The 276114-nt window shown below is 46.4% G+C and overlaps 9 protein-coding genes and 2 long non-coding RNA genes across 40 annotated transcripts in view; 4 read left to right on the forward strand and 7 right to left on the reverse strand.

Annotated features, from left to right (window-relative positions):
• Positions 1–8194: 8194 nt before the first annotated feature.
• LOC142879389 (uncharacterized) lies at positions 8195–11257 on the reverse strand. The gene is made up of 2 exons (XR_012925296.1): positions 10982–11257; positions 8195–10245 (listed from the first exon to the last, which is right to left on the reverse strand). It is a non-coding gene; the product is annotated as an uncharacterized LOC142879389 (long non-coding RNA).
• Positions 11258–12034: 777 nt separating this feature from the next.
• dpys (dihydropyrimidinase) lies at positions 12035–21490 on the forward strand. Its single transcript, XM_076012638.1, has 9 exons — positions 12035–12403; positions 13055–13213; positions 13391–13570; positions 14752–14941; positions 15325–15481; positions 16051–16192; positions 17830–17972; positions 20196–20403; positions 21052–21490. The coding sequence occupies exons 1-9, from the start codon at positions 12152–12154 to the stop codon at positions 21109–21111; spliced, it is 1491 nt and encodes a 496-aa protein (XP_075868753.1). The 5' UTR covers positions 12035–12151; the 3' UTR covers positions 21112–21490.
• Positions 21491–25613: 4123 nt separating this feature from the next.
• On the reverse strand, positions 25614–28318 carry dcstamp (dendrocyte expressed seven transmembrane protein). Its single transcript, XM_076012659.1, has 3 exons — positions 27087–28318; positions 26281–26598; positions 25614–26208 (listed from the first exon to the last, which is right to left on the reverse strand). The coding sequence occupies exons 1-3, from the start codon at positions 28140–28142 to the stop codon at positions 26149–26151; spliced, it is 1434 nt and encodes a 477-aa protein (XP_075868774.1). The 5' UTR covers positions 28143–28318; the 3' UTR covers positions 25614–26148.
• Positions 28319–29065: 747 nt separating this feature from the next.
• rims2a (regulating synaptic membrane exocytosis 2a) lies at positions 29066–154246 on the reverse strand. 20 transcript variants are annotated; one of them, XM_076012640.1, is made up of 27 exons: positions 153922–154246; positions 127383–127593; positions 117517–117809; positions 93106–94034; positions 85525–85736; positions 83888–84007; positions 82196–82295; positions 81941–82064; positions 81090–81136; positions 80781–80893; positions 79615–79662; positions 77468–77598; positions 76983–77154; positions 76739–76892; positions 74437–74505; positions 71831–71969; positions 69068–69184; positions 65782–65967; positions 64254–64360; positions 56723–56823; positions 53594–53760; positions 45958–46202; positions 32750–32888; positions 32526–32638; positions 32072–32173; positions 31841–31980; positions 29066–31754 (listed from the first exon to the last, which is right to left on the reverse strand). In XM_076012640.1, exons 1-27 carry the CDS (start codon positions 154113–154115, stop codon positions 31551–31553), a joined length of 4677 nt encoding a protein of 1558 aa, XP_075868755.1. In that variant the 5' UTR covers positions 154116–154246; the 3' UTR covers positions 29066–31550. The 20 variants fall into 20 exon arrangements, with proteins under 20 accessions (XP_075868755.1, XP_075868754.1, XP_075868756.1 ...); XM_076012639.1 differs by having other exon boundaries at positions 32750–32891; positions 153922–154238; XM_076012641.1 differs by having other exon boundaries at positions 32750–32891; positions 45958–46175; positions 153922–154237.
• A 1868-nt stretch (positions 154247–156114) lies between these two features.
• On the reverse strand, positions 156115–163512 carry dcaf13 (ddb1 and cul4 associated factor 13). Its single transcript, XM_076012690.1, has 11 exons — positions 163323–163512; positions 162707–162906; positions 162506–162613; positions 162291–162380; positions 161768–161923; positions 161614–161691; positions 161443–161525; positions 161195–161359; positions 160345–160480; positions 157364–157527; positions 156115–156845 (listed from the first exon to the last, which is right to left on the reverse strand). The coding sequence occupies exons 1-11, from the start codon at positions 163390–163392 to the stop codon at positions 156758–156760; spliced, it is 1338 nt and encodes a 445-aa protein (XP_075868805.1). The 5' UTR covers positions 163393–163512; the 3' UTR covers positions 156115–156757.
• A 598-nt stretch (positions 163513–164110) lies between these two features.
• On the forward strand, positions 164111–168744 carry LOC142879416 (solute carrier family 25 member 32-like). Its single transcript, XM_076012723.1, has 7 exons — positions 164111–164600; positions 164794–164944; positions 165524–165609; positions 166150–166304; positions 167153–167266; positions 167408–167553; positions 168564–168744. The coding sequence occupies exons 1-7, from the start codon at positions 164396–164398 to the stop codon at positions 168688–168690; spliced, it is 984 nt and encodes a 327-aa protein (XP_075868838.1). The 5' UTR covers positions 164111–164395; the 3' UTR covers positions 168691–168744.
• A 500-nt stretch (positions 168745–169244) lies between these two features.
• LOC142879417 (collagen triple helix repeat-containing protein 1-like) lies at positions 169245–174403 on the reverse strand. 3 transcript variants are annotated; one of them, XM_076012725.1, is made up of 5 exons: positions 174216–174403; positions 172817–172894; positions 171266–171484; positions 170958–171174; positions 169245–169842 (listed from the first exon to the last, which is right to left on the reverse strand). In XM_076012725.1, exons 1-5 carry the CDS (start codon positions 174324–174326, stop codon positions 169700–169702), a joined length of 768 nt encoding a protein of 255 aa, XP_075868840.1. In that variant the 5' UTR covers positions 174327–174403; the 3' UTR covers positions 169245–169699. The 3 variants fall into 3 exon arrangements, with proteins under 3 accessions (XP_075868840.1, XP_075868842.1, XP_075868841.1); XM_076012727.1 differs by lacking the exon at positions 172817–172894 and having other exon boundaries at positions 174258–174389; XM_076012726.1 differs by lacking the exon at positions 172817–172894 and having other exon boundaries at positions 169286–169842.
• A 537-nt stretch (positions 174404–174940) lies between these two features.
• On the reverse strand, positions 174941–188332 carry fzd6 (frizzled class receptor 6). 3 transcript variants are annotated; one of them, XM_076012622.1, is made up of 9 exons: positions 187835–188332; positions 186195–186289; positions 185908–186118; positions 182470–182666; positions 181233–181815; positions 179621–180040; positions 178008–178156; positions 176982–177386; positions 174941–176455 (listed from the first exon to the last, which is right to left on the reverse strand). In XM_076012622.1, exons 2-9 carry the CDS (start codon positions 186200–186202, stop codon positions 176209–176211), a joined length of 2220 nt encoding a protein of 739 aa, XP_075868737.1. In that variant the 5' UTR covers positions 186203–186289; positions 187835–188332; the 3' UTR covers positions 174941–176208. The 3 variants fall into 3 exon arrangements, with proteins under 3 accessions (XP_075868737.1, XP_075868736.1, XP_075868738.1); XM_076012621.1 differs by having other exon boundaries at positions 185908–186127; positions 187835–188331; XM_076012623.1 differs by having other exon boundaries at positions 185908–186289; positions 187835–188331.
• Positions 188333–188447: 115 nt separating this feature from the next.
• On the forward strand, positions 188448–221049 carry klhl32 (kelch-like family member 32). Of its 7 annotated transcripts, none has more exons than XM_076012784.1 (11): positions 188448–189114; positions 190648–190760; positions 193908–194088; positions 200701–200808; positions 206504–206602; positions 208985–209200; positions 212229–212955; positions 213512–213570; positions 216583–216775; positions 218756–218850; positions 220088–221049. In XM_076012784.1, exons 2-11 carry the CDS (start codon positions 190738–190740, stop codon positions 220247–220249), a joined length of 1863 nt encoding a protein of 620 aa, XP_075868899.1. In that variant the 5' UTR covers positions 188448–189114; positions 190648–190737; the 3' UTR covers positions 220250–221049. The 7 variants fall into 7 exon arrangements, with proteins under 7 accessions (XP_075868899.1, XP_075868901.1, XP_075868902.1 ...); XM_076012786.1 differs by having other exon boundaries at positions 193911–194088; XM_076012785.1 differs by lacking the exon at positions 188448–189114 and adding an exon at positions 189200–189509.
• Positions 221050–222336: 1287 nt separating this feature from the next.
• Positions 222337–242647, reverse strand: mms22l (MMS22-like, DNA repair protein). Its single transcript, XM_076012792.1, has 26 exons — positions 242514–242647; positions 241892–242083; positions 241570–241695; positions 241429–241481; positions 240914–241001; positions 240630–240807; positions 240396–240489; positions 239877–240007; positions 239406–239519; positions 239150–239326; positions 238801–238863; positions 238492–238611; positions 237781–238016; positions 235072–235288; positions 233882–234171; positions 229109–229293; positions 228761–228911; positions 228042–228178; positions 227158–227303; positions 226406–226562; positions 225640–225788; positions 225344–225555; positions 224481–224647; positions 223306–223402; positions 222941–223108; positions 222337–222784 (listed from the first exon to the last, which is right to left on the reverse strand). The coding sequence occupies exons 2-26, from the start codon at positions 242062–242064 to the stop codon at positions 222709–222711; spliced, it is 3705 nt and encodes a 1234-aa protein (XP_075868907.1). The 5' UTR covers positions 242065–242083; positions 242514–242647; the 3' UTR covers positions 222337–222708.
• A 22341-nt stretch (positions 242648–264988) lies between these two features.
• LOC142879532 (uncharacterized) overlaps positions 264989–276114 on the forward strand; it is a 100832-nt gene continuing 89706 nt past the window's right edge. Inside the window, exon 1 of the long non-coding RNA XR_012925319.1 lies at positions 264989–265095. This is a non-coding gene — a long non-coding RNA (uncharacterized LOC142879532). The remainder of the gene's footprint in view (positions 265096–276114) is intronic.

Here is a 276114-nt window from a genome sequence, read left to right on the forward strand (position 1 = left end):
TTGAGCCTTTTAACACGGAATCCTACTATCACACAGCAAAAAAGTGACAATTTTCTATTTATGATCAAGTCGATTTGATCGTTTTGACACTGTGTAAAATGGCACCAGGTGTTGCTGTATCCAACGTGCCTGCTTTAGCATCGCACAACTGTGGTTACCTGTGGCATTTCTTTTATTAGATATGCTTATTGTTTCCATGCATGTTTTTAATCTCCATAAATGTGTGTGCTGCAGTCCAAGTCGACCTTCAAGGGACAGTCTTTAAAGTGAAGTTGTTGTTTTGACAGATGAAATGTAAACTGTAAGAGCATCTAACTAAACACAACAACATATGGAATAGTAATGCTGCCCGGCTGGGCGAGTGAGGTGGTTGGATTTTGACTGTTAATTTCTCCCTCCGAATGGGTAAAAATAGTTCTGGAAGAGTTCAAACTCAGGAGGTAAAAGTCCTTCATCCTTTCTCTACCAGTTTTATCTCACTTGTTGTGGAGGCAAACTCAAAACCTTCAGTGTGTCCTGTCAGAGGTGTTGCAGAAATGATTTTTCCTCCCCATGACGAGATTTGTGTCACAGCCGGTTTGTGGAGTTTTGTCCACAACATTTCTTTTCTGAACGTTTGGCCTTCTTGTGTTGTCAATTCATTACACAGCCAGAGCAGAAAAGCCTTTTCTTTTTCGCTTGTTCAATAGAAGCAGCATCAACATGACGGTATTTTTCAATTGCAATTCTGCCCGGTTTTCACGTCGAGGCTTCGGCCTCTGACAACATCAAGTATTACAAACTAATGCTGATCCATACAAACAATTTACAAAGTATTTGAACCGTACGAACATGGATACCGAATAACATGAAAGATTGTGGTACAACGTACAACAAGTACACGTACAAAATTAAAGTAAAAAAAATAACATTATCCACATCGAGCACACAGTAGAGTTGCTCTGGTAATGAAAATTTAATTTGCTTGCTGACAAAAGTATCATCTATCAGGTGGTGGTAATATTCAATTCTCAACTTATGTTTACAGCTAATCTGAGTAAAGTGTCTCTAACCTGTTAATTGAGTGTACAAGTCACAAATGAAGTGTCTCTTTTGTCCTCGCCGGTGCAGGTAAACAAAGCAACATTTTGTTTCCCTGCGATTTCATGTCATAAAAACGCCATTTTAATCCTGGCGACATAAAAAAAAAATGTCTCATTAGCGTGAATGTTTTTCCAGTGCTGACCAGCGAGGGGACTCAGCATCCCCTTCTCTTCGCCTGTCATCGTCCCCGCAGACAAAATAAAGCCCGCAGTGGATACAGGGGGGCTGAGGGAGGTGGCGCGCATGAATGTCAGGATTTCTTCTGAGGCTCCCAACTGAAGCCGAGGTATGCTCAGCATGTGATGTGAAATCTGTGCAGTTTTTTTTTCTTTTTCTTTTTTTTTTTTTGAAAGACATCGCATAATCAGAAGGAGTCAAAAGCTTTCTGGCAGTAATTGCCTTTTGGCCACAGACAGAATGTACAACATTTTGCAATCTCTCCCTGCAGAGATTTCTGACAAATAAAACCCAAGAATGAACTCTGTTTTTTTGTTTTTTTTCTGCCGCTGCTGGAATTTGCATTTGTCACTCCATATTTACATATTAACAGAGCCGCTGTGTTGGGGATTTGAAATCACAATTTAGCTAATGGAGCACTATCTCCCATGCATCATCGTTCTGCCTTGTTTTCAAGTCCAGAATCATTTTTTTAATAAGTTCTTACAGACAAGGTCCTGGGGGATTTGATTGGCTCAATAACATTTTTTTGTCTTATATATATATATATACATATATATATATATATATATATATATATATATATACATATATATATACATATATATATATATATATATATATATATATATATATATATATATATATATATAATATATATGTATACACACTTTTCTTTTTTTAGATTTTATGATCTAAGCAGCGATTGCAAATTGAATTTTTATGTACTGTACTTCTGTCTGCTTCAAGTGGAGCCAGCTGCCACGTTGCACTTGGGAAAACAAGCAATATACTGTCAAAAGATCTGAACCGAGATATAAAAGAGGCATTGTGATTTATAGTCTGATCAGCTCTCTTCTGTGTGCGCTGCACTGCACACTCTGGAGCGCTCTCCTTTAATTATCCCATCCTTTCACTCTCCCCGGAGCCCGTTTCATTTTCTAAATTTCTCTTTTCTCTCCCCCCTCTCCCTCTCTTTAACTTTTTTTACCCACCCCCCACCTGCGCCACGCCCCGGCCCCTGTAGTCCTGCGGACGCTCCCATCAGGGGTTTGGCTTGGACGCCGTCATCATCCAACAGTTGGGAGGAGCCAAAGGAAATGAGAGGCGGCATCAACTAAGTTATCAAAAGCGAGCAGCACAGCATCGAGTCACGCTTGCCCCCCCCCTCCAATCTCCTAGTTTCTCACCCACTCCCCCTCCCCCTGCCTCATTTGTGAAGGTGGGGAGGGGAGGGGAGCGAGGGGCGGGGTGTAAAATGTGCATCAGGCGGGCGGGACGCGGCGCGTTGTTGCCCATTTTCCACAGCTTCTCTTAACACACTCCTGCTGAGTTAATAATTCTGACCCCTGCTTAATTAAAATAACAGTCCGTCCTCCAGTGAGGCAAAAAAAAAAGAAGCAGTTTGAGAATTATTCCAACTAATCGCTAATTAAGATTTAGGAAAAGGGGGGAAAAAAAACAACAAGAAACCAACCTGTCAAGGAAAGATGGATCTATTTTTAGCTTTTAGTCCGAGTGAGGAGCAGCAAGATGCAGAGTCTTATGACCGCTGTGGAGTTATACTTCCAATATTGTGACTGCTGTTCTGTACAATACAGGCGTATAGAGGCGAAAAGCAATTCAAGAAAACCGCTAATAACCCAGCAGAAGAGCAGAAGGAGAGGAAGCGCATTTACAAATGGGTTTTTTTGGATGGGGGGGTGGGATCTGAGGGTAATGCAGTCTTTTTTTGAGTAAGCAGTCACCGCATGGCTTCATTAATTGCTCATTTTATAGTGTTGCACTTTTGACCGGCTAAGGTGAACGGGGCCAGAAACACAGTCACAACAAGATGATTGCGCTGTAATAACTGCGTCTTCTCTCTAGTCTTGAATCTTGGCCCCTGCCGCCGTGAGGGCTGTAATTCTGCGGCAAGGAGCGTTAAGAGGATATCATTATCATGTGTTTTCCGGAGTAAGCCGCAGATTTGGTTAAATATAGTAGCTCTCCTTTTTTTGTGTTTGTTTCCTCTCCTTTTCAGTTTTGCATTAAAGCTGGGTCAAGCCGACCCCTCCCATGGCAATTCTTTTCAAACGGAGCTGCCAGAGCGCCTCCTCTGCCACGAACGGAGCCAATATCGATGCCATGCTAAAAAAAAAAAAAAAAAAAAAAAAAAAACTGATTGAAAAGAGACTTACATGTTTCAAAGCACGCTGGGAGCTGGGGGCCAGGCGAAAGCCCAAAGTATTAGAGCTGAGATAGTACCCGTTTGCTATAAAAAGGCAACACACATGCCCACATGCCCAACCAACCGGCACATGTTGTGATTCGGAAGATTTCTCTCTTTCTTCCCTGTTGCGCCTTTATTTTACAAACAAATTAGGAATTGGAGTTATAGACTAGACTAGACTCCACTGAGAACGGTCCTCCCCGTCAGCCCCTTATGTACCTAATTAGGTCACAGCGCACAGAAACATTTGCATTGAGATCCCTCCATATCTAAATACAACGGGTTAATTCTGTTGAGCGGCTGCCGAGCTGCTAGCAGGCTGAAGACATCCGGCGGAGTTCATTATGAAAATAAATGACTTTGTGAATCAAATTTTACACTCCAACATTCAAGGATTCTCGCCGTTCAAAAGTATCAGCGCATTTGCGAGAAGAGATTTTTAATTAGCGAATTAGTGAAACGAATGAGCGCGAAGTGTCTTGATTCCCCCCAGCTGATAGTTTATCAGAGGACGATAAAGAAGACCCCCTGCTCATCTAAATCCCCGCAGAGTGCCATTGTTATCTCCGTATACGGTTCGCCTCGAAATCGGAGCGCATAATAGAAACAGTGTGGCGAGGGGTGAGCCGCGCGCCACGTTTGCATATTTATTCAGCTGTCATATCTATCTGAGCAGATCATCACAGGAGATAAACTAAAGAGATGAGGGAATAATGGCTCACTGAGACGGAGAGGGAGGCTGCAGCGTGATGCGAGCGCACCCCCTTGAAAGACACTGGAAAGCGGGTAAACAGGGAAGAAGAAGAAGAAGAAGAAAAAGCAATCTAAGCCTCAAAAGCTGCGCGACTCAGAATGAGCCGTGGTTAATGGTGGCGATGATGGCCACGCTAATGATGATGAAGATGCGTTGAACAAAATCTGAATGACTGAGAGTTGGGGTTGTTTTGTTTTTTTCACTCGGCGTAACGACGCAAGCATCACAAACTTTCCCTGCCGAGTGCGTCGGGGGGGGGGGGAGGAAAACCCCTGGAACAGGTTCCCGGGGTCAGATTCTTGAAACGTGACAATAAGAGATTGTTTACCCAATTAGGGGCACGCCTGCGCAGGAGTGACACCAGCTCCTGTGAGGCTTGGGCGCAGCAAGAAGGAGGAGGAGGAGTAGGAGGAGGACCACGTGGCGGAGAGATGATGCTTTTGAAGGTGGGCAACCTTTTGTGGGAAATGTTCCTGAGCTGAACAGAGCCCCTGACATTTAGTGAAAGAAGCCTCTAAGGTCAGCCTGTTGACGCCTCTTGTGAGAAACCAAACTAAACATTATCAGGAGCAGGGAGGAGAGCCTCGCGTGGGAAATACCACCCCCGCTTCTTACCGTTCGCGCCCGCAAAGATGCAAATTTCACTTTTTCAGCCGGGGTCTGCGCTAGCGCTTGTCGGCGACGGTGACCTTTTATTTCACCGCCGCGACACTTAAACGGGGCGTTGGTCCGCTAGCGAGGCCGTCACGGAGACACTCATCTATCCATCAGCGCACATGTACAGCCAGGCCCGTGAGAATGGCGCGGGACAGTTAATTGAACAATATCCAGGAAGTGACAAGAGGACAGCGGAAGGGGAAGGGAAACTCTGCTCAATGTTGCCATCTAGTGGCCGCTGCCGTGGAGCCCGGGACGAGATGAACGCAACAGTGAGGAGCTCTGTCTCCCCTGCTGCTGATGCTGATGCTTGCTGCTGCTGAGGAAGTTTGGATAACAATTATCTGTTGTATTTGCATTAATGTGATTGCTTTGTCTGCAGACTCATCTGACTGCAATTATAAAGAGTAGCATTAAAACACTAATTAATTAACTCAATTGTAGGCAGATTGATTAATTCTAAACAAACACGAGATCGCAGCAAGTAAATGAGCTCTGGAGTGTCGGTGCATCTGGGAGTGCTGCTGCAGAAGACATTTTGATTATCTGCAGACACATGTAGTAGCAAATCTTTTAATTAACACGAATAGATAGTGTGGGGGGGGGGGGGCGCAGCGAGTCGGTCGCGCAACTATCCTGCTTGTTACTTGTAATCATAATTTGGTCAGTTTTTAAAAAGGGACGAGGGGCGCGAGCGCGGACTCCCGGCGTTCGGAGGCGCGGCTCAATTATGGGCGAAAGTTGTGCCGTTGTGCGCATGTGCGGCCTGTGTGTGCGCGCGCGCCCGCGTGTGTGTGTGTGTGTGTGTGTGTATGTGTGTGTGTGTGTGTGTGTGTGTGTGTGTGTGTGTGTGTGTGTGTGTGTGTGTGTGACGAAATGGATCCTGACATGGAAAGTCATCACACAAAAAGAGATAATCAAATTATGATCAAAACAAAACAGATGGCCACATAAATCATCCATTCACATGTTGGACTGGTGCCTCTGTTGCAGAACAATGAATCACCCGCCTATCAATGCGAGCATCAAAACATAAGGGCTGTTAGGAACACAGAAAGCTCCCCTTGTTATTATTAAATCCATGTGGACGTACGTCAGATGTTTTGTCTAACTATTTTTTTTTTTTTTTTTTTTTTTTTTTTTTTTTTAGAAAGATTCTCGTGAAAAGCTAAAATTGGACCAGTGAGGGGGGAAAAAACAAAATGGTTAAAACATTTGAATCCCTGTTAGCTGTCAGACGGAATAATAATAAAATAGGTTTCCAGGTTTTAAACTATTTCCTACAATCAGATTTCACTGGGGCTCATAATTTTGATTAAAAAAGACGCCACATTGTTTAAATGCAAATGCATGCATGCACCTTCCGTATCCATAAAAAAAAAAAACTCCACCTGAAGCAGATTTAAAAGGGAGCAGTCAGTCAAGGCAGCCTTTCTCAGTGTGCTGTCAGCATCTGCACATGGAGAAAAGCCTAATCAGAGAGATACCACTAAAGTGTATGTAATACTTTAGAGATTTAATGCAGTTTTTAATTGGATAGAGGCCCATTATTTTTCAATACAGAAGGGGCACTGAGGCACATAAAGCTCTTGAATATTTTTGCAAATCATGTTCAACAGCATAATGATTAACCATGGCACTAAATTTGCCTCACAAAATGAAAAGCAAACTTCATGCAAGGCGTAATTTAATTGTTTCCCTTCACATTTTCTGCCCCCCATTGTTGGAAGCTTAGAGTCTGCTTAACAGCTGCCTTGTGATGCTTGAGCTGCAACAATGTGACTGACAAATGTTTTCAAGTGCCGCCCGACTTTCAGTGTCTTCCGAGTCAGGGGAACATCACGTCACGCTGTCACATTTTGCAACCCACAAAAAAGGATATACTCGAAAATGCTGTATTTACAGGAGAATAATATTAGCCTGTTGCCTTCAGGTAATTTTGACTGTCAAATGATGGGGGCATATAATGAACATCTTAATTATGGCAAGCATAACTTATTTACTTTAAGAAAAAACAATGTGTGACAGAAATATATTTGATTTGTTCGATATAACGTGCAAAAATATTTCCAATTGTGTGTAATCGTTTTATTCTTTTACAAATATTGATAATTGTATTTTTATTTGACAACCCTGCTCAAAAAAGTATTTTTTTTTCTCCCAATAAAAACCCTAGAACACAACTGTTATTGTGATCTTTTCAGTGCAATAAAATATTTGAGTCAGAACTGTGTCACGTTGCAGTTTCAACCTGAGGAGAACACTGCCATCTGGGCTAAAACCAGTGGTAATGCAGTTCTGAACCATCTCTGTGTTTGTGCAGATTGAGCCGGAAATGGCAGCATGCTTGGTGTCTCACATATTTACTAATGGCAGGGAAACGTGAAGAATTTTTGCAATAATAATTATTATCATTGCTATCATCCTCATTTAAAGGCAAAGTGGTTGACAAAGTAATTATTAGATGGCGAGAAAGTCGAAAAAGACACAAAGAATGCAGCGGATACACAAGTCATTTAAAAAAGAATAACATGAATGGCTTGATGGCAGTTATACTGTCTGAAGCACTACACATTCCAGCCTAAAGAAACATAGAGCATCAATGGGACTGAAATTCGCTGAAATTTCAAAAAGGACACAGAACAGAATAGCAGAACAGTCAATGGCACATGGAGTAAAACAATGAAATTAATAGTATTTAAAATACAAGTGTATTCTAATGGCACGCCAACCTCCTACTAGTGGGTCCTCCAATACTACCAGCCATGCCAAATGTCTCAAAGATGAGTGAACTGCTTAACGTCTTGCACCTTTTGTCTGTCTGTCTGTCTGGCGGCGTCGTTCCCCCGTGGTGCCTGCGTGGAGGCTGAGAAGACGTAGCGGGCCGTGAGTCAAGTGGGAGGGATTTGTGCAGAATTTTCCCCCTGGCTGTTTCCTGGTTGGGCAGATGTTCCGAGTCCAGGGAGGTGGGGAGAAATTAAGGGACGATCAAACGATCAAAGCAATCCGACCGTCCGTTCTGGCGGAACCGGAAGAGGCGCCTGTGATTGATGATGTGCGGCAGACAGGTCTCCTCAGCACATACTTTGATATCCTTGGAGATAATGTAAACAAAGGCTCACAGCTCGGCCCTGCATTTGAGCAAAATACAGAACGACGTGTGCATCCTGCCACCTGCTAGTCGTCACTGAAGTATCTTTGAATTATACAAGCATCAACGTCCTGAAGCGGAGGACCTTTGACACTGGAACAGTCCTCGTCGTGTGGAGTCCCTCAAATTCAGCACTTTTTTTTTTTTTTTTTTTTAACGATCCTTTGATGAATGCGGGAGAGCGCGAAGGGACTGGTTCAAACAGCTCCCGTGGCACTTCCTTCGCTGGCACAGGACGCACATCTTCCACTCTGCTTTTTGACTTCAAATGCTGAAATTGTTCCCAGAAACCGAGAGGCCTCCTTCCAAAGTAACCTCATTACAGACTGGTCCTGGGAGGTGTGTACAAGAATGCGGACTGCGTAAGCAATTAGAGAGCTCCGGCCTGGAAAAGCTATTAAATAAAGGACCTGGATGCCCACAAATGAATCGGATGTGCCGTAATGTTGGCATCGTTATTTAAGAAGCTCCACTTTCCTAGTTTGGTGTCTTTGCTCCTGCGTTTCTTTCAAGTACAGTACAACTGCAGGTTTTTTTTTTCCCCGTAATCCACTTGGATGAAATTTGAATTCATTTGAATTATTCAAGCCGAAATAAAACAATTAGACAAGAGTAGACAGGAATCGCGAGTGAATTAACTCGCGATTGACCCATATTCAAAGAGTTGCAGAAATCGCAAAGTGAGGGCACGACAATCCTGCCCCTGTTTTTCCATTTCCAGATCTCCAACGTGCGGCGTCACTGCCGGCTTGCAGTCAGGTTGGGCACAGACGCGCCGCGGTAAACAAGCCTCTTTTCCTCCTGAGCCCGGAGCGCTGATAATCTGCATTACCTTATATCACTTCTCGCGCACGCCGTGCCCTTCTAATGCCAGAGTTTTACCACGTCAAGCGCTCAAAGCCCTTGCTCTCTGAAATTTGAAAAGGAACTGACATCTGTGTTGCCGCGTGGCACCGGCGGAGGTAATGAAATGATAACAACGGCAGCCTCCCTCCTAAATCAAGCGGAATGGCAACTTTCCTCATTCAGCAGCCGCCGAGACTTTTGAGGAGATGCCATTGCTGCCTCATTGCTTTTTTCGCTCCCTCTGATTACTCCTCTCATCTTATGTAAATCCTCTTAAGTCACATGTTATTGTTTATTGCAACTGTGAAGGTTAGGTGTTCCTAAGCCCTGCGCGTGCGCTTATCTCGCCAGCGCATGCATCTTTGTCTCTCCAATGTGTCTTGTTTTCGTAATGCACTAATGGATGAGAAAAGTTGTCTGGACTTGATGCGGCGCAGACAACCAATCCACTGCGGTAAAATGCTAATCTCTCCCAGTGGCTAACAACTCCTCATGAAAGGGGAGGCGGTTGCATGCTCCGGGGATATCACAGCATTATCAGAAGCCTGCTGTATTTAGCCATTTTTTTCCCCTTCCCTTTTCTTTTCAAAGGGTGAATATAATCGATTCCTTAACACCTTCACTTTTTTTTGGAGAAGTCAGCTGCACTGCGTAATGTGCCCGCGATTGTAATTTGGGATGGTACTTCTGGTCGTAGTCTTCCAGAATGGGAACTTTCCAAGGACGTGCAATGTATGATAGCTGTAGGTTTTCATTGTTTTGTTGTTATTTGTTTATTTTTTTTCTTAATTCTTTACCATAATATTGCATGGTTTACCTTAAGCGGATAATAAAGGCTTCAACTTACTTTTGTGTGCATTGAATTTTCACAAGGTGTTTTGGAGCGCAGCGTATAGATGAAGGTTTAAAAGGTTAGCATGTTCACGTGCAAACAATGCAAGGGCTAAATCTTCCGTTCCCTCTCTACATCTTAACTAATAATCCCCTGTGCAGCAGAAATGCTGTGGTTCACAATAACGTCAAAACACATTGAAGCTAATGCTTTGAAGGATATTAATCAAGTGCAGTATTACAGCATGTTTGAAATGATGCACGTTTATTTACACTCAGGTACCTGCTTATTTCTGAACTGCCAGGGTTAAACTCACGTTTGCTAAATCAGTGTAAGTGTCTACATCAGAAGCTGTGCAAAGCTTTATTGAGATTGCTGCATTTTTTGTTTATCACAGACACGCGTAATGAGTGGATGTTATTTTGCATACCTTAACATCGCTACGACATGATGAACCTTGCAGATCCATCTTGAAAGCCTCCAATGTCAATCGTGTTCACCCCATTTCGAACATAAATGGAGCAGTCGGCCTCCTGGGAAAAGACGGGAAGCTGTGAGCAGGGGTTCTTTGACAACAGGAGACACAACTCGAAGCTTGTAAACAATGCCAGACACAGGGGAGTTTTCCCTCGAACAAGAGTTCAGTCATTCAGCCCAGCGCAGGGCAGTGAAACATGTCATTAGCTTCAGCTATTCAGGCAATAGGAAACACCGGATGTACTTTGTGTTTGTCTTGTTTTTAAATGATTGCATTTGTGGGTTGTTGTTTTTAAAAAAAATAATAATAATAATAAAAACATTGATTAACCAGATTAAATCTAAATATTAAAAAATAACAGTGAACCATTTAAAAACTATACTAATGTGTGTGGTTTATTTATTTATAGTTTTTTGTTTGTTTGTTTGTTTGTTTGTTTTGTTTTTTCTGAGACTGCCACGTATACAATTTAAGGGCCAATCAAGGTTCATGGATGTGTTGCTCCCTCTGGCGGCGGAGCCAGAAACAAAATCCTAAACTCATGCGCAACGAGTCAAACAGGGATGTGCCTTTAATGTGAACAAAGTCACACAGGTTCGAGTGGGCAGATTCATTCAGAACCGGAGTTTACTTGTTGTTGTAAAAGATTAACAACAGTGAACACTGGGGACTTCTGGGCGGTGTCGAACACGCTGCTGTCGAAGTCACAATCAATGCAGCTGATCTCCAAACCACACAAAACCACACACAACTTCGTGGACTTCAACCACAACTCACGCAGAGTCACTGACCTCCGGTCAGGGGCGGCCGAGCGAGCCGCAGTTAGAGAAGTCGTAGTCATGCCAGCCGCCGATTACATTTAGTTGCGCATCTCTTTCTGCCTTGACGGTACGGAGACTGGAGATGGCCAAAATTGTCTTGGGTGTCGTACACCCTCAACCCTAAAGAGGTTATATAGTTTACTACCAATGTCATTGCCTACTTGTATTCACCGTCGCTATAAGACATCTAAAGCAACTTTACGATTGTATTTTTTTTAATCCTACAATTGTGACTTGCTTTTAATTTTCATAATTAATGTAGACTTTTCTTTAAGGTTAGCGAAAATCAATCAATCAATTTGTTTAATGCATTATTATTCACATTTGTCTGTCACCATGTCATATTTCATTGCACTTTACTGTACAGTTTTTCAATAAAGTTAGGGTAGAGTCACGAGTTGCATCCTGCACGTTTCATTTGTTTACTGTTTGGAATGGCCTTCACTCTCACAAGGTCCAATTTCGTGCCATTTCTCCGTACCGTTTTGGAATAAATTAAAGACCCCTTTAAGCATTTTTGAAAAGTGCAAGAAACACAACTTTTCCATTATTTTCTCCTGTGCTCACTCCTGCAATTTTACGTTTTTAAAGTTTTTAAGTCTACCTTGACAGTTTCGGAGGGTTCCATCCGTTTTCCTCCATTAGCGTCTTCCGGAAGTCGGGATGACGTCTCTTATCAGCTGATATTAGGGAGGTGTGGTCGAACCATCAAGTTTGACACGTCGACCACGAAGGAATCCGTCGAAACTAACAATGTATTTAAAAACTTTTGAAAACTTGTATTTGCCTGGCATAGATGAATGGAAAATGCTAATACCTTGAACCATCTACAACTACGTGTTTTTCAAATGAAAGAGTGTATTTTATTTTACTTTTTACGTATTTAAGCAAACGTAAAATTACATGAAATGTATCATGTCGATGGTCAGTTAGTAAACCAACATGTTTTGGGAAATGGGCGGTGGTTGGTGTCAAATTCGACCGCCTCCAGACTGTGTACCGTAAGGACAGTAAGAGATCCGCAAGATGATTTAATGGGCCGCTGGCTTGACTGCAGCTTCTCAAACGGCGCCTCACTTGACCGCAGCCTGTAGTCAAGTTTCCAGTCTCCTCAGGCCTCCAGTACAGAAGTCGTCAGGAATGGCAGAGCCCATCGGGATCCTGATCAGGGGAGGCAGGGTAGTCAACGAGGAGTGCTCCGTGATCAGCGACGTCTACATCGAGAACGGGAAAATTGTCGATGTCGGACCGAACCTGCCGGTCCCGCCGCGGGTCCGAGTGATCGACGCAACTGACAAGCTGGTCATCCCTGGCGGCATAGACACGCACACGCACATGGAATTGGCGTTCATGGGAACCAAGGCCGTGGATGATTTCCATTTGGGCACCAAGGTGAGGGGGATTTAGAAGTAAGGAAGCGGAAATGGAGCGAAGTCACCTCAAAGTGTGTCTTCTGTTTTTGTTTTTCTTCGTGTTGCATCAAATCATCTTGGAGGCTGTTGTAGTCCTCCCAAATATTTCACTTTCGTTATCACACCATTCGTTCATATCTCCTCCATCTGTTTCCACGTAATGATGCAACTGGTAACCAGACCTGGGCTGAGATACACATGTTTTTCCAGCTCTCTCACTGACCAACAAAAAAACTAATTGGAATAAAGAAACGAAAAAGCAATGAGCAAATTAAAACTCAGATAGAGTACTTGATCACAAGAAAGTCTTCCATAATGTCCACTGATTTGCACTCACTAACTTTGCAACGCCTCGGACACTCTCTCTGTGGACCTGGTATTGATTAACTGCCATTGACTAATGAGTCTCCTGCATGCTGAACAAGGGGTCACAGCGGGGTGAGAAATGTGAACAGTCTGGTTCAATGTGTGTTTCCAGCTGAGCCAAGGCAGGGTAGAATAATATATGATCTAAACATGTTATTTTTGACTTCTGTTGTATTAATAGTTGGTACCTAAAATGCATCTGCAACATGTCTCAATTAATGTTTAACTCACATTTGTGTGGCAACATTTGTCTCTTCTCCGTAAGGCCGCTCTTGCAGGAGGCACCACCATGATCATGGACTTTGTCATCCCCCAAAAGGGGAAATCTCTACTGGAGGCTTACGACCAGTGGCGCAACACGGCTGACCCGAAAGTTTGCTGCGACTACTCGCTGCACGTTGCCGTCACGTGGTGGGGCGACAAGGTGAAAAAGCATTACAGCGGTGCATCCAGTAAAATCGAAAACAGCTGTGTTGCTGTCAATATTTAAAATAATATTTAGTGATGATGACGATGATGATGATGATGATGATGATGATAATAAGGAGAAGCATTTGGATGTAATGTGTAAATGTGTTTCCAAAACCTGCTCATTCTTCAGGTCAAAGAGGAGATGCAGACGCTGACCCGCGAGAAGGGAGTCAACTCCTTCAAGATGTTCATGGCCTATAAAGATTTGTTCATGCTGCAGGACTCTGAGCTGTATTCTGCATTCTCTCGGTGCAAGGAGGTGGGAGCCATCGCTCAAGTGCACGCTGAGAACGGTGACCTGATTGCAGAGGTTGGTAGGAGAAAACAGAGCTGCAGTATCTAAAGAAAATCCATGGCAACCGGGGGGATAAAATAGAAATGTAGTCGCCTGTTTTTGTTTGTTTTTTTTTAGATCACAGTTAGACAAACGGTGAAAATATCACGTAGCACATCATCACAATGTCAGCAAGCAAGCAAAGCAAAAGCAGTTGCTGACTGAATTTAAACTCCACAGATTACGACGACGACGACCACCACCACCACCACAGACAACAACGACAGTGACAAGAACAATTAAAAAAAAAAAGAAAAGAATTTTGGTCAATGTCATTATGACATGGTCCTCGCTGTCATCCACACAGGCCATCAGTTCTTTTTCTGGTCTCTGTTCAGCTCAAAGGCTGATAAAGTTTCATCAGAAACCCTCTTCTCTACTTCACTGGTTTTACCTAATACTACAAATGGTTCCAGGCATATTTGAATGTGTAAATAGATAAAATTCAGTTTTTGACACTAAAAGAAAATGCTTCAGGGACACGTTGGGGTTGTTTTTAAGTGTCATTACATACACCCACCACTAGGCGGTAGCAAATACCCAAAAAGTTACGTGTGTATCGAGTCCCCTCACGGATAATGAACGTTCGATCAGAGTGAGAAATTCCCATGGCGCTTCGACACTTTAATGTTAATACATAAATTATAAATAAAGGGGTTTTTATGTATTGGCCATATGTGATGGTTAAAAACCTGAGCTGCAATTATGTATTTATTAGTTTAATGTCAAGCAGAACAAACTTTTGTGATTTACACACAGAAAGAAAAATAGAAATATACATGCAAGTTTTTTTTTTGTTTATAGAAATATAGCACACATAAATTCATAAAAAATAAGAGATTGAATACAAAAACCAATTTCAGCTGATATATGCTTCAGTGACATTGCTGTCATACTTGGGTTTATATACACACACATTTTTTTTTATAATTACATACATTCAAAAAATGTTTGATACAAACACACACATATACATACTGTACATACATACAGACATAAATGTTTTTTCTTCCCTTTATTTTTCACTTTATAACTTCATTCACATCATTCTGCCACTGTGTTGTTCTGCTCAAACAGATTCTAATGTGGTCCTTCCTGTTGCTTTTAACCTTTGTGCTGCTCTGTGGGGCCTCTACGTACCTGCTGGGACCTGACAGGGGGCCAAGAAGATGCTGTCCCTGGGCATCACGGGGCCCGAGGGCCACGAGATGTGTCGGCCAGAGGAGGTGGAGGCTGAGGCCACGCAGCGGGCCATCACCATCGCCCACGCCGTCAACTGCCCGCTCTATGTTGTCCACGTCATGAGCAAGTCTGCCGCCAAGGTGGTGGCGAGTGCACGCAGGGATGGTGAGTGGGACTCTGCTGCCACCTGCTGTTCCAGTAGATCACTGTTGCCTCAAGTTTGGGATTTTGTCTGTTCTTTTCCATGACGTTCTTCTTAATTCGGTCTCAAGGCCGTTTGTCACGGATCAAAACGCCTTAAACTTTTTTCTCACTATTTCTGAAGGGTAATTTTAGTGCAGTTTAGCTGAGCAGCTGCATTAGAGAGTTGAAATGCGGGATTGGATTTGGTTGTCGGGTTCTCTGGTTGATTCGCCTCTCTAAGACTATGAGACCTTGACAACTGAGAATCTCCACAGATGAGCAGCAGTTTCAACCTTATTGAAAGTCACCAGAGATGTTGGAAAAGTGTCATTCCGCTCAGCCGTTGTTCCGTTGCCTTTCTTCAGGTCGTGTCGTGTTTGGAGAGCCCATTGCGGCTGGACTCGGTACAGACGGCACTCACTATTGGAACAAGGAGTGGAGCCACGCCGCTGCCTTCGTAATGGGACCCCCACTCAGACCAGACCCCTCGACCCCGGGGTACCTCATGGATCTACTGGCCAAGTAAGTGGAACCATAAGACTGATTTAAATACTGTTAAACACTTACATATGACTGTATCTAGAGTTGTTTGTCATCATACATGCATCATGTTTGCTCATAATAAAGTAGTGTAACAAACTGTTAAGGAGGATTTATGTTTCCTACATCCTGGCAAATGCAAAAAAGGCATTAGTTGTAAATGATCCATAAACTTGAGCTGTAAAGCCTTAACATTTCCTATACATACCATCTGTTTTTGAGGTTTTTGTTTAGTTTGGATGATAAATTGTGATGACCATTGAAACTAAAACTGTTCAAGGTTCTTCCTCGTTCAGGCTTGAATTTTTATTTTTCTGCGTAGTTTATTCTGGCATCAACACTGAGCTTCCTGGTCAGAGTAATTTTAAGTCATCTGCAGGTTGTCCTCTGTGTTTTGATTGGGTCACCATCACAAACAACCAGTTACAGTCACCAAAAGCGTGGTATCCGATATCACCAGGAGATGACTGAATGGTTTAAAGATTCTCAGATTTCGTATTTTCATCGCCAGCCCCGTCATTTACACATATTTATCAATTCGATTGTGGCAGCGATGATCTCAGCGTGACTGGGACGGACAACTGCACCTTCTCCGTGTGCCAGAAGGCCCTCGGCAAAGACGACTTCACCAAGATCCCCAACGGCGTGAACGGGGTGGAGGACAGGATGTCCGTCATCTGGGAGAAAGGAGTGGTACGAGTCTACTTTCGCCGAGAATCCGGCATGTGATCTGCCAGCACCAGCTGTTCAGTGGCCTCCTGTCCTTGTTTTTCTGTGCCATTCCAGTTTGCAAGGACGGGGCAGCGCGTTGAATAAAATTATGCAGAAAGTGGGTCCAGGAAAAACAACATAGCCTCAAATTCAACTGTTTTGTTTTTTTTTGTTTTTGTTTTTTTTAAAATTGAGTGTCATTATCAGAGCGGACCTCACGCCAGCCACACACATCTTGTTGTGATGCACAGTCAGCTCTGACTCATCGCCTCTGGAGGATAAATTATTGCCGGAATATGCATAATTCAGACGCAGCAGCGTATAAAACTACAAGGCTTCTTTGTGGGAGTGTTCCAGCTGGTTTAAAATCACAAAGATTTTTACACGAAAAGCACCTCAATGAGAAATGGCCCTTAGACATTTTTTTGAAAGCTAGTGGGCCAAGTGCAAAGACAGGCACTTTTTTTAAAGGTCCCATATTATGCAAACGTCAACTAACAGGAATACCAGTATGTGTCCTTATCTTAGATATGAGGAAAGCCAATCATTTATTTCCTTTGCAAGTTTCGCTTTTTAGGAAATGCATGTTAAAACGTGCAGATCTGCAAAAGCAACCCATTGTGACATCACAAAGGGCACTGCAAGCACATTGACAGCTCTCCCAGGTGAGCGACAGCACCCCCCCCCCAGCCACGTGTGTCTTCTTCCCTCCCGATGCCACTTTGTTTTTGTCTCTTTCCAAACAACTCGACCGGATTCATGAACTGAGTAATTGGATAAAACCCAATGGTGCTTAATCAGCACAATAGAGGAAAAACGAGACGCGCCACTCAATGACGTGCAGCTCATCATGTTTGCTTCTTTCTCTCTTGACCTTATTCGGCCTGTTCCCTCAAAACAAACTCATCCGCTTCCTCTTTCTCCCACTGCATGGCTGACGTAAGCGCGTTTGTGTCACACACAAAACTAATCCAGGCAGAAGACAGTAACGTGACCTCGAAATGGAATAAATGAGTAATCGAGGCAGAAAATTTGCCTTGAGGAATTTTATTAATCGAGTTACCCAAGACATTGTTCCAGCCCTACGAAGCATCCGTTGCAACAGGAAGCGGAGAAAACGACTTCTGCTAAGCGTGCTGCTTTTAGTTTTCGTACAACAAAATCATGCAAAATTGGAGTCAGTGCAGACGGAGATCTGAAAAATTGCTCAAATATTGGACCTTTAACCGTCATTACTTGAATAGACGTGACTTATTCACTTTTTCGCAACACTAAGAGGAAAAGCACCCAAGATGTTTTGCCGCAGACAGCAGACGCTGCTTTTTTTTTTTTTTTTCAGCCTTTTTGTCAAACAGACTCTCAGCCCGACTGGCCCGAGGCCACGGGGAAGATTTACATCTTGCTACAGTGCTGCAACATCACACGTCAGGAGATGTATTCTAGTGGAAATGCCTTTCCCGCTGCACAGTCCAACGCTGACCTTTGCTCTGCTAATGCTTTATTTTGTCGTCGACTGCTTGCGGGCCCCTTTCAGCTCAAAGCTGCTGCTCTGTTTGCCCCCCCCCTTCCCCCCGCCCCCTCCACTCCTCCCCGCTCCCCAACACCCCAACCCCCTCCAGCACAGCGGCAAAATGGACGAGAATCGATTCGTGGCCGTCACCAGCAGCAACGCGGCGAAAATCTTCAACTTCTACCCGCAGAAAGGCCGCATCGCCAAGAACTCGGACGCTGACGTGGTGGTGTGGGACCCCAAGATGACAAGGTGAGCCCGGCACCCCCCCCACATCCAGTCAGCAGAAAGGAAGAGGTGGGATGGGTGGGGGCAAACTCACTCTGCGGCTCCCGGCGTGCACGACTCAATGAGCGCTCTCATCCGTCAGCCTGGAGTTAATCTCCCTCCAGAAGGAGTTTATCAGCCGCCTCGGCTGCTAAAACACTGGGGCACCTCGGCTGGCGGTCTGGCTACGATAAGGTCGCTCAAGTTTTAAGCGAGCGGAGCCGCCAACTGCGCGGCAACGCGGGCGACCGAAGAAGAAAAAAAAAAAAAAAAAAAAAAAACGACAAGTGACGCATCTTTCATCTCTCGCCACCTCAGAGAGACGCGCCAGCCAGCCCACCGACATAAGCCGATTATGTTGGCGCGCGGCATCCGGAGTCACTATGTCATCACTTATCTGCTGCCGCAAATTAAAGCCCAATTTGCATATGAATCACAATCAGGAGTCGCGTTGAGAGAAAGAAAAAAAAAAAAAAGACGATCGGTGTGTTGCTGTTCTTTTTTTTTTTTTAGGAGAGCTTTATGCACGGTTACGTAAGGTGGACGCACGCAGCACCTTGTGTGACGATTCTGCGGATCTTGAAGATGACAAATGTTGCATGTGGGTGGTGAACCTGTTTTTAGACGCTGAAACATTATTAAAGCTGTTTTTCGGGAACTGGCTCAGAATATCATAGGGTTTTTTTTTTTTATTTCTGTTTTTCTTGAAAACCTGTTTTGATTTATTTTGAATTTGTGTGTCGGTGTCAGCACAATGGGGCAAGGTGACGCGCGACGTGTGGGTGCACAGACGGACGACAGGACGGATGCGGAAGCGTTGAGGACAGTTTGCATCCCTGCCGCTCGCACACTGGGGGGCTTACGTAACCTCCGAGTGGCTCCGTTCGCCGTGGAAATCTGGGCTGAGCCCCTCGGGGACGTCGCAAAGCACCAATGTGAATTGTCACCCCTGTGTAATTTCCTGTAAAATGAATTCCCTCGTTCGCAGAGGACAAAAGCTTGTGTGGGACACCTCTTCATCTTCGTCTTGGTCTTGGTCTTGGTCTCGGTTCCCTCCATGCAGAGGCGCTGCTGCGGCCCGCCCTCCCCTGTTCTGCGCATGCCGCCCGCTGATGTCACGAGGGCTTTGGAGCGCGAGGGCCGCCTCGTGTTTCGATGCATGAATTCATCTGTGAAACTGCAATTAATTGCCCTCAGCCCAAGCGTTCGCTTCACAACATCCGGCACCGGGGGCCGCGAAACGGTTGCGTAACCGCAAATGCCTCGGAAGCTCAGTCGGTTGCCTTGCGTCTCATAATTAGGCTTGTTGAATAATGAGGATACGTCCTGTTTGTGTTGACGCTCGCTGGGAACAGCGTCTGGCTCTGCAGATCAACAGGAAACAGGGACTGCATGGCCGGAGCAATTCACATTTCAATGTTTTGGTTTGGTTTTGGTTTTTTGCTTTTCGTGGATCCGGCTGAGTCGGTTGTTTCGCTGTTCCCTGCTGACTTTGTGTCTTCGCTAAATATGATTTATTCATTAGGCATCATCAGTGTGTCCTGTGCACGGAACAGTAATTGGCTTTCTCGCTGTGACATCTCCCAGAGAGCCCCTAAACCACCTTGATGAGATTGCATGAAGTTACTACTGCAGCTATTAGTAACTGGGGCAATGCGATAACGGCTGAAACTGCAGATTCTACTCAAATAAACTGAATATATATTTTATTATTGTTTTAACGGTGGATCACCTGATACTGCAGCTTAATAGTGTTTTTTTATGTTTGCTACTTTCTAAATTGTAAATACATACTAAAGACAACCAATACATGAGCAGGATATATGGAATTATTATAATGAATAATGTTTATATGAAGGTTGGCTATTTTGAGGTCGTTGTTATTACACATTTATTACATAATTTTTGTTAACTACATAATGCCATATGTGTTTGCTGATAGTTTTGATGCCCTCAGTGAGAATCGACAATGTAAATAGTCATTGAAATAAATAGAAAACCCTTGAATGAGAAGGTGCGTCCAAGCACTAAGGCTAATGATGTTCATTTTGTCTAGAACTGGTTCTGTTACAACCAGTTATATTTCACAAGCTTTGCTGTCCGGCCTGTGGTCCAGAAACCACGCGGGCATGTCGTCGCTCCTCGCGTGATGTTTCAGAATGAGCTGACCGGCAACTCTTGTACCTGTCACATTTGTCTCGTCAATAGAAAAATCTCAGCCAAGACCCACCACCAGGCGCTGGACTACAACATCTTCGAGGGCATGGAGTGCCACGGTGTGCCTGTCGTTACCATCTCCAGGGGCAAGGTGGTCTACGAGGAGGGGCAGCTGAAGGTGTCGCAAGGACACGGCAGATTCATCCACAGAAAACCCTTCTCCGAGTTCGTATACAAGAGGATTCAGCAGAGGGAGGAGGTCAGTCCAGACGTCCAGACGATCCATTCATCTACAAGGGGGAGAAAAAATATATATCATAAGCAGTGACATAAAAGTAAAAGAACAAAGTAGTCTCAGAGTTTATTAAAGCAGATTAAACCAATTAAAACAAATTTCGCGCCGCAGTGATTCAATAAGTGTTTAGTATTCAGTGGCGCTTCTCATGCACTTTAATTCTAAGAAAACAAATGACAAAGTGTAATGTAATATTCGTCATTAAGCTCTTGTTAGATGGTAACTGAGGCTGTTGGAGCGGTTGCCTTCATTTAAGAGCGACAAAAACAACAATACAAATATTTCGTAAAAATATTCCCAGCCAGGCTAACAGGCAGGGTGGGCAGTGGTCATAGAAATATAGAGTTACTTTTTGCAATTTAACTTAAAAGTCAGTTACACCACAGGAACACCAATTAAACACATTTCCTACTAGATATCTCAATTACCTGTAAATCATTATAATTAATTTAAAGAAAAAATACACATCAGCAAAGCTTTCATTAGGAATCCGTCATTTAAGAACTATATGCACTGTGGCTGTTTTTGACAGCTGTCAGACAGAGCAGCTAATTATCTACTGTCCTATTATCTGCTTAACAGTCCTCCCATGCTTTTGTATTTGGCCTGCAGGTGTGGAAACCGACAGCCGTGGTCAGGCAGCCTTATGAAGGAGAAGTCATCTCTCTCTAAACGGAGGCACCAACATATCTCTAGAAACCAAGCATACGTCAACGGGTCATCACACTCGGAACTGGACGCTCAAAACACGTTGCTTCTGGATGTCAAGACGGGTCACGGCGATGGTGGAGATGTTGGTCTGTACGTCAACTCTGGCAACCACTCAGCTCAATGCTCTGCTGGCAGACGCGCCTATCTGCTGTTTGCTCAACAGTGTCGTTCGTACGCAATCGGCTAATTCTCTGCATGACGAGAAAATAAGGCTGCGCAGGGATGCATGACTGCACGCTTAAAAACATTGTGTAATAAAACATTACTATTACATCACATCTGTGTGTTTTTGTCGCTGTGGCACTGTAAGATGACTTTCGAAATACAGGCCTCAGCTTTAGTTGGTCTGATTCTTGTCTGATGGTGTGTTTTTCATCACTTTCAACATCTTTTGGTCCTGAATTAGGGATGTTAACAATTAATTGATTATTGATTAATTGTCAATTAAGAATTTAATCGATTAAATTAAATTAGTCGCAATTGATTGAACATTTTTTACACTTGGCTTTTGTTGTTAAATGGTGTGGTGCATACACAGAACAAGAAAAAGTTGAAATGTGACCCATTAGAAGTCAACTTAAAGTCAGAGGATAAATGTTTAGGGTGTTTTTACTGTTCTCTAGTGTAAAAATGGCTCACATTGGACCCTCAACATTATTTAAGGGTTAAATAACGTGTTCCTTACACATTTTTCGTTGTGAAATTTAGGTTCGCAGGAGAAATCGCCGCTTAACAATTAATCGTTAATCGATCGATAAGGTCAATCGACTTATTAATGGATAATTTGCATCCCTATCCTGAATGTTTGTTGACATTGGCAGGAGTGGCGATGACCACTGAACGCACTGACCAGCGAAAGCACTGAGATCAACTCGGCTGACCTACATCGGTGGCGCATTTGCATATTCAGCGGGATTGCGCGTTCATCATGATCATAATGCGCAGCATACACGCCCATGTATGGCCTTTCATCTTTTTTTTCCTCATGAAAAAAAAACAAAAAGGGAAAAGAGAATCTGTGGCTGTCACTGGGCGTCATGCGGCCGCTTCCCATTGGGCTGGCACGCTGCCGTGGTGTTCTGCCACAGGGCCAGCGGAGACATAATGTGAGCTTATCAGGTTGCCGCACGGGTCAGCGGCGGCATGTGAGTCATACAGTGCCTAGTCAGCTCTGAGCCGCAGCGCTTCCTCTTCCTTCCCTCTGTCCGCTGTCAGCGGGAGGAACGGCCGGGGTGCGTCCACGACGAGAGCAAAGTTTACAGACGCTGAAAAAAAAAAGAAAGAAAAAAAACGTTCTCATGTCCATTAAATTTTCAAGACGACTTTTGAAAATTGAGGCAGTCGCTTGCATTAAATATTGACTCGGCACTTCAATCTTTTATGCGTGGATGAATTTTAATGTCCCGTTTTATGCTTTTTGCAACAGCACGACGCACGTTCAGTGCAGTCCAAGTCTATGATTGGTTCGTGCTGATATTTCTCTGTCTAAGACTTTATTGATCAAAAGCGCATTTAAACCTGGCTCATATGCGTCAGAGTGCTGCCAAAATGACTGGGGTACTTAAAATGATGGTGATAATGAGTAAATACAAAGAAGAGGCGCAGCTGGGAAAACAGGTGTGCATTCGAAAACACATCACGCCGGCAAACACGGATCTGTCTAAGGCGGGCGGGTGGACTCGAGCGCGAGAGCTTAAGCGTGTGTTGTAAGGCTGGATTTAAAGGGATCAACAGAAAGGGCAGATCTTATTGTAAAGACTGCTGCTCCATCGTAGAAGTGGAGCGTGTAAAGTAAGGTGCAATCTTAAGTTTTGATCACTGATCAAATCAGCCGATAAGATGAACTTGGAACCTGGAAGAAGTGGGATTAATGCCTGGAAAAGAGCCAGACTATTTAGAGATACATGGATAGAAAATAAACAATCACTCATGACCACCAGGTGCAGAGATAAAGAACTGACAGAAGTGTTGAAGGAGTTCCTGAAATGGCAGTGAGGACATCTACCGGAAGGTCTTTGGCAGAGACAACTAATTCTGAACTATTGAGTGCTGAGTAGCAAAAACACTGTATTTCCCTGCTGTGTTCAATGGACTGGCAAACATCAAGGCACAGTCAAATATTCCATCAAGGTTTTCTAACACAGCTGAAGACATAACCAAAACCTCCTCCTGGAAGCAGAGGTCAAATGGATGAGTCATGGTTGATCTTCATATAGATGGAGGAAGCTGCAGGTCACGATGGGACGAGCGAGTTCTGACTCGTCTCTGTGGTCTGTGGGGAGATGAAGCAAGTGTGTCATCAGCATATCAGAAGGGAGATAGTTCCCTTTTTTACAAGGCTGACCGCTTGCTCATTTAAGGAATCTGCATTCCACCTTGCAATGCTGAGCCATTGACGTACAATAAAAGGACATAAATAGGCCATAAATAGAACACAAATACACAGAACCTACACTGTTGATGCATGTTAAATGGACTCCTTACGTGGCTGCAAAATTGTATAATTCAATTTAATAATTAAAAAAAAAAAAAGAACTCTATGTCTTTGTCTTCGATTATCCACATAAGAAAAATTGTGATATCAGACCATCAGCAACTTGATGTTCTGTGGGATGAATGACAGTGTAATGTGGATACTAGCTTTAGCTGTCAGTAGTCATTCCAGAAGAGGAAGAAGGAAAACAACACAGCCCACACTGTGCTGTCATGTTGTAAAACACGCCGTAGAAAACAGTGGGGCTTGTGGATTAAATACGCTCACTTGCGGCAGCTGATTGTGTAACACCAGTGGACCTGGGAACAGTGACGAAATGATGTCAAACGCAGGACAAGAGGGCGCACAGTTTCATCCATGATTCTGTTATCTGGATTTCAGTGACTTTGAACCTGAAATTGTTATTAGTGTCAGACCGGCTGCAGGTCTGACTATTACTATCACAAGCCACTGATTCTCAAGATCATATGGGATCATATGATCATATGATGGTCATGTGGGATGTTCATATTCGATAACCACCTCTCGGGTTTACAGAAAAAAGAGAAAATATTCAGAGAGCAGCAACTGTGTACCACAGTACTTAATCTCACAGTCAATAATTAAATTGAGATAACGTTTGTTTTAGCTCCTCCGTTTACGAAAATATTTTGGGGCCGCCGTGTAAGAAATGTGGGCATTTTCAAAATGTTTGGGGGCTATAGGAAAATAATTTGTAGTTAAACTTTGGTTACTTTTATAGATTAAAATGCACAGTCATCAACTCCATGGCTTAAGCCAATGGAAATCAACGAAAAGCATACCATCTATTTGCCTGGGAGAAGTGTGCAAGAAGTAACTGTGAGAGAGAGCAGAAGACAGCTGGAGGCAAACTATCCAGGCGCTATTTATCTCCTAACAGCTGATAACATTACACGCACAACAAAACCTTGAAAACAGTGCAGTGCAAATTGATTGCGCTTCATCAAAAATAACCGGTACCTTGAAACAGCTGCAGTAATAACTCTTCAAATGAAAATGCAAATAAGTTACTGGAAAAGCCTAACCACATGCTACTTGTGACAAAACAACACACTTCCTCGTCTGTGTTCGCGTGAGTGAAGCGTTACTTCTATGTATTGCCTTTGGCAGGTTGGGACCATGCTATATAATTATAACTTCAAATGAAGCGGCGTGAAAATTTCCAAACCCCCCACAAAAAAACTGAACAATGGTTACATTTACAATTGACATTACGACAGTATGGGAAGCTTATGAGAGGGGTTATAGAATAAACGTGCATAGGAATACCAATACAGTGACAATGAATAATAATGTGTGTAATAATGTAATCATAAGGAGAACAGTTCACTGCACACTCGGGGACATCTGTCTTGGATTACATAAGCCAATACACCACTGTTCTCTCGTCTACCGGGGAGCAGCGCACAAGGAGGTAGAACGCTGCCTTCACTTAGAACAAGCTGTTTGGGTTCCGTTGTCAAAGACAAATGCAAAAAGGAGATTAGGGATACTAGGACGCACAGCCACGGCCAGCGGTTCAGTTGTAGTTTAAAATAACAGCTTAATCTTTCAGAGTTAAATATAGTGGGTTGGGTATTCATCTTACATAAAGGCAACATCCAGCTGCCTTATTGATCATGCTCACAGTTTAGCCTAGCATGATCACTGAGCACGTTCATCCTTATACAATGAACATGATGTCATGCAGTATTTATGTAACATCACTGACAAGGGGGCTGCTGCTGGGCACTCTTGGGACCCAGAATACATCAGAATCATTAACTCTTGCTTTGTAACTGACAGGTACTAATGATCACTCATGGGCTATTTGATTTATTATTGATTCTCCACAGTCAGGAGGCACCTTGATCCCCCCCCCTCCCTGCACTGTGTTGCCAGGATACAAACGTGGAGGTTCAAGAAATTGGTCGGGCAAATGTTTGTCGTATTTAATATAGTTTATTGGTATTTTATGTGAAAAAACAACGCAATTGTGAAGTGGACATAAAAGAGAGAAGTGAGATTTTCTTCTTCAATTACACATTTTACATTTTACAAATAAAAAAAAAAAATACTAAGAAAGTGCAGTGTGCAAAAGGATTTTGCCCCCTTTTCTTTGCATGGAGCAATTAGCAGCATTAACAAGACTTTCAGACACAAAATCAACACAAAGGTGCACAATACAGAAAAAGAATCTGAATGAGAATCAATATGACTTCACCAAACGATTTCTGAGCATGTCACAACCGCTGCTCTTTAGGATTTTTTTTATTTTTTTTTTTATTTCAACATTGCTCCATGACAGCAGTGCATTGCAGAAGCCGCAGAGTTTCTAAATGACGAGTGAATCTGAGACTGAAAGACAGCCAAGAGACGTCACAATGAGCTTTAAAATATGTGTCTCTCTGTTTTTTGTAACAATAACAATAACACTGCACTGTATGCAGAGACATACAGTAACTCAGTTTTCGCTATCCATTACATGAGACAACTATTCTTCTTCAGACAGCGCTTGTTGGATCCTCTTTGGGTCTGAAAAGCAGGGGGAACCAGAAATGTGGCTGGAAAAGGAAAACCCAAAAAATAAACAAACAATCTGTCATATAGAAATTTACAAATGTATTAATGCATACCTTAAAACCGAGTGATGTGAGGCCACACATTCCTTTTCGGGATCTCTTCCTCAGGATTTTGGCATGCAGGTATTCCACCCTGGCCTCAGTCACAGTGGAAAAGAATTGCTCACAGACCAGCAGTCTGATCTGAGCCACTTTGGACGCCATCAGAGCCATAACAAACAGGGTTAGCAGGATGGCAGCCAGAGGAATAATAGAGTTATAGAGCAGCAGCTTGGGTTTGGGGAGACACTTCTTTTCAAACAGGGTCACGGAGTAGGAGAAGTCATTCTGGCTTTTTTCAGTCACAAATGGTATTCCAAGATTTGTTATTACCTGAAAGGACGGAAAAGTAAACAATGAAATGACACGAAATGAAATCACTCTTTTACCTGCATACTCAATCTGGCAAGCCAGATGGAACATTTCCTAAATTCTTTGGATTTATGATACATATCCATCTGTTCAATTCGTGAGAGTAGGGACATTGGCTGCATGTGATCACCCTGTGGCTAACCGTAATGTGTTTATTACGCTCCACAGTGTTTAACTAAACTCAAAATCAGCATTAAAAAAAATATAGAGAAAAGTTCATTATTACTGTTTTTGATTTTTACATGTAAAAGAGCCCGTCTCTCAAATGCTTCCTTGATTATTGCTTTACCATTTTAAGGGAAGGGAAGGGAAGCTAGATGCATCCAATGTACTGCTAAAACCAAAAATGCTTTCTACAGGAGTTTGGCAAGATGGACGGCTGGCAATCCAGGATTTAACAAAAAAAAAAAAGCTGTTCCAGCTGCTACGCAAGGTTATAACAAACTTACTTTCATGTTCATCAGCAGCGGGACGTGAAGGGGTTCCAATTCTGAGAACTTTGTTGTGACAACAGCAACAAAGCAGTACAACAAGGCATCCACAGTGATAATAATGGACCAGGCTACAAAATGGGTGGCAACTGGGATGCCAAACTTGAGCATGGCCCGGCCCTCCTGGCTGGTGGGGCGGACGGAGGGGAGAACCGTGTACGCCTCCTCTTCTTTGGGCGTGAGGGGGAGAACGTGGGGCTTCCCTTCAGCCTTCTGCTTCTCATCAAACTCCACAAACTTCCTGCTGATGAACCTGTTTTTGTATTTCAGGTCCTTGTGGAATCGTTTGATGTGCAACATGATCAACGTGGCAAGCACAACGAGGCTGATCGCAGGAAACAGCTTCTCTGTCACCGAGGAAATTGTGCTCACGATGGTCAGGGCGTACTTCACCGTTCCATTCAGAGTCTGCTTTGCCTCAGTCAGCACCTCTTCCAGAGGCCCCGATTCCAACCTGGGCGTGACCGTGAGCTGGGTGTCCATCTTCCAGACCTTTATGTCTGTAAGCTGTGTGAAGCCTTTAAGGGCGTCTCCGATCCACTTCAATATCTCCACGTACTTTTTGAATGGATCGATGAGGGCTTCTTTCTTGGCGCGAACATTGCAAATCATGCTCTCAAGCAGACCTTTGAGATTCTCCAAGGTATTCTGGATATTCCTGAGTGCCACCAAACTGGTCCCGGCTGTTAGGAGCAAGGTCCGACTCTTTTTCATGAAAACGGAGATCAGAAATAGGGTCCCGAGGCACCTCATCCGCTTTGAAAAGTAGAAGGCGGTCGTCATGAGGGTCCCGATGCCAGCAGCAATCCCACCGGCCATGGCCAGGTTGTATCGCAGGACAAAATGGAGGTAGAGGAGGAACGCTGAGCTGATCAAGAGGCTGGAGAAAGTGCAGGTGAAGAGCAGGATGAGTGATCTTTGGAGGCCATTTCTTTGTCCGCCAAAGAAAACATCCACAGACAGACAACCAATACTCCAAAGGCTCTGGCGCACTGCTGTAAAGGAGAAAAACATTCTCCGCTCAAGATGGACTGAGGCCTGGAACTGAAATCCACAACCAAAAAAACAATAAGGCTAAGCATTAATATGGCAAAATCAATAAATAACAAATCACTGAGTTTCTGTAAAAGATAAATCTGAGTGCAAAAGAAACTAAACACTATTTCAGTCACAAGATTTTAACAGGTTGCACAGTGTCGCTGTTCTTATGACTGTGGTTGGTAGCCTCCTTATATGTGCCCAAAACAGGAAGTCATCTGTTCCCTCACACCTCAGTCATTCGTCATGTCACAGTCATTCCTTCTTTTTTTTTTTTTTTTTTTAAACAAAAGTAGAACAACGCAGATGAAATGACACTTAGAGTGTAGGCCTGAGAATTGCTTTGGCAATTTTTGATGCCAACACAAGAAAATGACATGGGAAACATGCACGTTGTGGAGAAGTGAATGAGGATTTTGATGACTGATAAACCTGATAAGATCTTAAACAGGTCAAGGAGATTTTTGACGGCAGGAAGTGCTGTCCTGACCTGGAAAGACTAAAATCTCAATCAACACAAGCACTGTGGCTGATTCAGCCAGGCCACAGAGTCAAGCCAGCTGTCGTGCTGCCTGCTTTGGCTGTCAGACTCAGCCTAGATCAGCTGACACTCAGCTGATTTCCTCCTCAGCTTAACCAGGACAACTTAATTTTTAACAGCCTTTGCTGGTTCGTCAGCGCTGCTTCCTCTGCTTGCTGCTGTGCAAACCCTACTGCGTAACCTCTTGCTGCTACTGTTCCCGTTACATTTCTGATTGTATTTAGTGGGACCATGCATGATGCCCATACAAAAAATGTTTGTTTTCTTCGGCAAAGTGGTCCTGCTTGGAATCATTATTCACCGAGGATGCATCGTGGATGTGCATTGATTTGAACGTCATCACCACCCAACACTTGGCATCAGTGTATTATCAATTTTTTATTTTTAATTTGAAAAATAACTTACATAAATCTCTGTACTCAACCATACTTAACCAAGACATAGCCTTGGCATTAACACATTGCACCAAAAAGAGAAAATGAAAAGGCATTCAAAAGGATAAATAACATATGTCTTTGTCATCGTGTGAGGCATTTTTCCCCTTCCAGTCTATCAATCTATTCATGGTAGCTTCTTTTTTTAAAATTTTAATTCTGACATCTTAAGGTATGTACAATGAAAATGAAAATGTATACTGTAACTACGTACAGATTTTCTTGGACATTAAAACATATTTTTTTTGTCAAATGGAAAAGGAACAATGCCTCATTTTAATTTCATTCAGACATACTGCAACTCTAAGCTTCATATACCTCCCGGACAAGAGAAGTATTTATAATTACTAAAAATAGAAAATAAAAAATAAACTGGTCTTGGCTTTTAAATAAAATTAACAAAAATATAGTAAATTAATTTCATTTCATTAAAACAAGAAAAAAAAAACATTTGTGGCAATATCCCTTGATATTTCAACTCGTGATTAGCTCATCTTCATAAACAGTGCCTGTAAGATTTAACCACAGCAACATACATCTCTGGCATGTTTGCTGCCACTTGGTTAGGCATAGACCTCTTGCAGTACCAATACAGATTATTTTTGCATGTTTGTCAACAATACTGAAATGAAATACACTTGCAATCACAACTGTTTCATCAACCTCCTTTAAATATAAAATATTTTCCTTGTCATTTTTTTTTCTCTTGAAAACCTGAAAGTAATTATGACACTGGGGGTGGAATGTTTTTTTGTTTTTGTTTTTGTTTTTTCTTTTCAAACTTCAATAAATGGTCTCGAAAGACCAAGAACTAATTTGTTTTGCTGTCGAGTTCAATTTAAGGTGAGGGGGGAAACTTAATGAAGCTGACATGCACTGTACAAGAAACTGCAAAAATTCCAAATATCATCTTTATCAAAACATGCTGAGTTACTGTAAGGTGTGCCCAAGCCATGTTGCAGAAAATCCTTTTCAACATGCTTGTTAAAGAAATCAAACTTAACATAAATTACATACTGAAACAATACAGAACTGTAAAATAACCAACAGTCCTAAAATCTGGACAATATCAGGGGACTGGACAGTGAGAACAATGAGAAGTACCCTGGGACAAGGAAGAAAAAGAGAAACATGTACAATTTGCACATAATGTTTATCTTGATAAGGCAGGAGCCTTGTACAATGAAATAAATAATTTTTTACATTTATTTTCATTATCACTTTTTGTCACATAAACATTTTCTATTAAATAACTCCAAACGTTTCCTTTAAGTTTCCCTTATCTGCACGTCTGCGCAATACAGACTCATGAATGGTCTAAACAATGAGAACAATGTCTTTTTTTGTCGAGATGTTGCATTCACTCCCCTTGAAAACCATGCACTAGTGAAATTTATCTTTAAAAATAATATAAATTGTTGAAAATGGCTGATCTGTTTTATTTTTCTTCATCTTTTTTGCAAGTTGCAGCCTCAAGAAAATAATTTTCTTTTTCCTTTTTTTTAAATTCAGCTAAATTTGTGTCCATGCAAATTAACTAAAAACTGAAAAAAAAACTGAAAAAAAAAAAAATCTCTTAATTTTCATACAAGATATCAACAGAGAAAAAAAAAAACCGATGGTAGATTGTACATCTTTCCGCAGGGTTTTGGGTCATTACTGTTTATTCTGCAGTGTTGGTGGTAGCTTTTTCAGTATTGCCTCTTTTTTTTTTTTTTTTAACATTGACGTCTAACTGGGAGATTCTCCTCTGACGGTTTGACCGACTCCACAAACCCAGAGGATGCAGGGGGATTTGTTAGGGGCGGTTCTCTGGAAGTGACGGCCTCAGAACCTCCACCGACACGGGGCGCGAGTGTCGACGCGGCGTGACCAAGCGTCTGGCTATAAAACACCGTCAACCCTCTTCAGATACGAGTACACCGACAAAGAGAAACAAAAAGAAAGGAAATGGAAACGGAAAAAAAAAAAGAACCCAAAAACAAAAGTCAAAGCAGAAACATTTACTCTTCATTCGAAAAAAAGGGCTTCTGTAGAACGTGTTAAGCGGTTCCCAGCGCTGACCCCAATGGCTTCGAATTGGATGAAAACCTGGAACTGATGGATTCCTCGTGCTAAGGAGTTCACTCAGGCTTCCTCCAAACAATAACGACGGCCGGCCGTTCCCGGCTCCGCTCAGGTGCTTGCAACGCGCTTTTTTGCCGCGTGCACCAAATGCACGGTGTTTTTGCTTAAAACGACAGGATCACGTTGTTTGTTTTGTTTGTTTGCTTTCTTCTTTTTTTTTTCGCACCCCTAGAAACAGGCTCAGAAGACACAACATCAAGCATGCATTGTAACCGGGGTGGCGTGACCTGTAATCCGCGACACTGGCTGCTACAACAACGCTAATCAGTCCGCAACACGCTGCTATGATCGAGAGAAACTGTCCAGTGAGGATTGGGAAGCTCTTCTTGTCAGTGGGGCCAGAGTTGGGTCCACCAGCGAGGAAGGAGGGAAGAGCTTGTACCAGCCAATCACCATGTTGGACAGGTCCAGCTCGTCTAACAGTATCTGAACTGCTCCCATGAAGGATTTGTGGTCCATGCGTCCGTAGTCGCCCCAAACAATGACCTGCAGGGAGGAGGAGCACGGAGAGGAACAGTGAGACAATAAGACGCTTCAGGTCGGACCAAACAAAGGAGCCCCACCAGTCGTACCTGTAAAACCTTCCCTGCTGGATTCTCTTCAAACGGCAGTTGCTGCTGGTAAAGAGGATCCAAGGTTTTTCTTGCTACTTTTGTTTTCTTTTTGGCTATGCAGGCTCCATTTTCCAGAAGGTAGACCTTGACGTAGGGTGCTGAGGGGAGGCCGGAAAATGTTAGCGCTCCGTCATCGCCACGTTTGAACATTTTCTCTGAATTCCAGACGTCTGGAAGAGACCATCTCACCTGGCAGTGCCTTAGAACCTGGTTTCCCCACAAGGCCACGGGCTCGGATGACCTCCACCTCCAGCGCGCCTTTCTTCTCCACCATCCCAATCTGGATATCACCTGAAGTGCAGCAAACACAATTTAGCGTTTCTCACAAAGTTATAGTTGCGTTTCCATTACAGTTTTTCGCAAGATAAAAGCGATATTTCTAGAATTCGACAAAGTACAATTGCGATTTGCATTGCACTGCGTTTCCATTGAATGGTGTGAAGCGCAGAAGCGCAAAAAACATTTAGCAATATTTGAGAGGTTTTTCCAAGGTTAGGTGTTTCCATGACCAGCTTTTATTGCGATATTTAGGTTTTGCGCAATTCTAGGGGTAATGGAAACACAGCTAATTTAACAATACTGAAAAGCACAGTGGATTGGGGTCGGGTAGGATCAGGTGCAGCGGCGGACGGTGGATCCTCACCCATCGGCGGAGTGGCCAGCGTCTGTCGTCCCACCAGCTGGGCGGGGCCGAGACCATCCAGGAAGTCACTGAACTGGGCGTCCGAGGAGAGCCGCACACCAGGGAAGATGAGACTAAAGGGAGGAGGAGAAGGTCACAAGTGTTTATCAGAGAGTGACGACCAGTGCAGCTTCTCTGGTAGGCAACAAACATCGAGAACGACGGAGCCGATCGATGGTCCTTACTTTCCCTCGGAGCTGTAGCTGTTCATGCTGCCGTCGGTGGACTCCCTGCTGGCCTGCCGAGTCATCCTGCTCCTCATCTCCACCGCCAGGCCCGTCTCTGTGCTCCTCTGGATGGTGCTGCGCAGCTTCTTGCCTCCTGCTTCTGTGCGCAAAGACACACGGGAAAAGGGGAGAAGAGGGAGGAGAGGGGGAGGAGAAAGGGCGAATCAATCACTGCAAGTGGATCTTTTTTTTTTTTTTTTTTGCTCCAGCTTAGAAAAATCATTGCAGAAAAGGGGGAAAAAAACAAAACAACACACAACAAAATGTCTTTGTGAATGAAACTGTTTTCCGCCCACGGAGGAGTGGTGGTCAAAAGCCGCCGTGAGAGTGTGACTCTCAGGAGCGGAGCACCGCCGCGGTCCGCCCGCGGCAACACCGCGGTGAGTCGGCGCTCCACCTACAAACACCCGGCGTCTGCCCGGCCCGTCGCTGCTGATCCGAGGTGACAGCTGACTCCCCCCATTAGCCGCGGCCGCTGCTCATCTCCGCCCCAGCCTCCCCAACAGCCTGCGTGCAGGGCCACGTGGCTGCCACCGGGGGGACATGGGCACTCGTAGCTACCGTGTGAAAAAACCTGTGCATAGTGTCGGCGATCGTGCTTTCTAATTTTTTTATTTGGCAACCTTGTGTGCTCGTTTGAATGCACATCTTTCCGTTTTTGCTTGTGACGTATTAAACCCAAAATGAGTTGAAGATTTTTTTTTCCCCAGAGGGCAGCAGCAGACAACGGCATGAAAGTGAAAATACTGAGCCTGTTGTTTCAACGCTCTGAGAGACAAACTGTTCGTGATCCGCAGACCTTCTGTTGTTTTCCCTCAAAGCAATCCCAGTATTTAACCACAATCCTGAACGGAGGCCTTTCAGGCGGGCCTGCTGTCGTCGACGGCCCTCTCCAGCCTCGCCTCCCAGTCTCGCCTCCCAGTCTCAGGCTGAGGCGAGGAGATACGGCCCCTGCGTTCTATCTGGCGCTCGCATAAACGGTGGCGAAGGCCATTCATTCTTGAAATCTCAGCCGTTCGGCCGCCTTCCGCCTCCTCTTTCCGGCTCTTGACACGTAACAATGGGAGGCAGAGCGGCAAGCCTCTCGGGCTGACGTCCGCACGCCTGCGGCCCGCCAGCTCAAGGACCATCTCGGCGAGACTTTATCAATCAACGTTAAATACACAGCGCCCGGAAGGGAGCGGGAGGCGAAACTGTGAAAGAATAGCGCGGGTTCGCCAGGGTCGGTGTAAGCAAACTGCCAGAGATGATGGAGGTCCGGGGGCCAGAACACGTCCAATTCCTGTTTCTCAATGTTGTCAAAGAGGGGAGTTTTATTGCCGTTTGCTTCAAAATCTTGGCAGCGGGAGACATTTCTTAAGTATCTGACAAGAAAATTTAGCAGTTTCCGTTCGGTTCATAACACCGGCTCATCACTGGGTCACTGCACTCTACACCCTCAGCCGTGACGCCTCCTCGCTAAGTGAAACTTCCTCAGAGAAACACTCGCCATGCACAAAACACAGTTTTCAAAACTGTACTCTGCAGCAAATACAAAAATCGACGACACCAATTTCTTCTCTCCCCACCTTGGCCTCCCAAATGGGAAGCGACGGCAGCCTGTGGAGGAGCGCGAGTGTAAGAGACACACAAGTCACCGGCGCTGTTTAGGGTCCCAGAAATAATGTTGTAATCCCAGAATAAATAAACGCCGGCACCCACACACACACACACACACACACACACGTTCCGCAGCCCTGAATCACCCCGCAGTGCTGAGTCCTTTTGTTGTCATTGGCAGAGCCAGAGTTCAAACCGGCCGAGGGGGGGGAGGGTGGGTGGGACGCCGCGTGAGAGGGACGTATTAGTAAACAACACTCGCTCCTCCGTTTGTGCGGAGCAACGCCAGGCCAGCGCGGAACAGACGGCACCAGAGCAGCGTCGCCGTCCCCTGAGCAGCAGATTCCTCGCAGGACCTCGGCCATCCCGGCACGCCGCCATTCCCCACTCAGACTAATTGAATCCCTCCGCGTACCTTCCTCCTCGTCTTCCTCGCTATCATACGCAGCCCTGCGCCTCCCCGCAACCCCCCACTAATCCTGCAGCTATTCAGCAGCAGCAGCAGCAGCAGCAGCAGCATCGTCTTACCTTCGTCCTCCTCGTCGAAGGAGTTCATGCAGGGGAAATAGATGGCCAGCGCTTCGAATGAGGCCGACAGGCTCATCTTGCTCTGGGAGCGCTGGATGCGCATCCCGGGAGCGGATGTGGCGGAGGTGTCGTGCCCCTGCCTGCCCATGGCGACCGCAGGGCCGTCTCCTCAACGCGTTGGTTTTCTCCGATTCCGTTTGCAAAGAATAATTAACGCTACCCCTCCCGAGCCGGAAGATGCAGTGGTCGGTCTGTCGGTGGGTCGGTGGGTCAGTCGGTGTGTCCAGGATGCGCAGCGGATCGCGTCGCACGCAGGAGCGTCAGCAGAGCGATGCTACAGCAGCCGCGGTCTTGTTGCCGTCTGGCTCTGACGTCCCCGCTGCGCCTCTTTCTTCAGAGGGGAGGAGGGGGAGCGAGGAGGGAGGAGGGGAGAGGAGGGAGGGGGAGCGAGCTGCACCGCGGCTCGGCCAATCAGGGAGCCCGATGAGACGCTCGAGCGCACCTCGGCTGCCGCTTGCTGCTGCTGCTGCTGCCTCTGTGGCTGAACGAGCTCTACCCAGAGACATTGAGCCCAGCCTCCCTCCCTCCTCCTCTTCCTCCTCCCCCTCCTTGTCCTCCACCTCCTCCTCTGTTCCTAACCAATTTCTCAAAACTCATTTTTCATCCCCCCCACCCGTTTTCACCACCCGCGTGCCAATTTGTTCCCTTTCTTCTATTCATCACTGTCTTCTTTCTCTTCCCCCATGACTCCCCCTCTCCACCTCCCTCCCCCCCCTTGCCCTCCCAGCTTCACCCACGGAGGCCAGCAAAAACAAGCTGTCATTATGTCTGCCAACAGCTCTGCTACTCTGCAAGACAGCCGAAGCCACATGGCGATCGCTAAAAGTTCACGTGCCAGGGTCTGCTACTGGCGCCGCAGCTGTGCTGAGCTGCGCCGCGCTGGCAGGGAGGCCCCTCTCCGGCTTTTCCTCACTTTTCACGGGGGCCAAGCAAAGAATAAGAGGTCATTCATCATATTCAAATGCGAAAAAAAAAAAAAAAAACAACAACCCCAAAAAGCAACCTAACACCCAGCCAAGGTCTTTCTCACAGCCGCAGCTCTCTCGCAGCTATGCTGCATTACGGGAAATCCTCCATCAATAAGGTTAAAAACCCAGAGCTGTCAAACTCTCAGAGGGGCTCTTTGTTTAGACAAGGGTCAGACTTTGTCTAACGCCGACATTTTTTCCAATGCATTTCCCACACCTCTGCGTTAGTAACGAGGTCAGGTGGAACATTTGAAAGTGGAGCGACAGCCGCGAGTAGCAACAAAAGAGGCGATTGTTTTCTCGCAGGCAGCCTTTAGAAATGCGTGAGCGGCATGATAAGTGAGAGCTACCGCAGAAAATTTCAGGCTCGGCTCTCTGGCGATACGAGTTGAAATCGGGTCGCATTGGCAACCCAGATGAACCGACTGCCGGGTTATCGTTCTGAAAATGCAGAACTGGCAGAAATAAACGCGATGTGATAAAATAAACCTAAACCTCCAGTCCATCTATACAGCGGGCTAAATATAGCGGCCCGTCTGTGGAAAAGTTTTGCTCTGAGAGACGCTGCAACCTACTTCCACCAAGGAGCCACTTAATACATGACATCCATTTTGTTGGTTTCATCTGGGTCAGCTCGGCGAGCCAGGCTTCAAATCCTCTGCTATGGGGGGGGGGAACTCAAGATGTTTTTTCCATTGGGATCCCATTGGGATGACTATTTTTTCACTTTATATATCCTTACATATCAATAAAGACATAAATATCTTAAGTATTTACATTTTTCTGTGTTTTTAAACATGGCCACTTAGTAAGATAATTTTAGTCTCTTATATTTACTTAAAGGGATAGTTCAACATTTCAGCAAATTGGCCTCTTGCCATAATCTTTATAGTCTGCTGAGTAGGAGTAGTAGTAGTAGTACATCCAATCGGTGCCAGTTGTTCTCCCTCCCTCAAAGCTCATCAAATGCACAAGCCAAAAACTCCAAAACGCCCTTGCAGACCTGCACATTCACCACTACCTGAGATGATAATGCAACAATACAAGACACAGTTGTCGCCAAGAGAAATGTGGAACCAGACACATGTGTTGGGCGGAGTGACATTGAAAGTGCAAGTTTTAGTGCAGCTACTCGCGTGATCAAAACAATATGACTGTTGAGAAGGTGCCAACATCTGATCATATCGGACTTGGATGGTTGTGTTGATGATGTCAACAAGAGTGTTTTGGAGTTGTTGGATTGTGTATTTGATGAGTTTTGAGTGAGGGATACCTGTACCATTCGCCTCCTATTGTCCACTGAGAAGCTCTCAAAAGAACAAGATTTAAATCAAACTAATCATTTTTGAAAAAGTCCCACATGGACCAAATAAGTCAAACACTCTAGGTGTCCACATATGTATTTGGAGTTTACTTTAATACACAATGTAAAATCTTGGAGAAAAACTCTTTTGCCAAGACACTAGCTGATGACAGTGATCAGCTCAAAACCGTGGTCAAACCGAAAGAAATAATGACACGGCGCAAGCCACAAAAAGGACCAGACATCTGTCCAGTGAAGTGCTTCAAGGCGCACGTGGCAATCGCACATTTGCCGCGTGCTGTTGCTCGCTGCCAACTTTTGGACCTTTGGAGTTTATTCTTACACATCCACCCACAGCGAATCGACACAAGAGACGTCAACGCCGTCACACAGCCACTGTACACGGCAAACTGAACCTTAAGGAGGCAGAAAAAAAAGGCTAATTAAAGCAGCACAGATTTGCTCACGGCAGCACGTACGCATCTGTCTAGAGGCTGTGCACTTCACGTGACAAGACGAGAAAACTTTTATTTGCCGAGCGCTACTCAATACTGAAATCAACCCCGAAGACTTTGAGGGGTTGCGGTTCAAGATGCGTGTGGGGAGAAGAATCCCACGGGACTGTGAGGTGCCAAACAGTGACTGAATGAAAGATGTTTGGAGGAAAAGTTTAGGGATGAACTTTTTTCTATTTCTATCTCTCTCTTTCTCTCTCTACTGGGCTTCCAGATGAAATTTTGGAACGCTACTAAAACGCAACATAATCTTTACAGGCGAAACTTTGACCTGCTTGAAACTTTTAAACACGTCCACCCGTTCAGTGTTTCAGTGGCAGTTGAAAAATATCACAAAATCATGTGTTTGATCCATTCACGATAACCTCTAAATGTTCTGGCTCAGTGACAGTTTGTATGTAAACTGTCCTCTTTGCTGTTCTTTGACATCATTTTGACATCCAGAGACCAGCTCCATTTCAAAGTTCCATTGGGTCATATTTGGCCTGACTTACGATTTTTATATTGGTAAAAGCTTAATATACTGCCCAAAAACACATTAATAAAAGTGTATACCGGCAGTACATTAAAAGTAATTGGGCTTTCCTACCTGTAGAACGGTTCTTATCTATAAATAAGAATATACAGAACAAACTTGTTCCCAGTTAGTTGCCATCTTGCATCACTATATCTCTATTGAAGCAGGTGTGGATAATCCATCTTGTAGTTCGCTGGCAAGCTCAGGAGAGGGCGTGCGACTGCTGCAATCTAAAATCTGTCATCGCTGTTTCTTCTCAAAATCTCAAATTTTTACACACTTGCCCTTTAAGGGGAAACCCATCAACTGGTCGGCACATCACACATCGGCATTTCAACAAACTCTTCAACATCCCCGCACCAAGCTACGAGAAACCTGCACACGATGGGCTGCGACGACGGGAACGTGGAGGCGCCTCAGGGGTCAGGAATGTGTGGAATCCAGCCACTTCTACAACAACACGGCGTTAGATCCGAGAAGTCGAGTCTGAGGTTGGCCTGGCCGTTGTCGGGGATCACAAGCTCTTCGGAAGTCTTGATTAACGAGGCCGAGCGCTAGCACGCGTCAGAGAGCGTTTCTGGCTGCGCGCACTGTAAACACGGCCTAATGGAGGCCTACGACCCCGGCAGTCACATGAATGAGCCAAGGCAAACACGCAGAAATGAGCGATTAAACATGCACACAACGCACACACTCAGAGCGGTAGAGACTCAAAGGTGTAGAAGCACACACTGTCTCCTCTGTTTACATTCCCTGCTGCTCTGCTGTCTGGAAGTGACATTTCCCCTTCCACGCGCGGCTCACAGTTCAAAACAGTCCGTCGGGCAAACGGCCTCAGGTGCAAATTAAGCAATGATATCATATCACTTCCTTGCGCAATGATTTTGCAGAATGGTGGCACAGAGTGCCTGTTGTCACACGCCTGCAATAGGGCACTTGTTTGGAGACAACATTGTGTTCATTTATGGAAATGCAGGGGAGGATTTTCTATTATGCGTTTGTCCTTATAGCTCGATGAGCCACATCTAAGTGACTGGTTAATCATTTGTGTGTACAGTTCTGCCTGTTATATTGTTGCCCAGTTTTCTGGGATACCTTATGGAAACTGATTTAAACCGTTTTTAAGAGTCACACGACTCCTTAAAGCTCTTCTTACATCTTAAGGTGAAGCTGAAATTGTGCGACCGAGTCAGACGTACAAGCAACTGCATCTGAGACCGATCCACCCAACCGATCTAAGAGTTGTTTTGAATACAGCAAGAGATTGTTTGTTGGCCAAGGAGTCCTGCAATCCTGTTTCCACACTTGTGAAAAGGTTTGCACCTCCACTGGAGGTGTGAGGTGAGTAGGGCCGCATAAATTGCAACAGAGGGGAATGCCTACAGCTGCTTCCCTTCCTCACCCACGGTTGCAAACACCGACCATGTGACTAATTGAGCGAACCAAAGCAGCAACCTGGATAAGGCCAAGCTTTGTGTGCATGTATAAAAGGAAACTGGTGGCGATTTCAGTCCAAACCAAAAAGGTGCGAAGCAAAAAAGCAAACAAACAAAAAATTGGCCTGTGAGTGTGTCACATGCATCAACAACATGCCATCATAAAGTGAGTAATCCAGATTGCTAAAAGAAGAATCTAGTGCAGCCTTAATCCTGTAAACAAAGGGCAGGAACATCGTGCTCAGCGTTCATGTACGTTTCACACGGTTTCCTCTTTCAGCCGACAGCCCCACAAAACTTCTGCAATCATTTCAAGTTTAGAACATAAATAAACAGTCGAAAGATGAAGTTACGTTTTTAACAAAACCAACGACCACAACTGCACAGGGGAAGTTGAGTTGCTTCAGTTCTCGTCATGTTTAGATGCATAAACGAGCCTCGCAGCAACATGAGAGATGCCACATTGTGAATGAGTTCTGGCATCACGCACGCGACTGTGAAGTACGAGCCACACTGCAGCAAGCAGGAGCAGCTGGTGGGCGAACAGCAGCGTTTATGAGACAGCTTTTCAGCCCAGCTCACGGAAATGGATACAAATTGGTCTGAACCACGTTGGAAGTGGAATGACGATGTCCATGTTTCCCCTTCTTGGGTAAAACATCAGCGGTTCTTCCACGGCGCCATCTTTTCTTTTATTTCTGTACTGCAGATTGTCCTGCCTTTGTCCAGGGATGATGATGATCCCTACATAATCTCTGCAGAGAAAAATGTCCTGGCTAATGCACGTCATGTGAGGAACCCTTTCTGCTAGGAGAAACACCGTGTCCTGCGTCATGAAGGTGAAACATTCCTTGGTCTAACGTTTCTAATGTTTCACATTTTCACAGTGCCACACTGCAAAGGCTGGGCAGGATTCTTCGAAAAGACTGCAGTGTGACGTCAGGAAAAAGGCCAAAGTGAAGTCAGTTCAAAAGGCAGTGCTGAAATTACTGTGTCATAAGAACTGCACTGCTTCAATTTACAATCTTACATACATGCAGTATATGTGGTGGGGGGGGGGGAAAGCGTTTTTGGATAACTCATGCATTTAAACATTTAAAAGTTGCACGAGAAGCTATAGACACCATAGTCACTTCCAACTTACCAATGTATCATGTGTATGCAGCATAACAAAACGTCATCAAGCAAGCTGAGAAAATACTACCTGGCGAAAAGACCAGGAAATTTTCATCTTCACGTGATGGGGAAATTTCAAACGCTTGTAAGTTACCTACTTTTATAGCGAAAATCAGGTTTGAATTTCCTTATATTTTACAGGTCATATTTAGTTATTAATGACAGCTCATTTTAGGCACGCTTCAGTAGATCTATTAATGGCGCCCGATATAATTAGGTCAGCGAGTTGGAAGCTCATACGGGCGCACTGAATGATCAGCGTCAGGCGCCATCACACGAGCTCAGTCCTCTGGAGACATGTTGAAACTCAGCTCGCGCTTCAGTCCGCGTAGAACTGGTTTGAGTGACAAAGATTAGAAAAGTTGACGTTGAAAAAGCGAGGCACAAGACAATGGAGGACTCTTGATGAAGTCCAGTAGGTGGAAATTGCGCAGGTAAAAGAGCGGCTGGGGGAGAAAAGCAGCAGTTCAGCTGTGACCTCTCCCAGGCTCGACTCTACCTGCTTCATGCATCATCCCGAGTACAGCCCGTCTGGCCCGGGCCCCCGAGGAGATTCATTAGCACCCGCGGGTTGTGGAGAAGCTGCTGAGATGCGCACCCAGCCTGACTCGGAAGATAAATCACCCGAGCTGAAAGGTTAAAGTTCAGCTATTTTACCGCATGCATTCCGCTTTGTCTGACGTCAAAAGACTACAGCGGAGAGAGAGGTGCAAGAGATGCCTGCGTCCCTGTAATGTACACATTTGGCTATTTTTGGGGACTGTAAGGTAGGTAGCATATATATAGCACTGAACACAGAGCCGGCGTTCTGAATGAAACAAAGGCAACAGTGAAACTAGGACTTCATGGCCTACAGAAGTGTGATGCCACGACTTTAGAGGTGGAAAGGGGCACAAGATTCACTATGTATGTGTGTATGGATGCATCCAACACAAACAGCTGCCCTGAAGCCATTAATAAGGTAATCCGCGACATTGCAGGAAAAAAAGAAAGAGGCAACGACAGGAAATTAGATGAAATTTAAAAGTCAATTAAATGATCACATGAGAGGTTTTGTGCCAGTTCACTTCATCAACTCATAATGCCTATTCATTCTTCACTGAAGAAAAGTGAGACATACAGGATGGACTACACAAAGACACTCACGGGTGCACCCTTGATAAGAGGAAAATAGATGAGAGTGTGTAATACACAGCGACAGACCTCCCCACTGATTCCATCTCTTTCTTATTTGTTTATCACAGCTGGCAGCCTCACTCCATTATTCCCATCGCAGCCCAATTTCCTCTATTTCCTGCTCTGGTCACCCCATCTGACTAACACTGATACTGCTGTTGAACGTGCTGCTGACTGCGTTAGCAATTAGAAATCCGAAGCAGGGGACATTATGGGACAAAGTGATTAAAGTGGGGTTATCATTTAAAATGCTGCCATGTAAATCTGTTTATTAATTTGAGAGACACGATGCGTTACACATTTTTGTTCAACTTTTTTTTTGCGTTGATTATGTACTGGTTTTTAGTATAGTGCGGAGTGCCTAGCATAGCATAACAGTAGCCGAGCATAGCATAATATATCAGGCCACTCAATTCAATACCACAGCCCCGCATACAATGTCATTGCATAAGAAAACGTATACTGTAATTGCATATCTTACACCGTACTTCAGAGCTTTACTAACATAACTAAGTAACATTGGTTAAATGTATGTTTTATTCATGATGTAAAGTGAAAACGATTGATGTACAAAGAAACGATTAGCTGTACAAACAGAGTCAAGCACCAAATAATGCGGTGCCTGAGAAGGTTGCTGTGCTGACATAAAGCTGCGAGACGATGTTGAGGAAGCGCTTTGTCCTGAGTTAAAGACATCATGTCAGCAAAACAATACAAACAAAACTGAAATAGTGTAACCAATAGGCTTAAAAGCAAGCCAGAAATGAGTCATAGCAGCAGAGGACCACAGACGCGACCAGCAGAATTATATGAATACATTTTGATATGATTAAGGGTCCTGCCATAAATATCAAACGCACTTAATTGTACTGTATGATGGGAGTAATGGGGCCTTTTTTTCCGGACGTCAATCCGAAGAGAATATTGAAATGCATGCATGAAAGAGCTAAGACATGCTCTTCAAAAGCCTTCAGTGTCCGGGTGTTACTGAGCGCTTTCAGCTGAGTCAGGCTGTGAGGCGGCACAGTGGCAGCTGGGAAAAGGAATAGAGGCCCAGTGCATGGAGCATAATACAGAATGTGCCAGGGACAACAGGACTGCTGACTCTAAGGCAAACAATTCAGCATAGCTTTACTTGTTTCTGCTCGCTCACAAGCACCCATAAACAGTGTTTTTCTTGTTTTGTTTTTCACTTAAATGGCCACATTCTCACATCTCACGATTTATCATCTCACAATTTAAAAAACAAATTAAAATCCAATTTTCAAGAACACGCGTTTGCTTTGACAGGTCACAGAGTTTGCCTCGTGCTTAAATACCTCATTAAAGTTTTTAATTATTTTTTTTTTATTGTTGTTTAACCTGAATGCCCCAGTATGATATCATGACATACTTGTACTTTTTATACTGTATATCCGTTTAATACACATTTAGCCTGTTAGTCTTTGCAATCAGGTTACCTACATCCATCATGAATCAGGCACATAATGCGAAACAATTAGATATTTTAAAACTAGACCTCTACAGTATCAACGAGGGATATAATAAGTTTATTTTTTTTGCATTAGTGACTTTTAAAATAATTATATTACTGTGTGTAATACTATGGCAATGGAAACAACCAGATACCAGATATGTTCCTCGTGTCACACTGGGTTCATGTCAAAGTGAAATAACAGTAAGGACATGAAAAACAAAGTGGACACCAACACGTCCACCGTGGAGGTAATTGGATTTTGATGTTTGCTTAAAAATGAAGGAAGCTTTTTCCCTGCGAGGACAAAAAACATGCAGTCTGCTCACACAAATTGGAAGCACATCCGTTCCATCTGACTGACCCGTGTTTGTGCTCTTTCGCCACCGGAGCCCCTCCTCCCGGCCTCTTAAGAATTGACCTCCCTTTGAACACGCGCGCCTTCCAATCACGTCCCAAGCCTCTTGGGATTGGGGGGGTGAGAGGGATGGGGGGGCAGCGAAGTAGGGCAAAAGGCAGCGTTTGTGCTCGTGCGACACACCAAACAAGGATCTCAAATATTGAAAGATGCGCTCACGCGCTAGCAAACTCCATCTAATGCACTTGGAAGCACAGAGTGAAATATTAATAGAGCTGGGAGATTCGGGCTGCGCGGAGGCTGTTTGTGAGGAAAAGGTGCTTGTCAGTGTGTCTAAGTCGCCCCTGTCACACGTTAAACAGTGCATTCATTAATTGAGAGGATAAAAATGTTGTTATTAAGATGCGCGATTGTTTTTATGATTTTCTTTAAAGGTCATCTGCTGAACAGAGGAGAAAAACTACGCAGGACTTTGCAAAGCGGCTTTGCTTTGCTCACATGCAAGAAATGAACACTTATGCCAGGGGAAATGATCTAATCTGCATCGATTGGACGGCGCGTTATCAGAAGGGCAGCATCAGCGCAGGGAGATGGCGGAGCGGCGCCATGTGCCAGTCAAATCACGAGCCGGGGGGCGTTGGAGCGCCACGTGAGCGCCCGCCGCCGCCTCGCCTCCTTCCACCTCACCATACATCCACTTCCACATCCATCTCCTTGCCCTCTGCCTCCCTGCCACCCAATCCAGACACATCTGCTCAGGGAGCGCCGATAGTGATTCCTCACAGGGCTCTCACAGTGGCAGCGACAATTGGCACATGGGGAAAAAAACAACACAGAATTGAAACCGGCATGTTAGACTGACACGAAAAGAAAACAGGTGGAGAAAAAAAAAAATATATATACATACATATATGTGTATATATGTACTATATATGTGCATATAAAAACATATACACACATTTATAGGTATATATACGAGTAAATGTGTGTATATGGGTATACACACATATATATATATATATATATGTACACATACATATATTTATATGTGTGTGTGTGTGTGTGCGTGTATACATACATATATACACATGTATACACACACATATATATATATATATATATGCATATGTATTGGGTTTGAGTTTTTTTGTATTTGGACGTTATCTTATTTTCTTCAGGATCAGTCTTCAAGTTGTGCTATACTGTTATGCATCTCCTCTCCTCTCCTCACATCTTATCTCGTCTCAGCCTTGATGCCATTACAAGGAAACTCATTTATCTTTTCCGACCTTGTAATTAGTGATGACATGAATGGGTCTAATGCGGACCGAGATGTGCCAGACGGACACATCTGCCGAGGGAAAATAAATCAATTGGCCTTCGCATTAGTGAGACCAGGCCTCCGCAGGTCAGACGCCCACACACGCTGCATGTTTTTTTTTTTTTTCAAAAAGAGCCGCTGAACTGTCGATACCTCCGACTCCCCGTCGTACACTTCACACACAGAGCTCCAAAGAGCAAACATCACAGATGCACTCGCATGCGCTCTCAGACAGACCGGGCAGAAACGAGCGGAGGCCACCGGCAGACTGTGGCGGCGAGAAATCACACCGCAGCGGCAGGTCGTGAAAATGGTGACAAAACGTGACCTGCCACAGGCTGAGGTAGCGACTAGCGCAGCTGCTGCGCTAACACGTTCCCCCCCGCCCCCCCAAACGAAATCACGAATCCCAACCAAAGCGCCACGACTCCTTGCCAGTGCTTGTAAAGAAAAAAAAACAAAAAAAACAGCAGTGCAACAATAACAACAAAAACAGACTGAAAAATGAGGAAGAGAGCTTTAGGGAATTTCCAGGAGAAGCTGTTTCCTAAAGGATAGAGGAAAATATCACGTTAGGAGGAAGTGGATCCGTCTAGAGGGCGGGAGTGGAGGGCAAAGGAGCAGCAGGGTTAGAACGTGAGGCATTAAGACAAGAAAAGAACAGAGAGACACACAAACGCACACAGGACACGCAAAAGGACGCACATGGAACAGCGCTGGGGTTTCTCAGCCTACCTGTCTGGCTGAGCTGCGAGGTGCTCCGGCTCTTGCGCGAGATGCCCACCATGGCCTGCATTTTGGCACCGATGCTGGAGCGCCGCTTCTTGTCGTCGGTGCCTACCGTGCCCACCGCCGTGTCCGACTGGCTGCCGTCTGTCTTCTCCAGGTTGCACATGTCGCCGCTGACACTCGTGCTCTTGGTCATGTTGACGCCACCCGACGAGCCCATCTGCCTGTTTTTCATTTTGGATGCAAAGTCACTGGTCAGCCGGCGCCATCGAGAGTCGCAGGGAGAGGAGGGGAGTGGTGGCGGTGGTGGTGGTGGTGGGAGAGGTGGTGGGGGGGTAGAGGGTAGGGCATGCGAGGACAGCGGAGAGAGGTGAAGGGTCAGAGATAGCGAGAGAGAGAGAGAGAGAGAGAGAGAGAGAGAGAGTCGCAGGGAGGGGAGGTGAAGACAGAGTGAGAGGACAGAGGAGATGTGGAGAAGACACAAGGACAGAGTTCAGCTCCAGGACTTCATGACTTACAGTATAGCTGAGGTCAAGGATTCATAGTTAATGCACTGCATATGTTGCAATAAACAGTTTTTTTTTTTGTATTTAAATGCAATTACATGTTTAAGTTTTCCATTACCAAAATACTTTTTTTTTTCCTGCTTTGAGCACCTAAAGTTTTATTTTTTTTGGAGAGTTGTTCTTTTTCTCTCTCCAACTTTTGTTTTTGGGCAAACTCTTTGACTTGTGGGGCCACAATGGGTTGTAAAATTTGACAGAGGGGCCGGAGCAGGAGCAGATGGACGGAGTGTTTAGGTGACACACCTCATAGGAAAAACAAATATATCATGGGACATGTAGAAAACATGTGCTTTATTGTTTATTGGAAATGCATTTAGCTCTTTATTGAAATGACTCTTAAAACACTGAAAAAAGATGAAATAGAGCTATTTTATGACTTACTTACTGTTAACATAATTCCTTCAAGTTCGGCGGGCCGCATTAAAAAGCTTAACGGGCCACATATGGCCCCCGGGCCGCAGTTTGCCCAAGCCTGTTCTAAACGAACATGTTTACGTTCTGAATTCGCTTTTGACGAGCGGTGGGGAAAACACGACCGGCTTCCGAGCGAAGAAAAAAAAAAAGAAAACATTTTCCAGCCTGACTTTATTTAAAGTTTAAAACCCACATCGCTCGCATGCGTGTTTACGAGTAATCAGCCTGTCCCGCTTGGCCTTCGCCAGCCTCTCCGCCGCAGTCACTGACTGACACGCTAACGACCGAATGTAGTTCAGCGGGATGGGAGGGGCGAGGACGCTGAAAAGGCTCCAGCCGGATGCTTGAATTTGGGCCCTGAGCTCTGAGCCGCGGCGCGAGTGAGAGTTGGAGGACCGTCGGCCCGCTGGTGGACGGCCAGTTAGAAAGCAGACTGAAATTCAGCAACATGTCCGAGCAGAGAGCCAGACACTTTCAAAGTCCCTGTGGAAAGTTGGCGCTCGCTCCGCTCCCAGTGTTTGTGCAGCCATTGTAGCTCGTCTATGACTGTGGCTCCCGCGCCAGCGTTTTCAAGTCGCTGCCAAAACAAAAGCAGATCGTGTGACCGGCGGGACACTCGACGCTGCCAAGACACGGCAAAAAAAGGATGTGGCTAAATGTGGCTAAATAATCTCAAGTTAAATGGAGGCATGATCGCTCTTTATATTATTATTATTATTATTATTATTATTATTATTATTATTATTATTATTATTATAATAATAATAATAATAATAATAATAATAATAATAATAATAATAAAATTATTATTATTATTACTGTTTGTTTGTTTATTTAAAAGCCATCAGGTAAAACAACAGCAGCTTTTCCCTCCTGAATGTGCAGCAGTGTGGCTACAATTCGATCTTATAATCAGTCTGACAATTTACTTGCTTGCTTTTTTCCCCCATACGCCCTTTTAGTTTAGTTTTTTTTTTTGTAGAACAGTTCAGCAAAAATAATTTTTTCACAGTAAACATAATTCTAAAAGCTTTGGCCAAGTATATCTCAAAGTGCCTTTGTGGATTTCTTGGACACTCACAATTTTTTTTTTTTTTTGCATGAAAGGCACACAAACACAAAGACATGATGTGTTTATAGAAAAAATAAGAAAACTTGCACTCTCAGGGACGTCATCTTGCTGAAACATCCAGTTCTGAGCTGGACAGAGCAGCGCACGTGCAGCACGTGGAAACGTGATGGCGACTGCGCTAAAATAAACTGCACTGGGAGACTTACGACTGATTCTTCGCCCAATACAATACATCACAAAATGCACGAGGTGTCCAAAACCCTTTTTTTTTTTTTTCTCCACCATAGCGTAACGATGACGGAGACGACTTCATGGGAAATTTCTCTGCGTCTTTGCAAGTTAGTCGGCCTCTCATCGGCTTTGTTCTCCTGCTTCTCGAGAAAAGAGGCCATTTTTAATGGAGCTCTTATTTTAGCTCTTCGGGGAGATTAAGAAAAAAATAAAAAAACCTGTCTCTGAGAGAACGATTACAGTCTGCATCGCAGGCTTGTACGGCTAACGGGCTAAGTTACGAGCGCTGCCCTCGGGCTGCTACTCATTAGTCAGAGCTACTGACCCTTTACTACGTATACCGCAGCGTAAAGACAACCTATGGATCGGCCGGCTGAGTAAAATGGGAGAGAATCAATGCAATTTGACAACAGACTCAATCGATTATTTCAACGAGGCTTCATCAGAGTCTGGCCCTGGACACGCTGGACCCTGGCAATCAGCCAATGAGGCGACAGGATAAGTGAAAATGACTGTATGGCCAATAATGCCTGATTATACGGAGCTCAGATGACCGGGGCACTCGTGTGAAGTAAACGCGTGCGGAGAATAAAGACTGTATGATGAGCCCCTTTGTTTATGCTGGTGGCTGGTGCAACCTGTGCTCAACCGAATTACTGAATGCTTATTGGAGGTCTGGTGCTTTTGATTGGTTTGAAGCCTGAATGCCACCCGTCCGCGTGGCAGAGGTGACATTCTGAAACGCGCCCTTTCGCTATCATCACAGCACGGCGTGGTCCAGCAATGGCCGGCGCCGCCGCGCTAAGGTCGGGAAGATAGGGGGCGCTGCTGCCTCCTGGGAACTGATGCAAACAAAGAGATTATAGTTGAATGTTTTAGTGAGGACAGATTAGAAAAAGAGTCACAAGTGTGACGGTTATTCCGTGAATCACAGTCTGGTGGAAGAAATGATCTAGTTCGACAGACACACTGTGCCAACAGTTGAACATTGACTGAAGAACACTAGAATGTGGGTCAAGGAAGGAGGCCAAATGGGTGTCGAGCAGGATACTTCCTGGCCCGACGGGATGAACTGCTCTCACCAGACTGACTGGAAAAAAAAAAAAACGGTACACTCTCTCACCCACCCACTGTCTCAAAAAAATAAAAAAACAAAAGAGAAAAATGGGAATGTTTACCCTCCACCGTCAGCTCACAGTCTCCTCCACCACCGGCCGTCATTACTGTACTGCGAACAGGTCTTGGCTCTCGCTGCGTTAATGTGCCTGCTCGGAAATCTGGGACTCTGGGGATCTCTCTGGTTTTCAACCTCAGCCCAAAGAACACAATGTACCTCATCATGCAGATTGCTCACCGGGCATTTTCATCTAGGCCAAGATGTTCCCCAGGCAAAAACAGAACCTGGATTCCCCCCCCCCCCCCACCTAAACCCCCCATCTATCCTATTTGTCGCCCCAAAGTGCTGACGCCGTCCACTCGTCACACCGGATAATCAAAATACTGTAAAGAAACAATCTAGTAAATCCACAGAGTGACCTTGAGTCATCAGTGTGGAGACATACAACATTTTTTTTTTTACAAAATCCTTATAATAATATTTGTCCAGAAATGTTGCATTTGAACAAATGAATGAACAAAACATTGTTCTCTATTAAACTTTGCCAAAGAACAATGTCACATAGCAAATAAACACTCATTTGATCGTACAGCAGCTCTTCCTTTCTCGTCTCCTCTGTGCACGTGCGTGTGTTTAACGTGCACGCCGCGCTCCTCTATAGATCCCTTTCATCGCGCTGCCCTTTCACACACGCTGCTTCTTTAACATGTGGTGCAGAAGCAAATGTTTCCATGGCAACGGTGGCCGTGGCTCACGGCATTAGTATCTGTACGCGCCTGCCAACATGTCTCCAAGTTTTTTCAATTAAGGCTGAAGTTAATAAAGGCTGCGGCTGGCGCTGAAATGTTCGGATTATCTGCAGAAGTGGCAGGCTGTTGAAGCGGTCACGGCACGGAGGGCGAAAAGAAAGAAAAAACACACGCTGATGGAAATCTTCCTCGCAAACACCCTGAATGCGGCATCGGCTTGAAGACACGTGCGTGCGTGTGCATGTGTGTGTGTGTGTGTGTGTGTGTGTGTGTGTGTGTGCTCCTGGTCTGTGGCTACCGTGGTGTTCGCGTGGCCAGCCAATGCCGAAAGGGGCTTTTTGAATGTGCAGCAGATGCATATTTACACTGTGACCTCAATACATAGAAGATGAGTCACAAGTAAACGCAGCTCGGAGGCCTTTCGTACGCACATTAGCGGAGGAGTGAAAGGCCCTCGTATCACCCCGAGGTGAGTCGCACTCTCGGCCCGGCCCCAGGGCTCCCCCAGTGGATGAGTTGGAATTTTATTCACTAGATTAGACGTAAATGCCACCTCGTGATTTATCGTCAGTGTGCCGTTCAAAGAGCGAACTAACCGTACGATGGAGAGCAAAAGAATCATTTGAACCATTGCCTTGATTAAGTTTTTATCCTTTCTGACACTATCAATATTTTTATTTTATTATTTCTTTCTTATTTTACTAATACAATTTTCCTTCTTTTGCAATGTATTGTTGCTGTAATTATTTACCCAATTTGAGATTAATAAAGGCTTCTTCTTCTTCCTCTTTAATTTTTGAAATAAGAGAAAGGCATTGGAAAGTCCCAGTCTGGATTGTGAAACTTCATAAGAACCCAACTAACCAAACATATTAAATGTAAATAATCTAAATAGCTAAATCTATTTTAGCGATTAGCAGGGGTTTTCCTTATATTATTTTCAGAAAATAATATAAGTATATTCAAATATCCAATATATTTTCAGATAAGCTAAATTAAACTATTTTTCAACTATTAAGATCGAGTAGAACTTTGAGAACTGAGTTTCATCTTTAAGAAAAAAGGATTAAAACTGTAAATTAAATATCTTTTATAAATATATTATATTCTGGGAAAATATGATTTGGAGCTTTTTTAAACTGCTAGAGGCTGACTGTGAGACACACAATTATTTAAAAAAAAAAAGGCTAATTGCATGGCTACATAATTTGCGAAATTTGCACAAATGCAGTGCTCACATTAGCATTAAAAGACAAAAGAAAAGAAAGGAATCCATCATTAAATTGTCCAAGGCGGAGGGCAGACGCAGTGTAAAAACATATACTGTTGCTGTCATGAAGGAAAACAGGGTTTGATCACACAAATAGCAGCAGGACAGATCCAGTTCACCTTCAGTCAGTCAGGAAGACATGAACTTAAATTCATGTTGGTCAACTTACAGCGTGGTCAAAATATTTTCAACAAGATCATCGCAGAGATTCTGAATGGAATTCTTTTTATCGCCCTGACTGAAAGTGAACTGTTCATCGGGTGGCAGGCTGAGGGCTGTGCTGTGACTCAGACAGAAACTGGACGACCGGCCGGAGGTAACATGAAAAGATTGCATGACGACGGTAACGAGGAACAGAGTGACTGAGGGGCCGAGGACGGCACGAGGAAGCACAGAGACGACAACAACAATGCAACAGCCAGTAAAGCAACAGAAGCTGCAGAGGACACAGACAACGTTCATCTTCCCTGTGAACTTGCTCACATTTCTGAGCTCCCCCATCCCACTCCTCATCCCCCACCCCCTCGCACATGCACTGACCGGGGTCTTCCTTAATCGCCCCCGACGCGAGAGCCTATTGCTTTTATCTAAACGTGCACTCGCTCGAATCCTGCTGTGAATGTGATTAGATGGAGAAGACATCTTATTAGGAGGCCGAGCTCAGCGTTTCTTCAGCAAGTCGTGGGATTTGAAATCAATTGTCTCTTGTGTTTTGCTCGACACAGTTTCTACACTCGCGAGCTGTGCGCTCTGGGAAAGGAAACGGCACTCTCCTGCGGCCTTGCTAAAATCATGTTGATTTAAAACATAGATTTCAAACTGGATAGAAAATTTCCCTCTGATGCTGACGTTTTAACGCTGAACGTTGAGCTAAACTCTTTCCTGTTACTCCCAATTCCCTGCCTGCCATCTGTTTTAAATTTTTAGGTCCAGGTCTGAGCTTGAAAAGTTCAAGTTTTTCCAATGCAGTTAAACTAGATGTGTTTTGCCAATAGCAGCTATTTATGATTTAAAAAAAAAAAAAAAAAAGATCTTTAGCACTGGGAGAGACGTTTTAAATCGTTACCTTCAACTAGTTCACAGTAAAAAAAAAAATATACTGAGTATATTTCTCTGATATAAAAACAACTTTCTCCGAAAAGCTTTCTTTCACTAATGTACCTTATCAAGTGCACAACATTAGTGCTGTGCACAGGCTGTACTTGAGTCTCTGAAAGGTAACAAGGGTCAGAGTTTATGGAGAAGAAAGGGGTGGAGGATACACAACACACTTTGCTTTGCACATCACGATTAGAAACGTGCAGAAGTCAGTGGTGACGGTGGGGGGAGGGGCCCATGTTGTTGTTAGTAGGAGTCTGGAGCCGCCACATGGGGGTTACCTGAGGTCGGTCTCTGAGATACTCCTCTGGTGCAAGTCGTCTTCTCCCTCCAACAACTCCTCCCGCCGCTCCTTGTCTGCGTCTAGCCTCCCCGCCGTGCCCTCCCCGCCTCCCTGCGACTTCTCCTCCCTATTGGCCCTTTTCCCCGCCGCCCCTCCCCGCCCCGCCCCCACCTCCTCCTCCTCCGCCACCTCCCCTAGCTGCTCGTCCCCTTCCCGAGACTGGCTCCGTGACCGCAACGGCCTGAGGTCGGAGACGGAAGCGAGAGAGCGGCACATGCAAAGCAGAAAGAAACAAAACCAAAGAAGAACAAAAAAAAAAAAAGCAAAGAGTGAATATTGTCAACAAGCAGAGAGAGAAGACAAACATAGAGGCAGCAGCAGACTGAATCAACACAACAGAAGACAGGAGCAGATGTTGCCAGAAGTGAATCATGCAAATTCATTTTGCTTTTCTTTGCTCTGATATGAGACAACAGTCAAAGAAAATGCAATGCTGTGTGTGTTTGTGTGTTTCCAGGCATGGACAGGCACCCCTCTGGCTTCATCTGGCATCTGGAGTTCAACATTTTGATGCTAATTTTTTTTTTTTTTTTTTTTTAAATGGAGCCAAACATGAACTCACAGCCACAGTGAGATTTTAAAAAAATCAGCCAAGTGCAAACAATTTCTAATTAGAAAATGTTAGGACGCGGCAACATCTCTGTGTGTGACAAGGTCACGGCTCACAGGGGTCACCTGTCCATGCGCTGGTCACTGGTCACAGGTCACAGCAGCCCAGCAGCAAGTGAGAAGTCCTCTGTCCCCCTTGTTTTGTATTGTTTTTTTTGCGACCGACGGCTTACCGGATCTTTCGGTTCCCTTGCGGCCGTTCTGACTGGACAGACATGTAGCTCGTGCTGCTGAACCGAGAGGCACTACTGGTTCTCGACACAGCGGACCCTTCGCTGGCATCGCTGTCCGACGACTTGGCCGACAGGTTGTCCGAGCCACGCGGATCTCTGCCCGAACGCTGTGGAAAGAGTTAAAACAAAAACACATGCTGAAGGTTTTTTTTTTTTTTTTTTTTCAAAATGCTTTTCTTAATACGCTCAGTTTCAAAAAAATGTCTTTGTAAACGGGGCCATAAAAATTGCTAAAATGTATTTCCATGTTATTAGGTTGTTGTTGTTGTTTTCAACGCTAAAGGGAGCCACTGCAGAGGCGCAGAAGAGGCACATGCGGCTCCAGAGCCACGGGTTGCCGAACCCTGCTGCCATATAGCAAACATTTTGCAGGGTTTTTTAATAATACAGGAAGAACAACACACGCACATTCATCTTAAAAGAAATGGGTGGTATGAACTCGTATGATATGAAGTCCCAGAAGTGATGAAAGACGAGGCGATCGCCTTTGGCTTTTTAAGGTAAACCAGCCTGGCTGGAGATAAGAACTGAGGCAAGAATGCCCTTGATGTTGACTCATTATTTAGTCTCACAAGGAGGAGAAGAGGAGAAGGAGCGCGATGACAAAGTTACATAACACGGAACGGATGCATCGTTTGAAAGGTCAAAAAGCAATTGTGAAAGAATTTAGCGGGGACAATGCTCAACAGCAGAAATAGGTGCTTGGTGATGTGGTGACATACAGAGTGAGACGCAGTGTGTGTGTGTGGGAGTCTTTTAAAGACATCATCAGTTTGATCAGCATGTACATGACATGTCACTTTTTAGAGTATTCGCAATATACTGATGAACGGTTTCTGTGAGTAGTTTCTCGGCCTAGTTAGCACCTAGCACTGTAGTTACAACTTGATTACCATGTTAAACAACCATATTTTCAATGGTGACCTGGTCCTCACCTGAAACACTTGGTCACTGTCTGTTTGAGGCCATAGCGGAAATTTTGTGGGCCACTACTTTTGTAAATGCTGCTCACTGGATATTCTATATCTATTCTATATTTTTGGGACCATTCTCTGTAAACCCCAGAGATGGTTGTGCTGGTGTGAAAGTTCCAGTAGATCAGCAGGTAGCAATACTCAGACTTGCCCGTCTGGCACCAACAACCAAGCCATGCTTGAAGTCGCTGAAATCATCTTTCCGACTCATTCTGATGAGCACTTTTATCTTCACCAACTTGTCTTCGTAACGTTCTGATGCATTGAGTTGCTGCCATGGGATTGGCTGAGTACCTGTCTCTGTTGGCAAGATTTTGTGTTGGAAGATTTTAGCAATGTGAACTTAAACAAAACAAAACTGCAGTGATAGACTCATTTTCCCCACTGACCGTATACAAAGACGGAAGGAGCTTCCAGGTTCCAAAACGAGGCCGTGGAACACTTGCATTCTAGTGATGGCCAGAAAGAACCGCCAAAGACGGTTGCAAAAAAGGCCGAAAACGAGTGACTGTCAATAGGGAAAGTAACACTAAAGTCACACTTTCACGAACTGGATGCATTTTGTTGGGGTTAATTAGCTCGTATAAAAATTTGCCAGATAGGCTCTAAGCTTCATTTAGTCCGATTTGGTGTCATTTTCACTAAAAATGTCCACAAAGTTGTGGGCAGTTGCGCGCCACTCAAGCTCCAATAATTGCTCACATCTGATACCATGATATCAACCACACGTCCAAATATGGACTCACAAACACATCCAAATGACGGTGAAATCCACCTCTAGGCTTCAAAACAGGCTTTAGCAAGCCAGTGATTGACGTCACGACGACTCCAAACATCTTGATTGAACAGTCAGTGATTTTCTCTGTCTTGACTCCTAATCGCTGGACCTTTGCACTGTTGAAAAAGAAACCCTCCTAAACATAAAAAGTCAAGAGGTTCCTGCACGCGAGTCTTCTTCCCTCTATTTATGATTATGAGCTGTTGCTTTTGTGGTGTGTTTACTGCACGGGAGGATAAACGTGTGAGCGCTAGTCACTGAGTTGTATTACAGCGGTGTTTGGTCGTAAATGTTCCGAAGTAGCAGTAAGTATTGTATTATCAGTCCCACTCTAAAAGCTCCGCTGTCCAACAAAACGACTCGCTGTTTATTTTTTCTTGCGGCAAACACGCCGGCGGCCGCCGCTGCAGCTGGAGCAGTTTTCATACCACTGACTTAAAAGGAAAGAGAGCTCCAGTCATGTGTTTAGGGCCCGGGTGCAGCGTGACACCAGACTTGGGCCGCGCTCTCTAAACAAGTGCAGGACCTCTCGAGGACAAAGTAGTAAACACTTGACTCTGCACACAATCAATGTCACATTCCTCAAACTTACAACGGGGGGGGGGCCAAAAAGGTTCAGTTCACTCAAAATGAAAAAGGGAAAAGTCACTCCCTCCCTGCCGGGGTCGTCAGATAACGCTGGTTTACGGGGCAAGATGAAGGGCTTCTCTTTTGTTTATGCGAGTCACTGAAGCGCGACCTAAAAAAAAAAAAAAAAACAGCACGGCGGCTCCGTGCCTTTTGACGAACGCTGATTGATCGCAGCGAGTAAAAATAATACACCGACTATTCGGTGATGAACTGGTGAAAGATGTTTCCCACCAAAGGGTGGTGACGGTTGCGTCTGGGAATCATCCAAGGCGCTTATACATTGTTTCTGGGAACTCGCGCCGCCACTGCCTCGTACTTCATCGGCCGAGCGACAGAGCAGAGCAATGTGTGTGTGTGACCGCGCCGCGCTGAAAGAATGTGCGCGGCTATGTTTAGCGCTCACCTTCAGCGACTTTACAATAACAACCCGAATCGCGCCGCACGCCTTCCGACCTTTGATCGCCGACGAGCCTGTTTTCGCAAGCGTCCGGGCTCCCGCTGTGTACACTGCGCACACGTCAGCGCACACGCTGTCGATATGTGCATGCGTGCACGCTTCGCTGGCTGGAGAGCCGGCGCCATATGGCATGCCGGCGGTTTACTGTAAGCGCACATTTACCAGGCACGGAAGCATGCGAAGCGCATGTCACTGGATGATTCCTTCCCCCACCCCCACCCCCTCCTTACCTTGTGGTAGTCCTGCTCCAGCCTGGAGTCCGAACCTGCGCCCTGCTTGTACTTGTTCATCTTGAGTTTCATCTGCCGGGTCCTCTCCTCCATGTCCAGACCTGAGCACAGAGACAAGGAGGCTGTAAAAATGGGGTCGGACGGAGGAGGCATGATGTTGCAGTGAGTGTCTGCTGAGCTATGAGCCATGAAAAAAAAAATAAAAAAAAATAGGGACAGGTCTAATGAGGACAAGCTGAATGGTTGGCTGTTAAGAGATAGAACAAAAACGGAATGGAATGACCGCGAGAAACACGTTCGACCCACAAGGCCCTGAGCTCCACACTGGTCCTGGAGACCTGCATCCAGCTGCTCGTTTTAACTGGCTGCAGATCATCCGAAGGGGTCAAATGAGCTACTCGCCCGACACGCAATGTAGAGTACGGAGGAACCAAACGCACAACGTTAGGGAGCAATGACACAATTGTCCATGGTCTGGTTGCAGTGGGATCTCACAATGGCTGAGACTGACTGGCCAACCGCTGTTTTAGTCGCTATTTCAGGGTTTGGTTTTGTCCTCCTGCCTCCTCAGTCGCCCCCTAAATTCCCTTCATGCAGGCGCTTTGTCGCACTGTTGCATTGTACACGATACAAACGTCACACCGCCAATAATCACACTTTGCCCCTGTGTGACCCAGTGGTGATGATGATGATGTCACTGTACAATGTGTCAAGTTGTTTGTACCTCAAAAGTAAAATAAAACCCTTTTTTTGAAGAAGAAGATCTGATAGCCGATGCACTCGTCATATTCTGACAAAAAAAATAAAAAAATAAAACATGACTTCGTCTTTGTGCCCGTGATCCTGAATGCTTAATACGGTCTCTCCTTATGTGTCATATGATGATGATGAGCCATGAAAAAGCCACGGTGAACACATGCGACACACTACTTGTGCAGACGAGCAGTCGGAGCTGAGAGCAAGAGAATCGTCCGTCTCTGCGGAGAGGACCGGCGACGGTGATTTTCTTTATTTCTTCTCTTTAGAGTAAAGTTTATTTTCAGCATTCCAGACTAATTGTTTACCAGCTGCTTGTTTACAAGCCTCGCGGTTGACACACCCGCAGCATCTCCACCTCGACATAATCAGAGCCTCGTCGAAGAGCGTTTAGAGAGATAATGTCAACCTACATCGGCTGCTATTTCCAACATGGATCATCAAGGGACTCACTGCCGCTACTGCAACACTGACTTGTATTTTTTTTTTCATGTGGTTTAAAGTCCTCTTTTAATTGATTGAGAGAATGAACAACGACAAACTTTTATAGGGAAATAAAGTAAAATGTCCTCAGGAAGAGAGTCTGTTTGAGGCTGTGACCAAAGGTGGGTTTACTCATGAACAAATGATATCACTTTTTTAAAAAAAGATCTCAGACTTTCTGAAGTCAATGCTTGTGATGAACCTAATCAATCAGCATTTACAGTATAAATCTGAGGCCATGTTGTGACAAATACAAGCCTTTAACACTCAACACTCGCTTTTATTCCACTAATTCTTGGAAAACAACCGAGGGAGGGGCGTGATTTTTGCTGTGTTATTGTGGTGAAGTCTTTTTGTTGGCAGAAGCAACCGGAATGAAGCCTGATGAAGCGGCCATGCTTAAATGAATTGCAAGCATTCACATAATCTACACAGAGAAATTAAAATGGCATAACGGCAACAAAAAAATGTGTATACACCAAGCTCGAGAGGGATAGCAAGAGAGCTGCAGCACGGCGACATAGAGAAGACAAGGCGAGCGGGATGGCGGGAGAAGAGGCGGAAGTCAAGCTAGTTCCATGTAAGAGAATGAATGAAAGAAGAAGAGGAGAAGGAGGAAGAGGAGGAGGCCCGGTCAGGGAAAGGAAGAATGTGAAGAAGAAGAAGGGACAGACCTGAGTTCGTCCAACTTGGTGAGTCCGTGTCTTCTGGGATCACATCACAAAATGGACAGACACAGACAGAGGACAGGGAGATGGATGTGAGAGGATGCACAAAGGGTAGAGGTGGGTCGATGGTGAAGAAGAAGAAAAAGAAGAAGAAGAAGAAGAAGAATACGAAGATAGAAGGAAGGACAGGAGGCAAGGCCGTCGCCGTGAACATCGAGAATGGCAGGTTTAGGGCGGAGTGAGGAGGAGGAGGAGGAGGAGGAGGACACAACACAACAACAACAATACAACACGAAAAATGACAAAAAAACAAAACAAGACAAGCACTGAAACAAACGACACACAAACAAACAAAATCATAAAGAAACACCAACAGCACAACAAGTTTCACCACGGGCACAGTGAGAAGTCATAACAGGGCCGGGGGGTGGGGGGGGAGGGGAGGAGGCTGAGGTAGAGGCCAACTGCTATTGGAAGCAAGTGTGGGGCGGCTGAGGAGGAGAGACTCTGTGCTTTAGAGGGAGAAGGAGCTGAAACAGCAAAGAGGTGTTAATGTCCCAAACCGAGAGAGAGAGAGAGAGAGAGAGAGAGAGAGAGAGAGAGAGAGAGAGAGAGAGAGGAGGGAGGGAGAGAGAGAGAGAGAGAGGGAGGAAGAGATGCCCTCTGAGGAGAGGTGGGCAGAGACGGAGGACGAGAGGATGTCACTTTGAGTCGGCATGGGGGCAACTGTAGGGAAACAGGCTGGAGAAATAACAGCGGAAAACAAAAGGAAAACAAAAAGGAAAAAAAACCCAACAACAACACAACCGCACAAGCTGGAAGCACGGAGCAGCGAGTGCACAACGAGAGAGGGAGAGAAAGAGAGAGAGAGAGAGAGAGAGAGAGAGAGAGAGAGAGCCTACCACCTCACGCTGGTGGGACAATTAGTAAAAGAAAAAGCCAGTTTAGAGTCTTCAGCCAAACACACACACACAAACACACACACACACACACACACACACACACACACACACACACACACACAGCGAACATCATTCTATAGTTTTTGTGAGGGGGAAAAAGGTGATTACGCAACTAAGCAAAGCCGACTTGCTTTCAGGCATCTCGGTTGCGTCCGATTACATACGTCCCCTCCTCACGTGATGCACGCTTTTTTGCAACAAGCCTGCAGACTTCCACAGCACCTCCATCCCTACCTCCCTCCCTCCCTCCCTCCGTCCTCGCTCTATGACAAAACCTGCGCTCTCGTCTCTCGAGGTTCAGTCAAAACACTGCGGCGCGATTTCATTTCCGACTAATCACAACGTCAAATTGTCCACCGCCACCGCCGCCGAGTCCTCCGGCCCAATCTGAGGAGTCCTGACGGAAGCAGCCGTGGCGGCTGGGAGGGCAAAACAACTCTGCTTAGCATCACCATTCATTTCCGCCTCCCCCTGTCCCCTCCCCCGTCAAAATTTGCATTTAGCTCAATTAGTGACCCATTAGGGTGAATAATGAAGTGTCACATGAATAAAAGACAGGGTGAGACATCTGCCTCACCAGCTTTCATCTCTTTGTGGCGCAGAGCATCATCTCATTAGGGAGTCAAATCACAGTGAAGAGCTCGCTTTGCTTTGCTTTGCTTTTTTCTTTTTTGCCTTTTTCGCTCCTACCAACCGGAGCCGCACCATGTAGGTCACCGTGAGACGACGCTGATGTGTTAAGACAGACATTGGAGGGGGTAAAATTTAAAAAAATAAACAGTCAGAGAGGATAAGACACCTGCGAGTCCGTGGATTATGAGTCGATGGCATTAGAACGTTTAATTCTTCCGAAAACACGTTTGAACGCTGATTGAAGACTTTATGTTGCTGACGCCAAAGCTCGTGGCGAGAAGTCACAACAACACCAGGAAGCAAACAGGAGTTTATAAAACACAAGGTTTGTCTCTTATGGTCCCGACGTTTCTATAAGTATACATCAAAAAAACCCGTAGCTCCACTAAATACTGGCAGATATGAAGAACAACGATTTTCAAAAACACAGATTATGTTTTAATGCTTCATGACTTTCATTATTCAAATTCAAACATGGACACGACGTTGTTAGTTTGAAAAGTTTGAAAGTTTTTGGCAAACATCAAGACAACCACACCTCGAGACACTCAGGACGGGCAGAAATAAATGCCCTGCTGTGTGAATGTATGCAGTACTAGAAGTAAGTACCCCACTCAGTACACAGCAAACATACATCCATGAGGATTTAAACACCAGCTGTGCGCTGCACTGCAAAACGACATGAAGCAGAAATAGAGGACAGGGAGGAGCCACCTGCAGCCTGACCTGGAAACAGTCCTTCTCTCCTTGAACTGAATCTCAAAGTGTCTTTATTTGCTGTAGAGTTTCCAGGTCTGACTTTGGTGAGACTGCAGCCTAACAAATAGGAAATCTAGAAAACTGAGCGATAAGAAACAGACCACTCTGGAAACTGTTGAATAGAATAGTAGCCACATAGAACGTGTAGCAAAGCCCATGACTGAGAAACAACCAACCGACGGGCCCAATTTCACTTAGAAGATGATTTTCAGTCAGGAGGTCCACACACGCCAATCCAACCAACCTGTGAGGGAGGGGTGTGGCTGCGGCCCCCCGTCAGACAGAGAGCCGTTGAGCCGCCGCCGCTGGTCCTCCCATGTCACCTCTACAGCCGCGTTCCAGCACACACAAACACAGTCAGGCCGGTGCGCACAACACGGCGGTGATATCCGAGGTGAATCTGGCATCTCAGGACTAAACATGCACTTTGACAACAATGACTGTTCATTTTTACTTTAAACATCTCAAACCATTGCATCTTTAGCACGCCGTCAGTGCAGAGAGCAGTGGGCAGCTTAGGGAGAGGGACGAGGTTCACTGTGGCGCTTCAGCACTAAACTCGTGGACAGCGCTTCTTCAAAGACAATGAGCTTTGCGCCATCTGCTGGCCAACAAAGGTAACAGCCACTAAAATTATATAAATGGAGAGGGGAGGAGGGTGGAATATTCTGCAGTACGGAAAATGAAAACGCACAAAATCAAAAGACACGTTTACCAAGAATATCTTGAGGAATGTGAAATTCAATAATCTATGATTCCTGGGTGTCTTTGTAGGTTTTAGCTGAGCAGGATGAGGACAGATCAGGACTTTTCTGGCATGAAAGGACAGTTGTCACTATCACAGCACTCTGTACATATTCATAGCTGCTTCGGCCACATGACACTGACTAATATCATCACTCAATATCCACTCAATAGGATTTATCCACACTTAACTCCCGGCTGAAAAATCCCTAAAATGATGTCATTACACTTGCAAAAAGAACCTTGTGTCTTCAGAAGCAGTAATAAACTTTGATCAGTTTACGCTTAGATTAGAGAGAAGCAGACGGGGATTTATGGGCGCCGGTAAAGGTCACATGAGAAGGGAGAGCCCCATGCTGACTGAGAGAGCTCACAGAACAAAGTCACAGCATCACACCGCTCAGAGGACTTGCCTTTCCTCCCGTTAAGCGGCGGGCCGTGGGGCTTGTCCTCGCTGTCTGCTGCTAGGGGAGAGACGGCGAGACACAGATGGGAACTTTGAAACCTTACAACGGAGGTCCTTTGAGTCACACTGGCACGACAAGACGTCCTGTACGTGCTCGGACGGGAAAAAAAAAAGAAAAAAAAAACAAAAAACAGGCAGGCGAGATGCTGACAGAAACACCGCCCTCTAGAGACACCACACGACACGAGCGACATGGTTCTCGCCGCGCGTCAGACGCTGCTTTTCTTCCAGCAGCAGGAGACCTTTTCAAATTAGGGTCTGTTTTTTTTTTCCCCCTTCCTTAGAAAACTAAAGCGGTGTATTAAATCGGCGCCGCTTGCCGCGCAGCGCCGAGTATTGGCATCCCACCGTCAGAGGACAGAACGGAGCCACACAGACAGATGGGGAAGTAGGAAGTGGGAACGGCGGGGAGCTGCAGCTCCTGCCAAACAGTCTGGCAATTCATTCAAGTCTGTGGATGAATGCGCCGCACAGCCACTCGCAGAGCAACACAATATGCGGTTAGCCTTCATTATGAATGCGAGCAAAACTATTTGCGCGCTTCTTTGAGAAAAGCAGAGAGAGAGAAAAAAGGCAGAGGACGTAAAAAAAACCTTTTGACTGACTTATTAACACACCTGGAGGGCCGTTGATGGATTCAGACGTCCCCAGTTCCTCCCCTGTTCCGTCTGAAGAAAGGCCACATGATAGTACATATATACAAGTGTATGTTTTTCTGGATACCATATTTCATACATCTATACAACAACTACGAACGACAGCACAGACACAGACGGTTCGTCAACCTTTCCAGCTCCTCCCCGCAATCACCGCATAAGCCGAGCGCCATATGGCTCGGTGGGGGAGACCCAGCGCGAGGCCAGATCAATACGCCCTCCGCCCAACTGCCCACAACTCCGAGTTGTTACAACAGAGCGAGGGAGGGAGGGAGCGGCGAGATGAAAGTGGGAAAGGGCAGACGGGCGAGGGAAGCAGGTAAAAGGAGAGAGACCGAGGCGGGGAAGTTGGAGAGGAAAGGTCTCGGCAGAGATCAGAGGTCCAGTAATCAGCGCTCCGGGGCGAAGCGCCAAAGATGAAACTCGAGCAAAAACAGCGAGTGTGCGAGTCGGGGACAGAGGAGTGTGTAAAGAGAGAGAGGAGAGAGGAGAGAGGGCTGCAGGGCAGCACGGAAGAAAGGCGAAGCCGTGATGAAAGAGTTTTGCAAATGCTTTTACAGGTTCTGTGAGAGAGAGAGAGAAAAAAAAAACACTGCTGGAGCTCTTTGCCCTCTCTCTGTCTCCGACCTCTTCCCCCCGTCCCCTCCCCCCCGACACAAAAGCCACTGCATTTATCATCTTTTCTTCTGCATTTCTTCACAGCTAACCGCACGTCTCGTAGTGAAAACCGAATGAATGAAAAATGTTGCGAGACGGTTACGCGGCCGTGAATTTTCCACCCCCTCCGAGGTTAGCAGACGTCACTTTGCCCGAGTGTCTCGGTGGTACAATAACAATGGCACACAGCACTGCAACAGTGAGGCGGAGCTACAGGTGTGAACACGAGGGCGCGGGACAGGAGAGCAGCTGCAGCAGTGGGGGGGGGCAGGAGCTCGGCCGGTGGCCGGCGGGCCCGCCCACTATTGCAGACAGGGTTCGAGTCCTTTCAGAGCGGAGTGAGCATCGACTGCCACCCTCCCCCCCGGCTCTGAGAGGCTGAAACCCAGACACCCGGGTACAGACCTTCACAAGGCTCTGTTCCTTCGTCTTCGTCTCCTGAGAAAGAAACGGACCCGGGAGCAGCAGAGGAGCAGAGAGCAAAGAGTGAACACCGGCGTGATCGAGTTGGTCAAAGGCGACCAAAAACAAATAAAAATCCTTGCACGTTTGACAATCTGTAGAATACAGAGGGGTTCCCCTCGGGAAAGAGCGGCCACTTCCTTCTGCTCCAATCAAAGTGTGGAGTTTCAAAGTAAAAGCAAGGAGCTTTATTTTAAGACGCAACCTTCAAACTCCTCAGAAATGTTTGGATATGCCTAAACATTATGAACACTCTCAACGCAAAGAGGGCAAAATGAGACTTACTTCTGTCTTTTCCCATGGGGGGCAGCTGCGGGAGTTGCCGTCCTCTTCTGCCGGACATGGGGGTACTGGTGGGGCTGGTCTGCACGGAGCCGCTGCGAGGATGCGCCCTACATGACAAACAGTGGCGGACAGACGGGTGAGACGCTGGTGAGGGGGAGACGGCTGGGAGTGGATGCAGGGCCTGGCCATGTCACACCCACATCTACAAGAGGCTCACATGTGCTTCCCTACCAATAAGGACGAACAGGAGCTAGCTGGAATATGGGCGGTTTATTTTCATCTACTTACTGTGGAAATTTTGGCACGTCTAGAAGAAAGTTAGAGTGAAAATTTGATTTGGATTGAATCCGAGTTACTTTCAATCTCAACTGCTATGATTTGACCTGTAAGACCAACTGATTCCTTGACACTGTTTTACAAAATTTGAATTTTCGAATTCTTTAGGCACAAGGGCGCAGCGGGCGGTGGCGGTGGGGGGTCTCGTGCACTTTAACTGTATAGTTATATGAGCTGTAATAAGAGATGCCAGGTGTGAATCGCATGTGCAGTCGCCTCATGAAGCTGCAAGGAGAAAAGAGTTCAATGCAGGACCAGCAGACCTGTGCAACCATGCGTTCAGACTGTCCCCAAAAGGCTGAAACTCAAAAGAAAGGAAAAACAAAGGAAAAACAAACAAACAAACAAAAACAGAATGCCATCACAGGAGAAACAAATATCAGTTGATGTTAGTAATGAAAATAAAGTAAAAAAAAAATTATGTTGGCCCATCACTGCTATACTCACAGGCGTATCAGCAGTGTGTGCCGAATGAGAACGAGTTAGAGCGCTACCTACGGTGTCAGGGCGGTCGTGCCTGGGGAATCATGGAAAGAAAACACAGCACCGAGCTTTTGGGGACCAAACAGAAAGTGGCTTGGGGGGGTGGCGGGGTAACCGTGAGGGTGAGGTGGGTGAGGTGGGCTCGGGCGGGTGAGGTAAGGCGAGGCGGGGAAGCAGGGTACTGGCGGGGCAGGAGGTAGGTGGTGGTGGTGGTGGTGGTGGTGGTGGTGGTGGAGGTGGAGGTGGTGATGTGCGTTTTGTTAATCTTTTTTTGAAAAAACTGTTGAGATTGTTAGTCAGGCTTCTGGTGGGTGGGGTCTCATGGGTCGGGGTCTAAACTGGTTTACTTCTGGTTTTGGAGACATTTCTCAGAGGTAAAACTGCTCTTACTGTTTGACTAAACAATAAAGTTAGCAAACGCAATAAGTAGGTCAGTCAGGTGATTTCACTACGTTAGATTCCCAATTGGTGGCATAACCTCTATGAACCCTGTGATGTTTTAATAGGACTATTGTAAAAACGACTTTTAGCGTCATAAACCCTGCCCTGTTTCAAACCGAGGCCCAACCTGCAGCCTCGAGTTGAAACATCTCGTCTAATCTGTCCACCAAGCGCCTCGTCTCATTCTTCGGAGAAGCTACGCCTCAGGGAAATGCGTGTGCTGCCTCGGTGCTCGGCTGGTTAAGCGTCTTCCGGTCTGGGGTCACACCTCGTCAAGGCAGGTGAGGGGGGGGCCGACCTCCCAGACGGCAGAGACGGCATGGACCTCATGAGCGAAGAGTCGTGGGGGCGTTCAGTGGAGCGCGAGCGGCATGTGGGGCGCTCTATAGTGGGCCGCTGGTCTGCAGAGCGGGACCTGCTGTGATACTCATGTCTATCCATGGCTCCGTGGTTCCTACAGAGGTCATTGAGAGATAGGCAGGCACTCAGTGGGGCGGGGCCCCGGCATGGCAGGGACATGGCGGAGGGCAAAGACGTCAGCACTCCGCCCAAGAAGCACGTCAGTTGCATGCAACTTTCCTGCTTGACATACCTGTAATTTTAGCATGTTTCAACTTGGAACGGCAACAGTTAGTGGTGTGGATGCCGTCGCTAGACACCGTTTTTGGTTAAATAGTTTAGAAAAGGCAAAAATCTTCATCAGAGGGGGACAATTCAGTCCAAATGACAAATTTCAGAATGTATTGCAACATTTCAGTACTAGACCTTTTCCAAGCAAATGTTTGTGCCAACACAGGAAGCCACCTTTAATAAGAGTGACTGTGTGACACCAAACAAAAATCTTCCATTTTCTTATTTCCCTATATTTTGTCAAGCACTGCATCTGTCGTATTCAGTTTTTTCTGACTGTGATCATACATTATCTTCTATCAGGACCTAATGTATCCAGTCACAACAGATTAGTATTTATTATATGTATTCATTGCACTTTATATCACGTATGTGTATATTGATGCTGTTTACACCGATTGTGTTTTGTTATTGTTGATATTTAATATTTAAGTTCTCTATACACAGACGTCCAGACAGCCAAGGCAACTGATGGACGTCTTCCATGATCAACTCTATACTCAGATGTGTGTGAAAGTGATTGGGTGGTGTCACACAGCCACTCCTATTTAAGATGGCTTCCTGTGTTGGCGCAGATATTTGCTTGAAAAAGGTCTAGTAGTGCCGAAACGTCGCAATAAGTTCTGCAAGTTGGGAACTCTTTTTTTTGACTAAACAGTTTAGAAAGGAAAATCCGTACGGTTGAAATTCTAAAATTCTCTCATTTAATGTGAGGTAGATGTGTATCAGCGAACAGGAGATGCAAACTTTCTTGCTTTCAGTATTTAAATACGCGTACAAAATGTATAGCTACGTAGAAGGAGACATTTTAAAAGCATATAGTATCCAGATGACAATATGAGCTTCTCTACGTCGTGTTCGTGAAAGTACAGTTGATTGTATGTGTGGTTGCGTTAAAGTGACCCAAACAAGTAAAAATACAGGCGTGATCCTTTCAAAGTGACCCCGATTTGTGTGGCGTTGCAAAAGGACGTGTGGTGTCTTTGTAGATGTGCCGGGTCTGTTTGAGGTAGAGTGAGATGTGAGGGGTAAGTGAAGTGAGTCTTAAGCGTCACATCTCAATCATAATATTGGCACAGTGAGGAGGACAAAAGTACGTCTTGTCGAGCTGGAGAGCTGCAGAGGGAAAAAAGCAGGTCAAGTTTTTGTTTGTCACATTGACAGAAAAATAAAATAAATCTTTTTTTTTTGACATAGGAATTAATTTAGAAAACAACAACAACAACAACAACAACATTCAAGTCAAGTCTGGACAGAAGTGCTTTACAAGAAGAAAAACACAGTGACAGTGAACCTCCCTACTTGTACTGCAGCTGTAGGAACTTGTTTCCGTTTCTCGAGTCTATACTCAATATCTCAACAACAACAAAAAAAGTTTGACTAAAAGGCACACAAAGGCGAGTTGGCATATTAAGAGGAAAAGGTGGGAGCGACTTGGTGAAAAGGGCAGCAGGCACCCAACGACGGCTTTCGGCGACAAACAATCTCTGGCATCACGATTTGGGGAAAAATGAAAATATTGCAGTTCTTCACTTTTATGATTAACGCAGCCAATCCTGTCACAGTCTTGTGGAGCCTGCAGCTGTTGCTTAGAGTATGAACATTGTCCAGCAAGAGGAGATTATCCTGTCGTCCTGAATCCCATCTAAAGGTTTGTCTTCGCTGACGCTGTTTACCTGCTTTACTCACGGTGACGGTCGACAAGATGGATTAATTGATAGATAGATTTAATGATGAAGGTGAAGGTAAATCACACAGCAGACACATTCTGGGACTGAACCCAGAGCAGCTACACTAGTTTGGACCAAACCAAAAAGTAAAAAGATAAAAGATTATTCTGAGGAAGTCTTTAATGATTTGTCTGTTGAGTTTCTTAAGACTCAACAACATTAGGACTCAGCAGAAATGATCGTGGAATAGATTTCACATGAGGTGAACGTCTGCCTGTGCGTTCCGCTGTTCAAAACAGGGATCATCCCCCCCCACCCCCTGTTTTCTTTAATCCTCTCCTCATTAACTTTTCATATCTCATCGCACCTTTTGATGTGCTTGTTTGCAGGCAGGTGCCCTGTACATTTGTTAGGTAGCAACATTCAGCCAAGAAAAGCTTGACAGCGATCCAGGCTGAGGGCTGAGCCTGCAGTGGAGACAAGGCGGGCCTCAGGGAAACCCCGCTGACACTTTAATAAAGTCAGTCGGCCTCTCAGGCTGCATTTAAAGGACTCATTTCTTTCTTTCTTTCTTTCTTTCTTTTTTTATATAAGAAACGGCACAAACATCAGGCAATTCTTGACTGAAAACCAGATGCAAGCAGGCTGAAGACTGAAGAGCAGGAATCATTTACAGCATCTCTCCAGAGGAGGGGGCCGTGTTCTCTCCTTTTATTAGTTCACTCAGAGTCTGGTGGCTCCAGAGGGTGGATGGATATTAACAGGTCTTTTTTTTTTTCCCCACCTTCAAAAACTCCACACACTGATTGTTACAAAAGGTACCGTGACGTCCAGAGCAACACATCAGATCAGGCTTTGTGCAGATGAGCAGCTGTGGACAACAAGTCAAACTGAGGACAACACTAATAACCAAACACACAACAGCAGCGCTCAACACACCACCGTGGCTTCAATGCACATGGGTGGGTAATATAAACAAGGACACCGATGAAGAAGAAAGAAACACAGGAGGGTGCTGGCCGCCAGCGACACACACAGCTCTGAGCCCCGACACGCCGAGGCGGTTGTGTCGCGCGGCTTCGCGCCAACAACTTCAGAGCAGTGATGACTCTGACAAGGGCCGATATCGGACAGGATATCATTGTCGGTCATCACACGGACGACCACGGATAAAATCAAAGACGCACAGGGGACAACTTGAGGAGGACCACAGGATGGCGGATGCACGAGTGCAGCAGCAGCGCATGTCAATACCTCTCGTAGTCAAAGCTGGAGGAGTAGGCGCCCTCAGAATGGGCGCGGGCCATTCTAGTGGAACGCAGTAACCTGACTGCTTCCTCTCGGCAGATCGGGTATACCCGATGGTTGCGGCTGGCAAGAAAATATCACAGCTCGTCAGCATTTTTCTGCACCCCGCCTCCCCCCCCCCCCCCAACACCCAAGCACACAGAGAGCTGCTGTACACAACCTGCAAAGGAAGACAAGTGGCACTACAGCCCTTTTAGGTTCTCGCTGCAAACTCAGTTCCTGCGCCTAAGAGACTCACTTTCCTGTCAAACGGATCATCCGTGGTGATAATTTGAGCAAAGCTGGAATATACATTTGATATGGTCGCATTTTCTATGGAGAAACCACCTCCCCTGGACAAGACTTCACAAACACAGATCACTCATCCAATTTTCAAGATCGCTGTCGTCACGTTTTGCAACATTTTCTGTGAAGGGCTGTTGCACAGCGCACGGTGAGCAAATTCGCCAAGTATTATGATGTGTTCATTGTACTTTGTAAAAAAATGTTTATAAATGTCTATGTTAACATCAGACAACTTACTGTACAACAAGGTTCACTTGCAGGATATGACGTGTCACAGGCGTTATGCCTCCATGGCAGAAAGCTATTATCATTCTATTACAGAATTTTTGCATTCACGTGATTCATATTATGTTAATTTATACATGGCGCACAACTCAAGACTCCACCACCTTATAGCCACCACTTATCCCCTTTCATCAAACTTGTTTTGGGGCATTTGCAGTTAGTCGTCATGATGTTATCATTGCCATCTATAACGTGCTTCTTGAAGAAATATAGTAAAACCTCAGGAATGTGCTCATGATTGACTACAGACCTTCAGAGAAAATGTTAGCCACCCTTCAAAAGGATGAGATGAAAACAGACACGATGCCTCATCTAGGCATCCTTAGCAAATGTTTCAAAGGGAAGAAGGGACAAGCAAATAAGCAGTGCTGATACGTGATGGATGAAGTGTCATTAGCTCTCTTGAAGTCAAAGTGAAACTGTGTATATATTTCATCTTTAGCTGAAAAAATATGTTCTCAAGCACAACAGAACAAACAATGGCACTGGCGTTAGCAAGCTAACAGGAAGTAGCGTCTTTCATTTCCTGAGAAGGACTTGCTGTGATTCCACACTAAGTCCAGTGCCACGTGCCCGACACACAGGTGAAAGATTTGTCCGAGGGGCTGAAGTGATGGTGAGCGTGAGGTGGGGAGATGTCGGGGTCGACAAAGAGAATGTGCATGGGCGGGGCTTCATGCGTGCTCAGGTAAAAAAAAAAGTCTACCTGGGGTCCGTTTGAGGATCATCGACAGGCGGAAAATGTCTGGTTCGAGGTAGGGTGAGAAAATGGCTGCAAACACATGAAGGGCAGGAGGAGAGAAGACAGAGATGGAACTGAGATGGCGCTGAGGAGGAGAGACGGCGGGAGAGAGGAAAGGGGCGCAGCAGACAGTGAAGAGAGGAGGAGGAGGAGGAGGAGAGGAAGAGTTAGGCAGAGAGGGAACACGGATGGAGCAGCGAGGAAGGAAGCCGAGGGAGAGACTTCTCAAAGAAGCGGAACGTAAAGAGCCTGAAACAGCTTGTAGGAGAGGAGGAGGAGGAGGAGGAGGAGGCGGAGGTGGAGGAGGAGGTAGAGGAGGATGCGACGGTTTGAGGGGGGAAAATCAGGTGAGGCAGATAAGACAGGCGAGGAAGCTGGATGGTGAAGAGATGTCTTCCTCAGCTTTGCACACACACATACGCTCGAACAAGGTGAAGCCTACAACACACCAGCAATATGCACGAGGAACGGAGAGGTGCAAAAACAAAAAAAAAAAACTAAACCTGCCATCACTTCTGGACGATAATGAGCGGCACACCGCTAAAACGTTCCTTCTTTTACGGAAACCGGATGAGATAACGAAGCACAGATTAAACTGTCGCTGAATTTCATGATGACGGTGAGAAGAGTCATCCTAGCGGCGAGACGTCCCACAGTCATTCTAAGCATTCCTGGGACGGCTCCAGACTCTCCTCCCTGCCCTTTACTTCCTGTTACACTCAACTGTTTTCAATATATAACCCGACGCCTTTCATTAAAAGCATGGGAAATACTCTCAAGTAAGCACTGTCCCGGACAATTTAGATAAGTGCTCCCCCCCCCTCCCCCCCCTCCTTTTTTTTTTCTTCGTTGCCTGACGCTGATTTAGGGCAAGCTTCAGAAATATCAAATAAAGTTAATTGCGGAGCGGAAAGTAGCTGCAGCCTGGCAGTGCCAAGGCTTTGATTGGACTCTTGGAGCAACATTTTCCAACCCTCACAGAATATAAGTGCTGATGGAGGACAACTAACTGCTTCCCCCTGACCACCTTTTCAATAACGAGTGTGAGATTTATGCAAATGACGCATCTCTCCCGCTGCAATGCGTGTGCAGCACTTTTTGCAAATAAGAAAAAAATTGACAACTAACTGATGATTATTGAAAATCTGTTTAGAACCAGTGAGGATGTTTAATGTGAAGCCCATCATCATATGAAGAACCTGTATACTTTCAAGGAAAGATCCAAAAGTTCAAAGGTTTCACAGACATCCTGTGCCTGTATTGGGGTCCTGGTAATAGTAGCAGAAGAAGGACCCAGTATATATACAGTATAAACTCAAGCTTGTCTTAGTAAAAAGAAGTAGAGTAGATAAAACAAGACCCAAAGGACAAACGGAGGTACGACACTCGATAGTTACCTGGAAGGTGGAGGGACACTGGGCGAGCGCGAGCGCGCCCTGTTGATGTCCGCTGACCGGGAGCAGTGGTTTGATGACATCACCTGTTCAGGTACAGATAACGTGGAGCTCTGGAAGTCTCTGCCGTTTGGCCGGTAGTCTGCGGAGAAAAGGTTTCAAGAAAAAGGGCGGAAAGGGAAGCGGAAGGAGATCAAACTTACAAAAGCTGGGCACCAAGAAGCCGAGACACAAAAAATAATGACTGATTCAGCTCAAGCAAACAGCATTTTAATAATGCTGCGTTTCAATAAAGCTCCACAGCCTTTGCGTTAACATTGTGCACGAAACATGAAAACAGCCCTTTGAGAAAAAAAAATGTCAGAAATATTATAATTAATTTTTCTCTTGAAATCCATTCAGCTTGAAAGAATTCATTAGCCTATAATCAGGAGTGGCTCCGATCCGTGATTAAGGTCAGTGCTCAGCTCTGGTTAACCAGATTGATATTCAGTGGGCCGTGCAGCGCGTTAGAATGAGTTTAGGAAAGCCTAAATCAAAAGCTGGAAAAAAGACGGAGGGGTAATTAATATCGGAGATCCTGACACGTCGAGGTTTCCTCGAGAGACTTTGACACGCTAACGTGAGAGCAATACGGTGATTTGAGTCAAATGTGTGCTCCAGTGTGGTGCACTGATCGCAAAGGACCACACGAACAGCGGTGACAGCCGAATGAGCAGTTTGTCGGTGTGCACGTCTGTTGTCCAACCGTCACTTCAGGCATTTGCGTCATACATTTACTTCATCTGTCATCCATGGTTGGTGCGTGTGACTCCTCTCAATCAAGATTGATGACGTGTGCTGCACTACCACCGTTGTTTTATAAAATTGCTAAACCCTGAACTGAAAAAAAAAAAAAAAAAAATCAAATAAACATCGCTTTGCCTTAATTTTGTGTATCGGATTCATGGGGAGAAACATCGTAGATTTTCAACGGCGCAGCTTGGACGCAGAGCCTCCCGCAGCCGAGCAATCAACCCCCATGTGGAAGTTGTGTCTGACTGGCTTCATCACACATTAGTACTTAAAGAGAACAACCTTGACTGACACTTCCTCAGATGTGATAAGGGAAGCAATTAGCATTTGCCAATGATGGAATAAAGATAAGAAAATATTCATAAGATTTGTATTATTTTACAGCTCCTAAAAGCAAAAAGGCATTCTAACATAAGAAGAACAAGAGCAGCACTTCCTAGTTTCCCTCGGTTTTATTTTCTTATTTAGTCCCTAACTGTTAATTGTGCATTAGCGGTGCAATGACGACCACACAATGGGAAACCTTGCTGTTGGGCCGCCGTTATATAAACTGCACGGGAAATGCCTTTTTCCTTTTTCTCCTTCTTGCTCTGTGGAAGTAATAGTGTTGGCAGTTTGCTGCATAGATTAAAGGATAAGCCAGGACATGGAGGAGCAAAGGGGAGGTTGTGAAGAAAGCTGAGCGAAGGGGTATTCCCTCCACTGAATAAAGCCGGGGAGACCGGTATGGCGAGGCGGCTGATGAGAATGTTAAAGAGGCTGGAGGAGGATTTCCCCCAGCTACAGTGTCATCAGCGCGTTCAGGACGACGCCCCCCCCCTCACCCAGCGAGCTCGTCTGTGCGTCCGCATCACGCCTGCCACAAAATGCAACTGCCGCCTTCCAATCGGGGAGCAGCTGACTGCCTCCGTCAGCCAACCTTTCTTTTTCCCCCCGCCGAACCTTTCCGAACACTGTCTGCCTCAAGGCCGATGTTTCCCCGTGTGAGAATCCCAGGCTCTGTTCGGATCTTTATCCTTTTTCCTCTCCGACTGTGGTTTCAGTTTTGCTTGTGTGCGGCGTGGGTGAGCCGCTGAAGCGTTGACAGCACAGCACAGCAGAGCAGCGAACTGGCTGGCAGATTTGACACAGAGTCCTGCTGTTCTCATCGTTCTGATCACGCCACGTGCGCGTGAGGTAGTGTTGTAGTCAAGACCGCACCAACCGAGGCCAAGACATTATCAAGACTAGGGAGTATCGAGATTGAGACTAAGACCGAGACTTAATATATCAAAGAAAAATGACAAAAACTGAAAAAAATAACCGGTACCTATTTGGAAATTCAAGTTTGCTTCTGAATCAAACAGAATCATCTCTTTTCAGCACTCTTTTAATAATTTTCTTTAACATTTAGCTGCTTTGCCAACTATTTTGAACCATTTTCAAAAAAATAACTTCATAGAAATAAAAAAATAATAAATTAACTAGGAGTAAGGGGGTGTGTCACTCTGGGTGTCACAAAATTACACATAAAATGGCAGGCAGCTGGATTATTTTCCGTTATTACCGTGTTATTACAGTGTTGGCTGAGTCTTGACTGGTCCTGATCAAAAATCCCGAGTTGGCCCAGTCCGAGGCTGAGACAAGACCGAGTCAAAAATGCCTCCGAGTTCGAGACGAGGCCCTTAAAAAGTATTCCCGAGACCAAGACCAACGTGGAGTACTACTACACTAGTACGAGAAAAGTTGAAACGTTCCTTCAGCTAGGAATGGTGTAGCCTGCCGGCAGACGCTTCTTCTTGAACTAGCGCCTTGCATGTCACTGCAGTCTTTACCTGTTATTACTCCGACGCCATCCTCACAATCGTAGTCTGAGATCTCGCTGTCGCTGATCCTCTGGGATCCTTCGGGGGGTGAGGCAACGAAGGCAGGAGGAAGAGAAAGAGGGAGACGCAGGGTTACACGAGGACAGAAGAGAAGAAAAAAAGACAAGGACGGCAGAGTGCTGGAGGGAGGTGAGTTTCATTGCTTTGTTCCGTTGTCCCTAAAATGTCGTGCCTGGCTGGTTTAAGTGCCGCACTCTCACTTACTTTTCTTTATATCTTTCGGCACTTCGGCAGGAAGGCTTCTGGTTTTATCGACAGGCAAAACTTAGGCACCCGTCGCAAAACATGGCCGCCTGATCAAGCCAACGCAGCCTGTGACTGAGCTGCTTTTCCTCATAAATGTCACATTCAGTCATTTAAAGGTTGGAATGAGGAGGAGCCAAGTCAATCTACAGCTCCTCCTCCACACGGCCCCCTCGCTTTGAGAAGTAGTACGACTCTCCTCATCCTCATGAGAGCACCACCCCGACTCCACCCCCGCCCCCGCCCCGTAACGCCACAGTTCGGTCTACTTAAATCAGTCCGACGTGTGTATTTTATCAGAAATGACAAGTGCTGCGCTCTGGCTGGACTGCTCCCAACCTCTCGTCTCAAGTGGCCGGAGACTTTTACAGCTGTCAGCTCTTTCGCCTTACACTAACACAAACGTCAAGAAAATCACCCCCGGGGGCGGGAGGGAGGGGGGGAGAGAGCGAGGAGTCATCGGCGGCGGCGGCTGCTTGACCTAGTACACTTCCATGTTTCCCGACCGGGATAATGTGCGGCTAGCTCCAAACTTTTGACCCCCCGGATGTGAACGTAAAGAGGGAAACGCAGTGAGACAGTGTGTATGAGTGTTCTATGCGTGGCTCCTTTTTTTTTTTTTTTAAATGGAGACAAATGCAACCGCTGATTCAAAATAACGGAGAGAGTCGACCAATGAATGATGTCGTGTGGTGATACGATTTTAAAAACACAGTCACATTCAACACAGACAAATGTTGAAACAGTGGGGCGGAAGAGGTTAAAAGGTACTTGAGAGGTAAAGCAAGGTTATGAACACAATAACCAACAATCTACACATCATGTCAGAGGAAAAGTGACATTCTAAATATATATGTGTGTATATATACACACATATATACAGTATATACATACATTACCAGTCAAAGGTTTGGACACACCCTATGAATTTAATGTCTTTTCTTTCATTCTCATGACTTTTGACAATGCAGTTTCTCACTGAAGGCATCAAATATTTGAACACATGGAATTAAGTAGGAAACAATAAAAGTTTAAAATAACTCAAACACATTTTATATGTAAATTCTTCAAAATAGCCTAAATAGTCATTAAACGTGTTTTTCTTTGCTGCATAATTACATGTATCTTGCTCATATATTTGATGTCTTCAGTATCTATCCGCAGTTAAGAAAGTTGTAAAGATATGAAAAAAATAAAAAATTGCATGAGAAGGTGTGTCCAATATATGTATGTACACACACACTGGGGTCGGGATGGAGGGCAGTGTTTCTAGGAGCCGTTTTCATGGTCTGCGGGTTTCAGGAAAAGATTCTGACAGTTCACACGTAAACTACACAGGAAGGAAGACGACGCCGTGTCCGTGAATCTCCGGCCCCGCCCGTGCGTGTGTCTGATGCCCCGAGTGGATCGAAGGCGAGCGGCGAGCGGGCGCAGTGTTTACACGCTGCGTCCGCTCGCCGCCACATTCACGTCCATGTAAGGCAGCAGAGACGTGGACCCTCCGCGGAGGGAGGGGAGGGGAGAATCAGGACACGAGGATGCGCCTTCGGAGAGGGAGGGAGAACACCCAGGGTTCCTCGGTGAAAGGAGCCTTTTTTTTTTTTTTTTTTTTTACCTGAGTTGTGCGAGTGCGAGCCTTTGCCTGCAAAAGCAGAGGCAGCGCGGTTGATGCGACATGAACATAAGAGACAAAGGAGATGCACTGACAATCTGTTTCTCCAGTTTTTTATAAAAGAGAAAATATAGGAAACAGCAGCATCTGCTCGTACACGACAAAGGTTGTAAAGGAGAACTTCACACAGTGTTTTGTAGTCTTGAGAAAATTATTAAAATTCACCCTGTCTGGCTTTATTCCCTTGACTGATATTCCAATCAGTTGATGCATACAGATATAAATTTGAATGGAGATGGAGTTTGATTGCTTTCCCATCAGCTACATGCAGGCTGTCCCTTAATATCTGGGGCTTTGTGAGACAAGCGTCAGTGAAATAAGAAAAAAAAGCCGTACTCTGCAGTCGCCGTGTCGGACTCTCTCCGTGGAACTGCCGACGTTGAGTGTTCGGGGAGGCACGTGGAAGTGGGATGGAGGACACATCGTGGGTTTGTAGCTTGTACCAGTGCGGCTCGTCGTCCAGGAGGGCCGTCTCCAGCTCGATAAGGATCTGGAAGAGAGCGCGGGACGCACGCACGTCAGAGCAAAGATCTTCCCGCGGAAAAAAACGAAATCAATTTGCAGAAGGATGTTTGCTCACCTCTCCCAGGAATTCGCTCTCCTCCTCCCTCACCCTGGCCTGGTCCCACAGCGTGATTTCCAGCATGCGCTCCCGGAACTCCCGCCGGTGCACGGGCGAATACATGAAGGTCTGGTTCCATTTTGGCTCTAAGGATTTCTTTACAGTTTTTGTTCTCCTCTTGCTTTTGTCACTGGAGGAACAATAATTCAGACTGTTTTTATTTACAACCAGATTTAGGGAAGAGCCACGGACACAGCACAGCACAGCACAGCACAGGGCGACGGGACAACACCACGGCATGCCACTGAATGAGGAGGAGTTCCACATCCCGCAACCTTTGTCGGTGCGAGAGACGGAACTCTGGGACAAAATGAGGCCGAACCGAGTTGCACAAAAACCGCCCAAACGCATAATATTAGCAAATAAATGCTTGTAAAACATGTAAAGTGTGAATTCATGTCTTCAATAAAGTTTGGAATAACGGTTACTGCTCCTGGACTTACCTTCTGTCCGGGAGGAAGTAGATTTTAACATACGGGTTCCTGGGCCGGCCGTCTTCCCTGGGCGTCAGGTCTTTGGCGCCCAGGATGGTGACGATCAGCTGATGACCGACTTTGTCATACCAGAGTTTGACCTGCGGGGGCAGAGTAGAGCGCGTTCTGAGACACCGGTCCAGGTCTGGCAAGGCAAAGCAGCCGATTGAGGAAGTGTAGCAGGGAATGATGATTAAAAACATAACATAAAAAAAATAAATAAATAAAAAAAAAGCTGTATGTGCCTCAAACCTACGTCTCGTTTCGCTGAGACTGAGCGCTGCAGCTCTGGCAGAGTTTGGTCTTACCCTGAATTTAGCCTAGTAGAAAAAGCAGAGCAATATCTACCCTCTCTACAGACATTCAGGGCTGATCATAACTTCAGTGCAAGCATGGAATTACTGTGTCAGTGTTCAATCTCTATGATAGTGTTTTAAAAAAGCCTGGCAATGCAATATTATAAGAGTAGCCTGGTGGCACTCAAATGGAAAAGTCTTATGAGAACTTTGTTGTCGTCGTCGTTTACGGAACAAACTTTTGTTGTTTTTAATTTGTCTTCTGTATTTCAATTGGAGCTGAACAGAATAGCCTGGACTGTTATTCTGGCTGAGGTGAACTGAGGTGCAACACTAAGGGCGACATGCCTGTAAACTGACAGTGTGCTTTGTTAACACGATATACCGCCTCCAATGTCCACTCAGATATTCAAGGGGCACTAACATGAAAATCAATCATGCTGTTGCAAAGAAGGACTGCAGACAGTTCACACTGGATGGGAAGTATGGACACATGGAAAAGGCACTTAGAAGAAGGAAAAGCTCCGACGGAAGCCAAAAGGAAAAGTGCGTAAAATGAAAAGTTCGGCTTCTAAGCTTTTGTCCATACTTCATCGGAAATATGTGATCATGGAAAGGGTCTGCATCAGTTAGAATTACCAGGTAATAGACATGCAGCAGCGCAGGAAAGGGCATTCAAGACAAGTCAGTCAATTCAGAGAGGCAGAAACAAAAAGAAGCAGAGGGCTAATGGGGAAACAAATTGTACCAGAATCCTCTAAACCTGAAGCCCATCGACATACTAACGATTAACGAATGAATAAACTATCGTATCTATAGAAGACTAGCATAAAAAAACAATGAAATTAATCTTGGAAGTGAAATAGCTTAATAGACTTCAGCAACGTTAAAATACCCAGTTACACAAAAGAAAAATGTCACGATAACTGATTCATTAATCAATTAATCAAGAAAACATGCATAATTTTTCTTGACGAACTACTAATAGACACCCCTCTTGATAATATATCTGCTTATGTTTCTAGCACGGGGACAACAGTCCACAGAGCTTGATGAAGATAGCCAAAAATCTTACAATCCACAATGCAATGATGTCAAAAAGTATGAAAAGTATCATTGCTCTGCATAATAACACAAAACCCATAGCAAAACAAAAGTAAACAGAAATTTAAGTTGATGTTCAGAGAAAAGGTGATTTTTTTTTTCTGAAGAGGTTTTTTTGGGGGAGGGGTACAATTTGCTTAAAGTTAACTCATAACTGGAAGGGGGAAATGTGATTTTAAAACAATGCGATGACTTGGTATCTCTTCACTGCAACATGAACCTGCAGACCCGTCGACTAGTGGTGTGTGAGGGTTCGCAGGGCCTGGGTTTAGGTCGCACTGAGACAGAAGTGAAGCCAAGTCCTTGGTCTAAAAAAGCCCAGAGAAACACCCTCCTGCATTGCCAGCAGTGCCAAATGCAACACACGAGGTGGGGGTGTGGGGGGGTCGAATGCTGTGCCGCAACGGGCAACGGAAGAGTGTCTCTGGTCATGTGTTCAGATTAGTTGGGCATGCACTTCCTGGGAAAACGATGATATTAATGGGTTAAAAAAAAAAATGCGTCGTAAGAAATCGTCATCATAACAGTAATACCATGAAACTGAAACTGAGGAAAAATAATGACACAATGCACTGCACTGAGGGGGGAAACTTGAAGCTGCCATTTTCCCCCCGAGAATGCATTTCAAAGTATGGGAACAGAAAAAAAAGAAGGCCAGTCAACAGTCAAAGAGCAAAGACCAGAGAGACATTGTGCCCTTCAGACAGGGCCCATTACCTGGACCCTAGGGGCAAAAGGCGTTGTTCTTCTACTAAGGCTTTGGCTCTGCACAAGCACAATTAAACAATAAAAAATAAGAAATGAAACAGGACCAAAAAGGATCCCACAGACCAACAACAAAAAAAATCACAATACACTCTGGAGACAACACAAGTATCGTAACGCAGTAGTTGAAACGAGGGGTCCGGGCCAGTTGGCCTCATTCATATTTTACTCGCTAACCTTTACTTGCATCTCTGCCTGCCTGCCTGCCATGCCTGCCTGCATCTGATCTCCTCTGCTGTGTACTGGCTGGAGCGCATCTCTCTCCTCTCTCTCTCTCTCTCTCTCTCTCTCTCTCTCTCTCTCTCTCCGTCTCCCTCTCTTTCTCTCATCCGCTTCCAACAGTGCATCAATAGTGACGTCAAACAAACATACAGACTGCACCAAAAATATCACACTGGCACGTCATTTCGGTGCAGAGTTACTGTTTTAGACACAGCGAACTGAGTCTGCTTCAGTCATCACTTGTTAATAAAAAAAAAAAAAAAGAAAGATCCAAAGAGAGGCTGAGGACAACTGAGAACATCAGGCTGGGATTTGCGGTAATCAGCGTCGGCTTTTCATTGGACGGCATTACACTGGCGTTGGATGACATGAGTGAAATCGCTTTACGCCGCCGCAGCAGTTTTGGGCCAAATCACATCAGTATAGGGCAGTAATGCTTCCGAGTGGTCAAAGCTTGAAGATCCTGAAGATCGGTTGCGCCTCCAAAGCTAATGCAAGGCAAATCCAATTAGTTCCCATTAGGATCAATGCGAGAGAAGAAAAAAAATAACGATTCGAAAGAAGTTAACCAGATGTTTCCTTTTCGGAAGGCTGAAATTTAAATTTGATTTGTCTTAAGGTTTGTTTAGCTTTGATACTGTGCTCCTCCCTGACACACCCCAAGAGGGTTATTATGCTACACAATGGGCAACACGGACAGTAACCTGATCTACAGTCCTGCGCCAACTTGGTAGAAGGCCAGCTGAGCGAAAGAACCTGGAAAATCCCCCCCCACTGCCCTCCAATGAGTTGCTCCATTCTAGGCTTTCGAGGACGAACCAGAGCAGTCTAACAATGCACTCGGAAAAAAAATGTCCACATGTTGTGTGCACGTGTTTGCGGCTGAGGGCACTCACTGAGAGTTGTCCTGACAGGTACTGGGGGGCGTCCCTCAGCATGCTGGGACTCATGGGCGACGTGACAGAGATGGATGGGCGGTCCATCTTCTGAGACTCAAAAGAACTTGAACCTGACAGAGTCCAGACAAAACATATATATACACACACACACACACACACATATAAACTATTTAGTGGTTACGTTCGCTTTTGTCAGAAGGAGAGATCAAATGAGAGAGTCGAGGTTGTAAAGAGGGGAAACAAAGAGACGCAAGTCATTTCCAGACATTCTGACTCTGCTCGGTGAAGGATTCCGACGAGGCTTACTTGATTCCAGTTGTGCATGTGTGCTGTCTGGTATCCTTGGAATATCCCTGGAATGAAGGAAAAAGGGCCGTGAGTGCACGAGACAAAGGGAGGTGGAAGAGGAGGAGGAGTGGGGGAGGAGGAGGGGGGAGAGGAGGGATCAATTTGTCCTGATGCTGACTGCACAGTGCTTTAATGACCCTAAACACTGCATTAGTCTTCATGCAGTCAGCAGCTCCCTCAGTGCCACAAAGCAGGTCAGATATAGGAATTGACAAAAGCAAATGTGGCCCTGGTTGTAACTGCGGTTTAGCCTTTTTTTTTTTCTTTCTTTTTTTTTTTTTGGGGGGGGGTGCTGGTGAGATGGCGTGCTTGAGTTCTGCATTCCTTAATCAAGATCAGGCAATCAGAGGCCGAGGGTGTCGAGGTTAACGTATGGTTCATTAAACTGGTGGGCACTGCTTGTTAACATTTCCCGATGATTCAGTTTTTCAATAGACTAGCGGGAGACTGAGTTTGAGTGATGTCGCAGTAATGTGACGCCAATGACAGATTTGACATTTTGCTCCATGAAAACCTTTGACTTAAGGTAAGAATGACATGCTAGCGCTGTGTGGCTAAATCGTACCCAAACTGTGTGTCACAGGTGTTGAAAGTGACAAACCTTTTCCTATTTAAACCAGCGTCCCAGACATGCAACTCAAGCTAGGTGTCTGGTCCACTGGCAGGAACATTTCTACACTCTCCGTGCTTCGCAGATGCAGTTTAAGCACCCTTCGCTTTTTGGATTCCTTACATTGAATTGCCTCAAACCATTGCTAGATGTCGTGAAGACGTGGCGACAAGGAGGAGAGTGACTTGTGAGCTCTCACCCTATAGGCCTGGAGACCACCAGTTCCACCTGGGGCTCAGGCTTAGAATCTAGAATGATATTGTAAACTTCTTTGAATGTGGCTCCTTGTAAAAGCTTCCCATTCCACTCCAGCACCTGGTCACCTGTGGAAGCAAAGACATCAGAAATATTTATTTTCTTTCTCAGTGCTGTCTGCAGTGAATCTTTTTATGTATACATACATTCATACACAAAGATATGCAGGTGAGAGTCAGTGAGTTTGTGTTCTCCATACCTGGCCTGAGGTGTCCCACAGTGTCTGCTAGACTTCCTTTCCTTACTTTAGTAATGAAAGCACAAAGTCTACCAGATTCTGTCATCTTGCCTCCCACCACCTGGGGAAGCAGAGAGCGCAAGTCGGCGTTATGAACTGCCAGCGTGGCCGTGGCTGCAATTCTCTCCAGGTGCAAAGCACAGAAGTGACCACGTGCATCTTTCAAAGAACGTCCGACCTGTTTGTTGTAGCTTTAGCGTTTGCCTGCGAGGGGCCTAATCCTCAGTAAAAGCATATAAGAGAGAGAGAGGGGGGTGTCTTTGGTAAAGCAGCATCTCATTATTTTTTTTTTAAGTCCCTGGCTGTGCCTTCTTCCCTTGAGACACATTCCGGCGCAGCTCTGTGGTTCTGCGGCGCTGCGAGCCCGCGGGCCAGAGCCGTACTGTACGGTCCTGAGCTGCTGTACTCCACTCCGCTCAGCTTACACGGGCATCATACAAACAAAAATCCCTCTTAATGGCAGCTGAATGCCAACATACAAAGGAGCTTAGAGAAGTCTGCTAAATGAAATGGCTTTATGTAACAGGCAGGAGCCAGCGGAGGCGGAGAAGGAGGGGGGCGAGGTAGGGGAGAGGGGCGGGGGGGGGGCGGGCGGCGAGGGCGAGGCTGGCAGCCTGACTGATGGACTGACTGGCCGGATTGTCGACTTGGCTGGCTGCTGCTGAGCGGACAGAAAATGCACAGGAGCACTGAGCAGACACAAACATGCCATTTCAGGAGGCTCATTCAATCAGTAATGATTTTTCCCCATCTTGCTCGCTCTCTGTTCTCTCTCTCTCTCTCTCTCTCTCTCTCTCTCTCTCGCTCTCTCTCTTCAGGGCCCACCATGCTCCTCTGCACTTTGGCTGCTCAGCTTTTTTTTTTTTTCCTCTTTTTTTTCCCCAGCAGTGTGCACCACCTACAGATTTATGCACCGCTGAAAAGGAAAGGGCAAGAAAGAAAGAAAAACGCTCGAGACGGCGAAAAAAAAAAAAAAAATCTAAATATCTTACGCCGTGAAGTTAATGCATTGCAATTTTAAAAGGATTTAAAGAAGGTGCAGTGGGCAGATGGCTAATAAAATTGGGGGGGGGGCTGGGGCGGGGAGGGTCGCGCTGTTTGTTTGTTAATGAGCCGCGTCACGTTCGGCTGCACCACAGACGTGCAGCCAGATTTTCACCGAAAGAAAACGTGCCGTATATGCCTCCCTGTACGAATATTCATACGAAACCTTAGCTTGCCTGGAGAGCCGAGCCGAGCGCGAGCGCAACGCAAACACCTGCACGCAGAGTGCGACTGTTTTCCTCCGACACAGTTCATTATCGCGCTTCGGCGCCGGCGAGTTCGGAAAATTACGCAACTCGACATCAAACGCCGCTAATTAATATTCATCAGGAGCGTAATCAAGTCTTTAATGAATATTAACACCGAGCGGAGCTGTGATGTAATTGATAACCGGAGTGCAGAGCGACTGGGGAGTGGCACGCAGAGGAGGTGGTGAAACTGGACCAAGCTGCGGTGTTAAAAATGTTACACCTTCTGTAAATCTGTTGTCATTGAATCGCATGTGTGTGTGTGTGTGTGTGTGTGTGTGTTGGGGAGGGGGAGAGGCGGTGATGCGGCGCGCCGTGTTGATGTGGTGCAGTGGCCGTGCGCGACACACGGCAGTCTCACCTTCAGACCAAGCAGAGCTCCTGAGTCTCGAGGCACACTTCCATCTTTCATGCGCTTATTGAGCAAAATGCGCCCTATTAGGCGATCCCCATCTTTGGACGTCTGCCACGTCACTGGGTGCTAAAAGGTCAGAGCAACAACACACCTTCTGTTTAACAACTCATCCCACTGTATTTGATTAAAGCCGACAAGTGTTCATAGCAAACAAAAAAAAGGGGGGGGGGGGGTTGGGGAAAGGGGGGGTTACGGGGGATTTTTTTTTTTTTTTTTTCTGAGGCAAAAATGTTCACACAAACTAATACCAGTCTGGGTATTTTTTAAAGATATGTTTAAAAAAAAAAGCAGAAGAAGAAGAAGACTGTCTTTTCTAAGACTGTCGTTTGAAAACTCTTAACCAAAAATCTCAAGCCGATCATGGATAAAAACTGATTGACGGAAAATATCACCCAACGCGGCGAAGGCGATATTTTCGGAGCTTGTGTGAACCTGCCAGTGTGAGTGCGGCGTGAGCTTCATGCAGCAATCCCATGCAGAGAAAAGCAAGCAGCCCAACACTCAAACCGGCTCCTCAGAGCGCAGCAGGAAGAACCAGGGTGGAGGAGGGAGGGAGGGGCGGGTGGGGAGTTTGCACAGACAACCACCATCCAGTGGGGTAGCAAGGGGAGAGCAGACAGCAAGAGAAGTGTGTGTGTGTGTGTGTGTGTGTGCGTGTGTGTGTGTGTGTGTGTGTGTGTGTGTGTGTGTGTGTGTGGGTGGGTGTGGGTGTGTGTGGGTGTGTGTGTGTGCGCGCGCGCGAGGGAGGTAGGGAGGGAGGGAGGGACTGGTGAGGATCGAGATACACCAACGGAAAAACCAGTGGACAAATGAGTTGCCAGTTCAGTGTTGAGGAGGATGGAGGATGGACAGCACAAAATAAAGCCTTGACAGAGACAGAGTGAGATCGCAGACGCGCAGTGGAAGGGAAAAAAGAAAAACAACTCCTTCAGTGCAAAAAAACACGTCTAGTCTTCCCTGTTTTGAGTGTACAATCATTGAGGTTTGGCTAGAGATGTGAGTTGAGAGTTGGGCGGGGGAGGGAGCGGGGCGGAGGGGGGAGGAAGTGGGGGGTCTTTCTGGGCTGAGGTGCTGTGGGGGGAGGTGGGAGGGGGGCGGTGTTCTGACTGCAGAAGGTGGGGTAGAACTGCGCTAAACAGGACTGCTGCAGAGCAAGAAACACAACATACGGAGAAGGACGAGCATGCGACTAGGAGAGACCCACATTCCTGTGTGCCATGACAAACAGAGGTTTGTGTCAATGCTCTTGTTTTTTTGTTTTTTTTAAACTACTGTAAAAATGTGTAGCTTCTGATTGGAGGGGGAGCAAAAACAGCAAAATACAAGTAGCAAGCAAAGAGGGTGAACCCCGAAAGACTGCTTCAGCAAGGTGGAGCCAAATGTAATCGGGGGGGGGAGTTGGGGGGAGGGGGAGGGGCAAAAAAAACGCAGGAGAAATCAATGTGTACAAAAAAAAGAAAACAAAACTGAAAAAGAAAACAAAACATCTCACCTATTTACACGTATTAACAGAGAGCAAACAAAGACTGGATGGGTAGGTTCATAAATAACAGCAAAATGCAGAGGCTAGATTGTCTCAGTACCTTCTCACTATGGCTATGCTCCTCGTTTAGGGTTGTGCTACTGCACGTATCAACTCCCGAGTCTTTAACCTGCGGTTCACACCAAGCCAAGTCCTCTTCAAATGAGTGTCCCCCAAAGCGCACCATTTTCTTTTGCCTCTCAGATAAGGTGTGTGTCGGCTCGGACATAAATGTCTGCTCAATAGTTTTTCTTTTTCCCCTTTGACTGTCCCCTACAGGTGTGGGATAAAAAACAGAAAGGAAAAAAAAACAGAAAAACAACATGCAGAGGTGTAAATAAAGCGAAGGAAACATGAAATGACAAGAGACTCCGGGAGAAGGGCGGGTGGGGAGGGAGGAGAGAGAGAGAGAGAGAGACAGAGAAAGGGGAGGGGCCCGGAGGAGGGGGGAGGGGTCGGAGGAGGAGGGGAGGCGGGACTCCACATGTCTCACCAAAGACATTGGGGAGGCCTCGCTGCTATGCCAGGACGTGTGGTCCCACCAATGGCCATCCAAATCTCCTGCAAGGTGGGGGCGGGGGGTTAAAGGGCGTACGCACACAAAGAGAGGGCAGCGATAGGGGCCGGTGAGGACAACACAACAACAAAACAACATCAAGGTTTCGACAGAGAGCACGACACAAGACGACCACACATTCGCCCAGTCACACCTAACAATCGATTTGCTGGCAAGGAGGCGGGAAAGAAGAGAAAAAGAAAACAGGCTGTAGACTCTTAAGAGGACTTCAGGAGTCAAACTTACCAGTGTAGTCCAAAAAAAAAAAAAATCAATGAAAGTATAAAATTCAGCTTCAACTTTTTGCAGAATTTCTTGACTCAGCTTACTAATTGCCTCAGTGCTGGATTTTATGAATTTATTCCCAGAGAAGCCTGACACATGGTCTGGCTCCAGATGGGCAAACGAGTGTGCTACTATTCTGCTATCTGGGATATGGAAAGAATGGATACGTAAAAACGAGTGCACAGTCTAAACTTTCACTGCCAAGAGCTCCAAAAAACTATCAAACGTATATACAATCTAAATATGTATACAATGTATATAAAAAATATCGCCTGAAAGTGACAATGCTGTAAAACATGCAGGAAGTGTCACTTTCATGAACAAACACCGAGCAGCCAATGAGCTGATAGGCCACAGTGAACAACACTGAGTCTTTTATAAACCCAATAGAACATCACGCCCTCTGTGCATATAAGAAGAAAAATCAAATTATACACTGGTCATCATTCTACACAAAGTGGGTCAGCAGAAGCGGACTAGATTAGACACCTTAGCAAATGTAACATAAGGAGAAAAAAAAAAAGTCTTGGCTTCATATGAAATGACTTAAAAAGTCAAAGGATCGTTTAGTTGTTTTCACCGTTGGGCAGCTGCCAAACTGACACAACAAGTTATATTTAATTCAAAGTCAACGCCAGACTTCTACTGTAGGGAGGGAACGGGCCACATGACGAATGTCTTTAACAGGGCCTTATTATCCCCCTGTCACCTGACCTTTAATCTAAACGCCATTCGGCCAACTTTCAAAGGTAATTACAGGGTTGTTGTTTTTTTCAAACTGACAAACAGCCTACTGGAATAGAAGCTGGGTAACTGTTGGAGAGCTGTGTATGGACAAAAACAAAGAAACGCCTCCTCCATGACCACGTATTGCACAGGATGCACCACATTCTCCATTCTGAATAAACCTCGGAAAAACCCTCAAACATCGCTAAAATGGCGCGTTACCTTTCAACGGAGGAGGAGAGAGAATATTTGAAGTGGACAGGACGAGATTTTACGAGAATTACGGCCAATGCGCTTCACACCATTCAATTCAACATCTGCAAACCACAATTGCACTTTGTCAAAATTTAAGAAATATCGTTTCTACTAAAACTGAAGGCGATGCCGCGACATATATATATATATATATATATATATATATATATATATATACATATATATATATATATATATATATATACATACATATATATATATATATATATATATATATATATATATATATATATATATATATATATATATATATATATATGTATATATATATATATATATATATATATATATATATATATATATGTATAATATACTACTTGCAAGCATATTCCCAAATCAGCAATTATGTGAAATCAGAGAAGGCTCCGTTGCAATTAAGCCGCGCAACCACAGGATTCCTGTTTGGAAGACTGGAGTCTCGGCCTCTTCCGCTTGCACATATGCCTCTGTTGATATACTTGTGCGAATGTATGTAGCTGCGGCGAAACACAAGGCCGGAGGCGCGGCGAAGGTCATCTGAAAACACTGCGCTTGTACAACCCGCGGGCCACATACATCACATTTCCCACACTTCACTTCCCCTGCAAAGAGCAGTGGAATCTTAATGGATCCATACAGAGCAGCGCTCCTGCAGGCAGTATCTGGCTGAGGACTCAATCCCGGGGGAAAATCAGGGAATTCTGACGGAAAGACATAAAAATAGACCGCATATGCTTCTCGATGTGGGGAGGGAATGGACGTGGGGGGCCGGATTGTACCAGGGTACGGATGAACTGTTTGTGTTTTTTTTACAGTGCAAAGTCGGGAAGATGTTAGCTAAGCTATCTTTTGACAGAACGGCTTTTAACAAAATCTATCTCCTGACAGCAGAGACCTCGGTTAAAAGCGCTCGTTTTCGTTCTGACCCTAATTTCTTTTGCGCGCTCTACTGTTGCTCGACAAACGCGACGCATTAGACACGGCTGGGTAGAAGGAGCAGGCGGTCAAACAGCCAGGGTTGCTGGTGCGACCGCAGCTTCACCCCGTCAGCTACAAGGGTCATCAGGCGTTACCTTTCGCCCCCCGTGTCTTACAAACGTTGAAATACAAAGACGTCAAAATCTTTAAAAAAACACGTCAAAACAAAATCAATTGATAAATTCTCCGAACTAGGGTGTCACTACCGTGACGTGTTTTTCCGTGACACTTTTGCGATTATACCTCTATATCGACACGTCTGAAAAAAACACCTCATGAGAGCGTCAAAAGCTTTTAGCGATATCTCAGAGTTTTTTTTTCGAAGTTTAGATTCCATTATCAGTTTTTTTATTGCGATGTTTTGGTTTTGCGCAATTCTGGGGGTAATGGAAACACGGCTAATGATATAAAACGACTTCCTGGGTGCATCCTCTCCCTTTTTCACTGGGCTCGCAACACAAGTGATGCCAGTAGTTCCCTACAACCTACTGTCCCTTCCCTCTAGCGACGGGCAGTCTGGTGGGGAAGCAGCAACTGTACACAGTCGTGCCCTAAGATAAAATGTTGTGGATGCCCCCAGACAGGCTTTGCCCTCTGCGGCCCTCTAACCAACAACCATCAGCAGTGATTAGCCTCTTTGCCTTCCAGCTGCTGTACTGTCAGCAGCGTAAACTCCAGAGCCCATCGCGCCAGGGCCGAGCCTCCCTCTGACCAGAGCTACGTTCACACTGCAGGCACGAGTGGCTCGAGACTGACTTTTCATCCATAGATGACACATGTCTGGGTCTAATCAGAGCGAATCTGACATTTTCCAGTCACAACCTGACCACTTTCATATATGTGGTCCCATTTCTGATAAATAACGGATGTTTTGCAGTGACTTCAGTCAGAATGACTAATAATTTTGATAACAAGACAAAAAACGAATTGAACATGTCAGGGTTGCAGTTGTTATACTCTTGTTGCCTTTCTATAGAAACTATTGCTGTGATTATCAAATACACGCCTAAGAAACACCTTTTGGTCTAGTCAGCTGAACAGTCACGTTTTGTACCGACTTATGAACCGCCAACACATATGTACCGACAAATGAATCTGATTGTCGTGAACAACAACGCATAAAAACAGGATTTCAGGCAAAATAAATTAAATTAAATTAAAAAAATCATACACATTTATAATTGAGCGTTAATGCCTGCAGTGTGTATGCAGCACACTTGACTAATGTAGCCGTGATAGTCCAACAGTGTGAGAGGCGCCTGTATTTTTGGGCAGAAAAAGAGGAAAGAGACCTTTTGTGTTGCCGAGAAAAGTCGGGAGGACCTTTTGTTTGCTAAATGTGGAGGCTATCTCAAGTCCTTTTCAAGTTTATATAAGACATAGATTTAGCTCCACCTCCGTCTGTTCCCGCTTGCAGCACGATCCTGCGGCCCTGCGCGCCAAACGCACCTTCGCTCTGTCAGAAGGAATCCGAGCGGCTCCCACATTGTGGTATGAAGCCGTTCACTTTCCTGCCCCCGAGCTTTATTACCGGTGGCGGGCCTGGGCTGGGCACTGATCTGCCAGCGAGGCTGCTCTGTGTGTGTGTGTGTGTGTGTGTGTGTGCGTGTGTTTTTCTCTCAGCGAGCAGGAAACTCATCACAGCCATAAATTGTGAGCATCAGCAGTCTGCGAAACCCGGCCCTGCCGTTTTCGCCCCGACTCTGAAGCTCCGCAAAAAAGTGCTGATTCAGGGGCGAGCCGGGGAGAGGCGGGCGGCGGCGGAGCTCGGGCCGCCGAGCGGGGGCTCTCCATCACTTTGACAGCCCAATAAAAAGCAGTGTAAACTATTAATTGGATCATTAATTATTGACGCCGTTTTCACAACAATTTGAGGATGAAAAGAGAAAAAAGGGGAGTGCGAAACAATGCTTGGTGTCAGCGGCGCTGAAGGCGGTCGGGGATCCGGAGAAACACAAAAAAATGGACTTGCGCAGAATCAAAACGTTTTGGGTTTTTCTGGAGGGAGGGGGGGGGGCTTTAAAAGAACCGAACTGAAGGCAAATGCAGATCACGTACGCGGTGGAAGAGGCCGTCACGACGCAGTGTCCGCCTCTCCGCTGCGTTCAGCCGACGGGGCCTCCTTTTATTTCTGTCCGCCGGCCTCTATTACGGGGCTGCGTGTCGGGGAAGTCAATACGCAGGGAGGCGCTCGGCTAGAACGGCGGCGGTAAATCAGCATCCGGAGGTCACAGGCACCGACCGCAGCGAGCCATCCTCAGCTGGCACTCGTCCTCTTCCTCAACCACCCCCCCACCCCCACCGCGACGCTTCACCGTCTCCCTCGCCTTCCTCCCCCTGAGCAACGCGGCAGCCTCGTGCCGCAGTCGGGCTCACAGTCGCGCAAACCTCCACATAAGGCCACAGACGGCGTGCGTCTTCGCAGCACTGGCTCTGGACTCTCGGCTCCGGCTTCTACCCGCCTGTTTTTCTCAGCCCCAGTGGCGGAGGGACGCGTTCGACAGACTCCGACCAAAGTCTGAGCGGTTTGCACGTATTATGGCCGATGCAGGATACTGTCACACATATAAGGGTCCAGAGTGTATAAAAAAAATAAGGAAACCGGACCTGGCGACAGAACCTGGACCTCTCTCCCGACCCACCTTCAGATCCCATCTCAAAACCCGCCTTTCCCGAACTGCTTTTAACATCTGATTAACTGACTGTGTTGCTTGTCCTGTTATGTCATGAACTTCACCGTCTTCAATGTCTTTAAAAATTTGTTTGATTTCTTGTAATTTCACGTACAGTACCTCTACATTTTGATTTATTTGTAGTAATAATTGTATGTACTGATCTTATTCGTTTAGTCAGGTTAGATTTGTCCGTTTTCGAGACTCCACGAGCGGCACCAAACCCTGATATCCGTCTGGCCGGCGCGTTCATGGGCAGAGCGTCATTAATTACGTCGGACGTCGACGCAGCTGCCAATTATAGTTTGAATAAAGAGGACCGGTAGCTCTTTGCCACGGGCTCCGTCAGCGCAGTCTGGAGATAATGCGGAAGACGGGGGTTTAACGGGGCAGCGGTTCATCCGTGTTCCGTCCGCGTCCTTTGTTTTTCCCCTCCCTCCCACGCGGGGCCGACCTGTGGAGGAGGCAGACGAGCGGCGCAGACTCTGACTGGAAACGACAAACTGCATTTTCTCCGCTCTTCCGCCGTGGCTACTGAGAAAGCTGGAAACTCCCACATCAATAATGCAGCTCGGGTGCCGGGCCGCTTCCTTCGGCGGGGGGGGGGGAGGGGGGGCAGTTACATAAAGGAGCGGACTGAGCGACGCGACCCCCCCGCCGCCCTCCACCTCCTCTGTTTTCATTTCCAGCTTGTCCCAGACACTTTGGTCTGGTGCTGCTAAAAACAAACAAACAAACAAACAAAAACTGGCTACAGCACTTTTCCCTCTCTTGGCCGTTTCATTCCTCCATCTTTCAAACCGCACTTCAGTTGTTCATTGCGTTTAGCATTTCTCGACGCGAGGTGAAGGCCTCAATAATTGCGCGTCTGACAACAAAATCAATTTGCAATCACAACAACCGGTCGGCTCGGTGCAACGGTCAGAGAGCCCACGAGCCCACACGGGCTTTGCCTTTCATGTTGATCCGGTGCAACGTGACATTTAATTCAGTGGCTCGGACCGCTCGCTCGCCAGCGCACGTTTTACAGGCCCCGGACAAATGAGTTTGTGTCTCCGAGCAGGTTGAAAGTTGGCCACGAGCACTCTGACGTCCGATTCCATTTCCTGTTGGGGTCGAGCGGCAGGACGGGACAGACGGAGCCAATATCTGCCAATGGCGTTTGAATTAGGCCCATTGTGCTGGATCCTCTGGGTTAGGACACAATTTACATCATCAAGATTTAGCAAGCAACAAATAAATGTAAACTGATGTTAAAAAAATATATGTATATTTTCACACTAAGCATGGTTTTGCTGATACTTGATAGTCCTTTGGTGGAATTATTGTGATACAAGACTTAACTGAACATCTACTGGTCATAACATGCTGCCATCCTACGACACTGCTCGCTCCTCCCTACTCCTTCTGTCAGCAACATAATGACAGGCTTGAAAAGGACCGGATGAGAGAAACATCAAGCGTAAAGCTCCGTAGAAGGAGGGCGACGGCAGAAATCCTCGGCCGCATGCTATTACCACTCATTCAGTCACAGTCACATACACAAAACACACATATCCACAGAGACAAACATGTGACAGTGCACAAGCCTCATCTGCAAATGAACTGGAGCGGTTAGAAGAGATGCATCAATAACAAGGGAAACGCTGCGATAATGGTAAGCACACACACTCACACACACACACACACACACACACACAGAGAAAAGCCTTATTTTTGTTTTTAAATCAATCAGGAATTCAATCAAAGTAGAATCATTAAAACGAATCGTCGTCACTAAAAACAATATCGTTTTCATCAAACTACCTTCAGTGCCACGTGGAAACACTGACAGATGGCTGATAAAAAAAATATGTATTTTCTCTAAATGATCAGCATTTGTGACAATTACGACAGCAGCGTTCGATTTATACGACATTTTTGAAGCCTTGTGGAATTCATTACAGCAACAAAGACACAAGTTCAGAGCTGCATCAATCAATACCTGCAGCGGACCAGCAACAGATTAAGAATCCAGTCCTACAGGAAACAACTTTAAGACAGTACAATGCTGAGGGAAACCATCAGAGAATTTCAGGAACTTTGCATAGCCGACTACAGAAGTGTCAAAAGTTGCGGCTGTTGGGAGCGCACGCACAGAGACGGGAGCGGAGGCAGAGGCAGTTCTTACCTTTCTCACTGACTGACTCGCTCTCGATCTCCACGTCCTCACAGCTGGTGTACTCCGGCGTGGTGGCCAGCTCCTCCTCGGAGCTGCTGAGCGACACCTGCCGCATCTTCCCTCCCTTTTTGGTTTTGTGAGGCTTGGGGGGCGGCGGGCGCACCGACTCGGACTGGTCCGAGCTGAGCGAGTCGTTCCGCAACATGCTCTCCATCTTTTCCCTTTTGGTCTTGCGCACGGCCGAGCTGGGGTCCAGGTGGTGCTGCTGCTGCTGCTGCCTCCTCATGGGGTCTCGCAGGTCTCCGGACCGGTCGCCCAGCACGGGGCTGCGGTGCGGCGTCGGGGGGCTGTGATTTGAGGTTCTGTGGCCCCCGAGGCCGGGCCCCATGGGCCCCGGGGAGGAGCGGTCGACGGAGTACGAGCGCTGTCCCACCATGGGCGGCCGGCGCTCGGTGAGATGCTGACGGGACAGGCGGATGGGGGCCGGCTCGTCCTGCTCGGTGTAGGCCAGCGAGACGTCGCTGTGGCGCCGCTCGTGCCGCAGGCGCCCCACCTCGGCGTGCATGCGCATCTGCTCCTCGTAGGGCTGCGGCTTGACGGGGTAGCGCGCCAGGTTGGGGTCACTGCGGTAGCGCGCCTGGAACTCCTCCTGCCGCTGCCGCTGGATGTCGTACTCGCTGGGCGGCCCGTCTAGCTCCTGGTCCAGCGGGTACTCCTGGGAGTGCCAGCGGCCCGGGCCCTGCCTGCTGCGGTAGCCCGTCCGCGCCATGTCTGGGTACATGTGTGGGCCCCGCGGAGCCCGCCGAGGGTCCCCATCCCCGTAGTCAGACGGTGATCTGGGCATGTTGCCGTCTGTCGGGGCATACTGTGAGTGGTCGCCCCCCTCCCTTTGGTCGTATTTTTGGTTTGGATCCCTGGATGCTGATGGGCTACGTTTCCTGGAGATGCGAGGAAAAATAAATAACAGGGCAGGGTTATTATTACCTGGATGGTGAGGTGCAATATGCAAGACAAACAGACTATATATTATGCGCTGTATAGCAGAGGTGGCAAGAGTGTTCACAATCTGTACTTGAGAAAAAGCACAGATACGTGTGTAAAAAAAAATACTCTGGTAAAAATAAAAATACTGATTCAATTCCTTTACTCAAGTAAAAGTAAGAAAGTACAGGTTCTGAAATGTATTTAAGTAAAAAGTAAATCAGTATCAAGAGCTTTGCTACTCTTGATACTATAGTTTTCTTTTTATCTCTTTCAACTGCAGCACAACCAAAATGTAAACAGTAATAGTTATGACTATTGCAACCAATGTTATTTTCTACATATTGATTTTCCTTTGGACTGAAAACATACTGAATATCATCCGGTTTCAAATTTAACTCCACAACAGCGTAATAGCTCCACTTTAGGTAACAACAACGACAATGAGGGAATCGCCTGAAACAGAATTCTTATCTTTTAAACACAAAAATAACAAGCATGTGTTTCCAATGTAACAAGTAGAAAGTACACATATTTGTATACAAATGTAGAGAGTAAAAGTGAAAAGAAAGGAATACCAAAGTAAAAAAAAAACTCTACTTGAGTATAGTAACAAAGTATTTGTACTTCATTGTTTACCACCAGATAGATAGATAGATAGATAGATGGATAGATGGATAGATGATAGCTGGATAGATGATAGCTAGATAGATAATAACTAGATATATGATAGCTAGATAGATGATGGCTGGATAGATAATAACTAGATAGATGATAGCTAGATAGATGATAGCTGGATAGCTAGAGAGACAGATGTGTGTGTTTGTACGTGGAAATCTGCGGCATCAGTGAGCCTCACAGGGCAACATCAAGCATCTCTGCCAGGACTAAAGCCTTCATCCCGAAGAGTCTATAGTCTCACTTCACTTTTGGCCCCGCACCGCGTAGGCTTCAGACCCTGTCAAGAGCTGACGAGAGCCTTCTCCGTCTTTGTCACGCGCACGCAAACACAGGCAGGGGGGGGGAGGGAGAAATGAGAGGAAGCAGCGGGGTGCAGCACCGCCGCTCCCACGCTTTGCTGAAAAGTATTCCTCTGACGCAGGAGAGTGTCTTTGTAGCTTTGCATTTTCAACACTTTCTGGCATGTTCACCTGGCTCTCTGAGGTGACACGCAGGCGGGAAAAGAACTTGAGAAACTTCTCAAGGTCGATCAGGACAAATAACAGCCGGTGTGCAAATCAGAGTGTGATTTATGATTCTGATGCTAAAAAGCTAAAAATGTACGACATCATTACCATTGGTTGAAATACTGCTTTCGATTTTTTTATTTTACTAAATGACTGTTGGGATATTTATATATTTTAGACATGGAGAAACTGTATAGATCAACCACATAGACTATGACATATGTGTCCCTGAACAAGTTTTGGTAGATGTAAATGTCTGAAAAATGGAGAAAGACTTAATCATAGTTAATTTACTCACCACCGCTTCTACAAAATGAACCAGGTGTGGACATTCAACCACACAATTTGTTGGGGGTGATGACACAGTCTTAATCAAACAGAATTATGATCTTGGTTTCAGGACTAGGAAGAATCCCAAAAACAGGTGCAGTTATGCTGGGCATTAAGTAGAAATAAATGGCAAAGATCAATACTTTTAAAAAATGGATTCTGTCAGTGAACCCATATTTCTAAAATGAGCAATCTATCATTTTACCATTGTCCGACTGTCAGAGAGGAAACCGACCAGGAAGCGGACCAAAGGCCTGAAGGAGGCTAACTGTGCATTAATGCGTTTATTCCTTTGTTGAAAATCAATTATTCATAAGCCACTTTTCTCCTACATTTCTCCCACTTTTCTTCTAAAATCACAATGACATCTGGGCAGGGAGAAAGGCTTTATGAACCGTCCCTTTAAATTCGTACGTGACCATTTTTCAAGATATACTTTTCAAAAGGGCTCCATAAATCAATGCCGCCGGGGCCGGCCTTGCTCACTGGCCAAAGGAAGGACTTCTCACGTGTGACAAGGTGAGTCACTCATCCACCGAGAGGTTTGATCCCTGCCATCTGGATCACAGCCCATTGGTTTGTTAGTCTGATTAAAACGAATGCGCATTACGGAAAATATCAGCGCAGTGGTCAGGCACATGTAGAAAAACTCTTTCTGGCCTTTCTAATTTTCTGTTTGATTTTATCCAACGTGCTGTCTGTTAGAAGTGCCTCTCTTCAAGCAGGGCAGACGTATAAGCGATGCTAACAGCTCACAAACTCCAGAGCAGTTAATACATGGGATGTAAAGTGGGGCGGGACTTGTGAAACAAAGCAAAAGAACAACATGTGGCTGCTTACTTATTGCAGAGAGGCACGTCAATACATACGTAATGAAGAGAACCATCAGCGAGAAAAGTAAACGCTGGGTCGAGATTGATAACTTGACCAATCATGGTGAAGCTCAAAGCTCCACAATGAGATATTTTAAAATGTGTGAGTAAAACCATTGAAATTCTTCTTATTTTTTTGCCAACAAAAAAAAAAAAAACTGGTATGTCAGGCTGTAATAATAAAACACATAAAAAATAAGGTGGCAACGCCCACACTGTACCTTAATAAGCACATCTTATCTACTGCAGGGACAAAGAGGAAGTCCTTGTCGAGCAGCGACTCACACACGTGACCTCTCCACTCCGACTCGCACCAAACAAATCTGATCCAATCACCTCAGCAGCCCAAACAGACGCTCGCGAGTGACTCACATGTGGCCGGAGAAGCAAAGGAGTGTTGCTGCATTATTCATGATCCGCTCCTGGAGACCAGCGGAGCAGCAATTCATTCACAAATCCCAAAGTGAAACTGCGCCAGAGATAATAGCTGACGCTTGGACTGAGGGAATTAAAAAGGAGAAGATGCTTGATGAGCAGGGGGAAGCAGGTCTTTAGAGGAGCTCCACGACGATGTAAGGTGGTGGTGTATCTATATTAACTAGTGCAGTGCCGTAGTAAGCATATCTTTTGGTTGGGAGGCATCAGTTGAAAGACATAACATAAGCCTGTGATTAATACGAAATACAGTCTGAGATGTTTTATCTGTTCTAGCTTATCTTGTGTTTGAGAAACTACTTTGTCACCTTTAAATATTTGCTAACATTTGTAGCCGAAGCTATTTTCTCACAGGCGACATAGCAGAGCAGTGGTCAGAGCTACCCTAGAGTTGTGCAGTTTGCATCTTCTCCCTGCACCTGCGTGGGTTCTCTCCAGATACTCTGGCTTTCTCCCACAGTCCAAAAACATACATGTCAGGCAAATTGGAAACTCTAAGTTCTCTGCAGGTGTGCGTGAGTGTGAATGGCCGTGTGTTTGTCTTTCTACGTGGCGCTGCAATGAACTGGCGGCTTGTCCTTCGCCCCATGACAGCTGGGATATGCTCCAGGAAGCTGGTATAGGAGATGACTAACTGACTGACTGCGGTCTCATCCCATTGAGGTGGTGTTAGTTGGGGACGGGTGCAATGAAGAAAACACACTAAATACACAACCACCACAAAGGTTATCCAAAACACAACTGCGCTATAAAGGTAGATGCTCATTTCAATGACGCTATATAGTGGAGAAAATCAAAACATGGACGGAGCTATCGAATGACACGCTACAGTCGTGATGGTGATGCACAATTTGGGCTACTTCAGGCACGTTTGGCTTTGGAAGCTGACTTTTGACAGGGAGGCGGAAGTTGTCACAGGAGCAAACACACAAAGATGCTCCACACAGAGAAAACTGCATTGGTATTATTGTGTTAGCTTGTTCATGACTCCATATTGGTAACTGAGTGCGTACTGTCTGCCTCGGACATGCCCCGTTTCCTTAGTGCTCAGGTGTTCATGCTTGAAATGTGTCCTTTTCCTGCATCTGCACCTCGACGGGAACGCCGTCCCGCCCTGAAACGGCAACAGACGGAGCGACGGTGCGGCGCTGCATTCCCCACTATACATTACACACCCACCGCCCCCGGCTGCCAGCGCCGTTATAGCATCTCTGCGGATACCTCTGAGCTGCTCCGCTGCTCGGCCATGACACACGCTGCTGAGCCCAGACTCAAAATTCTTCCCTCAGCGACGCAGACGGAGATCGGAGATGAGAGAGACACAATGCGGAGAGAAGGGAGGAGGAGGAGGAGGAGGAGGAGGAGAAGGCAGGGAGACGCGTGAGAGTGCGTGTGTTTGAATGTGACCACGCGTGAAAAAGTAACAGGAGCGGGATGCTGGGTTTTTTTTTTTTTTTGCCGTTGTCCCGTCACCAGACACGCAAAAAAAAATAATAATGTTGCAGCTGGTGCGCATGGTGCGACCAGCCACGCGTGTGAGACGGGACCGTCCAGGGAGTCTTCAGAACGACGAGCTATAAGCTCGAAGTCACGTACTCCAGTCGTCGCATGTCCTTATACAGCAAGACGACTGGAGGATGGGAGGTAAGGGAAGGGGGTGGGGGGTTGATGTCATCACGGACGTGGCACCGAGCCATGGCGCAGGTGGCGCTGTGCGCTTCGGACGGGGCAGTGAATCATCTCGGCAAGCACCGAGCGCAGAGGAGTTCGACCTCTTTTTTTCTTCTCGACACGTTTTATGTAGGAAGAGATTCAGAGATGGAGATGTTTATTTCGTATAGACTGGTTTTGACTTTGGAATGTATCTTGGATTTGTTGTTTTAAGCTGCTGCGAGATCCTATTTTCACTTACATATAGGGGAAACCCTGTAGCAAGGGCCTGCATTGGGAGAGTCGAGCAGAGACAATGTCCTTCATGTGGGATTTTCTAAGTGGCGACATCTGTTCTGATAGGTACAGCGTTCTTGGAATGGATCAGTTCCTCCTCATTTCCCTGTATTCTAGTATCAGAAAGGTTACTTATTATTCTTGCAAGCTTCCAGCAAAGCGAAGAAAAAGAAAAAAAAACGCTCTTTGATTACATTCGTATTGACACGAGCAGCGTCATCTTCTGCCGCCCCCCCCCCTTCATTTTTTCTTTGCCCAACTTCGCCGAGTGACAAACAGGCACATTTGCTTTGCCGCAGAATGCTAGCGCTCAAGTGTGTAATTGAAGGGCCATGACTGTCATATATTTCACCTCTAATGCCGCCGCCCTGTTCTGAACTATCCTCTGCCACGGCAGAGTGCGAAGCACAAGGCCTCATATAGTTGTTTCTCAAGGACGCAGATGTCACGATATGGAAATTTGGTTTTGTCATTTCCTATAAGTTCTCCTGCCTTTCAGAGTCTTTGTCTTTTTCCATCCATCCTGCTTCTCCCTGGGTTCTATTAGTTGATTACCCCTCCTTTTTTTGGCTTGTCAGTCCGTTTGGTTTCTCAGTGGCTCATTTCTGGGGACTTTTTGACTTTGTGAAGTTTTTTCAACTATGATAAAGCCCACTTATTTCTTTTTTTTTTTTAACTGTAAATTTGGGTTGTCTCCATGCTAAACACGGGGGCCACATTATATTTATTTGAGGAAGGAACAGAACTCGATGCCGCCACGGCAGTGAAAGCATTCATTTGAAGGCAATGGAGGAAATTCCTCGTCGGAAAAGCCAACAGAGGACACGGGAGCAGGTGGCAAGTAGAAATACGCTCCCTGTTTTTGTTGATTTGTACCAGTGTGGTTGTTTTTTTGCTGGGTTTTTTTTTTAGGTACACTTTCCTTTTCCTGAGCAAAATAACGGACCAAATCCAAAACTCACAACAACAAAAAAATTGCAGGATTAAATGGTGGTCCTGAAAGATTAAATACTGTGACCCCATCAGGATTAGCGAGCCGACATGCTCGCCATCACAAAACCTGTCTGTGCCGTTGTTTCTTGCAACATGTCCTCAACAAAAAAAAAACAATTGCTTAAACTTGTGTGTATGTATTGATGTGACCTTATTCTACATACCTTAGTTGAAATCTGTGCTTATTGGAGTTACTGATGCCTTCCCGTGGTCTCCACCGACCAGTCTGCACATTCTCCTCTGACCCCTGACATCAACAAGGCATTGTCCGCCACAACTGCCAGACTGCTCACTGGGTATCTCTGTAAACCCTAGAAATGACTCTTCCAGTGTGACAAACCCAGTGGGTCAGCAGTGCCATGCTTCAAAGTCACGTCAATCCCCTTTCTTCCTCATTCTGACTCACTTCGAACTTCAGCGAGTCGCCTTCAACACGTCTACATGCCTAAATGCTCTGAGTCGGCGCCTTGCCACTGGCTGATCCCACACTTGTGTTTACCTGCAGCGTACCACGTATAGTGACTAATTACTTTGTGCAAAAAGCATAGTTGGCTGATGAGCTGTTTGTGCTAACAACACCCTAATGTGGTGTGAAAAACACACATTCTCAGGCAAAAACAGAGCAAGACAACCTTCTTTTCACCACAGGGTCGGGTTCTTTTCACAAACCCGACCCTTTTCCCAGCATTTCAAAACATATAAGTTCCAGCCACTGCCAACACAGATTGGATTTCAGGAATATAATCACCAAACAGACCATATAAACAGGTTGCATTAACTCCGAGCTGTTATCAGCCGTAGCCACAGTCGTCTCAACTGAGAAATTTAACCAGCTTTACTCACAGAGTAGAGCGTTAGATCCTCCGTCCAAATCTGCTTAGCCCTCTGTCTCCAGACATTTCGCCAAAGCAGCTGCTACGACCAGGTCCTTTCGTGTTTTATGTCTCCCTCCGCTTCGCACAAAGACCGTCCTTATTTTATTTCTAGAAGCCGGCGGATGATCCGCACCCAGCAGGGCATGCAATCTCGCTGCAGCGTGCGCGCGCGCGCGCAGTCGACTCACACCCCGCGAATGCTTTCACCGTCGCCGAAGAAACACGTTAAATAAAGAGAGCCGGAAGCAATCAAGGTGAAAATGCAGCGCTGGCCTCGCGGGGGTTGTGCCACCTCCACTTTTGCGGATAATGGAGAAAGTCAAATGAGAACAAATGAGTGGCACTATGTTGCGGATCTCGCCGCATGGAGGGAATCTGTCCCGCTAATGGCAACAATAAATCCAGGAGTGGTCTCCATTGGAATAGGATAACCAGGAAGAACGCAAGAGCAGGACAAAAAACGGGCTGAACATGGACATCTGGGCCAAGAGCAACCTGAGGAAAACGCTTCACATGGACAGTTTTACAGATGCAAAAATCACTGGCCTTGAAAAGACTCACTCAGTCAGCTGCTGTGTAAGTGAGACACTCCCGCGGAGCAAATCGAAGGTAAAGCTTTCCGATTGTGCGGTTTTTCCACGTAGAGTCCAAACTGGCCAGGCTGAAATCCGCACCAAAAGATTTTATGGCAGGGGAAAAGTCTGTTTAGCCCCCGTTTGGCCTGCTGCTGCGGCCACCCCACTGCTGGGTTTGTGGAGGGATGGCACACTTTATGACTGCCACAAAAGCTGCTGTGGACCTGAAAGCAATTTGACTTTTTGGGTTTAGCCCAGCGGTCATGTGATCGCCGCAGACAGGCGGGCGGCCGGCTGGCTGGCTGCTGGTTGAGCAGCAAGCCTCCCCCCTAACATTCCCTTTTTGACAAATGTCTGCCGTCAATCAACAATCACCATCGGGGCAGCTCTCGCTTCTTCTCCTTCACAATTGATTTTCAAAAGCGGAACAAGTAAAAAAAGTGGAATTTTAAGCATAATTTTTTTCTGCTTTCACCACTGCCACACATGAAAACCCATGACCTTGATAAAGGGTTGTTATTATTAAATAATAACTCTTTTGTGATGTCACAAAAGGCACAGTTAAACTATGCTCACATATCATCAAACAAGATAACAGTAATGCACGTGTGAATGAATAATCGTTCAAAAAATGTACAAGAAATGTTTGCTTCCCATTCCATTATTCAAAAAAAAAAAAAAGTTAAAGATGATGCAGCCGTTTCCTCAATTCTGGATGACAAAAAAAAAAAAAAAAAAAAAAAAAAACTTGAGTGAGGCGAGCAGGCCCTACATTTTGCAGCTGGAATCTACTGGTTGCGCTAACGTATGCAGGTCTGTGAGACTGTTCACTAATTGGCTCCAAGAAGCCAGACTCTGAGGGGGCACACCAGCCGGTCCTTCTGTGTCCATGTTTATACTGTGTCCGGCTAATATATCTTCTGCACTGCGCTGTGTGATAGGTCTCCTTTTTAAGAAAAGGCACTGCTAGCACTCTATGTAGGCCAAGCCCCAACAGAATATGCCATTAAGATTAGCCAGCCTACGAGTCAGGACTGTTACGCCACCGCTTCCTATTCTCTCCCCTGCAGAGGAAAAAAATTAGAGGAGCGGAACATGCGAACATTTTGTTACCATACTGTTAAGAACTCAAAGGGAACAGTGAGAGAGAGAGAGAGCGAGAGAAAGAGAGAGAGAGAGAGAGAGAGAGAGAGAGACAGAGAGAGAGAGAGAGAACGAACATCTCTGTGGGGCAGACAAGCAGTCAGACGGTTTTACCCCATAATTATGTTTATGGACTTCGGCTGGAGTTAACCGGAGCTTCTGTACACCCAGACTACCACACGGTGGGTTTCTCTGAAGGGGCCTGCGAGTGATCATTGCAACACTAGCTGGTGGGTCATTAACATTTTTACTCAGTGTCTGAGCTTATTTAGAAAATACACATAATTGGTGCCCAACCGTGGCCACAACTTAGTGCGACATCGCCGCAATGAGGATGTTGTAAAGAAACCACACCCTGTGAGCAACATGTGGGAAACAGGAACTGGGTTTGAGCTTTCTATAAGGCACAGGGCATATTATAAAACACACCTCTAATAGGTCGGCTGGCCATTTGCAATGCTGCTGTATAGCGCATAGACTCACCCTGTAGTAGCACAACGTTACATCACAAGGAGTAGTAATAATTTCAAAGGGATGCGGCTTCATTTGAAGGTTGTGTTAAAAACAAAAAATAGATGGATAGAACTTCGGTATTCAAGAAGGAGGCCAACTTACAAGTACCGAAAAACCTGCATTCTACATGTATGGTTTAGCCAGCAGGAACCACCAAATTCGGTTGCAAAAAGACTTTAAAAAATAATAAATAAAAAGCTGGGTGCCATTATGGAAAGGAGCCCTAAAGTCATACCATTTCAAACTGGTTAAAACATTTTTGTTGGTCTAAATTGCTGGTAAAAAAATAAATAAAAAAAAATAGGCAAATTGCTCCAATCATTGCTCACCTCCGGTACCACCCACACATCCAAATATGGAATCCTCCAGTTTCAAAATGAAATGGAAACTCAAGATGGCACTCAACCACGAAACCAATCTTTTGGTTTTCCAACTGATAGTCACAATGAGTGAATACGCCGGCCATCTTATATACAGTAAATGGTTAAAAAACAAGGATATGGCAAGATAATTAAAAAAAAAAAAAGGCTACCGTGCACATCAACCATTCAACCTTTACACCACCACCTTCGATACAACCCCAACACAAATCCTCGCCAGTCACCACCTGAAGGTGTGTTACCTCCATTTCTTCTTGCTTCTCTGCAGCAGCTCTCAGGCTCGGTGCCTATCAGCCGCTGTTCACCTTCACAATGAGCTGCGTGTAGAAAACATATTGAGGTCTGCTGAGCTATTCATAACTTGGCAAATTCTGTTGTTACAACACACTGAGGAGGAGAAATACCATAAAGGAGGGAGCCTCGCCATCTCCTTCTCTCTCTATCTGACATATACAAGCAATAGAAAGAGACCCTCTTTCTCTGTCTCAGACATGCATGATTTTTTTCCCCCTTGGTTCTGCTAACTGTGCGTTTTTCAATTCAGCGAGCAAGCTGCATTTGTAATCAAAGGCAGTGACGCTGCACGGCTGTGGGCTCTTTCTCTGTGTTTAGTAGGGATCAACGCCTCCAATAACGCACTTATTTTTTCGATACGGCCTCACGTAGGAGTCTGTCTTCTGAAATCCATGTCATTTTACTATTAAAGAAAACTTTGTCTCCACTCTCACGACAGCATCTTTTGACCTGCTTTCATTCAAAAGTGGAAGGACCTCTATCCTTCCATCAGATACACAGATGCTGATTTAAAAACAACACTTCTGGCCACATTTGATATTCGGAGATGGTTAAAGTTGATCCAGGGACCAGAACCATAATTCTACACAAAAGTGTAACTTCATGTAGAAAACGTGCAACTATATCACAATCAATAACCACATGGCAAGAGGAAAGGAAAAAGTATTGTGATAACGCATAGGGGAGAGCACACAAGATTGTGAGCCCACCTGACAGCAGCACTGCTGTTTAAATGTGCCTGTTCTTCCACAGCACTTAACTCTGTAAATCGCCTGTGGAAATCCAGCACAATTCACCAAAACCACCACTTTGCTAATAGAACATCGTCTATAAATAGCAGTGAGGAGATGTTAAGGAAAGAGAACAATGTCTGGATCAAAAGAAGATTAATACACTTGTTATTGAGTGGTTGGGTACTGAATTCTAACTCTAGCTACTTTGTTTTCGTTAGCACAGCAAATCCAACCTTGAAGCAAATGGGCTACAGCAGCAAAAGGCCACGCTAGGAGCCGGTCCCATGCGCTAGTGACAGAAAACTGAGGTGAGTTTAACTGAGGTGAACTGAGTTTGCACATGCTCACCAAAATTGGACAACAGAAGTTCAGAAAAATATTTTAAAGGTTCGAGACTTCTGGCGCCACAGTTCAAGTTCAGGCAAATTGAAACACTTTGCACAAAGTACTAAAATATCCGCCACACGACTTGTTGAGACAATTAAGGTTATAGAAAGTGCAGAAAAGCCAACATAAATGAGGGGTGGGACAGATGCTGGGCTTTTCCTCTCAGACAAATACGTTTTCTGTCAGGGACTTTCTTAAAATGCACATTGTGTTTTTTTGAAATCAAAAGTGAAGCTGTTTTGCTCATCTTCTCCATGCCGGTTCCACCGCCTCTCTTAAGTTGAATTCAAACGGATCAGCTGCTGGAGGGCTTGCCCGCGGGCAGATGGGAAGTTGAGCGTGACGGGGAGACTTTGCCTCCCAGGCTGTTTCTCAAACTCTTCACTAGTCTCAGATGCCACAGTACACACAGAGAGACTGCATCAGACACAGACAAACACAATTGGCAAAACGCAAAGGCAGTGTGACTCCAATTACTTCATTCAAGTTTCAGCACCAACTTTCTGCTCCCTCTGTTACAGTGACGCTGTGGCTTTACCACAAAATTGAGAGGGAAATCCCAATCCATAAAACATGTCCACATTCATAATTCATCCGTGTACATGCAGGGGTGTCATGGTAAAATGCCTGTAACAAAAGAAACAACTACAAAAAAAAACCCCACAGCATTTGAAATAATCCAGAGCTAGAAATTGTTTTTTATTGACTCAATGTTTTTTTTTTTCCTGCAGTGATTGGTTTTTACACACACTGCTATGCTCGCAACCTTATTAGTACATAACGTTCTAACATAGCAATTACAGGAGTTATTGCTCATGTTTCAGCAACATGCGTCATGGAAAAACGAATCGTCGGAGGCTTCCCAGTGTTCTCACTGTAAAGACTGCATGTCAATCCAGTTTGACTGCAACGTTTACTGTTAAAATTGTGCGAATGTGTATGGGGGAAAAAAAAACAGCGGCTCTGTGAGTTTGCCCTTTTGCTCCTCATCTGATGAAAAAGCCCCTCACTGTGTCCCTGTGCGCTCAGCAGAAAGACCTTTTCTGCTGCGCTCAATGGCAGTGACAAGCCAACGTCTCAATCGATGAACCCCACGGTCAGACCTTTACAGACTGAGGCCCAGACCAAAGGGCTGTGTGGGTTAATTGTAATTGCTCAGGACAACCGTCTGCGCCGCGCACTCCGAGTCGGGGAGCCGAACCGGATGGAGGCACCTCGGACTGAGCGGCAGTTAACTCTGCAACACGTGGACGACGGTTGAGCCTCGTTTCCGTTGGCTCATTAAGCTGGCCAGACTTTTCTTGTCACGAGAGCGCACAGTTTATTTGCTGCACGCAAGCCACTTCAAATGTGACGGTGCCTCTTCGGCCTCCAAAAGGAGGGGTTTTTTTTTGTCACCATACAGGAATTCATTAACTGTGAAATGAGGTGAAATAATACCACTTCAGTTGCTTAGGGAACATTTTCACAAGCTTTTTACTAAATAATTGATTCTTCAATATAATAATTACAACATGAATAGATTCTTATCACAAATGTGTTAAATGTCTTTTTTTTTTATATATATATATAATTATTCTGAAGTCATGTTTATACTGGGATATGACATTACCTCTGCAATTAATTCCAATAAATTCTATTGGATTCACATAATTTCCAATAGGAAGTTTCCAATTTGGAAAATTTGGAAAATTTGCAAGCTAAACTTCCCATGAAGAAAAACATTTTCTGAAAATTTACTTGAAAATCTTCAACCCTATTAAAACACAAATCTGTTACGCCACCTGATCTGTGGTTTATATCTTTAGGTTCAGCTGTATCAACACACAGCTTTCAATTAGAAGTTCTAGTTGAACAAATGAGAGCTGTGAGCAGCCGTGAATGGACTTTTTTTTACCAGGCCAAGAGGAGCAAACACATCGTGAAGGAAGAGAAAAAAAACAGATCTTCAAAGTCAGCGTCTATGCGCTTCCTTCCCACCCCTGGAGATCAGATCAACTGCTATCCTAAAACCTAATGAACAAGTAAACAGTGGAAATTAAATGAATATTACATGGGGTTTCATTATTGCCAGCCATCAGTCTCCCAAAAAAAAATAATGAAGGCAAAGAGCAAAGGGGTGGGAGGAGCCGCTGGAGCTTCTCCTCTGCTAACTCAGCATCTGCCTGCCAGAGATGAAGGTTTTTTGATCGCTCCTCTGCTGCGGCCAGGTTCTCCTCTCCTCTCACCTCCTCTCCTCCTCTCCTCCTCTCCTCTCTTCCGTGGCAGCAGAAGCCCGGGGAGGCCGCCGAGCGCCGCCAAAGTCGCTTCATTTGCAACACAAATGAACCAAGCTAATTGTACACGTGTGGGGAGAAAAGGGGGGGGGGGGGGCTCGCCCGCTCGCACACACACACACACACACACACACACACACACACACACACACACACAAACACGCACGCACGCACACTGTGCAATGTTTGCAAAATATGGAAATAATTAATCTCATTGAGCGGGTGGAATACCATCAGCGTTGCAAAAGAGATTGTGAGCGCAGGGCGAGGGAGAGACAAATATAACTGCGGCGACAGACCCCGTAGACGCACATGTTTAGATTATCACACCCCACTCCTCAGGTTTATTTTGGATCGTTAAATATATATTGAAGCTTGAACTAGATTTGGATTTGGGGCACAGCAACAGGATTATTCATGAAGCAGTTACTAAACCAGTCAATAGAAAAGGAACGGAAAACAGAAGAATTACTATAAATAACCAAGTGCATAAGACAGCTAAATATGCCTCGGCGAGAATACCCAACAGCAGGATGAGTGCTCACTGATGACTGACTCTGAAACGGTGCTATTAGCGGTGTTTGTGCAGCCGAGGTGACTTCACCTCAACGGGGACTTAAGCTAAGAAAGTTCACCTCTTGGCCTTCCGAAGGTCTGACCTTATAAGCCAGCCTGAATCAATAAATCAGATGTAAAACAAGAATGATGATGCTCTAAAGCACCGCTGGGAGGAGGGAGCCTTAGCTTTCAATTAGCAACTCCACTGACCATCAAGGCCAGCGGAGGAAGCGAAGAATAATGAATGTCCGCGCGCCGCCGCCGCCGCCGCCGCTAAGGTCCCCGCGCTGACGGCAAGCCGACGGAGTTCCGAAGCCAGCCAACATCTGAATGATCGGCGACGCTGACAAACAGTGCAACACGTGAGGGGGCAAAGTTGTGGGCCAATATTGATATTTATTGAAAAAAAAATCTTTGCCTCGCGGACCAAATATATTTACACTGCGGGCCACAGTTTGACACCTATGCGTTAGGGGCAGGTTGTGGAAAAGCTAAGCGTGGACCGTGCCGTGAACCCAGCTTCCATCCTCTCTTGAGGCTTTTCTGAGAGCAGGTGGCACATCGGACATCTGGCGGCGGCAGAGCAGTAGAAAAGGGGCTTTGTGGGACGTTACAAAAAAAAAAAAAAGGATTTCCTCAGGACTGGGCCCAAGTGCCGCTTATGTGCAGTCTCACGCACACATGCGCGGGAGCCAATCAGCTGCCTCCTTTTCACTTTTCTCCGGCGACCGTCAAGAAGAGGAGGAGGAAGGAGGAGGAGGAAGTTCAGGTCCCCCGGGGGGGGCCAAGTTGGAAGTGGCCTGTAACGCCGATCTGCACTGAGCCTCCTCCTTTGACGCGGCCATTACGACGCGTTGGGGTTAAAGGCCGCGTACGAGGAAAGAAACAACAAGCAACCGCACGCGGGCAACTATTCGCCGTCTTTTGAGGGAATCAGTCTGGCTCCGTGAGCACGAAGAGAAGCCAGATGTCGACTGGAGAAGCGTTTCATCTTTGCTCCGTGGCTCCTGGGCCGGGAGTCCATCCTGGGTTGCGGAGGCCATCTGGACCCACCGCTGTACGCAAGTCCAGCCGGGTAGCATCACGTGACCGTCGGCAGCAGCAGCAGCAGGAGGCCACATTAGCCTAATGTTTATCTGCCTGTCCAAGCTCGCAGCCAGCTCCCCCCCCCCGCCCAAGATGCGACTTGGTGAGAGGTAGCGCATCGATTCAGCCTGTGCCGCCCATCCATCCCCCTCTTCTTCCTCTCCACCATCATCCCAACTCTCCCTCTCTCTCTCTCTCTCTCTCTATCTATCTGCTGCCCTCTCCACCCACACCCCTCACCCCCCCCTGCTCCCGCTCCCTCCAGTGTGCAATCATAATAACGCCTCTCTTAGACACCCAGGCAATAAAAACCAGGGCCTCCCTCCTTTTTTTTCCATCCCTGCGCACGTCTCCCTCGGCGAGGACAAAACCAATAAAGGGGCCGGCCTTAATTACAGCTTCTGCATGCCGCCGACACCCGGGTGCAACTCCGTGGGGCCGAGGGCGGGCAGGCGGGCGGGCGAATGGGCGAGCGTGGGCGAGGTGTGGCGGGAGGGGGGAGAGGTGGGTTTGAGGGGGGGGAATGGATGCATTTCCCAGTCTGACTCCCACATCGAAACCCTCAAGACACTACTTTATAGTACTCACAGAGATGAAAAAAAAGAGAAGATGGCAGCTCAGGGGCAGGCTGGGAAAATGTGGGTAGCATGAAAACTCCCGGCCGCTCCGGCAGGAAAGCGCTCAGTCAGCGAGATTTTTGCATCTGCGGGGCGTCAACGTGGAACTGGGCGTCGCTGGGCACTGCTTGAAAAACCAAACACAGACTAAAACCTGAAGGCCACTTTACTGTGAACACAGAGGAGAGGGAGGGAGGGAGGGGGTTGATGTCCCGCACACGACAAAGTAGCCCAAAGGCAAGTCAAGGTGGACACGCCCCCCCAAGAGCAAAAGTCCAAGAAGATTTCACGGCAGGCGCACTGGGGATGCACGTCCTTGTCGCTTGTTGTTTCAAGGTCTGCGGTCTGTTCACTCCACCCCACCACCCCCATCCCCACCTCCACCACAGCCACCCCAACCCCCCCAGGCTCGCCGCGTATTCCCCACACTGTCCTCCACTCGCCTCCCCAATTCTGTCACGTTAGTGAATCCAGGGCTCCTGGGGTTCACACTCTCACCAGCTGCTCTCTAATATGTTCTAATATGTTCTACAGCTGTCAGCAGGGAGACTGACGCCCGGGCGACCCCCGCAGCAGCTCCACTGCAGCGTCTGTCTTCCATTCTGTTTGCTTACTTCATCATTCATTTGCTCTATCAGCCACATAAAGGTTCATCAACTTACAATGAAATATATGGTCATCTTGTGAAGTTACCTGATGATCGCATCAGGGTACTCAATCATCTGCCATGATTCTCAAACATATGCAAAATGCAAATATAAGCCCAAGACACATCAAGTATGGAGTTTGGAGCAATAGGGGCAAAATCAGCCTCTCTGAGAGTTTCCATACAAATGTTGAGTGAACTCAAACAAAATGCTGGAAAAAGGCTGAAACAATCAAAGTGCGAGTGCCCTTTATGGTTTTCTTTATGTGAAGGCGACATAAGGCCTCGTCACGTCATTGGAGAGTGGTATGTACCAGCAGGAAGCAGATGTAAATATTGGCTGGGAGAGAATTTCGAGAAAATACTGTCAAGAACGGCTGTTAGAATGGCCGGAGAACATTACGGTCTTCTCATCTACCTGGACGGCTCTATTACTGCCAATGACAGTCTCCTCAGTCTCTACTTTACTCATTATGAAAGCATCACAAACAGCCCGCGTCATGCGAGCGGAATGAAACCTGTTTTTCCATAATTAACATTGGCCCTGATTTAAAGCAGACTAAAACCACCTCAAGCGAGTGTACATTCCAAACGCTCAAAAAGTTGCGTTGCTCTTTTGTTACAAGTCAAAATGAAGGGGTGCCAATGAAAATAAAATTGCAACACACAAGTTTGACTTTTGTTTGAGACGTTGCGAAAGTTTCACCACAGTCAGTTTCACAAAACCAGTAAAAAAAAAAAACACAATGACCCAAGTCTCAAAATACATTTAGTCCTTCTCAGCCATTGTCAATGGTAAGATAGGACACGCAGTGATTGCTTTTGTGCACATAATACCAAAATGTAAAATAATGAATGTATACAAAGGAATTTTTTCCATGACTATGACTCCAGTCAGATCAAGAACAAATCTTAAACACCTTTATATCTAGTTACAGTCTAGTGTTTGACTGTTTTTGACCCAAAGCCATCTTTCTTCCACATCTCCATCTTTTCCTGCCATTTGATTAACAGACAGAGATTACTAATAGGTATCTGCATTAATTATCTCCACTCTACCCCCGTGGTATTGCCTTAGCTGGAGGGGACATTTGATGATGTGATTTTGATTCTGCGACGGGGACAGACGTCCCGGCAGGAGGGGCAGAGGTGGGAGCAAGTCGGCTTTTCTTTTTGCGCCTGCAACCCTTCAGGCTTGCGCCGCTGCAGATGTGCTGCAACTGCAGGAGGACAATATACGAGACGGCGGGATGAGGTAAACAGCTGGGAGTTCGCAGATGACTCACTGAAATCACGCCCGTGAGTGTGCGGCCAGTTTAGAGTCATTAAGCGGCAGAGTAACTGGAAACACAGAGATCGGAACTCGTGCCTGGCGGAACTTTGCATGTGCGTTTGTACGTGTGTGTGTGTGTGTGTGTGTGTGTGTGTGTGTGTGTGTGTGTGTGTGTGTGTGTGCGCGCGCCTGTGTTTGCATGTGTGTACTGGAGGAGGGAGGGAGAGAGCCAAAGTATGGCTGCAGCGTAAATGCAGTGAGTGACCACTCAATTCGAAACCATTCAGGCCTTCTAAGAACAGATCCCCACACCCCATTAGGACCTCTGCTGACGCACACATGCATAATACATAGAGCCTGAATCTAAAAGCATACAGCCCATTAGAAGGCTTGGCCTGGGCAACAAGGGACACACACACACACACACACACACACACACACACACACACACACACACACACACACACACAAAGAAAGGCTCGTATACAAACATTCCTCGCAGAAATGGCCGGACGCACAAAGCTGCCGTGCAGTTGTGGTGTTTCGCGTAACAGTGAGCCATCTCTGAAATCTGAGAACGATCAGCCGGCGCAGCTTCCCAACTGCTGTCAAACGCGAAGACGCTCGTTCCTCCTTTTCGCCTGACACATTGGCCAACAGTACAGTAGCAAACAGGCCCGGTCCTGTTTTAACAGAGAGGTCGATGAAAGAGTTCACCAAGAGGAAAATCATGATGGAGGGGGGGAAAAAATCAACCGTGATGATCGTTGGATGACTGTTTTTTCAGGCATAAAGTCGGCCCCTTGTTCAGACCTTCCGCTGGCTGACTGTTCCGGCCATGTAATGTGAGGTGGCAGAGAGCCCGGCAATGCTGTAAATTATTTCTGACGGTAGGGTGGGGGGACAGAAGTAAACGCCTCGCGCTCCCCGGAGACAGACGCCACACGATGCAGAGACTCACTGGCTTTTTCTGCGCCTATGGCTGAAATAAATAAATAAATAAACAAATAAGTAAAATAAAATAAAAAAAAAGGAGGCCCTCATGTTTTTTTGTTTTTTTGTTTTTTACTGGCCTGCAGCTTCAGGGACGTGAGTGTGTTTGCAAGTTTGAAGCCCTTATGCATTCTGCATAATGTGTCTAACAGCCAAATGAGCAGGGCCTCTCCGCGGGGGAGCACAGCATTTAGCAGACTAATCATAATACGCTCCGATGCATCGAAGTGAAAAGCAACTTTGCTCGGCGGTGGAGGCATCCCGCCTCACAGGCTCCGCTCTTTCCGGTGAATTTTTTTTTTCCTTTCTTTTTTGTGGAAAAGGAGAAATAATGCTGCGCGTGTACGTAAAAATTGTGCTGCCGCGTCTGTTTTCAAGTAATGTCTTTAGGTGTGAATGCACAATGTTGGTCAGGTTCTGTTCTTAGGGTGTGTGTGTGCGTGTGTGTGTGTGTGTGTGAGAGAGAGAGAGAGAGAGAGAGAGAGAGAGAGAGAGAGAGAGAGAGAGAGAGAGAGATATTACATTATTTTCAGCTGTGGACTCTTTCAACATGCACATTAACCCCCCCAGAATCCCTCCGCCTCCACAGTGTTCGAGGCACATAACAGCACGAGCACACACGCTGCAGCAGCAGCAGTGCACGGGGGCAAAGGCGCGCTCGCACGCGTGCGTACGCACGGCGACGCGCGCACGGCAAACCGCGGCAGTGCAATGCATGCAGGCAAGGAAGGCAGGCAGGCGGGAGGAGCGCCGCCGCTGATCAGCCCCATCATCATCCGGCGCAGGAAACAGCCCATCTGCCGCAGCCACAGCACTGACTGTACCGTAGCTTATTACGCAGGCCAGTGGCCGATCGATAAACGCAACAACCCCCCCCCCACTCCCTCCCTCATCCCCCCTCCCCACCCACACCCCACCCAACGCAGCGATGGGGAAGCCCCTCCTCATAAATCAGCACCCACCACCACCACCACCACCACCCTCCCCTTTTTACAAAGCAGGAATCACTCACCCGATGTTGCCCAGCGCCTGCTCCAACAGCTCCGTCTGCAGGATGTTCTGAGGCGCCGCGAAAGCCCCGTTGAAATGTGACAGAACCGAGCTACAGAACTGACGCAACGTCTCAAACTGCATTTTCCCCCCCTTTCTCCACGTTCCGCTTCCCCTCTTATATATCCTCGGCGAGCGGCGACTCCTCGCCAGCCAACCCTCTCACTGGTAACACATCCCTCCGAAGCCTCCGGACGCCTCCTTCCTCCCTTCCCTCCTTCCTTCCTTCCCTCCTTGCTTGCCTCCTTCAGCGCAACGTAGCCTACACCACCCCGGTCGGTATTGTGTTGTTTATGGTTATTATTCTGCTCTCCGGGGGCGCGTTAAACGTGGGGCGGAAGCCGATCAAGTTCCATGTTTCTCCCGCCGCAATCCGGGCGGATTCCTGCGGTCATAATGCTCCCGAGCCGCCGAGGCGAGGTGGAGGTGCCGATGCCGGTGACGATTCGCTGCTGCTGCTGCTGCTGCTGCTGCTCCTGCTGTTGGTGGTGGTGGTGCTGCTGCTGCTGCTGCTCGCTGTGGCGGAAGCTTCTTCTCGGCGAGGAGGCGATAGAGCGCCCGGCGGAGAGACGACGCGGAGCGGCGGTGGCGGCATAGTCCACGGCGGCGGCCGGCAGCGGAGGCAGGCGGGCGGGAAGGCGGGCAGCAGCCTCACCGGCGCATCAGCTGCTGCCTCGCAGTCAACTCACATTTCCCGTCGTCCGTGTGTGCTTGTACCACACACGCGCACACAAGCAGACGCGCGCGCACACGCAGGCCCCGCCGGCCGCAGGAGTGATATGCGCACTCTTTTGATACACCGTTTCGGACCACGCAGCTGAACCGAGCGAGAGGTAACTGCTGCTGCTGCTGCCGCTTTCTTTTCTCTCTCTCTCTTTCTCTTTCTCTCCACCCTCTCTCTCTCTCTCTCTCTCTTCGTGTCGTTCCATACGTGACTCTCCGATGCATCAGCTGCAAGTCAGATGACGAGCACCTCCACGGAGGGGAGGACAGGAACCGCCGTTTCTCGTTTTGTTCGCTTCGGCGTCGGCGCACGTAGCTGTACCATGAGGCTATAATTAGCCGGCGATGGTTAATATTTTATCGGTGTTAAGGGACAATAAGAACGGGGCCAACGACGCCACCTTGAATGGAGCGAATTTAAGACCACTGCATTACTAAGTGTACTGATGATGGTACTGGGAGGCCACAAGAACCCATTTTTCTGTGAGAATGCTACGGTATACATATTTTTATTTTTCATTAATGCAATGTAGGGTCCTCTGTAGATCACTCTGACAACAAGACACATGTTTTCACTGTTGGAGCTTTAATTTCAGATTCTATTGTGAGCAAAAATCTTTCTGTTTGGCTAAAGTAACAGACTCAGTGAGAGTATTTGAAATGCGTGATGCCCTTTTTGTACAAGGTTAGATAAGATATTAAGGGGCCAGTGTGGTCTAAGCCCCGGTTTCTAATGTATGTGTTATGAGAATTCACACGTCTTTATGTGGTCATAATCGGGCAGTGTATTCCCTGTGAGCAAGAATATCCATCAATTTTTTTTCATCATTAAACCCCACTTAGAATCATGGAGGTGTTGGAAGCTGTCTTAGAGTGAATGTGGTGTACAGCCTGGTCAACACAGAGATAAACAACCGATGGACAATAGCATTGTCAGTTAGGGCATGTTTCCACGGGGGTGCCTCGCCTTGACTCAGCTCAGGCGTTTCCAGTGACACCAACACGGTTCCAACTATTAGCATTTTGGTCCCTGCTTCCTTGCGAGTTCCAAGGGGGCAGAGCGGGGACCAAAGTGATGACGTGGCAACGAGCAGGGCACTGATTGGGTAAGACTTTTGACGAAGGACGAGAGCGAGTCCTTCAGGAAAACTATTTTTTGCTTTGTATGGACTGTTGTGCGGATATTCTTGTCTAAGGTGAGGCTAAGGCAGTGTTTTGATACAAGTCAACAGTATTGGACAAAATAATTCCAAGCCTTACCAAAATGTCAAAAACAAAAAACCCTTAGCTTACTGCTCAGGTCTCTGGACTGTGGAGGAAACCAGAGTACCTGAGGAAAACACAGGAACAGGTGGAAAACTACACTCAGGAATGGCCAGGCTGGAATGGAACCTGCAACCTTCTTACTTTGAGGCGACAAATGACGCCACGCCGACAAAGTGCAAGTATATTTCCCCACAAATGATTTGCCAAATACATATTACAAGGAAGGACATTGTGACACCCAGGAACGGAGCCCACAGGTGGATGGAGGCCAGGCGGTGGGATTGCATAACTTCATAAGGCAGCAGCCAGCGACAGCAGCACAGCGGGCAGTGGCAGCAGGAGACAACGCAGTAGAGCAGCAAGAATGCGGAGCAAGGAATGATCACGTAAGCAGAGAGTTTACGTAGCCCACCCCAGTGGGACGGAGAGTGCGTGTGAGAGTCTGCTTGGCCTTGCTCTGTCCTAACTAACTCTGCAGGCTTTGCATCATTCTCAAAGTTTCCTCCCTTAAAAACAGACGCCATGCAAAGATTCAGGAGAGCAGAAACAAAGTTTATGTAAACTGTCTTTAAGATAAATGAAAGGGATGTTTGGAGCCGATGTATAGGGGGGCGGGTCTATTTATAGACTCTGCTATTTATGTTAAGCATCATACTCTGAAATCTTAGGCTTCCTGTTTGACAGTGATTCGAAGCAGTGCTGCAGGGAAGAGGCAGATGGAGAACTGCACTAACAAGAGGTGTTTCTAAACACGTCGCGAGTGAAGATGTGTGTGAATGCCTGCTGGCAAATCAAAAATGACAAGTATTAAGGTTAAAAAAATAGATTTGTTAGTCTTACAGTTCAGTTTTAGTGTCCTGTCCATTAACGTCTTCCAATGTATAATGAGCACACATAGTACATGGCCCACCTGTTCCCATGCCGGCATTTGAACTCCGCTGAATGACAAAACAGAATACTGTTTTGTTTTTGTTTTTTTCAATCAAATTGTTTGGAGGACTGTGTTTCCAACAGAAGAGGACCAACGCTGGCAAAACACAAAGTACACTACTGGGTCTGCATGATGTAGGGTATTTAGTGAAAAACCCAACAGCACAGGCTCACTGTAATACAAATGGGGGTTTGACTGCTGCCAGTTTAGTGACTTGTTACGTAACCGATTTGCCATCCTCACATAGAGATGTTGGAGCAAAGCCACATATCACACCATACCATACCACATACTGTAGTATAGTTTACCGTCCTTGTGGTTGCACTAAAACTCACCTATATTCCACACCTACATTCTTACATCTAGATATACAAACAATCCAATAAAATAAAATTAGCCATTTACACAAAATCACTGGATTACTTAAAAACCTCAGGTTACAATGAGTCTAAAGAGGTCAAACTATCTGCAACATTGAAGCAAAACTACCACCAATGGCAAAGAGTCGCACAACCTTCTGTGAACTGCCAGACGTGTTTTCAATGCACAACATTTTGCCCTGAAGATAAATGAAATCAAAATACAACTTCACAATCACTCTCAACAGAGCTCAGTGTTGCAATCTTGGTCTGCATTGATTAGCACACAAACATCAACGATAACGGAAACCATTCAAGATAAAACCGCATCCGTTTCCTCCTAAGTTTAAAAAAAAGCCCAATAAATAGATGCAAACAGCCTTTAGCACACAATTTTCACTGGCATGGATAGGTGCAGATTCTCAGGTACAGTTAGGTGTTGACTGTTAGTGTTAGGTTGTTAGGCTTCGTGAGTGTGTGTGTGAGGAGAGAGAAAGAAAGTGTGGGCGGATGACTGCGGTGGTAGAAGTGCTGAGTTAGTACCATAATACAGTACTGAGGTCTCTGTCTCCTACATTGGCCTCACAGCTTCATGTACCAGCCGTTAAACCTTGACTGGCTTGCAAGTCAAGTACTCATCCTGTGCCAGTTGAGCAACAACACTACACAGCATCGCGCTAGAGCCAAAGATCCTCTTGGTCATCAGTTGGTGATGACAAAGTGCCACTGTTCGTCATAACCCAAAGTAAAAGTTGTACTCCACTTTGGTTGATCTTACCCCATCCACCTCAAAGTCCAAACCCAAAACCTGAGTGCCAAGCAGGGAGGCAATGGGTACCATGCTAAGTCCTTGGTATGATTTGGTTGGGGATCAAACCAACAACCTCCCAATCTCAGGGCGGACACTCTTCCATAAGACTACTGAGCAAAGGTATGCGAGCACTACGGAACAATCCGACATCAAACAATGTGAAACGGAGCAGCCGTGGAACTCACCTGTCTATGGGTGTGTCGCCGGGCCCCGAGTACCTCAGCCCCGAACCGTTGTCAAGGGACGCCTGTCTGGGCAGGAGGCCACCGTGAGGTCTGCTTCTGTCTGACGCTGGTGTCAAGTCCCCTGAGGTTCCCTGGTAGGGGTACAGGGATGGGTCCTGCAGTTTGGCCTTCTTCCCCTGCGGCCCGCCCTCAAAAACACCCCGCACCTGACCGGGCCCCGAGCCGTAGAACCACGCTCCAGATTTGGTGAGGATTTCTTGTTGTTTTCGGCACAAGTTGCATACCCACATCACCTGCAGGAGAGAAGAAAGCGGATGTAAGTACTTCTGGAGCGGCGGCGGACTGGTTTTTCTCTTATGTCACTTATGATGGGCTGTAATGAAATGACTTGGTTGTGTGTGTGCGGTAAAGCTGAAGGATTGCTGTGAGGTGAAAGTCTTTGCACGGGCAAATGTGAACTTTAAAAGAACACACAAATCAAATTTGCGTTCTGAAGGGTTTTTTTCACCCCGCGGGGACGACTCAGAAAACCGTGTCAACGGTTTCTGATGGTGAGTGAATGATGAAATTTTGTACACATGCAGCAGCCCTTGATATATAATTCAGAGAAATGTTACAAAGGTTTAGTTTCAAGGAAAGACTTTAGGTCTGTGAGTTGTGAGGTGTTTTTTTTTTTGTTTTTTTCAATCGCTTATGCATATATTTCATGACATTATATTTTGACTTTTCTTACTGGTTGGACGGCTGCAAGAATGCAGAGGCCGCATGACAAAAGACTGCAGAAATGACTCATATCCTTATGGACGTACAGTAAGTTACTCACTCACTTTTGTGTGATAAACGGGGAAGGATCGCAACATTTTCCTTTCTATTATGCTTCTGTTGCGAACTGAAGAGTGCAGGTTTTTTACTGCTGTGTTATTTTCTGCCTTTATCTGCTCAATACTGCAGCCCAGCAGCCAGCTCACCACATTAGCCTCATAAATCCATGAGCAGGCAGGAGCTGTGATCACCACTCTTTCCCTCTCTCTCTTTTCCCTCTCATTCTCTCTCTCTCTCTCTCCCTCACACACACACACACACAATGCACTCTACATGGTAAAGCTGAGCCTTCTGTACCACGGTTTCATTTGCAAAATGTACATCTGTCACAGCGAGGCGTGAGTCCGAGGCGTGCTCCACGCGACCCCATCCCGCATTAAAGCCGACCAATTAAAAGTGACATCAAAGTGGGCCTGACAAGATGAGGAGATTGCCAAATGATTGACGGGCCAGACGGCCGGTAGGGCGGCCGAGGGCGAGCGCACCCCCCCACCACCACCACCAACCCCCACCACCAAACTCCACACTTTTTGAGTCCCGCTGCTGAGTCAGTTCATTACCGATATGAATGTGAGCGGCATCGGAATGCTGCATCGGAATTAAAATAAGCAATAATAATAAAACGGTACGTTAATAGTGTTTCAATTCTACAAGTCCACAGTAGGCCTTAGTGTGGCCGACAGAGTCATTCCACAGCGTCGGAGATTATGTCCTTGTCATGGAAAAACTTAGCTGGGAACAGGAGCGCATATGTATAAACACTGGGAGGGATGTCATGAACTCATATGCCATTAAATCCACAAGCCTGCATCTTCCTCGAAGAAGTAGCTGGAGATTCTAGCAGTCAAGTAGCCATGTTATTTTAGGACAGAATGCCACAACAACGACTGTTCTGTATTTTGAAATAAATTGCAAAGGTCAAATCCTAATTTTCCATAAACCGTATTTTTAAACTGTCATAAACCAAAATAAGAATTTATCTATTTTAGATGTCTAGTTGACATTTATGGCTTCCATTTAAACATGTCTCTTTTGTTTTGAAACTCTTGCAGTGGCATGTAAGATTGTCTTATTATTTTACATTTGACTGTGTTCATATTTGCACTTGCCATTTGATTTTAGGTCAGTTTCTATTAAATACAAAAAACCTAGCGCAAGGATATCAGGTCAAAATTAAAAATGTTCAATAAATACTTGATTACTTTCAACGATGGTATGGTAGGCACACTTCACTGACATTAGTGGGGGGGAAAATGCAATGGCGATGCCTCACATTGACACATTGGATGGGCGTCATCTCCAAGGCCCCTTAAATAGCAGCCATAAATCTCTTTACTTTCACTTGTAATGTTATGCATACAAGACACACTATTGCCACATGTACATGCCTTCCTGACACATGAGGCATTCGTGTCCAGACACCAACATTACAGATGGCCTGTAATTTTGCTGACACAATGGAGGCGGAGCGGCTACAAATTGTGCATTATGTGTCCCGAGGGGGAGGAGCCGGCGAGGCGGTGGCGGGCCTCTTTATCTGGGGTCACACTGGGAGCTCTGCAGTGAACCATGAGTCATCCGCCACAGCTCAGGAGGTCACCGTGGCAGGTTCTCCTGCTCATCAACCGCGAGACGCACCTGCCACACCTGGGAGTCACGCAAACGTGCGCAGTGGCAGCCTGCTTGAGCGTGAGCATGAGCATGAGCGTGCACGTTTGAGCTCGCACCTTAAATGATAAAGAGGCGACGCCATTGAGTGAATACAGCCGTGCATGTATTCATTCCAGTTTGCTACAAAGGTTCAGGGTGAGGTTTAGCGCTTTCAGTGGGAACAATGTGTAAAGCTGAGACTATTGAAAGAGACACGCTAACATTCATTTAAATGCCTCCGACTATTTAAAGTGTTGTTTGGCTATTTTTTGGATTTTTGTGCTTGTTCCGTATTCAAAGGGATTTTCGCCATTTGAGCACCAAGCATCAGCTCATTAGCTTGTGCCTATTGTTCTCTACATTCTAAAGGTGCTCCAAGTGGGAATGATTTTTAAAACAGAGCCTGCCACCACGTGTAAATCTGTCTTTGTGCACATCATCATTATTAGAATTATTCAATTGAATCACCAGGTTATGTGACCAAACAACCAATAAAAGTAATCTTGAGCTTGAATTCGTGTCACATAATGGAACAGATTAGATTCTACTTGGTGTCAGCATCAGGAAGCTGTTCTCCTCTTGCATTGATGCAGTTCTTTCACAGAAAATTATTCCTCCAGCCTGAAATCAGCGCTGTGCCTCTCTGCACCTCACTGGTCTGCCAATAATGATTAACTGTGTTCTCGGCAAGCAGACGACGCAGGTGAAGCTTTGTCTTTTTTTTCTCTCCTTAAATCTGGCCAGTGCCTCGTAGCATGCATGTATTTTAAAAGAGGCCGACCAAAAAGCATGAATGGATCCAGTAAATGTTGAGTACGCCGAGTCTCAAACATCAATACATGGTTTTGATTTGCGCTTTGGAACAGAGTCAGGATGGAAATGGATGTGTGTACAGTCCATTAGGCAAAAGGACAGCAAAACGAAGAGAAAATGTCACGCTGCTCTGTCAAATTGCCACCTATGACATACACTGCATAAAAAGAAGCCCTGTTTTTGAGCTAGATTGTTGAATACATTTGGTAATTCTCCAATGGGACATTTAAAAGGGTAGAAGAGTCCTTGAGGGACAAACAACAACAAAACAACCACAACAAAAAAATCAACCTTCAACTAACTGGAACTGTTTTTCCATGACTAGCAGAACGAGCGGGGGAAAAAGTCCCACCAGACGATAGAAACAAAATATCTATTATTATTATTATTATTATTATTACTATTATTATTATTAACAACAATAAAAACACCCACTACAGGACTGAGGATGCAGCATTGCTTGCATGGCTTTCCTCCTTCATCACAATGGAATATCAAGAAGTCCCAATCTGTACGTGATCATGTACCACATATGGAGAGCAACACACTGGTCAAGCAGCTCTAGTGGTACGAGGGATTCACTGTCACGTCAACCATTCTGCCCAGCACCTTGAGAGACACACACTCAGGCACGCGGCCTCCCCCCCTTTTGCTTAACTCTTCACGGCTGAGCGCAGGCAGGGGGGTTGGGAGGTTGCAGTCCTCAGGCAGGGCCATTTCTCCTTGTGTTTGCACATTTCATAGTCATTGAACCTGCAGCTAAATATAGAGGGCTAAAAAGCTAAGCTCACACTACAAACACCGGCAAGACACATATTCTATTAAATGTGCTACAGGCCATTTACTGATGAGCCCAAATAGGGGAAACAAACACTGGGGATCAATAAATAATTTCCTTTGCTAATAATTCCTCTTCATACCAAAAGGTCTTTCCAGAGACATCAGCAAAACATAAAAATAGTCTGAAAAATCTCTTTATGCCTTAAGAATGAAGAGGAATCAAACATACACATCAAAGGAAGTCATCGAAGGACTGATGAATTTGACAGAGGAAAAAAATATGTTTCTCACATACCCACAAACACAGAAAATATTATTACATTTCTTAATGAACTTGACACATCAGCTTGTCCCATGCAGAATTTTTCCACTGGAGGAATTCACACTGGCAAACGGTGCATCAAAAGTGCAATAGGAGAGCGCACTGAGCTCTCTCTTGTGGCCATTAAACAGCACTGCAACGTTACTTAACCGAGACTCCAGAGTGAATCAGCACTATCCTCCCAGGCATATCACAGTGTCCTTAAAGTAGAAGTCAGCTCCATGTTTACAAGTTTTCATTCATTTCAAATTCACTCATTCATGACATTGTATGACGCAAAATAGATAAAACCAGCCTTCCAGCACAACATAAATCTCTTTCCATGAGGCCCAATTATACTTTCAGAATTTTGTTTAAAATGTTTGGGTTTTATTATTATTATTATTATTATTATTATTATTATTATTATTATTATTATTATTATTATTATTAGTCATTTATTTATTTTATTTTTTTTTGGGGGGGGGGGTTAGGAAACCCCATGTCATGTTTTGTTTTTTTTGTCAAAAAGTTCAAAATTTACAGAATTGTCTGATTAGCACTTAAAACAAATTTCAGTCTAGATAGGGCAAACCTTGCTAACTGTTGTGTAAAGTAATATAGAATATTGCCGTCGCCTTACCCTCCTTGAGCTGAACTGGAGCAAAGTAAACTACTCATGGATGACTCGTAACACGAGCGGATCGTTTCTCTGAACACAACGAATGTGGAGTGAGTGCAGTTTATGCTCAAGCTCTCCACAGTCATGCCGTAAGTGGCATTATAACAAATACGCTTATCCACTAATGCTATATTACAGACGGATAAAAGGAGAGTGCATTCTATCATACTCCATTAGAAATTAAGGCGCATGCTTCAATATTGTTCAATATTTTTTTCGATATTTTTTAATTGGAAAATATTTTACTAACAATGTGGGCCATTACAAAATTCTGTCCAACCAACAAGGCCAACGAGAGACGTGGAGATCTGCGGCGATTGAGACTGAAAACGGAGAGAACCATACATGCACATGCCCCAACACTGGCTGCACGTGGTGAATTACATTTTAATGAGCTTCTAATTTTAGTGTGTTGCGCCTGTAATAATAACAGGCTTGATGAATATTTATGTCCCTTGTTTGAAGTTCAGAGACGTGAGGAAGAGCAGGAGGAGGAGGAGGAGAGGAATGCTGTAGAGATCCTATAAATGTGCCTTCACATAGCTAACGTGTGTCAGACCCACAACACCTTCTGCCTCTCCCAGACCAACACGACGGCTCAGAATGTGAACAGATGCGCAGTATTGGCACATCTGGTAGTATGCAAATTTTTTTTGGAAGCAAAAATCAAAAGCAAAAAAAATAATAATAATAACAAAATGGACATCGGAAATGCTCTTTTTTTTTTTACTAATCCTGCGATGTACCAACAGTGAAAATATCAACAACAACGATAATCAGAGAACAGCCTCCTGTCTGTTGGCTCACCCATGGCTCCGCTGAGAGGAGGAAAAATGAATAAGCCTGTGTGCCTGAAAGGATGTTCCTGTGTTTAGGTCCTGTTAGGTCCGCAGCTTCCGCTCCTCGACGCGAAGAAAGTGCCGACCTTCAGCACCGCGGACAGCTCCGCCGCCGACCAGACGACACCGACGGCTGACGGCACCGTGAAGGTTACACTGGAGACTCCACTCCCCACATCCGGTCCGACACGAGCATCGCAGAGCCCCCGCTCTCCGTCTGCCCCTTATATCAACAAAGCCTCGACCGAAGACGGGAAGGAGGCGGAGGGGGAGAGGAAGAAAAAAAAAAAAAAATACAAGAACGCCGCTTTTTCCGGTGTCGAATCGCGGTGCCGGCTCCGTCCAAAACCGCGGACTTCGACGTCAGCGGCTCGGCTGAGGCGGGGAGAGAAGGTTCGAACCGAGCGATAACGCGTCGAATCACGGTGTGTCTCCCCCCCCCCACACACCACCACCGTCACAGCTGTTTTCAGTCCGTCTGTAGCAGAGAGTCGGAGCTCTGCCAGAGTTGATGGGAGCCAATTACATATGCGGCGCGACCCAGCTCGCAGTCCAATAGACAGACAGAGGATCGCGTCACTGCAGTTTCCAGGGTTTGGCGCTCGCTTAGCGCGCTTTGTCACATCCGTCTCGTTGTGAGCTGTGCGGCTGTTTGTTTGGCACGAAAAAAAAAAATGAAATAATAAAAAAAATAAATAAAAAACGGAAGAAATCGTCATGCACATGCATGCGAACCATGACGTGTCTGTGCCGGGGTTTCACTTTTGTGAGAATATATCCGCCCTGTAAACGTGCATTCAAAAATGGGTCACACGCTGAAATTTTAAATGCTGAATTTCCAATGGGAGGATTTTTTTTTTTTTTTTGGGGGGGGGGGATTTCGCAACCCATATTTTGATGTACAATGTATAATGCATTGGGTTCATCTGAAGAAAAACTGTTTTTTTTTTTATTTCATATAAAAATGCCCGACTGAGAAAAATCCTCTTAAATGAAAAGCAATTATTTTCACCAGCAGAAGAGAGAAAATACGAATTATTCAATCATATGACCATCATGAAAGAATGACACTATAACACTATATCAACCACCTCACAATCACAACGATGGCCATTCTTGTTTCGAGGCTCACAACTGTCACCCTCTGCTTTCCATTCACTGAAATGCTGCATGAAAGTGAGACAGATTCCAGTAAATTAGTGTCACACCTCACCTTCATTTTAATCTGAGATTTGCTCGGGGGTGGGGGGGGGGGGGCAAAGAGGCAGATTTAAGGGGAGTTGCTTTAATAACAAGAGACTTCCTCCTCTGAGACTAGCACTTCCTGGGGCCCTTTTGAAGCCACATCAGAGGAAATGGTGGGGAGCTGCACGGCTACAAGCGGGCATTCTCAAGACTTCATAACACTGACACACAATTTATCTATATCAAAGGGATTACATGCTCTTTTTAGCCCCAAAATGACACTGCACTTTGTTCTCCGAGTCTCTGCTGTGGAGCCAAAGCTACCTGGCACCAACAGCAGAGATTCCTATCTGCGCCACTGTTTTATCTGGCTCCTTGGATCTATTATTCAGCTTGTTGTGATAAGACATAGCAACTTATTGGGTCTATATTATATCAAGGAGATACTGCAATACAGCTCAGCGTGACTACAAATCAGTGTCATATTCTGGTCCCTCTTCACAGGATCTTTATTGCCACTGCAGCGACTTTCTGTGAGAGAGAAAAATAACAGGTAGACAATTGGGGAGGGGGGGAGGGGATCACTTTTCACCACTCACCCCTTTTACAACAAGTGTAAAGAGTGCATTTCTGGGCTTTAAATACTTAAATAATGCAATTGCATGCTCTTAAAAAAAATGCTACTCTGTCATCACTTCCTGTTACATCCTGTGGTCCAAAGCAACATGTAAGAGACGTGCAAACATAAGCAGGTCTGGTGGGTCACTTATGACATATATGGCACATTTCATTTTCTGGTCAGGGATCACATTTGCATATAATAAAATGCTAATACGGATATTACTGAAATGACTGAATGCTGTTAAAATAATTTGATCAATGATACATAAATATCAACACAGTCCATTAAAAAAAAACACTCTCCCAGCAGGGCACTACCAGGTCAACAAGGGGCAATACCTCAGTAGCATCATCATGGGTTTCTCTGCCCAAACTCAGGCTGCACACCGTCAGCCTGCTGCCACTCTCATTACTCAACACCATCTGCACAAAAAGGTAACTGATCTCTCAGCTATTATCTCCCAGCGAACAATGCCATACAACTGGGTGCTGGCAACAGAGGCGGCGGGGCAGAAGTCCCCTAATGGCTCTGATGCTGAGCTTAAACTTGGTAGCTTTTCCAGTGGCGCTTCCACGCTGTTGCGCCGATAAACTGTTAGTGGGACAGTCAACAGTTATATACAAGCTGCTTACAGATAGCTCAAGGGGAGATGCAGAAAAAAAAAACACTATGCACAGGGAAAATGAAATCAGCAGTGAGAAACAGATAATCCTCAAAGGTAGCCAATACCGCAGTAAATTATTCTAGCTTTGTCTTGTTCCACATAGGGAGCACATACTTATATTGAGTTGGGATTCAATATGAGATTTCATACTGACCAAAATATACTGTCGCCATAATCTGGATGGAAAAGCTAAATCCCTTTGAGCTACGAACCCCCAACCCCCCACCCTCGACCACATCCCGTCAGGACTCCATCCAGCAGTTGCGATATTCCTTTGCCACTAGATGTCGCAGTTTTTCACCACAAGAAACCGGTGAGCTGCGCATCCTCAGTGGCCTAAAACAGCACCGAACCTCCGCAATATACCACGAAACCGATGAACAAATGACAAGCAACGACGGGGTGGACATCCTTCTCAAAATTTCTTCTGTATGGCTTCTTTTCTTGTAAATCAAATTTCAGGCTACCATTTCAGCTGGGTGTGTGGTCACTAGCATCAAGGAGGAGTTGTCTGTTGACTGTAGGGGGAGAGGGTAACCGATTCCAAAACTCAGGGTACTCACATACATTGACATTGTTTGGTTGGCTCAGCAATAAACAAAAACGCACACACAGGGACTGGTGTCACTGGTTCTTTACGTATGAATTCTGCATATAGCTCCTTTAGGTTTTATTCAACTTAAAAAAAAAAAAAAAAAGAATATAGGACTCTGTTTAAGTGATTTTTGTGTTATTTAATGCACAGTATCAAAGTCTAGTGATCCTTTGTTGTTTTCTATTCAGTTTATTTCAGCACAGAAATGTAGACTCACAGACAGAATTTGTTTTTCAGATATTTTGTTGGAAATGTTGGCTGCTGTATGTGCATGTTTATGCACGTTACACCATTTCATGAAGAATGTTTGTGTCCGGAGACAGCTTGAAAAGGAAACAAAATGCAGAAAAGGATTTGCTAACCACTTTGTCCTCCTGTTGCAATTCCATGAGAGCAGGAATGCAGCAGAAAGAGAGAGAAGGGGGGAATAAAGGGTCAAGAGAGCAGGAGAGATAGAGATAGAGAAACAGTGAGTGGCATTAGTAGGTCCTGGTGGGGCTGTCACACATTCCAGCAGCACAGGATTGGATGGCATTGCATAAAAACACTCAGCAACAGCTCATGATTCAAATTTAAGCAGTCTAATACTAAAAGCTTTGGCTTACAGCGTGTGCAGGATTTTACCGAGGTTAGTTAGACACTGGAGTGCCACGCAACCAAAGCAGCAGTAAGGAAAGAAAGTGAGAAATAGTTCCCCCCAGTGGTAAGAATGAACACCAGCTACTGTACACGGCAACTCCAGCTATGGAGAGCTTGAGACTTTCAAGGCAGGGATGTACAGACTTTCTAATAGACAATGTAGACTCTAGTCCAGTTAACCTTCTTATTAGATTACGACAGAGTAGCAAGGATCTCTTTTTGACAGCATGCGTGTAAATCAATGTAAATGAGTGAACAGGCTGCTCGCCGTTACCTTATTTGACCGCAGAGACACTCGTCCTCCGCACCGCGCACAGAATTTCGTTTGGCAATAAGAACAGAGGTGGCCACAGCCATCGGCAAACTTGGTTTTGTGGCATATCCCGCAGGTGGGAGCTTCACTCTTCTGGTCCTGAACCGGCTTCTTCTCCTCCCCCATCATCTTGACTTGGTCCTTGTAAGACTCAAACTGCTGGTGCAATTTCCTGCAGGCAAACGGAAGGTCAGAGAGTCAGGGATTTGGTTTGGTATAGCCGGGCCAAAAAGCGTTTTGGTATGCTAGAGCGTTACTTATGAATATTTATTTAAAGACACTGCAGTACCAATAGAGAAGTAACCCAGTTTTCACCCTCAAATAGTGCGCGGAAGTCTTAATGAAGTTATTACACACAGTCACTTAGGTTTTGTTTGTTTTATTCTATTGTTTTAGAAGTATTTTCCCACAAGCTACAAAATTTTGACAATTCAAAAAGTTTCTTATGGCTCTCATTCAGATAAACAAGGTGTCCCAAACATTTGGGAGTGAAGTTTCTATACATTCTGTGAAAATGTGAGGTTATTTCAACAAGAATTACCCAAATGAATGGCCTGTAAAATGATTTTAAAATTTTTTTGGGACACCCTGTATGTTTTACACCTGATGTACAAAGATCACTCGTGCACATTGTGCTCCTTCTGACTCGCTGAGACAGCCTCAGCTCGGGCAGTTTGAGATCGTCTGAAAGGAAAAGCAGACACCATGACCTCAAGAGCTGGGGAGGCAGCTCCTCCTTCAGTGACACACCTGCGAATTCGGCCGCGGGTGTCAAATTCGCCTGGCAAGTTTGAGAACATCATTTAATTCCACTTTCTCAGGTTGCCCCGTGTTTAATGAATCATTTGCACCTGTGTTTCTATATCAGGAAAGCTGGAAGGTGACACCTCAAAGCCATAAAGTTAGATAGTGTTACAGGCAATGTAACATGCTGATCATCACCCAGTGCATTACTGCGGTCGACCGTTTTCAAAAACTGCCGTTGCAGGCGCTGGCGTTACCCAGTCTGTCCTACAGATGGCATTAGACCTTACAAGTGCACCCTTGGCAGCTAACAGGCCCTGAGAGGCCACTAAAAAAACTGCATGGACTCTTCACATGCATTTTGTATGACACATGTCAATTGAGCGTCTCCTTGGAAACTAAACACTGGGCTGACTTCATAACATGGCAATTAGAATTGGTTTCGCCCCACATATCCCCTGCAACATTCATTAGCGCTTGTGAATAATTCAGCAGCGCTATCCTTTTACCACGTACAGCTCTGCGTTTGAGATAATCGTGCTTCCTGTACCCACAAACAGACCTTTGGAGCCCAAATCTAATGGCCGCGCACAACCTGAAGCAAGTGTGTGTGTGTCTGTGTCTGCGCGTGAGCATGTGTGATTCTGTGAGCAAATCTCCATGCCGTCTAAACATGAGACGCAGCGCTATGGGCGTGCCCCACTATTGGGCCCACCGAGGGATTAAAGGGCTAATTGTGTCACAGCCTTTGTGTGTTTCGCAGCAGAGATTAGTACGTCGCCTTGTTTTACAGATTCCATCAAATCTCATTTACTGACAGGAGAGCCTGATAACAGATTGACAAGGGGCGACGCAAGAGGCAAAGCCACTGTCGCCGACGATGTTGGGGAATGAGAGAACTAGCAAAAAAAAAACAAAAAAAACAACAGCATTTGTCCCAAGCGTGTCTCACAACGTTTTGAAGGTTGGAGGGATGCACTTGATCATGATGAGCACCTGCAAAATGTGTGTGCTGGAACTATACGTTGTTTTATTTTGTCTAATCTAATTCTATTCCATTTTTAGCACTCCATTTAACATTCCGTTTTAGTTGTGACAGACTGTAGATTGTGTGTGCAGTTCAGCATGATGTTAATGGCAATATTTTGAGACTATATGTCTGTGAGTAGATACTGACACGCTTATTGGTTGTCTAACGATTGTTGGGATGATGACAGAGACAGAGTGCATATTTTCATGTTAGGTAAAGTTTTGATTTCTTTTACAGAATAGCTAATTATAGTTTGCAAAGTAGCTAGCTTGCTAATTGCCATGTGGAGTTGTGCAATTTTGTACAATAGTTAGCCAACTACAGAGATGTGCTTTTAGTTGAAATGATATAGCCTAGCCGTGTTTTTGAGTGTTTTACTACAGTTTTACAAAAGTTGGGAGTGGATTCAACCACACTGTTCAAGATGGAAATGCAAGGAAATCAGTAAAAAAAAAAAAAAACTTTAAACTTCCAAGCTTCGTTGGATTGTCTCACATGTTAACTATCTGTCTAGTTTGACATCAACTCAAGCGAGGAGCAGAATAATCTGTAAATACAGGCCTAATTATCGTTCAGTGCATTAGCTGAGGGTAGTCTGTTAATAGTTCTTAGTTTTCCCTTGTATGACATGTGAGTGGAACTTGTTGAATGTGTTGGCGTAAAGAGTCTCCACTGGAAAAGATAGAAGCGAGGAATATGAACATGGTAGTTGTAGCAGGCAGCTTCCCCTATCAGTTGGGCATGGTCAAATGTATGGGTGACACTGATGGGGTTTAATCATGCACCGCTCATTATCGCTTGTTAGCGTATCGGAGTTCTCTAATGACCTGCAGGCCGCAGCAGCTACGTACCATCAATAACCTGAGCCTCTCTGGGAACATATGGCAGAGCCGACAGCGAGGTTCAAGTTGGAGCCAAAACACTGTGTTTGAACTCCGATGTCATTTTAAAGCAGAATGTTAGGGAGCCGTGTTGTCTGAGCTTGCACGGCATCAGTGACATGTTCCAAGCAAGTTTGAAACAGCAGAAATGAGGTTGAGTTTCTATTTTGTGCAGGCAAATTATGCATAGAAAATACATCCAAGCTCTTGACCCTAGGCTATACGATGAAACCTTATTCATTAAACAGTGTTTTTAGCCAGGTTTTCAGTTGACCTGCATTCGTGATCTTTATTTCATACATTCAATAAATAAAAAATAAATTGAGCTGAACAGAAAGGATAAATGAGTAATATGTCTCATCATGATTACACATCTTGAGACCAATGCATTGTAACCAGATCTATAATCAATAAATAGATGTCAAATACAGGAAATATCATCTACTATATTGGTCACCTGAGTTGTCACTTGGGTGACTTATGGACTGGACAGTTCAACACCCTCGGCAGAATCTACCATGCTGAGTAGCACCATTAGCATCAACATAGTACCCTATTGTGTTGGTATGTTATGTAGTTTACATGATAGGCGACTATTAAATCCCATTTCACAATGAGGTCATAAGCAAAGCCACCTTGTTTTAATGTAACGCTAACAGATTCTCACCCACAGTGTAATTTTTATGCCACCTGGTCAGTCACTTAGGAAACCAATTTTCAATCGGCTTTGTGATATGGCTAATATTAAAGTCACTTTGTTTGAAGCTCATTTTATTTTACTGACAACAAATTGAGTTAGAACAAGGACAAATTCTCAATGTTGTTGCTCAGTGTGGCTGATCTTAAGGCTTGAGCTAAGCTTCTCACATTACTCATCGCTGCCATGTCAAAATATTAGTTTGCTTCTATATTACACTTAGTGCTCTCATGTGCCGACATCCAAACTTTCATAGTGCCACTGTAATCCTTGACTTGTGACATCTGCATTCTTGATATCAAGCTCCCTGTTACCACCAGCAGGTGAGACTGGCTCAAGCTCCCTGGCACAGGTGTAACCAATAACACTAACGAGGGCTCTCCCCACCGAACAACCACACTATAACAGGGCCCTGATCTCAGCAAAACAATGGGATGCACACGTTCCACATTTTTACCAGAACACTCATTTAATCCTTTGTATAATAAAGGTTTTGGGGTAAGAAAGGGTGACATTGTTAAATGGCAACAACATTAGAAGTTGAAGGTTCAGGTTCAGGTTCAGGTCCAAGGATTGAATTCCATGACACAGGCAGTGAAATGTACTTTCATGTTGTTTTGCTATCCACATGATCATCATCATGTTACGCATCCATGACAGTGATTCATGGGACAATCACACATTTTTGTTTGTTTTTTAGGGACGTCAACCATCTACTTGTATCTACTGTCATTTCTCCATGTAAGAAATTAATAATTTAGTGCACAGATCACAAAAAAGTGAGAACATCATCCCTGATTTTAATCTATTCTGGGAAACATGCAGGCAAGAAAAATTAGAATTACATTTATTTGAAATTAGTATCCCACATCTGTTATATTATTTTTCCATTGTTCTAGTCCACATTTGTTTCCAAACTTCATTTTTAAAAATGTATTTCTTACCAATGTCTGAATCTGAAATGAAGGCAGTTTATGTCCAAAAGGTCTCAGTGAAGTTAATAACAGTTTTTAATGCATCAATACAATGATGAACTAACCCTAACCCTAACCCTGACAAATATGTCAGACACTTTAACACCAAGATTGTTTAAAATAGATATTGATTGCATCAACATACATGAGTCTGGACACAAAAATATGAATTTGCAACGTATGAGAACATGTATGAATCCACAACATTCCTGCCTTCAAATCATAAAACTCATGCTGCAACAGACAATAAGAAAGCAGGTAGCGTCATATTGCAGATACTTGTACAGTCCCTGCAGCTGCTTTGGGGGTCACTTCAGTGTGCTGGGGATGAAGTGGGCTTCTTCGCTATTACTCACGTGTCTGGCTCTGGCTCCTTTTCATTTTGGGACTTTAGCTGCGGCTGAAGGACGTTATTTACCAGCTCAGTGATCCCACTAAACCACCTGTTCAAATAAGTGAAATCATAATAAAAAATAAAAAAAAGTGACTTAAACTTTGCACTGATGAGTCACCAGGGGGAGAATTAATCCTATCTACAAAGCAGGTCAGACCCAGAAAGGTGAACCTCATCAAGGGGCATTCACAGTAAATGCAGAGCAGAGAGTCAGAGAGAGAGAGAGGTAGGAAAACTGGAGGGGCACGGTCAGAGCAGCCATCGGCGGAACATCAAAAAAACCAGAGGAAGCGTCAGGGTATACAGACAGACAGACAGAGAGAGAGAGAGAGAGAGATGGAGGAGGACAGAGGACTGCTAGGGACAGCCGAGGAGAGGAGTCAAGAAGCGGGTAAGCTCTACGGCTAAATGGAAATGAGAGCTGCATCAGATGCTGCGCTGAGGGGGGTTCCAGCCTGGCAAGTGCAGAGGGGTCGGCTTTTTACAGGCTGGTTGTAGGCCTACAGGTGGATTTTGACGAAATGCAGCGCAGCTAAAAGCAGAGGCTGGTGGCTTCCGGTCCACGCTTGTCACTAGAGTGGAAGGCCGCACAAAGCCAAACAAAAGTGCCGATCACAAAGTGGGAGCGGATAAAGGGCAGCCAGGCCAGCAACAAGGAACAAGGGCTGGGAGGACCTGGCCAGTGGAGAGAAACAAAAGCTGCTTGAGAGGAAAAGCTGCTGTCACTGATGTCATGATAGACGAGATGAATGAGGACGGCATGAATTTGAGCAGTCTGAGTGATAAAAGGCCATCACAGCTTTGGTTGCAGCCATCCATGACATAAGTGACTTTTTTTTATTTATTTTTTTTCATTTGATTTTACTCCCGGAAAAAAAGAGGAGAAAGCCACATGAAGCACACAGCACCAGATGACAGGAAGAAGTGTCAAAGCCTAGAGCACTCTGGGTAATGCAGTTTACTTACTGTGCCGGCTGAGGCTTTGGTTCTTCTTTGATCCTAAAACATAAAAAAAATAAATAAATAAAAAGGTGCGCACAGCTGAGTGCATGTGGAACGCAAAGGGATGAGTAAAACAATCCAGCCGACACAAAATTCAGACGCAACTGATGCCAGTGAGGATGAGCGTGGCCTAAATGATAGACAATGCCAAGGTCGTGAACATGACAGTAGTTTTTCAAAGGGAAACAAAACAATAATAGTAATCATAACATCCACAGTGACTTTAATGACATGACACAGTGGTGTGTGAACCACATGAAGTAATCGCTTCATGTGGGTAACACCCCCTCTCAGATTAGGATGAACATGAAACTGGAGCCAAAGCTTTTAAAAAGCTCCGTTCCCACGTCTGCTGTGTGAACATGCCGATGCTCAGAGCTGCGCATGGTTAGCGTTGCGTTCAAACGCACCCCCGGGCTCGCCGCACCCGGTGATGGGATGGACGCCGTGGGTCATTCAAGGTGCTGCTCACCTCAGCCGGGTGGCAAATGCTGGATTACAGTTAGTTTAGATTGATGGCGATTACGTCCGCAATCAGTTGATGAAAAAAACAAAAAAACAAAAAGGAAGAGTGTGGAAGGAAGAGTGTGTACTTGAACTATAGCTGTTGCTAAAGCTGTTTCAATATTAATCATGACAACAATATTTTAAAACTAACCTTTCCTTTATGGCCAGGTAACCAATGCAACAAAGCTAACACAACCACCACTCGCTGCCTCCTATCCTAACAGTAGGCCACCGTCAACTCTGTCTGCAGGCCAGCCTGCCGCTCTCTCTGCAGCCTTACAGAGGCCACTGTGAGTGCAGAGCGGAGGAGACCAGTGGAATGGCTCGCGAGGACTTCACGCACCTCATCATCACTTATCGGCAGCACATTATCAGCTTCATGTGTCCGTGTGAAACGGGGAACGCGTTAATTGGATTTTGTCTGCCTGCGATCGGGACACGCTGGTATTTATTAATTTCATTTCCTGGTTTTGCATTTTCCCCAGTTCGCGCATAACAGCAGCACTGGAGTTTTCCGTCCAGGATCAATCTGACTGCATAGTTTCACTGTTAAAACAGCTTCACCCCTCTACGTTTTCAGCCGTTAATCGAAGTTGCACTGCTAAAGAGCAAACCAAAACTTGGATATGAATGAAAAATTTGATTTAACGATGATACAAAAAGGGGAACCTTCCACCAGCCAGATTATAAACAGCAGATGCATCTTTATAATTTGGGGGGAAAGCCTTGAAACAGACCATTTCGTTCTGACATTCTCAGACTGCTACTTGGACCCAAAGAACACGAAAAACTAGTCATCAGATTATAAAAAGAGAGAAAAAGAGAGAAACAAAATGCAGAATTTCTCATCTCTCAATAATCCCACCGAGTTCTGACTAACTGGTTGCCGTTCACCACCCAGGAGCAAGCAGCGACGCTCACGAGGATCCTGTCTGATCTGTGTCTGACGAGGGGAAGAGAAACACGCAAGAGAGAGACAGAGAGAAGATACAGTCTTGTGTACCCGTCAGTCTCGCTGCTGTGTTTTCCAATGAGCCAGTCCATATTTATCCCCTCGCAGCGCTCTGCCGATGACCCGTGGCCCTCGTCTTTATTGATCCCATCAGCCTCGTCTCTGTGGTCGCAACACAAGCATCATATTTATCTGATGGAGCCTGCTGCCTGCCTGCCTGCCTGCCTGCCTGCCTGCCTGTCTGCCGAACAGTGTATGTATGTGTGTGTGTGTGTGTGTGTGTGTGTGTGTGTGTGTGTGTGTGAGTGCGACTGTATTATTTGACACGGGGCAGTAAAATGAGTGAGTGTAAAATGTCACAGGTGACGTATTCAGTGTCCCGGCCGCTGAGAGGAGCAAACCAGTCGGCCAGACTCGCTACTGCTCTCAGTCCACCAGCCTTCTTCCTCCTCCTCCTCCTCCTCCCCCTCCTCCTCCTCCCCGTCCTTCTACCGTCTTCACACCCACCGCCTCTTTGACCTGTTGCCCTCTGGCAGGCGCTACAGGTCACTCCGCTCAAGGACAAACAGACTCAGAGACAGCTTCTACCCAAGAGCTGTCGAAGCGCTGAACTCACACTGACAACACATTCACTCAGCACGTCACACCACTGATCACCCCTTACCCATGCAATAACACACATCTACCTCTTTTAATTTTTCTTAAATCCTGTACGTACTTGTACATACTTGTACATACTTGTACTGTATTGTCTGGACAACACCAACTAGAGTCTTGTTTTTGTTTTGTTTTTTATTATTTATCTTCGTTCTTCTATTTCATATTGTTTGCACAAGGGAGTTTCATTGTATCTTTCTGCTACAGTGACAATAAAGGCTATTCTATTCTATTCTATTCTATTTTGCCGTGTCGTTCTTAAACCTTCTAAGTCTCACAGGCGCACCGCTGTTATTTTTAGTCCCCGTTGTTACTTTGTTCCGTGTTTTGGGTTTCAAGGCCTCTCTGCTTCGCCGCCTCTGCATGGAGAAGCAGCCGCGGCTGCTGGCTGGCAGTGGCTTGTGCCACACTGCCCTCTAGTGGACACAGGGGGCAGCGCGAATATTCCAAAAATCGACTGCTCCCTCTCTCTCTTTCTCTCTCCCTCTCTCTCTCTCTCTCTCTCTCCCCCCTGAGGGTTTACGCATGCGCCGAGAGAATTTTAAGCCGGCTGGGAAGTCACAGCCTCGCCCGGAATGCCTAGTTTACCCACAGCGGTAGATGGCAACGGGCAGAGGAAAGGGGATTTGGTGAAAGTGAAGAAATGGGTGTGTGTAGTGAACGAACGATTACGTCGTGAAAGCACAGGTATGGCTGTCAGAAATCTGTCAACACCGTTTTAGTCAGAAATCTGTCAACAATTTGGAAGTTGACCAGAGGTTTTATCTGCAGCTACTTGCGATTGACTGGCAGATGACAAATATTATGAAGCAAACTTGGAGAAATTTTGTATAAGTTTGCTTATCTACAAAACTAAGAGCATCTATCAATCTTGAATTGAACAGGCGGAACTTATTAAGCACAGGGTAATTCTTACATGTTATATCAAATTAGGCAAGGCAAGCCGTCCAGCCTGAACATGCGGCAGGGCAATTGGACAGCATTTTGTCACTGGGAAATACATTTCCATTTTTTAAAGAGGGTTTTCTAAAGTATTTAACACTTTTTCATGTCAGACAAGCCAGCTGCAGTGATGGTTAAGAGAGAGCAACATCTTAACTCGGGCCGTTGTCGGATCGTCACGCTCACTATTTTGGTTGCGGGTTATAAACGTACGTAAGGTTGCCCCACCACCCCCAAGCCCCATTATTTTTTGAGTTTAATGGTAAGCAGTGACTTGGTACTTGCGAGCTGTGTGGCCAGACTTTGCTTTGCTGATGTATTCGCAATGCAAACTTACTTACTAGTGTGTCTTACTAATGTACTCTCACTGGTTAGCACACAAGAATCAGAAATGAAGCAGCACGGATAGAAGACAGAAACTAATACGCTAACATGACAAGAGAATCTTATAAAAGGAAGTGACTGAATATTTTTATGAGTCTCGAGTGGACAAAATCAGAATGAAAATATTACACAAGGTCACCTTCTCACTCCATCTCCCACACCCTTTAAATCTACCGTGAGGATCAAAAAGAAAGGAATGTCCATCCAAATGAAACAAAATCTGAAGATAAAAGTTCATTGTGAAAATTAAAAATATGTTTGTGCCATGCTCACTGGCCCTCATCATGGCAAACAGCTACACAATGTAGAGGTGGCATAAACTTTACTACCACACTGGCTGGCCACAGGGTGGCATCACTCCACACACCCATAGGAAATGTGAAGTTGTAGCTAGTTTGCTTCAACAGACCCGAAGAAATCTGTTCTTCCAGTGACCTTTCAACTTTCACCATTGATTCCTACATACTTTTTGATTGTGGATACATAAAATAATTCAGATTGTAAAAAAAAAAAAAAAGTCACACAATGTACCTCTATCTCTACTATTAATACTGTGCATTGTTTTGCAAGTGTACATTCTCACATCCAATAACAATGAGTTCAGCTGATATTAAGAGTTTTGCTATGGTAAATGCACCTCAGAGGAACATCTACACGAGACACGGCGGCCCTGCTGACCTTCCAACTCCACTGTACTGACCGAGTGATAATTGGATCATAACAGGGTGGTCTGGCTCAGTGGGAAAAAAGGCAACAACGTACATTATTAACACCATCCCATTCAATCAGTACTGCAAGAAGGTAAAATTCATGTCTGTCCAAACTCAATCAACAAAGAGTGACCAACACTTTTTTTTTTGGTCACTTTGGGACAATCCAATTTTTGTATTGTCCCTTATATTTTTTTAGGGACTATCCAAAAATTGCAACACAAAAGTCCTTATAACCACAGTCAAAGTAAACAATATTTGTACAAACATTGTCACCTGTCAACTGAGTGATGGCCCTCTTACACTCATCACTCACCTAACACATTACAAGGCAAAGGGTACAAAATACAGCATTGTAAATTAAGCAATTTTGAGTATCACAGGACGTACACACGCACACACACACGCAAAGGGAGAGCATGAAAAGTAAACAGCATGAAGTACATTCAGAGAGGCCCGAGTCAGAAATGACTAGCTCACTATCACCGCAGACACTCTGATTACAGTCATGGCAGGTGCTGCTATGTTTTGTCTTTAGTCTTGAATTATTATATTTACATCACAAAGCTGAGGAACACAACTGAATTTGGTGGCTCTATGCATAAGAACCAACAGCCCAGCTAGTTTCCTCTCAATACTGCACCGCCAAGTCATCGCTTGAACAAAGTACAATTATGGTTGACATTGGATTTACGGTTTGAAAAGCCGATAAACATGCTATTTTTTTTATTTTTAAAAACAGTAATGTGATTAGTAATGTGTGACCAAACAGGACTCTGACCAACCCCACAGGACGCACAAAACGTAAATCCACCCTTGTTAACGCGCCACCCAACTGGCCCCTGGCAGCCTGTGGATTCCCTGCAAGTCTCCGAGTGAAAGGGAAGCGCGCGCTAAAAATAGCATCTCATTTAAAAGACGCACGATTAGGGTCTCGAGGCACCTGTTCATGCCTCTCCAATAAAATGCGGGCAGAAGTGCTACTTAACACTTTCCCCTCACACCTAGGCGAGGATTAGGGGGCCGGGGACGGAGCGCCGATAACTTCCTCCGGCCAGGAGCGCTGGCGCAGCGCGATAGGGCAAGCGGTAGGGACGGCGAGAGGGCAAAGAGCCTCAGCCAGCAGGGCCTCGGAGGGCACCGATAGGATTGAGCCGGCCGAGGAGGGCGGGCATAGGGAGGGCTCATCGGAATAGGTGATCTGATGCGAGCGGGCCAGACCTCCTGACCGAGGGCTAATATTCAGACTGTCAAACAGGAACTTGGCAACGGCGCGAGTTCCGAGCAACGGCGAAATGGCTAATCGGCTGCCAAATGTAACTAAAAATCCATCTGTTTTCTCAGATTACCTGCCAGGATTCAATTGAGCCGCTGCGCACCTTCACCTCCCCGAGAGATTTCCAAGTGGCAAAGAGTCAGCTGATTGCCCCGGCAATTTCGCCGGCGTGTTTGTGCAGAAAGAAGGCTTGCTGGAAACGTATGCACATGCGACATTCACATTCAGTCATAGGTACCATTGCCCCCCCCCCCCCTCTCCCGCATCCTCCTGCTCGCTTTGCTAATATCGTGGCTGTGGACACGTCGGCCTCCATGAGGCTGCGAACGCTCGGCTGCGTCTCCCGTCAGTCCGCTTGATTCATCCTGACGCGGATGCATTTTATTCCGGCTGGGATCAGCACTTCCTTTGGCAGCTGACATTGTCCCGTACTAACGTCACAAACCCTTCCCGTGCACGGCCCAACAGCTCCGCTGGGAATTCTTGAGAAACTGGCCCCCCAACCCCCACGCCCCAGCGACGCCTCGGCTGGGTCACCACCTCCCGTCCAGTCCCCACAGCGCCGGCTGAAGCCAGACAGAGACGGTCCCAGCGCTGCTCTGTGTCCTCCTCTCACCCTTGGCCACGCTCGGCGGAGCAGCCGACCTCCTCCTCCAGTAACAGATCTGCCCGTTCCTGCTATGGCCACGTTACTTCCAGCCGCACAGTGGTGAGAGCCCAGTGTTCCTACCAACTGACTTTTTGTGAGAACGCTACCTCATAACTTAAATATATTTGATTTGTTCATAAAGAGTAGCATCTATCCATCTTCTATACCCGCAAAGAAAATTACCCCCATCTTCTGTAACAACAAACCTGAGGTACCATGATTTTTGCTGGAGCCTATCCCAGCTGTCCAGGGGCGAAGGTAAGTTCCTCAACAGACAAGTCTCGGGGGCCACAGTGAAAGACAAAATAATATCAATAAATGAATAATAACTAACTAACTAACAATCGTTCAGATGCACAAAGACACACCTACGGACTACGGAAATTAGAGTTGCCTCACATGCATGTTTTCGGACTGTGGTAGTAGTCCTGGGGTTCAGGGAGAGAACCCACGCTGACACAGGGAGAACATGCAAACCCCACACAGAAAGGGCCCAGGCCCGGGATCCAACACACAACGAACCAGAAATTGTAAATGTTTTACAAGCTTTTTGAGAGGAAAATTGATTAAGCTGTACAATAATTAAACTTGTTGCTGTGTCACAAAGAAATCTGTCAAATGTTGTGCTTTAGCTGTGTTATTTTAAATCGATCTCTGTTTGTGACAAGAAAGCATCAACATACATATATGTCAAAATGACCACCAGTGTCCAGTTAAATGCCATGAAGTCCTGATAATCCAAATGATTACAACACAAAATTCCAAAATTCCTCTGCTTTGGAAATTTTCTGGAGATTTTGCACATTTTTTGCAGCCCTACATAGATCATTTCATCTGTACCTACAGTATCCATACGTCACTCTCAACTCAACACTCATCACTGCCTCAAAAAAAAAAACATCCGAAGAACACACACACTGTGATACCGCTGGCTAGGTTGTACTGAAACTGCAGTCAGCTGTCTGTGCGTCACCATAATAATAGAACGACGGCAGCTAACAATAGAGAGGAAACAGATACCCTGCCTATTGTTGGGCTGTCGGGCGCTACCTGCTCCGCTCCTTCCTGTTCTAATTCAGTGCTTCGACGAGTCACTGTTACCTCCCTTAACTAAGCTGTGTGCAAGCTGCACATGCACGGCGGGGGAGGGGCTGGGCGTGGGGCAACATGACACCGCCTGACTGTGACGATTGGACCCCGCCCCGTCCCGTGCGCTCTGCTAAAACTGAACCGTGCCAGCCGACTAAAAATGAACTTGAAGCCGCCGTCTCCGAACATCTGTCCCACGCTTGCAAAGATCTGCGCGACTTTGGCTCCACTGAAATCCCCAAATCAAAGGATTCCATTGCATTAGTTCACTCTCGGCGCAGATTTAAAGCCCACCGGCCAAGCAAACGGACCGACCCCTCCAAGCAGCTGCCCGCTGGAGGATAAGGCGCCTCTCCCGCTTTGAAATACCATCTTCGACCTGATTGTGTTTATGTTTTAGCAAAAAAAAAGACGATTCCTCCTCCCTTCTCTCTCCGCACCAACCCCGATACATCCAGTGCCGTCTAAGCGTCAGCGGGGCCAGTGGCGGCAGTATCTCAGTGGGGACGGGCGATATTAAGGGATTAGAGGGAGATCCTCCATCGGACTCGGGTCGAGGAGCACGATCCCCGGGATCACAACAGAGGCTCTGATCGGTGTCAGATGATTGGGTTGAAAAAACGCGGCCTTCCGCGCATTTATTTTCACACTGGATGCCGAGGCGCACGCTAGGCTACACAAACGCATTCTCACACGCACATACACACACACACACCACACACACAAATATATATATATAAAAAATGTACACACACGCACGAGCACAGCCACTGCATCTGTGGAATAATGCATTTAAAGGCTCCAACAAAGCCACCTCCAGCCCTAGGCACTGCGAGCGGTGCTCTATATGCTGCCCAGTGTGTCCTAGTGTAGGTTACATGATAGAGCCTGTGTGCAGTGCTCAACAGCGGGGCTTATATAAGGGCCGCGGCTGCATTAGTGACGTTATGATAACGGCTGCTCTTTATCCTCCCCTTATTTATGTCAGTCGGCTGCAGCTGTAATCCACCTCGAGCAGCATCAACTCTCCCTGTAAACCAGTGCGATGTCCCCAAACAGCTTGCCCATCCCTGCAAAAACAATAACCAATTCACAGGGAAACAGCAGGAAAATCACAGTGGCGCGAGAGTGCAGTAATACTGGTCGAATGAGAAATGCGAGGCAAACTGTAGCATGGGGAAGCACGGCGAATCATGGCGAGATCAAGAGCACAGGAGGAGCCCTGCTACAGCTAATCATTACATAATAAATACTATGGTCTAGTTGTGAAGCTCTCTGTAATGCTCACGAGCGTGTGTGGGTATGTCACTTGGAGTGAATACAGCATGTCTCTGGCTGAGCGCTGGGAGCCTGTGTTTGTTTATAGAAAGCACCGGATGGTTTGAGTTTATTGGGCCAAACAAAGGCGTATTTGGAGGAACCGGCTAGTCGCGTCGCCTAGCTTGCACCTGCTCCGACCAGCTGAGTCTCGAATGAGCTGAACACAGGCAGGCAGGCACACAAACACGTGGGGGAGAGGATAAAATCAGAGCGCCTTGTGTGTAAATATACCCGTTGATACACAGAGCCAAATGAGCATTTAGGATAACCTTGCTTTAGCTGCACCCTGGTTTTAAATAGAATTGAAGAACTCATTCCTCAGCATTATACCTTTAAGCAAATGTGCTAACATCATTTTTTTGGTGTCCGAGCAAAAAATCAGGGATGACCAAGCAACCAAGCGTTACATACCGGAGCAATCTCTAACATACAGATGTAGAACTAGCATGCAATTAGGTCTGCATCTCAATATAGGCGGAAAAACTACAATTAATTTAATAATGACATAAATATTTGTTTTATACAAATAAACAATTGGACGAGCTTCTTGATTTTCTCTCTCAAAAAAAAAACAAGAAACCCTGCAAATACAATACGTGGTGCTATTTGAAGGTAAAATGTAAACATTTGGGAAAATACGCATTATTAAATCAAAGTCTCTTCACAATAACAAAAATGAGAAAGCACAAGTTGAGTTAAAATGTCACCTGATACAAGAGGTCAACCGGATAATTGATTTCTGTGTTTAATCAGCTTTGATTGGACATTTCATTGCCTCGGCGACAGCAGACCCAGACACAGTGGTGCCAGTTCACTTGTTTTAATCATTGGCCAAATCACCTGGAAAACTTTTTATTGTTATCATGATAACCCACTTTTCTGGAAATTGAAAGGGTGCAGGTTCACAAGACCATAACCCCACTTTCACCCAGGCGGCAAAAATATATTTTATGTGTCGCAACAGCTGTGGTTTCAATAAAGATAAAGGTAAAGGATAAAGGCTTTTTAATGTAACAAATAATTTTTGGTTTAAATTTGGTTTGGTTTACTTGGTTTAAGTATATTTTATCCATTAGGTTTTGAACTAGTGATTGGTGATTTTTTTTCTTATATACACAGATGGCAGCAGAAGTGAAGCAGCCAAGAACCACCGGAACAACCTGTCCGTCTATTTTCTTGAGCTTTTACAAAACCTTCTGAGTCTAACTTGCTTTCCTTGGACATCAAAACGACAGCAGGCCTCGTGCCTGTTTTGAATTCTGGCTACTTGCAGGGACGCTCAAAAACGAGTTAAACGTGGTCACTATTAATAGTCCACCTACAAAAAGATGCTTCTTTTCTCTGTCCAGGTAAAAGTGCCCCTCTGTGTTTCAGATTCTGACTCGCTTGCTCGCGTTTACACTGACCTAAATTTGATGCGTGCACAGCAGACACGGTACAGTCGGACACACACAAACACAAAGGAGGCCCATATGATCGTGTGCACTTCCGTCATTACAGGTTTTTCTACTCAGCGAGTGCTAAGATAGCTAATGACGGGGAAGGAAAGCCTGAGTAATTGGCCTCGAGGGCTACCAAGGGGATGCTATAGGGTTTATCCATCATAAAAATAAAAAACAAATCCAGCAAAACCGCATCAGCGTCTATACTGACGGCGGCAGCTGTCCAGCGGCCGGCCTTCCGTTCACAGTCTCATCAGTCAACAAATAACGAATGATCCACATTTAGCCTCCTGGATTAATGTGCATACCCGCCGTACTCCCACTGGGTTGCTGCCTTTATTCATCTCAATAGTTCTGAGATTTACACTCACCAGCGCAAAAGCCGGCTCCTCTAACAAGCAAGCACACGTGTTCTCCAGTTCGCCCTGCTCCCCTCGGAGGGGCTGGGCGCTGTATATCTTCCTCCGCATGGACTCCACTCAGGGCGGATGGGAAGGGGGATGGGCAATAAAAGTGATAAAGTGGACCCTTCTCTTCTTACGTTTCCACTCTCAGCGCTCTCCGAGGCTCGGGGTACCTTTTGCATGCTCTGTTTGTCTCCCGTCGACTTTATCTGGCCTCTCCACCCTTCATAACCCATTCAGCCCTATTGTGTGCGCACGCATGTTTTTCACCCGCTTGACGTTGGTCTCATTGAAACGGTGTCTCGTGCAATGATGCTGAGAGGCTTATGTAACCGCAGGCCACAAGTCCCAATATCTGTGACTCGGTTCTGTTCAGACTCAGTCCAAGATCCCGAGTCCTCCGCCAGTGTTCCAGTTCTTTCATTTATCAGAAGGTAAGAGAATTCCGCCGAGGGGTCGAGCAGAAAACAGTGCTGACTCACAGGGATTTGAACCAGCGATCTTAAGGTGGCTCATCCAAGTGCCGCACATCTGCCTTCACAAGCTCAAATCTGAAGTATTTCCCCGAAACTCTTGTCAATGTGCAACCAAGAATGTGACAAAAAGCAGGAAGCGAATGCTGTGTGCTGGATGCCCTTCTTGACACAGCCTTTGGCAGTGGTGGCCTTAAAGGTTGAAGAAGCGAGCTTGTGATCGCATCCCAGGATCAACAGGACAGTGGAAAGGGGAACGTGGTCACTGCTTGTCTTCACCCTTATCACCACTACTGAGGACCCTTGAGCAAAGGACCATAAAGCCCTGCTTCCCAGGTAAGTTTAACTATGAACAGGATGAGTCAAATGCAAAGGAACTAGATTTCGCCAACGGGATCAATAAAGTAAAAAATGTGTTTATTTATTCCATTTTTTTTTTTATCATGTACATGCGGTCGGCACAAGGGTACTTGAGGAGTGCCCCCTTGAGGCTGCATTTTTAGTGTGAGCTGTCTGGGGGATTCCTGTAAAATCTTAGAGCTGTCCTGTGTGAATTGTTATTGCATTTTGACTATCTCATTATTTTTACTTTTTAGATGCACTTCCTGACACAATCTTTTCATTTTTCATTCTCGGGTACCGGGACACTCAAGGAGGCAAAAGGATCCCCCTCTATCCCCAAATGGTTAAATGAATCCATCAAAACTGGTTGACGTTTCGTTAGACATGTCAGGCTATCAACTATCCATCCATCCATTTTCAATACCCACTCCTTGCGGGCTCTGCTGGGGCCTCTCCCAGCTGTCATAGGGCAAACGCAGGGTGACACCCTGGAGAAGACGTGTCTATCTGTGGCCACAGCAGGGCCACATATAGAGACAAACAACCATTCCGTAAATTCAGAATATTTTTTTCACATTCACACACACTCCTACAGATAAGCTAGAGTTTCCAGTTCACCTCACATGCATGTGTTTGCACTGTGGGAGGAAGCTGGAGAACCCGGAGAGAACCCACGCAGGGAGACACAGGGAGAACATGCAAACTCCACATAGAAAGGTCCCAGGAATCTAACCCGCGACCTTCTTGCTGTGAGGCGACGGCGCTAACCACTGCGTCACCGTGTCCGGTGTCCCATGAGCACCATACCCATGCAATGCAACTGTTACTATACACAAAGCAAAGGCCGCCGTCTGCCGCTACAACATGCTACTTCCAGTATATTTTTGAAAAGTCAGGACAACCCAGTCGTCATTCCGGAATATTTTCCCACTGTCATGTTTTGCCAAGGGCGTTTCAAAGTGCGCAGCCAAGGGGAGGGAAGAAGTGGGGGGAGGAGGCAGGAAAATCCCTTCAAACTTTTGCCTGACAAACGATAAAAGCCCAGCGGAGAATAAAACCTGTGCTGACAAATGCAGATGTTATTTCCAACAAAAGCCGTGCGAGACAATGGAGGCCCGGCGCCGCGCCGCGCTCTGCTGTGCCGCGCAAAAGAGCAGCGGGCGCTGGGAGATGGCAGGCCGATAGCTCCGTCAATGGGGACTGAGGCTGTCATATCAGCAGCGAGGCCCGATAGCATCTCACACGTCAGAGTCCCTCCTCTGATGTTCCCCTCTCCTCTCCTCTCCTCCCGTCTCATTTCCTCCCCTCCGCCCGGCGCTAACCCTGCGCTGCACCTTCCGCTCGTCCTGCCCTCTCCTGCACCTCCTCCGTCTCCTCTCTCATCCTCGTGTGTCCTCCCGCTCTTCAACCATTCCAGGGGAAACTTTTCAAAAACCAACAGTGAACTCGCCAACAGACTGAGCTGCCACGCTCTACTCTCGCTCTGAACACGAGCAGAGTAGTTTATTTTGAGACAGTCAAACATACGATGTCCCGTCGCCGTAAATATTCCTCCACGCGCCGAGAGTCGGGTAAAAATAGCACACGGAATGCGTTTTTTTGAACGGTGGTTGCTAAATTTACCAGTCTGGGGCCCCTTTTGAATCAATATTTTTATCCAGACAGTGGGTGAAAAGGCAATCAGGAGCAGGCTGTTTGCAAAAAGCAGACAAAACAATCGTCATGCCTTCCTGTTTTTCAGTTGTTTTCTCTCTTTTGAACTGGATGGCACCCACTTTTCATCATTTATGAAATAATAGCATTGCTTCGCATCACAAAACTTCAATGTTTTACTTTGACAGCACACCTCTCATCTACATTTGTCCCCCTGAGCTCCTTGAAACACACTCTGCCATAGACCAAATGCTACACTGCCGTGGTAACAACTAGCCAACAAAAACAACATGCTATTTTTTGACCAGATGTTCGTGTATCTTTTAGTTGAGCTCAAAGGCAGCAAAATGATGACGATAAGGATTAAAGTTGAAGATTAGATGGCTGGAAAATTAACTTAACATATGTGACATTGACACAGTAATGTTTGCGAACGCATTAGCTAATACTTAGACATGCTGTGTGCCCGTGTTTGTGTTAAGTGGCGAAAAATAACTTTGCAACGCGGCTGCAACACTGTCCTGCAATGTTAAAAGACGACGGCGGAGAGGAAGCAACAGCGAGCACAGCTGCCGGTACAGAGATTAGCTTGGATGACACCATCGTGGCGGTTTCATCAGAGCTGTATGTTCTTTTTTTCACCTTCACGTCTGACGAACAAATTTACACCACAGGCATACTTTCTTCGTGGAAAAGACGTTTTGGCATGCAGTGCATCATGTCTCAGGGGGCCACTGAAGTAAATCTGATCTCAACCCTGCTTGTACCAATAGGAAGCCTCCGGCTCTTGTAAAGTGTCTTGACTGGCAGACAGAAATCTGTTCGGTCTGTTCTAAATGTGACGTAAAGTTTGTCCAGTTACAGTCCACATTTTATTTTGAAGGGCCTCTCCTTTTCCAACGTCATTGTCACTCTTTCCCTCTTTCATTTGTGACAAATAAAACAAATTTGTAAAACGTTCTTGTCTGACATGACAGGTTCCGATGAAGGACTACTCATTATGTCTCTGCTGCGGTGCCACGGATGCTAGGTTCTACTACTACTAGTGTGAAAAATAACAGAATTGTGATTTCGACATGGTAAATATACACCACCAGTCAATAGATTGAACACACTTTCTCATTTAATGTTTTTTTCTTGTTTATGTGTTTGATGTCTTCAGTATGTATGAAACATTGCCATGAGAAGGTGTGTCCAAACTATCGACTGATAGTGTATATGAGCCTTGTTGGCGTGCGTTCAGACGTATTACTAGAAAACTAATTGGGACAGTACATGAGATAAGCAGTACAGGGACAGAAACAGCATCCCGTGTTATAGCTAAGATGTATGAGAGCATAGCAGGATACCAGAGTGTGAAAATACTTGCAGGCTGGAAAAAAAAAAATGCAGGCCTTGCTTGCTTGCTTGCTTTCACGACAGCCCAGCTACAGAGCGACACATAAATATATACGGTTTCTCATCATCGTCGTACTTCAAAAGACGCCGCTCGCGTTCTAACCGGATTCGGTGCCAAGTCAAGGCAGACCTCCCTGGGAAAAAAAAAAAAAACCCAGTCGGATCTCCCACAACTAAAAAAACCACGTAATTTTAATTGGCGTATAGACGCATTCATTTGGCGTGCGCTCCACTCCGTGGAGTCAAGGCGGCATCCTCGCTCTCTTTTCCACTCTCTCCCTCCCTTGGGGAAAGTGATGGGGGAGGGGAGTCTCTGGAATGCACATGACAGAATCTGCTCTTTGCACGGGGTAGGAGAGCGAGCATGGGTGAGTGAGCTCAGGAAACAAGAGGGAGAGGGAGAGAGAGCATGTTGTATATTGTCCAGTGGCGAGCTTCCGAGTGTTGCCTCGCCTCATTTCACAACCATAGGTCGCTTTCCCTCTCGGTCCTGCTTTCCCCCCCACCCGAATTATTATTATTTATTTATTTATTTTTTGCTTTAACAGGCCAGGGACGCAGCTTTAAGCGATGGATTTTTATGGTGGGTGCTTGAACCGTTTTTAACACCACAAGCAATCATCATGGCGAGTTGCGCAGTAAAAAGGCGCCGTTCACGTTTGCGAGGTCGATGTTCGTAAAACTGAGAACTGAGAAACGCGTTTAAAGTGGCAGCGCGAAAGTCAGTCCACGTGAAGATTTTTAAGTTTTCTGCTCCAATGCTACGACATGAATTTAAAAAAAAAATTAGAAGATAGGATGAACAGAGAGAAAAGAACCGCCTTTTCACACCAGTGCAGAAATGAACTGTAACCGCAGTCATAATGCTGCCCTCTCGATTAGCCGAATCCAAAGTATAAGTAAGCTGTGTTACTGCACAGTAAAATTTGCCACACCTTAAAATATAGACTGGATACGGACTCCTTTATATCAATAATCCAGATTCAACTCTTCATTTGATTTATGTGCTAAAGCAGAAAATGCTGTCGTCCGGCTCCATTCTGAGTTTGTTTGTCTGACCAGATTTCTCTCGAAGCTGCCGTCGATGCGTCATTACTACCTTGGCAGCGTTTTAGAAGCACGAGCGTTTATTAAAAGAACAGGAAGAGCAACATCCAGAGTGGCTGTCTGAGTGCGGCTCTGTCTGTGCCTCTGCTGCTCTAACTGGCAGCTGGTACACTGAACTCAGCAGCGCTATCAGGTAAATGACCGGGACGTGGTGGTGGAGGCGGTGGTGGTAGTGGGGGGTGGGGCCTGGGTCCGTGAGCGAGCGTGTCAGGTGGGGGAAGGGAGAGCGGCGAGTAACAGAAAAAGGAAATGGGATGTGATCAATCAAAGCTAATTCTAGGTCAGCGCTCTTTATGCTGAACGTACACACACCAGCTCCCCGCTCTGCATCCCTCACTCGCGGCCGTGCGGGCAGGACACCGGCGATGCGGCGGATTTTGCTGTAGTCATCACGGAGCTGGTATAAAAAAAAAAACACGCCGTATGAAACAAATGACGATTCTAAATGAGAATACAGGAGGAGGAGGAGATGGAGGAGGAGGAGGAGGAGGAGGAGGAGGAGGAGGAGGAAACAATTGGTCAAATTTTCTAGTGGGGTCAGCTAAGAGAAAGTGTAATAAAACATTACGTATCTGCTTCACAGGCAACACCATTTCAGGAAGTGGTTAAAGATTTTAAATTAAAGAAAACTGCTGCATCTACTGTTCTGAATTTCAAGATGATTCTTATAACCGTCATCAGCATTGGGAGCACAAATGATGCTCAAATAAATAGTCAAGACCCTCGCAAACGACTGATCCACTTATACATATTCCCAAAAGCACGGAGGGGATGGCAGTAGTGGGATTGTCCAATACAAGCTGTGCAGCTGCCTCAGAGACCTGCAATAAGTCCCGTCTCCAATGGGCCCCAGTATAATTAGCCCTGCCAATGGAGGAGCCTGAGCGAATGAAATAGTGCCCCCTAATTCCAGAATTCATTACTGCCACAAGATCAGGAGCAGGAGAATGAACGTCTCGCTTGCTAGTTATGTGGAAATCATGTCGTTGTCCTTTCTTATTCGTCGAAAAAACAACAACTGAACCACGTGACAACCTCCACCACAACCAGGAAGTGGCGTGAGAGGACTGGAGGAACGGAGATGAAGGAGAAGTGGCGCCCCGGGTGTTGTGTGGGTCACCCCCATCAGGGGAAGCTGGTGGCAGCCTGGGGCATCCGCAGTGTCGGGGGCCGTGTGTGGAAGGGTGTGAGGCGTCCCGGGAGCAGTTGTGTTATTGTTATTGTGGCACTCTGACACACAAAAAGCAAAGGTAGAGCTGAACACGCTCCACTGTACACATTATTTGGAACAATAGCACCAGCCTTCGAATGAAGCGCTGCATGTTTTTGTCTGTATGCATGTGAAGAATCACAATTCTCACTGTCATGCCTTCCCTCCGACTTCCACTTTGATGAGCTTTCTAGGACCTTATTATGGGAACGAGCTCACGCAAGCGCTGCCCCCAGGAAATCAATTCTCATTGCCGCGACACACTGTCCCGCATGCACACACGCGCGTGCGCGCGCGCTCGCTCTCACGCGTTCCGGCAGAGAGAGGAGGCTCCAGTCAGAATGGAGCAGGACGGGAGAGGAGGAGTCGCTAATTACATGCAAGTCAGCAGCGCTGGATTTCCATCCCCGCTCCTCCGTAGCACCTCCGAGGAGATGACAGCGAGTTGGCAGGCCCTGCAGCTGGAGGCTTCTCCCTCCCCACCGCCCCCCACCCCCACCCCACCCCCCCGTCCTCCCAGGATTCCCTCTGCTAGATTACACGCTGTGATGTTTCCAACGGGCTCCGTCCCCTCCCAAAAAAAATACAAAAAAAAATGAAAAAGATGAAACTACGCCAATCCTATAGAGTCGGGCAACGATGCTGGTGTGGGTGCAACCCACCCCCTGAGATGGTGCTAATCCACTGCGGCGCCCGTCAGAGCTGAGCATATTAGCGCCGCTTTAGGATACGTTGCGCCTGCGTGAATCATAGGTGAAGAAAGTGGGGATTTACTGTTTTTGATGACTCACGATGAGTCACTGCGGACGTATGGAAGAGAACACGGCAGAAAGCGCCGCCACCGTCCCCACCGACTGGCTCTGCGGGACGCAGGGATGGAATACTATCGGGGCAGAGGGAGGTCAAGGAGTCTCCGCCATATCCGGTTCTCTCAAACAGACCAACAGAGCCGTGTTATTAGAGTGCACGTCTTTTGTCTGTGGGACGCGCACGCACGACGCTGCCAAGGTGAAACCACGGCGGTTTCTCGTTCAGCGGCGATGTGTAGATGCTGATGGAATCTCCGTCGACACCGACTTGACTGCAGAGGAATAGTTTATTGTGAGGAAAAGGTCGAGTGTCCGTCAGGTACCGGTCCACCCGAGGGAGCTCTCGAACTTCATTATACATATGAGATCTGTAGGGTGGACCTCTCACACATATACAATCAATGCTTGTTCTTTACCAACCAGAACCTCTGAGTTGGGATCGACAAATGTTTCTCACCTGATGTGCCATGATAACGAAAGGCGGGGGTCAAATGAAGCGAGAGCTCCCCAAGTTACCCTCTCTGAACAACAGAGAAGAGAATATTTGAGCCCCATTTTGACCCCGTGAACATACCCCAAAACGTACCCAATTTGGCACACGTCAAGACTGGTGAAAACTTTAATCTATTAAAAACTGTACAGATCTGCATCCTATTGAAACCTTTATATCGCCCTCCAGGAAGGTTGTGGATACATGGCACAAAAGCCCACTTGTTCGTCTCATCAAGACCTACATTTCACATCCTCTGACCTTTCACCTATGACAAAGACCCCCTAGAAATGCGAGAAATCCCTTTAAAAACACCATCTAACTGTAATATGGGCCGAGTAGGAGTTTTGCCCTCAATTTGGTGCATTTCAGCCTGTTTAAATGGTATAGTATGATTTTTTGACACAAAAAGGGCCTCTTCAACCACCTGACTCGTCTTGTGTGCTTTTCAAGCCCGCGATGGGAGTTACCTAACGTTATGGTGAGACAGTCAGCCGCGTCTCTTCGCTGAGACCGGCCCGCCTCGGCTCAGTCATGACAGGGCTTTGACTTTACTGTCAGACTAATAGTGACTAAAGCTGACAATCCCCTTCACCTCAGAGGAGGGAGGGGGGGGTGGGAGGAAAAAAAAGAAATGGAGAGAAAAAACATTCAGCCATCGGGAAGAAAGAGGAAGAGGAGAAGGAGGAGGAGGAGGAGAAAGACGGAGTAGACAGTGGGAGCGGAGGGAAGGAAGGAAAAGGCCTGGATGATTCACGCAGCACACGCGGCAGCGGCTGAGGTAGAGCCGCGTCTTGGAGCACATGAGTCATGTTTATTATGCTGCAGCGCTAGGTAGTGATTGCACAACTTCCAACCAATTAGGAATGCCGCTTTGCCGCAAATATTTTCCCAACGATGGAAAACAACAGCTGTCATAACCCTCGGAGACGCTCGCGTGGAGAGAGCGGAGCACGAGTTTGGTATTAAGTTTATAAGCCACGTCTGGCGGCCACAGCGGCTCAATGAGTAGTCAAAATAATCCATTTTGGGGTTTTTTGATTTTTTTTGCCTTGTACACTGGTGAAGCAGCAGTGCATTATCCCTCCCAAATTCTATAGATTTCCATAAAAATGCATATTTATTCCTCTTTTTACAACCTCCTGGGGGGGCTTCAGCTTCTTGCTCAAGCCAGTGCTTTGTTGTTCCCTCCATATGTTTCAAAGGGGGCGATAAAATAAGCAGCTGCAAAGCATTACTCAGGTAAACTCAAGGTTCAATCTGTCCTCTCATGTTAAAGCAATAGGTGCTCGCTAAACAAACAATGTAGATGGGTTTTTTTTTTTAACCTTATCTGCTTAAATCTACTGTATCCACAAGGCAGTCTTACAGGATGTCATTTCATTTATTCATTAATTAAAACAGGTCAGAATAAAATATGCAAACATGCAACTCTACAACAACATCAATAACCACTCCATGTTCGAAAGAGCGTAGGATGAAGTTCATAAAAACTTATCTGTCTTAAACTTAAGTCCTACCCCTTTTGTCCTTTTCAGAACAAAACAAACACCTGCCCTAAATGGGTTCTCACCAACCCAGGGGAGGCATCAGTGCCCTTTGTGACATCACATAAGACTGATTTTTGAAACTATGTCCACATAGCACATACTTTCCGGAAAGTACAGTAGAGCCCAGTAGCACATATCCAATAAGAGACGCATATGAGAAGTGTAGCGTGGTGCTGAAAACTACAGCTAGGTAAAGAATGTTCTCATTTCTGAGGAGTTCACTGACTGTTGGAAAACATGGTCGAAACTGATGCTTAACTTCTGCTTTGTGAGTCGCACTGAAGAAAGCCACACAAAAAAAAGAAAAACTACCGAGAGACAGCAACAGGGACAGAAACATTTTTAAGGCCACCGCCCCGAAAATCCCCGTCGTCTCATTAAAGCTCGGCCGCCCAGGACGGAAGGAAGCATCAAAGCCATTTCTTTTTCATTAACGACGCATCGACGGAGTGTGTTTTCATGGCAGGGAGCGTAAAAACCCGCCATAAAGCTAGCAGAGTTATGGCTCACGCAGTGAAAGGTTAAGAGCGACGGTCCACCTTTAAAAAAAAAACAAAAAAAACAGAAGCGATGAGGGGGGAAAAGAAAAAGCGCTTCCAACCCCCTACAGTGGACAGCTCCGTGGTGCTGAAACCGCTCCGAGCGACATCTGTACACAAGAGAGAGAGGAGCGGGGATGGTGGGAGGATGGAGGGGGGGGGACGACAGGCTCTATGGAGACTCTAACGTTGAGCTCTCTCTCACACACGCACGCACGCGCGCCACCATCGCCACAAAGGACACCTTAAATGATCTTTCCCGCGTCGTTATTGTGTAACCTCGGTGACGTTGGCGCAGGCAGGGGGCAAGGGGGAGGTGAAGCAATTCGGCGTGCTTTTATTTTATTTATTTTTTCCTCTTTTTTTTTAAACGTGAAAATGGCGCCCGCCGCTGCTAACCCAGCCCATTATAGTAGAGAGCCGCGGCTACTACAGATCTAGTGGAGGGGTGGAGGTGGTGGAGGGGGTGGGTGGGAATGAAGAGAGCTGTATTGTGTGGACCGCGTTGCCTCGAATGATACTCGAGCACACCAAAAGTGCTTCCGTGTTGGGAGAGAAGGGAGCGGGAGTCGAGAGATGACAGGTCCGGCCAGCAGCCAGGACAGCCGGGGTGAAAATAACCAGGTTCCCCTCCACTCGGCACGGGGACTATTGGAGCTATAGCTTGGATGTCAAGAGGCAACATGATCCGCCGGAGTCTCGCAAGGGACACGGTGACAAAATAAGTAAATAAATAAATAAAAATCACACTGTAACGTCAAGCCACAAACTGTAGGGGTTGTTATGTAGCCTCAGCCACAACCACCACCACTACTAACATCATCATCAGCAGCAGCAGCAGCAGCAGTAGCAGCAGCATCACCCTCTCCCCTTACTTCAACATCGACTGTTCCTTGGCTTCCTCCTTCTTCTGTCGGTCCATGACGCCGAGGATGATCTTCCGCTCCTCCTCGGTGAGGTGGCTCAGGTCCGGCATGTCGGGCATGGCGCCGCCCGCTGAGGAGACAGCGGTGGCGGCGGGAGCAGCAGCAGGGCCGGGGCCGCCCCGGGGCCCGTGTGGAGCAGACATCTTTTACACACACACACACACACACACACACACACACACACACACACAGTCGCTAAAGAAATGATAAAGCACAAATAGAACGAAATGAGAACACGGCAGCAGGAGAAGAATGTTTATCTCGGTTGCCACACTCGCATGCTGTCGGAAATCTGAACGGGCTGCTGCGAGGATTTTAACGCTGGAGGAGCCGAGGAGGCTCGCAGGGATCAGGCATGACATCCCCGGCCACCGGCTGCCCCCCGCTCGCTGCGTAAATAAGCGTCAGAAATATCAATTAAGTCGCTATCCTCCGCTATTAAATGCTCATAACGGGGTTATTAAAACGCGCCGCAGTCCGTGTGAGCTCCAGCTGCAGAGCCACAAACTAGCCCACAGTTGGTGCGCTCTCACGGCCAAACTCCACATTCTTCTTTCACACACACACACACACATGATTCGAGAAAACAAGACTTGAGATAGATGTCCTTTAGATTGAAAGCACACAACAGAGTGGCCCTGGCTGTGCGCTAAACTCAACCCGGCAGGTGTTCAGTGCACCGAGGGCGACAGCAAGCGTGGATGCACACCAAGAGGATGAAACACAAACAACTCTTGCCTTTTTTTTTATTTCGCAGTCATGTTAAGTCCTGCCTAACCCATCGCTGTCATCCTTTAGAAGGGCTTCGCTCGCATGTTGGAGTCAAAAAATAAGTAGAATGGAGGGAAAATGGGGGGGAAGCAACAACAAGAAAATAATAAAAAAGAATAAAGCGTGGTCCGCTCCGTCCTCGTTTTGTTTTCGTTTGTAGTCCTTAACCCTCCTCTGCCACTCCGGCTGGTTGGTAATTCTTGATGATTTCTTAAATGCACAAAAATGGATGCAATGGAAGAGCGAGGGAGAGAGTGAGTGTATGTGTGTGCAAGAGAGAGAGAGAGAAATCCAGAGCGCAGGAAGAGGCGGAGCCACGGAGACACGTAGAGGGCCGAGGAGGAGGAGGAGAGGGGAGGAAGAGGAGGAGGTGGAGGAGGAGGGCGCTGGATGTTCATTGACAGCAGGCCGACAGCAGAAGGCAAAACCCGGCATGGAGGAGCGGAGAGGCCGGGCTCGCTGCCAGGAAACCGCCTCATGTATATTTCATAAAGCGGAGCATGTGAATTACAGAACGTGACCGGTGACGATGACAGATGCTGCTGCTGCTGCTGCTGCTGCTGCTGCTGCCGCCGAGGCAGGTGCGCCACAGCTTCCGGTCACTCCTGATATTTTATTTAGTGCGCGGTTAAAGAGGGGATTTGGAGTTTTGTGAGAAAACAGATTGGGAGTCTAGGGCAGTTACACGCTGCCTGTGAGCCGTTTTGACGCAGGGCTGTGTTAGAAATTAGGTGGAAATGTGCGATTTTCTTATTGCACGCATTTTCTATTGTAATGATTCACAGCTACAAAATTTTTTTCAATGTTAGGATCATTTAGGAATGCAATTTTTTTTTTTTTTTTTTTTTTGCTTTAAAATGTAACCAGAGCCTAATTTCTTACATCAAACTGGTGAAACAACATACAATAACAATTTTAAATGAGTTTATTATGAAATTAATTTTGACAGATTTTTTACACCAACACACATTAGGCCCCAGGTAGCCAACCCTCTGAGAGTGCACTTTTAAGTGTTTCCTCCTCAATCCCAGACTGCTTCCCAAACACATCTCGCTCATTCTCTCCGGCTGCAGTGCTCAAAGGATTTGAAGGGTCTTTATTAAGAGGATAGAGCCTCTACCTCATTAAGGCTGCACCAAGTATATTAGCATATTAGCCGTTGTCTGCTTCAAATCAGGAGATCGGGACTTTTTGGCAAATTGTTTATTATGAATAAATACACAACTGTTTTAACTGTTTTTGTTATAACCTCAGGCAGAACTGACAGAGCCGCTGATGAAATCAGAAAATGTGGAGTTCTTACACAACCATCCCATTTTACCAGGGCGCTGTGAAGGGCCGAACGTGGAAATAAACACCACAACTCCAGCAGGTGACTCAAACGTTCATTGTATTTTCGAATAGAAATCTTTTTGGATAATCTATAAGTCAATTTAGCTCTTAAACTGCCATCATGACAAGAACACAGTTGAATGAATTTACATTTTACAGTAGATTAAGTAGCCCACTATTTTTTATTATCATCATCAGCTTAAACAAACTTATTTGGCCTTTCATTTGCATCCAAAGGTTTTCGGGAAACTCCCTCCTGTATAAAGTACACAGGGGTTTTTGGTTTGTCCCTTTTTTGTCTGACGTCATCTTTTGTGTGCAGCGTTTGTTTATGCAACCTTATCTGTTGAGCAACAGCAGCTGTCAGACGGAAGCAAAATAGCGCTAGTCTTAACCTTTGCAGCAAGAGTTTTCACGTGTCCAGATGAACATGCATCCGACCGCACGGAGGACAAGAGGTGTCAGATGGCACCTGCAATAATTGTGAAAAGAAAAAAATAGAAAATTTCAAAATAAAAAAGGAAAAGAAACCACTTTATTGATCAGTCGTGTACAGTCTCTGTCTTGCAAATCCAACGACGACGAGCCTGTTGCATGTCCAGGTCCAACTTTTCATCTTAAAATGAGAACAACGTGTCCCCTGAGTGATCTCAGGTTCCGTTTCATCTCCTCTCCTGCGACTTCATTTGACCACGGCCACGACGTGCTTCTCCTTCTCAGACACCACTGGGACGGTGCCCGGCTTGCTGTGCTTGCGGACGTTCCTCTCTCTGTAAAACAAGAAGGAAGATGCGAGGCTGAGTCAGACGTGTGCGGAGCGGCGACATCCAGGAGGGAGAGGCGGGACAAACGAGAGGACGCTGAATATGAAAGTAACGCTACTTAGACAGACAAAAAAAAAAAAAAAAAAAACCCAGCTGAAAACATGAATGGTTTAATGATTAACGGCGCGAGCGCACGACTGGTTGAGTCACAACACCGACGGTAAATAGAATAAGGGCCGGCAGGGCTATGAATCACTGGGTGGCAGCGCAAACTGGGACAATCAATCCACTGTCCGGCCACTAAATGAGTATGTAAGACCTGCCGAGACCGCGTCATACGAGGCAGGCCCATCTGTGAGATTTTCCATGAGCCGGGCGCGACTGCGTAGGTCGGGCCCACCCTGGCAGCGGGCCAAGCCCGCAGCACCTTTGCATGCGGAGGGGCATCGTGGCACGACGTCGTCATAATAAATAATGAGAAAAACATCTCTACTTCACAAAGGGTTACAAAACAAAAGACTCACTTCCTGCGTTGAGCCTCTCTCATGATCCTCAGCTCGTTCTTCTGATGGTAGATGTTCTTGGGGAGATGCCGGTGTTGAGCGATACGTCTGACCTGGGGGTGGTGCTGGAACTTCTCCTTCAGCTTCTGGCTGTAGTTGATGGCCGTCCTCTCTCTTGGGGTGAGCTATGAGAAAGGAGAGAGGCGGCGTTCACATTGCAAATTGTCTAAAAAAAATAAACAAAAAAAACAAGTTCCGTTTCCATTACAGTTTTTCGCAAAATAAAAGCGATATTTCAAAAAGTTCGACAGAGTACAATTGCGATTTGCAGTTTCCATTGAATGGTGTGAAGCGGATAAGCCGAATTCTCGTAAAATTTCGTCCCGCGAGATTTTATGAGAGTGACGTTTGTTCAAGATTGGTTGTTATATTTTTCTCTTTGATTACTTGTAAAAAAAAAAAATATTCCGTGTCCTCTTACATCCAAACACATTGCCTCATTGTCACTCAAAGCGAACTGGTCACATGACCCTGTATTTACACACAGTGACGTGTAAATCCGAAAAAATGTTTCTGTGATACTTTTGTGATATTAACAGGTCATTCAGCGCAGTGAGTGAACTCAACTGACCAAGGACTTAAATTTGATGGACCGACGAAGGTTGCCAATAGGCAAAAACAAGGAGAGACTTCTAAAGTACGCCATGATGTCAGAGAGTCAAACTGATGCCAGCCTAGTTTTCTACAGCCTCGCATTTAAACAAAAGGGTACAAACAGCAGGGCGTTAAAATTTAATCAGGCACGGGCAATCGGGCTCCAACTTGGATCTTCAGGGAAAGTCAACAGACTGCGGCAGCTGGCGACAAGCTCGCTTCAAGCGCTGCCTCCTCCGGAAAATTCAGAGGTCGACAAAGATTTGCGGAAAGCGATCGTTGGAATGCGGAAATCGGAAAACGTCTTCAGTCAGGTTCTCCGTGAGGAACCCGGGGAGCAAGGAGGACAATTGCTGATGTTGCTCTGCAGGACGTCACGCTGTGGAAGCTGTATTTCTGACCAGCTGTGCGTCAGGGTGCGGCGTTGCGGGCGGCAGAGTTGCAGGTCCCACGCCACCACTTCCACAGAGGACCATGAATCAGGCTTCGCCTGAACTGTCTTGCATTACAAACACTTGCCGTGTCTAAATATTGCAAACACGGTCGTCCAGACCTACAAACATGTCCTCTACGAAAGTGAGGGAGAGGGGCGGCGGGTGGGTAGACCTAAAAATCTGCAGCGCTCCCTCCGCCCTGCCTGCTGCTCAGCCACTTTCTTGGCCGAGGCGGCCGCGACACAAAGGCTTTTAATTCTGATTAAAAACAAGCAAACAAAGCAGCCGCAAGCGGAACCACTTCCACGGGACGCGAACACGGCTGGCCTGTGTAATTTGGAAAAGATGCGAGATTTGATCGGGAGAGATTGTTCCCCGTCATTTCATTTACGTACGGTGAGAGCGCTTGTGATGTACCGATTTGGCGAAGGCAATCAAATAAACGTGGAACAGACTCCCACACGTGCACACGCGGCGCATCATGGCATCAGCTGCAGAGAAAACCCTCTGAAAGCTGCTTCAGGTTCGTGACACAGGGAGTTTTTAACTTGATGAATGGCGAAAAACATACTTTTGCTTCACGGTTTTCACTCCACACTCTCTTATTTGCTCAGCGAGGTGCGAAGGTCATCAGGATCATAGCTCTGGCGTCAATGAGTGCACCAGAATAAATGAGATCACATCAGCAATTATCACTCCTTATTTAACTTGATCTACTACCGGGTCATTTTATCATTTTAATTCGCCAATGGAGCGCCAAACACTAACACAGCAAATTCATGTTAATCGTTCCAACACTTTTTCTTTAATGTAAAGCAGTTTGCCCTCTAATCATGAATGGATGGTTGGTGAGTCCAGGCTCAAAGAGCAGGAGGGGCATTCATTTTATCGAACAGAAAATAAAGTGCAGCTGACTGGTTGAAACTCTGCTAGATGGAAAGCGGCTCCAATTTACACTGGAGCCAAGTGCCTCGGCTGCAAAGTTATGAGGAGGAAAAAAAACAAAAAAAAACATGAGTGATATGCAGCAGCTGATGAAGTCCCAATCAGTCCGACGGGATGTCTTCAAACACAAAGCCTACATTCAGCGTTTCCTCATAATTAAAGACGCTTTCAGTACAACTTGATTCTCGGTGCTTCATTACGCTCAGGAGAGGCTCGCTTTAAGTGATTGGCCGATTCAAAGTGCTGATAGGAGCAGCCCCTGTCTGATCTCTTTAAGTGCAAAGCCTGCGAATAAATCTTCTCTCGCACACTGACGGTAAAACAAGAGCCAAAAGTGGGCAAATTTCACCCTCTGAAGCCGCGTCAAGAGAGCGGAGGGAAGGCGACGAGGGGAGAGAACAACGGCTGCCGAGAGGCAACCCGGGACCCCTCGCTGCTGCTGCTGCTGTGCAATGTGAAGTCATAGGTGGGATTTGGTCCACTGGAAGAAGCCCGGGACATTTTATTTTATTGGAGTTTAATGTGACAGCCGGGCATATCGTGGTGATTTGTCAAGCAACTGTAAAAGTGTTTTCCCCCACCGCGGGACTCTCCGTGCCAATTGTTATATTGTGCTTATCGAGAGTGATTCCACCCTAAGTCAGCATCCATCAAGACATTTGGCAGGAGTCGCTTCTGGCACCATCTCCTGCTCGCTCTCTCTCTCTTTCTCTCGCTCCCCCTGCTGAGGTGGACCGTTGCCACGGCTGTGTCAGAGAATGCAGCTAACACAAAACCCGATGAGCTAAACGGCGGAAAGGAAGAGCGCGAGGAATCGGACGGCTGATGGTTGAAAAAAAAACGATGCTGCTAACTGGTTACCAGGCTCCGACTGACCGGCTGCTGCCGGGAAGCAAACTGCTTGAACTGGAAATATATTGTTTCAAAAAAAAAAAAAAACTTAATAAAAATAAAAAAGGTGACACTCACCATTCCCAGTTTCTCAGCGGCGTTGGCCTTCCACAGTCGGATGTTCATTTCATCTGAGCCGCTCAAAATGTATTTATTGTCAGATGACCACTTGATGCAGATGACGTGCTGCATGCGCTTGGTGTGGTACACTTCCCTGCGTTGCAAAAACCAGGAAACAAGTGCGACCTCAATGAAAAGGAAGACGTGCAATACAAGCATCTTTACGTTGCTACAATGCAGGATTGCAAAATTAACAGCGGACAGACACCATTATTGCTGAGCAGAGTAGGGCCGTTTAAAAAGCACATCTTTGGACTGTGGGTATAAATTTTTACTGGCTTGGCTTAATATTGCACGGCTATTATTCTGCTCCCCGGAGAGATTTTAACTGCCGCTACTACGAGAAAAATTTGCAACACTTACAAATGTTTATTCGGGGATATGTAGCGTTGATCAATCCTAAATGGCTGAATTTAATGCCAATTAACAAAAAAAATCCAGCAGAAAACATAGAGGCCTTCCTTAAAACACGCAGACACAGAAAATACTGAATGTGTTTTTCCTTCCAAGTCAAAAAGCAGCCATGAACTGGCTGAGTTCACCCAATACAGAGCTGCCTGTGCCTTTTCACACAACTTGGTTGTGACACTGACTGACGACTTCTGCCACAGGCTTGTCTGGGACCTGGAATTTAGCCCACAGCAACTTTTTGGTTGCCACAGTACATGTCACACGGCAGCTGCCAATCATGCAGCAAAATACAAATATTCAAAAATATATATATTTAAACTTCATGGATCCCTACAAAAGAACGTATGGATGCGAATAAAAATGAATGCGTTTCTATTTGCGAACCAATGTCACTAACCTGCTGTGGCCTCCATCTTTGGGAAAGATGCGGATGGTTTTGTCAAAACTGGCCGACACAAACTCCTTCCCGGTCGGGGAATAGTCGACATCCAGCACGGCGGAGACGTGGTCCATGTGCACCGTGACTGGCCGTTCCAAGGACCTCATGTCGTATGTGTACAGGCTGACGAGTACAAGAGGGAGTAAAAGTTAGCAAAGCAACAATGAGGGAAAATATCTAGACATCGGGCGAAACGATCCACTCACTTGTAGTCCTCATTGCAACACGTGAAGTAATACGCTTCCATGGGATTCCAGGACAATGTGTTGCTCCGCATTGTCATGATAACCTACATGGAGAATAAACCAAAGAAAATGACGTAGATAGTAACAGTGGTGACGATGGGGAAGGATCGGGGTTAACTAACAGTTGCCTACCTTTTTAAGTGGAGTTGATTCCCTCATGTCGTACAGAATTACACTTCTGTCAGACGCACAGCTGGCAAGTAGTTCAGTCTGTTGGAGCAATTGATCCAATAAATAAACTGGCACACAGGCAGATTCAAAGGCCTGTGAAGGCAATCACACGGACCTCCACGGGGTTGAAGCGGACGCAGCTGAAGCTGTCCACGCCCCAGGTGAAGGAGCGGATTGGACTGGTTCTCTGCTCGTCCCAAATGTCCACCTGCTGGCCGCACGTTGAAAACACATTGTCCTTTTGGTGATGGTCCAGTCCTGTGAAGACTGTCTGCGAGGGACAAGAATCATATTTCACCAGAATGTAAGTATAACGGTACTCCAAGTTAGAGATCATCATCATACTCGGAGCCAGACTTTCACAGAATTCTGATGGGACCATGCAATCAGTTTTGTCATTATTTTCACAAACACTATTTGACAAATTATGTAAAACGTGCGCACACATAATGTTTCAATCTGACAGTTCATCGTTTTTATTTTTTAGGACATGACATACCATCCTAAATTTACGCAATCCTGTTGCAGGTGCGAAGGCTTGGAAAGATTTCTTTCTTAGTGCTTGAAAACACGTTACAAACTAAACCAAACTAAACCCCTGCTGTGTCATTCAAGATGATAAAAAAAAGCAGGCCCACCTTTCCAAGAATTGTGTTAATTGGTTCCTCTTCCTCTCCGTAGCCGGGTGCCTCCATGTTCCATTGCTTGATTGTTTTGTCATCTCCAATCTTTAAAAAAAAGTCCAGAAAATCAGATTAAATATTGGCTGTTGTATGCAAAACATAAAAAAAAGAGAGAGCTGAGCTGACACTAAATCAGAGAAAAGTATTTTCAGATGTCACACAGTAGTTACCGTGAAGAAGGACGTTCCACAAAAACGAACAACCATGCCCCGGACAAAACCTTCGTGTGCTTGCAGTGTGCGGACACAGTCGCGCTTCGTCAGATTCCACAATTTTACCTGTGGTTTCGGGAGAAAAAAAAAAGACCCAGTCTGTATCGTCATATGCAATACAGAGCCACGGACACACGTGTGCACTTGGTTCAGCGTTACCTCTCCATCGCAGGAGCCGGAGAGCAGAGTGGAGAGGCTGGTGGCGTGTTTGGCCATGCAGTTCACCCCATCTCTGTGACCATCCAGGGCAGCCAAGAAAGGCTTGGCCAGCACCCTCTCGAGCTTGGTGGTATTGAGAGCACGGGTGTACTCTCTGCACACCTCGAACGGATGGAGGCTCGGATCATAGTTCCTAGGAACTGAAAGAGAGCGTCGTCACCCCCTCGTCAGCTGTGACGCTTACAATGTAATGCATACTGCTCTGTTCAATCAGGACAGGACGTTCATTGAAGTATATTGTCATTACTTAATTGGTTTATTGATATTATTTTATCTTTTTAAATGTATCAATGCAACGCAGAGATGCTATAGCTGTTGGTCGCACATGCTTCAAATGCATAGTTTACAGCAAACAAAACTAGGGTTCGTCTAGCTACAACAACTTTGTCGATTCTTTATGGACACAGTCGTCGTTAATGATTTTTTAAATATATATATATAGCCTAAGCGCTCGTTTAAAAAAAAAAGACGATGTGGCTTCATGTGACGACCACACGGCTAACATGAGAAGCAGCACACGGCTATGATATCAGCTCAGTAACGTCTTGAAACTTACCCCTCTGAATATCATGTTTGGTCTCCCGCACGTAGTCGTCCGGGTTCCTCGAGAGGACTTTAACTTTCATTTGGTAATGTGGATAAAAATGACACACGCTAAATACAAAAAGGAATCCCACCTTAGCAGAGAAAAGAAAACATTAGCTGCCAGTCGCCATGTGTTGATGATCTAGGAGAAATGCATTGTGGGATTGCCAGTCCTCCTTGTTGCGTCACTAACTAGGGACGGAAACAACCGTAAAGGTGATAATATTGAGAACAGAAAACAGGGAAGCAGAATTTTCTGAAACGATACACTTCTGGCTGTAAATCCGAAAAATCGTTAACTTCAATGCGATATCTAGTTCTATATTGACTGTTTAACAGAGGAAAACACTGCAGTAAAATAAAAACCGTAAAATTCTAACGACTTAGAGAAAGGTGGCGTGAAAACACCAAATATATAATCTGATATTACATTACAATTAATACAAATTGGTACAGGTCTTTGGGTTATTCGAATATACAGTAAATGTGCATTTGCAAAAAGGTTTAGGTTTTTTTTTCCCGGTTTATTTATTTATTTTTTATGTAATTGTTTATCTGATGCACACTGGGACTTCCAAAACAAATTTCTATGTGTTCTTTTGCACAAATGTCAATAAAAGTAGTCTGAATCTGAATCTGAATCATATAATTTTTGTATACGTGCTTCACTTTTTACGATTCGCTTGCTTTACTTTGAAGAACATAACCGGAAACAACATGAAGAATTTTGGCCAATGACGTTTCTGTGGCTTTTACGAGCAGCAAGGTCGAGCGGCGGCACTGGTTGACACTTTGGGTAACGTTGATACGGGCATGGAGAGCAGCGCTTGAAACGTGGTTCGGTTCCGTCAGATAATGAAGAGCCCTGGTATTAAGCCATCCTTTACAGCACACTTAAAACTACTTTTGTCAATTTAGTCAGAAGTGACAATGATTTGTCGTCCTACTGGTCTGAAATAACGCAAAATTAGCCTCGCCGTCGCCTCACTTCCCACTTGTCAACACAGCTAACGCTAGCTGGACAGGACCCAATGCGCAGGCAACATGAGCTCTGCTCAGAACCACGGGGCCGGTGACGTTTCAGAGACGGCTCTGTCCAGCAAAGCCTCGTCTGCCGTCTCACTTGGCGGACATGCCAAGCAGATTTTCAGTCATGTCAAGGTAGAAAACCTGGTGGCGGGACTTAGCGGAGGTGTGGTATCCACGCTTGTGCTTCACCCTCTGGATCTGGTCAAAATCAGGTTTGCAGGTACAGTATCGCATCCCTCTTGATGGTTTAGATTCATCTAGAATGTGCTTAGCTGAATAATTACATCTACATACTATCTGCCATAGTTAGGTTGCTGCAACACATGGTCAGACTACATGTCCGCCGTGTTACCTTTGCTGTCACTTTCCATGTCCATGTGTAATAACGCTTTGTGTTTGTCTCTATTACACAGTAAGTGATGGATTGGAATTAAGGCCGAAGTACAGGGGTCTTGTACACTGTATGAAGAGTGTCTGGGCAGAGGAGGGGCTGAGAGGACTGTACCAAGGAGTGACTCCAAATGTTTGGGGTGCAGGGGCGTCCTGGGGCCTCTACTTCCTATTGTAAGTAAACCAATAAAAACTGAAACCCTCCACTTTATCAAGGGTGGAGGGCCTAAAAATGTTGAGATGCCCCTTTTGTTTCACTGAGGTCTTGAGGTGGCCATCAGCACACTGATGGATAGATGCCCAGCTCTGTATTCTGAATGAACATCTCCTCTTGAATACACAAAAGTGTTTTGTTTTTTTTTGTTGAGCACTAAACTGGATAGAGTATGAGGTTGTAGCTACATTGGTAGGTATGTTACCTCCTCCATTCTCTCATGGCACTTCCTGCTGTGGTGATTTGATTTGGTGGTAAGCTCGTACCAATGCAGACCTGCTGTTTGAGATTTCAAAGTAAACTCAGCACTCCGCCCTGTTTAAAAATGTGTTGGTGGAAATGGCCAGTAATGTGTTCAAGCCAATACCCCACCTGCAAACAAGCAGGAACTAGATATAGTGATTGGATAGAGGCTGGTTTGATATTTGGCCCCGTGTGTCCACCGTCCTGTTTCCTCACTATGTTTTGACCCCCTGTTTGTAACATATGTCGCTTCCCACACTGTCCCCCCCCGCACCTCCCCCCACACACACACACAGCTACAACGCTATCAAAAGTTACACGAAGGAGGGTCGACAAACAGAGCTGAGCGCCACGGAGCACCTGGTGTCTGCGGCCGAAGCAGGTTAGTTCAGATAACCACCGCCATCAGCAGCAGCCGGATACAACTGCTTTGAACCCGCCGACAGCAGCAGATAGGGGGCAGTAATAAGTCAGCAATATGTCCCTTGAGGTCACTGGAGTCACATGGATCTCATTCTGTTGGCCAAATTAAGTTTGTTTCTGAAAATAATGTGATTTTGTGGCTTCTGACGACGAGCGAGTGGAAATGACTTTTAATTTTGTTCCATCTGAATAAACTAAAAAATGTTCTGTTCTTTTTGGCTGTTAAACTGTGTTCACATGATCAGTAATAAGCCTCACAGTGTCAGGAAACAGCACAACTTTGCCCTGTTTATTTAGTCATCTTTTTTTAAGACGTAGATTTTTTTCAAAACTTTAAAACCCATTAAAATAATAATAATAATAATAATAATAGAGTCGTTAAAGGGAAAAGGCTTGTTGTTCAGCCATTCTTAGTAGCTCTGTTATATGTAAATAGCATTAGAACTGTCGTATGTTGGACACTGCGATAACGTGCTGTTGTCCTAATCGTATCAACCAGGCATCCTCACACTCACCCTCACCAATCCAATCTGGGTGACCAAGACCCGGCTGGTGCTGCAGTACAATGCCGACCCAAACAGTAAGCAGTACAAGGGGATGATCGACGCTCTGGTCAAGATCTACCGCCACGAGGGAGTGCCTGGACTATACAAGGTATCTGAGTGCTAGTAACAGTACTGCTGCCTCGCACTAATCACTTTCTGTGAGTCCAGACACAGGTTTGATTAAGTCTCAAGTTAATGAGCAATTCTTGGGAAACAGGAAACGTTTTACAAAATGCTAATTGGCTGCATAGGTTGTCGTGCCGGGGTTTTATGACCCGAACGACTTCCTGGACATACAATGAATGTCCTGTGCATAGCAAGGAATTCATGCAGCGTCAGTGGAGTCTCCTCATGGGGATTCATGTATCGCCACTATTTCTGATTAGAAGCGATTGCTCCAGATGGTGTATTCACGCCCTCAGATTGTTGCCTGTCAAAACAAAGACCTTGCCCTCAATCGCATTAGCAGTCGGGTTGCCAGTCGTAAACACTGGTGCTTTTGTGCTGAGGTACGTGGGCGTATGAAAACCATTCCAATAACTGAACAACTCTCGCTGCACAGCTTAATAGCTGCACGCGAGACAGCAGCGTCGCCCCTGACACGTTATGAGGAGCAATTACTGCATCAAATGTTATTTCTAGGACCCAATAAAATGGGATAAAAGCAAATCGCCACTAGAGGGCGTTGTCACTCAATATTGGCTGTTGGAATTAAACATGAATCACAGCAGCGACTTCTAGCAAGATTTTGCTGTAGTTTAAATTCAGTTGACTCACTCTGAATGTAAATATGCTGAAAATGCTCATCATGAGAAAGAAGAAGCACAAGGTTCATTTATTCATTCCTTGTGTCCATATCAAACAGAAATGACTATTATTATTATTATTTCATTTCGTGATGACAATTTCTACTGAATACTAAAAATGAATCCTTTCAACGTCCCTCAAACCTTCAAGGGCTACGTTCCCGGTCTGCTCGGCACCTCTCACGGAGCGCTGCAGTTCATGGCCTACGAGGAGCTGAAGAGAGACTACAGCAAGTACAAGAAAGTGCCTTCAGATTCAAAGCTGGTGAGTCATTAGCCCCCTCACAGCCACTTTAGGCAAACCTTCTCATCTCTCAATCTGCCGTAACCGAACCTTCGCAGTTTCTAACATCCACCAGCCGACGATGTGACTCATCAGTTTTCACGGGCCCGCCTTTGTCCACAGAACGCGTTGGAGTACATTGCGATGGCAGCGCTGTCGAAGATCTTCGCCGTGGTCACGACCTACCCCTACCAGGTGGTGCGAGCTCGCCTGCAAGACCAGCACAACATCTACAGTGGGGTGCTCGACGTCGTCAGACGGACGTGGAGGTACGACTCCGATCTGGGCTCTCATTTGTGCAACACTGAAACTATCGAAATAAGTGATCAGATAAGGAAAACATTTGGAGGAATCCGCTTTTCTTTTTTTTCTTTTCTTTTTTTAAACGTCTGTTCTCTCAGTGAATCGTGCTCGGGTTAAAAAAGAGAGAAAGAGGTGACAGGAAATATAGAAATATATATCTATGTTATCTATATCTATATCTATATCTATATCTATATATCCCCCCCCAAAAAATAAGAAAATTGTCCAATTTCGAGATGGAGGTAGTTAAAAGAAAACAGTCCTATTGTGTCTGCCATGGTTTGGCACATAAACACCCACTGAATCAAAAACAAGAGAAGCCAGTGTGCCGGTGCCACTTTATTTCAGCCCATTCTGTCCGTACTTCACCACCTCCAGCGTGGCCCGTTTGCCCGGCTCCAACGTGTCTGCGCGCACGTGCCCAAAGTGACCTTCTGCTGTGCACATTTTGCTGTCAGGTCTGTTATAAATCACAGCGGGCGCACGAGAGGTGGCGCGCGCGCTACGTTCCCGGGGCCTCGTCCCGCGCAGTCAGTCACAGTGGGTTACAAACGAGACCCTGGTCTCCATCCATTTCCTGTCGCCGCCTCTCCTGCACTCAGGGTCGCGGGGAGGCGATGGAGACTTTCGCAGATGTCGTGTGGTGAAAGCGGGGCGACACCCGGGATGAGTCGCTAGTTAATCGTCCGACAAACAAGCGTTCGAACTCGCACTCATGGCGTGTTTTTGGTCTGTGGGAGGAAGCCGAGGAAGCCCGGAGAGAAGCCACACAGACGCAGGGAGAGCATGCAAAACTCCACACAGGAATCGAACCCGCAACCTTCTTGCTTCAAGGCGACAGCGCCAACCGCTGCGCCGCCGCGTTGCCCGACTGCAGTTCCTAAGAGAGAACAAAAAACTTTTTGTGTCAATATTAAAAATATAAAAGGAGAAGAAAAGTCCCTCCTGAGTCATGCGTCTTCCCCTCTACTTGCAGGAACGAAGGCGCCGCCGGCTTCTACAAAGGCATCATCCCCAACGTGATCCGCGTCACTCCCGCCTGCTGCATCACTTTCGTGGTTTACGAGAATGTGTCTCGTCTCCTCCTGAGACAAAGTCAATGAGGCCGTAAAAAAAGAGACGCAGCTGCCAGACGGCTTCCTTCAGGGAGAGCGGGGGGCGGAGCACCGGACTGAAACTGAACTTTCAGCTCGGAGATCATGAAAATAAGCCGACGTGATGTTTCGCCCACTTTGCATTTTTCAAGCGGGGTGCGGCGGAATAAGTGATGGGTGTTTCTTTTTGTTTTATTATTTTTTTTAATAAATCTATCACAGATGTCATGAAGTGTGTAGGTGTTCCTGCACACGCCAAAGGACACGCTGCTTCAATGGTAGTTTCTTAAATTACACAAAAAACGAATGTGGAATCAACAACGTTGCGCTGCGGTTTGTTTACATGTGATGACTTGAGCTGTGACTGTGACTGTGACTGAATCCTGAGAAGCTGATATAAACAGTGAATATTGCCTCGTCTTAAACTGCATGGATTGTGTGGCATTCGTTTGTTTCTTTTCTATTTTATTTCAGTCAACAGACGACAGCACTGAACAGAAGTTTGGTCCCATCAAATCAACGTTTCAGTTCACCGGAAATGATTATGAATACAAATGAATTGTGAATATCATTAAATTATATGCATTGTTTATGTGGCAACACTCACATTTGTGTTTCTCTGTGATTCCTCGCCAATAAACACTCAGTTATATATTCTTTAAAAAAAAGATTTTTTATTAAAAAAAAAAAAAGGCAACAGGTCACCATGATCGCTTCATTTAACAAAAAAAATCAACAGTGTGTTTGTCGTCGCTTAAATGATTCCTGTATAGCACCAGCACCAATAAGCAGAGAAGACACAGTACAAAAAGTTTGGTAGACAATAATGACAGCATTCTTCTGTCGAAGCCTTCAGGCTAGCATAGTATTAAAACAGGGAAAGAAAAACATTCAAGTTCTCATCAGTGATGCTGTGACTTTTTCCGGCAAATCGCACCCCATCATTTCAGTGGGCGAGATGACACGCTGTTGCGCTGGGCCCAGTCTCACAAGCACCATTTGATCGTGATCTGATTCTTTACTTGGGCAATTCCTCGATGATGATTCTGGACACCGAGTTCCAGCCGGTGGATGCGTCGCCTCGGGGGTAATCTGCGCAGGTCCCCACCCACACGGCCACGTCCACCAGTCCCGCTTTCACACCCTCGCACAGGCCTTCGACTGCAAGGGGGGGGGGGAAGAAGGTAGAGACGGTTGGGTGAGCGTCAGGGGAACGCCCCCGCCACATCCCTCACCCCAGACACGGGATGAATGGCATCGATGAGCCACCCGAAAAAGACAAAAAAAAAAACTAATTGCAAGATTGAGACTTAACCACAGCAGTTAAATGACCGCCTGAAGGAAAGTGAAATGTACTTGAGAGCTCCCCGGCTCCGAGTGGGAGAAGTAATTGGTACCATTCGGTCACATAAACGGTGACGTTTGCTTCAGTTCGGCTCATCTGGGCGCAGAGATGGAAACTGAGTGGCTTGGGCCAGCACTGAGGCGAGCCATTCTTTCATTTCTTAAGAAGGAAGCGACTTCCAAAGGAAACCCAATCAGGATCCGCACTTCCTGCACTGTGAAACATTATTCTAAAAAAATATAAATACAGTTATAACCTCTCATAAACCAATATTTGCAGATCTTCAACTCTTTGAAATGAACTAAACCAGAAACGTTGTTACAGTAACTGAGAGCGCCAGCTAGCTTTAAGTGTTCTGAGCCTTTTTCAGTTAAACTCAATGACATCCACTTTTAAGTACCTGGCACCACTGCATTCTGACTTGATAAGTGTTACAGACATAAACAAATCCTTAAACCATCTCTGAGCCGAAAAATAACAGATGCTGGAGCTCATTTATCAAAAAATGGGGGGAATTCTTTCATTGAAATGAGTGCTGCTCCATTTCAATGGAGCAGCACTAAAGGCCTTTCGAAGCTAGCCACAGGTGGTGACGTGTGGTTATTTGAATTGAATTGAATAACTTTATTCTTATTGTTGCCCACTGCAGCCAGGAAGCCTGGAACAGTGGTGACCTGACCTAACCTGCAGTTGAAAAAGAGAGATTGAACTTTTTAAAGAAATACTTTCTGTGGATGTTTTGCCAGATGAATAAATGAGATGAAGCCAGAAGATCAAGGAAACAGTGCGCCAGGTGAACACGTTAATATAATATACATATCATAATTTTTTTGTGTTTTCGGTCTTTTTGTCTTTTTTGTCTATTCCTTCCTCTTCTTTCTTTTCTTGGTTTTTCTTATTGCGCAACAAACCCTTGTGTTCTGCGTGTTACCTGAGGACGTCCTGTGGATGTTGATGGTGGAGTTGAGCTCGGGGCTCCCCTGGTCTAAGTAGATGATGGACTCGATGGGCAGCGGTCCTGTGCACTCGGCTCCGTTAAAGGTGAAGTACCAGCGCTGGCAGCAGGCGTTCTTGCACTTGAGCCTGAGGGAGCCGCTGAAGACGACCCTGAGGGAGCTGTCCGAACGCAGCTTGGTGAACGTGCAGTCCTGGTGAGAGCGGGTAAGCAGAGGCGCCTTTTCGGTTAAGGGTCACTGTATCTGAACCGGGGTCGCGCGAAGCTTCCGAGCGAACACTCACGGCCACTTTGCCCAGGTCGATCCCGTAGTTGAGGGAGTTCCAGGCGCACTGCTTGTAGTTGGGCCTCCAGGGCTCCTCGAAGATCTCGTTGACGCACTCGCCCTTCTCGCCTTTGAGACCGTCGCGGCCGGGGATGCCCGGCGTCCCCGGGATGCCGTTGCTTCCGGGGTTACCGTCCCTGCCGGGGGTGCCCGAGGGCCCCTGCACACAGCTGCCATACTGGGAGAAAAGAGAACAAGAGAAGAGAGCGTAAAAGCGCTGCAAACAAAAGGATTTCCTATTTTTCAGACCTCTTGTTTGCACTGCTGCTGTGTGCGAGGCAAACAACCCGGATGCCGACCATCACGCTCAGAAAACTGGATTATACGTCTCGGACCAGTTTGTCTAAACACGTGCAAAAAAAAAAACCCAGATGTGGGGCTGAACTGAGGTGAAGCAACAGGGGGCAGGGGAGCCATTGAATGTGTGTTAATGAGAAACCGAAGGCTCGGCGTGAGCTCAGATTTTAGCTGACGTCTGGCTCTGGACGTGACTCATTGTTCTAGCGAGCCTCCCGCTATGTTTACACCAGGCTGACTCAGGCGCACAAAGGATCGCACGGAGATGTGGGAGCTTTCCAAAACCATCCTGCCACAGAGACAAAGAAATCCAAGATAGCTTTTGGCAAACTTTTTTTGTGCCTGGAGGGAGGGCAGTCGAAGCAGCAGATTACAGTGCACTGCATCTTATTTTTAGGCGGATTTCAATTTTGGGTTATGTAACGGGTTGGAGATTTGTGATGATTTTTTCTTCATCGAGGCACGTGGCCACATGACAAAAGTGCAAACTAAAGTTTTCAGGAAGTAGAGCGGAACCAAGACCCCCGACCAGCCCATTTTCACCGTCCTGTCTGTCTGGACTGGATTTCCACTCAGTTTCCGATGCGAGGAGCTGAGAAAATACCAATAGCAGATGCTTTAAGGCAGATGTCAGTGGAGCTGTTGTATCCATTTAGCGGTTATTCTGGGTCGACCTGAGGATGTGAGATCTGACATCATCTCTGCGGGGAAAAGTCTGGGATTGAAAACCTATGAGCTGGCATGCACGTGTTGTCACAGGCCTGGAATCTCGACAGAAACACATCAAAGCAACCAAGACGCTTATTTGCCAAAGAAAGTGGCGGCGAAATTACAGCGCAAGGTTGCTTGACATTCAGAGAGGAAATATCTCAGGACTCGGACTCTTGGAGACGTTTGAAAGCAAACTAATGAATGAGGCCTCTGTCTGCCTGTCTGCCTGCCTGCCGTTTCCCTGCTGCTCTGCCTGCTGTTTCCCTGCTGCCTGCCCGCCTGCCTGCCCGCCTGCCTGGCCTGCTGAATATTAGTAGCACACAGTCCAGTTACTGTAAGCGAAGCATAAAGGCTGCATTTGGCCCAAAGTGCTGAGCAATCAGGAGCATTTCATGCATTAGTCAACAGCAGAGCAAGAAGCCGGAGCATGCCACGGGTGTTTTCAGTGTAGCCGATGCAAAGGGGAATTTTGACATTTATATTTTTTATTGTTGATGATTACCCCGCTGTTGGAATGAGCAGACTGTCCCTCCTCAGTGTGTCTAGTGCAGTTGGGCTTGTCTGCATCATTTCCAGTGCACTAGATTCAGATGGTGACATAAAGCGCTGCTCATTATATCCATCTTCTGCTAGGTTTTTTTTTTCAAATATATATATATATGTGTGTTTCTATCAATCTACTATTTATACGTATGTATATGTATATATAAATATGTGTATACATATACACATATTTATATATTTTTTATGTATTTTTTTATACATACAAATATAAAGAATAAAAATAAAAATAAATGTAGCAGATGTAAAGAATTAGATTTAAAAGATGTATATGTACAACTGAAAACCTTTATACATATGTATATATATATATATATACATATATGTATATATATATATACATATATATATATACATATATATATATATATATATATATATATATATGTATATATATATATACATATATATATATACATATATATATATATATACATATATATGTGTGTGCACACACACACACACACACACACACACACACACATATATATATATATATATATATATATATATATATATACTGTGTGTGTATATATATACACTATTACACACACACACTCAGTATAATCTCTCTCTCTCTATATATATATTTTTTACTCTTAGGGGTGGATGGAGCAACTTGAGGTCTGTGCCTCTCAAAGTGGGACAGGATAGTGATTTCAGAATACCTATGGGAGTCCCAACAAAATAAACACTGGTTTCACTTTCATTTGACTCCCAAGGGATTCAAGGGAGGGAGAGCGAGAGAGAGAGAGAGAAAAAGAGAAAAGTGTGTCCACTTTGTTCATTCATCTCCACCTCTGCGTCTAAACAGAGGTGGGGGTTGAACCCTGCTTTGCCTCCATGCCATAATAAAGCCAGATAAGATATAATGAGCCACCCACTTCTTTTCTTTTGAAAAAGATAAGTAAGAAACACAAACAGTCCATGCCAGACCCACACTTCCTGTTGGGGGGGGGGGGGGATTCCAGTGTGCTGTCCACCCAGTCTGCTGGAGAGCAGCCAAACCTGGAATAACACTGCAGCAGCTGGGCCACACAAGACTCATTTTGGAGACCCCCTTTTCTTTTGCAGAGGCACTGACCGCATTCCCAGCACACAAAACTCAACCCGCAAGTGGCTGAATCAGCGTGTTGTTCCCCCAAAATACGATTTCAGACCAATAGCAGCGGGGGGGGACTAATCCCGCAGGTAAATAATAACATTAGAGTCGCTTCAGCAGATAAGTTAAAAACACACATTTGCAAAGACAAAAAAAATCCCAAGTTTATTAATGTTTTTACTTCTTCGCCCCAAACTCAATACAAAACTTCTAAATCACCGCCCGTGAGCTTTCTTACCTTGTCGGCGTCAGGATCCTTTCGGTATCCTCTACTTCTCACCTTTTCCACGCCGTATAGGGGCAACGCCAGGCAGACGACGAGCACGAGGCGGGCAACGAGGGGAGACATCGCCGGGTGGGAGAGAAAGTAATAATAACAGTGATGATGATGATGATGATGATGATGATGATGATGATGACGATGACACCGTGATCGCTGCGCTGCCTGCGAGAGGAGTGAGTCGGCACTTTGTCTCCATCCAGTTTTTAGCCCGGGAGGAGGAGGAGGAGGAGGGTTGGATGGGCTGGATGGGTGGATGATGGCGTGGAGGGCAGGGCGAGGAGGACCCGTAAGGAGGCGCTCGTGCGCGCGGATGGGACAGCCCTCCTCCCCACCCCCCCCAACACCTCGCACACGCGTGGTTGCGTAATTCAGTGGCGGTCTCCTCACCAGACCGTACCAATTTCCTCTGGCGTTTCCAGAGGAAACGCCAGAGAAGCTTTAGTGCCAACAGGCACTAAAGCTTGTGTAGTGTATGACGCCAACAGGGGGCGCCGAGGTCTCCAACAGGTTCGATCAGCAGTTGTCGTCCTTGGTGTCCTTGGTGTAACAATGGAAAACTGTGAAAATGTTGTTGCTTTCTTTGTTCTTTGATTCATCAAACCAACCGCTAATGCTGTTCAATTTGAAAAACAAAACAAAACGTTTATTTTTTTCCAAAAACACACAAATCAGGACACTGATTCCACATTATTTTTTGTTTTATTACAATAAAATTGTACTGATACAAAATCCCACCTATGAAAAGAGGCTACATAATTCAAAAGAGTGGTATAAAGCATTACAAAAGTTCTTTAAAGTACGTTACATAGGAAAAAAAGACATCCACCTGTCAGAGTCCGAATATACTTGTACAACAGAGAGACTAACAAGGATTCCCTTTTCATTTAGTCCTCCTCATGTTGCAAAGACGGAGAGACGATACATTCCTCCCATTGTGAGGCATAAAGTACATTAAGACAGACTTAAAAAAAATTAAAAAAAATCACATGGGTAGTTAAGTAGAAAGATATTTCATAAATAGGTCTAAACTTTTTTTTCCCTGTGTTAATCAAAACACTTTGATTCTCATCAGCAGTTTGTGCTTTAGGTGGAAGTGCAAAATCCATTTCTTGGTTTTGATTTAGAATGATTTTCTACGTCTGCCCGGTCGGAGGCCACACGTGTGGAACATCTGCGCTCTTTTTTTTTTTTTGGAAGATGGGGAAAAATTCAAAGGACGCACTCATGGAAAACCATAAAGCTCGACTTGATCCAAACTCATGAGTCATGTGACGCAGACGCACCTCAGTGGGGGGGAATAAGTACTCTGTTGGAAAGAATACGTGTAAAGTACAAAATTATACAATTAACAGGAAATCAAGCATCAAGTTTCAAGAGTTTGCCCTTTCTTCAAAGAGCAGTAAAGTGGCATGCTCAGGTCTGTGAAGAAATAAGTCTTTGCAGTCAAACCATTTTTTTCTCCCCAGCGGGAACAACGAGACACAAAAAAGGGCAAAACCGCAGGAAGACGTTTGGCATTTCCACGACCTTTCTAAAGACGACAGTGTAGCAACTATTCCAGAGGAAAATACATATATAAAAATAGAATATATTACACAAAAGATTGCATTATGTGCTACTGGGCTAAAAAAAAAAAAAATCTACACATCAGCAGGCCTGCAGTACGTGATATGTGCTTAGCGAAGTGAATGAAAGTGAGCAGGTGTGTGGGCGGGACATTCAGGTAAAGCTGCGGGCCGAGCCGGAACACTCGCAGCTCAATCTGAGGCCTCCGAGTAACACGCAGGCTTTGAACGCACCGCGTTGAAACGCGCTCAACGGACGTGCGAACATTTGGCTGGCGATGAACAGTAACCCGTGAAGTGAACTGAAACAAACCATCGCGCGCACTAAAGCTTGTGTAGTGTATGACGCCAACAGGGGGCGCCGAGGTCTCCAACAGGTTCGATCAGCAGTTGTCGTCCTTGGTGTCCTTGGTGTCCTTGGTGTCCTTGGGCACCTGTTGCACTAGCTGCTGGGTGGAGTCTTGGACGCTGCCGCTGGGCGACAGGTTTAAAGTCGGCTGCTGATGCAACTGCTGCTGCTGCTGCTGCAACTGCTGCTGCTGCAACTGCTGCTGTTGCATCTGCTGCTGCAACTGCTGTTGCCCGCTGGCAACCTGCCTGCCCTCTGACAGCTCGCTCCTGGGAGACATCCTTCAGGGAGAGAGAGAGAGAAAGAAATGGTGGTGGTGAATTCCTTGAGCAGATAGAAAGACAAAGTGCCTGATTTACTGAATTTACTAAATGGTTAAAAACATCACTGGAGGCGCAGATCAATGACGACCTTTAGTGGTTTTGCCTGGAAAAAATATATAGACAAAGCCTTCCTGACAGAACATGCAAAATATTGGGCAGCGAGGGCACAAATAAACGACCCAGCAGTCGCACTGTGATTTACCAAAGCTGCAACTGCTTGTGGCCGTTAGTTCTGTGTTTTTAGTGAACGCGTTTGAAAAGCTGCCGCAGCACACGGGTTGCACACAGGACAAGTGATGCTAGCCGGGTTGCCAACGCGAGCGATCTGAGTCAAAGGCAACTGTCATTCATATGAGCCCTTTGAAAGTGATAGTGGAAGATAGTGAAAACACTTTTTTTTTTTTTTGTCATAGAGCCCTTGAAAAAAACAGCAGTTTCAATTTACACGTGTGCTTCCACCACCAGCACCACCTGCCGCACTCACCTGCCGTCCGGGAACCTGCGGACGCTCTCCGAGCGGCTGCTGATCTTGCTGGAGCTCCCGCCCTTGCTCCGCCTCTCGCCGCCCTCCCGGTCCCCCCGGTCCCCCCGGTCCCCCCGCCTGGAGCTGCGGCCGGAGGCGCCCCGGTCCAGGAACTCCCGGACCGAGGCCTCGGACAGGGAGCGCTGGACGCAGGGCTCGTGGTTGCCGAGCACCAGGTTCCCCTGGTTGGCGAGGGAGGCGGCGGTGGAGGAGGCGCCCCCCGTGCTGGTGCCCATGGACTTGGAGATGACCTTGAGCTTGTGGGAGCTGGGCTTGTAGTGCTGTTTCTTGTGCTGCACGCGGCTGTTGTGCTTGAGGAAGAACTCGCACGACTCCTGCAGCACCCGCCGACTCTCGCTGATGGGACTGCGGGGGGGCACAAAGCAGGGAGGAGATTGAGATGGAGGGCGTTTGCTAGTGTTCAAGTATAGTATAGTTGTGTCTGAAATATGGTGCTGTATGTTGGACATGAGCTGAACAACAGCGTTAGCCTAGTTGCTGGTTGCACCATTTGCCAAAATATAGGTTTAGCTTAATTTTTTCACTGAAAAAATCTTGAATAGTTGGTTTAGTAATAGTTGAATGAATGAATGATGAATGTTGTATGTGTGAAGAGACAAATATATGTGTGTCTGTGTGTATATATATATATAAATATATACATGTATACATAAATACATACATACAAACACACACTTTTTTTTTTTTAATAATCTTTCTTGTATGAGAAAAATTGTAATATAAAAATTTAAATATTGTATTTTCTACTACAGCTACTACTGCCACCACGACTATTACTAATAATAAAATCATTTTTCAAAGACTAAGTAACGAATTAATCAGAAAAAAATAGTAGCAAAAAAACAACTGTATTAGCTATATACTAGTTTATATTTTAGCAAACATCCATCATTTTTGGAACGGGTTCACTACTCGATATTAAAATCTGAATGTGGATGTGCGACTTTGAAAGGCTCGTCTCCTCACTCTCTCTTGCGGGTCCTGTTGAAGAAGTAGGCCCACTCAGAGCAGGTCTTTTTGCTGCTGACCCAGAACACGGCAGAGATCCCCACCACCAGCGTCATCAAATACTTGACCAAGAACAGCGAGAGGTCGGGCCGGTGCAGCTCTGTCGTCTGAAACAAAGAGACGCAGACAGATTGAAGGAGTCAAGTTGATTTAGTTTTATCTCCACCGTCCAAACCAGATTTCCGACTTGCTGCCAAACAGACGCCCTTTGAAGCCTTCAGCGCTGACATTTATTGAAAAAAAAAAAAAAAGATAAAACCAAGCGGAGACGCTGCACAAGGGAGGTGTGCTTCTGCCATCATGTGGATGTGCTATTAATAGCACGGTATTGTCACGTCAGCACCGCCATGACCTTACTGCAACTTATGAATACAGAATTTTCATCCTTAAAAGACAAATTTAAGTCTCGCTTTGGTGGGATAAATTTGGGTTGCGACTTCCCGATAAGGGGGAAAAAAAAAAAAGTGGCTCCTGAGACTCCACCAGTTGAGAACCACTGGCTTAAAAAAAACAAAAAAATAAATCCAAAAACAAAGCAGAGCGGCCAGGGGACGCCAGTTACCTCTTGCAGGTGCATTATCATCATCCCTCTGCTGCTTGTGTATCGATCTAAAAGATTAGCAAAAGCTTCCAAATGCCAGAGCGTCTGGCAGGATTTTGTTTTCTGCGCCTCATGAAGTAAAAAAGGAGTAAAGTTGATGGAGAGGCTGAGAGCAGCGCGCCAGACGCTGCCAGGCGATAACAGCAAACACCTGTGGACCCTTTTTGCACGGATTGAAAGGTGGAAAATAAATTCAATCTTGGCTTGAAATCAACCAACCGCACGCCTCGGGGCCCGATTATCGTGATAAAAAACCCGACGTGGACTTCTTACCCTGTTGCAAAGCACTTTTCTAGCACATTCCGTGATGCATTTACAGTAAAAATTTAACTTGTGGGATGACGGACCCGGCATTGCACTTCACCTTTCTGTGCAACAGCAAAAGTTTGAAAGTCCAATGTGTAAAGTTTGGCTTAGTTTACGATTTTATATTGGTGAAAGCGTAAGATACTGTCCACAAATACATCAATAAAAGTGTATACTTGCAGTACAATAAAAGCAACTTGATTATCCTACCCCAAGAAACGGTCTATAGTTTATTATCTTTAGTTTATTATTATCTTAGGCTGCTATAATCTAATTAGTTTTCCCAAAGAGAGACGCTGGGGTTAATGTGGGAACTGCATTCCGTCGGCTGTTGTTTCCTTGGCACTTGGCACTTGGAAGTGACGTTAGCCTATTAAGGCTGTTTACAACCACCTTGTTGACGGAATAAAAGAGGCCGTGCTCACAGACTGATTGGTCTATTTAACGACAGCAGGTTGCGGGCCGAGGCAGGTCGTGACAGTTGACGCGGTGGTGCTGGAATGAGTCAGATTACTGATAACTGCGGGAGCCGCTCGAAGAGACCGCGCACCACTCGCGTGTCGGCTCTTCTGAGGAGCGACCCGCGCGACGCGTGCGTTTTAATGAAGCTCTGCGATTGGCTCAAACGGGTTGGGTAAAGCACCAAATGCCGTTTCATCCTCACCTGGTGGGGGCAGGGGATGCTGTACTCCTGGCAGCGGTCGTACACCCAGGTCTTCTCCCAGGCGCTGCGGTAGCTCTGCTCGTAGGTGTAGCAGGCCAGCAGCGTGACCAGCGGCACCAGGTAGAGGCAGCTGAACACGCCGATGCGGATCATGAACTTCTTCAGCTTCTCCTGGTTGCGCTCGTCGTGCTGGATGACCTGCCGCACGTTGTTGAGCGAGACGATGCCGGCCAGGATGAGGAAGAGGCCCACGGCCACGCCGATGCACAGGGGCGCCAGGACGAAGTAGCGCAGGGCGTCCAGGTCGTACAGGCCCACGAAGCACACGCCGCTGATGTTGTCGCCCTCCACCTTGTTGAGGGCCAGCAGCATGACCGTCAGCGCCCCGGGGATCCCCCAGGCTGCCGTGTGGAACCACACCTGGAGACAAGACGCCAAGATCAAGACCTTCCACTGTGTCTGATGGCAGCTTTCATCTCCTCACTGCTGAAGCTCCCATATTATATCCCCTTTTTATACGCATTTTATGATTTTATTTTCCCTTCTCAGACTCTAGTGGAGCAACAAGGCGGTTAAAATAAAGACTGAACCCACACTTGTACGTATATGTTCTAGCTAATCTAGGAGAGGTTTCTACTGTGACATCACTAAGGTGCAACGTCTAGAACTGCATGTTTTATTTTATGGTACCTTTAATTTCTTACATTTCCTTGGTCTGTTTTCGGCAAAACTGACAAAATTCTTGAAGGGACGGTTAAACATTTTGGCAAATTCACACACTGCCATAATCCCTGCAGTCCTATGAGTGGTTTCATTCCCTGTAAATTATCAGTGCCTCTTGTATGAGATCGGGGGGAGGGGGTTAACGAACGGTACAGGTTCCAGTCCCTCAAAACTCATCAAATACAAAATCCAACAACTCCAAAACTCTCTCGTGGACAAGCTGTGACCTGCAAACTATGAAATAATAATGCAAGTTCTGTCTTTCCAAAGGCAAATGCACGGCAGGCACTACATTCCAGACGTACCTGCTGGGTGGAGTGATTTCAAAAGCGCACAGTGAGTGCAGCTGCTCATCCAAACATTATGAATGTTGAGTGGAAGGCGACATCTGATTGCGGTGAACTGTGATGACCATGACTCGGAACCTTGTTTACTTCAGCCATAAACCAAGTAAGTGGTTACGGCACCATCTGAGGTGGCCCTGTGTCACTCCGCCCAGTGGTTTAGTCAAGAAAGTAGTTCCGAGTATTTGCTTCATGTGTTGTAATATTACACAATCAGACATTTCTTGTTACATTTACAGAACTTGTTTTCTTTTCTGTGTTTGTTTAATGTTTCTTCCTAAAAATTTCTTACCATTATTTCATGTCAATGAATTGTTTAATAGCAGTTAGGATGTCTCGTCAAATTTGCATATCCGAAATATGGTATGATATGGTATGATTATGGTATGATTATGGTGTGGGAAACGTTAAATGTGTGCCGTGACTCTGCCCCTGGATCTCACTGATGATTGGAAGGAATGTACCTCCTCATATGACTGCAGGGATTACAGCAGAAGGCAAAAAAAAGAAAAAGAAAAAAAGGAGAAAGGCAGAATAAAAAGTACCGCTTTCTTCTCGATGGCCTCGCAGCTCCACTTGGGCCCGGCAGCCAGGAACCAGGTGATGGTGAGTATGACCCACCACACGATGCCGGCGATGGAGAAGAAGTAGAGGAGCATGAACAGCAGCGTGCAGCCTTTACTCTGGGAGCCCACCACCACCGTGTCCACGGCGGAGGGGTGCGAGGCGGCGGCGGCGCACGCCGCGTTGTTCCCCAGCAGGAAGCCCACGAAGTACATGAGGGAGACGAAGCTGTAGCAGACGGCGTAGAAGATGATGGGCCGCTCCGGGTAGCGGAAGCGCTTGACGTCGATGAGGAAGGTGAGGAAGGTGAAGAGCGTGGCGGCCAGGCAGACGATGGAGCACACGCCGATGAAGGCCTTGGCGAAGGCGACGTCGTGGGGCTTGAAGTACATGTTGGAGCAGGGCGGGGCGCAGTCCTGGGCCTCCAGGAAGGACGAGCCCACGCCCGGCTTGGTCTTCAGCTGCAGCGGGCACCAGAAACCGAGGTCCCTCTTGGCGGAGGATGAGGGCGAGGGGGTGGTGGCCGGGGCTTCCCACTCACTGTGCCAGGCACACGGTTCCAACCTAGTGAGGAGGGAAGATGGGGGACTTGCAGTAAGTGAATCTGTCGTTGTCTCCCGGCTTTTAATACTTTCAGTTCATTATTATTTTCTATTGGACACCTTCTTTTATCAGCGCATATATTTTACGTTTTAATTTTTTTTTTTTTTATGTTTTTGTTGTATTTGTATTATTTACACTACCAGACAAAAGTTTGGACACACAACTTTATATTTTAGATGATCTAGAATAGCCACCCTTCATAGAAAATATATATAACGTAACATATTTAGGTACTTAACATTTTTTTCTTTTGCCACATGAATCCACATATCTTGGTCATATATCTGATGTCTTCAGTATTTATTTACAGTGTAGCGGGTGTGTCCAAACTTTTGACTGGTAGTGTATATATTTTCATACAAAATATGCATTTTGTATTTTATGTATATATATTTTATCGTATTTATTATGATGTTGTTTTTTAGGTTTTTATGGTTGAATCTGTATAGCAGTATAGCAGATCTGGCCTTTCAATGTGTTTTCGTTTCTGTTTTATTATTATGTTCTGCACAGCGCTTTGTAACTCTGTCTTGAAAAGTGCTTTACAAATAAAGTTATTGTCATTGTAACCATCATGGATCAGGGGGCTGCTTTGGATGGTTGGGCGTTTCTTACTTGTCGCACTGCAGCTCAGGCGGCCAGGTGATCCCAAAGATTCTTATGTTCTCCTCGCAGTCGGACAGGACGGCTTTGCACACCTCCCGGCACGGCCGCGTCACGACGTTTTTCTCCATGCATGCTGGGAAAAATGCTTGGCACAGGAAGTCGTGGACGTCGGGCGAGCACTGGAGGCTCACCAGCGGCATGAAAGGCTGCGGGGGAAGAGAAAAAAAAAGAAGCTGGTTTAGATGCAGAAGGTACCTTCTAAGAATGAAGCAGTTGACTAGTTGCCTTCATGCATACTGGCGGTGAAGACATGTTGACTTGAGACACTTTCTCTCTGTTCACCAACTGATTCACATCGAATATAAACATCATTTTGTCAGTGAGGCCCAACACAAAGACGGCCATTCACACACTGGGAACCGTATCCTTCCATTTCAACACACTGGGAGAGAGCTTGTGTGTGTGTGTGTGTGTGGGTTGGGGAGGGGGGTGTAAAGGTAGCAGGAAATGAGTGCACAGACATTTGGAAACATACGATGACAGGCCAGGAAGGCAGGAATGTTACAAAGCTGTTGATTGGTTGTCCTGCAGAGGCACCAAAGAACAATGAGTAACTTTATCAGTGCAACACACACACACACACACACACACACACACACACACACACACACACACACACACACACACACACACACACACACACACACACACACACACACACACACACACACGAAGGAAACCTACCAAGACCTTTTCTCTGACATTTGATTCTTAATATTTATGATACTAAAATCAACCACGCGGAACAATTTTCTCCTCGCATTCACAGGGAATTTTCTTTGCCCATGACAGAGGGAGACGTCTCAGTCAGTGTGTGAGGCTCATATTTGTACACAAAAACAGCCAGCCGCTGACCAACACAGGCCGCTATTCAGCGTTTCCTTCCTTCTTTTTCCCCCCTCGACGTCCATCCTGGCAGTGCGCCTGCGTCTTCGGGGCCTGAGCTCGCCTCCTGCGACAGTGAGCGTCCTTGTTTCCCTCGCGCGGAGTTCCCGGCAAAACAATCTGACCTCTATTTGCGACGCGCTCGCTGTGCGAAAAAGTGCCGTGATCAGCGGCACAAGATTTCGCTATTAAAAAAGGGGCAAAATCCTCGGCGGAGGAAATTTCTGAGCCGCTGCTCGGAGGATTAACGGGAGGAGAAAGCCAGAAAATCACTTTCAAACTTTCCCCTGAAACTTTTTAAGACCCTCGAGTGTTCCCTGTCCGTCACAGTACATCAGTTAGCCTCTGCGCTCTCTTTGTGCTCCCGACGCTTCAAAACCGGCCGTTTCAGAAGTTGGCAAACACGGGTGGAATCTGGGAGGGAAAAAGGGTTGCTGCTCCCCCCGGAAAAAAAGAAAAAACTCCTCCTGATAGGCCAGTCTGAGCCGGGGAACAGAGGCCGGAACGTTCTTTATTAGAGCGTCGGGGGCTTTGCAATAAATCAATGCGCACTTTCAAAGCCCGTGCGGTGTTTGAATGTGGGCCAGGGTGCAGCCTCCAGTCACCTGGGGCACGGCGTAGCACCTCCAAGGCAAAGCTGCACGCTGGATGAGTTAGTGAATAACATCATGGGGGGGGAGAGAGAGAGAGAGAGAGAGAGAGAGAGAGAGAGAGAGAGAGAGAGAGAGAGAGAATGCTCAATGTGGTATGCAGAGGAGGCTTTGTGTGAGACTGGGCGTCTCCCTCCCCTTCCTCAAGATATCAAAGTTGACCCGGGGCCGCCCGCGGCCAAGTTCGCTGCTGAAATCAAAGTCAGCAGCCGCCTCGGCCTCACAAAAGGACGGCAGCAGATCGTCGGTTCACGATCAAGGTTCTGACACCGGCCGCGTGTAACACAACACAACCTCCGCGGAACGCCAGAACACCAGACTCACGTAGAGAGACTGTCACAGGACACTGGAGCCAGAGGCAAGTCGGGGAAACAAAGTCGACTGACTCACAATAGCTAGTTAAAAAAAATAAAAAAAAATAAAAAGTCAGCCAAGGTGAAGGTAAGAGAAAGTCAGGTGAGAAAGTTGCGCCGTCCAGGCGGTTGAAGTTCAGCTTGAAGAAGAAATGATTAAATAACTGGGAAGAATGTCGCACACATGGTCTAATCGTGTAGAAGCTAGTTCGCGAGGAGAAAGGGTGGCCAGCTTTTTGAGCACAATACCGATGAAAGGAAGTTAATAAAAAAAGATCTTCTACTTTTCACATTTGCAGATTCCATCCTATGCCATTATTGCAAAAGTGAGTCTATCTAGCATAAACTTCAGATGACTGACGTACGTACATGCCATTTCACCTCACATCATGATAAACTTGGCCACGCCCCCACCAAGGCCGCCGATGAACAAGCCTACTGTGCATAAATAAGCTGTCACTTCTCCTATCATCATATTCATCTATTGTACTTTTTTTAAAAAAAGGTGTTTTGCTAAAACAAACAGAATTGCTCTTTCCTCCAAATGGGAACGTCAAGGCTACAGCAGATGGGCTCATTAACTGCTGATTCTTCAACAACAGACACCAACATTTTCTGCTGGCCGCTTACCGATGAATTCTAATGAAATAATTCTGCTTTACTCAATATTCTGCTGCACAAGCTGACTGACACGGGCATTTATGGAGTGATCGCGAACGGCACAAATAACAGCATCAGGTTCCAGCAGCTATTTCACCATGATGTTCATCATCATCTGTTGGTGAGAGTAGCATCAGGAGTTCGTGGAGGCCAGGAGTCGTTCCCTTCACAGGGCGGGTCGCAGCTGTGAGGCAACATCAAAAGGTTCCCCCTGCTGCTCCAAAGGTTAGGAAAATGATCAAAATGCTATTTGAGAAGCATTTGTTCCTCAGCTCAGTTTTCAGAGTCAACAGCTTGATTTGCACTTCGACAAACACTCACTGAAGCTGCCCTTTACGGCTCGAAGAGAGGAGTTCTATAAAGTAACAAATAAATAAAAACAAATCTTAGAAAGCGAGTGGATAAACCTTCTGTCCCTCATATCTATTGTTACATTTTACTGCATACTGAGCCAGGTAGTGACAGTTTGAGACTTCCTATTGCCACCTGGGAAGACAGTGACGCATGCCACTGTTTCGTGGGAGGGTAGAATGTGCTGTGTTTAACTAGACTATCACTAAACGATCACCAGCCAGGACTAAAGCAAAGACATCTTTTCACTGAGCAAACTTTCAGTCTTGTTCTTCCATCGAGTGATCAAACGAACTGCACGAACCCGTGTGAACTTCACATAGAAACACCCTTTGCTGTGATTGCTAACAGTGCTAACTGCTGTACCACCTTGCTTAAAAAAAAAAAAAAAAAAAAAAAAAAATCCAATAAATATACGTACATAAATACAAATACAATACGCGCCGAAACCACAGTCAACAACATGCAGACCCACTGCAAGTTCTCACCTCCATGAGAGCGGCCGCGACGTCCTGGTCGTAGTGCTCCATCATGTTGGGAAAGAAGGTCATGTTGTAGGACATCCCCAGGCACCGGTGCACTCGGATGGGCTCACAGGTAAACAAGCTGTGGGCCCTGCAGCTTCCCGCCCACATTAGAAGCAGACAGGCGGCCAGCGGTAGCAGGGCAGACATGGTTGCAGACATGGTTGCCGACCGTCTGCGACGACTGCAAAGGGTTTATTTTTTGTTTGGCTCGGCGTGGAGATTATTTTTTAGTCCCGATCCACGTTCACGGTCTCATCCGCACTTTGCTTCTCCCGCTGTCATCTCAGTGTTGCAGAGGACACTGCAGCAGGGGTAACCTTCCCATCTTTGGTCTGCATGTGACCTGGGGACAAAGATGGGAATCGCACGTTATTAATCACATTATGTTGGCATTATAAAAAAAATATATATAAATATCGATGTAACGAAGGACACTAAACTCAATTCAGTACATTTTTGGTTTCAACCCACTTCATAACAACTGTATAACTTATATAACAAGTGAAATGTTCTACTTTGGGCTGCTCTGTCATTGATTAAGAGAATTAATTAATAATTACTGAAAAACCAGAATCAGTCTGAGAAGCAAAGTTGGAGATGAGGTGTTCAAAATGCATTACGATGCTGTGACTAAAACATTGCCGCTTCGACATGCACGTTATTTTCACTTTTCCTGACAAATACCAAAATGAAATAGTACCGCAGTGGAAACATATTAAAAAGTGAACACGTCACTTTTCATTTTCATACATTGTCAGGATCCTGTTCCTGTACGTCGTCGTACTTTAACTGCATTTACGGAGAAAAGCTTTCGCTCATGTGGCATGAGTCCATTTTTCTTCTCAAAGGATGCAAATCTTCTCTTTAAAAAAAAAAAAAAAAGAAAAAAAAATACCACCCTCAGCTGACTCTCAAATTAGAGACCACTGCGCGTTGTGTGCCTTTGTGTACACAATTGAATTCTCCTTGAAGAAGAACAAAAGGAAAAGTGGTGTAAAGAGACCAAAAATCCAGCTAATCCCCGTGCAGATGCACAGCGTCGAAATGCTTTGCTCTCGTGAGGGGGTGTATTAAAGATACAGTCTTATTGACTGGAATGAGTCTCGGCTTGTTCCGGCATATCCCACTTCACATTGAAGTGTTGCAGGATCATGTACACACACTGCAGCCAGGAGTCTTGTAAGGCTGACAGAAGGTAACACTATCCCTGTTGATGGGAAAGCAAAGGATCAGGAGGTTTAGGATTACTGACGACAACTATGGGATAATAATTTGTTTATGGATACAAGTTCGAATTTTATTTGCCATACACGAAACTATGCTCAAAATATACTATACCAATATGTTGAGAGTGACCTTAAGTTTAGAGAGAGAGAGAGAGAAAAAAAAAATCATTCCTGTGGTTTGTTGGATTCCTCCTTATTATCACGTCACGCCATTCAGTTGTGGTCCGACTTGAAATGAACCACACAACTGTTTATACAAAGAGAAACCACCTCGGTGTGACAACAGATTAGCGTTTCCTTATGTTGCACACTTTCCACTGTTAGCATATTAGCAACGTTTATGGAGACAATAGCCACTTCGCCAAGCAAATATTTGACACGTAGCGACCACGAACGGCGTCTCTCTGAGCAGGCATGCGTTGCGAAACGTCTATAACGCAATACCCCAACAACTATTTCCATTTTTAGCGTGAAACAGGAATAATGAACAAGAACCTGAGCAGTTTTGAACTGCACAACGAGTGAGTTGAGAGAGTACAGTAAACATTCAAGCCTCACTCGCTGCCATGACACCGGAGTTATAAAAAAAAAAAAAACTTTAACGCAAGAAAGTGAACGCGTGAAGCTTCCAAAGTACACGGAGACGAATAACAAGTACTTACCAGCAGCTGGCCAGACTTTAATGTAACGGCTGACAGCACGTTTACTCGGTGGAGTAACTTTCTGAGGAGTAAGTGGTAGCGTGGTGTTTCCTGCAGTTCACACCCTGCAGCTCCGTGGTTTTCCAGTCTGGCCGTGAAGATGCCTTCAAGCTTTGTGGGAAAACTAACAATTCTCAAATCACTTGAAATGGAATAGCGTTAAGGTTAGTTCATCTTATCGCCAAACAAATGCCAACGTACAGACTTGTCCACATAAAAAGCTGATTACGGCAAAAACAAACATTAATTCAAAGTTCGTGCATTTGCATGCTCGTCACAACTATGTGAGCATTGCAAAAATATATATTAGAAAATAGCTCTTTTAAGTTTATATTCTGCTCTAATCGAACTGCTACAATTAGCGGTGACATTACAAGAATAAACAAGCTTGAAAACGAATATATTCGAGTGAATTTACGCATATATGCGCCGAGAGCGTTTCAAACCTGGGATGACGTGAGACACCTGAACGCATCTTGCTTTTGGGAAGAATGCGACGGTCGCAGATCAAATTCGGTATATTAAGAGGAATTTGATGGTGTACGTTAACACCACTTTGTTATAGGCTCTCTGTTAAAGAAACGACACGTTTTCAAACAGACAATGGCAAGTAACTACGCCTTAAACGTGCATCAACAGAACACTGATATTAACGGTTAAAGACAGAAATTAGCGAATTTTGTCTTTTTTTCTTTTCTTAAAATGACAGTAAAAGTGTGGGGGGGAAACAGCTGTTAAAAGTATTGTTCGACAACAGCTGCTTTCTAATTAGCAATAGAAACAAATTATGCAACGTCAAAGACGTCCAGGTTAAATAAATTGCAATGCAACGTTTAAGCTGCATGTCGTGTGTGATTCACGTGTTGCATTACAGTGCTGCGCAAACTCGAGGACACGAGCGTATACGTTCAATACCCGTGCGAATATTTCTTTACCGAGAGAACGCGATTTGCCCTAATCTCAATCGTTCACAAGGGGGCGCCGTTTCCCCCTTTGCGCCTCCCAACCATTCATGTGACCGCCGTGTGGAGGCGGAGTTACGATGTAACAATTTAGGCGCTACAGGGAGGGAAACCACCAATAACGTGATAACCGAGCGCATCTGCTTCCCCGCCGTAGCGCCGCTCCTTCCCTCGCCGCCGCCGCCGCCGCCGATGTCCGGGAAACTGAGCTCGGTCGGCAGATGACATTCGTAACGGAGGCGCCTCCGGGACGGCAACCGAGTCACACGCTCTTATGAGGTGCGTAAGTCTGTGGCGGCATACACGGAGACAGAGAGACACAGTGAGGGAGAGAGAGAGCGAGAGAGAGAGAGAGGGAGAGGGAGAGAGAGAGAGAGAGAGAGAGAGAGAGAGAGAGAGAGAGAATACTGTAAATTCCTGCGCGACGCCGTGAACGCCGAATTGTGGCGAGGGTCGTCCAAACGACGGACGCGGCGTCGTTTGTTCGTTCGGTGTGCGGAGGAAGCGGCTCCCCGTCGACGTCCCCCGTAGTTTTGCAGAGCCAGGAGGCGCTGGCCTGTTGCTGGGAGACATTTGACAGCTGGGAGCTTTTGGGAAGTGACAGTTGATGCACTAATGGTTTTCTGTCTGAACCGAACCTGCCTCTTTCCACTCCGAATTCTGTGACTGTTGCGGTAGGTTCCTCTCGAATCCTCTTGAAAATTCGACATTCAGCCTCGTGCTTTGTTTTTTTTTTTTTCTCTCTCTCTCTCTCTCTCCCTTGTGAATGGGATTTCTGATTGCATGGACACAAGGCCTGCTTATTGTGGCCGTTGCATTCTAACTACATTCCTGAAATGTTCCAAGAGAGCAACATCATGGTGAATTGACTCGATCCATCAGATAAATGCCAGATGCGGTCGAAGCAACTTCTGTTGATGTTGTCCAATTGAGATGTCAACAAGAGAGAACGAAATGGACTTCACTCCTGTTGTGATTTACCCAAAAACAATAACAGCACATTTGCCAAGTACGGCACATTTTTTTTGCTTGACTTCCATTCAAACCGCCGCATTAAATGTCCATAAGCCACGGCTGCGGCCAGCATGTGTTGGCCTGTTTTGGAGCTCGGACTCAGGATAAGCTCCTTGTCTACCTCATCAGTCAGCGGCCGTCGCCCGTGGCCGTGCGTCTGAAGGTCGCTCGTACGCGGATCGATAAAACCTCCGGGTAGCACTCTCGAGAGCAGACGGTAGTACACTAGGGCCCTGCCTTCCACTTAATGTGAAGCATGTGCAGACACAGGCTTCCTTCTATTACACGGCCATGTGAGATGACCCGGGGTGAGTACTTGCACACAGTGCGAGTGTTGTGTTCCAATCACACTAACCCAGAGCAGCGTGGAGTGCATCTTCACTGACCCCGCTTTCCCTCCGTGCGCCGCTGGCCACGGTCTTGTGGGAGACAAACTTGGTGGGGTTGGGGTTGGGGTGTATCACGTTCAGGAGTGTTGCACATCGTGTCAAGGTTGTAGCCACACCGCGGGGATCTGCTGTTCTGGACTTCTGCCTCGCCGCCGGTGACTCTCACGGCTGCTGTGACCGTAGACGTGGGCGAGAGGGGAGGGGGGGGGGGAACACAAAGCAAACCTTTTTCAAGGCAGCAGATATAACTGTTGTTCGGGAGAGACCTGAGCGGAGGAGAAAGAAAAGAAAGACAGGAGAGTCGGAAATCGGTTTGACATGCTGTTGCGTCCCTTCACACATTGTGCGGTGAGGCTGTCACAGAGCGGCCGGGCTGAGTAAAGCTGATGTTGCTGCTCTGTCTTGTCAGACCGATGCTTGTTCCCACTGAGGAGTTGAAGGTCCACATAGCAGCTCCCCTACACCTCCACAGCCATCTCCTCTTTATTTACCCGGGGGAATGCCTTCTGAACCTAGCTTTGGGTAAGTTGCCTGCTTATGCATTTGTTGACTGTGTTTGGCGTTGCATGCATGCTCAGGGAGGACAACATGTACCGACTGCCTCAGCAAAGTATAAAAGGCTGAGAACGCTGTCTTTTCGTGTAGCGAACCCCTAAGGGACGTCATTATGCAGTACAATCCATATGTTGGTCAGTCAAAGTGTGCGTGCTACACTGTTTGAAGTCCATTCACTATTAAGAAGGAACAGTTTGGCGAAACTGTGTGTTGTGTGTTTTTGTTATTGTCAACAAATTCCAAAGAAAGATTAAAATCAACATCCGGTCCTTTTCGCATGTGTTTGCTTTGCTATAGTTCTCATCCATGATCTGCATCTCCACTCACTCTGGATGTCCATTCAACCTTTAATCGTTCAAAAAAATAATATGAACCAACTTGTGGGAAAACAATAAATAACCCTTGGATGTAGCTGCGATAGCAAGAGCTTCAAGCAGCTTTAGGTTTTTGTTTTAAATAGCACATATTTAATGTTTTCAAATCATCTTTGGACTTGACGCAATGAGAGCTTTAGTAAGCCAACAAGTTCTAAAACAAAGAGAAATGTTCACTGTTTTAGCACAAAAATCGCGAAATATCCCCACAATGACCATTCTCCTCACTGCTTTGATGTTTTATTATGCCACTTGAATCTTTTATCATGCGAACGATAAAAGATTCAATTGCATCTGACTCGATGCCTTACGAACACGTCTAAAAAAATAACACGGCAATAGCAAAGAAGTAACACTTGTCTAACACACTTGCAGTAGTCCTGGCTTGCTGCCTCCGCAAATCAGCCTACGGCTGACAGCGACGTTTACTGCTGAAGTGGCTGTACTCGCTGTGTCTTTCAGCTCAAATGACACTATTAAAAACATCGCAGTGATGGTTGCTTTGTGTGTTGGTCATGAAGAGTCTTGTTTAGCCCAAGAAAAAAAAAATATATATAAGATGTCTTCAATGTGCTTGGAAGACTTGAATTCTGTGGAAAAATAACTTAATACTCAAATGTTCTCCAGGTTGGGAAGCACATATTGACAACCTTTTCGATGGTAAGTCAGTCTTATTCCCAATTGGCCATTTAATTTACTGGCAGTAACAGGAACATAAGCCTAATAAGCATTTTGTATTGATGAGGAAAGCAGGGAGAAAACACACACAAAAAAAACAACAAATACTTGACAACTTCACCTTGACACTGTTTAGCCTGCCTCCTATAACATAATTATTGCTATACCCTCCATAGCATGTGTGTCATGAAATTGAAGGCGTACATAAAATCATGTCTTTCTGTGGTTACATTATGATCAAATGTCCTCCCTTTGCAATCTTTTTCTCTCTGTGGTTTTCAAAAATCCTGTCATTTCCCTTTCCTGTCATCCAGAAAGGCAATTTTGTCCTTTCCTCCCTTGGCTCTGCCCCATGGCCGAGTCCAGCCACCAAACTAACAGCCTGACTCATCAATCACCCTACCATTGCACACACACACACACACGCACGCACACACACACACACACATATCTGCTCAGCCCTACGCCCCATCCCCATGAAGGTGACGGAACAAGCCTCCTGGCAGACAGTGGCGTCGGCAGCGGCGCTGCAACTGCCAGTGGACAGAGATGGATTTAGATGGACAGGACAGCTGACGGATGGTTGCGAAGCAGAGAGGGGCAGAAGATGGGCCACAGCAGCGCAGATTTGGTGCTCTGTGGACACACGAGCGGTCCAATCCGTCACCAGGCCAGCTGGAGTCGGTGCTGTGTAGGCGCTCGTTTGTCTCGGCAATGTGACTCGAGAGCTGTGAAGCACATGCCGATGGTCAGGGACTGTTATTATGGGCGGACATAATTAAAAACGTCATTTGTAGCAGGCACTTTTGTGTGACTTGTCTGAACACTGGCTCGGTGTATTGATTTCTGTGTTATTTCAATTGCAAAGAGTAAGGAGATGAAACTTTTTTAAAAAAATTATGTCCATTTCGGGTGGTACGGAAATGAGTTAACGCTGTGTAACTGTCTGCGTAAATTATTCAGCGATTTGCCATCTTGCCTGATATGTCAAATGCATTCTCAATAATATAATTAATCCGGCGAGCGCTTTAAAAGCCATAAAGTGCCTGCTTGCAGACGTTCAAAAGAATTGTCAAATGCCATCACCAGAGGTGCAGCAAAAACAAATGCTTATGCTGGACTATGTTAACATACCAGCCCAGCTAATTAGCACGCCAAAGGTATAAGTCAGTGGAGCCATTTGGATGGAGTCCAACGACAGGTAGAAAACCACAGTTCAAATTATCTCAACAATCACTCTGAGGAGGAAGAAGGAGAGGAGGAGGAGGAAGAAGAAGAAGGAGAGGAGGAGGAGGAAGAAGAAGGAGAGGAGGAGGAGGAGGCAGAAGGAGAGGAGGAGGAAGAAGGAGAGGAGAAGGTGGTGTTCTTTGCCAAGTGGTCAACATGCCAGTTACAGAGAGAAGCTCTGTAACTGGCATTGTAACTTTCAGAGGGAAAGGTGAAAGTTAGATGGTCCAGGACTAGTGGTAGTACAGAGTGGAAGACAAGAAATAGAGACTTGTCAATGGGCTTAAGCAGGCCTGGGTTAAATGTAGCAGATCAGATTGATAAGAAAATATGGTATATAATAATATAATAAAAAGATCTGGAAGCAGGTTAGAAAGAGGGGTGAGAAGGCCATGTCGCAATGTAACTGAGGGACAGGAGTGAGTTTTGTTGGCGACTGGATTTAGGACTGACTGGCTTTTTCGCAGCAAGTCTCTTGCGTTATGTCTGAGCTAATAATGATTATTTTTAGGCAACTGAATTCGTGAATCCAGTGGCGCGGCAGCGCAATTCTGTTGTCTTGTGTGTCTGCTGCTGTTGTCTGCTTTCCCTAAAAATACAACTTCAGCACTGGCCAAAATTCTTTGAACATTTTGAAAAGGTTTTTACTAGCTGAGTCGGCCACGTCATGATGGCGCCCTCACCCCAATATGAATGTTTTTCTTTCCGAAAGTTGATTGATTGATTTCGTGTGTGCGTGCGTCCGTGACTCCATGTCAAGCCATAATCCTTTTCAAGTATTAAATGCAGTATGGGTCATGTATGTGTGTGTGTGTGTGTGTGTGTGTGTTTGTAGCAGCAGGGAGATGCTGACAGGACAGAGGCTCTGTCAGTCAAAGTCCCACCAGGACTCGGTCCTCTCTGCCCTCAACCAGCAGAGGAAGGATGGCCTGCTGTGTGACGTCACCCTTGTCGCCGGGGAGCAGAAGTTCCACGCTCACAAGGCCGTCCTGGCAGCATGCAGCGACTACTTTAGGGTGAGTCCCCCACCCCCACCCCCACACACACACCCCACCCCACCCCACCCCAGCACCGTCCACACTTTGGTGTTTTACAATTGAGCACAGAGCGGCGAGGTGATTTAATCACATGCATCCCTCACGTAGCGTGGTTTGATTGACGTAAAGGATTTGCGCAGGCTTATATTTCTATAAAAAGCAGGTATCAGTCAGGCGGCGTTGCCCATCGCTGATATGATGGAGGTGACAAAGCGTTACGTAACCGTCTTAAGGGCTGCTAGATTGTTACCAGCCTGTCTTGCGCTGAATGTGCAGCAGAATATAGGCGGGCACAATGGGTTTTTTAATGGTTTCAACGATTCCAGTGTGAGCGTGTTTAATCAAGACGGATCCCGAGCACATCATCCCGTGCCTCCCACCTGGATTATCGAGCCCAAGTGTCGGCCAGCGCGGAGGCTCGGAGGTAGCTGCGGACTCCCAGGCGCCCAGACAGGAGACGAGACTCACAGGGAAAAGTGCAGTGATTAGATTTGATCTCGGGACACCGAGCAGATTAGGAAGGAGAAATTAATCCCCCTTGAAAATGAGAGGCAGATTAAATATGTCCAAGTTGCCCGGGGATTATTCCTCGTGTGTGTGTGTGTGTGTGTGTGTGTGTTATTTCTATTCTGCTACATGGCCGGTGAGTCAGTCTCCTCACCTCATTTTTCTCTTTTTCACTTTTTTTTCTTTGGCTCATCGTTTTTTTTCCTCTAAAATCCCCTGAACCCCAAATCCGGCCTCATCGACAGACAGCGCTGTCCGATCGCTTGCGCGGTGCACCGGGCCCCGTTTTTAACCTGTTCCCCCCTCACCCCTGCGTCGCCATCTGAACCGGGGCGTTTCTTATAGTCCATTTGCCGAGGAGATGAAGGAGAAAACGCCAGCTGTCTCCTTTCTCCCGCCTCTCCTCCGCGTGCGGCCGACGTACGTGCGGTGGCGGTAATGGCGCATTATCTACCCCAGCGGACACGAGACATTGTAATGGAACACCACACACCGCCGAGCACGGCTTGTTTACCGGAGACCTGTCCTGAACGTGTCACCTGCTTCTCCCCGTCAGTCGTGCTAACGTCTTTCGACCATCACCGCCGCCGCCGCCGCCATCAGCGAGCGTGGCCACACCTCCCTGTCTCACGTACTCGCAGGCAGATTCTCTCCCTGTGATGCAGAGATGCATCATCCTGCTACCCTGCAGCCCAGACACAAGGCACGTCCAAGTCTCCTTTTGAACACAACTCTTTGTTTTTTTCTGATGTTTTTATTTGTCTGGCTCCTGTGTTAAGACAGACGGTCGGGCGCTTCCAACGTGATATTTGTGATTGATCATCTGATTTTTGCAGCTTCGGTGGATACAACATAAGCCTGCAAGCGCAGATGCTATCGCAATGGCACGGCTAATTGACTCAATCGGACACACATGACCTTTTCTGTAGCGCAGCCACTTCAAAAAGGTTGCACCATAGATCACAGATCCGCACTGTGAGAGTCCGCTTGCCACGTCAACTTGGATTTCAATGTCCCCTCCATCAACGCGGCTGCATTTAATAAATCTTGCTAGGGTGAATTTGATTTCCCTTGCTGGTATTAAGAATTGTTAGCAGGTTGCTGACAAATTCGCGGCAGCCACAGTACAAAAGGTTTCAACGTAGCTTTATTGTCAGTTCTGCTATGTGTGTAACACACATAGAGTCATGAAATCGTGTGGTGTTTGTGGTGCTACTGTAGACGTTCAGCATAAAAAATATAAATCAAATATAAAAATATGAAAAGACAAAAGAAACATTAGTGCAAAAAGCACAGCAGTGCAATGCAAAATTACTGAGGCACATTTCAGGGTTGCATGTAATTATACGTTGACTGGCAAAACATGGACTTATCTCGCTGTTTAAATATTTGGATTAATGGCTGCACAAGCTTGATTTACTTGCTGATTTGTAGACAAACTGCAGCCCCTGAAAGATTCAAAGTTGCCTGCAGTTTGATCCCAGCAAGGGGCTTTAAGACTTGTGACCTTGTTTATCAGATGTAAATGGGTAGAGGTCAATGAGGCCAAGGACCCGGCATTAACTGTGACATAATGATGGGCTATTAGTTTGCATAATAAGCACAGAGCACACGCGCATTGGCTCTGACATTAGAACCCAATGATGAAAAAACTGACCTTACCGTCACTTTACACTCTGCAGTCGAGTTTTGCTCCAAAAGTAGAGAAGTCTTTTGAACTAAGACCGAGCAGGTTAGTCAGTTTGCTCATCTCACTGCACGGCCTGACTTAGTTCACTGGTGAATTACATTTGTTGAGGGGAAAATGGAAACATGTATGTGCACACATTGTGTGGTGCAGAATAACCAAAAAAAAAAAAAAAAATTCTGATGATTTATGCATTATTATCAAGAACTGCAAAGTCCCTTTGACTTAGAGCTCTGACCATGTGTGTATGTGGATGAATGCATGAAATCCTATTGTAATTCTTTTCTAAAATAGAATTGGCACCAAAAATTACCTTAAGTCCATAGCAAGGAAATTTTTATGTAATTTTTTTTTCTTGAGACTGACCCCATCAACTTCAGCTGGTTTGAGGAGCGGAGAACTAGTTTGCGTTTGTGTGTGATAACAGAACGTCACAGCATTCCCAGTAAAGCTCGCTGCATCTTTGACTGCTTTTGTTGTCTTGCTCCAGATGTGGTTTCACAAGGTTTTCCTCTTTCATTGTCCTATTTTATTTCCTGGTATCGCCACCGCTCCTCAGAAGTAGCAGCTGAGCCCTGGGCATTAGGTCTACAGTGTGATCGCTTGTAATTTTCCGTGTCCATCGTGTCTGCCAAAATAACGCAGCCTCGGGCCCCTGGAGACGGGCTAATACCAGGCGAGATTCACCCACACGGGGACAACAAACCCTGCTGAGCGTGGTTACGTCCCACCGGGTGAACGGCGGATCACAAGTCGCGACGCAATAACTCAGCTGGCCACTCGGGCTCGATGCGGCTGCTGCACCTTCGACTGCAGCGTCAGCAAATAGCAGCCTCTGCTCTGCTCTGATTTACTTCCATCCCCCACGTTGCAGGAGCCGTCCTCCACCAGCGGCCAATTGTCTATCTCCCTCCGTCAAGGTCAGGAGAGATGTGAGACGGAGAGTTGGTTGGCACTTTTTCAAGATGCCGTTCAGTCCTAATGTAAACAAGCGCAGCTTCAACAGTTTCCACTAGACCAGTGGTTCTGAACTGGTGGAGGCGCAGGACCCTCATTACTTCCCTTGTCATGCATTTACGACCCAAATTTATTCCATAGCGGCGCTCAAATTTATTCCACAAAAATAGAAAAATAGTGCAACAATGCAGAATGCCATCCTCTTGTCATAATTATCATATGAATAAAATATAATATCCATCCATCCATCCATTTTCAATACCTACCTCTTCCTGCTCTCAGAATCACGGGGAGTCTGCTGGAGCCGCTCCCAGCTGTCATAGAGCGAAGGCGGTGTGACACTCTGCACAATTTGCCAGTTCATCGCAGGGCCACATAGAGACCATATGCTTTCACGCACACACACACACCTACATATAAGTCAGAGATCCCGATTCACCTCTTGTGCATGTTTCGGGAGTGTGGGAGGAAGCCGGAGAACCCGGAGAGAACCCACGCAGACACGGAGAGAACATGCCAACTTCACACAGAAAGGTCCCAGGCCTGAAATCAAACCCGCAACCTTCTTGCTATGAGGCCAGAGACCACAGCACACCTGTGTCGCCCCAGAACAAAATCTAATATATAATATTCAATATATGTATATATATATATATATGTATATATATGTATATATATATATATATATATATATGTATATATATATATATATATATATATATATATATATATATATATATATATATATATATATATATATATATATATATATATATATATATGTATATATATATATATATATATATATATATGTATATATATATATATATATATATATATATATATATATATATATATATATATATATATATATATATATATGTATATGTATATATATATATGTATATGTATATATATATATATATATGTATATATATATATATATATATATATATATATATATATACATATATGTATATATATATATATATATATATATATATATATATATATATACATATATATATATGTATATATATACATATATGTATATATATATATATATATATATATATATATATATATATATATATATATATATACATATATATATATGTATATATATATATATATATATATATGTGTGTGTGTGTGTATATACATATATATATATATGTATATATATATATATGTGTGTGTGTGTATATATATACATATATATATATATGTATATATATATATATGTGTGTGTGTGTATATATATATATATATATATATATATATATGTGTGTGTGTGTGTGTGTGTGTGTGCGTGTGTGTGTGTGTGTGTGTATATATTTTATGAAATAAAAATAAAAATGGGAAACTGCCCACCAAGCCGCGACCCCAACCAAAACCGCAAAAACTGCACTAGACCACATTTACCCCTCCTTCTTTTTGTTTTTTTTAATCTGTCTGCTTCCTGTTTTTAACTTTTTTTTTTTGCCGTCTACCCGCACCAGCCACAGTCTTATCTTCCACTGCGCCCCAGGTTCAGCTACGGGCCCTTCCTGTGCCCAGTGGACCGGTGGAGTTTTAATTAGTGCAGCACTGAATCAACAAGCCTTAATCTGAAGAGAGACACGCAGTGGCCTCTGTTTGGAGAAAAAAAAAAGAAAAGAAAAAAAAGGCGGTGTAGCCTGGAGTCAACCCTGTCCAGCTCATCACCCTGTCGATGTGGACGGGGCCGTTTCGCCAGAGGAAGGGCGGGGAAGGAAAGGCTTCAAAGCCCGGCTAAAGTTCACAGGAGCTCTGACTCACAGAGACGTGGATGAGTTTTGGGAAGAACGAATGTGGTTTTTGTTGCAGAGAACCCTTGCACGCTAGCTGGGCCTGCCGCTCCCCCCCCCGCTTTCCCCTGGGGGGCCCTTTCAGCACCTTGTGATTCTGATATAGACCAGTCTCTGGTGATAAACTGCTACTGCGAGATATTCCAAATTGCATTTTGCCGAAATTACCATCTGGAGGCGGGGAAATTATAGGAGGAGGAGGTGGAGAAGGGATTTACATTGTCCATTTGTCACTGTTAGGAGAAGAAATTACAAGTTTCAAAGATTATATTTCTCACACGTCACGTTACATGGCAGTGAGATGTCGGTGTGGCAGAAGCCGATGTGATTGTGCATTACAAGGAAAAAAGAAACTCCCTGTGTCTGCGTGGGTTCTCTCCGGGTTCTCCGGCTTCCTCCCACAGTTTGAAAACACGCATTTGTGGTGAATTGGGAACTCTAAAATTGTCAGTGTATATGTGTGTGTGTGTGAGAGAGCGAATGGTTGTTTCTCTTTGTTTGCCTCTTGTGTGGCCCTGCGATGAACTGGCGACTTGGCCAACGTGTCACCCTGCCTTCGCCCTATGACCGCTGGAAGAGGCTTCAGCAGACCTCCGCATCCCTGAGTGCAGGGTGGAGCTCGTATTGAAGATGGATGGATGGATGGATGGATGAACAATACAATTAGTTGCAAACAATGGAATGCAAAAATATGAAACAAGACCATGATAATGCATAATAACATCATTCATAACAACAGGAGTAGTAATAATAATAGCATCATTAAAAAAATAAATAGATAAATAAAATACTACTACTACTACTACTACTACTACTACTACTACTACTACTACTAATAATAATAATAATAATAATAATAGTGCAATAGTACAGTAGTACAGCATAGAAATATGAGCTGTGTCTCCTCTTGTCCGAGCGGGTGGGGTCAGACTCGGAAGTGGAAGCTGGTCTTTCACCATGGCTACTCTCTGCTTCCATGCTGCTGCAGCCCAGCTAGTCGCTCCTGATCAATGGGCACCGCCGTCCCCTCATGGTGTGACACCACTCAATAGCTTTGATTAGTGAGCGCTAAGCTGGACTCACGCACAGCGGGGATCTGACCGCAGACGCTCTCGTTCCGAGTGTGGCACGCACATGTGCAGCTCCGTGCGTGTGCGTGTGCGTCCGTCGGAGAGGAGAGAAAGTCGGGGCCTCGACCGCACAAAGTACTGATTGTGCTATTTATTACTGCTGACCTCTGGGACCGAGGCAGGTAAATCAATAGAGGAGGGCTCCAGGATGTTGTGCCAAGCAGTTCTCGATTGAACTGCGATGCTGTTCTTTTTTCAGCTCGCGGAGATACCGGGCTGGTTTTCCAAATTCGTTAATGCCAGAAGAACGAATAGCCCGCCGCAATTAGCCCGTAGAGTTGGCGTGCGAGCAGTGACCGAACAAAGAGCACGGGCTATTTTTACCGCCGTCTCGCAATTGATCATCATTAGCGTCCCATGGTTCACATCACCAATCGCCGATGGATACAATTACCCGTAATTATGGAGGTCTTTCTTTGTTTTATTAATTATTTTTTTTTACCTCTGCTAACCTCAGTGCTTTGACTGTGCGTCTCGCTAGGCTATGTTCAGCTTGTGCATGGTGGAGAGCGAGGCAGACGAAGTGACTCTGCAGGGAGTGACCAGCGTTGGACTGAAGAACGCGTTGGACTTTGCCTACACCGGACAGGTGAGTGTCACGCAGCACAAACGCCACAGTTAAACATGCGCGCGCTTGGTGTGTTTCCGTAAGGCCTTTTCACTTTTAAACTTTTACACGCTTTAAATGCAGGATTTTTTCATGTCATTTCCACTATGTCACATTGATTTCTATTATTTTATTATTGATATCTACATAATCCTGACTTCTCAAACTCCACTGCATTACCACTTTGGTTTTCTTCCAAATCCAAGTCCAAACGTCCAAACTGCATCGCCCTCGCTGGCTCAGGAAGTGTGAAAGTCTGCCCAAGCTCATATTTGACCAAAATCCGCGAAAGCTGTGAATGGCGCTTTCTGTGCCACTCCACTAAATCTCCTTTGGATGATGGACGTTGCACCACATCATCCAGAAATGCCGGCCCATCAGCTACATCTCAGTCACCCTCTAATTTCGCCAAGCAATTTGGCCCTTTGGCTGAATTGACGGGCTGCTATACAGCGAGAAATGACATGAAAGTAGCGCCGAAGATCTGAAGACACTTCAGATGTGGAGATGGATGTGCAAGACTCTCTGCTTTTCTAAAATGCCTGAACACCAGCAGCCCCTCTGGCAGCAGAGATCTGCCAAAGACAAGAGACAAAAGAATAAGTGTAAGTGAAATTGCGCAGGTGTCTGCATGTGTAAATGATGTGCGGCTGTGCCGGGCTAATGACTCAGACAGTCCCCAGAGGCCCCGCTGTTGTTAACTGTATCCACCAACCCCCTCCGAGGAAGAGCGTCAGGCGGTAAAGCCTCATTAATTTGAGATCAACTGCGTATTCTGAGTAGGATAAGAATAAGTTGCGCCCTGGAGAATGTTGCCGTTTTACGAGACTAAACTCTGCGCATTCATCCAACAGCGATGCTCGGATGTGCCAGTAGATTGTAAAATGTATGTTCATGCATTATGTAGCAGCGGAAATGCTGTGTAGCTAGAAGCTATTGCATTATTACAATTAGTGGAATTAAAGATGAGCAATACCAGAGTTGGCAAAAGTATTCACATTCTGTACTGAAGTAAACATATGGATACTTGGGTAAAAAAAAAGAAAATACTCTGGTAAAAGTCTTTTGCTCAAGTAAAAGTAGGAAAGAACAGGTTCTGAAAAGAACTTTATCAATGAAACACTGCATTCGTTGATAATTTTGCAAAAAATATAAAGTTGTGGCAGAATAATCTGGACTGAACTGAGCAGTGGGACCCGAATGCTGAGGTACTCTAAAATAGAATTAAAAAAAAAACAACACTATAAAACACAAAAGTAACACATGTAAGAAGTAGAAAGTATAGATATTTGTATACAAATAAAGTAATAATACTCAAAAACGTACTCAGAAAAGCAAAATACAGATATCTGAAAAATCTACTTCAGTACAGTAACAAAGCAACTTCATTACTTCCCACCTCTGTCAATTACACTACTACACACAACAACTATCACACCAACTCCATGATTTGGGTGCGTTTGACTAATTCTAATAAGAATGAATGCGTTTTTCAACTAATGAAACTGAATCAATAAGCAGTTGAGAAGTGAACCTATCATCAATAAGAGGCAGATTAGATTCATTTGAAGAGTGCATTTCAATTTCTTGCAGCAGACGCGCGCTGGATCCTCTCGATCTGCACCAAAGGGCCGTCGGTTCTCCTCTCACGCTGCTGAACTTTGCTCCGGCTCACGCTGAGGACAAGAGAGCCCAGGGAAAGAGGACGGCGTCACACGCGTCCCCCCGGCCCAAGGAGCGAGACAGTGACTTTAATGAAGTCGCCGCGCTCGTCCCGACGGGCAAACAGATGAGCGCGACGATCGTTTCTAATAAGCCTCCTTGACCTTGTTTGTCCCGAGACGCCGATCTCCGGCAAAAGCAAAAAACCCCCCCGCGGCCTCGCGCCCCGCAGAGGCGAGGAACTTTGTAATTACCGCTAATTTTATTTCCACTGTGGAAATGAGGAGAGATGGGAGCGAGCGCTGGTGGGGTTGAGGGGAGGGGCGTTTAACTAGGTCAACAGCAGGATCGCCAGCCCACCCAGCTTTGGGTTGGCTCGGCCCCCCCGGTCCGCCCAGCCGAGATGACGGCGGATCAGACGAGGGCAATATGCTCCGTAAATAACGACCCACTAAAAATCATGCAGCCACACACACACACACACACACACACACACACACACACACACACACACACACGACACGCCAGGCTGGCCGGCTGGCAGGGATGCAGCCTGGATGAGTCCGCGGCCTTCAGGAGGTTTCCTCGCTCCCTGCCGGTGGTCCGCCGTCTCTGCGGGACTCTGCAGGTAAAGGCCCACGAGTGCAATGAAAAGGCGGTTTACACAAGAGCTGGCTGTGCTACTCCCACACTGGGGTTTGAAGCCGCCTGTTACGAAACAAACTTGCTGCCGCGTGAGATTGAAGTGGGCCCCTGCAAAAGAGAGCGGAGCAGCGAAGTGAGGACTCACTTAGCGGTTATTGCAGTTGTTATTTCGGAGCGCACCTCCACCGCGGCGTTTCAAAATTGCCAGTTGGAAAGAAGTCACTCCGAAAAAATTGTTTGTTGTCTGTCTTTTTGTATATCACCTATCCAGCTGTCTCGCTATCCTAGGCTATATTTTCAGCTGTCTAGTCATCCTCCATCTTCCCGCCTTCCTTCCTTCCTCCTCGTCCTTCCTGCCTTCCTTCCCCTGTCCTCGATCCTGTTCCTTCCTTCCGTCTTCCACCAGTTGACCTACTTGTTGCAGACCTGTTGCTCTGAAATGGCTCATATTCATCACCTCAGGATAGACGGGAAAAGATTGTCAGATACAATCAATTGGACGGATACAACAATCGGATGTGCAAGAAGATGGGGGGGGGGGGATGAATTGAATATATGAAAATATAACTGTACTATTCACAAGGCGCAATGTAAAACTGCAAATTCTGTGAAATATCCAGTAACTGCCACCACCAGCTGTGGTGAATATCTGGACATGTTGGAGTCCATGTCACGTACCATAAGACAGGGTTTCATCTTTTTAAGAGCTGTAAGATCAAGTGGGACATTGTAGATGTGGCAAAACTGGCATCAGCTTTGTTGGCACTATCATGACCTGCCCTCAGGTGCTACTAAAGCTTCCTTTAAAATTGCCGCATTGCTCAGAGTTTTGTTTAAGTTAGTTTAATTTTGATTTAAAATTAATTAATTAATTAATTTAAAAAAACAAAAAAAACATATATATATATATATTATTATTATTTTTTTTTAGCTATTTAGTAACTGAAGCCTAAATGCACAGAAGCTGTTACTCGCTGTGGAATATAAATATCACAATATGTAAAGCGTGTGACAGCTCACAGATTGCGCTGCTGGTTAATTGGACCACTGCCCATGCCTGGCAGGAAACCACAGAGTGATGAATGTGCACAAGCAGCTAATTGCAGGGGGAAAAGTGTGTGTGTCTGTGTCTGTGTCTGTGTCTGTGCGTGTGGGAGGGGGAGGGGGGGGGGTACTCAGCAGCATCAACAGTTGCTGCGGGAATGTATTTTTTTTTTCTCCCCCCTTCCGTTTGCGGCCTCGACGGAGCAGAAATATTTCTCGCCAAGCAATGACTCGGCCGTTTCCGCTGTTTTCGGGAACGGCTGAAGTGGTCAAATAATGTGTGCGGTTACACGACCCAGCAGGAGACAATCAGGGTAAGAGGCTGGCCGTCGGCGCGGAGCTTCGCCGCGGAGCATCGCCTTCGCCGCCTGCATCCGTTTTTTTTTTTTTAAAAAGACAACCTCAAACGAGTGGGCCGCAGAAAAACATCACACTTGTGAGCCGCAGCCCGTTCACGCCGTTCAGCTCCGCCACCGCGTCAACGCCGGCGAGAGGCGAGGAGACAAACGATGAAGTCATTTGTTTCTCACTTTCACTACCGATGCAGTCACGCCTCTGTGGCTATGTAGGCCAGCGAGCTGCTGAATGGATTATCCAAGGCCCCGTCCTGCCCTTCAAAACTAGTTTCATTGAGTTCACTGAGTCACAGGTAGCGCCTCTGCCGCTCTGTGCGCCTCTTCTTTTTTTATTTTAAAGTCGGAAGACGAAGCGATTTAGGATCTGGGTGGTAGCAAGCCCTCCTAGAGGCGCCATCTAAATTGCGTCCGAAATAGACAACAGGCAAATTATAAATGGCCTGAAAAAGAAAAGGTGTTTCTATTGTTGTTATTGTTTTTCTCTCTCTCCCCCCCCCCCCTTCCCCCCAAGCTTCAGTGTTTTCCGTTACACAAAGGCCGCTGCAAAAGCCTGATAAATCTCCCTTTTTATCCAGGGGAAATTATGTAGGGCAACTTTATCTCCGACTAATCGATGTTTCTTGGTAATAAACAGTGGCCAAGATATCTTGAGGTGGCGCAACTAAAGAGTCGGGTGGGGGACGGGGTAAGAGACCAGCGCTTCATCAAAAAACTGGAACGCATCCGTTCGTAGAAAACTGTGTTTTTGAAGGTCACTGACTGCAGGTGTCTAAGTAGGCCGTCTATCTAGGATCTCTTGAAAAAAGGGACCTAAAAAAAAACATCATTTTGGTGGTGGTGCTTTTGTTTTGGGAGTACACATTTGTTAGGAAGCATAATGCAATGCCGACATTAATAGCCAGCTAGGTTTGTCTGTGGCTCATACATTAATTTCATCCATCCATCTTCCATTACCGCTTCTCCTTCTGCAGCCTGCCCCAGCTGCCTTCGGGCGAAGGCGGGGTTGCACCCTGGACTAGTCGACAGTTTGGGAAGACAGACAGCTGTTCACACTCACTCAGTTCAGAGTTCCCACTTCGCCTCAGACACATGGAGACCGCGCAGCCTCCACTGTGAAACACAATGACCTCCTTGCTGCACCACATCACCGCCGTGTCGCCCTGTTCCTTTTATCGCTGCGAAAAACAAACGTATATACATTTCAATTTCAATTAAGGTGGCCCACTCTCCCCGATTTTATTTTATTCTTTAGCCGCTTCCATTTTCACTGTTGCCGCGACTGCTTTCCTCAATGGATTTGATGTGTTTGGAGCACAAGTGTCATCAAAATGCTCTTACAGAGCTCAGTCATTGTTGCAGTGGTGGAAAACAGTTTTTTTTTTTTGTTGTTTTTTTTTGCACACGTCTTGCTTATTGTAATAGTTTGCATTCAGAATCACACTTAAGTCTCCAGGTGGCATTTCTTTTAGTGCAGTCACATACACTGTTCCCTACAGGTCAAAACTGGCCCAGTAAAAGATTTTAGTTTAAAAAAACAAACAAACAAACAAACAAAAAAACATTTCTTAACGAAAAATGTAAGAAAAATAATTTGTCTGATTTTTATTTCATGCTAATATTTGAGAGTGTCAACTGTTAAGGTTGTCCAAACCCCTTTTTTCTCCGCACTATTACACAGCATCCTGCCACCTTGAGACCTCTTTCTCGGACCGGTTATGTAAATCCAGCGATAATGAAAAAAGACTCGGCGTAACACCCTTCTCCTTTTCCTATCGCTTCATTAATTGATGTAACTCGCGGTACCCTGACCTTAAAACAAGAGGAAACATGCTCAGCAAGGCACGCGGCGCGCGCTGCGTGTTGCACATAATTTCATTTGCTGTGATTGAATTGTGCCACGGTGAACATGACGCCGTGGCAGAATACAGATGAAATGATGTGGACAGACCTTGGCCGTGTCCTCTGCGCAGATCACGCTGGAGCCGGCCGTGATCCAGGATGTCCTGTCTGCAGGCAGCCACCTTCAGCTGCTGGAGCTCCTCAACCTCTGCTCCCACTACCTCATCCAGGTAGGCACACACACACACACACATACTGGACACTTGTAAACCTTGTTTGTGTTCATGGTTATTTAATTGCACCGTAATAATACGTCATGGACAATTGCATAGACGTAGATTAAAAAAAACAAAATGCAGAAAGTGTCAAAGAGGTAGAAATAAACAAACTGGTCTTATTCAAGGTAGTTCTACCCCCAAAATAAAACTACTTTTAAAAAATCAAATACAAATTTAACAAAAAAGGTATAAATCCCTTATTATTATTATAGAAAACTGTGTGTAAAAAATAGGAGTAAGAGTGTTCGTGAAGAAAGGACGTGAATCCTGCCTGCTTAATGGCCTGTCCCTACTTTCACCTACAATAAAGAATGTAAATGTAAAATTATAAACTGACAAATATTGTTATTTACAAAACCATTACTATGATGTTGGCAACTGCAACTATAATTCAAAACCAGGAAGGAGAAAAAAATAAATGTCATCTGAGGTTCACCGATGTGGGACCTCATCACTCTCACACCTCCCAAGCTGGTATTACAGCCTTGATTAGGTGTTACATCCAACACTTTGTCAGAAAGAATAAGATCAGTACGACTGAAATTGGAAAAAAAAAAAAAAAAAAAATAGGTTGAATTTAATGACAACATGTAGATAACTTCGACCTGGAAAAAAAACAAAAACTCTTTATCGTCATCCATCACTTTAATTCAGTTCATTGTCCTCTCAGTCCGAAAAATGCACTGGGGATTTGCTCAGGACGCCACAGAAAGCACAGCTTTCGGTTCGTAACACCCGAGTAATTTAATTCCGAAGTCGGGGAGGACTTGTTGAGCAAGAACCCTGCTGATGCCCTGCTGCTGCAAAAAAAAAGGAAAGAAACAAACCCAGTGGAGTCAGTTTATGTCACGCTGCTTAACGCGGCTCCTGCGTCTTTGTAGGGCGAGCTAGCTGCAGCGATGCATGCTGCTTTGTCACAGTCTGACCCAGCTTAATGAGCAGCAGTGCCGAGGCCTTATACACACACACAAAAAAAATAAAAAAATCACAGCTCAAGTTTTTAATATTGGTCAAGGACGCTCCAGCGTGCAGGATCCCGTCAGCTAGGCTGCTTTTTTCAACCTCTCCTTTGCAACTAGGCCACACTGCTGCGGCTTGGCTTTTTTTTTTTTCCATTGCTGAGACCAGGATGGATGTGTTGGAACAGAAACAAAATCAGCCTACAGTCCTCTGGGTTGCCTGCCAAAAAGCTGCTGCTGCTGCTGTTGATGCGGATAAAGACAAATCCGCAGCACAGCGGCACAAACACTCCGCGCTCCCTGCTGCACTGCAGCTGCCGTTTGCCCGACTCATGCACACTTTCCCCCTTTTATCAAAGAGTTGTCTGCGTACTAACATAGGACTACTATTTTATACCTCTATGTGCTTAAAACGCTTGCGGTTCAATCATTGCCAGCGAACCTGAACCGCCGGCAGCATCGTCACAATTGTAGCTCAAAGGCGCCATCTGGTGGTAGAAGCTGCCTAATGCATGATTACTGTCGCTGCTTCTGTTGTTCGCCATAACCGTTGGATAAACAAAACAGCCAACGTCTTGACAAAGCATAAACTGAACACAAAACACGCTGTGTTATCTTTCTACCTGTAAACACGCAGCCTGTTCAGGGGCGTTATGTAAGGCAGCGCCTCCAGCAGTGACGCCGCAGCCACACGCCAGGATCTTCTGCCGCTGATATGATGGATATTGGGATATCAAGCGCAGACCTCAGCTAATGGAACATCGATTAGCTGATCAATACTCCACCTGTTGTAAATAGCACTTCTGGCACTCTGGTCTGAAGTGGGCCTGTCTGCACGTGTTATTGGTATTCCTTCCACGGTAATGTAATAATATTATATGGTGAGGACTTTGAATCTTTGTATTTGTATTCTAAATCAAATCAGCTTTAAATAAAACTAAAAAAGGCAACATTCTAAATCATTATTATGAAAAACCTTATTAGTCAAAGACTTCTGAGAGGAGATGCTGTATTTTCCCTGATGTACAAGAGTATGATGTGTTCTCAAGGAGTACCACAAGATGGCAGTATTATTCCACACGTTGGCCTTCATTGCCTTAAAAAAAAACCCTTCTTGCTTTCTTCTTTCTTCTCTCTTGTGTCTTTGTACTTTATGATTTGGTCAGACTGTATATGCCTGTTTTACACATGACATTTAGGATCTTCTTAGAGGAGTTATCATCACCCTGTTGGATACATTAAAAATGAATAGGGATGATGTGGGGGTGCATTAAATCGATTCTAACCCCTCTAACAGGCAAAAATCTTTCTGCACATTTGAGACAGAAAGCGGCTGAAATGTTAAGTTGCTCGCTGATGTGTGTTGACCGTGCAGGAGCTCAACAGCGCCAACTACCTGGAGCTGTACCGCGTGGCCGACCTGTTCCACCTCCCGGCCCTGGAGGAGGCCGTGGTGGGCTTCCTGGTGGAGCATCTGTCGGAGCTGAGCCAGAGCCGGCAGGACGAGGCCCTGCAGCTCCCCTACCGCCTCCTGCGGGAGGTGCTGAAGAGTGACCGCCTCACCTCCCTGAGCGAGGAGGAGATATGGAAGGTACAGGATGTCCGCGCGCGCGCGCGTGCACTTCTTGTTTGTTTCCCCTCCGCGGCCTTGCGGGATGAGCCGGCTCAGTCTTGAGGCGTTCGAGTGCAGCGTAGTGTGGCAACACTCTAATGAAATATAAAGTGAAAAGCACTCGGCCCAGCGCTGTTAATTTGAACGCGCGCACTTCAATATAAATGCACAGCGCGCGCGCGCACACACGCACGCGCACACAAACGGCAAATGAAACGCTGCCGGCGGTGTTTCCTCCCAGTGTTTGTTTATATTAATACTGATGCGCACTAGCAAGGATTGTTTCTGACTGCGCGCATGCGCGGCAGACGCGCACGGCGTGCGTCGGTTCGTGCGTCTGTGCGCGCGAACCATCGGGATTGTGGATTGCAGCGGCGGCAATGCAGTGTGTGTGTGTGTGTGTGTGTGTGTGTGTGTGTGTGTGTGTGTGTGTGTGTGTGTGTGTGTGTGTGTGTGTGTGTGTGTGTGTGTGTGGGGGGGGGGGGGACTCACTGTTTTGACTGTTCATTTGCACCAATCAGCGCCCCCCAACCACCACCACCACCAACCCTCCCTCCCCCACCACCCTCGTCTCTGATTAGGCCCACCGCGGCTCCATCAGGGCCCCCAATCCCCCAGCTGTCACTCGGCCGCCCGTCTGATTGAAAACAATCAGGCCTCTGATGGCACAATTACCCTGACCCTTTAGCCGGCCGCCGGCGCCATAATCAGCCTCTGATTAGGCTGCTTCGGGCCTCCTTCACTTCGCCCGGAAGGTTAATTTGGGCGTCAGACGGAAGCGGACGGCGAGGCGGCGGCGCCCCCCTCCGACCCCCCACCCCCGTCCGAGGAAGAAAAAAAAAAAAAGGTGGGGTTTGCAGGGGATGGGTGTGTGCCCGCCGACACTGTACCGATATAGCTGGGCCCGTCAATCATTGTCACCGTGAGTTTTCCTCTCCGAGTCCCCTCCCGCTCTGGAAATCACATTTTCTCCCGGCTTTGTTTTTTTTCCACCCTCTTGTCTTTCTTGCCATCCTTTGCTCTGCCACTCCGTAACCCTCCCCACCGCTATCTCTTTCACTCTTCTTTTCTTTTCTTTTTTTTTTTGCGTCCACACACGCACGCACCGGCAAAGCCGCGCACACACTTTCCTCTTTCAATGCAGCGAGGAAGGAGGGAGAAGGAGTTGATTTATTCTGTGCCCCGAGGAAGTTGTGTGATGCAGCATGACCTTCACAGTCAGCTGCCGTGGTGCGGGCGCACGCACGCACGCACGCACGCACGCACACACACACACACACACACACACACACGCACACACACATGCGCGTACGCGCACGCACACACAAACATACTCATACGCTGTCACTTCAGAGCAATGAGGAGGGGGAGGGGCGGAGCAGAGGGGGGGGGGAGATGGGAGCTGAGTGGCACAGACACCACAAAGACTCCATGATCCTGACTTGCATGTTTGTTGCGCGTTCACTCCTGCGCCGGGGTTCAAGGGGAAACGAAGGGGACGAATGGGAGGCCGTCCGGCGGCCGTGGTGCATAGGTGTCAAACTCTGGCCCGCGGGCTAAATTTGGCCCCGCCGTGTCATTATATTTGGCCCGCGAGGCAAAACAAAAACGACTGGAGATGGCCCGCCACTATCATGTACTGCTAATACTACAGATCCCAGAATGCACTGCTCAATCAGGACAGGGCGTTCATTGAAGTATATGTCAATTGGATTATTGTTGTTATTTTATTTTTAAATGTATTATCAGCCCACGGAAAAGGGTTACTGTTAAAATTTAAATCAGGGGGCTGCAAATAAACAAGAGGCATGCATGTGTGCAATATAAAGGTATTTATTGTATGATATGAAGCTTTGGCTTTTTTCATATTCAGGTTGAAGCAAAACCTGTTTGGATCCATATGAAAAGGTTCACTGTTCTATCTGAAGGAAGATTTTTTTTTCAATAAATATCAATGTTGGCCTGCGACTTTGTCCTAGTTTTAAATTTGGCCGCACTGTGTTTATGAGAGTCTGACACCCCTGCCGTAGTGGTACTGGATGGTGCTTTTGATCCTAAGCGTGACCTCTGGACCCCCAGCCGGCCGTCTGTGGTCACCGCCCCCATTCTCTCAACCCTCAAAACCCCCAAAAACCAACCGTGGCGTTTTCTTGTCGTCGGGCTTCACGGTTTCCTGGAATCTCCAGCCCACATTCGCGCTCTGCCGCGGCTGAATAACCTTCCCGCCACTCTGGAGTTCAATTAAATCCCCTTCTTTTGCAACCCGGTCTGCCTGCATTAAACAAAGGACGGTGCCCGTCGGATATTTACACTCTGTATATTGAATGCTGCTGCTGCTGAGGTACTTGTGTATGCATGCCTTGCCACGATAGCCTATAGGTGTCTAGGAAAATGATTATGATTAGCCCTCCTGCACCCCTTTGTTTTCTCAGATGTGTTTTCTTTTAGCCGCTCCTCTAATCTGTTCTTCCTGCTACACTGGCTCCACGCTTGCCCTTTTTCTTTTCTTTTCAATTTTTAAATTTTGCCTCAGACTCCTATTTTTTCTTCCTCTTCTTATTTTCTGGGCTCTGTATGAAATTTGTGGGTCGACTCTTATAAATGACCCAACGTCCTTGTCGCTGTCTGACCATTTATAAATTAAAACTGAGCACGCCATGTACGGGTACTTGCATTTCAGTACTCAGGGTTTATACCCAATACCTGTATCGGTATCTCTACAGATACCTGGTACCGGCATCAGTATTGGTACGGATACCCGATACTGGTATTAGTATGGATACCCAATACTGACACTCAATACTAATATCGGTATCAATATCGGTACAAATACCCGATATAGGTATCGGTACACATTCCTGGTGCCGGTATCAGTACAGATACTGCTATCAGTGCTGATCTTGATAACAATATCGGTATTGGCATTGATACAGATACCAACATTGATATCGGTATCGTGCGTCCCTAGTTTTTTATTCTTTAACATTCTCCTCCCCGTCCTCACTAGCTGGTGGTTCTGTGGCTGGAGCACGACTGCCGCTACCAGTACACGGAGGACCTCCTCCAGCACGTCCGCTACGGCCTGATGGACGTCCCCGCGCTGCACCACCTGGCCCGCAGCCACCCGCAGGTCCAGTCCAGCCCCACCGCCGCCGCCCTGGTGGACGAGGCCCTGGACTATCACCGCGCCACCTTCTCGCAGCCACTGCGGCAGTCGGCGCGCACGCGGCCCCGCTTTCAGTCGCTCACCCTGTACATCGCCGGCGGGCGCAAGCGCGAGGTGAGCCGCGTGCGCGAGCTGCGCTACTTCAACCCGGTGGCGCAGGAACACGTGCGCGTGGCCGGCGGCTCCAACTGGAGCGAGCTGGCACCCATGCCCGCCGGGCGGAGCCACCACTGCGTGGCCGTGATGGGCAACTTCCTGTTTGTGGTGGGTGGCGAGGTGGAGCACGCCACCGGGAGGACGTGCGCGGTCCGGACAGCCTGCCGCTACGACCCGCGGGGCGACTGCTGGGCCGAGATCGCCCCCATGAAGGCCTGCAGGGAACACTTTGTGCTGGGCGCCCTGGGCCAGTACCTGTACGCCGTGGGGGGGCGCAACGAGCTGAGGCAGGTGCTGCCCTCGGTGGAGCGCTACTGCCCCAAGAGGAACAAGTGGATGTTCGTGCAGCCCTTCGACCGCTCGCTGTCCTGCCACGCCGGCTGTGTGGCGGACGACCTGCTCTGGGTCTCAGGTAGAGCTTCTTCGTGTGTGTGTGTGTGTGCCTGCTTTCTATGAATATACACACTAGCGTTCAAAAGTTTGGAGTCACTGACTCATTTCTGCATTGAACTCCATTATAACCAGCTTCATGAAATAATCTGCTGGAAAGCTTGTAAGAACATTACTAGTGCATGAAAATCAGCCAGGATGTGCTTAACAAGTGTGGGAACATTTTAGTGTTTAATGGAAACCATTTCCAATGTCAAATTTAAAGTGATTGAGAAAAGTGTGCCAAATTTTTGTGTGAACACACTAAAAGTCGGCTGTTTCAAAGAGCCTCAAATATAAACCATGAACTGAGTGTGATTATAAGCCATCCCATAATGCGTTCAGCACATCCTGACTGATTTTCATGCACTAGTAATGTTCCAAGGGCATTCCAGCAGATTATTTCATGAAGCTGCTTATAATAGAGTTCAATGCAGATATGAGTCAGTGACCCCCAAACTTTTGGACGTGTGTGGTGTGCATTCTGTATGACACACAGCTGTGTGAACATTGTTGTCTTGTGCTCGTCTGCGTTGCAGGAGGGGTGACGAACACGGCTCAGTACCAGAATCGACTGATGGTTTACGACCCGGACCAGGTAACAGACGCGCACTTTGCACACTGCACTATTATTATTAAAACAACTCACATTCAGGTTAGTATATTTGCATGGCGTTGCGTACTGTGTCCTCTGTCCTCCTGCACCTGTATGCTGAATCAATATTTTCACATTGACGCTAAATGAAACGAGTGCCTGTGGAGAATTGTAAAAGAGGGTAAATGTTGGACAGGAAACGACCAAGTGGCCCGAAATACGACTTTTATTGCAGTTTAATGATCCGACTCCGCAGCCGGAATGTGCAAAGACACCTTTGCTAGCGCTCGCATGGGCCACTTTATAAGTTACACCTGTTCAACTGCTGGGTGAGAAAAATAACTAATTGGCCAATCACGTGGCTGCAGCTCGGTGCATTAGGGCGCATAGACTTGGTGACTGCGACTTTGCCTGGGGTCTAGAGAGGTGATGAAATGGGGTAATGTGTGATGTGTGTGTTTGCTGCCGGAGTTAGTTTCAGAAATAGGCAATTTACTGAGATTTTTATGCCGAACAAATCTCGGATAATGGGTGGAAAAAAAAGAGAAGAAACTACCCAGTGAGTGGTGATTTGCGGGTGGAAGTGCCTCGATGATCGGAGGAGAGGAGAACCCAGCTGGCCAGAGATGACAGAAAGGCGGCAGTCGCTGAAATCACCGCCCATAACCACTGACGTTTGCCGAATTCTGAACGTTGCCGTGAATATTGAAACCTTGCACTACAACTGCGGAGGACCTCACTGGGTGCCGGGTCTGTCTTTCTGTTCTCCCTGGTGCTAATGTCGTGTTAGCGAGCTGCCACTTCTTTACACACGGCGTGCTTCAGGTGTTCTTCTTCCGCCTTCAGGGAGCAAACTTGCGGCGCCACACCAGGCCTGGCATAGGTACTGCATTATTTTCAGTCGTCGGCGGCGTCTCCGTGTCAGCAGGAACGTTTTTGAAGACGGCTTCATGTACAAAAAAAAAAAAAAAAAAAAATCTGTCTCTGTGTAAAAGGCCCCTAACGTCCCAATTAAAGCACAGTCACTCCACAATGGAATGTAAGTACAGTATGTTTTAGACCAATTAAATGAAATTCGATATTTTTTTTTTACAGCACATCTGACATTATCTCATGGTACACTCTGCTCTGATGCATAATGCACCATGTCACCAACACTTGACTCATCACACAGACTAGTTTCCTAAAAGCAGTGGAGTTCACCGCCGTCTCTGAGGAACGTCTGCGGAATCTATTCCGCTCCGGTTCCGAGTGCAGGTGGAACCACTAGGTGGCAACGCAGCTCAGTGGCCACAAAATCCAACTTTCGAGTTTGTTTGTGTCACTTATGTATTTAGGCAGCAGTCACAGAGTTTTGAATCAGCAGTGTGTGTGTTTTTTTTTTTAGACAGAGGTGCGTGATTAGCATTTGGGGGAGGGGAACCTGGCACCGGTTCGCCACAGACGCGGAGATCTGACGTCGCTCTCGGTTTTGACACCGAGGCTCCTCTCCCTCCCCCGTGCACCTCGCAAGCAGGTGAATCTCTGCCAGGAACTCCCACGCCAACTCGGCAGTCAGACGTTGTCTAACCCGTGTCGCTGCAGTATGTATATATTTATGTGCTGTTTATGTTTATTTGACGCCGCGCATCTGCGTCCGTGTTTACAGTTGCGCCGCATCGATCCCTTCGCTTCCTCGCCTGCCTCTCTCTGTTAAACTCGTCTGGATACCGGTGCACAATTTCACAGAATTTTTGTGAGAATGTTGGAGGATGTTATTTTATTTTTATTTGCCTCCCTCCCCCCTTCAAGGCATCAATGCAGACATTATGCTCACGGTGAGAAAATTACACAACAGAACAGGCAGGTGTCAACAGTCTGCTAACTGATTTTCTCTCTTTTTTTTTACACCATCTGGAATTGAGCGCAATCCCGCAGCATTGGCGGGAAAAACCGGAGAAACCTTTTCCAAAAAGCGCCGAAACTCCCCAGCAGTTTATTATTATAATTATTATTTTATTTTATTTTATTTTTTTACCATGTTTTTTTTTTTTTTTTTTTCAACCACCAGCGGTTAAGTATTTGCTGTTGGTGATTTGATGTGGATAATTGGGAGTTTGAGAGCGATGCTGCATTGTGGACGTTGCCGCTTCCTGCTCCTGCTCCTGCTCGTGCTCTCTCTCCTGCTCCTGCGCTTGCGCAGCCCGCTGTGCTGGAATGTCGGAGGCTGCGGCTCCTGTTTGCGTATGTATATGAGCCAGCTGTTAAAGAGAGGCTGGATCTTGGCAAGGCGGTATATGGAGGTATGCGGCGTGCGTGCGCGCGCACGTCTAAGGTACACACCCATATGGACCGGTGTTTGTACACGTGTGCGTGGAAAGCGAGGGGAAGGCAGAAGCGGAGGGAGGGAGAGAGAGAGAGGAAGAGGAAGAGGGGAGAGCTTCTCATTTGTATTCACCATGAATCTACATTCACCTGCCAAAGCAACAGCAACCCCCCACCCACTCTACCCTCAACAGATGGCCACCCGTCAGCTCCCAGCAGACACACACACACACACACACACGCACACTCTTATTCGCCACCTCAGCCGCGCACGCACACACACACGCACACGCACACGCACACACACTCGCTGCGGACGCAGAAAATCAGCCTGCGCGCACTGGGTGTAAAAATGGAGTGGCTGAAACATATGATTAGAAACAGGGAGGGAAGTCATTAGTACCAACCAGAGCTCCGGTGTCACGTTATTTATCTAGCGGCTGAGCATACATCAATTACCCATGCATGGATATGCTTAAATATTAATCTTCGCGTTCGTCCTCTCCCTTTTCCCCTCCCTCCCTCACCCACCCACATCTCACCTCCTTCTCATCTGCATCCTATCATTTCCTTCCATCTCCATCTCCCCCCCCCCCATTCCTTCCATCTGCTTTCCCTTCTTCCACCTGGCCCCCCGCCCCCCCAACTCCCCCTCCCCCTCCTCCACCTCCGCCGCCCCGCCCCCCCCCCCCCCCCCCCCCCCCCCGACAGGACCAGTGGTTGGCCCGCAGCCCCATGTTGCAGAGGCGGGTTTACCACGTCATGGCGGCGGTGAGGCGGCACCTCTACGTGCTGGGCGGCAATGACCTGGACTACAACAACGACCGCATCCTGGTCCGCCACATCGACTCCTACAACATGGACGTGGACCAGTGGACCCGCTGCACCTTCAGCCTCCTCACGGGTGGGTCCGGTGGAGAGACACACTCGTCCTCTGGATGATTGTTCAGCTCAGTTCAAAATTGGCCAGACAGAAGTTGCAAACTAGCTCGTGAAGTCGTTAGCTGCGTTTCCGTGCTAGTTTTTAGTACAAGAAAGTACAATTGCGATTTGCAGGTGTTTCCATTGAATGGTGTGAAGCGCATAAGCTGTAATTCTCGTACAATCTCGTCCAGCAAGATCCTGCTTTGAGGAAGATTGGGGGGGGGGAACAAAACATTTTGCGTTTTGGAGCATTTTCACTTGAAGCGAACTGGTCACGTATGTCACATCTGGTGACGTGTAAATGCGAAAAAAAAATTGTTCCCATGACACTTATGCGATATACCTCTATCAATATGTCACACAGATTAAATTGAGCAACTCAACTCGTTATAAAGTATCTTTTTTAACTGAGTAAAATGAGTGCACACTGTAAGTATGTAGACTCTACATGTGGTAATAATGCATAGCCTAGGGAAAAAAATAATAACCTAACAGCAACCTAACAGTAAATGAGCAAATGTCTTAGTTTATGTTGGCTAACTAGGTTTACAAACACGTGTGCATTCATTTCTCCATGACACCCCTAGTGGTGGGCAGTAGTATTGCAGCATCTAAATCAAAATCTTTGATCTGCTGGTTTGGTCAAATATCCACAAATCAGAACACACCTGAAACAGAATGACAAGCAAAAAAAAAAAACTTTCCCAACAAACTTTTACTGAATCTTATTTTGCCATGAATATTTTACTGTTATATAGACTAACTTCAGAGGCTGTAATGCTAATTTACCTTGGACACTCTTGCTTGTTTGCGCCTTTGGTAACATATGTAGAGAGAAGCTTTTACCTTCATGCTGCTCTCATTAAATAAAAGTCATAATGCTTCCCTGCTGGTTGTGAGTAGGCAGGCGGGCGCTATACAGCGTAAACACACACACATATATATATATATATATATTCTTTCTTCGTATACGTGGGCATGTTTTGCGTTTTATAGCCTCCGTGCTGGTGGAGGTGGGATGGAGCACCACTTCCGCCAGCGCTCACCTCGGGGGCGCCGCAGACACGGTGCGTCACCGGCACTTTGAGCGTTTAGTGTCGAAGAATATTCATATTCATCATTGCGCGGAGAAGTTATAATGAAGCGGGAGGATAATGAAGCTCTCCGTTCTGGCGTCTCACCCTCGCACCTGCGGAAGTCACGGAAAGACAATGCACCTCTGTTCTACTCTTCATCTTCGTTTGTCCCCCTCCCCCAACTCCTGGGTGTGGAGTCCTGTTCCCTCAGAGTTGCGGGGTCTGCTGGAGCCTCTCGCAGCTGTCATAGGGCGAAAGGCAGGGTGACATCCTGGACAAGTTGCCAGTTCATCGCAGGGCCTCATAGAGACAAACGAAGACAAACAACCATTTGCTCTCGCATGCACATACTTAGGGTCAATTTGGAGTTCCCAGTTCGTCTCACACGCCTGCTTTTGGACTGTGGGAGGAAGCTGGAGAACCCAGAGAGAACGCACGCAGACGCAGGGAGAACATAGATAGATGGATAGATGGATGGATAGATAGACAGATCGATGTACTTTACTGATCCCAAATTGGGAAACTACACTGTAGCAGCACTAAAAAAAACAGTTCAAAAATAAACTATACAGTTGTTAGAAGAACATTCAAATCGATCTATGTACAACAAACAACCAAAGCAGATGTGCAAAAGACAGTCAAATTGTGCAGGGGCGGGGATAAGCAAGGTTTTTATAAACCATTAGTACGTTAATGGCCATTGAGTCCAGAAATATTGAATAATTTTATCAGTCACACAGTGGGGAAGAGTTATCAAGGGCGATGTCTCCAGGCAGGAAGGATTTCCTGAAGCGTTCCTTCACACGACGAAGATGCGAACTCCACACAAGAAAGGTTCCCAGGCCGGGAATCAAACCCACATGACCCAAATCTGTCCCCCTCAGGTCAGAACGAGTCGGGCGTGGCCGTGCACGACGACAGGATCTACGTGGTCGGCGGATACTCCATTTGGACCAACGAGCCTCTGGCGTGTATTCAGGTGAGACTCGGGAGTTGTTTTTTTTTTTTTTTTTTTCTTCCCCCCCCGGCCGTGACAGCTTGCGGCGCGTCGGCGTCGCGACAGACGAAGCGACACCAACTCAGCCGTTTTGCACTGACAGGGCGACGTTCGTACGTCAACAATGGGACGGCACTAATTGCACAGGTTCCCCCTGCGAATGTAACCTTGAGCGCGAGACCGAGCCCCCGCGTTTCCCAGATGGTCGGATCTGCCGCCGCGTGAACCAATGGCAAACATTTTAGCAAAGAGGGTGGCGGCGGGCCGCGCGTTTTATTTCCTCCGCACCCGGCTGTGTGAGTGGAAGGGTTGTTGTAGAGCACACCTTTAATTGGCGACAATATTGTCAAGAAAGTAGCTATAAATAGAAGTGCGATTATGAAGTGAGTTCAGGGCTGTCTTCCATTTAGTGTGGCTGAGTATTTTTAGCTAGGTAACGGCTGCAGAAACAGCATCTGGCAACAGTTTGACCTGAGTGGAGCAGTGTAAACCAGGTGGAGTGATAACTTAACTTTAGGAACGTCTCTTGTGTATCCTCACAGTTTAGTTGTCAGCATCCAGCAGATGTAAGCAGATGTTTACGCTTCACTAGTCGTCTTTCAGCCTTTTAATCGCTGGACACCTTCTTCTCCTTACTTCCTCTTTCAGAGTTGTTATCCAATGATTTAAAATGAACTCAAAGGGTCGTTTTTGCACGGTACTTTCTTTTGTTTTTGCAAACACGATTCACACTCAAAATCCCCCCCCCCCCCCCCCCAAAAAAAAAAAAGGTACAGCGAGAAAACCTCTCTGGCACCTGCTAAATCTGAGCTCATTTATGCACACAGCTATTGGACTTTTTTTTTGTTTTGTTGCATGTGTCAAATCTTATATTTTTAACACGGTGAACCTTTGCGTCGTTGATGTGTTTTACTTTAGGAAAAGACCTCACCTAGAGAGAGGTTGGTGCCAGAAATGTTGCTTTTGTTAGGCTGCTGCTGCATGTTTGCAATTTCCATCCTCCGCTATATAAATGCTCTGAAGAAAAAAACACTTTGCATAAACGTGTTGACATACGGTCTGTTGACATTTAATTCAACAAGGGGGCGCTTTTGCGCTCCGTACATTAGAACGCGCCGTCGCCATCGATTGGGACGCAACCAACCTTTTGTGCGACTGCTGGGATTGTGCCGCATTTCGCTGGCGAGAACCGTCGCTGAAGCCGCTTTCCTCCGTGCAGGTGCTGGATCTGAGCGCCGAGGGGAAGGAGGAGGTTTTTTACGGGCCGACGCTGCCGTTCGCCTCCAACGGGATCGCGACGTGCTTCCTGCCCGCGCCGTACTTCACCTGCCCCAACCTACAGACCCTCCAGGTCCCCCACCACAGGATAGGCGCCGTTTAAGAGCAAACGCCGGCGCGGCGGGAGGAGAAAAGACGGAGCGCGAGTTCAGCTCCCGGTGTTTCTTATTTTTGACTGGCAACTGCACCCGATCATAGTAATCCTCCCTGGAAGTCGTTGCCTCCGTCACGCGCGTCCTGGGAATCCGCAGAGACTCCAAAAATGTAATAACAATACTTTTGTTCTGCCAGAGCCGTAACACTGGGCGAGAACTCCACCGTGGGAAACGAGCAGCTGTCTCAATAATGCGCCGTGTCTGTCGCATTTCCCCGAAGGCTGGCGCTCCATTCACGATGTCCGGCAGAGACGTGATAAGCAAGTCGGGGAAAAATAAAAGAAAAAAAAAAGGACTCCAGGGGGATTTTAAATCCCTCCTCGACGGGAGCAGGGAGAAAATGCCAATCCTATTACCAATTACGTCGGGAGCGGACGTTTCTGAACTGTTCACTCACTCGCTGGAGTTCAAAGAAAAAGACTGTATTATTCTTTTTTTTTTTTTTTGCTTTTCGAGAAGCTCTTCGCTTATCAATCCATCAGACCACTTTAATCACTCTGGTGGCCAGAATCAACTGTATTTTGTTTTTTTTTCTTCTGTCAGAAAAAGATATCATCAAAGCCCGCCATCCCGCCGACTTGCATGATCTTTGAAATGACTGATTACTGTTGGCCGATCAACAGCGCCGACAGGCCCGGCCTGACGCTCGCGGGAACACGGGCGACGACTCCGAAATCATATCGGTACCTTAAGAGACGCTGAGAAATATCCCAAAATGTATATGAATTAAATTGTTTTATTAATTAAACCCGAATGTTGCCATGTTTGTTTGTGTGAATCGGTAAGCTGTTACATTACTACTGATATTTTTTTTTTTTTTTTTTTTTTTAATTCTCAGGACTGAAGACTGCTGACGTTCAGTCGAATGTCTCGGTCATTAGCGTCACTCTGAGAAGCTGGGGGATAATTTCCAAAGTGTGTGTGTGTGTGTGTGTGTTTGTGTGTGTGTGTGTGTGTGCCGTTACAGCCTTTTATGCCGAACTGCGAAACAAACAAACAAACAAATTCAACTTCAATCCAAAGAGACAATAATGTGATCCCTCCTTGCCCCCCCCCCACTCTCCCACCGTCTGTCTGAAAGAGCACAAAGACGACTTTCGGAATAAAGATTTAATAAGAGGTGTTTGCGGCTGGGCCGGGCCGGGAAAGGAAGTGAATTATTTGGCCGCGGCAAGATAGCTGCCGAGCGCTAATTTAAAGCACCACCTCTGCCGCCTTCTCCCTCGCATCTCCAACCACCTCTGACACTGACGGAGGGAAGAAAGGGAAGGCGGCGCGGGCGCGACGGGGGTGGGGGGCGGAGGGGGGGGGGAGAGAAAAAAATTCGCGCAGATGAAGGGACGCGGCGCGGTTTGATGAGGCTGGGAAATGACTAGCAATGACAGAAAATGGGACGTGGTGATTGTAGGAGACAGGAGTGAGACTTCATGTGATTAGGTGCAAACTAAAGCCGGATTGCATGAGATTGCTGTGACTTGGAACGGCGAGAGAGAATTGGAACAAGCAGTACTCTTTTTTTTTTTTTTTTCTTCCCTCCCTTTCCTTCACTCTCACTTCACCCCCCCCACCCACACCCACACCCACATTCGCCCGCCTCCTTGCGACTGAACTCCGTGGGCTCGCCCACGACTGTCATCAAATCTGTAATTCAGAGTGCCAACTGAGTGGAGACGGATCCGGCACCTGATAGTATAAGCACAAATAGGGCCCGGGCTCACTTGAGCGCTCACATTCCTCACTGTAGGAACAAAAAAAAAAAAAAGCCCTCCCTAAATGAAAAGAGGTGGCGACGGGTGCGAGCACATTCATATTTATTGTCACATCCGGCTTCACTTTTAATGCATCTGCCAAAAAAAAAATAATAATAAAAGAAATACATGCAAGGCTGAGCTTCCTGTACAGTGTATATATACATTATGTACAAGCAGATGGTGTCTGGAAGTGTGTAAGTCTGCGATTGGAACGACTGCCTGCTGATATGTAGCAGTATCAGATCTAATGACGAATCTATTGTGAGACACCCCCCCCCCCCCCCCCCCCGCCCCCCTGTTTCATAGGCATGTTGTGCTGGAGGTGCTGGCGAGGGCGCTGGTGTACACGGATTCCAGCGTTTGCGCCTCAATCACTAAAATGCAACACAAAGCAGTGAATCAACAGTTAAAACAAACAAGTCGGGTTTTTTTTGTGATGTTTCGAGACACCGCTGTCCTATCAACAGTTGGGAGGATGTTCCATCATTACCGTGGTGTTACTTCGATATCCCCCCCCCCCCCCCCCCCCCCCCCCCGAGATGCAACACCGCTGCATTCCTCACCGATGACCATAAATAGACAACGGGGCCGAGGAGGACCCGAGGTTGGCGTGACTAACCAAGTGCTTCTCCCGAGTTGGCGACTCAGGAACGCCTTCAGTCCGCTCCCAGGCTGGTTATTTCTGCTTGCCCACGCTCTCCGAGGAGGCACAGCAGCTTCCTGTACGCGCCCCTGTAGTGGAGACACGCGTCCGTCAGCCAGCCAGCCAGTAATGTCAGTTGGTGCAGGCGTTCAAAAATAATGAACTGAACAAACAAGGCGGTCTAGACGACTTCGAAAAATAGTCGAAGGTGGCGACCGGCAGGGAGTGATTCACGCGCCGCTCACCTCAAGGCGGCGTTCTTGCCCAGCCCTCTCTTGTGCTCGGCCGTCCTCAGGCCGAGAGACAGGCTGGGAATGAGAGCCTGGACCGTGGGCGAATCCAGAACGGCCACGGTCTCCAGCACGGCGTAGACCTGCCTGCTGTACAGGCCCTCGTTCTCATTCACAAAGGACCTGCAAGGGTTTGGGGGGGGGGGGGGGGGGGGTTGGGGGTTGTTACAACAACCATCGTGGGAGCCCGTCACTCTTAAAAGAGGTGTTGATATAGTTTGACGCTTTTCCTATGTGCCTCTGGCTGTTGCATCAAACCCAGCGGGTGAATAAATGGCCTCAGCACAGGTAAAGATGTATAGGAAATGAAAAATAATTACTGCAAGACGGTGATCATCTGGTCGCATGGCCCCTCGGCGGACGCTGCAGAACATCGCTCCACCACCAGCTGCAAGGTCTCCGTGCTCGTCCTTCGTACTGAGCAAAACGAAACGCGCAAACAAAAAAATTATTTTATAAACACAACGCAGATTATTTCTTTTGTTGTTACAATGCTGCTTGGAAATCAATCTTATATCGTTGGAAAGCCTGTTTATTCCCCCTTTTAAATGGTGCCACACTTGTAAGGAAAAATGCATTTGTGGGTTGAGCAGCAGGGTGAAGTGTCGGGCGGTTGCGCCCAAGAAAAACTTCTCAAATCTTCTCTAATCTTCAAAGAAATAATCTACCAAACACAAATTTCCTCACTTTTTGTGTCGAGTTTATATGACTAAATGATGAATGATTCTCTACATGCAACCTGCTCCGCTAACCTGAGGGTTCCTGAATATTATATTTAGTGAGCGAGTGTTTTCAAGCATCCTTGCTGTTAGAGAGCAAGTGTAATCTGCACTGAGACTGACGTGCAAACGACACAAATGATTCATCATGAGGGGTGCAGAAGTTCAGGCTGCATTCAGACGGCAGGTCTTCATGCACATTGTGGAATTTTTTGTTTGTTTTTTGTGCTCATTCATATTGCACATTACATTCGACTTCTATCACTTTTTTTTTCCTTTATCGCTTTATTTTCTATGACTTCTTTCATGAACTGAATGCATAGTGACTGTAGTGCTGTAGAACTGCAGTGACCGTCTGCTCAAAGTAGACCACGCAGGCTTTTTTGGCTTTGGTCTTCTTGGTGTGTGTGTGTGTGTGTGTGTGTGTGTGTGTGTGTGTGTGGGGCACTAATATAGAAAGTGAGTAAAAAAATATATATAATTGTGCCGTTCAAACTGAAAGAACAGATACGATTACACTTGAGCAAAAAAAAAAAAAAAAAAAAAAAAAATCATAATTTGGCCATTTCCCTGCAGTCTAAATGTAGCTGAAGAGCAGGTATTTGTCTGGGGGGAAAAAAACCCTCAGTGTGGTCATGGATGATGATCTGATTTTGGGAGAGCGATTTAGAAAGGATGCAGGAAAAAAAAAGCACAGTTTAACAGCGGTGGCCTTTGATTTGGTGAGGATGCCTGAGCGCGGGGGGGGGTCGTGGGTGGGGGGTGGGGGGCCTCACCCTGCGGGTCGGCGACCGTCATCAAGCAGCGCAGCAGAGCGGGGAGGGGCAGAGTCAGGAGGGCGGGCTCCGAGTCACCGTTCCTCCTCAGAAGCTCCGAGAGGAACACGAGCAGCGGCGCCAGGCGAGGCGGAGGGGCGTGACCTTTGAACTGCAGGAAGCTCTCGCTGCAGAAACAGGACAGGGAGGGAGGCGCAGGCTCAACTCCTTCCATCTGAGCAGAGGCGGCAACGGTGTTCACATTCTGTACTTAAGAGCAAGTACGGATAAAAAAAAAAATACTGTGGTAAAAGTAAAGTAAGTACTGATTCAACTCCTTTACTGAGGAAAAAGTAAGAAAGTACCGGTTCTGAAATATCAAGTATATTTCAGAACCTGTGCAGTGCAAAGTATTTTTTGTTGCGATTATATAAAACAATGCATTTGTTAATAACTTTGCAAAAATGAAAAAGTGACAGATAAAAAAAAAGAAAAAAATCTCCCTCTCAAACATCACCTACTTTTATATCCAACTACACAACAGAATTGAAAAAAAACTGAAAACTGAAAAATTACTTTTAACGGAATTTGTATGTTTTAAACACAAAAACAACAAGCGTGTTTTTCCAATGTAAGGAGTAGAAAGTACAGATATTTGTGTACAAATGTAGGAAGAAAAAGCAAAAAGTCAGAAAAAGAAATACTCAAGTAAAGTACACACTGTAGACCTAAAAAAAAACTACTTTAGAACAACAAAGTATTTGTACATTTGCATCTAAAAAGAAGTGCAAATTCTTCACTTGATCGTCTCTGTGCTTGGACTTTACTGGAACCGATGGACACAGCAGTAGTTGAATGCATTACGGCTGCACCTGAGATCTTACCAGAGCACCTCCAGGATGGTCTTCCTCAGCGCCGCACCCCGGCCGGTGGGGCTCCCTTCACAGGCGCTCAGGAGCACCGGGTGGTTGGCGATGACGCCCAGCGAGGGCGAGGCGGGCAGGAAGTAGTCCAGGTACCTGCGGGCCACCGAGCGGAGCTGCTGCTTCAGGTAGACGCCCTGAGACTGAGACACGCTGGAGGCCACGGACAGACCCTGCGGGGGACGACGTGTCGGCGTGAATGTGTTTGTTTTGCGTTTTGGCGACGAGCTAACGAGCTAACGAGCTAACGGCCGGACCTGCAGGTAGAGCGGCAGGCTTTCCCTCAGCGCCTTGTCCTGCTGCTGCGCCAGGCTGTGGGGGAGCAGCAGCCCGTCCACGATGCGAAACAGCAGCTGCTGGGCTTTGGAGGTGGCCAGCAGGGGGCTCCAGTGCTTCACGATGCAACCTGAGAGGGGCAACTACACAGTGACTCTGGGGTTTGTGTAGTGTTGTAGTCAAGACCGCAGGAACAGAGACGTTATCAATACCAGAGAGCATCGACACTGAGACAAGACCAAGACTTTATATATCAAAGAAAAATAACAACAAAAAAGAAAACAATGACCAGTATCTTTTTTTTTTTTTAATTCAAGTTCGCTTCTAAATCGAACAGCAACATTTTCATCTATCTTTTCAGTAAGGCATCTTTTAATCATTTTCTTTAACATTTTTGCTGCTTTGCCAACTATTTTGAACCATTTTCCAACAAACAACTTTGCTTCATAAAATTAAAAAAAAGTCTAATTAACTAGGAATAAGGGGCTGTGTCACTATCGCGTCATTGTAGTGTTGGCTGAGTCTTGATCCCTGACTTGGCCCAGTCCCAGACCCGAGACAATACTGTGTAAAAATGCCTCAGAGTCCGAGACAAGACCAAGACCCTTAAAAAGCGGTCCTGAGACCAAGAACAATCTCGAGTGCTACAACAAACGGAGATGCTGTTGTGTGTGTGTGTGTGTGTGTGTGTGTGTGTGTGTGTGTGTGTGTGTGTGTGTGTGTGTGTGTGTGTGTGTGTCTCCTCACCAACAGCCCAGTAGACCAGCTGCAGCCCGTCCTGGTTCTTGCTGACCAGCGAGGGTTTGATGTGCTTCATGATGTCCCCAACGTACTCCAGTGCTCTGGACACCATGGACGAGCGCTCGGACAACGCCTGCAATCCGCCGTACACGCTGCCCACCGCCTGACGCCAGTGTGAAAATAGACATGAAAGTTAATATAAGAGTAATTGGGCTGCACATGCAAAAACGTACTCACAAGAGAAATCTTGGAGAGAAAAAAAAAAAAAAAAAAAAAAAAGTCAATCAGATCTTCCAAGATTACTGATTCAACATGCAGTGGTGGGAAAAAAAAAATAGTTTTTGCGCACCTCATGCATTTGCGATGTGCTGCATTGCACAAATGATCAGTCTTAAAGTCTCTTAAGTGCGGTTTATTTTGAGCAGTCAACAACATTGAGCCACATGCTGCACCCGCACTGTTCCCTCCAGTTCGGAACCGGACGTTTCGCCCTTGTAACGCATCCAGAGTATTAAAATGCAGTTTTTCTGATTTTGTCTTTTTAACAATAAACAACTAATGTCTAATTGTCTGTGTACTTCTGATGCAGCCAAACCTTTTGAAACACACACACACACACAAAAAAACAATCCTCAGACATATAATATTTAACAGCAATGACTGACTAAAATTTAAAGCGCGCCCGAAAAACTCCTTTTCCACCACTACTGTACACAGAAACACAGCTGCTGCGATGCCACCGTTCTGCTTCAACCTGCCTTGACAAACGTCTCCAGCGCCGCGGCCGGCTCCGGCCTGGCGACGGCGTGCTGCGGACCCGCCCTCTGCAGGAGGAGGCCGTCCACCTCGGGGAGCCTCAGCACCAGCCGAGTCAGCTCGCGCAGCTGCTCCTCCACGGCTCGTCCTGCGATCGAGCAAAACCGGTCGGGGTGTTCAAGTTGGTGTCGGACTGCAGCGACGTCTGTAGTTTCACCCCGGGCCGCTTTTGAGGAGTTACTGGTACAGGGGCGGGCAAACTTTTTGACCGGTGGGCCACAATGGGTTGTAAAATTTGACAGAGGGGCCTATAAATATGTACTGTATGGGGGATATGTGGGTTTGTGGGTTTTAATTGACCGCAGCACTTCAGCTGAATGTTGTTTTTTTTTATCTTTGCTTTTGTTTTACTTTTTTATCTTTGTCAAGCACCTTGGGTTGCATTTCATGTATGAAATGTACCATATGAATACACTTTGATAGATCCATTGATTGATTGATTGATGTAAAAAACACAATGGAGCGTCATTGTCAATTGAAAATGAACCAAAGCAAAGTCGCAACAAAATCAGTGTCTTTGAAGCCCCACTGTATTTAGCTTTTTATCGAAGTGACTCTTAAAACACTGAAAAAATTGATAAAATACAGCTATTTCATGACTTACTTATTATTAATATCAGTTCTTCAAGTTTGTCGGGCCGGATTAAAAAAAGCTTAGCGGCCACATATGGCCCCCGGACCATAGTTTGCCCATGCCCGAGTTAGTACGATCCAGACATCTAGGTCCCACCCTCACTCCCACGATATGCCTCGTCTATTAACGACACCTAACCCCCCCCTCCCCCACCCACTGTATCCAGGGTGTCGCAGGCCCGCTGCCTGGTACCTGTTCTGCTGTCAGATCCGTCCTGGTTCTTGTGGACGTGCTGCTGCAGGACGCAGCGGATCCAGGCCCTCACCGTCAGGCCCTGGGCCGAAGCGGACACGCCCGAGGAGCCGCAGCTCAGCGAAGACACCAGCTCGCTGGAGGAGACGGCACATCACATCCAATAAAGCGTCAGCTGATCGCGGGGGCGAAGAGGCGCGGCGACGTGACGGAGGGGAAGGAATCAATCATCTCGTAATTGACAAGTTGCAAACGTTCTCAAAGCCGCCGCGCGAGCTGCCGCTTCGCAAACGCGGCAGGCTGGTCCTTGTTGTGTCTTTATATTACAAGGGAGCTTCTTAATATCACTTAACGTCGCGACATCCGCACCCCCTCAGCGTAGTCTGGTAGGTGCGGTGCATTTTATAGTTGGGAGGCAGGGTCGCACTTTCATCATGAACAAACAAAAAAAAAAGTCTATTTTGATTGGAACAAGGTCGCTCTCATTCCAGGTGACCAATCGGATTCCAAATATACCCACAAGACTGATGTCTGACAAAAGAAGGAGCCTAAGGGTCGACAGTGTCAGATGTCGTCTTCCCATCAGGCCGGATGTCTTTTTAAATTTGGTAAATAATTATTAGATAATGATTATGACAACAATAATAATAACAATAATAATAATAATAATAATAATAATAATAATAATAATAATAGAAAAAAACAAAGGTGAAGGTCACCTATTTTGGAGCAGGTGGGGGAGGTATCGGGTCACGAGCAGTGGGTGCACCATGTCGTCCCAGCCGAAGCTCTGCATGATGGCCTGGACCGGGTGGGGCTGCAGGTCATGGGGCGCCGAAGTGGGAAGATCAAAGGCCAACAGGGTGAAGCCTGGAGAAGGACAAGGGTGGTCTGACTTTGCTTGAAGCCCGATACGTTTTTGTGGAGCCGCAGTCTTTACGTTCCTTAAACCATGTTAACAACAATCGCCACAACCATTCCTCCTCTCCTACTTCTCTTCCATCCAATCAAAATCCTCCTCGTCTTAATTTTTTTTTCTTCCCCCTTGGCCCGGCGGTGTCGCTGACCTGCGGCGGCGTCTGCCAGCGGCGCCGGGGGGGTCTGCGAGAGGCGCAGGCTGCGCAGGAACGGGTAGAAGTGCGTCCAGAGGGCCGCCGCTACCGCTAGGTGGCGCTCTTTCACTGTACTGACGGAGGCGGCGGCGGGAGTCCATGGCGAGGTGGCCGGCTGGACACTCTGCTGGTGGACCCGTCTGGAAGAGGGACAAAGACGCAGGTAAACAAATGTGAAGGCTGCACCTCCACCACCACCACCATTCCAATCCTGCATCTCCGTCACTCCTTCATGTGTTTTTCCTCCCCTCTCTCTCCTGGGGGATTACTGGGTGCAGTGGTGCACTGCGGTGCGGTGCGGAGGGGGTGGTGGGAGTAGGCGATGGGGGTGTCGGTGGGGTGGGGGTAGGAGGAGGAGGAGGAGGAGGGTATCAGAGGCGCAGGGAGCGGAGCCTTAATGCTGATCCCCTGTACACAGACTATACTTTGGCTCCTCTGGCTCATCCCTGGCCCGGGCCCCAGCGCCGCTACAGCGAAGCCCCACAGTGGCTGGCATTAGCCCAGATAAGCAGCTGAAGGAGCTGTAATCTCATTTAGACTGGAGATGATCCTCCTGTCCCTCAATCGCCCCGGATGGGGGGGCTGGGGGAGAAGGTGTTCTGAGTGGGAAGGGGGGGGTGGGGAAAAAAAAAAAAAAAAAGAAAGATAGAAGAACTAGAACCTCCAACAACCCCCCCCCCCCCCCCTCTCTCCACCACCCCCCCAAACATAAGGGGCTGCGGGGTGGGTTGGCGGTGGGGGTGGGGGTGGCGGTGGCGGGGGCGGGGGTGGGGGTTCTCTCGTCTTGAGAGTGCGCTACACGGCGCACGGGAGCGGCGCAGACACCTCGGCGATGCCTTCGCTTCCAGCAAGGTTGCATCTAATCCAGAGAGAGCTGAGACAATCGATTAGAGTCTGAATTCATTAGCCTCGTTACTGCGGCGGAATGGGCCTTTCACACCCATCAACCCTCATTGTACAAGACATCGTCAGAGACCCCACTTAATCCCCCCCCCCCCACCCGCCAACCCGCCAACCCCACCCCTATCGCTTCGCTGCGGCTTCTTGCTGTGTGTGTGTGTGTGTGTGTGTGCACAAACACACGCTTACACACCCAGTGCACCAATAGGGACCCGGTTTAACCCTTCCCCCGGCTGCCGTCTTACAACAACAACATTACCAACAGTAAGATTTAAGTTTCTCCCAACGACACGCAGCGCCCCCGGGTGGCCAACCTGGAGCTGGCTTTGTACAGGTGTGCGCACGTTTTTGCAGCAACTGAGCTGCGGTCACTCGCAGCGTCGAGGCTAAACCTCCGGTCAAAGGTGTAAATCGCCGCTGAGGGTTTGCGTTTTTTCCCAAAGCCAATAAGACGGGGATTAATCGCTCGTAGCGGATCCAAAAAAACACCTCATCAAGCCATCGGCGAGCCCCGCCCACTTCCCAGAGCGGAGGGTCATGGGAAGGAATACGGCGGAGGAATTACGCCCGGGACTCTGGCTCCTTGCCTCGGCGTTGTGGCGATGGCTATCAGGCAGCAGCGAGCGTCTCGGACCCCTCCGCCACCTCAGCCGTTGGCAGAGTAATTCCCTTAATGTGTGCGGATTCCACACGGCTCTCGGCGGACATAATGATGCACGGGCTGAATTTGCCAAGCTATGTAATTGCCCGCTAATTGTGTCACCGAATAAGGCATTAATCACAAAGAGATACAAGGAATTGCCAGGCCGAAGAATTACGCTTAATTTGGCGGGACGGATTTGAAAGAGAGAGACACAGAGAGCACTTTAATTTTTTTTTTTTCCTTTTTCCCTCTTTTGGTTAAATGGGTCAGTGTGGTCCGAGCCATAACACAGGGGGGCCTTCTGGGAGTTCTCTTCTTCTCTCACTCCTTGGCCATTAATGTGCAAATGTGTGCCCTCCAACCCTGACATCCGAGATGGGAAGTTGGGGAATTAGCAAAGCTAACGAGATATCATGTTATGGGAGCTTGGCAGTGAAATGAGAGAGGCGTACACGTGGGCTAGTGTTTTACTTGTGTGCGCGCAGGTGTGGTGGAGAGTGTGCGTGTGCATGTGTGTGTGCGTGCGTGTGTGTGTGTGTGTGTGCGAGCGCACAGAGGTGGAGAGGATGGCGTGTACATCCTGGGTAATTTAAGCGACCATGCACCTACTAAATCACTGCAGAGGGCTTTGGCTTTGGTAGCGTTTAACTTTACGGCGCGTCCTTATTTCAGTGTTTTAGGTCACGTACTGACCTCTCAACATGGGGAAGTGTAAAAAGTCTGGCGCTTTCTAAGGACAAAGTATATTTGTTAACGCGATTAAAGGGCTGATGAAATCATATTCAGGGCCATGAATGTCAAACGACGCCACGCACTGCGCAGCAGCTAGTGTTAGCAACTGTTAGCAGCGACTTGGCACCGCTCTACTCTTTCTAAACGAGTCTTGGCAAAGTGTTGGTACCTTTTTTACTTTATTTGACCCTTGTGCAATTAAAATGGATGTTGTGTTTTTCATCGTCACACAACACAACCTGTGAGCACCAATGATATTTTTGTTGAGATCAACGTTGGATAAATGTGAGTGAATAAGGCCGAACGTTAAAGATGGTCATTAACACTTTTTCCTGTGTACTTTTGTGTAACGCTGTCAATTCAATGTTGTTGTTCATTTTAGTCTGACAACGTTTAAATACTTGTTGCCACAAGAAAAGAGGAACAAGAATGCGGCGCACACGTGTGCGCGTACAGTTCAACTGAATTCATACTTTTAAAATCACACAATGGTCATTTTATATTCTACACTTATTTATTTACTTACTTATATTTTATTTGCATGACAGCTGTTCAGTTGTAGCGACTCTACTGATGCGATTATGTTCAGGTCAAGATCCTAATACATTTCACGTTTACTTTTCACAGCTGTTCAGGAAAGTATTCGCAATGGTCTTACATTTTATATTGTCTTATAACTTCAGAAGTGCAGTTTCACACAACTGAATCACCTCCACCCCCCCAAAAAAAAACCCAAAACAAAACCAAACAAAGACTCTCATTTAGCCCGCTGCTTGCAGCCTCCAGGGGAAAAAAAAAAGAGGCAGGGATTCATTGTAATAAATGCTAAACAAATTTGTTGCGTCTCATTCTGGTAGGTCCACTGACAGACCACAGGGATATCATATGACAATAGCAACATGTAGACAAGTACAGTAATGACTGTATTGACTTGGAGTAATTCGAGTTTGCAGACTAATAGAGAAACTTGTAATTGCAGTTTGCTGGAGTACTGGATCAGGTAAGAACGGCTCGCCAGGAAGGCGGTTTTATCAGAAGATGAAGTCCTGGCTCTAAAGGTTGGCAAGGCGACACCCTGCTCTTTACCGCCAGACCTACCTGATAATAAAAAAGGATCGCCAAGGACTTCACGCGCGCCCCGCCGTCTCGGCTGTCTCCTGCTATCTGTTACTGCCTCTTTTCCCTCCGACAGCGCGACACTGATTCCGGCCGTAACTCCCTGAACCCTCGGATGGCCGTGTAACCAACACCCGTGTCCCGCTGCTGAACCCATCCCGACGCCCGAGCGGCCGCGGTCCTCGCCGTCCCCCTCATCAACAGCAGGGTCCATCCACGGAGGATCCCCCTGAGCCTGTAACTCTACTCAAACCCCACCCCCACCCTCCCCTCCGGCACCTGGCCAGGGTGATGCGGAGGCCACTTGGTCTACCGGGACCAGCGGGGACCTTGACGCAACGCGGGACTCTGTGCGTGCACACACACACACACACACACACAAACTCAGTGGTGCTGACAGCACAATCTGCCTGTTGTCAGCGGGAGAAGTGAGCAGGTACTCTGACAGCTTCCAGGGGTTGTTCCAACTCAGTCGCTGGAAATATGACTTCAGAGGAGCTCGTATGTTTAAAAAAAAACGGCTTGCGCGAACAAACATTACACAGCGTGCCGTGCGGCATCACAACTGCAGGAGTGAATGTGGGGAACGGCTGCAGGGATGAGATGAAAAGATGGGAAACAATCACTAAATTCTAAAGACTCTTTAAAATGACTCTGTTTAATGAATATGAGAGGGAATCAAGGGGATTTTTTTTTTTGTTTGACCTGGAATGTTGAATCATGCCCCCCCCCCCAAGTCAGAAAGTTTGCCCACCCCTGGTCTATGTCATTGCACACATATGTGTTCATGTATGTATTCTTATACCTGCCTTTACACATGTGTATATTATCATTTATGTTATAGTATTATATATTACTAATATACGGGTAGGACTCGAAAAATAGAAAAGTTTATCGAACTTCTTCCTGCTTCTTTTTGAAGATGGAACTCTTTATTCAAATGATGTACTGGTACTTGAAATGTTAACATGCTTGATCATTCTGATTTTGTTTGTTGTGTTTGCTGAATGTACCCGCATGTGCACGTTCTTATTTATTTTTATTTTATTATTTTGGAACATGTTCAAAATAAAGTAAATAAAGTAAACTAACTCTGGGCAAAGCTGCGAAAGAGTGCAGGAGATCTCGCTCCTCAGTTTGGCCACTTATCACATTTTAATAAAAAGCTCCACCTCGGCCAGAGAATGTTTCTCCGAATGTGCCAACTGTGGGTGAGGGAGCAGCTGTCGCATGAAGACAAGAAGAAAAAAAACCCCCCAAAAAACGCAGCAAAAGCGAGGAAACAGACAGTGAGAGGTTCCTCGGAGGTTGTGAGTGTTTGACGCCGGCCGCCTCACCTGAGCTGGGCGAGGACGACCTGCAGGAAACCCAGCGCCGAGTGCAGCTCCGAGCTGCCGCAGGCCGGCAGCAGCCAATCGAAACCCTCGCTGAGCAGCTTCTCCTCCGACAGGCTGAGGCCGGCGCTGGTCTCGAACACCTCGCCGACGCCCTCCAGGTAGGAGCCCAGCGGCGCCCAGAGCGCCAGGCGGCGGGACACGTCCGTGGTCTTGTTGTAGAACTCTTTGGCCGTCTCGTTGAAGGAGGAAGCCAGCCAGCTGGCCTGTGCACCCACATCCAGACCCCTCTCCTGGAAAACAATGGAGGGAAAAAAAAAGAAAAGAGGAAAGGCTGGTGAGACTCAAACGCACACAGCAAGTGAGGCTGAAGGAGTTGTGCCAGCGAGGCCTGTCAGAAATGTTAGATTTAATTGGAATCAGACTGGCAGGCCTGCCAAGGCCACTCCTGTGTCACTCTGCAAACAGGTTTCTCTCCTCAGCAAAGAAGTCCACCTGGGTAAGGTCGCCCCAAGGTTAACACTGTCCTCTAGCGTCCCACTTGGTCTCACGTCTTTCTCTGGTGAGCCGTGATCAAAATATTTTAGAATCCCGTGGAGAGCCAACGTTCTGGGATTCTGAAGAAGCGCGCTGGTGCCGCGCAGGCCGAGCGGCTCTTTGTGCAAACAGAAATGGTAATAATTAGACAAAGCTGAGCATTTATCTTTTTTTAAAGACTTAACATAACTTCATACAAAATATCTTTATCTTTAGTACGTTCTACACTGTAGATACATAGTGAAGACATCAAATACATGAGCAAGAAATCTGGAGTTATGTGGAAAACATTGTTAAATAAGTCTAAATACATTTAATATGCAGGGAGGCTCTATTTAAGAATATAAAACATCATATATATTCAACACGTTAAGTAAGTATTTTACTTTTTCGTTTGATACATAATCCCATATGTGTTCATTCATCGTTTTGATGCCTTCAGTGAGAATCTACAATGTAAACAGTCATGGAAATGAAAGAAAAACCATTAAGTGGGAAGGTGTGTCCACCCTTTGGACTGCTCGTCTATGTATTTTTCAGTAGCGTATTATACCAACAGACTCCAGCGACTCACTGTTTCCGCAACAGTAAATGTCAGGGCTTTAAAGCAACATGTGCGCTTTAACCTGACCACATTTCTGTCCCAGCACAACTACCTGGAACAGCAGCAGCAGCGAGAGCTGTCCCCTCCAGACCAGGGTGCGGTGACCGGCGGGGCAGTTGGAGGGGAGGTAGCCCAGCAGCTCGCAGGCCCTGCTGGCCACGTCCTCCAACTCCACCCGTCTGGCAACCACCAGGAACAGCAGGAGGAAGTTCATGAGGCCCGCCTCCGACAGCTCCAGCATCTTCTTTGGCGAGAACTTGGAATAAATCCTGGGAAAAGTGAGGGAGAACAACAGTCAGGTCAGGGAAGAATGCATTTATGCAAAGCTGGTGCGCGGGATGGTCAGTGTGGAGGAGGAACAGGGCGGAGGAATTAAAAGTCTTTGAAGTAGCCGTCAGAGGGGGCCAACAAAGAGTTAAATTGTTCAGCTCTGTTTTGCATTTTTAAAAACATTTTCCTTCACTTTTATCGACTTTCACTTCTGACATCATTTTGTTCTTCTCTGACTTTAAATGCTGACTAACTGAACTTTCAACCTCCGCTGTGCACAGCACCACCTGCCTCCATCACCCTTCTCAGCTCCAGGGGAGAAACTGCCCAGCCGGCCCATGTGTGTGTGTGTGTGTGTGTGTGTGTGTGTGTGTGTGTGTGTGTGTGTGTGTGTGTGTGTGTCCGTGAGGGAAGAAACAGCAGACAAAAAAAAAAGAAAAAGAAAAAGCAATGGAGGGAGTAAGCAGCGTCTCGCAGAGTTGCCGGGTGAGAGAACCACCCAGCACGCCGCTGGATCCTGCGGGCACTGTGGAGAAATGCCTTTAAAGATCATGTTAAATGTCAGAGACACTCAGACGCGCAGCGGTGGGCGCCTGGTCCCCCCTCTCCGCAGCCAAACCAATTTACTACAACACCGCCGAGAGATCAATAACGGCCGCGCGCACACACGCATCGCCACAAATCTGGCTTGTTGTTCTTCGCCCGGGCCTGGCAGGGAAACACAGAGAGAGAGGGAGGGGGAGAGAGAGAGAGAGAGAGAGAGAGAGAGAGAGAGCTGCGGCCCCACCCCCACCACCCACTTCTAACACCCCCCACCCCTCCATCCCCACCACCACTCCAACGTTGATGCAGCCCACTCAGGTGAGCGGGAGCCGCCGCTGGGGTCAGAAACACAAACAGCGAGCGTCCCGAGACAAACTTAGAGGAGTGCGGGAGGGGAGGGGGGAAAAAAAACACACACAAATAAAGCTGAGACGAAACCCGGTTAACACGGAAAAACCAGCTTAGTTACACCCACGGAGAACTTTTCAAAGGAGGAGGAGGTGGTCAAGCGTGCCGTCCGGAGCGCGAGGGGAGGGGAGATTTAAATAGATGAATGGCTAATATGGCTAACAGGGATTTCTCCTCCGTCTTCTCCCAACCAACCAACCTGTCTGTCTGTTTGTTTATTCCGGACAGCTTCTTTTTTTCTTTTTTTTTTTTTCTTTATATCCGTGGGCGAGCAGATGCTCCCGACTCGCCGGGCGTCGGAGATGGACGCGGCCCCCGTCGCGGGGGTGGTGGGTGGTGGGGGAGGAGGGAGGGGGGCTGTCCCGCCGAGCTCCGTAACCGGGAGTCGGAACGCTGCCCGAAAAAGCTGCGGCGAAAGATAGCGAGCAGTGAGCGGCGGGCCTCCTCCGCCTCCTCCTCCTCCTCCTGAGGGGGAGGAGGAAGGGGCCGCCACTGAGAGAGGTGAATGGGGTGGTGGTGGAGGAGGAGGAGGAGGTGGTATCTGGACCCGTCCCAGCCCGGCCTGGCTGCTGCCAGGATCCCCCCCCGTTCCCGCCCCCCTCACCCCGCTCCCCGTGTTGGAAAGCGGCGCGGCTTCGTTAAGGCGAATTAACCGCCATGCTCGTTAGCTAATTAGCCCCCGTGTCTGCGGCTGCTACTGAGCACATTCCAGACAGAGGGAAGTCATTAGGCGGATTTATGTATGGCTGCCTTTCCCTGGCACCCAGCCGGCCCCGGGATATAGGATCGTCCGGCGGGCCGCTCCCGATGCTGCTGCGGCGGCGGCGGCGGCGGCGGCGGCGGCGGCGGCGTGAGCTCAGCTCGCCATCCCGCCTTCTTCTCTTCACTTCTCTTCTCTTTTCTTTTCTTTTCTTGCACGAAGACACGGGCCGCCCTCCGTCTAGTGGCCTTGCAGGCTGTGAAACCATGTCACTGCCCCTGGGAAGCAGGTGCAGGACGTGCGTGCGCGCGTGCGCGCGTGTGCGTATGCAGGAGGCTCCTTGGCTCTGGTCGGTGCCGAGGAGCAGGTGGTTGACTCCAGAGACACCTGCTCCACCGGGGGGGCCCCCGAGTAAATATCAAAGACACACTGGGAGACCACGGCGCACCTGGCACGCACACAAACGGGGGCCCCCGAGATGCGCGCTAGGCGCACAAACACACATGTTGTTTGTGTATTCATGCGAGTGCGCACCTATACACACACGGAAATCCAAACAGCGCCCGTAAACAGATCACACGTTTGAAGATCAAGGGGAAAAATGGAAATCCTACAAAGCCTTGTCCAGATTAGTAATCACACCGCACAGCTTCTACCTCTACTGTTTTCCCTTTTATCTGCTCTTCCTTCCCTCCCCACCTCCCCTAAAAAAAAAAAAAAAAAAATGACTTTCCACTCGCTGGGTTTGAGTCTAGTGCCTGGCTGCGGGAGCCACTTTTCATGGTGGAAGTGTAAAGGAGTGGGAACTGCAAAGCCTCCTAGCCTTCTCTCCATCCTTACCTCCCTTTGATCTGTCTCTGTGGGACTCCGCCGGCCCCGTCCTGGCCGAGGCACAGGGCCAGCACTCGAAGGAAGATGTGGAAGGAGTTGGCCGAGCGGTAGAGCTGGGTGTGTCCTGGAGAGCGGAGGTGAGAGGGGGAGCAGCAGCTGCGGGCCTGATCCAACAGAGCCGAGGGCGTCTTGTACAGAGTGCCCATGGCAGACGTCCCCAGCCAGGGCACGGAGAACGTGGAGCTCTGGGATTGGACGAGAAACAGAAGAAAACTTTTTTTTCACAGGTTGTGATGGAAAAAATTTTAGGGTTGAGGGCACAAAATTACACTGAAAAAATGACGCATTAGGGATTCCAAGGGGGTCTATTGCATGAGTAAAAGGTTTTAGAACAGTACGATTAAAATGAGATGTGAATTAAGATGTTAAAATGTCAGCGGGTGAAGCTAAGATGACACAACCTCCAAAAATGAACCCCATCTGATTCCTGCGTCACACAGAAGCATGGCGGCGATTTAACTTTCTTATTCTATTTTTAGTGTTGTTGTTCCAACAGCGGCTGAGCTCTGACTTGGCTCCAAGAATTTTGGATGTGCTCCTGCAAGCGCAGAACAACACCACCCGGACTTTAGACTTTAGCAGTATTTTCGGTGTGTGTTACAGCGTCAGTCGCCACGGGGTTTCACATCTTTGTTTCCTTTTACAAAAGTTGGTATTCACCAGATTCTTGCTGTAGTAGTCCCACAGGGCGGAGACGGCGCTGGTGCTCGGTTCCCACAGCAGACAGAGAGTGAGGCAGCAGTGGACGTGCATCCTGATCTGCTCCTCCGCCAGCCCTCCCTGTCTCACACACACACACACACACACACACACACACACACACACACACACACACACACACACACACACACACACACACACACACACACACACACACACACACACACACACACACCTTAATTCACCAGATTAAAAAAATGGGAAACCCCATGTGTGGCTCTGTGACCAGGGGCTGTTGGCAGTGCTGACCTTGGGGTTGCAGGTTAACTTGAGCAGCTCTGTCACAAAACTCCAGTTATCCCCTATGTGTGCCTGAAAACAATACATAGAAAGAACACGCAAAACAAACGTCATTTTATTTTCTATTCTTCTAATTTGAGAATAAATGAAATTTCAAGATTAAAGACGAAATCTCGAGAATAAAGTTGACACCAATTTCCACTCTATTTGCGTCGGCTTTGCTCATGAAATTTCTACTTTATTCACAAACATTTGTCTTTCTAAACATCGACTTTATTCATAAAATGTTGACTTTATTCACAAAATTTTGTCTATTTTTTACGTTGACTTTATTCAAAAAGTTACATATTTTTCTCACCTTGCTCTGGAGCGTCCCGTTTCGACAGTACTGCCCCAGCATGGCCAAGTGGGTGACCAGCCACCACGTGAAACCGAGAGGGTCCTTGCAGTGGGTGGGGAGCCCCCTGAACGCCTCCTCCGCCGGCTCCCCCGAAACCAGGGGCCTCAACAGCGAGCTCACGTAGCTCCAGAAAGACTGGGGGAGATGGCGCCGCGTTAGCACGGGAGAGCATAACGCAATGATGAGCAAATGAGAGAGAGCGCAGTTGTGTTACCCGTCTGTGCAGCACTTTGTTGCGGTGCTCTACGAGGTGCATGAGCAGCACCCACAGCTCCTGAGTGCAGGAACACAGGTAGTGATGGCTGCTGAGCGCCTCCGTGGGCCTCACCTGGAAATCAACGGGATTAATTTCACACGCTGAGCGCCCTGCTACAGCTCCGCTATCTAAAGATAACACAATTACTAATTTGTTAAGCAGATTATTTGATATGATTATTTTACAGCCGCAATTCTGTTCAGGAGGATTTTCTGCCCTAAAAGGATAATACTCTGAGGAAATATTTGCCATCTGCAGCTTTGACTGAATACTAAATGTCCTAATAAACATATTCACCAGCAGGACTGTGTTTTTTTTTTCTCCAGCTAAAAAAACAAAACAAAACAAATGAACGGGGGAAAAAAAAAAACAAAAGAAAAAAACACCTGCAAAATACCACTGGCATTTTTTCTGTGGCTAGCCGCCCACCTTGCTGTATTTGCCCATGGCCAGACCAGTCAGGTCACACAGCAGACTGCACAGGTGCTCTTCAAACAGACTGGTATCCGTCAGGTTTTCTCCCGTCAGGTTCGCAAACTGGTGGGCGTACACCACCTGGCCTGAAGAGAAAACGGGTAAAATTATAAAACAGAAACCCGCTTTCCGTGAAAATAACTCGCAATGAGCTTCAAGTCAGGGGATTATTGCTGTGTGGCAGATGTTAGATGTCAGAAAAAAAAAAAAAAAAAAGTCACTGTGCAATGCCTCCAACCACCGTGTATGGACACAGAATATGTTGTCCCTGCAGCGGTGTCCGTGCAATGGTGCCGCACGGTTGATTTAGCCTTCTTTCCTCCAAAGGATTCACTTCAACTCCGTGGCATCCCAAACAATTCCTCTCCCCATCAACTACACCTCAATACAAGCCGCAACCCAAGTTATAATAGGTTTCATGTTTATATCCTTTGTTCGTATTTTACTAAACTGCCGTGAGGATCCCGTCAGTACCTTGCAGCTTGTGGCCGAGTAGGTGAAGAATCTCCAAGACTGACCAATGGACGTCAAGATGCAGATGTAACAAATGCCAAGAAGGAGGAAAAATCTACGAGAGAGACACAGAAACAGGTTCAGTGATACAAGTGAAAGAAGTCAGCTGAAGCGTAAGAATGAGGCAATTTGTAATGAAAACTCTGAGTTAGGAGGATTAAAAAAAGTAGACGATATAGACGCTTTGTTTCACACCTTTCCCTGATTGGACATATTGAAGGCACTTTGAACGTTGGCGGGGAGGTCTTTAAGTCGTCCTATGAGCAGCGTGATGCCAAACAGCTCCTCCAGAAGGGAGGAGGGCAGCTGGGCCTCCAACTTATCATAAGGGTGTGATGGATCTGCATCCACGGAGCTGGCGGGCTCCATGAACCTGAACAGATACAATGGAAATGTGTGTGCCAACACACACTTAATGGATAACCATCAGAAGGTTTAAGTGAATGTATGGGGATGGAAGGAAAGCAGTGCAGACTTACCTGTACAAGAAGACTTTGACATACTGAAGGAATGAGACACACTGATGTCTCAGCTCCTCAGCTTCATAATGCAACTGGCCTGCTTGACCTACAACACATGGACATGGTGTTATGAACAGCATTCCTGAAGACTGTGTTCAAGTTTTCTTATATAGGTGAGTATTCTATTCTTATGATCATGATTGTAGAAGATTTATTCCCTCAATCTGGCAAATTTCTATTTTGACATTCAATCTAGATTTGAGACTTTCAATAGTGTTGAATTCAAATTCAAATTTCACTATTAAAGTTACAGGTTTGCTTGACATTTTCAAACCATCCTATAGTTTATAAAAAAAAAACCCAAAGATATTCAAAAGTCAAAAGTAAATAGAAAAGGCTTAGTCGCACTAGTGTAGATCAAATGATTCTGCTCAAGAAGAAAATGTGTTAGTTTTGCTTTAAGTAGGTAAATTAAGGCATGGAGCGTGGGCAGTGACACTTTGACCATTTACTAGACTATGTGACAAGCTTACCAAAGTCATGTGAACTGGACTGCACCAAGGTCTCCAGACTGTAAACCTTTTGTCTGAAACAAAATGAAGATGTCTTTGGATGACGCAGTGATGGACACTATCTGGAAGTAGCATTAAAACTGTCACCAGATCGTGGCTCACCTAAAAAGACCAAAAAGTAGTTTTGTAGATTCCACCAGTGCCGTCTCTGTTACCCAGGAGAAGCCAAAGATTTCCACTGTGTCCGTTTCAAATTCTGCAGGGCCCGGGTCGAGACGCAACAGCAGCCTGTAAAGAGGATAGAGGAGAAACCAGTTCAGATTTTAAGGTTATTCTGCTGCACCCGCTTTGGCATTGAAGCTCGTTACCACTCATCAATTGAGACTAATGAGTGACAAAGATGACCTTGAAGGATCAAACGCTTTTGTCAGTCAGTGATGCATGTTGTATTATTCCCAGAGTGGGAAACTGCTGAAAACTGTACCGTTTCAGAAATCCTCTGGTAATGTATCCCTCTGTGGCGAGCGATCCGGTGGGATCATTCTTTGCCTCAGAGCAGGAGAAGCTTGGTGGTCGGGCAGCGAAAAGCTCACAGGAGCTGTCAGCACCAAAGGGAGAAACTGGCGGGGTCAGGGACTGGCTGAAATCATCAGCCATTGTGCACAATCAGTACCACCTGCAACAACAACAACAACAACAAACAATCACAAATACATTTTAGACTGACAATATTAGAAATAGCATACGAATGTTATATTTTCAGACAAAAACTCAGATCGTGCATTTTTAATCAGGACAAAGTGACTCTGCCTTAAGCGAGAAGCTATACGATGGACGCGGTTCTTAAACTTGGCTCTACATCCTGTACATGATGACACTGCTTGCAGATGACACACGAAGCTAACGTACAGGTCTTAACGGAACGGAAACGTGAATCGAGCACCGACTGATATAGAAATTAAGCGCCATAGTTATTATCTAGAATAGCTACGTACTCAGCCGCTAACCCCACTGCCTGAGGGCGGCTAAGTATCACCGAGGCTAAACTAAAACAAAATGAAACGATTTTGGAGACCAACGAATAGCGTGGCAGACGGAACGCTTACCTACAAACTCGGTACCTTCCGCGTTTTAGTAGGGTTATGTAAATGTAACACTGAATAAAAATAAATACTTCACTATACTGTCATGTTCCCCGTTGTTTGGGTTTTGAGTCTCTCCCGCGCGGAAACAACGCGCATGCGCACAACAGCGTAACCGGTGATTGGCCACAAGTTTCTGAGTGGGCGTGATCTTGTCGACTGACTTCACGGGCAACAAGATGTTTCCCTACAGCGTGTTTCCGTTGTCGTGTGTCCTAAAGGCGGTAGATAAAGTCGATAAACAAATATATAAATAAATAAAAGTAATCCTCTTCCACCGCGTCTGCGTTTCTCAATATGTCGCTGACAAAGAAGTTCGGTGAAGTGACAACACGGAGGTCACCTGGGCAAATTAAGAACAAGTCGAATTATAATTAAAAAAACAAAAACAAAAAAACTTTTATTTATTTTTGTTTTCTGGCTTCAGTTGCGAAATAATTGGGATGAAGGACCTCACACTCTCAAAAACGTTTGGCCAAACACGCCACCGAATGATGCCGAGTATGGCCGTAAAACCTAATTTGAAATACCCGTGTTGTTTATTTTAAAATACTGTTGCGCGCTCAGTCAACCTTTTTTTTTTTTTTAATCATTGTTGTCTCAGTCCAGCGTTTGTCCTCGTCGCCACTGTCGGCGCAGGCGACCCGCCCAAATTAATACAAAAATAACGCAGCGGTTAAGAAGAATATTATCCACACTAACCCTAATTTCCATATGCAGATTCGTCTCTCCCAACAGTCCCTCTCGCCATTACACCATTTCTTGCATTCTAATGCATTCTCACTTCTTTACAAAATCCCCCCCTTACAGCCCGACGCCGTGGCTGGGCTCGTTTTGTCGGAATTACCGTCGCAATTTACGCACGTTTTCCCGCGTCGAAGGAGGACATGCATGGCGGAGACTGTGTTCTATACGTTTTATTGCCAGGAATCTGTGGAGACAATAAAAAAAATGGACGCGCTGGGAGATTTCTTTTTTTTCTCTCTCTCTCTCTGCCTATACGATGAATCACCCTCCCGCTCGGCTTTCAGCAGGAGGCAGTCCGTCTATCTGAAGGCGCTGTCGGATGGATAGCGAAGGTAAATGTTTTTTTCTTCTTCTTTAAACTTCTCCTACTCGACAAGTCCATTTCAGCCCTTCATCTCCACAGTAGCCTGTGTGTGACGGGGGAGAGGCTGCTCCCCCGCCCCTCACCTCACCCTCAGATTAGCCATCTCTGCTGCTGCTGCTGCTGCAGGCTCCCTGGCACTTTACTTGCTTTGATATTTGGTCAGCTGTTAAAATTTTTAGGGCTTCCAGTGTAATTCATCAGATGTCATTGTGTGGGTGCACCACTCCCAAAATGTTACATATTCAAATATCTTTTACGGCATGCTGAAGTACGAACTAGCAGTCATCAGGGAAACTACAGACAGCACCAGGTTTAGAACACACACACACACACACACACACACACACACACACACACACACAGAGGTGCAATCATGGACAAAATCCTGGGCCTGGTACACCTGCCTATTGGAAAGTCACAACATCATATTTTGCATAACATCAATCTGGTGAACAATACTTGACATTTACATTACTTTCAAAATCTAAGCTAACCAGAACCAAAAAGGTTCTGACAGGTAGTGTTGATGTATATTATTGCTGCTTAAAGCAAGACTTTGTTTGCAAAATTTCAATAATCTTCAAAAACATATCCTACAACCGTCATCGACAAATGCAAATCAATAAGCACAGAGCAACAGAAACACAACAGCCTGTTGTCGTTGTTAAATATACACCTACTAGACAAGATGTTTTTGCTTTTACATTTTAAAACCTTTTTAAGTTTTGTCTGTCTTTTTTCCTTTCTGCTCTCTTACGCAACATGCTTAGCTCATCTAAATATGTTATCAGGTGTCATTGTAGATCATCAAAGTCAAACCTTGGTTGATTGTTTACTACAATGGCTATAGCTAACGCCTGTAGCTTTTTAGCTAGTTGCTAATTGACCATTAATCTGACCAGAGGGATCAGAAAAAATATTGCTGCCTGTTGAAATGTATACAAGTAATTAACAATGTTGCTTAATGACGTAAAATGTTAAATTGTTTGTTAGCACAAATAGCTTTTCAGGCAAATTGCATGGCAGCCACTCGATGCATCAAGCCATGTGGACGGGGATTTAAGTGACTTTGATTGTGGCACAGTTGTTGGGTGCAAGAGATGTGTTGGTCATAAGCTGCTGATCTACTGGGATTGTCTCACTAACACAAGCCTCTCCAGGATTTACCAAGAATGGTCCCACAAAGAGAAAAAAAAATCTATCACGTGAGCAGCTATTGTGTGGACAGAAATGCCTCGTTGATGTTAGGAGTCCGTGGTAAGAAGATTGGCTGAGATCATAGAAAGACCCTGCTGGGTACAACCAAGGTCAGAACGTAAAACATGTCCAATCTTGAAGCAGGATGTGTACACGGTACCTGGTACTGGAGATGTGAGATGAAGACATAAAATGTGCCCTGGTCCCTCAGTACCTTTCTGTCTGTGTGGCAATCCTTGCCAGCAAGAATCCAGTTAAAAGCTCTGAACCGCTGTCCCACATGTCCTTGCTAATTGCCTTGTGAGCGCTAATGAAATGATATTCCACTGTTGTGAGACCCTAAAAATAGCCCGTCTATTCAAGCTGGACTTAAAAACAGCCATCCGCCGTCTGGTCGGGCTAATAATGTGGACAGTGTAAAATAATGTTATCCTCTGACCGGTGCTTTGACCTCTGGAAATCCTGTACGATACTATTCCACCATTAACTCCCCCTCTTTAAGCGGTATAGTCAGAGGCCTGTAATGACTTTGCATAATGAGTTACATTCCCCCCCACACCCCTTTTTTTTTCTCACTGGCTCTGCTTTCTAAAAGATCTCTGTATTGTACAGGGCAGAGTGCTAGTCCCTTTTATCTCCAGAAAAAGAAAACCCTTGTGGCAACAGTTTGATCAATTAAACTCCTGAAAGAGCGCCCCCTCCCTGCGCCCCACACCCTCCTCCTCCTTTCATTCGTCTGCCTGAGAGGAATATAAAGTTATCAGTCTTCCCAAGCGATAGGAGGATGGAAATAAGTAGTTTGTCTATAAAAATGTCCAGGTACTTTATCAGCGTCCCAGTAGGCCTCCAGGGCCCCAACACTGTTCAGTGTGGCTCTCCTGTACTGCAGCTCCCTGTTTTTTTCTTTTACCTCCTCTTCCTCCTCCTCCTCCTCCTGCTCCTCCCCCTCTTCCCCCCTTATCCTCCCTTCGTCTTCTACCCCCCTCGACTTTCTCGCCCCGTCGGACCGAGGCCTCCCGCCTGCTCGGTGGGGGTGCACGCCTGCAGCCCTGCACCTCGGCGGGATTGACTGAGGCCCGAGCCCCCGAGTGAGGTTATTGATTTCAATCAGCCGGTTGAAAGATTGGAGCTGAACGATGCCGTGTAGACTTTAAACGGCGGTCGGCGGAACTGTTTTGTTGTTTGGGGCGACAGTGCTGCAGGTGGATGCACTCACCCGCTCTTTGACGGGAAAGTCAGATAAACATACAAACAGAATTATAGAGAGAGTGAGAGATCTTAATCTTCCACTTTGGTGGGTTTGGCTGTGTGGCGGAGGTGTGTGATTCGGCCAGAGTGAGACAATAGGGGAGCCTTCCAAATGGACAGTGGCGCCAGGCACGCTTGCAACTAATGAATTGTTGTGATTACCAATTAATTTTTGTGGAAGCGTCAGTTTGGTGTGGAAAAGGTTTGTGGAGGCCAGATTTGCCACTGTTGGTTGCTTTGCTCTGAACAAATGTGTGTGGTAATGTTCAGTCAGTGTCTGCGTTGACGCTCAGATTCCAGATGTTGGCACCTAAATCACTGAGGGAAAATGAGATTACAGTTTTTAACTATTTTAAATCAGTCACATTATTTATTGGCTAACTGATTGGAGTTATGCTTTATATACATATACATACATGTATGTAAGTGTGTATATATACATGTGTATACACTACCAGTCGAAAGTTTGGACACACCCAATGAATTTAATGTATTTTCTTTTATTCTCACGACTACTGACATTGCAGTTTCTCACTAAAGGCATCAAAACTACGTATGAACACACATGGAATTATGTAGGAAAAAAGTCAAACACGTTTTATATTTAAATAGTTCAAAATAGGCATATTTCATAAAAAGCATATTTAGTTATTAACATGTTTTTCTTTGCTGCATAATTACATATGTCTTGCTCAAATATTTGATGTCTAAAGTATCTACCTGCAGTGTAGAACGTTGTAAAGATAAAAAAAAAAAATAAAGATGACGATGTGTGTCCAGAGCTTTAGACCTTGAAAAGGGATTTTTTTTGGGTGCAGCTCTACTGGATAAACAGACTTTTGCCCAAGTTGTAGCTTCATGTCGCCACAGTCACGGTAGCTAATGACAAATTTTTATTCAACTTTCATTTCTTTGTTTGGCGCTAAATGAATTTGTTTTGATTAGTGCAGCCCCGAGTCACTAATCAATGCCTCAGCAGGCTTTTGGAGCTTGCACAGAGTTTCTAACACCCCCATGTCCATCGACCTTCAGATTTGAGCAAAACAAAAATAAAGCGGTGTTTTCAGTAGGTGATTGAATGAGTGATAAACTTATGTGGGAATGAACTGACCAAAAATAACAATTTTTGCATAATCGCCTTCCGATACGTCTGATAACAAAAAACAAATCGGCGGACGTCACAGATCGGCAGCTGGTTGCGTAACCCGGGGGGGGGAGGGAGGAGTGGGAGGTTACAGGAAGAAAGCTTCTTCATTACTGCCAGATTATTTCTTCTTTATTTTTTGCAACCGTTTATAGAGTTGAGCGGGTACTTAGAGGGCCGAGTGTGACAACTTTCCGCTCGGCCCTCCTTCGCAAGAAAAGTGCAGGCTGGAAGAAAGAAAGAAGACAAATAAAGTTCCTGTCTCGCTCAAAGAGGGAAGTTAGTTCACGCAACCGGAGAGCGCCGCTGCTTTTTCTGCTCTCAGAAGCATTTGCATCAAGGCCAGGAGATTAAACGTGTGGGTTGGGAACTGGAGAGAGCGCGTTGTCTCGCTTGGGGCCCCCCCTCCGACGCCAGAGTTCTAGCTTTTATCGCACTGGGTGAAAGATTCTTTTTTTCTCTCTCTCTCTCCTCTCCTCTCCTCTCCTCCTCTCCTGGACGTTTCACTCTCTGTGTGGCTACAGGTGGGTGGTGCGCTTGCTGTAGGTGGCGGCCACTGTGGATTTCATGCACAAGTACAGAGGAGGTGGCTGTGGGCAAATAGTTGTTCACAATCGCCAGTGTTCAATAGTTTAGCGCTGCGCTGCTCGAGCCCACACTCTGTAAACTCATTTGTGTGGTTAGATGGTATTTTAGAGTGTTATGGTAATGTTTTTTTTTCTTTTAAAAAAAACAAAAAAAACAACGTAGGTGTTTGTTTATTTGTTTTTTTTTTTTTTTTCTAATAAAGACGTTCCTCATGACAGTTGGACTTATTAGAAAGCTCCATTTAAGAGAGCGAGTGCATCCGTTGGGATTCTTGCCCATTGCTTTTTGAAAAAAAGAACACGATGTCGAACTTGTCGAGCAGGAGAGGAGGGAAAACTGAGTGTTGCTGCTGCTTCCTTCCTTTTTTAAACTGACATTTTGCCTCCTTGAAAAAATGCCGTGACATTGTCAGGAAGTTTCCTGAGCGCTCGCTGGCAGAGCGACCCTTTAATTAACCAAGAATACAATCAGCGGCCTAATTGAAGATGAAATGGAGAATAAAAGTTGTGTCTTTCTGCACTGTGCGCTGCTCATTTCCTACCCGCTGCTGCGTGAGGATTTCATTAGTCTCACCTGTTTTACCTGGAAAACAAACTTTTGGTGTGCGACGGCTAAGACAGGCATGCAGTCACCAGACTCCGTTTCAAAAAATAAATAAATAAACAAATAAATAATTGTGTTATTTTGACATTATTTGTTTCCCCCTGCAGCTTCTCTTCAAAGGCTCTGCGTAAGTGCCTGGCTCGCCTGCTGCAGAGGAAGCCAGTGACCACAGAGGGGCGTCATGGGACCAACTGCCATGTCTTTTTGTGCAACTGGATGCAGGCATCACAGGCGCCTGAGCTTTGGCCGGGCAGCATGGACCGGAGTTCAAACAATGGGTTGGTGCCTATTTTTCTGTCCTTTTTCTTTTCTTTTTTTTTTTTTTTCCTAAAAAGCAACTCCGGTTGTAACGTTGACTTTACGCCGCTACTACAATTCACATTTTTATCCCCTCCAAAAAAAAAGAAATTAGTCTTAAAAAGAAAACGGCCCGAGCTGCGGTTTCTGTTTCCCCACTCGAGGGACCGCCTGCCTTTCATCAGATTACAGCAGCGCGTCTGAATATTTTATATCTGATTAAAGACTCATCGAGCAGGGCCATCCAAACAGAGAAAAGCACTCGTGTGATGAAACGCGCCAAAAAACACACGGCTCTCTCTAAAAAAAAAAAAAAAAAAAAAAAGGTGGCACCTCCGCCGAAGCCCGCACGTGGAGAAGGCCGAGAGGTGTGTGTGTGTGTTTGGCGGGGGGGGGGATCCTGCGACCCACGTGGTTGCTTTGGCGAGCCTGGAAGTGTGTCAGCTCCCTCAATGATAAGAAAGAGTGGAGGGCGTGAGGAGGAAGTGTCCGCTAGGTGAAGCGCACCAGTCCCACTTTATCTTCTTTCATTCATTTATTTATTTATTTATCCTTTCTCGCCCCCACACGAGTTCAAAGAAGCCGCTTCCGTGGCGCGATGCATTTTTGAAACCATCTCGCCGCTCCACTTCATGAAAGATTCACAATTAAAGATTTTGGGGGGGGGGGGAGCACCAAAAAAAAGCAGGGGCCCCTTTGAATTGACATCGGTTTCCCGCTGCGCCGTGTCATATTTTAAAGAGGGAGACTCTTTTATCCGACTAACCCCCTTTTCTTTCCAACGCAAAGACTCCACTGATCTCCGTCTCTCCACCTTATGTAAAATTTACCGCGCGATTAAAAGCGCCGCGTAAGAGCCCCGTCATCGCGCGTGGCAACCGCGTGGCTGCTTCTTACCTGAGACGCCGCGCAGGTGATTCATGAGAACGCACGCCCGGCAGTCCCACCTGGAGGAATTTCTCCAGGTGGGTTTTCAGCAGATTCGCTCTTAATGAGCGTTGCAGGCTGATCTCTACGTGTGAGTAATTTCAATGGAGAATATTCTTTTTTGAAAAAAAAACCCAAAAACAAAACAACAAAAAAACGCCCAAATAAGGCATTTCCAGCAGCGGCTTCCTCTGAAGTGCGTTGCTGTGTTCTCGGCGTGTATCTCCGCATTGATTTGGGCCCTCAGCAGATAATCAAAACCCTGCGATTTAAGGTTATTGATAAGCGACCCTGGCTTGTCCCCCCCCCCCTCCCCCCCATGTGTGTGTGTGTGTGTGTGTGTGTGTGTGTGTGTGTGCGTGTGTGTGTGTGTGTGTGTGTGTGTTTTTTGACATTATCAATAAGAGCCAGGAGGCGTGTCCGCTGGCCCGGTGCGAGGCTGCTTGTGCGACCGTTGGCTCTGGGGAACGGTGACGCGTGCTCATTTCAACCTTGGCCCCTGATGCCGCCGCCACCGCCGCCTGGCTCATGAATAAAACATCTCTTTGACCTTTATCAGGAGTGTAATGGACAGTCCACCCCGTCTCTGTCTTCCTCTCTCGCTGCTGTCTCCCTCTCTCGCCCCTTTTGTCCCCGCAGGCCACCTCAGCCTCCCTCGCTGTTGTTCTCCGCAGTTTTTTAACGAACCGACCAAGAGACGTGGGGTTTTTTTTTTTACATTTTTTTCCACCTTTCTCGGTTCCTCTCGCATCAGCCGACGGAGGTGCGTTCCGTCGGGTTCCCCGCCGCGCAAAATGGCGGGACTCGCTGAGTGACGGCGCCGTGGAGCCGCCGTCGAGCGAGGGAGCGAGCGGGCGTGTTAATGAGGCGTCCGAGCCGGCAGCATCCTCGCATCCTGTGAAGAGCCTCAAACAACCGCCCCTCCCCCGCCCCCCTCCTGCTTCCCCACAATCACACCTCCGCAACCCCCCGCAACCCCCCGCACCCACCCCACCCCCTCCCCTCCAGGTCCAATCTGCTGACGGGCTTCTTTCTACCTGTCTGTCGCCACAGGCTGATGCTAAATGTCACTGACACCAAAAGAAAGAAAAGAAAAAAAAAACAGAAAGAAAGAAATATCGCCTTTGTTAAGTCGAGCCGCCCCACGAAAAAAAAGGAAACCCCCCCCCCGCAAATAATCGAAATATCAAGCAGGGGAGCCGGCGGGGGAGGAAAAAAGTGGCCCTGCGATTGCGACGCATTGTTTCTGGGAAATAAAAACAGTGAAGTGGAAGAATGATGGAGGGGGGGTGGGAGGAGGGGTGACAAGCTCGGGGAGGACGGTGACGTCTGCCGCCGCGTTTTCGGGCGGTAATGGCGCCTGAACGGAGTGGGAATCAAATGTCTCGGCGCTGGCACTCAACATATTGTCGGCCTCTTTGATTTAGCGGGCGGCATCCAAGGAAATGTCAGCGAGTCCCTCCATTGTTGCCGGCTTGACATATCCATTTTGCGAGTGTAACGCCGCGAAAGGAAAAACAAAGAGAGCGCGGCTCAGAGAGACAGAAAGAGAAGAGGAGGGGAAGAAAAAAAAGAGAGAAAAACCGAGCTGATGTCTTCATAATACGGGCGCGGACGGATCCGCCCGCGACGCTCCTCCGCAAGGTGCATCCTCGCCGATCCCGTCATCAACGTCTCTACCGACGGCCACGATTTCCCTCCTCACCACCACCACCACCACCACCACCACCACCAGCTCTTTTTTCTTTTTCAGGCGAAAACGGTCCGAGGATGGCGATTGTTTGCCATCCAAACGGGCTGAATTAACTCCTTCCCCATTAAGACGAGGCGCTTTGAAATGCAGGAGGGGAAAACGTTTACAAGAATCGGACCGAGGGATCCTTCCCGCGCAATTATCCCGTCTGTATGCACGGCGGCGGGCGGCGGCGGCGGGCGGTGACGTAGACTCATAAATTAGCGGCCTCGTCTCCGTCTGCATCTGTAGGGGAGGCGGGGAAGGGGGGGAAGTTGGCGTGAGCTACCGTGGGAAGAGGGCGAAAGCGACCCTCTGACTCGGCAGGTCGCGGCCGCCCCATCACAGGTGGAGGCTTTCGATGCAAAAGTGGGAAAAAAAAAAACTGAACGTGATCCAAAAGGGATTTTCAGTTTCTCCCGAAACTGGGGGAAAGAAACCCAAAACAAAATCTCTAAAAAAAAAATCAAAAAAGCGGCACAGCGATGTGATATTACACGCTGATTTGGAAAAGAAGAGCGCACCAGCTCGCAGGCTTAAATGCAGCCGTCCCCTGTTCTGGAGCGCCGTCACATGATTCTGCATTGTTTACAGGTATTATTTCCAGCTCGCTTATGAGTCTGCAAATCCGATTACTGCCAGAATAGGTGTACGTGTCGCATTGTTTTTTTTTTTTTCCTCCCCCCCCGTTTTGCTGAGATCACTGAATAAAGAAACTGAATTATGTGCCTTTGAGACTGTACGCGCGCGCGCGCATGTGCACGTGCGCGCTGAGTTTTTTTTTTTCCTCCCTCCCTCTCTCTCTCTCTCTCTCTCTCTCTCTCCGTCTTGAACTCTGACACCAGGAAGTCCCTGGTCTCCAACCAATGGTGAAAGGCCTCCCAGAATCCCTTCCTTCTCTCCAGTGAGCCGGAATACTGCTGGCAGATTACCATATCATTACCATATCATTAGCATAACATTACCGCCGCACAGCTTGGCTCGCTGTCTGCGGACGTGCTATCGGCTCAATCGAGAGATTCAAAAAGCGCCGCCGCCGCTGCCGCCACCACCACCTCCCTCCCCCTGCCCCCCCCCCCTTCCCCTCCTCGTCCACAATGTGCGTGCCTTCTTCCCTCCTCAGCTCCCCCCCTCCCTCCCCACGCCCCCCATCCACCACCACCACCTCGCGAGGTGTGTTTTCCATCTGAGCAAAGCAGATGTAATTGAGGCACAGCACTGGATTTACCGGCTAAATGAAATCACAGGGATGCTCGGAGATCAGCCGGGGCCGCCGCGGTACACATTTCGCCGTCTCTGAAACCTCATTGTGGAAGGCGCCCAATTCAGAATTTGTAATATCCTCTCAGAGAGAGAGAGAGAGAGAGAGAGAGAGAGAGAGAGAGAGAGAGAGAGAGAGAGAGAGAGAGAGAGAGAGAGAGAGAGAGAGAGAGAGAGAGAGAGAGAGAGAGAGAGCCTCAGTCAGATGCTAAGCTATGTCAAGCCGTACTCCGGCTGGATTACCGCAGCCTGTTATGCTCCCACCAGGTGTGTGTGTGTGTGTGTGTGTGCGTGCGCGTGATGGAAGGAAAAAAAAAAAAAGAGGGGCCAACGTGCCACCTTCTTCTCGCTCTGTACCGTAGGGCACCGGCGGGGGGTGGAGGGATGGGAGGGAGGGGGGGGTCTAGGAGCCGGGGGGGTGGGGCACCCAATCCTCTAATGGTCGGGGGGGAGAGGGCCCATTCCATTAGTGCGGGGGGCCCCGGAGTTCAGCGGTGCTCGGAGGGCGGAGGAGGAGGAGGGTGCAAAATGGAGGCAGGTGTTGGCCGGGGGCAACGCGGAGGGCAACGCTGCGCCAGCTGCATGCTGGGAAATGCGGCGCTTCGCTCTCTCACCCCTCCCCTCCCCTCCTCTCCTCTCCTCCCTCCCTCATCTCCGCTCCTCCTCCTCCTCCTCCTCTGCCTGTTTCTTTTTTTTTTCCCCCCTTCGCGCGAGTGCTGCGGCCCCGCAACACCTGGCGCGCGCAGCTCGCGCACGTGCGCGGGCACGCCCCCCGCCCCCCACCACCCCATTCCCCCCTCCCCCCACCCGTCTGCTTTTGTCCCCCCGGTTTTAATTCATTCCAGTAAGCTTTTCTCCATTTTCCTTATCTCTTTCTCTCCCTCAATCTCTCCCTCGCACGCTCATTCACTCACTTATTCACTCACGCCTATCTCCATCGCTTTCATTTTCACTCCCTCACTCTCCCCCTCTCTCTCCCTCACTCCCTCCCTCACTCTCTCCCTCTCTCTCCCTCACTCTCTCTCTCTCCCCTTTTTGCTTACCACCTCCCCCCGCACGCACGCACGCACCCTCCTCCCTCCCTCTCTTCCCCTCACCCCTCCCTCATGCCTCTCACTCTCATTTGTAAATGGAGGTGGTGGTTGTGGGGGGTGAGGGGGTGGGAGGGTTCAGTTGAGGAAAATGTGGAGGAGACGTGGTTTCCCTCCCAGGTGGGAAACTCTGGTGGGAGATGAAGGTGGAGAAGAAGAACGGCAAGAAGAAGAAGAAGAGGGGGAAGACTAAGGGGGTGAGGAGGGGCACGGGGCGAGAGGGAGGGGATGGGGGGGAAATTATGCTACCACTCCCTCTCCTCCCCCACGACCTCCCTCCCACCCCCCGCTCTCCCCGGGCTGAGATGATGTATGGCTGCAAAGGCCACATGTTGGCCGCGTGATGGATTAAAGCACTTTGTAGGAAAATTACTGAGAGCGCCTCGGCACACACGCACACACACACACACACACACACAACTCTGGCCCTTAATAAAACTCTCTTCAATATTGAAATGGAGAGAGCACGAGAAGAGAGGGAAAGAATGAGAGATAAAAAACGATTAAGGGCGATGGCGGCAGAGAGCGGTTAGCCACGGCGGTAGCGGCCAAACATGCTAACGCAAAACGTTCCTTATGCGTGAAATGGAATGTTGAGGAATGCTGGAAAACTGCAAGTTGTTTTTTTTTCTTTCCCCCCCTCGAATCGGTTCATTAAAGTTCAGCTAAAAGGAATTAGTGAAACCAGATTCCAGTCGGCGCTCGTGTGTTCGAGGCTGCTGATGAACTGTTGCGACTTGTTCCACGCTCGCCGCCACCGCCGCCTCCGCTAACAATCCTCTGCTGCAGCTTCACTGTCTTTTTGTCTTTTTTTGGGGGGTCGGGGGGGGTGTTTGTCAATCCTGCTTCAAAGTTGCCCAGAGAACAAGGTTTTAACAGTAACTGTCACATTTAATTTTCATCTGGCAGAAGGCTGCATTGTTTTCATCTGGAAAGACTTTTTTTTTTTTCTACTGTTCTACTGTTAATTGTTTTTCCCTCTTTGCAAAGGATCTTTGCTCGACTGTTTCGCGATACAACTCACAACTTGCTCCGGAACAACTGGCGCCGCTTTTATGACTATCGACTGTTTGCGTTGTAGCCACGGACACTGTGTCCTGCACCACCGCACATACAATGGTGGATTTTACCGGGTTTTTTTAAGCATTAGGAAAATAAAGTTGGGTCAGCGCTGTGACTTTTAAAACTCAAGTGAATAAGTGAATAAAATAATGATATTTATTCACAGTATTTGCTCACAACATAAGTTAAATTTCCGTCTCCGATCGTCGCCTTGGGAAAAAATGCATTCTGTAATCAACAATACAGTCAGAAGGCCATTGCATGCTTAATGTCCAGCATCCTAAAAAAAAAAAATATCAGTCACAACAAGTACAGACTGATGTGAGAGAAGGGATCTCTTTATCTTTTTCTGTTTGAATTTTATTTTGTTGTTTTCTTTATTGATCGCTGAACCCAATCTACATTAAAATGTTTTTTTGTTTTTTTTTGTGGCGCTGGTGTGGTTGTTACCAGTGTGCCCCGTTCTGTTTCATCAAGTGTGTCGAGTTTGCATCTTCTCCCTGTGTCCGCTGTCCTGGTGTGAGTGTGATACACCAAGACCCAGAAGACAGGACAAGTAGTGAAAGGAGATGGATGGATGTCCTGATGTGTTTTGCTCACATGCTTCCAACTAATTACATCTTTGCGTCCTCAAGTTTATGATTATGATTATTATTATTTTAATCACCGACAAAACAACAACACGTGTGCTTGCCGAGTCGCTGTCCTGGCTGGCGCGGCCTCTCCCCCCCCCCCCCCCCCTGCAATGTTTCCGCATCATAAATATTTCTCAATTAAAAACGCCGAGCGCGCAGTTCAATTACCGTGATAACGACATCAGCTTGTAATTCGCTCGTCACATTTACCCCCAAATCATGAATGTGAGGCACTTTTTAATCTGCCCACCCGCTGACCACTGGCTTGCTGGGTCTTTGCCATTTAAATAAAGACGGTAGATCTTATCACTCCCCCACCCCCCCACCCCCTCTTCCCTGCCTTTGCGTCTCCTGCCAATAGCGCGACCCCCGGGGCCTCGCTGCTCACCCTGTTTAGCCCCCCAGCAACCCCTCCGTCACCCAGGCCCTCCCATCCCCTTCTCTCGCCTCTCCATATTTGGGAGGCCGCAGCCCCTGTAGGGCTGTTACGAACACACCAGCTGCTGTTTTCTCTGCTGCGCGGGCCGCCTCACGTGGCTCCGACACGCCGCCTCGATGACTCTTGATGTCTGTGTTTGTTTTTGTTGTCTTTCCCTCTCTGCCCCCCCCCCCACCACCACCACCACCTCCGTCGTGCTTTTCCCCATCCGTCCCTCCCGCCGTCTCTTGTCTCCGTTGTTCCCTCGTCTCCCCGTTCGTCTGTCGGAGGCCCTCGGCAGCAGCAGGGCGTGCGTCCTTGCCCATGCTGCAGTCCGACGACTGGGCGTCGGACTTCCAGACGCTGCAGTTGGAATCATATTAGCGCTGTTGCCCGCTCATTGCGACGGCTGCTGTTTGAACTCGGTCGGGCCAAAGCAACGTCGACAGCGAATGTTACCTTGAGGTGGGCTTTGCTGTCGACAGCCAGGTTGCCATCGAGCATTCGTTTTTGGTGATTCTCCTGATTCTGTCTCAAGTCTTGGGGACCCTCAAGCAGAACGGAATGGAATGCATCTGAAATCTGATGGTTTGCTTTTCTTTAATGTGAAGTAGTCCGTAAAAAAACATTGGAAAGGGTTAAAAATGTGAAAGAAAGGAGGTGACGAAGAAGATAAACCTTCCGTGAGGCTAGAAAAATAAAACAATAGCATTTTGTTCAAGTTACTTATGATTATATAATATGATATTAATTATATATGATCATATTATTATATTATTTAGAGATTTATTTTACTAAAAACAAATAAATGTACATAAAACGACCAAAGAATTCGTGAAATATTTCTTAAGTCCATTTGTGGGCAAAGAATGTAGATCATTTTTACGTATTGATGTTTGCTGAGTACATTCTATTTGAATTTTACTAAATAAGAAAACATGACAATCAGAGGAAGGTGATTAACCACCCCAATTAGCATAACTTTGTACATTCCATTCGGTTTCTCACATTATGTAATTGTAAATCTTACTCTCTGATTCTTCACAGGCAACAAAGAATGTCACTCCGTCACTTCTTTTACCAGTTTTTGGCACTTGTTAATTTTTTCATGAAAAGATGAAGCTCACATTATTCACATGTTTTTGGAAACGTGCGAATCTTTCAACTTTAAAAGAATAACTAATGACACTGTAAATAGCAGACTCCGCTTGAACCTCCACTTCCTCCTCTTCTTCAAATACCCCAGTAAGATTGTTCCTCCAGACCGCGTTCTTTAAAAGTATTTTGTAGAAAAAAACAAAAACAAAAAAACAAAAAAAAAAATCCAGCGGTGGAAATGTTTTTTTGTTTGTGCTGCTCACATCAGTGCTAAACACACAGACAACTTTTAAGGCAGAGTTGGGCAGTTTTGCCCTCAGGCGATTTTAAAAGTGGGGGAAAAAAAATTGCGGATCATCACAACGTCTCAATTCATGTCACGTTCTAAAGGCCTTTTAACAAACAAAACAAGTGCATAACAAAAAGAGAAAGGACAAAAACATGAAAAAATAAACAAACTATTAAAAAACAGACATTAAGGTACAAAAGGAAAAAAAAATAGATCACACTACCTGCGGCTGTTGTTGAGCTTGTGCCTTTTGCAGTGCCTTGAATCTGCTTTTTCTTTCAAGTGAGTTGTTTTGAATTGTTGATATTTGGGCCTCTCAGTCATATGCTGCGCAGCATGATAATTTGGCTTGACACATGAAGAGGAAGCGCAAGCATTTGTTATCCATAGGAATCAATAACAAGTGGGTGAAATAAAAGGGGAAAGAGAAACAAAGAAACTAAAGGCAAGCACAAAGTAAAATTTGCAATAACAAAAATACTTTTTCAACAAAATGCTTAAGTCTGAATATACTTAGAAAACCATTTTTACCAACAAGCTTCTGCATTAAAAGTTAGACATCAGACACTTGGCCTAATAATTATTCAACCCAGTTTCAAGACGTGATGTTTTTTTTTTCCTCCTGTCAAAACGTTGGGTTGTAGAAATCTTTTCACCTCATCTGAATGATTAATTAAAAATCTAGCAGTTCACTCGAGTTCAATTAATGCTTTTAGTTACTTTGTCAAGTGTGGCAGCTTTAACTGGCTGGGCTGTTCTAAATGGAGTAGTTCAAGGATCATTGTTTTAATATGGATATCAAGAAAGCGAAAATCTCGTGTCTCCATTGTCCGTCTTGATTCACTGCACTGTTTCGTTTGCTGTTGTTTTCAGCTGCAGGATTTTCGCTGTGTCTGTATCTGTTCCTGAGGCTTTACAAGTAGGTAAATGCTAAAGTAAAAAAGCCTCTACGGGATAATTGAAATTCAGCGCCCTAATTGTTTAATCTATCATTCTTTCTTGGTAATCGTTCCGACATCCAACTCGCATAATTTTAAGTGGTTGTTGGTTGGAGTCCAAGATTTTCTTGCCTAATATTTAGTCCTTTTGGGAGCGCACAAGCTTGCAAGGCTCGCTCCAGCATCATTATTTTCCCCTTATCATAAAAATTCTGTGTGCTGCTAATACGAATGAGGATGCATTACCTGTCCTTAATGGAGGTGGAAGACCACATCAGGATTTTTCACTTAGTCCCAGTCACACAGGATAATCCTGGAGACCTCTAATACAGGCATGAAAAACAAGTTTCATTTCGTCTCGTATTCTATTACTGCTTCTCCTGCTCTCGGGGTCGTGGAGGCTTCTGGAGCCCATCCTAGCTGTCTTTGGGCGAAATGGGCGGACAAGTCGCGTTTATCGCAGAGCCGCATAGAAAGACCAACAACCATTGCCACTTGCACACACACCTAGGGACAATTTAGAGTGCCCAAATCACCTTATGCATGTTTTTGGACTGTGGAAGGAAGCCGGAGGACCCTAAGAACCCCAGGGAGAACATGCAAAGTCCACACAGAAAGGCCACAGGAATACTTTATCAAAAGGGTCCCATATTGAACCCATTTTCCAGAGCCTGAGTTTTCCAATCTCAGACTCTTATGGTGGAGCCTCATGCAATTTGTTGTCCCCATAACTCTGCAGATCTCCATGAAACAGCATATTTATGTATATATGTGCCCGTGTATGTCCAAATTTCCCAGTTTGCTGGTCAAACTGATGTTTTATTGGACTTTGGAAAGTGAACTGTTCAGTGCAGTCTCAGAGGGAGGAACACCCCTTTGTCTGGGGGTGTTGCCATTACCAGGAAAGGTATGCAGGTACTACCCGAAAAATTGGAATATCAAGTAAAAGTTGTTTTATTTTGGCAATATAACATAAAAGATGAAACCAACTAATTTTATTGAGCCATTACACACAAATTGACATATCTCAAGCAGTTCCTTGTTGTAACTTTGCTGATTAACATTTTCAGCTTATTAAAACCACAAACTAAGTTTCCTAGTTTTTGAATTTGAGTTTTTTTTTAAGCTGCAAGACCTGATCAGCAAAATCCAAGGAAATGAAAACTTGAAATATATTGATTTGCATATTATTTGTTTATATAATATGTCAAATTCACCTTTTAAGTTGAATTGCAGAAATACAACAACCTTTTCAGGATATTCTAATTTTCTGGGTAGTACCTGTAAGTTCCTTTTTGTCACCTCACAAAGAGCTCATTTCCAAAACTGTGTTTCACCTTGCACTTTCTGAAAAGTGGAGCAAGCGGAAGCAGTAAAGAACAGACTTGCTTCTTTCTGGGGAATTTCACTGACAGAGACACATTATTGATGCAAAACACTGGTAAAGTGAATTTTGCATAATGTGGGACCTTTTACTCCGAGCAATCATTTACGTTGTAGTTCGCAATTTAAAAGAAAAAAAGTAACACGGTTATCTGATGATACGGTGCGCTAACTGGAAGGTGTGCGCGAGAACCTTTGAAACGACACTTAAATTATCATACATTACATTTACATTCCCCTCGACGGTGAACCCATATGCATGTGACATTAGCACCTGTCAGAGCTCTGCTTTTGAAACTTCCTGCAGCAGTGAAGTCGAGTCCAGACGTGACGCTTTGAAGGCTTTGGCGGCACTCTTCTGACAGTGGCGGTGGTGGCGGCAGCCACTTCATCAGCCCCAAGGTCATTAGATGTTGATATTCAGCCCAGCGATCGAGACGTTGAGAGGAGCGCGTTCAATAGCCCCCCCGTCTGTCAGCGCACGGCTCTCTGTCTGCCGTCTCAAGGTCTCGTTGAATTGTGCCGCTTGTCCTCAGTCTGAGACGAGAGTGCCGGGTTAGGAGGCCTTCGTGCCTCCGTTCGAGAGGAGCGTCGCCAGTTCAGTCTGCTTTAGAAAAGTCTCAGCCGGACTTTGTGGCTGTTTCTTTTAATCTTGGAATCGCTGCATTGTCTACACTAACTGACAGTCACAAAGCTAAAAGTGATATTCTCTGAAAGCGTGAAGGCTTTAATCTCATCATTTAGAAAAGTCACGCGTGACAGGTCTGAAATCCTTTTGTTGAGTCTTTGCTGTGACAAGCTATGGAGTAACTCTATCCCGCCATGTGTGTTGTCTGAAAACATAAAACACCACGTTCGCATCCGTCTAATCAGTCGTGGCAGTTTGTCTGAATTGCCAGTTGACCGGTTCGATTTAACGGTGGCACAAAGTTGCTGCATCGCGACAAAGACAAACAAACTAGCGTTGCTCAATGCTTGATTCTTCCTTTGAATCTGCCTCACACGTGCAGAGCTAAAGGGATAGTTGACGCTCCTTTTGAAATTTCACCCACCGGCCACGTATTCAGTTTTTAAATAAATCATTTGACTCAAATTCATCATTCATTATTTATGGCTTCGGCAACTTCTTCCCTATGACGGGGCTGTTAATGAGAAAATTGATCCGTAACCCAATCTGTTCATTGACTTCTCAAGGATTCTCACTTGTCTCCCGGCTAACACGTACCGTCTGCGTGATGTAATACTTGTGACTCCAACATGATGTGAGCATTGCTAGCGCGAGCAACAAGGTCAGAGACGATGTCAAAATAATTTGATACACGGACAGTTAATTGTCCGTTTGTCTATTTGGATGCAAATGAATCGTGTTGCTCATTACTGTGCAAAAATTAATTATTTTAATTAATTAATCAGCCAAGCCGAAGAGTGAAGTTTTAAGCTGGCAGGTGTAATGGAAACGACTGAAGTGAAGGGTTCAAATTGAAGTTGAAGATTGGAATTGAATTTGTTGGGTGCTTTGTCCATTGCTCCCTGTCCTACATATCTATTCCATTCAACAGCACAAATGTGTCAACATACTTAAGTATTGCTGTTTTGTTGTTGTTGTTGTTGTTGTTTTTTTTAAATAAGTTGATAAATATCCAAAGTGCGTCCCTGTTCAGCCAGTTAAAGGGACATTGGAAGTGGGATGTCCTGCAGCCGGCCAGCACATCCCAGTTCATGTCAAGCTTACTTACCTCATCATGCAGTGATTCAGGCATACAGTATTTATCTGTGAGTCGCTATGTGTGTGTGTGTGTGTGTGTGTGTCTGAACACTCCCGTGATTAGTGTTCTCAGTGACTGGCTGGCTGATGGGGTTGATTTGTCCGACAGTGCTGTGTGTCAGGCAGGCTGAGCGTCCGCACTGGAGAACATGAGTGAAGGAGCGGATAATTGATAGTGACAAGGCGCTCCCAGCCTTAATTGCTGCTGGTGAATTAGATTACCTTTTCAAAGTGCCTTCATTAGCAGACGGAGGGCCATACCAATGGTCGCGTGATTGGCCTCATATTGTTTTGCTGTGAACCTGTTCTGGCAGGGCACGATGATACGTGTGTGTTCAGGATTGTGTGCACACACTTTTTTTTGGGGTGGAGAGGGGGGCGGTGGTGTTGGTGGCGAAATGACTCTCTAATTTCCGTGTGCCGCTGTACTTCGACTGTGTGTACACGAGTTCTGCCTACACACCTCGTGTCAGTCATGTCACGTTGTCAAAGTGATTTAGTGGATTTTTTTTTTTTTCATGAGACCTCTAGCTCTTGAAAACTGCCAAAACGCACACAAGCTTTTCAGGTGGATGTCTGTAGACCGTACCAGAACTCTGTGGGAGTCCATAAAAAACTGCAGTTAGATTTGAAAGTCTTTATTTTTTTGGATTCCATGCACAGTACTTGACCTATTTCCTCCAAAACATGCATACCGCCAGTGCTTCCTCTGTTGACAATTTTCTTTTGTATGTAATTAGTTTTAAGTGTAGCTATACCTAGCAAAGGGGCGAGCTTTCCAACCAGTTTAAGTGAGTGACTATGTGTCATAACAAGTCGATGTTCAATATCTCTCTATGATTGTGATGAGCAGGTGACTTGTTAAGACTGCAGGACAAACTGTGACTGCAGGATAAGCTGTGACATGTCAATGAGAAAATTATTATCTTGGGAAGGTTCGATTATTGGTCGAGTATGTGAGTCTATACCGTTTGCATCTTGTTATTGTCCAATTATTGGATTGTAGTTGCAACATACATTATCCATTTTTTGTGCAAAACATCAGTTGTTTCATGTGTCGACTACATTGTTGTGATTAATAAATAAAAATTAACTGGTAAAAATGGATCACTGGCTATCAGAAGTGATGGTAAAAAATGAAGTCCTGACAAGAGAGAATGTAAATTAACCAAAGTAGCACAAATGTGTCAACATGCTTAAGTATTGCTGTTTTGTTGTTGTTGTTTTTTTAAATAAGTTGATAAAAATCCAAAGTGCGTCCCTGTTCAGCCAGTTAAAGGGACATTGGAATAACATTGTGTATAACCTGCCTTCCCGTAGTTAGAAACAAAACCAGTTTTTCATGGCACGACTCACTCTGAACCTGTGTAACCAATAAAGAATAACTAATTGTGCATTATTTAACATTAACTTATTAATTAATGCACTCAAATATTTGCTTTTTACTCTTCTACTAAGACTATCATCATTAGTAGTAGTACTAGTAATTAGTAGACATTAAACATAGACATGGACTCTCCCATTTCTGGCAACCACATTGAAACAGACACTTGGCAAAGCTATCCACTCGCATTCAGCACCATGGAGAGCTCCACAAATCCTCTTCGAGTTCCAGCACTTTTATTCTGCAACAGATACCAAATGTAGCGCTTCATTGCTCAAGAATTTTGGTATAAAGAATACAAGAGAGAAAAAAAATAGCAACCCTTTTTTTTTCTTAATTATTTATTTCCACCAGGGGTATCCTTTTTTTTTTTTTTTTCCAAACCAGACCAAAAGTCAAGGTTTGTTAGTGGAAGTTCTTCTTTTTAAGTGAAGTTTCCGTGACCCCTCTACCGCGGTGAAAAAAACTGTAACAACCAAAAGCTGAGGGAGACGATAGAAGGGATTTTTCGGAGAGCAAGCAGTGAAAGTGGAGAGGGGTTATCGCTCCATGCAGAGCCGGTGACATGAGCAGCTGCTTAAAAAAAAAAGAGAGAGAGAAGCAGCCCAAACCTAAAAGTCCATAACTTTACCCCCCTTTTCATCCCCGGCAGCACCAGTTTCAGTTCCACCAATTCTTTCTCATCCCATTTACATATTTGTACCCCAGCCACTGCTCCATCACTGTCCCCGAACTACCTCCCCACCCCACCCCACCCGTCTCCAAAAAAAAGAGAAAAGAAAAATCCACTGGCATCCCTGTCTCATGCTTCATCTCTGCCCCAGCCCGCCTGCAGCCCCCTGCCGAGTTAAATGGACTGTGCCGGTGTCAGGGGAGTCGCGTGCGCTCGCTCCCGTTCAGCTCGGCTCAGCTCTGCTCAGCTGGGCTGCCAGCGTTATAAACTTACTATGTGATTATTGTCAGAGCGAGACTCCTCCACCCAGGAGGTCCGCGCTGATGGGTACTATATGTCACCGGGCACAGCCAGCCATGGAGGGCGCGGGATGAGGGTGGAGGGCGGAGGGAGGGAGAGAGGCAGAGCGGTGGCGGCGGCGGGGTGAGGGAAGGACACGGAGAGGCAGGAGTGAGAGAGGCTTTTTGGGCGGGGGGGCGGGGGGGGGGGGTTAGAGGGAGACGAGCGGGAGGGCAGAGACTCATCAAAGGGAAGGGGGGATGCGGGGAGGAGGGAAAAAAAGCCAAGCTGAGCGAGGAAAGAGTGATGTATATACCTATCTCCGCAGACAAAGACAAGGGAAGACACACGGGGAGCGATATAAAGAGGGAGAAGTGGAAGAATAATGTGGCGGCAGAAGAAAGGGAGGCTGCAGGGAAATCAGGAGCAGGAGGGAGGGAGGAAGGAGGAGGAGGAGGAGGGTGGCGAGTTAAAAAAAAGGAAAAGAAAGAAAGGCAAAGGGAGAAATTAGGGGAGGGAGATTTTCAAGTGAGTGATGTGTGCTGTGATTGTTTTCGCCCTCTCTCTCTTTCTCTCTCTCTCTCTCTCTCTCTCTCTCTCTCTCCCTCACCCGCCCACTCCCACCCGCGTCCTCTCCCTCTTCCCCTCGCTCTAAACGGTCAGGATGTGGCCTGTATCTGCCGGCAAGACGGAACTCAATTTGGGACAATTTACTCGGCAGTCTCAGCCCTGATGCACCTCGGGGACAGAGAATAGAGAGAATGAATGTGAAGGGAGATAGAATCAGCAAGCCACACACACACGCGCACACACACACACACACACACACACACACACACACACACACAAACAGACGCGCACGCACGCAGAATGCACGCCTCGCCACACAATTGGCGGCGAGTAGATTTCACTTTAGTTAGTTAGGTCTGAGTCTCCCAGGCGGTCAATACGATGTGAGTTTATAAGTCTTGGAAATGAAAAGCCCAGGATAAGGTTAGATAAACTGTGCGCTATTTGATTTCAGTCCCCACCTCATGTAGGAAAAAACACACACAGACACACACACACACACAAGGCAGATGGCCGGAGGGGATACGCTGATATAGCGGTGGTCTTATGGGTGATTAAGGCTGACTGCGTTATGCACTGTACCTGTATTGGCCACTTTGAAATTATGGAAAACACCGGCGCTCCTGAATAAAAGCCACTCACCCAGACGGAGGGGAAAAAATTACATCAGCTCTTATTTTAGTCAGTTTCCCTCCATTTTTTTTTGAGTGCAATATGTTTCTGTGCTGACAGGTTACAAGCCTAAGGAGCCTGAGGAGCCTGAGGAGCCTGTGCGTCGCCCGAGACAGCAGGGGGCGCCCTGACAGAGCCCCCTTTTTTTGAGAGAGAGGGAGAGAGAGAGCCCAAGAGGAGGGGTGAGTGTTTTTAACTGGCAAAATAAACTGCCTTTCACAAACACGCAAGTCTAGCGAATTGATTAAGCTGCTTCCCGAAGAAGCCGCTCTGAGGTTGTTGTTGTTGTTGTTTTTGTCATCGCCGTTGTTTCCCCCCCCCCCCCCCCCGCCCTCTCCTCCTCCCTTCACCCTCCTCTTTCCCGCGCTGTCTGCGTAGCGCAGCGGGGAATCGGATCCGCGACGACGGCAAAATCAGGACGCTCAGCCACTCAGACGCGGCGGCTCGACGCGTTTGAACGCGGCGGCGTCGCGGTTGAAGTCGCACTCGTGGCGTTCGCCTCTGATTTTTTAACGCAGCATGCACAATGCAAATGGGGCTTCATTGGGCTCGCGTTGCCGTTTTTTAATCAGGGCCTAGCGTTGATTAGCGGGAGGGGTGGGGAGGGCAAATGAGGTTGGAGGGGTGTGTGTGTGTGTACGGGGGTGGGGGGGGCGGTTGGATTTTGGAAGAAGACCCAGGCGCGTACTGAGCGGCGGCTGAAAGTTGTTTACCTGGTTCCACCCAGTGTCACTTCCTCCCTGCTGCCCCCCCCATCCACCCCCGAGGAGCCGGCCCACCTCGGAGAGCAGGAGGTGGGTGAAAAAAAGCAGCCAGTTGCCAGGGAAACCGTCACCCGCTGGAGACATCTTATGACAGTGGCGCAGGGCGGGGGTGGGGTTGGGTGGTGGCGGCGGTGGCGTCCGTCCTCCAGGGTGTAACCGACCTCTGGCCCCCGACGCCACGCGCGGCCCTGTCGTCTGACAGGCCTCGGAGCAGCGGTGTGCGACTCCCCCGCCGCACGTGCGCGCGAAGAAGAAGAAGGAGGAGGAGGAGGAGGAGGAGGAGGAGAGGTGAAAAGGAAGGTTGAACAGAGGAAAGAAGAATGAGGCAGACGAGGAATCCCAAAGTTGCGATTCACAGCGATGGTGTGAGTCAGTGTGCGTGTGATTAATTGGAGTCATTTATGTGCAGTCTCCGGTGGCCCCCACGTATGCTTCATGATTTCATTAGACTGTAACTTTAATTACTTTTCCAGCATCATAACTTTTGGTAAAAATTAGTTTTTGCGCCCTCAAAACGTGCCCCATAAAACGGCAACAGTTTTCCATTTGTTTTTTTCCCCCCCTCTTGCGTCCCTCTTCCACGAATGCTTCTCCTGCGTTGTTTTTCTTTAAGGTCAACTATTTCGATGCAAGTAAGAAAAAAAACAACCGAACGTGTTCGGTTTTGATAACTTCAGACTGCGTTGATTTGGAAGATAATAACGTCGCCCTTCAAGCGCACCGATCAACAGCATTCGCTCAGAAGGCGTTTTTCCGGGCCTGGAAAAGGGCCGGTGCTGTAATAGGTATATGGGAGCCGTGTTTATGGTGTGTTATGTGTTGTCAAACACAATTACAGTGTGTTGCTACAGCAGCTGGCTCGCCGCCAGGAGCCTGAGCTATACCCAATCCGCCCACCTCAGACCGGGCCGCCGTATACGAACGTGTGCGCCGCGTCTCGTGCCTTATTCCACGCAGCGTGTCAGGTGGGTTGCGTTGCAGAGCTCCCTAATTATTGCACAGCGTTTTCGCTGTACCGCGGGGTTAGGGCTGAATTAATGATGGCTAAATGCTGCTCATGCTGGGGTTTTGTGGTTAAAATGTAGGGTTTCGGGATATATTTAACCTCACCTGCTAAAGATGTGCTTCGTGCTGCATATCCGAGGGATGATTTTCATACGTCCATTTAGGAAAAAAGCCCACAGGCAATATTTGGAAAACGGAGGTCCCATGAAGAAAGAAAGAGAAAGAATTAGCTACCACCTGGATCTCGCCAAAGGAAAACTAAATTGGTCCAGTTATACTCTGACAAGCAATTCAAATCTTTCCAGATGGATCTGTGAGAATTTAAAATGGAATCTCTGCCATTCAGCCATCTTCTAACATTTACTGGCATTAATCTATGGAAAACATAATGATACTGATTAAAACTTTCATAGTTGTAGTACAAATGTTTGGAATTATTCAAATGCTACTGTACTAACGTGACACGCATACTCTACTGCAGCGGTCCCCAACCTTTTTAGCACCACGGCCCGGTTTAATGTGAGACAATATTTTCACGGACCGGCATGAACGGGTTGAAGCGGGTGGGTGGAGTGGAGTGGAGGGGATGGCGATCAACACTCAGGTTGCTCGCTAGCTTGCTAGCTTGTGGGTTTAATCTCGCGGTAATTTATCAGGTGACCGAGACAAGCGCCTTGACATGCGTCAAGAGTTGAGCATCAGATGGACGTAACGGAGAGAATCCGGTAATTTTTTCAAAATAAAATTGTTCACACTCAGATAATGAATGAAACGGGATTAATTTAACGGAAGTTAATTATTCTTTCTGTCTGGCCCGGTACCAAATGACCCACGGACCGGCACCGGTCCGCAGCCCGGGGGTTGGGGACCGCTGCTCTACAGATTGCAGTTTGATTTGGCTTGTTTATGTTGTTTGGTCATAGTAGAGCTGGAAAGAGAGTGTTCATTTGAGTTAAAAGTACCAAAACAAGAAAGTGTGTTGCAAATGGTTTGTTGACTGATTGATTGATGTGTTACCTCCAGTTCTGTTTGACTGAATGGTTGATTGATTGATTAATTAATAACTTTTGGTACTCTATACCTCCTGTTGGATGGCAGTAACTGGTACTCCTCAAAAAGGGGACCACATTCTTTTAGTATATGCAGCTTTAAAAGATTGGCTCAGTTAGTAGAAGTTTGATGGCTGTCAGTGTTTTTCAATACTCTTCTTCATACTCTAAGTCTCTATTACCCAGTGTTTTTGCCTATACTTTGGTGCTCCTACTGGAACTGATCCGGCTTTAGAAAGTAATGTGTGTTGTTACATATTACGCCAAGGTGTCATGCATGCGTGTGAGAAATTCTACCGCCGCAGCAACGCGATTTGTATGAAGCGGAAATGAGTCCGCATCTCGCGGCTTGGTCTACAAAGTGTAAATGGTAACGCGGGGGAAACGGATGCCTTCAAAATGATCAGAAATGGGCAGCACACTAGACGGAAACTACCCCCCACCCCCAACAAAATAAAAGAGAAAATACCTGTGAGGTAAACAAACAAACAAAAAAAGTCTTAGAATATAATATGACTGTTACCTAAAGAGATAGAAGAAGGAGATGAAGAATACGACTAAATAGCGGAGCTGAAGGCGCCGTAACTCGCGTGCGCGGGGTGGCGCGGTAAAGCGCACGCGCACGTGCTGTCGCTGGCGGAGCGGCAATCAGCTGTTGCATTAACCGCGCCGCTAATGACATAATTAGCGAGGCTGCGGATAAACAGCTCCGCGCAAACACGAGAGGGCCCTCGCAGACAGCGCGCCAGATAAGGTCACAATATGCGCCGGCCGACCGCTCGCTCGCTCGCACGCACGCACGCATACATTCTGACTCACGGCACGTCACGCAGCAGTAAGCCCGGCAGACTGCTAATTCGCCCGCACATATGGATGCAGTGTGACGGCACATAAATAATAACCCAGTGTCTCTCGCTCACTCTCTCTCTCCCTCCCACCTCTGACTCTTGCTTGTTTACCCCAGGCTCCGCCCCCTCCCACCCTCGCTGACCCCTTCTCTAAGTGTCCTAACTATTGTACCGCTTGCACTTTCATTCCCAAACGCCGAGACAAGGCTCCGGCTGAACTCCGAACTGACCTTTTACTAAATGTCCAGATACAACCCTTCCCCTCCCACCGCCGCCGCCCACCCGCCCGCTTTCTGACACGCACACACACACACACACACACAGTGCAGAGTGTGGCGGGCCCTCTGACTTCTATTCTTCGCCTTAACAACTGATCTGTGAGTCTGTGCAGCAGCTGCGTGTGTGTTGATGTTGTGCCTGTGGCAGTCGCGTCGGCTGTGAGAAAGTTCAGCCGCACATGAAGCAGAACTTTTTTGCGCTTTGGCTCGCTTGTGTGATCCTCGTCGTCGGGCTGAACATTGATTGAGAGCGAAACCGATCAAAATTTCGATGCCCAAAAATGTGTGTGTGTGTTTTTTTTTTTTCTTAAAGAATGAAAATACACCTTTTTCAGTATATCTGAGGCAGGACGTTATATCTTGGACTGTTTGGAAGCAGGTTTTGTTCGGAGAATGTTAAAAGATGCAGAAGAAGAGTCTCTCTCTCTCTCTCTCTCTCTCTCTCCGCCTTCTTTGCGAATGCAAAATGCAACTCTTCGAGGAAAAGATTCTTGGCACAAGCAGTTCACCCATGCTGGGAAATAAACCCATCTGAGTTTGAATGTCAGAGGTCAAAGGTTAAGGTCTCTTCGACTGTTGAAATTATGATTTTTTTTTTTAGTCCTCCAGTTTTGTGCCTAATATGACATCATTTTACATAAGCTGCCCTTATTGTGCTGATCTTCTGTGCTGCCGCATTGAACTTGAGTGAAGAGCATCTGTTTTCAGAATTAAAAAAAAACAAAACTTCCTCCTGTCCAAATCCATATTTAAATGGCCAGTCTAGCACGAGCCCTTCTGATCTCTGATATCGAACAACAGTTGGACTGCCTTGCAAATGCCGCTCCAGTCGGCGGCTACTTTTTTATGTTCTGTGTTGTCTAGACGTGCGTGATCAGAAAGTTGCGCTGAGATTGAAGCGCTTAAGTGTAATATATCGCACGTCAACTCCGCTTCTAATGCCGTAACTATACTGGGCAGCCTTTGCGATGCGAAAGTTGTCGACAAATGAGGACAATGAAATTAATATCGCCGCAAGTCTTAAGTCCTCACGCAAATTTTTTCATGATATTTTTTCATGGTATTTACAGAAAGCGTAGTAGGAGCGTGGGTAGGAGAGAAGGTGTCTCCTGGACCCTGGAAAAGAAAGACTGTGTCTGTACTGTTTAGCGTAAGACGCATAATGCTTATTCCATAATGGGTTAGCTGCTGTTGTGAGCTACCTGGAGGCAAGCGGGAGGTGGACTTCACTTCCTGACACACAAGCGCCCTTTAAGGCATTATTCATGAAGTTGTGCGTTTCCAAAAGAGTCCAACGCAAGCTTCCATAGTTTAGTGACGCTTTCCTTGTTTTTGATACATATTTGGCTGGTCGTAGTGCGTAACTATTGGCGCTGAAAGATTCATAGTACGGTCAAACTCACAGTGCGATTCATTTCCATATTCTGATTTAAACAATATTGGTAAGAAATGTGCGGTAATACTTCTTTTCTGTTGTATATAGCTTTACGGACACATTCATAAAGTTTAATGATGGACTCATAATGCTTCATAAACTCAGTTATAAACATTCATAATCCCATTTTACAACCCATTAAGGATGATAAATAATGGATATAATGTGTTATAACCTCATTATTTTTAATGTTCTATACCTCCATGGCTCTTAGGTGGAATCTGAAGTCTAATGAATTCATCATTTTACCTTTTGGTGGATGATAGGTAAACTACAGTGTCCGTAAGGAGGACCTTCATTGGATTATCTTTTGTCTTTATGTCTTTTCCCTCCTACAATGGACACCACAATGTTGCCTTTCACTTTATTTACAAGACACTCATCTGAAAACAGTTGCAATGTTAATTAAACAAGTCATTTTAGTGAGATTGTGCTCAAGCTGCCAATCATCATTCTGCGTTTTATTATTTTCCATCTCGTCAATGGGCTGCCTTATCAGATGACTCACACTCTTAATCCTCCCCTAAATATTCATCTGCAATTCACACGTGTAGTGAGTCCCACATTCCTGTCCGCGCACGCAGGCATGTGATGAAAAGTGGCGGCTACCTTTCATTATTCCCGCGCTTCTCATCATTCTAGCGTATAATGTGGGAAGTTCTGCTTGTATTCTTCTCAAAGGAAATCTTTTATTTTTTATTTTTTATTTTTTTTATTTTTTTTTGTGCAAATTGCGTCCATCATCAATCGAAAACCTTTCACTTGTCAGAGTAAGAAAAGCACAGTCTGTTACCGCCGACTTAAAAATGGCCCGGCGCCGCATTAATCAAGCATGTCCGACACCAGGAGCCATGCAGCAGATGAACGGAATCGTCATTAATTCGATTATTCACACCTACTGTTTTCCTCCTTTGATTCGGCTGAACTCAGCAGAGGCTAATCTGCCTTTATCGTCGGAGGCTCTTTGGATGTTCCGGCGGGAAGTGAAACGGTGACATATTATCGAGTCGTGCGCCGCGCGCAGGTAAGCTGCCTCCGAAGATCACAACGGAGACCCTCTTAATGTTAACCGCGAGAAACCTTTGCTGCTTCGACCGGTCAAAATGTTTTGTGTTGTAACGATCGCTCCGCCGACCCGCCGTGCCTCACACGAAGAGCTAATTAGAGCTCAGTGCTGCCCCCACATGTGACATCATGTCTGGCACCATAACGCACTCATGCACCGTGTTCCAATGTAAGGAGTACTGCTCTTGGTGAAGCGTCGTCCTCTGGTCTGTGCTGCTGCTACACTTGTAAGAGTTGACTACTCATCAGGCTTTCTCAAACCTTTCTGCTCTATTAGCTTCTAGCCAGGGACCCCCTTTGCAAACCAGCAATGTTACAAAATATGTAAGGAACTGGAAAGAAACATCAACTTTTTGAATGTTTTTTTTTTTCCTTAGCATTATTTACTTTTCAATAATTGTTACATATGATTAGAATAAGGATACTATCAACAAACATGTTGATAATCATGGCCATTTTTTCTCTGTCTGTTTGCTGCATTTCTTTACTTTATTTGGCCAATTCTTAAGTTGTTTTTTTTTTGCAGCAGTGTCTTCCACATCTGGGCTGTTTGTCTGGTTCTTCAGTCTCTCTGTCCAAACCTGTTGTCCAGTTTGCACGAGCTAGGCTAGTTTGAGGAGCAAATCACCGCGACAAATCCCGCACACTGACATGTCACACACACAACGCCATAAACAATGTTTTCGACTGGCAGGCAATCATATGATGTTATTATAGATTACATTTAATAATGATTAATAAACATTAATTATATAATTTGATCATAATAACTAAAAGATAACTTGATTCTAGTACTTTTTTTTTCTTGCCTTTCTCCAGTTTTCTGCGGGCCCTTTAGCGCCCCCTGGCAGTCCCCACTTTAATAAAAGCCACTGGCCTACATTGTTTGGTGTGGCCACAAACATGCCACATCATTTTCTGCCACATATTGTCTGAAAGAGGAAACCTCATCCAAGAAATCTTACAAGATTCGATTTTCTTATATTCCTTTTTTTTTTTTTTTTTTTTAACTACACAGGTTTTTCCAGTATTCATATTGGTTTGGAGCTTTCAGTGTCTGTAATTTGAAAGTTGATTCCAGCCAATATCCTCGTGTTTCTCACATTAGGCCTCGCGGTCGGAACAGGTGGTGAGCTAAAAAGCATTATTAAGCTACTTTTCACTTGTTTGTGTTTCTGATTTTCTCCCACCCTCCCTCCCTCTCACTGCGCCTCTCTCCGTCTCCCCCTTCTCCCTCCCACTCCTCTATCCACACAGGACAGAAAATACATTAGAATTTTCCCTCAGCGCTCCTTTTGCCGCCGAAGCATTTGTGTCTGTGTATTTTCCTTATTTCATTTTTCTCTTTCTTTTTTCCTCCTTCCTCTTTCTCTCTCTCCATCTCTCCCTCTGTCTTTTTTTTTTTTTTTTTTTAAGACTCCAGTCACATCCGCAATCCCGCGGCCCTTTAAGGAGCTTTCACGCTTTTTGGTTTGCTTTAGATGTTTAATACCCCTTCTCTTTTGTGTCAGGGAGCTGGAGAGGCGTTAAGAAGCGCTGATAAACCCCACTTAGATCCCTTCCTGGCCCGTCACCCCGGCCTGCCGGGCCGCTTTAGCAGGGAACTGATCTGTGACGGCCTGCCACTCAAACTGAGCACTTCTGAAGGCTGACACAATGGAGTGAGCAACACACCAGAGGGCCCGGGGGGTGGGGGGTGGTAGGTGGGGAGGGAGGGTGTGTGTGTGTGTGTGTGTGTGTGTGTGTGTGTGTGTAGAGGGAGACAGGAGGGAGGCAGAGGAGCAGTGAGGAGGAGGAGGAGGAGGAGGCCAAGAGGTGCCCTCAAAGCAGAGGCTCCAGGAGGGGCCAGAGTGTATCTGCCTCCCAACTCTCCGCTCTCTTTATGCAATTTCCCCCCCACCGCCCCTCCCCTCCTCCCCCCCTCTACCTCTCGCCACTCGCGGCGCAGCGGCTACCGCTCGCACTTCTTAAACATGTTTTTCGAGGTTATCTAGTCTGCGGCGACGCTCGCGCACGCACGCGCACACTCTGTGGTCAGCCTAGCTTGAGATGAGAGGAATAAGAGGGGGTTGGGGGGGACAGAGGGGGAGGCAGGTGGGGGTCACGCTGCCGCCGCCGTGTGGAATAATGGGTCCGGCCGGAGGGGGCCGGCGGGGGCTGGCCCGGGAGCCCCCCCGCCTCCCCGCGCCAGCCAGCGCCGGGGACGGTGATTGACAGGCGGAGCCGAGCTGAGGGTGAGGGTGAGGGTGAGGGAGGTAGGAAGGAGGGGGTGGGGGGCATGTGGCCGCCGCCACAGCCATCACTTTCCCAGGGGGCCGTGGGTGGGCAGCGAAGCCCAAAATGTCAGCGCTGATATCTGTGCGGCTCGGGCTGGTATCGCCGCGCCGCAGCTGCCTGCCGTCCGCCGAGTCCACTCATTCACACGGGGACGCGGGCGCATTGTGCACACACACACACACACTATTCTTCCTGTTGCCACCTTCTTCGCTCACTCACACACTCGCTTCTGCTCGCACGCGCACGCACACACACCCCAAATTTTACCCTTTCTCCTCCTCCGCACGCTCGCATTGTGCCTCTGTCACTTCCACCTCAGCCGTTCAATCATCCAAGTGTTCCACTGCTCTTTTTTCTTCTTCTTCTTCTTCTTCTTCTTCTTCTTCAAAAAAAGAAAAACACGCCCCGCCCCCTTCCAAATAAGGCGTTTTCCTCCATCGCCGGGCCGTTTACACACTAGCTTGTAGCTTTTTTTCCACCCACTTCGAGTCCACTTGCCCCGTGCACGTGGGCGTGCACGTGCGCATGTATGTGTGTGTGTGACGGTGGGATGATGAATGCGCTGACAGCCGAGGGGTCAGTGTCGCAGACAGTGTGGTCAATTGCCCCCCGTCTCCTGAGTCTGACCTTGAGCATCGCTCCCTAAAGGGTCTCAATCAGCCATTAAGGCCAACACACACACACACACACACACACACACGTGCGCACAAACACACATATTCCCTGGTGTGTGTGACCCATTAGTAGCTGGCAGGGCCTGGTTTGACAGAGAGCGATTAGCTCCCTATCATGTGTATTGATCACTGTTGCTTGGCCGCTCCTTCACAGGAGGAGGCCGCAGGGGTTTTCACAGGGCAGCTCCCAGCACACACAAACACACAAACACACAAACGCACAAACACGCGTCTTATCTCTGTTCGGAGGCGTGCTTCGTCTCTCACTCTATAAGCTCCAACCATCTAAACTTGCTGAGAACGGAGGGATGTGTTTATGATGAGGAATCGAATGAGTTCAAGCAGATGATTTCATCTCTGTGCATGTTTGGTTTAACTTCGGGTTTTATTACTTGTCTTTCCTTCCTACATAAGGAGGACATTTAAGGAGCGCCCCCTTGAGGCTGCATTTTTTTTTTTTTTTGACGTGACCTGGACACCCAGTGTCTAGGACCAGGCCACTGAATATCATTTTGTTCGTAAACAAAATTAAAGCATCAGGGGTTTACATCCACTCTGGTGCAAGCGGTATGTAAAAATAAGTTTTCATCACAGATGAGGTTTGATCTCATACGCATGGGTGAAGAGCAGATTATTTTAGCCGCAAAACACAATTTCATTTTTTTTTTTTCTTAAAGCACTGAAGCACTGTGTTCTTCTTTTCACATTGAAGTTAATAGAAGTATTAAGTCTTAAACGATGGAATGTGAAAATGCTTTGGGCTGCACAACTCCCTCCTGCAGGTGTGTGTGTGCATATTTTGTGTCAGCATTTTGACATCTTCATATGTGAAGCGCTTAATGAAGGCTTTTTCATGTTTTGTGTTATCGTATGTATTAAACGCAATCTCAGTTTTAGTCATACAATCATAATTAAAAGATTCAAAGTAACACCTGTTAACTATTAAACACCCCCCCCCCCACACACACACACACAAACACACAAAGAAAGACGACATCTGCACAAAATGTGCAAGTGTCTGCAATGTTTCCGCATCAGCCATGTTGTTTTGCAAACCGTAAACTTATATGAGAAGCGCCACTTGACCTATGACCTCCTGCTAAATTATTAGAATGCATCATGTCATGAACTAAACTGACAGACAGTTTTCATCTTAAATAGAAAAATATGGATTTTTTTTTTCATCCTCATGGAAATTTTGAGCCCTCACCATCGAATAGTGAATGCTAATGCTTACTATTAGTATCACTTAGCATCAACTCGTAGAATATTTTGCTGTTTTTCAACAGTCTACAAATGCCACTTTATTTTGATTGTGGTAACGCACGATTCATTTTCAGCTCAAGCACTTGCTCTTAGAGTCGAGTAATATTCTGAGCTTATCGTGATATGATGGCCTTTATCCTGATACAAAGCATATTTATGCGACCAGCCCTTTGACAAACATCAAGCTGGTAACATTCGCGCACATCCATTCAGCTTTCTGTCTCAGGCATCCGGGCGTTTTTTAGAAATTTTTTTTTTTGATCGCGCGCGCGGCACGTTTAGCTCTTTCTTTGCCATTGCAGGGCTAGTTTGGACCAGCTTGTTTTAATTGAGTGTAATTGAAGAACGTGAAGGGAATAAAGCAGCGCCGCCTTTTAGGACATAAAAGCCCGCGGCCGACTGTCCGCAGCATTTATTTCCAACCTCTTCCACTGATTTAAGTGCGCGAGCACAATGGCGGGCTGACACTGATATGCGCGTGTGTGTGTGTGTGTGTATGTGTGTGTGCCAGAGAGAGTGAGAGAGAGAGAGCGAGCGATC

Source organism: Nelusetta ayraudi, unplaced genomic scaffold (genome assembly GCF_046127955.1).
Source record: "Nelusetta ayraudi isolate G7.1 ecotype Tasmania unplaced genomic scaffold, CSIRO-AGI_Nayr_v1 ptg000136l, whole genome shotgun sequence".
Lineage (NCBI taxonomy): Eukaryota > Metazoa > Chordata > Actinopteri > Tetraodontiformes > Monacanthidae > Nelusetta > Nelusetta ayraudi.

Coding starts and splice junctions, on each gene's coding strand:
- dpys (XM_076012638.1), top strand. CDS start 12,152: ATGGCAGAGCCCATCGGGATCCTGATCAGGGGAGGCAGGGTAGTCAAC. Junction 16,193..17,829: donor TCATCTGGGAGAAAGGAGTG/GTACGAGTCTAC, acceptor AACCCCCTCCAG/CACAGCGGCAAAATGGACGA. Junction 20,404..21,051: donor GGATTCAGCAGAGGGAGGAG/GTCAGTCCAGAC, acceptor TTTGGCCTGCAG/GTGTGGAAACCGACAGCCGT.
- dcstamp (XM_076012659.1), bottom strand. CDS start 28,142: ATGTTTTTCTCCTTTACAGCAGTGCGCCAGAGCCTTTGGAGTATTGGT. Junction 26,599..27,086: donor CGCTGCTGATGAACATGAAA/GTAAGTTTGTTA, acceptor CCGTCCTTTCAG/GTAATAACAAATCTTGGAAT. Junction 26,209..26,280: donor TCACATCACTCGGTTTTAAG/GTATGCATTAAT, acceptor TTCCTTTTCCAG/CCACATTTCTGGTTCCCCCT.
- rims2a (XM_076012639.1), bottom strand. CDS start 154,115: ATGTCTGCTCCACACGGGCCCCGGGGCGGCCCCGGCCCTGCTGCTGCT. Junction 53,761..56,722: donor TGGAGCAGGACTACCACAAG/GTAAGGAGGGGG, acceptor CTCTTTCCACAG/CGTTCGGGCAGAGATCCGCG. Junction 32,892..45,957: donor CTCGCAGCTCAGCCAGACAG/GTAGGCTGAGAA, acceptor CTTTGCGCACAG/AAGCAGGAGGCAAGAAGCTG.
- dcaf13 (XM_076012690.1), bottom strand. CDS start 163,392: ATGAAAGTTAAAGTCCTCTCGAGGAACCCGGACGACTACGTGCGGGAG. Junction 161,526..161,613: donor AATCAACTCCACTTAAAAAG/GTAGGCAACTGT, acceptor TTCTCCATGTAG/GTTATCATGACAATGCGGAG. Junction 156,846..157,363: donor AGAGAGGCTCAACGCAGGAA/GTGAGTCTTTTG, acceptor CTTGTTTTACAG/AGAGAGGAACGTCCGCAAGC.
- LOC142879416 (XM_076012723.1), top strand. CDS start 164,396: ATGAGCTCTGCTCAGAACCACGGGGCCGGTGACGTTTCAGAGACGGCT. Junction 166,305..167,152: donor GAGTGCCTGGACTATACAAG/GTATCTGAGTGC, acceptor CAAACCTTCAAG/GGCTACGTTCCCGGTCTGCT. Junction 167,267..167,407: donor TGCCTTCAGATTCAAAGCTG/GTGAGTCATTAG, acceptor CTTTGTCCACAG/AACGCGTTGGAGTACATTGC.
- LOC142879417 (XM_076012725.1), bottom strand. CDS start 174,326: ATGTCTCCCCTCGTTGCCCGCCTCGTGCTCGTCGTCTGCCTGGCGTTG. Junction 171,485..172,816: donor CTGCTCATTCCAACAGCGGG/GTAATCATCAAC, acceptor CTTTTCTCCCAG/TATGGCAGCTGTGTGCAGGG. Junction 171,175..171,265: donor TCGACCTGGGCAAAGTGGCC/GTGAGTGTTCGC, acceptor CGCTCTCACCAG/GACTGCACGTTCACCAAGCT.
- fzd6 (XM_076012621.1), bottom strand. Junction 181,816..182,469: donor CCTGAGCTGCAGTGCGACAA/GTAAGAAACGCC, acceptor CCTCCTCACTAG/GTTGGAACCGTGTGCCTGGC. Junction 176,456..176,981: donor CGCAGGTTCCCGGACGGCAG/GTGAGTGCGGCA, acceptor CTCTCCCTGAAG/GATGTCTCCCAGGAGCGAGC.
- klhl32 (XM_076012784.1), top strand. CDS start 190,738: ATGCCTTCTGAACCTAGCTTTGG. Junction 194,089..200,700: donor CATGCAGCGACTACTTTAGG/GTGAGTCCCCCA, acceptor GCGTCTCGCTAG/GCTATGTTCAGCTTGTGCAT. Junction 200,809..206,503: donor ACTTTGCCTACACCGGACAG/GTGAGTGTCACG, acceptor TCCTCTGCGCAG/ATCACGCTGGAGCCGGCCGT.
- mms22l (XM_076012792.1), bottom strand. CDS start 242,064: ATGGCTGATGATTTCAGCCAGTCCCTGACCCCGCCAGTTTCTCCCTTT. Junction 241,002..241,428: donor GTCCAGTTCACATGACTTTG/GTAAGCTTGTCA, acceptor CATGTGTTGTAG/GTCAAGCAGGCCAGTTGCAT. Junction 240,808..240,913: donor GTCAAAGTCTTCTTGTACAG/GTAAGTCTGCAC, acceptor GTATCTGTTCAG/GTTCATGGAGCCCGCCAGCT.